The 264,326-nt window shown below is 41.1% G+C and overlaps 3 protein-coding genes across 6 annotated transcripts; 1 reads left to right on the top strand and 2 right to left on the bottom strand.

Moving 5' to 3' along the window:
- Positions 1 to 6,735: 6,735 nt before the first annotated feature.
- On the bottom strand, positions 6,736 to 165,508 carry kdm5a (lysine demethylase 5A). Its single transcript, XM_073058897.1, has 28 exons — positions 164,927 to 165,508; positions 147,965 to 148,042; positions 144,232 to 144,354; positions 132,367 to 132,537; positions 131,787 to 131,843; positions 121,564 to 121,675; positions 112,412 to 112,515; positions 108,240 to 108,398; positions 100,063 to 100,182; positions 94,934 to 95,092; positions 83,010 to 83,191; positions 81,029 to 81,191; positions 79,654 to 79,773; positions 77,474 to 77,668; positions 71,091 to 71,272; positions 69,504 to 69,628; positions 64,296 to 64,446; positions 54,375 to 54,489; positions 49,936 to 50,291; positions 46,418 to 46,556; positions 43,259 to 43,438; positions 37,456 to 37,608; positions 35,225 to 35,776; positions 33,108 to 33,251; positions 25,341 to 25,503; positions 18,925 to 19,145; positions 17,255 to 17,650; positions 6,736 to 8,066 (listed from the first exon to the last, which is right to left on the bottom strand). Exons 1-28 carry the CDS (start codon positions 165,071 to 165,073, stop codon positions 7,866 to 7,868), a joined length of 4,968 nt encoding a protein of 1,655 aa, XP_072914998.1. The 5' UTR covers positions 165,074 to 165,508; the 3' UTR covers positions 6,736 to 7,865.
- LOC140734649 (uncharacterized) lies at positions 113,800 to 119,788 on the bottom strand. The gene is made up of 2 exons (XM_073058898.1): positions 117,675 to 119,788; positions 113,800 to 117,603 (listed from the first exon to the last, which is right to left on the bottom strand). Exon 2 carries the CDS (start codon positions 116,298 to 116,300, stop codon positions 115,245 to 115,247), a length of 1,056 nt encoding a protein of 351 aa, XP_072914999.1. The 5' UTR covers positions 116,301 to 117,603; positions 117,675 to 119,788; the 3' UTR covers positions 113,800 to 115,244.
- A 14,106-nt stretch (positions 165,509 to 179,614) lies between the features above and the next one.
- On the top strand, positions 179,615 to 251,493 carry ccdc77 (coiled-coil domain containing 77). 4 transcript variants are annotated; one of them, XM_073058901.1, is made up of 11 exons: positions 179,615 to 179,705; positions 180,518 to 180,734; positions 194,335 to 194,477; positions 194,753 to 194,849; positions 218,660 to 218,720; positions 220,650 to 220,741; positions 223,460 to 223,608; positions 228,157 to 228,385; positions 240,771 to 240,896; positions 249,419 to 249,571; positions 250,943 to 251,493. In XM_073058901.1, exons 2-11 carry the CDS (start codon positions 180,525 to 180,527, stop codon positions 251,087 to 251,089), a joined length of 1,407 nt encoding a protein of 468 aa, XP_072915002.1. In that variant the 5' UTR covers positions 179,615 to 179,705; positions 180,518 to 180,524; the 3' UTR covers positions 251,090 to 251,493. The 4 variants fall into 4 exon arrangements, with proteins under 4 accessions (XP_072915002.1, XP_072915003.1, XP_072915001.1 ...); XM_073058902.1 differs by lacking the exon at positions 179,615 to 179,705 and adding an exon at positions 180,151 to 180,172; XM_073058900.1 differs by lacking the exon at positions 179,615 to 179,705 and adding an exon at positions 180,162 to 180,256.
- Positions 251,494 to 264,326: the final 12,833 nt, after the last annotated feature.

Raw genomic sequence — 264,326 nt, forward strand, 5'->3', positions numbered from 1 at the left:
AGTCTGCTCCATCAGGACTAATTTATTACCTCCAAAGCAACTGTAACCTTCCCATAACAATTACATGTTTAATGTCCTTGATTAGCCAGCTCTAAGTTCGTGCTGTCCCATGGATTACAGTTCTCAATTTCCCCAAATACAGAATTCGCACACACAAAATTAATGGGAATAATGTTCTTGTTGCGCTTTAAATGAATGAGTATGAAATATGGTTAAGATATTAATCTGCAATGGGGATGGCACAGTGGCGCAGCACTATGACAGTGTCAGTGTCCCAGGTTCAATTCCTGCCACCGTCTGTAAGTTTGTACATTCTCCCTGTGACAGTATGGCTTTCCTCCCACATTTCAGAAGACTTGCTCGTTAGTAGGTTTATTAGTCACAAGGGTGTAATTGAGCAGCATGGGCTTATTGGGCCAGAAGTCTTGCTGGAAATTAGAAGAGCAAGAGGTGATCTGACTCAGATACAAGATTGAGGAGTTTGACAGGGTGGATATGGATAGGATGTTTCCTCACGTAGGAGAATCTAAAACAAGGGATTTCTGTTGAAAAATGAAGAGGCAACAGTCTTCTCAGAGGGTTAGGAATGTTTGGAACTCAAAAGTTAGTGTAAGCACAGACATTAAACAGATGCCTGATAATCAAGGGGTGGGGAGGGGGGTTGTCAAGATTACAGTGAGGTATACAGCATACAGCATTATACCTGTATATTATAATGCAATACAGCATTCAGGTTATAATCAGATGAGTTCTCCCAGCTGCTGACCAGGGGTTAAGAGGTTTATCCTTTTGAAAAAAGATAAAGCAAAGGAGTTGAATGAAAAGTATTTTACAACTTTCTGTAGCTTCTTTGGATCCTGTGCAGTAGCATTCCCCCCTCCCCCCCATACTAGATGGTGATACAGCCTGTCAGAATGCTCTTCATGGCACATCTGTAGAAGTTTGACTGTTTTAGGAGAGAAAGCAAATCTTCTCAAACACCTAATAAAAAATAAATTCTAATGGCAAAGGGGAAGACACTGTTCCAAAACAGTGTCTCTCTTCAGGCTCCTATTGTATCAAGAATAGAGGATGACCTGTGTGATGGGGGTCATTAATGATGGATACCACCTTTATGAGGCATCACCTTTTGAGAGTTTGCTCGATGCTGAGGAGATTAATGCGCATGATGCAACCGGCTGAGTTATCAACTTCCTGCAGCTTTTCCCGATCCTGTGCCAAGGCACTGCCATACTAGACGGTGATGCAACCAGATATAATGCTCTCAAATGTACATCTGCAGAAATTTGCAAGCGTCTTTGGTGACTGCATCATTATGTTGTGCCCAGGATAGATACTTAGAGATATTTACAACCAGGAATTTGTAACTGCTCACTCTTTCCACTTCTGATTCCTTGATGAGGACTGGTGTGTGTTGCCTTGACTTACCCTTCCTGAAGTCCACAATCAATTCCTTGGTCTTACTGGCATTGAGTGCAAGGTTATTGCTGCGACACTACTCAACCAGATGACCTACCTCACTCACACCTCCTCATAACCATCTTAAGTTCTGCCAATAGTTGTGTTGTCAGCAAATTTACAGATGGCATTTGAGCTGTGCCTAGCCTCACAGTCATGGATGTAGAAAGAGTAGAGCAGTGGGCGAAGCACACATCCTTGAGGTGTGCCGGTGTTCAGGGAGAGTGGACTAGATCAACCTCACTCCTGCACTCAGCCAATCACTATTCTGTTGAAGTGTAGACACACATTAAGAACGGCTGACACCACCTATGTACATTTTCTGGCTATTGTCTTTCAATCTCACATTTTTTCTTGCCATTTTAATGTGGAAAAAGACCACTCTCTGAATACACCAGCTGCTGCTCAAGTTCCAACACCCCAGAGACTGAGCTCCTCCAGCTGATGTCTTGTCCCAGCCTAGGGCATGGGATTCCTTCTCAACCACCCATATTCCAAACGCCTGAGCTGTGGCATAGTTTATACTGAACTGCTGAAATGTTCAAAGTGCAGACACTATACACTCCACTCTAGAGTTGTACTTAGCAAAAGCACAGAGGTTTATCTTTCCTGGTACAATTCTCAGTGGGCAGGTTTCAGTTAATCAGTTGTACCAGTTACTGAACTAACTGTGCAACGACCAACTTCTCAAAAACCAGCGCGTGAAAACTAAAAGCTAAGAAAATCTAACACCAGGAACAAACAAGCCCCCCCTCCCCAGCAAGTCTCTGAGCTCAATGCTAGATCCCAGACCCAGAGCACCCGGCGTGGACTGCCAGGCTTGGAGAGTGCTACCCAAGGGTACTAAATTCAAAGCACAAGTTGCAAGAATATCAGAACATACATTTGCCAAGTTCACAGAATGAGCAATTTGCTTGCTATCAAGTTAAAAGACGACAAAATATTAAAGTGATCATGCTATCAAGTTCAACAAACATAACAACACAGGCAAGGATGGGAACAGACAGCTTGGTACCACACTTTCTGGTACCCAATGCACAATTTTATCAGAGAGCATGTAACACAGCTAACAACATCCAATTAGAAGCACACAAAACCAAAACTGTTAAATTTGTGGAGTGAGCTTCACAGACAGCCCAGTTCAGACTGGCAAATCCATATAATAGACAATTCTGAGAACATGAGAAGTAATCAGATTATCACATTTGGAGAATTACAGCACAGTCACGGAAGGCACGACATGGGGCACCAAGATCAAAGGGCAGAATTGTGCACTGTATCAAGTGAAGGGAATGCGGAAAAGATCACGCTCACAAACTCATTGTATGGCAGTTGATAACCTAAAGCAATGAACAATACAGTCACTCATGTTCAGAGCATGCACGGAACAGCAGCCATCAACCGTCAAGTGCACAAACACCTATAATCTCTGGGAGCGAAGCCACATACCTCTTCATAAGCTATCATGATGGCAATGCTTGGTTGTTGCCAGGTAGGGTTAATACCTGACTTTCAAGAGCACTTGTGAGATGTGTTCCGGCTGGACTTGGTCCTTAAACTGGAGAGCAGTACGGAAAGATCAGGTCCTGTTTTCTCCTGGTAGGGATTAGGTTTTAGTTCCAAGTGTTTCTGTCACGTTCTGCCACCCTGCAACCTTATCCTTCAATCTCTCTGAATTATGGAGGACAGCATGTGTATAAATGTCTCTCTCTAGCAGACGTCATCATGATCATCATGACTCCAGTACTTCTACTATTTTTTAATGTTTCTTAATTGTACATATGATTTTTTTTTAAATGTTCTGTCGCTAAGCAGCAGTGAACCATCTGATTGGCCCATTGGAGTTCTCTTTGGGAACTAATTGACTTGATCAGCATTTCTGATCTGGCTATTGGTCACGATTGCACTTAATAAAAAAAATCTACACAGAACACATGGTCTGGGTCATCAGGCTCACATTGCAGAATTTTGCGGCTGTCAAGTCAAGAGAAGAAAAACTGAGAACTGTCCAGTTCAGAGAATGCACAATGCAGGTCATGAAGTTCACAGACTGCAAAATTCTGTGGCAACCGAGCTAAGGTAACATACAAATGTGGCCATCACATAGCTGAAGTGCATAATGGCTGTTCAATTAAAGTGCTCAAAGACCTCAGATGTTGAGGGAGTTTCTGCCTCTATCACCACCTCAGGCAGTGTATTCCAGACTGCAACACACCTTGGGTGGTTCTTGTCCGTCAGATAGCCTTTAACCTCTCACTTCATGGGGAGAGATGGAGGAGAATCTGGTTGGAACGGTGAACAAAATAACCACGATGGAATGACAGAGCCTAGCCGATGGCCCAAATAGCCTAATTCTGTTATTGTCTTATAGTATTATGGTCATAACCATCCGGTCTTACACGTCTGTGTTATGGGAAAAGGTTTCTCAGTGATCATCCGACAGTTATAAAATTTGACAGAAAATTGGCCCAGGCTGTTTGAATAACATTAAAGCAATACTGAAGCTCAGAAATTACTTGGCACTGAGGGTGCTCAGGTAGAGCACAGCACTGAGATCTGGTGTCAAAAGAACCCACTGCACCAAGACCATCTGCCAGAGCACAGCAATAACAATTTCAAGACAGTCCATTCAGATTATAAACTGCAATGTGGCTTCCCTGTTCAAAAATTGCAGTGACCACTGATGACATCAAGCTCAGGAAATACACAGTGCTGAAGCTATCCAGTTCACAGAAAGCAATGATTGTCAAGTTCAATGAATGTTCTGATGAATTCGACTTCAGAGGCTATTCTGCGTTCAGCTTAACAATTCAGTCTGCTCACAGTACCACGACAGTCAAAAATGCGTTGAGTACATGGCACTGACACCATACACTTTAAAAGGTGCATAATTCTTACATTATCTAATTCAGATAAATGGCACACAGGATGCCAGGTTCTGAGAGTACCTTGGACTGAAACAATCCAGTTCAGAGAACACACATGCACAAAGGCAGCAAAAGCTAAATCATAGATCACACATTGCTATCTGTCAAGAAAGAACATCAAGGCTCCATGAATTAGATATCATGCAGTTGGCCTTGCAAACACGACTACACAGACTTTCCGATTTAGAGTTCACATGGTGCTAACTTTACCTTAGTTTGTTCGGGATTTAAGGTTCATAAAGTCAGTAGTCACAGCACAGACCACAGACTCTGGTCAAAAAGAGGCCCCAAACTCCATTGGAGGTTATATTCTCCAAAACACCAATGGTTGGGGGGGGGGGGGGGGGGGCAGGTGGAGAGTAACAAAAATCTCCATCAAACCCCAGCTAAAAATCTTGTGAAATCTTTGTTTAGGTCAACTACTAAAGAGTGAATTTAGGTTTCCCTCAGAGGGCAACAAATATTTAGAATTCTATACCCAAGACAGCTATATATTCCAATTCATTAAATATCTCCAGGCTGGGAATGGTATTTGAACCATAAGGTTATGGGAATCAGGATGGAACATGCTGAGGCTGAGATATCATTAAAATCTTATTGAAAGGTGGAGCACATCCAAAGGCCAGATGGCCCACTCTTACTTCTGTATTTTGTTAACAGTGTTTCATGAAAAGCTCATGGAAGATCAAGTTAGAAACATTGAAAATCTACAGCGCAATACAGGCCCTTCGACCCACAATGCTGTGCCAAACATGTATTTACTTTAGAAATTACCTAAGGTTACCCATAGCCCTCTAATATTCCAAGCTCCATGTACCTATCCAAGAGTCTCTTAAAAGACCCTACCATATCCGCCTCCACCACCGTCGCTGGCAGCCCATTCCACACATTCACCACTCGCTGCGTAAAAAATTTACTCCTGGCATCTCCTCTGTACCTACTTCCAAGCACCTTAAAACTGTGCCCTCTCATGCTAGCCACTTCAGCCCTGGGAAAAAGCCTCTGACTATCCACACAATCAATCCCTCTCATTGTCTTGTACACCTCTATCAGGTCACCTCTCATCCTCTGCTGCTCCTAGGCGAAAAGGCCCAGTTCACTCAGCCTATTCTCATTAAGGCATGCTCCTCAAACCAGGCAACATCTTTGTAAATCTCCTCTGCACCCTTTCTATGGTTTCCACATCCTTCCTGTAGTGAGGCGACCAGAACTGAGCACAGTACTCCAAGTGGGGTCTGACCAGGGTCCTATTATGCTGTAATATTACCTCTCGGCTCTTGAATTCAATCCCACGGTTGATGACGGTCATTACACTGTATGCCTTCTCAATCACACAGTCAACCTGCGCAGCAGCTTTGAGTGTCCTGTGGACTCGGCCTCCAAGATCCCTCTGATCCTCCACACTGTCAAGAGTCTTCCCATTAATACTATATTCCGCCATCATATTTGACCTACTAAAATGAACCACCTCACATTTATCTGGGTTGAACTTCACCTGCCACTTCTCAGCCTAGTTTTGCATCCTATCAGTGTCCCGCTGTAACCTCTGACAGCCCTCCACACTATCCACAACACCCCCAACCTTTGTGTCATCAGCAAATTCACTAACCCATCCCTCTACTTCCTCATCCAGTCATTTATAAAAATGACTGTGACGTTAATTTGTTTAAACACAAAAAAAATTGCCTGTTAATTTGTTTAAACATTGTTTCATCACATATCAGGTACAAAGGTGTACTTCAGTAGACAGAAATTAAGCCCGATCTGTCAATCTAACACTCCCTCAATGATACCACCCAAATGAGGTTGAAACCTGAATGTATGCTTTACTCAGCTGTGATATCTCTGCTACAAACATTCGAAACAAATACTTCATCACAGATCCAACAATTAAATTTGGAGATTCAACCCACCTAAGGAGGAAAATCAGTCGAATCCAAACAGACACTGGTTTATGACATTAAATGTGATCTCATGTGTGCATTCTGTTTTGAGTTACTGTTGGGCAGAATACATGCAACTCATTCATCTGAAACAGACTTTAAATAGTTCAGAAATGAAAGATTAAAGAACATCCCTTGTGTGTTTGGACAAATTTAAACAGATTGCATGCAAAAGTTCAGAATACTATTTTGACAGAGACTGAATTGAATTGAACGAGCAGCAAGTTAACCATATAAGAGTTTCAGGTTATCTTTCTGATTTGTAGTTCAACAGAAGACAACGTTGTTCTGCTTCCCATGCTTCATGATAAGCAAATAAATGGAGTTGGATATGTTTAATGGGAATGAAGGAGATAAGATGTGAACCAGTATTGTCACAAGCACTCGGTCTAGCATTAAACTGGAACTTGTTAGGTGTACAAAAGCATAAGTCTCCCTTTAATTTGAATAAATGGAGACAAAAACACATGGAAGAAAATTCTACATTCAAAAGGTTAAACCTCTTAGCAACAGTATGGAGGCATCCGGTCAACGCGTTCAAGTATGATGTACATTCTGTTCTTCCCATTTTCAGAAAACAACTTCATAATTAAACATGGAACCGCACCAGTTTTATAGTTGCTGTATTAGTTTTAAATTGCAACAAGTGATTAATCCTCAGACTTAGATAAAAGTTATATCCTGCTACACATTACATCAGCAGAAAAACTGATATTCTCCACCCTGCCAAATAAATTCATATGGAAAAATTGATAAATAAAAACAGGGAAACATTGACACAAAGTTTTACAGCTTAGTATTTTACAGCAAAACAAGCATAAATACTTAAAATCACTGAAATTAGGAAGAATGTGTTTGTCCTCTTTAGTTTAGCTGGGTCAGAAGGCATAATTGGTGCATGTATGCCATTAACTGTGATCTCACCTGTGAACTATTTCGAGGTATTGTTGGTCCCTTGTTCAACAAGGGCACTCTGTACGTATAATATCTACTTGGTTATCCAATACAAAGCCCAAGATGTACAGGAGTCATTTACAGTCATTAAGAGCTGCCAACACTAAACTGCGAGATGTCCTACACTTTTAAATAAAGGGCCTGCTTTAAAGCTCAAAGTATGAAAAATTCAAAGTCCAACTTCAAACCCAAATATAATTAAAAATAGTTAACAAAAAAGGACTTGAAACTAATTAAATTCTTGCCTTCTTGCTTGAGCTGGAGATGAACTTGTGCATGCCTGATGGGGATATATTATAGAAGTCACTGTGGCTCCCCTCACTATTTCAACTTCCCTTTTCCTGCAACTAGTCCTCCCCTTATTTCACTCCCTCAGATCCCCCAAATCCAAACAGGCATTTTTCCAAGCACTATGTAGTGTACAAGATGTTTCTGACTGCAGTTTTACAACCCCAATCTTAACCATATGTTCTGTTTCCCTCGTTAAAAAGGCAGGCTGCGAGGGATTTCTGTTCATGTCAGTTCTGACTGGAGTCCTGTTTCAATCTGAAAGCTTGAAAGTACTTCCCGTAAAAGGCATGGACTAGCTGCTGTCCTTTGAATCTTCCAAGAACGACGTGCCTGTATATGTTCCAGCCAGCTCAGCTGTTCTGATGCCAGGAGGCACTTGCCTGGCACATGTGGTACAGATGTAATCCTCATTCTCTGCCATCTCGGATGAGACACCCACACAGACCTGATGGAACCATTCGTCACAGCCTCCATCGCACTGCACCCAGTCAACCTGAAGCACACAAAGACCCAAGAAACGTTACTGTGAAAGCTCGAAGTTTCTGTCACATAATCCGCAACTGGTGCTGCCAATTAACTTCAACAGGAAGCAGAGCGATTAAGGGGTAAATAATTCAGGCAGATGGTTCAAATATTCTGGACAGGATTGAGACTGATAAAAGCTACTCGCCCACAACAGATCTACAACATTTAATTCACTTGTCACTTTATTAACTGAATGCATTTTAAAAATTGATAAAATCTGATTTACAGTGTACTTTTAGTACAGAGCAGAATAGCAGCAGTCCACTACTTAAATTGGTCTCAAATAAATTAAGTGAATTGGTTGAACAAACATGACATTCATTTTATTAAACAATGAGATAAAAATTCATTTATTTGTTTTGGGTTTTAGATATTATTACAAGTCTCAATTATGTCTTTATAAGTTCAGGAAAGGTTGTGAAATGTGCTAATGTCCTCAGGCTACCTTGTGTAGTATACAGAATAGCAGGCATTCCTGAAAAATCCAACACTCTTGCATTGCCTTAAAGGCAGAAGCACAGGAAAGCACCAGGACTCAGTGAGTGGAGTGAAGTGGCACTTACTTCACAGCAGCACCCATAATTTCAGAGGACATGAAGCACCCAAAGATGGGATATTTCTGATCAAGGTGGCCACAGAAACGAGAGTTACCAATCTTGTATTTCAAAACTAAGAGACAGCTTTCTGAGCAAACCATTTCCCACTTAGTTGTTGAGAAAAATTATTAGCTGTACTTTTCTGTATGTGACAGAGAGAAAGTCTTGGTGCTGCTCATTTTGGTACAAAGCAGTGAAGAAGTTTTACAAGGTAAGGGACAGACTATTTTCTGTTTGAATATGGGACATTCCTTGTACACTGAATCACAGGATTCTCCAGGACTAAACTGGGTGTTCTTGGCAATAAGATTTCAGGCACGTCTCTACAAGGATACAAATTGTCGTCTTTGGATGCCGGCTCTTTGCAGAAGCTACAATGCAATCAGGTGTCATTTTGGGTCTGTGGCCAGTTGAGTTTTTGCAGCATTTTGTGTTCATATTCACAATTTTCTTTGATTTTATTTATTGGTATTTACTGCCATTCTCATGCAGAAATGGTGAACTGCCTTCTGCTTGGGAAGAGAGTGTCAGGATTTTGACTCTGTGACAAAGAAGGACCACTGCTACATTTCCAAGTCTGAATGGTGTATGAGTAGAAGGGACTCCTGGTGGAGAAGTAATGAAGTAGACGACAGAATAAATATACCTAAGATTAAAAAAGGCCATGAAGAACAAGTCAAACAAAATTAGCAGAAGTAGATCGGTCTAGGTTCTTAGAATGCATAAGGATATTTGGTATTCATAATGAAATAAGGTTAATTAGCAACCTTGCAGCAAGAAATTCTGCGGGAAAAATTTGATCATGTGCTTGTGCGAAGCTAGAACATTAAGCAGACTGAAAAGTGTTAAAGTGTGCAGACTGGCTGAGGTATACTAGGAAACTAAATAAAAGACACAATACCAGAGAATCCTTTAAAGGGATAAAAATTCTCAATAAATAAATTACCCAGTGACAAATAAAAACTCACTGAAAAGGAGTTAAAGAACTGATGAATCAACAGAAGCAGGCTTCAAAGTTTGCCTAAAATAGTAAAGTTGAGGACTAGAGGAAGCAAACAGAATGCAAGTAAACCAACAAGTACAAGATCAGATGTGAGTGATTCCATGCAGATAGGAGAGATTAATGAGGATATCTTTCGAGTCAGAGATAAGATAAATCATAGCGGGGAATACGGAAATGGCAGAGACACTGAACAAATATTCAGTGCTTTTCTTCACAACAGGAGACAAATAACAAATTATGGAGGACTAAAGATTGGCAAGGTATACATACTGGGAAAAATTAGATGGAATTAAAATCTGACATTCCCAGTACTCTATGGTCTAAATCCTACAGCTTTAGAATAAAAGATGAAAGGGATAAGTATTCCAGCTTTTAGAACTGGTGGGCAGCAAATTCATCCTACTATTCAAACACAGTGAAAGCATGCTACTAAAGGCCCGCATTATTAAATGGAAAAATGTTAGAAACTACAATAAGGATAGGTGGGGGGGGGAGAGAGAGACACAATATGGCCTTATTACAGGGAAAAGAAACATTGCTGCAATGAAGTATCAAAACTATCAAGGACTATTACATCTTGTCAGACACTTCCTTACAGGTCATCTGTTGACTCTCAGCATAAGGAGCTAGAGTTCCCATCTAAGGACTGTCCTGAAGTCCAAATTAATTGGCACCTGAGAAGATTTGGCTTTATCAACCAAGAACTGGGGCTGGATTGAAGAAAATAATCAGTAAATCTAGGAGCTCGTTAACCTCAAATACAGAACATTCCTGAATTGGAAGCTCCATCACATCTCTAAGAAAAACTCTATTAGGCACCAAAAGCAGAGATCCAGGAAAAAAGTCACAATTTAAAGAATAACGCTGGCAGTAAGTGACATCAGCCCTTCTTGCTGACGTGATAATGATATCTATCTAGTTTATTTCTCTTAAGACATTTTACAATGAGGTTCCTTAGCATTGTTACCAAACCACAAATATCTCAAATTTTTTACTAGTCCTCATTGGCCAAGTATGATGGATTTTGGAAGACTTCAGACATACTGCAGCCACAGTGAGATGGTGGTAGAAGGCCTGAATTTTAGTGAGACAGAACAGGTACCAATCAAGTTGGCTGCTTTGTCTTGAATGGTGTAAAGCATCTTTAGAATTGTTGGAGCTTCACGGATGCATCGCATTCCCGATTTGTGTTTCTAAATAAGGAAAAATCTTTGGGTGTCAAGAGGGGAGTCACCACAGGATAAACCGGCAGTTGATGGACTCTGAGCTGAAGGGCCTGCTTCTAAATCACATCTCCCTAAGTGCATGACTGAAACTTATTTCACATAATTTCAGAATGGGTACCAACCAATTTCCCTCAGGATCAATAAAGTATGTCTGTCTGTCTGCATGGAAGGAGGCCATTTGAACTGTTGATTCTGACCCTGTTCTATGTTAGAACAATCCAGTTGATCTACAACCCCACCCTCTCCCCATAGCCTTAAGTAGTTCCTCAGCTATCTAGCCAGTTTCCTTTGGAAAAAATAAACTCTCCCAGATCTGTATTTGTGCCTCCTTCAGTTGTGACTTCACTAAAATGTAACACTTTACATTCTCAGCATTAAATTTCATCAGCTACCTGCAGTCAGTGGCTACCTTATTAGGTACCCCAGCTTGATAATACAAATATCTAATCAGCCAATCATGTGGCAGCAACTCAATGCATAAAAGCATGCAGACACGGTCAAGAGGTTCAGTTGTTATTCAGACCAAACATCAGAATGGGCAAGAGATGTGATCTAAATGACTGACTGTGGAATGATTGTTGGTGTCAGACAGGGTGGATTGAGTATCTCAAAAAACAAGAAAAAACATCCAGTAAGTGACAGTTCTGTAGGCAAAAATGACTTGTTAACAAGGTCAAAGGAGAATGGCCAGACTGGTTCAAGCTGACTGAAAGGCAACAGTAACTCAAACACAACTTACAACAGTTGTGTGCAGAACATCTGAGTGCACAACACATTGAACCTTGAAGTGGATGGGCTACAACAGCAGAAGATCACACCGGATCCCACTCCTGTACCTATTACACTGAGTGTACGTGCAGATTCCATCAGCTCATCTACTTGTTGTCAATTATACTAGTTGATTTACCTGTTGTTTTGGAAAATTTGCCCTGGACCCCCAAGTTCTGGGGCCTGACAAAATTGCATTTAGGAAGGGAAGTAGGAATTACACCCATAATTCTGCAATTCAGAGCAGTGCAGCAGTTAATTCTGCTGTCTCACAGCTGCAGAGATTCAGGTTGGACCTGACTTCAGCAGACTTGTCTGCACGTTTTTCCTGTCGCTGGTTTGGGCTCTCCAGGTTGACCTGACTTCCACTCATGTCCTAAAGACTTGTGGGTTGATAAATTAAATGACTGCTGTTAATTGTGTAGTTGGTGGAAATCAAAGCAAAAACACTGCTGGAGGTGTGACAGGAAAAAAACAGTATGAATTTTTCATTTCAGCACAAAGGTGTGGACGACACAGCCTATTTCCTTGGGTATGATCAAGTTAAATATAATTTGCCTTTAAATTAAAAAGAATCAAACAATCCCCAATTGCCCACATGACTGCTAGTTCAGTAGATTTTAGGACTTTCCCTATCAGCAAGTTAAACTACCCAGTCAGTAATTATGTGTTTACCTATGCATTCTTCTTTGAATAAAGTGGTAACATTGCAGTTTTCCCATCTTCAACATCATCCCTGAATCTACGAATATTGTGCAATTCAATGAATCTATGAACGTTGTGACTGTAACATTGAAAGAGTGACTGTCTCCCATCTCTCTGTGGAAGGAGCAATATCTGTCTCTGCCAGGGGGAGGGGGGGAGAGGTGAGAGAGAGACACACACACACGGAGGGATGTTGAAATGTTGGAGTGAACAGTTAAGTTTTTGATGTACTGTAGACCATCATCTATCTTTGGGGGCTTTGCTGTTGCTTGCATGGTGGGTGGTGGGAATGTCAATGCATGAGTGGGGGCAGTGGGAGAGGGAGGGTTGATGCTGCTTGTGTGTGGGAGGTGACAATAGACGATAGACAATAGGTGCAGAAGTAGACCATTCGGCCCTTCAAGCCTGCACCACCATTCTGAGATCATGGCTGATCATCTGATATCAATACCCGGTTCCTGTCTTGTCCCCATATCCTTTGATTCCCCTATCCATAAGATACCTATCTAGCTCCTTCTTGAAAGCATCCAGAGAATTGGCCTCCACTGCCTTCTGAGGCAGTGTATTCCAGACCCCCACAACTCTCTGGGAGAAGTAGTTTTTCTTTAACTCTGTCCTAAATGACCTACCCCTTATTCTCAAACCATGCCCTCTGGTACTGGACTCTCCCAGCATCTGGAACATATTTCCTGCCTCTATCTTGTCCAATCCCTTAATAATCTTATATGTTCCAATCAGATCCCCTCTCAATCTCCTTAATTCCAGAGTGTACAAGCCCAGTCTCTCTAACCTCTCTGCGTAAGACAGTCCGGACATCCCAGGAATTAACCTTGTGAATCTACGCTGCACTTACTCTACAGCCAGGATATCCTTCCTTAACCCTGGAGACCAAAACTGTACACAATACTCCAGGTGTGGTCTCACCAGGGCCCTGTACAAATGCAAAAGGATTTCCTTGCTCTTGTACTCAATTCCCTTTGTAATAAAGGCCAACATTCCATTAGCCTTCTTCACTGCTTGCTACGCTTGCTCATTCACCTTCAGTGACTGATGAACAAGGACTCCTAGATCTCTTTGTATTTCTCCCTTACCTAACTCTACACCATTCAGATAATAATCTGCCTTCCTCTTACTCCCAAAGTGGATAACCTCACACTTATTCACATTAAGCGTCATCTGCCAAGTATCTGCCCATTCACCCAGCCTATCCAAGTCACCCTGAATTCTCCTAACATCCTCATCACATGTCACACTGCCACCCAGCTTAGTATCATCAGCAAACTTGTGATAGGGGACTTTGAGGTTCTTTCTTCTTTTTGTCATTCATTCTTTGGGTTTTTTTCCTTCTGTTTTGAGGATGTCTGTGGAGAGTGAGAATTTCATGTTGTACATTGTATACATTTCTCTGATATTAAATGGAACCACTGAACACAGCCACGGCCTCTGCTGTTACCACCCTTACTTCCCTTACAACCTGGCATGCATGTCACCCAGACCAGATGATTTATTCAGTTTAAGTGCAACTATCTTTCAGTATAATTTCTAGTGATATTTAGTAAATACAAATTGTAAACTACATCTTCCTCTGCTGAGACCCCAGCTGCATTCTCTCCCTGGGTAAATATCCAATACCTCAACCACACTCTGTCCTCACTGGATTTTCTCCTTGGTCTCTCATGGGCCACACTTCTCTTATAAATCTTTCCTGCTTTCATGCATACAAAATAGTCCTGGATTCCTTCTTATATTTGCCACCTTTATTTCCTTTATCTTTCCTCCCCGTCATCAGCTGGTTTTCACATGCATTTGCAACCTTCCACAAACATACACTTCATATATTACTATTAAGTGGCTTATTTATATATAATCTGAGCTTACTTTTATGAATTCCCCAGCTCTTTGGTTCAACTAAGTGTTCAGTAGATTTATTTTGTGTACTCTTACACTCTCAGGATGGTTCCCAGTACCCTTTTGTTTTACCACTGATCAACTGTATGCTATCTTCGTTTAGATGCATGCAGGTAAGTACTCCTTCACTTACATCGGAGCTGCAAAAAGACCTGAATATTGTGCAAACATTGCCACTTCTAACCTTAAAATGGAAGAAAGTAGCTGAAGATAATTCAGCCTGGCAGACTGTCCTTAAGTCCTAAGGGTGGGACAGTTGACAAAAAAACAACCATAACCACCTTAACCCATCACTATGCCAGGGTGCCTTGGATTCGTTTGCCACAAAATAGGTACTATAAAGTGAAAAGGGTTCTAAGGAGTGAAGTTTGCAGGTTTATGAGTAAATAACGAACAAATCCTTACTATATCCGTCCTTAGTACAGTAATTGTCTGCGAGCCTGCTGCAGAAGTCCAAACCCAATCCCTGCGAATTCAAGCCAGCTGCAGGCTGGAGGCCAAGACAGCCTGTCCCGGGATTGGAGGACTGTATATACGTGTGGGTGGGAGATAGTGGGGAAAGCAGGGCTTGTTTTGCTGTGTTCTGTGTTGTTCTGCTGAGCGCTGTGGGCATGTTATGTTGTCACTGGAATGTGCAACGACACTTGCTGGTTGTAACCCAACACCCCCCAAACATCCTAGGGGGCATTGGTTGTTTACACAAACGATGTACTTCACTGCACGTTTCAATGTACATGTGATAAATCAATCTGAATCTTGAAGGTAGGCCTGCCTGCAACCATTGGAATGTTTACCCCTTGATGCCACTAACCAGCTTTCCAAAGAATTCATCGATGTTCTTAATACCACAATTGTTGAACTGCCATGATGATATCACTCTCCTCTGGGGTTCAGCTCTCCAGTCTACATTTGGAGCTGAGAGACCCTGCTTAAAGCTAAACTGGACATGGGTGAGCAGATTACTAGTGACCAAGTATTACCTAAGTTAACACTGTCTATTCATTTGCTGAAAATTAGTTATATTTTGTTATTTTCCTGATTTGTTTCCCCCATGTTGCCAATATTTCAGATTTGCAAGAACAATTTGGCCAAGACAGAGGTCTAAGCTCTGGATCACAAAATGTTAGGACTATGGCCGGGATGAGTCAACAGCCATATCCTTTGCTGTACTGAGTTTTTGTTTCTTGACATCACACAGAATGAATTAAATTAGGTGTGGTCCTACACACAAGAGATTCTGGAAATCTTGAACATGCACAAAATGCTAGAGGAATTTAGCAAGTCAGGCAGCATCTATGGTGGGGAATAAAGAGTTGTCATTTCAGGCAAAGACCCTTCATCAGGACCCATGAAGGGTCTAACTCAAACATTGACTGCTTATGCCTCTCCAGATACTGCCCGACTTGCTGCATTCTTCCAGCATTTTGTGTAAATCAGCTGAAGGTTGGCTTTTGTAATGGGGGAGTCCAAATCATCCCCTCAGCTCTGATTGTGTAAGATTCAGCCTTGTCTTCAGCACTGACATTCCAGGCCATGACACTAGGGAGTGTGAGGATATTTTTACAGCTACCACCACCTCCTCTCATCTGCTGTTGAACTGTCTACCACAATTATGTCAGGACTGTAGAGTTCAGGTTGTAAAATCAACTTAGGTTTTATTTTCTGCAGAACTGAAAAGTGAGGATTTCGTTAAGGTATGTCTCTGAACCAAGTAGAGTTCCTCAGCGGACTGAGGCAAGCTAGTTATATTTAAGAATGTGATGATAATTTATTAATTTAGAGATAGAGCATGGAAGAGGCCCTTCTGACCCACTGAACAACCCACCTAATTAACTCTAGCCTAATCACAGTACAATTTACAATGACCAATTAACCTAACTGGTACATCATTGGATTGAGGGAGGAAACTGGAGCACCTGGAGGAACCCCACATGCACACAGGAAGAATGTACAAACTTTCTTACAGAGGATGCTGGAATTGAACTCTGAGCTGTAATACCATTGCCCCAGCTGGGAGTACAGTTAGACGAGAAGCTAGACTGGACTGCCAACACAGATGCCTTGTGCAGGAAGGCACAGAGTCGACTGTACTTCCTTAGAAGGTTGGCGTCATTTAATGTTTGTAGTGAGATGCTGAAGATGTTCTATAGGTCAGTTGTGGAGAGCGCCCTCTTCTTTGTGGTGGCGTGTTGGGGAGGCAGCATTAAGAAGAGGGACGCCTCACGTCTTAATAAGCTGGTAAGGAAGACGGGCTCTGTCGTGGGCAAAGTACTGGAGAGTATAACATCGGTAGCAGAGCGAAGGGCGCCGAGTAGGCTACGGTAAATTATGGAAAGCCCTGAACATCCTCTACATTGCACCATCCAGAGACAGAGAAGCAGTTTCAGCGACAGGTTGCTATCGATGCAATGCTCCTCAGACAGGATGAAGAGATCAATACTCCCCAATGCCATTCGGCTTTACAATTCAACCGCCAGGAGTAAGATATGTTAAAGTGCCGGGGTTAGGACTCAATGTATTTAAGTAAACTACTTAAGAACTTTTTAAAAGCTATTATTAATGCTTTTTGAGAGGGTGATTTTAGATGCATATCATATTTTTACTGAGTTAAGTATTGTATGTAATTAGTTTTGCTACAATAAGTGTATGGGACATTGGAAAAAATGTTGAATTTCCCCATGGGGATGAATAAAGTATCTATCTATCTATCTCTATCAGCTGCAGTGCTACCATTATGGTAACTCTTATGCAAATTAAAAATCATTTAAACTCCAAATGACTCAATTTTTCCACTTTGGATTAAAAACTAAGGAAATTTAACAAATCTTACAATTAACCTTACTGGTTCTCTCTTTAAACTATTAATCCATTCAGATACCAGGTTTACTCCATTGTGAACAATAAAGCTGTCAGTCCTAATCATCACCATTAATGCAATATGACTGCTAACCTCTTCTCCACAGGGACGCTGACAATTCAAAGCAGCACAAACTGCATTTTCATCCTCCGACTCCTCTGCTGCAGACCAATCCTCTCGAGCCGGTAAAATCAGTTTCTTTTCTTTCTTTTCTAAGATTTTCTCTGTATTCTCTTTGGACTTCTCTTTTCTCTTCTTCTCTCTGTCTTTTTCTTCTTTGCCCAATTTCTTCACTAGTTTGTTCTGTTCCTTTGTTTTCTCAGGGTTCAGCTTTAGCTTTTTCTTTTTGGGCTTGTCAAACTTTCTAAGCTCCTTTAACTTCTTGCTCTCGCCCAAGATCAGTTCAGTTTTTTCCAGTTTCCGCTTTCGCTTTTTCTCAGAAGAATCCTTGACTTTAATTCGGATGGCTTTTTCCTCTGGGCCATCATCCTGAAATAAAGCAGTAATCATCAGAAGGATCATTGAAAACATTAGCCACAAGAACCAGAAGACACAACATTTTCCCTTGCTCAAACTGGAATATTATTTAAATTCTTGAAATAGGCTTATTTTCCTCATTATTCTCAAACATTTTCTATCGTGTTATCTTCAAGTACGCTCTTTGGTGTTGAGACATTAAAGTTGATGATAGTGGACACCTTCTCACTATTTGTATTTTATCCTCTTAGAGGCTTGAATATCTTTCTCTGATTTAGTAAAACAAGGTTAACTATCGATTGTTCCTGATCATAAAAAAAAACGTTGCAGGATTTAGTTCAAAAACTGTATCATCAAGTTTGCAGATAATACAACAGTGGTTGGCCTCATCAACAATGATGACAAGACCGAGTACAGAGAGGAACAAGAGGGGCTAGTGGATTGGTATGAGAAGAACAACCTAAGCCTGAATGTTGAAAAGACCAAAGAAACCATTGTGGACTTCAGGAAGGTGCAGATGAACAACCCTCTGAAAATACATGGCTCCTCTTTAGAGAGAATTAAGTGCACCAGTTTAGAAAGGGTTCAGTCCATGTTCTTGGAAGTTCACATCACAGATGACCTCAGCTGGTCCCTTAATATCACCTCCCTGAACAAGGCAACACAGCAGCACCTCCACTTCCTAAGAAGATTGAGGCAACTTAGGCTCCCCACTCCCATCTTAACCGCATTTTACAAAAGCACCATTGAGAGCATCCTGACAAGTTGCATCTCCATCTGGTATGGGAGAGCTGAGCATCGGAACAGAAGTGTCTACAATGGACTGTGAGAATAGCCTAGAGGATCAGAGGGGTCTCCCCACCATCCACAGGAACATTTATTGGGAGCACTGCAAACACAGGATTTTCAAGGATCCCACCCACCATCCAGCATCCTCTGACTTTCTACCATCAGGCAGGAGAATCTGGTGCATAAAAACAAGAATAGTAAGGATGGGTAACAGGTTCTTCCCTCGGGTCACTAGGCTTTTGAACTTCCTGCTGCATCGGATTTGAAGTGCCACTGATTAATTTGTTCCATTCCTTACAGTATTTAATTTATGCACTTTAGTTTGTTATTTATATGTGACTCATCTGTAGATTTTATCCTTACCTTCTTAAGTTATTGTGTGTTATGTGTACTGTGCTTTACTCTGGTTTGGAGAAATGTCGTGTTTCTATATACATTACATTATATACATGTATATAGTTAAATGACAATAAACTTAACAAAGAAATTTGTGATACCTCCACTATCTGCAGAAATCTGTCCTCAGCAGGAAGGTGTGTAGCCTGCAGTATTCTCCAAATATGCTGCGTCTCATCCAGGGACACTTCCAGAAGATCTCCCACCATCATTAACTCCTCAAGCTGAACTTTTGCACTGTGTGATAACTCCAGCACAGGTGGTTCCAAGCTGCGTGGCACCAGTGGTGTCTTACGGGGCTGCTTCCGAGGAGTTCCAGAACCTGGGAGAATGAGCAGGTTAGAAAGTGGTATCTATCAGCCCTGTAGTCGATTAGCTGCATGTAAACTACATTGACTTGATTTTAAACATATCAACAGTAGAGAGCTGTTGCCTGAATCAGAAATATTTGATAAATCGGAAACTGCGGCAACCAACTTCCCTCAAGCTCATGCACCACTGCCTGTCATTCCCAAGATCCTGCCCTTTACCACACCCATAATCACCTCAATATCCAAAATTTAATCCATTAATCCCTCCTAAGGTACAACTGACCATGCTTTTATCTTTTAAGTTTATTGTCAGAGTTTAACTATCTGCTATCTAGTTTTCTGTAATTAATCCATAAGACATAGGAGCAAAATCAGACCATTTAACCCACCTAGTCTGCTCCACCATTCTATCATGGGAGATTTATTATCACTCTCAATCCCATTCTCCCCATAATCACTTTCTCCCCATAACCTCTGACACCCTTACTAATCAAGAACCTATCAACCTCTGCATTAAATACACTCAATGACTTGACTTGACTTGGCCTCCACTGCCATCTATGGCAAAAAAAATTCCACAGATTTGCCACCCTATAGCTAAACAAATTCATCTAATCTCTGTTCTAAAGGGATATCCTTCCATAATGAGGCTAGAACCCCTGGTCCTAGACTCTGAACTATCAGTAATAAATGCCAAGGCTTTATAAGACATTGGTCAGACCATATTTGGAGCATTGTGAGAAGCTTTAGGCTTTACCAACGAAAGAATATACTGGCATTGGAGAGTGAGAGCTATTCTGCTGCTGAAATTGAAATTAATACTTTAGTACTTCAGGAATTATAAGAAAAATGCTAAAGAACCGTGGCACCTGAATGTTTTCTGTAAGCTATAATTAATCCTTTATCAATGCTAACCTTCTCTCACATTCTACAGAGATCAAATAACTTTCTTCTACTCCATTTTGTTGATTTTTGTTTATCAAACAAGACAATATAGGAACTGTAAATCTACCACAAGTGAGAAAGAAGGTGACTGACAGAATGGGCGTGGTGGCTGACTGCTGAAGTGGTGTAATCCAGAATCATTTACACTGGGTTTCTGCATGTTCCCAACATCTTTACCACCTTCAAAGCTCCTCCTTCGCTCTGAGTGGTCATGAGCTAGGGTTTTCCACTGGTTTTTCACACCCAAGGATATTTTGGGGACATCCTTGATTCTTTTCCTCCAATCCTTGATGGTTTTAACAAGGCAGCTTGGTAACGACTGTGTCAGGAGCCTGGTGCTGGGCATGTGAATGACATGGTTTGCCCAATGGAGCTGACTGCATGTAATCAGTACTGGTAAAGATGACTTATGAGACTGACATTTGTCCATTTGTGTGAGGATGATTTTGTGGAGATACAATGAGTGGCACCTCTGCTGTGCCTTGAGGTCTAAAGTAAGTAGTCCAAGACACAAGGCATAGTAAAGGACAAAAAAAATTGCTGATGGATAACTAGCATTTCCCCAGATCTGAGGTCTTGATTATCAAATATCTTTTCCTTAAACAGTCAAGAATGGTGAGGCACACCAAGGACACTGGTAAGTCTTGTTATCTGTAAGGCAAATCCCTAAACATGGGAAGTGGTCCATCTTTTCCAAGGTCTCGCTGTCAGCCTTCGCTGCAGGAATGTGAAGTAAAGCAAGAGCAGACTGGCAAAAAAAAACTTTGTTTTGCAAACACAGACTGCAAGAAACTTCCTTCCATATGCTCCTGTCAACAAGTTGATGATGGCGTGAAACATCCTTTCCAGTTGTAGGAAATCACAAGCACTGCAGACTGAAACCTTTTGGTGAGATCAGAACAACATTATTTCTGAATCTATGGAAATACATTAACCTCAAAATTATGTGCCCTCATCTTTTATCTGACATCCATCATCAAGAATGGCCTACCAACCGCAACATTAACTAATCTGGCCACTTTCCAAAGAACACTGTTGACAAACTGGCTTTGATGGGTAGTGAAGAAATCAAGATGAAGGACAACCATCCTGACTTTGTCCCTACTCATCGACACTAACTTTGTCCTTAATCATCACAAATGTGCCTGTGCACAAAGTGTTGAAGGAGAGACACTTCATTGCCTTTGCAGAGATCAAGTTCCATCTTCATATCATCGACACCATTCATATTATTTTGGAAAATGAGTTAAAACAGAACAGATCTTATCATCTTAGGATCCATAATCCACTGACCATCAGCTGCAGAACTGTACTCTAGCACAATCTGTGACCTTATGGCCCAGCATTTCTCCCACTGTCAATCCAGATTCCAATCATACTCGTGAGTGCAGAAGGAATGCTAGGCACAGCACCATCAGTAACTAAAAAAAAATTCTGATGAGTAAAACTGGAAAAAGGGGAAATGTGCCTGTAAAAGAGCAGAAGGACAATAATGCACAGAGCTACACAGTCCTATGAACAGCATATCAGATCACAGTTCTTTGGTTCTGTTACAACTGGTCATGATTAGGGCAGACATTTAAGGACAAGGGTACTCCAAAATGATCTTCCTCAACAACGCCAGAGCTCAACACACAAGTGCAAAAGGTTCAAGTATTTACACCCACCTTCCATGAGAAAGCCATGTGAAGGATTCACCCTGCATCCTCCTAAGGACTCATCACAGAAGCTGGTCTTCAGTTAGTTAATTCAATTGCTGTGCCCTGAAAAAGCTGAAAGCACTAGAATTCCAAAGGCTATGGGGTCAAGCAATATGACCAACGAAGTGCAGAGATTTTGTATTGCAGAACTATCTCTATTTCCAACCATGCTGTTCCATTACTGGAACTTGGGGGGGGGGGGGGCAACAGGCCTATTTTGCAAGTTTAGAGGTATTCTCATTGGAACACACAAAATTCTTAGTGATAAGACATATGCAGGGATAAGGTATCCCTTTGATGCAGCCAACACTCCACCTTTAGTCTCACCAGCCCTGTATTACTGTCACAAGACACAAGATTCTCCAGTTTCAATTTTGAATACAATGTGGAAAATTAGCCAAATATGTTCTGCTTTTTTTTTGACAAGGCAAATCAAATCTGGATCATTACTGCTCCATTTCCTCTTAGAATCCTGGAGGAAAATCTGGTCAGGACATATCTTTACAAATAAGTACTGTGTATTGACCCAAAAACTAAATTTCAATCTGCTGCAGAACATATGGACAAACCCCATGCAGGATGGCAACTATCAGTCAAGCTACCCTGGTGCACAGATGGTACCTTGAAGCTTTGCTTGGCTGCAATTTGTGAAAACCCTGATCCAGCTATGGACACATAATAACATTCAGCCCCATTAACTGTTCCTGGGCAACTTAAGACTATAACACACAGGAATAGAAATAGGCCATTTGGCCCATTGAGTCTCTTCCACCATTCAATCATGGCCCTTGGAGTTACATTTACTCTCCAGCAACACATTGGATTAGCTTGGAATCTTGCCTTAAAAAATGTAATGACAGCTTCTGTTTCTAAAGTTACTTGAAAGCAGTAGTCATTCACTCTAGCATCAGAGAAGTGGCAGGAACAGCTATGAAATGATTCTTGCTCACCAATATCCAGCTTAAAGTTAAGTTAAAGTTTGTCCCGAGCCTTATAGACTCATCAGGCTGGAGCTTATGCAACAGACAGGATCTCCCAGTTGCCACTCACTTCAACTCTCCTTCACATTCCCATTCGGATATGTCCATACATGGCCTCCTCTACTGCCATGATGAGGCCAAACCTCGGTTGGAGGAACAACATCTCATATGCTGTCCTGGTAGTCTCCAGCCACTTGGTATGAACATCAAATTCTCCAACTTCCGGTAATTCCCTTCCTCTCCCTTCCCCATCCCATCTTTACTCTGTCTCCTCTTCTAGCTGCCTATCACCTCTCATGACTCTGCCTTCTTCTACTACCCATAGTACTTTCCCCTTAGATTCCTTCTTCACTTCTCCTGCCTATCCCCTCCATGCTTCCCCTCCCCCACCCCTTGATCTTTCCTCTGATTGGTTTTCCACCTTCCCCCCACCTTCTTTATAGGGCCCCTGCCCCCTCCTTTAGTCCTGACAAAGGGTCTCCACCCAAAATGTTGACTGCTCCTTTCAACGGATGCTGCCCGACCTGTTGAGTTCATCCAGCTTTTTTGTACATCTTGATTTGACCACAGCATCTGCAATGTACTTTGTGTCCAGCTTACTGATAAACTCAGCTTAACGCCCAGCTCAAAATATTGACTCAAGAGCCAAATTCTAAACGATGACTGCCCTCCCCTCGATTTTAACTGACTGCATCAGTTCACTGAGTGCCATGCCTTGGTAAACTGAGGCCAATGGACTTCAGACAAAAATCTGTCCACTGGTTTGTCATACCACCCAGTGGTTCTGTCTGTTGGAGGTCAATCATGCCAGCTCTACAATATTGGTGCAGACGTTCCTCAGGACAATGTCCTCAGGAAACATCACCAACGAGATTGATCTAATCAAATATCACTGACATGGCTTAAAAACAACCGAGTCCTCGACTATCACCGTGATTGGGGTTACCATTGACCAGAAGATTTAAGAGATGAAAAAAAATGTTCAATGGGTGCATATCAAATGCTCATCAGTAGGAAATAGTTATTTTACAGCTTTCTGTCCATTCATTATGTTGGGAGAAAGTCAAAATAGGCAGAGATAACTCTTTGTCAATTTTATTTTGGGGAAGGGGAAATTTGGGAAAAGAAAGATTAAGAGTCAAAGACGAGTGGAGAAAGAAATGGAGATTTGTAAAACGAGAAGTGAGAGCAGATAATTAACAATGGACAACAAAGATTTTGCTTCCTAAATACTTGTTGGTGAATCTTATGGATTGTGGGAATTGCCATGAAATTTCCCTATCGCACACCATTTCTTTTTAAATCACCTGTATTTCTTATTTCAATTCACAATTCAAGTCATAATAACTGACGCCAAGATTAGGGAAGGCTTTTTGTTGGTCCACAAATCAAACAAGTCATCGATAACAGGCAACCTGAAGAATTTCTAGTGGGGCTGGAGAAAATCTCATGGAAGGCATTCAAGGACATCGTTGAAAATATTCTTGGCAACTACAGAGCATCCAACTACATCCAGCTGGTTGAAAATATGTGTCAAGCAGACAAAACCATGAAGTTCAACATGTCATGAAAGGTTCATTATCTGCATTCCCATTCAAACTTCTTCCCTGCAAACCTTGGCACTGTCAGTGACAAGCATGGTGAAAGGTTTCACCAGGACACTGCCGTCATAGAAAAACAGTATCAGAGCAACTGGAATCCACCAATGCTGGCAGATTATTGTTGGACACTTGAGTGAGAAGCCTCAGCCTCAAACTCAAATGAAAATCATCAACAAAACATTTTAGCTTAGCTCTTGCAAAGTGCCAGCACCATTATGCAATTAAATGCATTATATTCAATAAAAGTAAATTTCTTGTTTCTCCAAATTCCTACATGATACAAGTAGTCTGAAACTATATTTGTGTTCAGCTTCAAGTGGTCTATCATAAAGAAAGAAAAAATTCTGAGGAAACTGTTACCAGCAAGGTGGGGTAAGTAGATACAATCAGGGTTATGAAAGGAGAGTGACTGGCATTTGAGGGGAAATAATTTGCAGGATAGGATAAAAATAATGGTTTAATTGGGAGTGCTCAACATTAGAAACCAAAACACAGACTGGGTGACTGCTTTGCAGAAGTTCTCTATTTTTAACAGTAAGCTCAGGTACCCTTGTCATCATGCTACCTAAGGTCTTCTTTCCACTTCTACCCTGCTGCCTCTTTGGCCTCTCACAGTGAGGCCCAATGTAAGATTCCAGATCAATGTCCCACCTTCCCTTTAGGCATGATATAGCTCTCATGGAACATCTTGAAAACCAGTCTCTCGATGCATAAAAATCAGGGAATAGGTCGCTTTCCGCTTTTATTCTTTTGTTAAGAGTGCCCATTGAGTGGCTTCCTTCTATGGCATAACAGCTCAATAACAATTCAGAAATATCTCTGAAAATCAAAAAATATTACTCTAAAAAGGGAAACAAAACAGGCAGGTTAGAGGGAAAGATTAGGGCAGTGGGATATCCTAGACAGATCCACCAACAGATGAAGAGACTACATGAGAGAAATGTGCGAAAGAAGACACTGTAGAGAAGTACCAAACTGACCTTGTGAACAGGACTTTGATGCTGAAGAATAAGCATGTTCTGCACAGAAAGAAGGTGCAGCTGGCCACACATGTGACACCACTTCCTCTGCTTTTATTGGAATTTCTTCATCACAGAACAGGTTTGGCTCCATGCTACCAGAGGACACGCTGCTTGCACCATCCTGGCAAACAAAGACAACTTTCACAGTTTGAGACCAATGCAACCTGAGTAAGGTGCTGCTCACACAAGACTAATTCACAACATAATGGGTGCAACCCAAATCACATGTTATTCATAGCTTGTTACAAAATGGATCAAAGAATACAAAATCAGCATGAGTAACACAGAATGAGGAATTAACATCATGATACAAAGGAGGGTGTTAAATAACTTTAAATTGGAAGTGTAGAGTTGTTTTTGTACAGAACTACTAAAATATCTTAGATAGCAACATCAAATTTCATGAAATGCCAACAGCAGATGCCATCTCATTGGCTCTTCACTTAACCACAGAACACCAGGACAGCGAAGATGCATACACCAGGATGCTCTTCATTGATCTCAGTTCATCATTCAATACCATCAACCCCTCAAAACGATTCAATAAGCTCCAAGACCCAGACCTCAATACCTTCTTGTGCAACTGGATCCTATATTTCCTCACTTGCAGATCCCAGTCAGTTCAGATTGGCAACATCTCCTCCACAATCACCATCAGCACAGGTGCCCCTCAAGGCTGTATTTAGCCATGACATGTTGGCCTTCATAACAAGGGGAGTTGAGTATAGGAGCAAAGAGGTCCTTCTGCAGTTGTACAGGGCCCTGGTGAGACCACACTTGGAGTATTGTGTTCAGTTCTGGTCTCCAAATTTGAGGAAGGACATTCTTGCTACTGAGGGAGTGCAGAGTAGGTTCACGAGGTTGATTCCCGGGATGGCAGGACTGTCATATGTTTAAAGATTGGAGTGAATGGGCTTGTATACACTGGAATTTAGAAGGATGAGAGGGGATCTGATTGAAACTTATAAGATTATTAAGGGATTGGACACACTAGAGGCAGAAAACATGTTCCCGATGTTGGGGGAGTCCAGAACCAGAGGCCACAGTTTAAGAATAAGGAGCAGGCCATTTAGAACAGAGTTCAGGAAAAACTTTTTCACCCAGAGGGTTGTGGATCTATGGAATGCTTTGCCTCAGAAGGCAGTGGAGGCCAATTCTCTGGATGCTTTCAAGAAAGAGTCAGATAGAGCTCTTAAAGATAGCGAAGTCAAGGGATATGGGGAGAAGGCAGGAATGGGGTACTGATTGTGGATGATCAGCCAGGATCACTGTAAATGGTGGTGCTGGCTCGAAGGGCTGAATGGCTTACTCCTGCACCTATTGTCTATCCTGCTCTACTTGCTTTATACTTATGACTGTGAGGGTAAGCACAACTCTAATGCCATTTTTAAGTTTGCTGACATCACCATTGTCATTGGCCAAAACAAAAGTGGTGACAAATTAGCATATAAGAGGGAGATTGAAAATCTGGCTGAGTAGTGCACATCAACAACCTCTCACTCAATGTCAGCAAGACCAAGGAGTTGATGATTAACTTCAGGAGGAAACTAGAGGTCCATGAGACAATTCTCATCGGGGGATTGGAGGTGGAGGGAATCAGCAACTTTAAATTCCTCAGTGTTATTATTTCAGAGGAAATGTACTGGGCCTAGCACGTATATGCCATTACAAAGAGATCAAGGCAGCACCTCTACTTTCTACTTGGTGGAGAGTATAATGACTGGTTGCATTGTGGCCTGGTATGGATACACCAATGCTCATGAATGGAAAAAGTCTATAAAAACTAGTAGATACAGCCCAGCACATCATGGGAAAAGCGCTCCCCACCATTGAGCACATCTACATGGAGCACTGTCGCAGGACAGAAGCATCCAACATCAAGGATCCTCACCACCAGGTTCAGGAACACATTATTCCTCAACCATCAGACTCTTGAACCACAGGTGATAACTTCACTCACCCAATCACTGAACTGTTACCATAACCTATGGACTCACTTTCAGGGACTCTTCATCTCACGATCTCTATTATTCTTTTTTCTCTCTCTTTCTGTATTTGCAGTTTGTCTTTTGCATATTGGTGTTTGTCCATCCTGTTGGGTGCAGTCCTTCATTGATTCTATGTTTCTTGTATTTATTGTGAATGCCAGCAGGTGACATATGATAATAAATTTACTTTGAATTTTTAAATATAATACAAAGAAGTGAACCCAGCTACAGAACTTTCAGATTAGGACAGAGCAACAATACAAAATAGTCTTTTGAGGATGGCTAGAACAGAATCAGAGTAATTCCAGTGGGTTTGGACAACATATAATGAGAGCTAGAACAAATATGAAATTGAAGCTGGGGCAAAAACTGCAAAAGGCATCTCCATTTACACCAATCCAAAATTTCAAATCCACTTATCTGTCCAACCTTAGTTTTCTCTACAGAAATCTGTCAACCTGAAGTTGAATACAATCAATAATTAGGTACCTACTGCAGCCCTCTAAAGACTTACAATCCTATTAAGAAACTTCTTCTCTGAATATTCCAAAATGGCCAATTACTTCACATCATGCTAGTAGAAGGCTGGCATTGAAACTAGACAACAGATTGCTCAAAAGGATGTTGATGTTTCACTACTGCTGCAGAGAACCATAGTAAGACTACATCTGAAGTAATGCAAAGAATCCTGCGCACTGAATCGTTCAAGGAACCTGGAACTTTTATTCTTTTATATACAATTGTGTTAAACTCTTAACATTTTTCAAATTTCTTTATACCATCAACAAATACCTTCAACTTTCCCCATTCCTTCATCACAACATTTACCTCTATCATTGGCCTTCTTAATTTTACGAATCTATATTTCCAAAATGATATTTTTCTGATTAACACTAAACAAATATCTGCATTATTGTTGAATTGTGTGACTATCAAAAGAATCAGTGAAATTTAAAGCACAGGACACTTCCATATGTATGAAAGCTGTTCAAAATAAAAATTTGACTCATTCTACTTTTCACCTTTTGTTAGTTGTGAACTTCAAATACTTTGTAAATGGGACTGGATTTTCTGCCTTCACCACCCTTTCAAACAGTGAGTTCCAGACCCACAACTATTATGAAGTGAAATAACTTCCCTCAAACTTTTCACTAATCCTTTCACATACTACCTTAGATCTATGTTCCCTATTTATTAATTATCAAAAAGGTATTAAAAAAAGGACCATCAGTCCACTGTCCCCAGCACCATCACTAACCTCATCAAATCTGGAGATCTCCCATCCGCTGCCACCAAACTCAGTTCCCTTACCCCGCACCCTTACTACTTATTTCTACTTCCTCTCCAAGGTCACAAACCTGACTGTCCGGGTAGGTCCACTGTCTCTGCCTGATCCTGCCCCACTGAACTGGTGTCCACATACTCTATTCTATCCCATGATTCAGTCCCTTCCCACCTACATCCATGACATTTCACATGCTCTCAATCTCAATAACTTTCAATTCCCTGGCCCTGACCACCTCATTTTCACCAGTCCCTATACACTTCTATCCCTCATACGAAGGCATTAAAGCTCTCCGCTACTTTCTCAACAAGAGACCCAACCAGTTCCTCTCCAGCACCACTCTCTTTTGTCTGGCAGAAATTGTCCTCACCCTCAACAATTTCTCCTTTGGCTCTTCCCACTTTATCCAAACTAAACAAGTAGCCATGGCCTGCCTTTTTGTTGGGTACGTGAAGTAGTCCATATTCCAAGTCTTCCATAGTAATGTCTCCCAACTCTTTCTGCACTACATTGACTACATTGGTGCTGCTTTAAGCACCCATGCTGACCTCATCAATTTTATCAACTTTGCATCCAACCTCCACATTCCCTTTCCTCCCCCATCAGATTCCTCCTTCTCCAGCCCTTTACCTTTCCCACCCATCACCTTTCAGCTATCCTCCTTCCCCTCCCCCCCCATGTTTTTATCCTGGTGTCTTCAACTTTCCTTTCCAGCTATGATGAAGGGTCTTGGTGCAAAACTTCAACTATTTGTTCATTTTCATAGACGCTGACCTGCTGAGTTCCTCCAGCACTTTGTTTGTGTTGTTAGGGATAAACGGTGTTTTCTGTTAAACTTGCCCAGACCTCTGAACTTACACTTCAATTATATTTCTGTTAACATTTTTGTTTTCTGTTCATGGAATGTGAAATCATAAAACAAGGCTATCATTATCTATTCTTAAATGCCTTCTCAATTCATTTGCTCATTCACCACAGAGAGCAGAGGTCGCATATAGACAAGGCAAGGTTTAAAAAAAGCAAGTTTCCATTACTGAATCAGGTTATTTTTTTTAAACAACATCCTGTTCACTTCACAACCAACATTACCAAGCTTTTTATTTCAACTTTTTCCTCAAATAGTAAATTTTAACATAATCCAAGTCCATAAGATTATAAGACCAATGAGCAGAAATAGCCGTTCAGCCCATTGAGTTTGCTCCAATATTCCATTATGGCTGATTTAATATCTCTCTCATCCCCATTCTCCTGCCTTCTCCTCATAAGCTATTAATCAAGAACCTATCAACCTCCAGCTTAAATATACCCTTTGACTTGGCCTCCACAGCTGTCTGTGGCAAAGAATTCCAGATTCACCACCCTCTGAGTTAAACCATTCCTTCTCATCTCTGCAATAAATGAATGTCCTTCATTTCTGAGGCTGATCCCTCTGACCCTAGATTCCCACACTATAGGGATCAGTCTCTCTATTTCCACTCTACCTAGGCCTTTCAGTATTCAATAGGTTTCAGTGAGATTCCCCTGCACTCCCCCCCTCCCCCCCATTCTGCTAAACTGAAGTACAGGCCCAGAGTCACTAGTTCCTGGGATCATTCCAGTGAACTTCCTTTGTACCTTCTCCATGCCAGCTCATATTTTCTTAGATTCAGGGGTCCCAAACTGCGCAAAATAACTTATAAAACCTCAGCAATATATCTTTGCTTTTGTATTCTAGTCCTCTCGAAATTAATGTTAACATTGTATTTGCCTTCCTTACCACTGACTCAACCTGCAAGTTTACCTTCAAGGAATCCTGCACAAAGACTCCCAAGCCCCTTTGCACCTCAAATTTTTGAATTTTCTCCCCATTAGAAAATAGTCCATGCCTTTATTCCTTCTTCCAAAGAGCATGACCATGCACTTCCCTGCACTATATTCCATCAGCCATTTCTTTGCCCATTCCCCCAATGTGTTTCATTCCTCCTGCAGACACCCAACTTCCTCAACATTTCCTGCCCCACCACCTACTGTCGCATTGTCTGTAAACATGGGCACATAGCCATCAATTCCTTCTTCCAAATCATTGACATATAACATGAAAAGAAGTGGTCCCAATACCAACCCCTGTGGCACACCACTAGTAACCGGTAACCAATCAGAAATGGTTCCCTTTATTCCCATTCTCCGCCTTCCAGTCAGCCAATCATCTATGCATGCTAGTATCTTTCCTGTAAAACCATGGGCTCTTATCTTGTTAAGCAGCTTTTTGAAAATCTAAGTAAGCAACATTCACTGACTCTCCTTTGACAATGCTGTCTGTTATTTCCCCAAAGAATTCCAACAGATTTCTCAGGCAAGATTTTCCCTGCTGACTATGACCCACTATATCATGTGAGACTTAAGTACCCCGAAACCTCATCCTTAAAAATACACTCCAACATCTTTCCAGCCACTGAAGTCAGGCTAACTGGCTTACAATTTCCTTTCTTCTGCCTCCCTCTTTTTTAAAAGTGGGATGACATTTGCAAATTTCCATACCACAGGGACCATTCCAGAAACCAGTGATTCTTGAAAGATCAATTCTAATGTCTCCACAATCTCTTCAGCTATCTCTTTCAGAACCCTGGATTGTTGTCTATCTGGTCCAGGTGACTTACCTACCCTTCAAACTTTTCTGCTCCCCAGCATCAGCTTCTTAGCAATAGCAACTGCATGCACTTCTGCCCCCGATACTCTTGAACATCCAGCATGGTGAAGACTAACACAAAATATTCAAGTTTGTCTGCTAGTTCTTTGACCCCCCCCCCACCCCACTTTACTACCTCTCCAGTGTCATTTTCCAATGGTCCGATATACACATCGGAAAAAAATTGCATCCTCCTTTAAACTACTGGCTATCTTACCTTCATATTTCATCTTTTCTCTGCTTATGGCTTTTTTTTTTTCAAAACTTGCCTTCTGTTGGTTTTTATAAAGCTTACCAATCCTCTACCTTCCCACTATTTTTTTGCTATATTATATGCTCCCTCATGCTCTTATGCTGTAAAGTCTCCAGATATCTGTTTACAAACTTATCCCCTACCCTGCTGCCCCAAACATTAATACATCTTCCCACCCTCCCCATGCCATCTGACATTCTTCAGCCAAGTAACATTCTCTAATCTACCTCTGTACTATCACATGCTTCTTGTAGTGTGGCTGTAAGCCTATTGTCTTATACAGTTCCAACACAAATCCTTACTTTTGTATACTATGCCTCAGTCAATAAATACTTTTTAAAGCCACCTTATCTAACTCATGGTAATGAGAACATGTGCTCCTTTCAATAACTTCTGACTCCAGTATGACATATCTAGAACATCACTTTCTCCCTTATTAAACAAGGGTATTGGTTGTTTAGTTATCAAATGTGGCCAAACAGGATATAAATACAAAGATTACTTTTTTCCATTCTTGCTTCTCATAGCAGCCACATCTTGCCCTACCAGAATATCTACTTCTACAGGTGATGGGATATCTTAAAATTCATTTGTTATCCATCATTTTCAATTATTCACACTTTCTCCTCAGCTTTGATTACTGTCCTCCCATTTTGTGAAAACAGAAGACAAAGTATCCACTTGGAAGTATTCCAATATTCTCCATGTCCATGATCCCTTTTACCTTTCTTAGTTATTAACAAATCTGAGTCTTTTGTTTTATTAATGAAGCCTTTGATGTTGACTTTATCATATTGAACCAATAACTGCATCATTCTGTGCATCTCCAATTTTCTTTCAAATTTAACCCCCTTTTGTTTTTTCTGTTGGGAATGTTTTTTTTTTATAGAAAGAGAACACATTTGTTCTACATATATATTGCCCTCTCCTCTCTCATTGCAAACAATTACTTGTTTGTAATTTAGTTTTGCTCCAACTGATTAAAATGGCCTGACTCCTGGGTAACTGCACTCTCAACCATGTCCATGCTAAATCATCTATGCTTACAACCTCCAAAATTTCTCCTGTTGCTACTTCTCCCACCAAACAGCTCCATTCCAAAGCTTCAGTCCTGAATTGTACACTCCTAGGGATTGCTATGTAATGATTGATAGTGTTCTCCTGAAGACATTAAAGAGTTGTTCACCCAGTGTATTATCTTGAGTCGTCCATGGAGCCCCAGCATCAGTTACCCTTCTTATGGCCTTCACAAGTCTAGATTGTCTTCAAATTATCTTTGCAGATCTCCTACTTTATCATTCAATACTTTGTAACCATTCCACCCTCATCCCTTTAGAAATTACAATAAAACTAAATGGAAGTAATACAGATTACCTGTTATTCTCAGGAAGAACAGCGTGAATGAAAGCAGTCAGTAATGTAGTAGAGATTGAAACTGTATAATAAGTGAGCAATGTACAAATTCACCCAGAAGAAATATTTTAGGCTTACGACAAATCTCTGTGAAGAGAAGATCTACATAAAAATTACTCACTTTTTTCTCATAGCAATATGCTTCCCTGACATCATCATCAGAGTCTGTTTCCTCCTCATCTAAATCAAGAGATTTTCTGGGTGAGGATGCCAGATTCCCCATGGCCCTGCTGAAGGCAGACTGCTGAACACTCTGTAAATGTTCCTGTGAAGAGATCAAATCCAACAGCTTAATCAAATATCACTTTACAGAGAAAATTTGGACTGCCTCTACCATCAGATAATTCCCTGCAAAGTAACCAACTTGATTTGTATATGCCTTTTAACAGAGTAAAATATCCCAAAGTACTTCAAAATATCACTAACCAGATGAGATTTAACAGTGATTGAAATGGCAACTTTGGACTGATGTGAAGGAATTTTCTCAGAGACAGACTCTGGGGATGTCTCAAAGGAACAGTGAATTGAAATACTTCCATGCACACAGCTGCCAACAGAGAGATGGTATAACTGAACATGAGAGTGATGTCGTGTTGTAGGTTTGGCTGGAGGACCAATGGAAGGATTTGAATACTAGGAAAGTAATTTTAAGTTGGAAGTATGCCTGATGGGAGCCAATGTGGTTCAGGCAGCAAAGTTGAACCAGTTGAAGTTTATGAAGGATGGAGGTTGGAGGACAACTGGAAATGGCACTGGAACCATTTAATCAAGAGATTCTATAGGTATGAAGAAGCAGGGTTTGTAGCAGGCAACATATGAAAGAACATGATGCATGAAGACAAGCAATGATACATGAAGCTCAGCATGGGGCAAAGTATTTCCAACTCTACCAAAGCCAAAAAGCAGAGGGTTAACGTGTAGTTAACAAAGCAAAAAGCAAATTAGCTTTCACAGGGAGGTGTTTTGAGTAAAAGTACAAAAATGCCTTATAACCATAATAGAGCCTTGATGAAACAGCTCCTGGAGACCTGTGTGCAGGTCTGTTCTCCTTACCCGAAAGATACACTTGTCACAGAGGTAATATAACAAATATTCATCAGGCTGATTCTGGGAAGGCAGGAACATCATACAAGCAGAAATTGATTAAGCCTGCACTTAGGCTTTAGGTCTCATCAAAACATACAAAATTCTGACAGGCTGGCTGAAGCAGAAATTTTCCCCTTAACTGAGATGTTAGTCTTTGAAATGAGCAAATCTTTTTTCATTCATAGGGAGACAAATCTTGTAAAGAGTATCTTGAGGAAAAATATAGATTGCAATGGAACACCCTTTGTTTTCATGAATGAGCATGATTCCAACAACTTTCAGGAAACATGGCAGCAACAAAAGCAAAGTAGCTTACTGGACTGGCATCCATCACACAACATATTCACTCTCTCCTCTAGCAGAACTGCAAGGTGCACCAGCTACAGTGCAGTGCAGTTCATTGAGCAGGCTCCTCAAAGATTATAAAATATCATTGAAGACATTAAGGGAGAACAGTTCATTGATAGAAACTTACCTTTCAGCCACCACCCATGCTGCTCATCAAACATCCAATTACATTGATCTTGCTTTATTCCCATCAACCCTCCCCAGATTTTACCACTCACCCGTACATTATGGGTAACTATGTGGCTATCAACATGCAAATCTTTCAGCTGCACATCTCAAGATCAGCTGTTCTTTACCACATTCTGAAGTTGTTTGGTGCCTTATCCTTTGAAGACACTGTGTTGCTTAATGGCCATTTTTCTCCTCAATTGAAAAGCAAAGAAACTGCAGATGCTGGATATCCAAAATAACAGCACGAGGTGCTAGAAATACTGGGGAGGTCATGCCGCAATCATGCAGAGGCAATCAGCTAATGCTTCAGGGCAACAACCCTTTGTCAGAACACTGATTATCAATTCAGATCTCAACAGCTACAGTTAATACCTCTACAAAAGTCATTAATATTTTCTAGTGACATGATGTAACCAGTGTGAATTGCTGACTTAAATATGTACAATTCTACTTCTCGGTATACAAGCTAACCTTTCAATATGAAATAATAATGGATTTGGACCACATTATGTGCAGGAAAGCTGGGGATTGGGACCTTGAATATGTCATTCTTTCCGCATTTAAGATTAGTTTTCTGCTATTGTAGCTATTCTCAACGCACAACTCTTCAGATGCTTTTGATGATGATCTTACCTGTAAATCTGGATTAGCTGCTGCCTTTTGCAATTCAGCACTAATAATCTTCTCTGTCTTTTCCCTAGCTGCCTGCTCCACCATGCGCTGGCTTAATACAGACAACTTGGCAAGTGCAGAAGACAGTTCCTCTGTAGCTAGGGCTTGTCTAGCTCGGTCTTGCCAACTCATTGCTCTCTCTGTCAGGCATTGCAAGGCATCTCCTTCTGGCAAACGAACTGAAAGCTTCTGAAGGGAAACGAGGAGTGACAAGATGGTCTCAAGTCTTGGTCGTCGGGATCGCATGCATAATGGACACAAGAACTTCACTTCTTTAGTTTGCCAACCTAGTCCTTTCTTCTGTGTGCCAGTTTTTGGAAGTGTAACACAAGTGCTGTGAAACCAGTCTTTACAAAGTTCACACTGAAGCATAAACCCACTGGCTATCTTCCGACATACACAGAACTTCACCTCTTCGATACGGTCCACCAATGTCATTTTAGCTAAATTTGCTGCCCTCAGAGAATGCATGGCTTCACATTCTTTCTGTTCCATTACTCGGAAGCTTGCAATCTGAAGACAAATTAACACAATTCAATTATACATCACTTAAATTGCAAATCAAATCAGCAATGCTTGGGACAAAAATAATGAATGACACTTAAATCTTAATGAGGTATCAATGTGGAGTGATCAGTGTGCTCGTGAAGATCACGCCAACCTCCAAAAAAAAACATCAATTACAGTAAATTGCAGTTGCACAATACCTTCAAAAACAGCAAATAACATTGAGCTGTTACATTCACTAGTCCAATGATTTACGATGTGTATAAATGGGAGTTATGTTTTATCCAGTATTAAGCAATTTTAAATAATTTAGTCAGCTGTAATTTTCTTTTGGCAGTTTACAATGAGCCCTGAACATTTTATCATAATGTTTTCATTGAGTATGTTAACGGCCTGCTGAGCATGAACTTGAACTTGGTAGTAGGAACAATTTTAAAAACTCAGATGTCACATCTTCTTGCATGAGTACAGGCAATTTCAATTCTACTTCATACATAATGATCTCAGTCTCTTTCAAAGATACAGGGCTAAAATGACTGCATTGATGAAACTCACCATTTGCATCAAGATGATACACTGAAAAATACAGCAGCTGGACAGTGTGAGGGCTGAATGGATCTACCTCTATTTAATTTCATTATAATGTGAAGCTACTGCTTCACTTAAAGGTATCCAGGATAAATACTGAATTAAAAAAATTATTTTCACTTCAAACTATTCTACATTTTGAGTTTTTGGAGACAGTGGAGAATCAGAATAAACTGCAGTTGAAGTGTGACAATAAAGGAGGCAGCTGCTTCACTGTACATTAATCATTCCATTGAATGATACTCATCTTAAAACTACTTCAATTTTTCTTTTTACTTTTTGGTTTCTTTTTACTGAATAACTCATTCCAAAATTCTTCCAGTCTGTTGAACACAATGGAAAATTGGTAATCAGAATGAATTGTAGAAACCAAAACTGACGGTTGTGAAAATAGATACTGTCTACAAGAAGCGCGATTGTTATTAGGTCAGGCAAAAAAAAGACTAATTTCAGCCATGCTTCCATATTATTTTTTAGGACACCAGCATCACTAACGTAGCCAGAATATGTTGCTCACTTCAAATTGCTCTTGAGAAGGCAATGAGCCACTTACGTGAACCAATGCAGTCATTCAGGTGGAAGTATTCTCTTAACGTTGTTGGGCAAAGGTTTCCAGGATTTAGACTCACCAACAATGTAGGATGAAAGATATATTTCCAAGTCAGGATGATGAGTGACTTGGAAAGAAAAAGGACGCAGTGTTCCACATGACCAATGCTCAAACTTCCTTGATTAGAGATTGCGAGTTTGAGAGGCATTGTCAGCCTAAGTAATTATGGAGCATTTTGTTAACATTTGCAGCAGTAGATTGGTGGAGGCAATAACTTCTTAAAGTGGTCGATGGTGAAGTCACAAATGTGCCTGCCTTATATTGATGGTGGTGAGCTTCTTCAGTGCTACTGGATTGGACTCAGGTGAAGCATGTGCATGCATGCATGAACAGTCGGGGCTTGTCAAGTTGAATGCCATTTCTCATTTCAGTAAAAAGCCTGGTTACTTACAAGATATTGATTATTTGAAACAATTTTATTATTTTAAATATATAATTATTCCAATGAAGGCTGAAAGTTCAGAAAACCAAGATACTCAATACTTACAACTGCATTTGGATCACTGGATTGTTCAGTCACCTCTTCCAAGTCACTTATGCTTTCCAAATCTAGCTCTCTGTCTTTCACTAATGCTTTCATTTTTTTCCGTTTATTCTTCCCACTACTGTATATTCCGATATTTGTCCTGGGACTCAGCACCTAAAGTGGATTAGCAATCATATTCTGAGATGAAAAAAAATTTAATTCCAATTTGTTGTTCCATCATAGGATTGACTTTTTAAAATATTTACATATATTTCCATCATTAATTCTACTATAACGATAGTCTACCTATCTGCCAAATGCTTCCTGAATCCTTTTGACTTTTCAAATCAGGTTTATGTTCTGCTGTCTCTAAAGTGCAGTTAAATTAAGCCAAGAAGAGCACAGAGTTGATTATTTGCACAGGGCAAGGAAAGTGGAAACTATTAAAGTGTTTTTTTTAAAGACTGTCCCATCCTTTTCTGTCAGTATTGACATCCAGTGCATTTCAACAACATGCTCCTCCTATGCATTAACCCCTCCTTCTTCCAAGAACGGAGGTGCCCTCAATTAGTTCCTACCATTTCAAGTGAACAGTAACTCCACTCCCTCCAAGGTGTTGCCATGATAAACTAACTATATGCTATTTTTGTGAAATATACAGAATATTTTTTATTCCACATCCCTCTTTGATACCTTCCCCCACATCTTTTCCAGTACATTGTTGAGTCTATGGGTACCGACCTCTGTTCTTGCTTCAAAGTGTAAATTACAACATCCCACATCTGAGCACAATGCCAACACTAAACTACCTATCTTCCTTTATATAGGAGGGCATAGTAGAATGACTCTACAGTTCGTCCAACTACATATACCACATCCCATAGGAACTGGATTCCATTCACCCAGTTTCTATGTCACCATCACATGGGACGCAGTGATGGTAACATCCCTATTAGAACTTACAGCATGCCTAAACACATTGGCTTCTGCAGATACTGGATATTCAGCAGGTCAGACAGAATCAATGGAAAGGAATAAACAGTCAATGTTTCAGGCTGAGGCCCTTTATCAGGACTGGGCCAGTATTTTATATGTGTTACTCTGCATCCATCCACAATACCACAACAGAGTAGATAATCTGACCTTCACATATCTGCACTCACCATTTCTCCATCTACCTGTTGTTACAGAGTTCCCCTTCCTCCCCAGAACTCTCCACAGAAAATGGATTCACACCACACCAAGAATATTTTGTTTGGACTGAAAGCACAAGTTTCCAGATACCCATTATTTTAAATCTATTTCACTTCCACTCAGATATCTGGAACATTGTACAGGGTGATAAAAGTGAAGTTCACCCTATAGGAAACAAATGCCTCATCTTTTAAATTGTGTACCTCATAGCCTTTGAGACAAAGTACAAGTTCAATCATTTTAGACCTAATTCTTAGTTTTCTCTTTTCAAACAACTGTAGTTAATTATTCTGTTTTCCCTTTTACATCTGTTTTGCCTGCACCATCCTTTCTTTTTCTAATCACAGAGCTTTAGAAAGCACACAAAGGCCCTCGTACCTCATTTGGTCATCAATTTTGTGATGGGAGTTTTTACATTCCCAACTGCATTAAGAGGTCTGGCTTCCAATTACTTCAGTGACCTCCAGATGGGTCTCTTTTAAAGACTTTACAACAGGGTGGCAGCAACTCAAAGTAAGCATTACAATGGGGTGTTCCATCTCTGTCATCCTGTTTGTGACAGCCTTCAAGATCATCCTTTTCGGAGCATGTGGTTCGTGGGATAAAGCTAGAGTCAGGATAGAAGCTTCCTCTACTGAGAAGCTACATGGATGGCACAAGCATTCTTCAGATGGCTGCATACACAAGGCGGCTACTGAAGAGGCTGGATGAAAATCAAGCCCACCATGTCACAAAGCAGATGCTTTTGAAAAGTCAAAAGCAACAACATCACCTTTGTTGTAAGAGATAAGGAAATCCCATTGTAGGGCTGACACCCCATCCAAAGCCTTGGGAGGCAGTACACCACAGAGTTCTCTGATAGGCAGATGGGAAAAGTAACACAGAAACAACTCACAAAGGCACTGGCCAGGATTGACTAGAGCCAACTTCTCAAAAAGTATAAAATGTGATGTTACTAGTTCACACTGTACCAAAGGGTGATATGGCCCCTGAAAGTGTAAAATTTCCTCATCAACAGCGAATAGGATAGCCCCCATACATCCTGAAATGCCTGGGGCTACCTTGGTGTTTCTTGGTTACCAGCCTCTTTGGAAAGAACATGCTGAAATTGCCATTGAGATTCATTAGACTGGGGTACAAGCAGCAGAAAACCATGACAGTTGAGCTGAAGGAGTCCACAGCCTGCTGGTGAGGAGTGCCAATGCCCCAATCCATGCCAGCCGTAAATGAAGAGCACAAGCTGAAGTAGACCAGCCATCAGCAGGCTGCAACACCAAGAGATTGTCAGCGGAGTCCAAGCTGAATGTGCACGACTTGGCTGGGGGAAGGCAAAACGATTCTGGTCTGAGGCCTCACAGAAAGAGAGGAAAGCCATGGTAGTGGAGGTGATAAGGACTGAGCAGGAGCACTACAGGGTGAAAGCCGTGGCACAGGGCAGCCAGGGAAGATGGACAACATGGGAAGGCACCATCAACAAGTTAATCAACTGGTCTGACCTATGGAAGGTCCTACAAGCTAGACTCAGCTTCCTTATCAGGGCAACCTACGAAACCTTGCCTTGCTCCTGAAACCTCCAACACATCCTGGCAAAATGCAAGACCTGCGCTGTCACAAGGGCACCAAAGATAGTGGCACAACCAGGCCCTAAAGAAGCTGACAGAGATCCTAGAGACCTGTAGGCAGGATGTGAGAAGCAGCCTTTCCCCAGTGGGACGACAACCTGCCATTTGTTAAGGCTGGGAAAAGCACTAAATTCACCTGCTCCTTCAGGACTCCTCTCCATAGGCAAGGGGTGGAACATGAAGGCAGAACTCAGCAGACAGCTACAGTTTCCCATAGAATTCACTATCACATACATCTCTCTGCCCAGACATAGAACTGTGGTCCATGGCCACCAAAATGGTCCTCCTCATTGAGTTAACCATTCCATGGGAAGAAGGACTGGAGGCTGCCCATGAATGGAAGAGGCTTAAGTACTCAGATCTGGCAGCTAAGTGTAAGGAAAGCAAGCTGGAGGACCATCATCTATCCTGTGGAAGTAGGCTGCCGAGCTTCATTGGCACATCGACGACAAGGTTACTCCACGATATGGCAGTGACTGCAGCAATGTTCAGGAGGGCCACCATAAAGCTGGCTGAAGAGGTAGAAAATGCTAACTTTTGGCTGTGGCTAAGGAGAAAGGACACAAATTGGGGGGCCAACTAACTCCACTGAAAGCTGCAGCGGGTGGCAGGGAGACCAGAAGATGTACCAGGACCAAGGGAGTGAAACATCAATGAATGGTGGTCCCTGGCTGATGACCCTGCAGCTGCCCCAAGGGCATTGTTAGAGGTGTGGCAGGCAGCAATGGCAAACAGGAAACATCTTCCTGTAAATCTCATAGCTGAAGTGGACTATCCAAAACACTTCATAGCAGGCAAGTTCTGCTTTGATTTCTCTGATTTCTGTTCAAAGGTAGAACAGCAAGTAACTTACAGAAGCAGAAAATTAATTGCCTTTAAGAAAACTGTTAAAGGATCAGTTGAGCAGTTGAAAATGCATCAAAACTTCACACAAATTTCCCTTACAAAATATCTTACACCTACAACTTTTTTCATGGCAACATTATCACTACATTCCCTTTAAGCTCTCCAAGTTTTGCAGCCTGTGAATATTCAAGTCTTGTACCTTGTCACTCCGTTCCCTCACTGGAGGAATTTATAACATTAACAATTAACCAAAACCATGTAATCCAACCACAATTACCAGAAACTCTATCTCAATAAGCAAGTATTTAGAATGGATTAATAAAGTTGCAACAAATTCCTATCATGGCCCCCAAGAAAAATCTACCATGGATGAAGTGTTGACTTGTTATTTCTTACAACTTAACTTACACCTACAGTTTTTTCATGTCAACATTATCACTACATTCTCCTTCTAACTTTCTAAGCTTTGCAGGCTGTGAATATTCAAGCCTTGTACTTTGTTATTCCGTTCCCTCACTTTCAGTTTCACTATCTTGCCACATACATCAACTCCTACATCTGTCTGAACAACTTTCATCACTGCTTGCCTATCTGCTTTGCATCAAGTCACCAATGACTCAGAACTTTCTCTCACATCTGCTTGAGCAAGGCCATTCTACTATACTGAATAAAACTTGTATTTCCACCTGTGCCAAACCAAAAGAAATGTCATTACAAATCTCAAACCAGAAAGCCCACAAATTGGGACTATAACTGCCCACTTTTGCGTCCCTCATCATTAGCTTCCACCTCTCATGTTCTGAAGTTTCAACCATGAAGATCTTAGTTGAATGATGGTCACACATGCAGCCTTGGACTTTAACTTTACCAATGATTTTCTCAGACTCTCAATTAAGCTAGGATTCAATCTACAGTCTCCTGCATGTTATTGTTCAACTAAAATTTTCATGATGCACCAATTTCAAAGTCATCAGCCTTGGATTTGGTACATCCAATTCCCCTGATGTTCTCTACCCCATGATTGGGCAAGCACACATGACCTAACTAGCCTCCTAAGTGCAACTCTACCCATTTCCAGTTTTCTTTCTAAATGCATGGATCACTGATAAACTAAAAGCACACCCTAACTCGGTCTTCCTTTCCTATCAGTGATAATGGGATATTTAAGGTTTTGTATATGGAAGGCCATTAATAGGCCACTGCAAAGGTCTGATGGGCTGGACTTTATGTACTTGTCAGGCTCTGATCTATTAGTGCATAGAGGTTACCATCAAATGGAACTTTTATACAAAAGGCTCTGTAAACCAAATCACATCTTAACTGATGAGTTTGGGCCTGCTTCACTAGCTGAGAAAGCCCATGCACTCTTAATATTCTGTCATTGCTGATCCTACACCAGTATGCTGACAATATCTTCACCCTCCAACTCATCCCATTAATCACCAACCCAACAAGTTCTTCCCTTTCCTCCGCCAATCATCTGCCCAAAGGTACTCTCTCCAATCTCCACACCAATTATCCCAATACTCTTCCCAGCTTCCTGATGTTCCTACTCTGATTTCTCCACTCTTCTGGTGACTCCTCCTGACTTCCACTCCCATCCGCAAACTTGCCTATAAATGCTGAGCCCTTCCATCTGCAATTTAAACTGAGAATGCCAAGCAGGACAACTTTGATCTTTGGTTCACTGATTATGTACACCTCATCTACAGGCTTCTACAAGTGCTTAAAGTCATAATTCCTGGGTGCAGGGAAGAATACAGAACACTACCGCATAGTACAGGCTCTTTGGCCAACAGTGTCATGCCGACCCTTTAGCCTACTCTACGATCAATCTAACCCTTTCCTCCTACATAATCCTCCATTTTTCTATCATCTATGTGACCATATTAAGAGTCTCTTCAATGTTCGTAATGTAACTGTGTCCATTACCAGCTCTGGCAGCATGCTCCATTCATTCACCACTGTCTGACTTCCCTCCAATCACATTAAAATTATGCTCTTATATCAGCCATTTCCACCCTGGGAGAAAGTTTCTGGGTGTCCACTCAATATATGCTTCTTACCATTTTATAAGCCTCTTATCCTCCTTCACTCGTCACAAGACATGCTCTCTAATCCAGGCAGATCCAAGATGTTGAAGATTGTTTTTCAAGTTTTACCTGTAATAACGTGTAGGTAGAGTTCTTCTTCAGGAAGGTTCTAGCAGTTCGTTCTCTCCAGGCACGAGCAGCAGTTACTTGGGACTCCACTTGAGGAAGGGGATCAAGCCGTACTGGGATGGGGCGACCTTTTGCTAACAGACTTTCCAGCTGATCCAAATAGGCATTGCAAGATCCCTTCTGCATCAAAAATATAACAGTAAGGCAGCTTTACAAAAGACTACTTCTATGCCTGCAGGACAAGGCTACAGCTATTATAGGAGATTAAAGAGAAGCTGGATAAAGGTTCTGTTGTAAAACAATTCAAAGAGACAAGAGTAATTTTCTTATTAAAGTATTAGGCAACACATTTTGTACCTTTTAATGTGGCATTCAAGAGGCTTTTATATAGGCACTTGAATATGCAGAGAACAGAGGAACAAGAACAGGTTAAAGTGATGAATCTAATTTGGCATCATGCTCAGCAGAGACATTGTGGGCCACAGGATCTGTTCCTGTGTTGTCCAGTTTCACGTGCGAATGTATTTTACGGTATCCACAAGGCCTATGTTCTAATATGTTTTATAATATCCAATAGGCATTCCCTTCCATTAACCAGAATAATCAAGTCATTTATCTATCTAAAGGCCATTAATAAAATGGTTATTGAACACTAAGATTCTCAGCACTGACTGGCATGCGCAGAGGATTGGATTAGACCAAAAGAATAAATTAGAAGAGGTTGTAGGGCTGTGAGCAGTGGGACCGACGCAAGGTCATAATATTAATAATTTCTAATGATCATTTATGCAGATGGTATCAATGCAATTAAGGTGTATGGTTTACTGAAATAAAAGATCTGTCACAATCTGATTGAATAGTGCAACAAGTATTAGGGCCAAGTTGCCTACTCACACTTCTATTTCTTACGTTCACATCCTGCTTATTCCTCCAGTCCCACCTTTAGTTACCTGAAAGTCTTTATACACTACTCCAGGTTAAATCTTCCTCTGGAGATCCATTACCCGCTGCATTAAACAAATACTTGCTGATTTCAAACTACAATGCAGTTCACTTTTCTCCAAATTAATTATTACACTTTGCTCTAAACTTCCTGTTCACATCAATTTACCCATGTTCAAGATAATCTCCACAACCCTGCAGCCATTCTAATCCTCAGAATTGAAACTTTCGATTTCCCCAATAAAAAAACTATTCCCTTTTGCCTTATCATTCCCTCAAGCACGAGGGGTACAAACCTGAGCACATCCTCCACACAGATGCTTTATTTATTGAGATACAGACGCAGAGTACGCCCTCCTGGCCCTCCGAGCCGCGTCGCCCAGCAACTTCCAATTTAATTTTAGCCTAATCACTGGACAATTTACAACGACCAATTAACCTACCATATGACGGAAAGGTACAAATACTGAAAATCAAATGACACAACAGATTAAAATTTTTTAAACTGCTCTGTTTGTTTGGTTTCCAATAGCAATTTAAGGGCATGGAAAAGGATTTGTTCAAAACAAAAAAAAACACAAATGTAACAACCTTCAGGTTCTACTAATGCCTCCTCCCAAGTTTCCTTACCTAAGCGTTTTAGTGTAATCCTCTATTTCCATCTTTCTCATATTTGTTTAGCACCCCCCCCCCCTTAAAATGCATCTATGCTATTCACTTCAGCCATTACCTAGCTGGTACAAAGTTTATATTCGCACTGCACACAGATTTTTCTAAATTCCCCAAGTGATTTCTTGATGACTCTCCTATAATAATGGTTTCTAGTTACGTTTTCCTCCATGTTGAAACATTTTCTCTGTAAGCAATTGATCAACTTTTTAAAATCATTTTAATAATCTCCATCAGGTCATCCTAATTATTTACCATCAGAGCTGGCTGAACAAGCACTACCCAGCAACTTCCTTTTCTGCCAAAGCTATTCAGTGCTGCTGGCTGCCCCAAGAATGCCAAATGTCTCGACTTCTTTACTTACTTGCTGACTGTTTCCTTAAACACTCTTCCTGCTTTATCTCCAAAATCAAATGCGAGGACCCTCTTCATCACTCAGATTAAAAGCACACATTCAGCTGCTTCCCAAACTTCCCATTACCTATGATGCCAATTCCCCCCAAGCATCTTTCTCTACAGGTTCTATTCTGCTTCCATCTTGTCCATTCTCTTGCGACCCTATATTGCACTGTTTTCCATTGAACTACTGACCCTTCCAAATTCACATCAAGTGCCATAATATTTCATATCTGAAGTACGAACCCTTAACAAAACTTCTGCCTTTCCTATCCACTACAGCATTGCAGTCAGACAATTTGTATTAACATCTACATTGGATGCAATCCACTGAAACATTTGAAGTGCTACTGTCTCAGTTTCACTACCTGGCAAATGTATGCAACATGGTCTTGAAACTAGTTGTCCCCTTTTCAAAGACACTCTCTGAATTAGTCTATTAATGATATTGATGCCTTATTCCTCCTTGAGCTCTGTAGGCTCCATCACAAAAGCCAAACAGAAAAGTTTATAAAGTCAGCTTGTGTTTTGAGGTACCAATCTGAATGCTCTTATAATGGAAAAGGTGAGAAAGTAGCTTATAAATATTATAACACAGATCCAATTTTCACATTAAAGATACTTCAGCTTTAAAAGAATTTGCAAAATAGCTGAAGCTATAATTACATTTCACTAATCCTGCTTACCCATTCTATTCAATGCATCAATAGAAACATTGATGCCAAAGCAAATGATCAAATCCTTCAGGCATTAATCAGATTGTAATCCTTTCATAAAGAATCAATTTCAACACTGACTGCAAATTCATTTTACCACGGAAAATTGTGTGCCTTGCAGCTTGGTGGATGAAAATATACCACTTGTTTCCTAACAAGTTAAGAAGTCTGTATATCCCAGAACATTACATGAAAAGCAGCATGGGGAGAACAAATACATATTCACAGACAGGCAAAAGGAACAAATTCAAATCAGATAGTCATTCTGGGCTTGATAGGCAATTCATTTGCACAAAACAGATAATTATGGATAAGGTGAACTGTCTGCACTCTGGTTAGACCAGGGAACAAGAGAAAAGGAATCTTTTATTAAGGTGGCAAAAGCCCGTACACTTAAAATGGTCAGTTTCTACTAATTCAAATTCTTCAAACCTGCCTGTATAACTTCCACTTTTGCCATCCAGTCTTTGGCTTTCTGCAGAGCTTCCTTAAGAACCAGGACATTCGGCAGATATGCAGGAATATTCTTTGCCTCATTTATAATACCATCCAGTGTTGCCATACCATGTCTTGGCCTACAAGCAAAATGAAGTGTTACCACAGCCAGCTTAAAAATGAATTCAATTTATTTACCAGAGCAAAATATCTCAAAAGTAAAACTGACTTCAATAATCTCAGGAACACAAATGTCACTGTGATTAACAAAATCAAAGTTTTATAACTTTTGCCATTATAGCCTGAGGCTTGAGAAAATTAGGAAAGAGATAGGAAAAATTTCTTCACCCAGATAGTAGAAGAGCTTTGAAGGAAACCTTCACAAAGTCAATATAAAAGAGACACTGGCATATTTTAGCTTATCAATAGAATGATGATGGAACAAGCACAAGCAGCAAAACAGCTCATCACTGTTCTTTTTTTAAAAAAATATTCTTCAAAGGTTCAATTTAATGTCAGGGAAATGTATACAATATACACCCTGAAAATGCTTTTACTTCGCAAACATCCACAAAAACAGAGAAGTCCCTCAAAGAATGAACAGATAAACGTAAGAACCCCAAAGAGCCCCCCCCAGCTCCCCTCCATCCCACGCACAAGCCAAAGATGATCGAATCCAAGAAAAAAATCAAAACTTAAAACAAGCCGCTGACTTGTGTAACAGTTACAAACATTAAATGTTACGATGCAAATCACTGCCATGTGACTCATTGTTCCTGTCATGTATCTTTTGAGAGACAAGCATTCCCGATCCCTGGCATTTTCTCATAATCCTGCAAAAGCTCATTACTGTAATTTTTTAATTCAATTTCTCCTTTGAATGTAATTACTGAATCACCTTCCATCACCACTAAAGGTACTGATTTTTAAACTATCAACTATGTAAAAGAAAAAATATTTCCTTCTCATGTGTCTGTTTTATTAATTGGCTCAAATCAGAGTCCTTCAGTACAGACTCTTCTGCTATTGCAGTTTCTCTCTGACAAAACCTGGCTCTGCTTAACTGCCCTTCTTTTAGAAGAGCAATCCCACCTTCCTGACTCTGCCTGCAAATGAGGTCTTGTTCTAATACTCAACAAGGAGCAAGAGAGTAAGGAAATAGTAGGAATTAAAAAAGTAACTCATGTGCACAGGTAAAGGATTCAAACAGGGTTTTACATAACTACCTAGCAGGTGGAGGACGATGCTGATATTGAAAACAATCAAAATAATGAATGTGTAAAATGCATGAAATATGATCAACATAGCAGAAAGTTTCAAAGGTTTTAGCATGTTTGAAAATGGATAAATCACCAAGCCGGGTAAAATATCTATTTGGTTATGAAGAGCAGCATAGAAGAGGCATTGATCATTTTTCAGTCATTCCAACCTGCTGAAGTCGAGCTTAAGAGGACTGAAGCACTTCTATTATTTACCATTATTTAAAATAGAGGAAGAGATGAAGACAGAAGTAAATCAAATATGTGTTTCTTAAGTTATGCCTAACATATTTAATTTTAAATTTTAAGGGTATAACAAAGAGGATAAGTAAAAGCAGTTAGTTTGACTGTCTATGCGGATGTCTGCGAGGCTTTTCACGAAGTCTAGTATGATAGGGCTACCCAAAAAATAAAGGTATATAGAACTGTAGAAGGTGGCAAACTGGATCTAAAATTAGCTCAACAGCAAGACACAGGATAATGAGTGATGAGTGTTTTTTGGAACACACACAGAATGCTGGTGGAACACAGCAGGCCAGGCAGCATCTATAGGAAGTAGTACAGTCAACGTTTCGGGCCAAGACCCTTCATCAGGACTAACGGAAAAAAGAAATAGTAAGAGATTTGCAAGTAGGAGGGAGAAGGAGGAAATCCGAAATGACAGGAGAAGACCGGAGGCGGGTAGGGTGAAGCTAAGAGCTCGAAAGGTGATTGGCAAAAGGGATACAGAGCTGGAAGGGATGGAGACTATACAGACGGTATACAAGGTGTTGTTCCTCCAACCTGATGGCATGAACATTGATTTCTCTAACTTCTGTTAATGCCCCTCCTCCCCTTCTTACCCCATCCCTTATTTATTTATTTATTTATTTATTTATTTATTTATTTATTTATTTATTTATTCCCCTCCTTTTTTTCTCTCTCTCTGCCCTCTAACAATCACTGTTTGCCTGTCCTCCATCTCCCTCTGGTGCTCCTCTCCCCCTTTCTTTCTCCCTAGGCCTCCCGTCCGATGATCCCTTCCCTTCTCCAGCTCTGTATCCCTTTTGCCAATCACCTTTCCAGCTCTTAGCTTCACCTCTCTCCCTTCCTATCATTTCGGATTTCCCCCTCCCCCTCCTACTTGCAAATCTCTTACAATCTTTTCTTTCAGTTAGTTCTGACGAATGGTCTTGGCCCGAAATGTCGACTGTACTTCTTCCTATAGAAGCTGCCTGGCCTGCTGTGTTCCACCAGCATTTTGTGTGTGTTGTTTGAATTTCCAGTGTCTGCAGATTTCCTCATGGATGAGTGTTTTAAGACCGTTTTCAATGGGGCGTAGTAAAGCTCAGAACTCAAGACTTTGGGTTTTGATAAAAGGTCATTGACCCTAAATTTTAATTTTGTTTCCCCTCCAGTTTCTGCCTGACCGGCTGAGTATTTTCATATTTCCTGTTGCAGCTTGATTAAGCAGTTTACAGCTAATACAGATATAGCAGCTTGTGGAAGTTTGTGAAATATCTGCAAGAGCTTTGGAATATTGGAAATTTCACCATGGCAGGTAAGGAACAAATTCAAGGAACTGAATGAATACAGAATAAATAAAAGATATTAGTTTGACACTACAGTCTGGGCACCATGGCCCCAAGTGTATCTTGGGTGTTGTAAATTCTAAATGATTCTGTAAGATTTCCTCAGCACAGTTTCTTAGCCTATCTCATTCTGCTGGAAGGACAATGCCCACAACCGGACACAGCATTACAGTTGGGCTTCAATATTTAATAATAGTTAAGGACTATATAGAATCTTAATCTAAAGATTCAGTATGTATTTGTAGTGAACATTTTACTGATCCAGGCACAAACAAAGATAAGTTTTTGAACCCCAATTTATGAGGAAGAAATACAGCTCAAGAGTTTAATGAACTCAATGAGGTGGAACTATTTTAATATCATTAGAAACACATGTAGACTTCTTACTGAATTTCAATGTATGTATGGAAGAACCAATGATGTTTAATTGTTTTAAAATGGAGGCCTTTCCCAAGCAAAATCAATTGTAAAGGCTTAGATGGTTACGGACAATTGGCACTAGCATCTAAATCAGTATGGACTAGTTGGGTTGAAGGTCCTGTGTCCCTGCTGTATGACTCTAAATAAATAATGCAACCTGTAATCAAATATAACAAAAATTTCAAATATCCACAGGGAATTGTCACTCAGCTCAGCAGTATTGAAGTATTTCAAAACCAGATCAATAGCCTGAACACTTCATTTCATACCTGGCTTGTAGACAGACCTTGGCCTTCTCTTCCCACCGTTCAGATACCGTCAAGAGCTCCTGTAAATTAGCCATCGCCTTTTCTACTGCAGGATGAGGTGCCAGAGCAATGCCAGAGTCTATAAGCTTCTTCATTGTGTCCAGTGTGACTCTATCAGGGTCTGACAGGGTGAGGTTAACTTCATCAAGCCAACGAGCCTGCTGGAGATGTTGTTTCAGCTTGGGGAGTTCTTGCAACTCCACGTCCAATTCAGAACCCAGTTCTATTAACAGTTGCAACTTAGAGGAATCAGGAATTTTATCTGATAAAGCCTCCTTGCCTCGTTCATTGAATTCTTCGACACTGTCCAGCAGTTCCTAACATGAAATAAAAGGATTCATTAATATTTAACATTTTTCATAATCCATAATCTTGTTTTCACTGCAAGATTACTAAACCAGAAGGGTGAACAGGCATCCTGTATGTAAACTGCAGCCTGGGCAAGTAGGCATGCTATTTCAACAAGACTCATTGCAGAAACAACCATCTCTGCACTGACTGGCAAGTGACAACACTCACTTCAAATTAAGTGCAAGACGGGAAGGTGTTTTATAATTTTTAAAAACCTAGAAACAGAAAATGCTGTAAGCATTTAAGCAAGTCAGACAGAATATGTGGAGACAGGTCACAACCAATGTTATACATTGTTAACACTTCATTAAAGCTGGATAAACTTTGAAATCAAGCTTATTTTACGTTGCAAAGAAGAGGACAGGGTGGAGGAAACAATGGGAATGACTGATCGGTGGAAGACCAAGAGAATGTTTCAGATATGAAGTCACACTTAATGCACTGCAGCCTGTGAATTTGTTTATTGTGCAGCTCTATTTCCTATCTAACATGCTTTGGAGTGTATAAAGACAGGGTAGGGAAAGACTTGAACAAGAGTCTATATACAAAATAAGATTTCTATAATTTATTGTTTTTTTATTGTATATTGCAATATACTGCTGTTGCAGAACAACATTTCACAACATATGCCAGTAATATTAAACCTGATTCTGAATTCAAACACATTACCTAGTTGGTCATTTGACACTTTCATTTTGAACTTTCAATATGAACTCGATGAAAATCCCAAGTTAAACAAATAAAAATTAAAATGTTAGCACCTTCAGTTCCTACATTCTTCCAAATTAAACTCAAAGTTAAGCTACAGTATGTCAAAGTACGAACTAGCATTGTACTCAACTCCAGTTTAACTGCCCGACACATATTCTACACCTTATTAAAGATGAAATCACTTAACATTTAAGGATTTGCAGTCATACAGTCAACAGTCCCTTTGTTCCACCATATGACTTGTTACCCTACTATTTCTCCGTTCTCTTCTCCAGTTGTAATAAAGACCCTACGTTATACTTCACTGCAATAAAATCTTACTTCCTGAGTGATTGCCCCACCTACATTCCCCTGCAGACTACCTATATTGGTGCCAGTATGCATGGCAACAAATCCCTAAGCATTGGTTGTTAACACAAACATTTCATTGTATGTTTCAATGCACATGTAATGAATAAATCAAAATCAGAATCTGAGTCTTTCCACCTCACTGTCAGAGACTATAAGACATAGCAGCAGAATTAGACTATTCAGCCCATCGAGACTGCTCTACCATTTGATTATGGCTGATTTATTTTCTGCCGCAACCCCATACTACCTCCTTCTCCCTGTAACGTTTCACAACATTACTTATCAAGAACCTATCAACTTACGCTTTAAATATACCCATTGACTTAGCCTCCACAATAAGTTTGTAGCAATGAATTCCACAGAATCCCCATCTTCAAGCTGAAGATTTTTTTTGCCCCACTCTCTGTTCTTAAATAGATGTCCTTCTATTCTAAAGCTGTGATCTCCGATCCTAGTCCTAAGCATCATCTGCATACACCCTCTATCTAGGCCTTCCAATATTTGATAGGTTACTGTAAGATTCCATTATTCTTCTAGCCCCCGGCGAGGATAAGCATAGAGGCATCAAACACTCCTCATACTGTATGTCAACCCTTTTATTCCCAGGATCATTCTCATAACCTTCTCTGGACCCTCACCAGTGTCAGCACAACATTTCTTAGATATGGGACCCAAAACTGGAATACTGCAAAAGCAGACTCACCAATGTTTTATGAAGCTTCAGTTGAGAAGTGCAGGGGCGAAACACGGGTAGATGAGACTAGCTGTGTAGCGTGTGGCTCTACAACATCACTAAGTGGTGGGGTCAGAGGAAGTTCTCTCAACACCCCTTGCCTCTTTGGGAGGCCCCATTTTGCTCAGGCTGCAGGCCCCTCAGGAACCCGCCACCCCGCCCCATCCCACAAGAAGAATGTGAAGCTCACAACCACAGATAATTAAAGATGAATCCGAGGGAAGGCCAGACAGCATGAGGAGAAATGGAATATAAAATTTGCAAATGAATTTATATAAAGGGTAGTAGGCTTGGCACACTAACTGAATGGCATGTTTCTGTACTGTAAACATGTGGTACACTTGTTTTGTGGTACCTGAAAGTCACAAGTAGCAAGCTTTTCCTTCTGAATTTGGAGACATTTATGGACTTCACAGCCATGTATTAGTTGTACAAGTAATCAAAACATATTAAAGTGTCCTTAGAAAAATGCTGAGAGTATGTTATAAACCATATCGTCAGTGGATGCAGGAAGTCAAGATGTCACAACAGCACAAAAGTAATGGAGATACTCCTTGCTAATTTTCCTGCTTTGAGATAGTAGCTTGAAAACTTTGCCAGTAGATACGCAAAGACAGATATTGAAACGTTTCACATAATTATCCTAAAGACTGAAGACAAATTTGCAGTATTAAAAAAATCATATTTACTCACTGATATTAAAAATGAAAAGGGATTGCGACATACAATAAACTAAAAATTTACAGAAAGAATTAACAATTCAGAAGGAGAGTTAGATCATACTCATTGTGCCAAGCCCAAATTGGAATAGCAACGGTAACTATTGGAATTTTTTATTTAGATGGTGAATTACAATATTCCCATCAAATCTACAAGTCAAGAAAGTTAAACCATAGCTTATAAGGAAATTAAAGATTGTATTAAATAGAATAAGGAGACAAATAAAATTGCTAGAAAAAGTACCAAGATTGAAGATCAGGAGCAGTTCAGAAATCAGCAAAGAGGGACAAAGATTAATTAATGGAGTGAAGTTGGAATCCGAGAGCAAGGTTGCAGTAAACAAAATCTGACAGTCAAAACATCTATAAATATGAAAAGACAAAGGTTAGTATAAGTAAGTATGACCTCTATCATCAGAAATTGGTGCAGTTATGATGAGAACAAAGAAATGGCAGACAAACTGGTTCAAGCTTAAGAGAACACAACCTCACAGCCATGTTAGAAAATAGAAATTTCAGAGTGATGAAGGGACTGAAGGAAATCAGCATTAGTAAAGAAACAGTGCTACAGAAAACAATGGGGCTAAAGACTGACAAATCTCTACCAACCTCTCCTTAGTGAATTCTCTAATCCAAAACCTCCACATCCTTCCTGTAATGCAGCCAGAACTGCAAACACTCCAAATATGGTCCAAGCAAAGTTTTATACAACTGCAACATAACTTCCTGACTTACTGATCTTAGCTAATTGTGATTTATTTGGCTCTGCAATTGTTATTTGTCATTCATCACCCAACAGGAACTTGTCTGTGTTGAAACTACTGTATCATGTGCTGTTGAGGAATAGACAAGCTTAGTTACACAACAAGTAGGCTTAGAGACACAAAGGGGAGCCAAGAGCTGGGGAAGAGCAAAAAGTGAATAATTAATGTTTCAGTGGGATCACAGTCTACTAAGAAAAAGCTTAGAATGAATTTGTGGTTGTAGGGAAATCAGTAAGAAATTAACCAAGAAAGGAAATGAGAGAAATTTCAATTAACAGTCATGCAAAGTAGAGGAGCAGGACGAGTTTGTTTGTTTACACAAGGGGGAAGAGAATATTGAAGAGTAGATCTGTCAAAAATAGATTTTTAACCACAAGACAGAAATAAGATCCGGTTGGTACAAATTTCCTTCTGAATGCCCTCAAGGTTGACCCTCTCTAATGTGTTTACTGTTCAATTTAATGATAAAGCCCAAAATACGAAGTGCAAACCACAAGATCCACACTGCTGTTTGAAGCACTGATTTCAGATGCATACTGCTGACTGTTCATTTGCCCATCACACAATTGGTACAAAGTTTACAACTCAAGTTGGGTAATAGCACTGCAGAGAATTATCTGAAAAGATATTAAAATACACTATCTAAAGTGAAGCTTGGCAGATTGGGGTTGGATTAGTATGTTGTTCCAACCTATTCATAAATAAATTGCTAGATTATTACACCTGGAGTCAGATATGATATATGGACACTTGCTTTCATTAAATGCTTACCTTAACCAGTCGAGTTTGGCTGATGACACAAGGCAGGCTGTACAACTGGTGCACAAATGCTTTCAACTCATGAACAGTTAGCTTTGTTCGAGTTTTTCCACCTTCTGGTTTAGGTCTAAACCACAACAACAAAAGAAAAAAAAGCATATTACCAAAAGTTTATATTATATTATGACATACTTGAAAGGTTTGTAGCTTGTAAACATTTCACACAAAACACGTATTTTGACCTTTAGGCTGTTGAACCCCAAATTATTGTTACATGTCAAAGCTCTTATCTACAGGTTGCACTGGTAAGAACAGGAATGACATTAGGCAGCAAGACAAGTTGGGGCTGACAGGACTCTGAACAAGCTGAGAAATGTAACATGTGCGAACATCATGTATTAAATGAATCAGAATATCTCCCAAAGGTTCAGAAAACTTGAACAAACTGTTTGTATGACTTGAACAGGTTTAAAGAATGGGTAAAGTGTCAGATGGAATTCAGTGCAAGGAATAGTGGAGTTCTGCCCTTTGGGAGGAAGAATAAAGGTGTATACTATTTACTAAATAGGGAGAGAATGCAGAAATTAGAAGTGCAACAGGACTTTGAAGACCTGGTTCAGTATTCCCCTAAGATTAACTTGCAGGTTGTCAGTAGCATAGATCTACCTGGACTGAGTTCTGCAGACCACATATGGAATATTGCCTCAATGCCTGTTCTCAATAGAGTTCAGAGGGATGGGGAAAGACCTCACTGAAATACTGAAAACCCTAAATAGAGTGAACTTAAGAAGGAACGTTTCCACGAGGAGGGTCTTGGATCCAAGAACACATCCTCAGAATAAAGTGATCATCATCATTATGTGCCGTGTCATATGACGTGGGCAACCATGATCTTTGACCACAATTGTTCTTGACAATTTATGATTTTTTTGATTTTTTTTTAAAAACATAAGTGGTTTACCATTGCCTTCTTCTAGGCAGTGTCTTTACAGCAGACTTTTTGCCTGGTGTCAGTACTTGCATAACCAGGACTTGTGATATGTGCCAGCTGTTCATACAGTCATTCACCACCTATTCTCATGGCTTCATGTGACCTTGATCTGGGGGGGGGGGGGGGGGTAGGGGGTGGGTGGCAGTGGCTAAGCAGGCATTACATCTTGCCCAAGGGTAGCCTGCAGGCTAGCGGAGGGAAGGAATGCCTTATACCTCCTTTGTTAGAGATGCATTCTCACCACACCCCCAAAATAAAGGAAAATAAGGTGAGAAGAAATTCTTTTCAGCTAGAGAGTGAAGAATCTGTGGAATTCTTTGCAATTGAGGGCTACGGAGGACAAGTCATTGGGTAAACAAGCCAAAGATTGATAGGTTCTTTACTGGTAAGAGGGCTAAGGGGAAAAGGTTAATGGGGAATAGGGTTAGAAAAATCAGTCATGAATAAGAACCTGTGGAGCATGCGTATGGAAGTGATGATGACAGATATGATGGCAACATTGAAGAGGCAGTTAAGACAAGCACATGAGCATGTAGGGAGTGGAGGGATATACACAATATACAGGCATGTGGTTTTACTTTAATTTGGTACTATGGTTGGCACTGACACTGGGGGCAGAAGACCCTGTTCCTGTGCTGTACTCGTCTGCATTTTATAGGCCATTGCTCTGAAATGTTGATTTTTTTTTCTTTTCCACATGCTGACTGATTGGCTGAGTTCTCCCAGCAATTGTTTTATTTTCATATTGCAGCATCTTCAATTTTATTTGTTATCCATTCTTCCATGCCTCACTTGGTCAAACATGCCTGATGTCAAGAATAGTCAATCTTAATTTATCTCCGAACCTCAGATCTTTGATTCCTGTTTGATAATGACATACAAGAGCCAAATGGTCCAGGAGAAAACAAAGTGGGCATGAGCTAGCAGGATGTTGCTAGTAATTCTGATGAATCTTTAGTTATTTTACAGGTGGCACAGAGTAGACTAACTGGCAATAATTTGTGTATTTGCTTTTTGTGGATAAGATATATTGGCAGTTTTTCACATTATGATGTTGATGTCACTGTTGGAACTGTAATGGAATAGCTTGGACTGAGACGCAGCTAACTGAGCATTTTACTATAGAGGGATGTTGTCAGTTTTCATAGGCTTTGCTGTGTTCAGTGCTTCTGGCTGTTTATTTATGTCACATGGAGAGTACTTGTCTGACTGAAAACATTGTGGCTAGCTCAGGTGGAAATCAAGGTAAACTGCCCACTTAGAACTTCAGGCTGAAAGTTCAATTTCTTCCTTATGGAAAGTCAGTGCTGCCTCTGACAATTTTACATTCTCATTCAAGCAAGTTCGTTCCCTTTGCTTGACATTGCTGGCAAAGTGAGAAATAACACACATGATCATACAATAATACATTCTGCTGAAGCTAATGGCCTACAGCACAAAATGGATGCTTAGGTAGGAGATGTGCAATCAACTCATCATTTAATGGGAAAGAAAAAATACTGCAAATGATGGAAACTTGAAATGAAAACATAAAATGCTTAACACAGGCCTGGCCACAACGGTTGCAAGCACTAAGTTCAAGTTTCAGATTTTTGACCATACTGACGATTTCAGCTTCACAGTGGTGTTGCCTGACATGCATTTGTGTTTATAGAAACGCACAAAATATTGGAGGAAATGTTGCAGGTCAAGCAGCATACATAGAGGGAAATAAATAGCCGACATTTCAGGCCAAGATAGATTATTTATTCCCCTCCATAGATGATGCCAAACTTGCTGAATTCACCCAGCATTTTGTGTGTGTTGCTTAAGTTTTCCAGCATCTGCAGAAACTTGTGCACTTATGATTATGTTTTTATTCTATCCTATTTCGTACAGCAGTTGTGCCACTAAATATGGAGGAATGTGCCCTCGGAATGAAGAGGTGACTTCTCCTCAAGGAGTGTCAGTGTTCACGCCAACTAATGCTATCATAAAGTAAAGAATGTCCATCAGTAGATTAGGGAGTTCTATGCTAGTACCAATCCCCACCGGTACCCTGCAGTTATCAGTTGAAAGTCACACCCTCTTTTGGAATGTTTATTCTAGCTTATGCACGGAAGTCATCAAGGAACAATGCCAGAATGACTTAAAACTACAACTCATGTAGTAACTATTATATCCTAAGCAACATAGAATGGGATTTGAATTAGATAGTCACAAAGTGATGATTTTCAGATGAACATTTTCCTAACCTAGCCAATCCCTAACACTTGTGACTATTTTTGAACAATCCCAAATATCATCTCAGACTTGACCCGGGATTCAGGATCTAATCATAAGAAAACATTCATTAGATCTAATCAACAACCTTAATCACGGTCCTCCAAAAGTCATTTGTACTTTAACAGGCTTGCTTTTAGAAGTCACATTTCTTCTTGTGACCAGATCTTCTTAAAGCTGTCACATAGAAAATAGAAAAGTACAACACAAGAACAGGCCCTTCAGCCCATAATGTCTGCACTGACCACGAAGTCTCTTAAAAATAACTATAGTTGCTACTATCACATTCTAACAAACCAATTAGCTCTCTGTAATCTCCACAAAACTCACCCTCTTACCCAAAACCTATGCTTCTTGCATTTGATATTTCTACCCTAGTGAAAAAACTCTTCACCATCTAACTTCCCTATGCCTCAAATCAACCTTCAACTTCCAATGCTCCAGAGAAAACAATCCGAATTGTCTAACCTTTTCTTGTAGCTAATACACTCCAATCTGGCCAAGTTCCTGGTGATCTTCTTTTGCATCTACTCCAAAGCCTCCAAATCTGTCCTGTGTGGCAATCAGAACTGCACACAATAATCCAGCTGTGGCCTAACCAAAGTTTTACACATCTGCAACATTGCTTTTATTCTCAATACCCCAACGAATGAAGGAAGACAAGCCATATGCCTTCTTTACAAATCTATCCACGTGTTGATTCTTTCAGAGAAGCTAAGGATTTGCATCTCAAAATCCCTCTGTACATTAGTACTCTTAAGGACTATGACACCTGCAGCACACTCTTGCATTTGACCTTCCAAAATGTACCGCCTTACACTTGCACAGAATAAACGCCAGGTGTGTTTTTTTCATATACACACACATATTATACATAAATAAATGACAAGTCCAGGCACCAATTCTTGCAGAACATCACTGGTCAGAATCAGAATCAGGTTTGTTATCACCAGCATGTGTCGTGACATTTGCTAACTTAGCAGCAACTGTTCAATGCAATCCATAATATAGAAGGAAAATAATAATAATAATAAGTAAATAAATTACAATAGACATATTAAATAGATTAAAAATCATACAAAAAAAGAAATAATATATATTTAAAAAGTGAGGAAGTGTTCACGGGTTCAATGCCCATTTAAGAATTAGATGGCAGAGGGGAAGAAGCTGTTCCTGAATCGTTGAGTGTGTGCCTTCAGGCTTCTGTACCTCCTACCTGATAGTAACAGCGAGAAAAGGGCATGCCTTGGATGCTGGAAGTCCTTAATAATGGTCACTGCCTTTCTGAGACACAGCTCCTTGAAGATGTCTTAGGTACTTTGTAGGCTAGTACCCAAGATGACGCTGACTAAATTTACAACCCTCTGCAGCTTCACTCGGTCCTGTGCAGTAGCCACCTCTCCCCCATACCAGACAGTGATGCAGCCTGTCAGAATGCTCTCCACGATACGTCTATAGAAGTTTTTGAATGCATTTGTTGACATGCCAAATCTCTTCAAACTCCTGATGAAGTACAGTTGCTGTATTGTCTTCTTTGTAGTTGCATTGATATATTGGGACCAATCCTCAGATACCTTGACATCCAGGAACTTGAAACTGCTCACTCTCTCCACTTCTGATTCCTCTATGAAGATTGGTATGTGTACCTTTGTCTTACCCTTCCTGAAGTTCACAATCAGCTCTTTCGTCTTACTGACGTTGAGTGCAAAATTGTTGCTGCAACACCACTCCACTAGTTGGCATAGCTCGCTCCTGTACACACCCTGATCTGCGTCTGAGATTCTACCAACAATGGTTGTATCATCAGCTAATTTATAGATGGTATTTGAGCTATGCCTAGCCATACATTCAAGAGTATAGAGAGAGGAGAGCAGTGAGCTGCACCAGTTTTGATCGCCAGCGAGGAGATATTAATACCAATCTGCACAGATAGTAGTCTTCTGGTTAGGAAGTCAAGGATCCAATTGCAGAGTAAGGTATAGAGGCCCAGGTTCTGTAACTTCCCAATCAGGATTGTGGGAATGATGATGTTGAATCCTGAGCTACAGTTGATGAACAGCATCCTGACATAGGTGTTTGTATTGTCCAAAGGCCGTGTGAAGAGCCATTGAGATTACATTTGCTGTTGACTTATTGTGGTGATAGGCAAATTGTAATGGGTTGACTAACCTTAGTCAGAAAAACACCCTTCCATGAAACCTCTGTGACCAAACTAACTTTATATCAGACTTTCTAACTCACTGTTGATCCCCTGTGCCTTTACCTTCCGGAAGAGCCCACAATGGAGGGATCTTGTAAAATGCTTTACCAAAATCTATGAAGACAATATTCAAATGACTTGGATTTCTCCCTAATCCTATTTGCCAAGGATTTTTAGCACCCTATTTCTTTTTATTTCCTGCTTCTTTTATATTCAAAGGTCCTTGTCCAATTTCAGTTTCCCAAACCTTACACGTGTTTGCTTCTTTTTGACAGTATTTACAATATGGCATCACCTAAGATTCCCAAAGACCATCATCTTTATTTTTCATCCTCACTGGAACATGTTCGTCCTGAACCATAACCAACTGGCCTTTAAGATACTCCCACAGGTTAGATGCGATTTACCCTTAAACTTTTGCCTTCAATCTACTTTTCCCAATTCTTGTCTAACACTCTTGTTATTTGCCTTTCCACAATTTTGTATTTTCTCTCGAAGAGTAGTCTTATCCCTATCCAGTAACATAAGCTTATGGAATTGCAGTTGAGGTTCCCAAGAGGCACCCCCACTGAAATTTTGACCACCTGACCAGGCTCGTTTCTGAACACAGCAAAATCCACATACTATTTTAAGAAATCCTCCCAGATACAACACATTCTGTCCCATCATAGCCTCCAGTACTAAGTACCAGTCACTTCTCTCCATTTTCCCATTGTTTTGTGAAAAAGTCTGTGGTCTCTTTACATCATGTAAATCAATCCAGAGGGGCTGTCCATTTGTCAACAATGGGTTAATTAAGTTTTCTGTTATAAATTTCCACCCGTTTGCTCTCATCTATAGTTCAGTTCAATTAGAGAAACCAGCTGTGACCTGTTTCATAGGTCAGGTTCATTTGCTCTATTCAACATTCGTCACCAGTTGCATCAACATCCCATGTGCCCAAAACATATGCGCTTAGACTGAGGACAAGGCAAAAGGGAGTTTATACCCATCATTTACAGAAGACTCAGCCCGTGATTTATTAATTTTGGACTCACTAACTTTGTCTGCAGTGACAATGAACTGAAGTCTTTTGCCCTTGTCAATATCACAACCTCGTCTGAGGGTTGTTCAAGGAATCACATGGCCCTTTGGCCTACTGAATCCTTGCCAATCATCAAGTATCCATTTCCATCAATCCTATTTTATTTTCCCCACATATCCACCAACTCCTCAGATTCAATCTACCAACTACACACTCAAGATCATTTACAGTGACCATTTAACCTGGCAAACTGGGATGTAGGAGGAAACTGAAGCTCTCCAAAGAAACCCATCCCATCATTGACAGAACATGCAAACTCCAAGCAACAGCACTACAGGTTTTATTTATTTAGCGATACAGCATGGAGTAGGTTCTTGCAACCCTTCAAGCCACACTGCTTCAGCGACCCCCAATGAACCCAAACCTCATCATGGGACAAATTACAATGACCAACTAACCTATCCAGTACATCTTTGTACTGTGGGAGGAAACCGGAACTCCTGGGGAAAACCTCACATTCCACAGGGAGGACACACAGGTTCTTTAAAGATGATGGTGGAATTGAACTCCAAACTCCAGAATGTACCGAGCCCCTAATAGCATCACACTAACTGCTATGCTACTGTGGCAGTTAGAGCGGCATGGTAACATTTTACAGCACCAGTGATCATAACATGGGGGTTCAATTCAAATTACTGTCTGTAAGGAGCTTATACATTCTTCCTATGATTGTATGGGTTTCTTCCCACATTCTGAAGACGTACGAGTTAGTTAGTACGTTGACATTTGGGGCTGTCCTCAGTACATCCTTGGACGGTGTTAGTCATTGACACATACAACAAAACTCACTGCACGTTTCAATGTACATAGACAAATAAGCTATTCTTCATCTTTAGGATGAAACTGTATCTGTGGAGCTGAGGCAGAAGGTCTGCAACTTGTTTATTTATTCTACCATTTCCTTATAATTTCTCCTGCCTTTGTCTATCAAGGGTCCCAACATTTGCTTTCACTAGACATTTCCATTTTATGCACCTATAATAACTATTAGTCTGTTTTTCAGTTTCTGACCAATCTACACTCATGCTCTGACTTCATCTTTTTGCAGCAAATTTGATTTGCCCAGTCTAAATGGGTACTAGAGAGTCACATAATTACTATATTACTACCTTTCATTCACATTCCGATATGCCAGTCCATGGCCTCACTGCCATGATGAGGCAACTCTCAGGTTGGAGGACCAACATCTCATATTCCACCTGGGTAGACTCCAACCTGACAACACGAACATCTATTTCTCTAACTTCCAGTAAATTCTCCCCTTCCCGCTTCTCTCTTTTTCAATTCCTCACTTTTGATCCTCTTTTACTCCATCTTTCCCTTACCTGCCCATCACCTTCCTCTGGAATCCCTCCTCCTCCCCTTTTTCCCATGGCTTACTCATCTCCTATCAGATTCCTCCTTTAGCCCTTTACTTCTTCCACCCATCACCTCCCAGTTTCTCACTTCGCCCCCCTCCTCCACCCACCTACCTTCCTCCTCACGTGGATTCACCCATCATCTTTCACCTTCCCCTCCCTCCACCTTCTTATTGTGGCTTCTTCTCTCTTCCTTTCCAGTCCTGATTGAGAGTCAGCCTAAAACACTGACTGCTCATTCCCTTCCATAGATTTATTTGTGCTGCCTGGTGCGCTGAGCTCTGTCAGCATTTTGTGCATATCACTATATTACCAGTGTTACACACATCGATTTCCTCATTTATGCAGCACTCAATATCTTAATTACTATCTAGTGGCCCATATGCAACAACCACCAGTGTTTTCTTTGCTATTTCTTAATTCAATCTAAACTGGTTCCAATTCTACATAATTTATTGCTGCCAAGATTATTTTTTTCACGACTGCACGGTTCTTCCCATGACTGTGCGGATTTCCTCCAAATCCAAAGGTGTACTGTTTGGTAGGTTAATTACTCATTATCCCATGATTAGGCAATGGTTAAATCGGGGGATTGCCGAGTGGTGAGACTCGAGGGGCTGGAAGGGCCTATGTATCTCAATAAATAATCATTATTTCCTTTTTGTCTACTCTTCCCAAATATTAAATACCGTGCTGTTATACCCATCTTCCAGCTTTGGTTATCCTACAGCGATATTTCCAGGAAGGCAATGATATCATATCAGCATGCACACCCTGGTGACTTTAACTTATCTGCCGCTTGCAAAAGCTGCAGTGATACAAATAAAGCATCGTTAATTTGCCATTTTCTGTAGTGACCCTCTACCTACCATTGGTCCACTTCACTTTTGCTGTTCCTTTAATTCATTTACACTGTTTTTATCCCTTCGCATTTTGTTTACCTTGTTCCAGGATTCCCTTTGAGGTTCCATCCCCTGACCAAGCTGGTTTAAATCCTCCCCCAGCAGTAATGGTAAAGCCTTCTATCAGGATATTGGCCCTGTCCCTGCCAGAGATGCAATATGCCAATTTATACAGGTCCCACATGACTCAAATACACTCATCAGTGCTGTCTTTCATTGATTCTATTATGGTAATTGGATTTACTGAGTATGCCCACAAGAAAATGAATCTCAGGGTTGTATGTGGTGACACACATGTACTTTGATAATAAATTTACTTTGAACTTTGAGAATTGGTTCAAATATCTCAGTAATCTAAAGTCCTTTCTCCTAAATCACCAGTCTAGCCGTACACCCATCTGTTTTAACTTACTGTTTCCCTTGATGGCAGTGAAGCAATATCCTATAAGCACATTTGAGGTCCAGTTCTTTAATCTTTCCTAGCTCCGTGATCTCTGCCTGCAGAAATGCATCACTTTCTAGGTTTATGTCATTGGTACTGATTGAACTACAAATCTCTAACTGTTCACTATGCTCTTTAAGGACAATCTAAAACTGTTTAGTGATATACTTGTCCATGGCACCAATGGAGCAACACACCCACCTGTCTGTCCCTCTACCGAATCCCTGATCAGCATTGCTCATTTATTCTTTTCCCTCCCTTCCCATGCAGCAAAATCACTTGTCTAGCCATTCTCCTACCACTATCTGCACTTCACCACAACAGTATCCAAAAGGACACTGGGGAGTGGAATTCGATCAGAGAACTCACATTTGAACCAAGTATGATGAAAGGTCACCAAATCAGAATAGAAATTCTCTCTCTCCTAGCATTCTTGCTATTCACAGTATGTTGTGTTTTATCTCCAATGGAATTGGCTGGTAAATATTCAGAAGATCCTTGTTTAATATTTCCAATACTTGTGTCCCTTTGCCATATCCAAAATCTAATTCAAGTAATTACTTGCTCTGTGCAACATTGTACTACCAAGCATCATGTTCTCAATGGAGCAAGTGTGTTCATTAAATATTGCCATTTGTTAAAACTTCCATTACATGGCCCAATTAATAGCTCCTCTTAATTTCAAGCTACTTACCTGCTGCGCTGCTTTCTGCTGACAAGTAATTGGGCGATAGAAGCACAAGTTTCTGCTTCTTTGACAGCAGCCCGTAGCTGTCGCAGCAGGTCATTCTCAGGGAATTTCTTCTCTTCTGCTTCTTCTAGCCGAGCTTTCAGTTCAGAAAGATCTGGTCAGGAGCAAGATTACAGGTTAGGACTTCAACTCCACAGAAAATGCCAGTCACCAACTGTTGGTAAAACCACAAGTGCCTTGGTTATGCTTGAGGCAGTCAGACATCTTCCATAATGATATTCAGAACTGTGATGGAATTCCCAAGTCTCACAAGCATACTTAACCAATTTCTAAATTGTAACAATATAAACCTCATTTATACACAAGCAACCCATGAATTATTGGCTCGGGGAGGGGGAAGGTTGATTGTACTCCAGGTAGAAGGGTTATATTATAATATTCTGTAATGAGAGTGCATCACCTGCGCACATCTCAAGAGAGTTGAAAAAAAATTGTGCTGAATTGTTTACTTTTTTCTCCTTCAAAATAAATTCTGAAAATGAATTTTCATTTCTATCTCAAGTAGTGATTTGTAACCTGAATGACTAACACAGATATCACCTATAGTTACATTCAACTCTACCATGTTGCCTTAAACATTTCTATCTCATGGAATTAGGAAACAAGATTGTATTGCAATAAATGAGGCACAATCAGCTGCACTTCATGGATCTCAACATTAATAGCATTCAGATAGGATAAGCACAAGCAGGCTTTTTCCACTGAGGTTGGGGGAGGCAAGTAGAGGTCATGGGTTAAGGCAGGGGTGGGCAAACTTTTTGACTTGTGGGCCACAAAGGGTTCTAAAATTTGACAGGGGGGCCAGACCAGGAGCAGATGGACGGAGTGTTTTGGTAATACACCTCATAAGAGAAAATAAAATATCATGGGATATGTAGAAAACATGTGCTTTAATTTCAATTGAAAATGAACAAATGCATTACAACAAAATATCTGTCTTTGAAGTCCCATGGTATTTAGCTATTTATTGAAATGACTTTTAAAACACTGAAAATTAAATGAATAAAATACAGCTTTTTTTTAAAATAGTAACAGTTATTATTTTAAAGCACTGAAAATTCTGTTATCCTTCAAGATATTATCATCATCACTCTCCTCCTGACTGTCTTTATTTCAAAAACGGTAGGAGATGCAGGTCTACTTGTCCTGCTCCTTCTTATTCAATTGTCCCCTGTGCCAAAACTCAACAACGACCAGCACAAGGACAGAACAGTGACAGCGCGCCAGTATGCGGAGCGCGTTATTTGATCTGGAGCGCATTTTTTATTTTGAGAACGTACGTGCACCTGCGCACTACTCATGTCCATCACTTAACAGAAATGACATGTAACATGTAAGGCTTATTGAAAAAAATATTTTCAAATGCATTTTTTACATAACACAACGAAGAAACTTATTTTTAATTTCAGTGGGAACAGTGTTGTTGGTCTCCCTTTTTAGCCAGCGCATCAAAGTCTGGATTTAGTTTCGTTGTGGCGATTCTCAAGATGGATCTGAGGTGTTGGTCAGTTAACTTGGATCTGTGGCTGGCTTTGTTGATGTTCATGACGCTGAATGCCTGTTCACACAAATAGGTCGAGCCGAACAACGCCAGCATCTTCAGTGCCATCCTCCGGAGGTTTGGAAACACCTCTTTACCAAGTGAAGCATAAAAGTCATTCAGTTTAAGAGAGTTGAACTTCTCTTTTAAGACGGGGTCAGACTGAAGGTCGATCAGTTCCAGCTGTAGCTCCTCTGGTGCTGTTTCAGGATCTTGTGACGGGGACAGGCCACCAACTGAAGTGACTTGTCAATTTTTTCAAAATCAGAAAAGCGACGGCAGAATTCTCTGTGCAGCGCATCCAGTGACTCGCTGTATTTTTTCATATTTGCGCCGGCCTCTTCCAGCGTGGCTAGTGTGGGAAAATGAGTGAATAACTTATTCAAAATTTGCCTGGAGAAAAAAGCCAGCTTGGATTTAAAGGCTTTCACGTTTGTGTACATGTCATGCACAAACTGATCCTTCCCCTGTAGCTTCACGTTCAGTTCATTCATGTGTGAAAATATATCTACAGCAAACACAAAGTCACAAAGCCAGCTCTTGTTGCTCAGCTCAGGAAATTCGCCGGCCTTCCTCAGTAACTCCAAAAATGCACCGATCTCCTCTTTGAGCTCCCATACTCGTTGAAACACTTTGCCCAAACTTAACCAGCAGACACGGGAGTGATAAAGTAGGTCCTGGTGATCCGCATCAGTTTCCTCCAGGAACGTGATGAACTGACGGTGCTGAAGTCCCCTTGCACGTATAAAGTTGACAAGTTTTACGACAGGATTCACAATATGATTCAGCTGTAATACCGATTTACATAGAGATTCCTGGTGGATGATGCAGTGAAGGAAAATAACATCCTGGTCAGGATTTTCATCTTGCACTTTATTCTGTATTCTCCTCAGCAGGCCGACATTTTTCCCTGTCAAATTAGGAGATCCATCTGTGGTGACGTTGATAAGTTTACTCCAAGGGAGCTTCATATTTTCGATGACAGCAGACACCCGGTCATACAAGTCCTCTCCCCGTGTTTTTCCTTTCAGAGACTCCATTGTCAAAAACTCCTCCGTTATTTCAAAAGTATTGTTAATTCCTCGGATAAAAATGAGGAGCTGAGCAGTGTCTTTTACATCGTTGCTTTCATCCAGTGCTAATGAATATAACGTGAACGACTCTGCCTTTTTATTTAAGTCGCTGGTTATATCTTCATCTATCAGTTCCACACGGCGAGTCACTGTCCTGCGTGATAAACTGATTTTTTCAAATTTGTCTTTGCTCTCCGGACACAATACACCTGCTGTCTCCACCATACATTCTTTTAAAAACTCACCTTCAGACAGAGGCTTGCTGGCCTTTGCTAATTTGAATGACAGCATAAAACTCGCCTTGGTACTTGACTCATAAATGGCAGTTTGACGGTGAAAAAAATTTTGTTGAGCCTGTAAATTAGCTGCCAACCTCTGAGCATTAGCTTCCCGTTCTTTCGTTGACTGGTTGCTAGCATAGTTGGCATGTTTTGTGGCAAAGTGACGGCTGATATTATATTCTTTAAAAACCGCCACAGTCTCTTGGCATATCAGGCATACAGCAGTTGATCAGTGTTCGGTAAAAAGATATTTAGTTGTCCACTCCTTATTAAACACCCGACATTCTCTATCCACTTTTCTTTTCTTAGCTCCACTCATCTTTACAGAAGGGGTGAAAGGTCAAGGAGTAAAGCGCAAATGTGGAATAATACGCTGCACCTCAACAAAGGTCAATGTATATAGAGTGCGTCATCTATTGGGAAAACGCCAGAATTGCGGGGAAAAAACTTTAACAAGGTTTATTAATATAATTTCATCAAGTTCTGCGGGCCGGATTAAAAAGCTTAACAGGCCGCATATGGCCCCCGGGCCGTAGTTTGCCCATGCCTGGGTTAAGGTGAAAGGTGAACGTTTAAGGAGAAAATGAGGTTAAAGCTGCCAACGCAAGTGGTGATGTGGGGTCGATTTCAACAAGAGAAATTTGTATAGGTACATGGATGTGAGGTATATGGAGGGCTATGGTCTGGGTGGAACTAGGTAGATTAATGGTTCAGCACAGACTAGATAGGCTGAAGAGCCTGCTTTTGTCCAATTGTATTCTATGACCACATCAGTGGCATTTACAGTCTGTTTGCCCTTGGGTCAGTGGTATTTGCCAAATCTGATGCAAAAATCTGAGGAGAACGTTCGCAACTTTTTCAAGATACTGGCATTAGCAGTTCACAGTCCTCATTAAAATTGCTTACACAATTTTTAAAGGTCTTAATGCTTTTCATAACAAAGAAATCCAGAATAATAATACAAAATAATACAATCAATAGTTAATAATGAGACAACAGAAGAGATTTACCACAATGATGGTGTTTGGGGGGGGGGGGGGGAAGAACCTGTTAAGGGGAGAAATGACTGCTCCCTTCAGATAATTCTACAGTTTCCTAACAAACACTGCTGAGATAATGGCAAACAGACTGTAAATACCAATAACTTCCAAATATTGTAAATGCTCCCCTACCCATGAAGATACACTCATTGGATTGTCACTGACTGCATCATTCTACTTTCTCCCTCTATATATTACTATAAAGACTGAGCAATATTCCATGAGCTATTTATAACCAAGCCCCAGCCCCAGCAATAACACACTATAAAAACAAGGTTCCCAAGTTCATTAGTTGTATTCCATTCTTACAATAGCACAGAGTAAAGCAGCACAGAATTCCATTCTGTTAACTACACTGCAAGTCCAATTTCTCATGGATCCTTGCTCATCATAGAGATGTACGGGATTTGTAGGAGTCAAGTCATTATTAATGTGACTCAAGTTGCATAAAGATATGACATCAACTGATATCAGTGGGAGTAATTAGTTTTCTGGACTTTAATGATTTCCCTTCTCAGGAAAATGTGACGATGCTTTTTAAGTACATGGATTTCATTGATAATTGTTTTTAAAGCTGATTATGCACACGGGAGGAAAACTTCATAGAAGCATCTTATCCTTTACAATGCCTCAGTAAAATGTCCATTAGGTACATGCTGGTCCCCTTCGTGGATCTTGTAAGATGAGCCCAGGCATTTAACAGCAAAACTCTTTGATGTTAACAAATTCTGTGTAATCAAACAGACTATTTCATCTCATTGTACCATCTTCCATGGGGTTGCTGTTCAGAGGTATGGTCAGTATAAATTTCCCTAGCAGTTTATGTGCTGGCTTTCTCAATCCTTGTTGATTTTAACATATTTGAAGCATTCCTAACCCAATGGCACATTCCAACTGGTCCAGTTACTACCATGTAACTGCCATCAAGCATTCCATAATCATCAGAAGATGCTTCAATAAATATCCTTCCTCATCAAGGATAACAGCATTTACCTTGAAAATTTATTAATTTTGATCACTTTTAGACTGTCATAGATTTTTAATTGCCAGTTTTTTTTGCTAAAGGCTATCCATATTTGAGAAAGCCTTGTTGGTCAAATTTCATAAGTTTGAATTTCACCAGAAAAATGCAGCATAACAACTCGTCAAGGGACAGTATCTGTGTGGAGGTGGGAAAGGTGGCAAAATGAAGGAAAAAACTAGTTAAAAATACACACCTTTCTTGTGATTAAGTTCCGCTTCCAAGGCTTCTCTCACTTTACTCACCCAGGTGTCATACGACTGGGCTCGCTCTTTCACACCATAAAGCATAGAAGGTAGCTCATCCAGTGTATAACGATACCTAGTTTTGATGAGAGGTAAAACCTTCAGCATCAGTAACTGTCTATAAATTCTCACTCAGCTTTATTCCTGAAATTTATTATCTCACATATTTTGACCTTAAACTTCTTCTATCAGTTATCATGCCAGTACATGTGAAATATCTTTGTCTTTAAGACTTGTACCCCACCCTATTTTCACCAAACCTCCTTTAATATGCAGGCTGGTAGCATAGTGGCATCAGCACCGGACTTCGGAGCGAAGGCTCCCGAGTTCAAATCCAGCCGGCTCTTTTGCACGCTTTCCATCCGTGCTGGGTTGAGCGTCAAGCTAGCAACTTGGCCTCATAAAAACAAGAAAGCCTGCTAAAAAAACGCTGTCATGATGGTGTCCCGATGACTCTACTCGGAGTTAAGGGCTTTCTTCTTCTTCTTTTAATGTAATCAAAAAATATTCCTACAACCTAAACTCAACTTACGTATTTAAATCCAAAAACAACGTGAACAAAATATGCAGATTCCACCAACTCCAACACTCAATTCCTAGAAACCAATTCACTGATCTTGCTGACATTGAGTGCAAGGCTGTTGTTGCAACACCACTCAACCAGCCAATCTATTGCACTCTGATAAGCCTCTTATTATTTGAGATTCTACCAACGATTGGCAAATTTGTTGTTGACCTTTAAACTGTGCTCACTCACACAGATGTGAGTGTAGACAGAGTAGAGCAGTGGGCTAAATCATTCAAGGTGTGCATGTGTAATTAACTAGCAAGGAGGGGATACCACTATTTATACACACTGATTGACAAGTATGATTTTAGAACTGGGAACAGCTGGCTACATATCCAAATTATCTGTATCAAGGGATGAATGCTTACAGTAAAACCTACCTCCCTCCAATGAACTGTCTGCATTTAGCTCTAGAGATTTATTTGTTGTGCACAAAGCCAACAAGATGCCATCCATACAACAGGACAGAAAAATTACACCTTCAGTGAGGACTCCTGAACTGCATCTATGATTAGCCTTTCATCTTTAGGGCAAAAGCTAGTTTAAGATTGTGAATAAACTAAAATGTTTACACAGCAATAAAACTTCTTTCTTTTGAGATTATTTTGTAACCATCACAGCCAAGACAATTGGGAACTTCAAGCTTTAAGTAAAGTTTCCTGAAGCTACTAATTATTGTGTTCTATGACCCTTGGGAGTCTTTTTAATTCAGGTAAAAACATTTTTTCTAAAATTGATCTATCTGCAAACTACAAATTTTTTCCTAATCAATAAATATATTACTGTACCATAATCCAATATTGGTTTTGTGCCACTTACTTATACAAACTTACGCCCACTAAAGATTCTTCATAATTAAAGTGCATATAACTTGCAAGAGGAAATTTTCTGAAAAAAGTCAGTAGTTGATATAATGTGCCAAAAGCTTTCTTGGTATATATATTAGTTATGTTAAAATTATCCATCTTACCTGAGACAGCGCTTTTTCATTGGGCAGTTGCAAAGATCTTTAACATGATAAAGGCACACGAGCCTACTGGGGTCACAGACGCACGTAACAGCAGACAGGAAACAGGTTGTCTTACACGTCTCGCACTGCCGTTCATCATCAGGCAACAACTCAAATGCCTCTTGTTCAGAATCAACCACACCCTGCAAATATACAAAAACATTTATTAAATGTTGCAGCTCTAATCACAAAAAAGTGAGAATAAGATCACAAATTTTTTGGGAGCATGATAATCAAATCTTTGTGAATGGCACACATAAAAACATTAAATACTAACTATGACAGCAATGGAATTCAATTATCCACAGGTGAAAGTCATTTGGCACATTACACCCTTTGAATAAGGTTCCCAGTCAGTCTCATTATCCCACTCTTGTCCACATAGCCCTGCAGTTTTCTACCTTCACAGGTTTTTAATCAAATTTCCTTGCAAAACCATCAACAAGTTTCCACAACTCTTTCAAGCAATATATTTCAGAGATTACTATACAAGACACAAATTCCCTTCAACACTTCAATTTTTTTGTCAGTTGCCAAAAGCTCCTTAATATAACTTATTTCTAATATCCTATTAAACTCCTAATTTTCATTTTAAGGGACAAGATTGCCAGCTTCTAATCTCTCGGTAACTTTAGCCCTGGGGTCATTCTTGACATGCCTTGTCATCTGAATTAGACAAAATACTCCAATGAAACAAATGAATTTTGAAATTTCAGCAAAACTTTCTTGTTTTCCACACACTACACATTTATTACATCAAGCCAAGAATCAGTTCGAGTTTCTTTAGTGTCAAGGTTGTCTAGTGCCTTCATGAACTTGTGCACATTCCTCAGATCTCCGACGTTACACTTCCTTAAAATACACCATTTATAATACCATCATTTATTTCAAAAAGTTCATTCCACACTGTATTAATGTACCACCTTGATGTACATGTGTATGGAATGCTCACTGGATAGCATGCAAACAAAAGCTTTTCATCGTATATCGATGAAAGTGCCAATAATAAACTAATTTAGTCCGAATATTCTTGCTCTCTTACCAGTTTTGATTTATATACTACTTATTTTTAAAGTATAATTGCCACCTTTAGAAGCACATTCACGTGGTTTGATTACTTACAGCTGAGTTCAAATAAAAGATCATTGATCTCAAACTATTAAATATTTCCCTGTCCACAAACACCTGACACACAGTGTCTCCAGCATTCCCATTTTCATTTAATATATTATTAATGGCAAGACTCCTGGCAGTGTGGAGGATCCAAGAGATCTTGGGATCCGTGTCCATAGGACACTCAAAGCTGCTGTGCAGGTTGACAGTGTTGTTAAGAAGGCCTATGGTGCATTGGCATACATCAACCTTGGGATTCAGTTAAAGAGCGGTGAGGTAATGTTACAGCTATAAGAGACCTTAGTTAGGCCCCACTTGGAGTACTGTGCAGCTCTGGTCACCTCAGTACAGGAAGGATGTGGATATTATACAGAGAGTTCACAGGAGATTTACAAGGATGTTGCCTGGATTGGAGGGCATATCTTACGAGAATAGGTTGAGTGAACTTGGCCTTTTCTTCTTGGAGCGACGGAGGATAAGAGGTGACATTATAGAGGTGTATAAGATTGATGAGGAGCATTCATCTTGTGGATAGTCAGAGGCTTTTTCCCAGGGCTGAAATGGCTAATACGAGGGGGCATAGTTTTAAGGTGCTTGGAAATAGGTACCAAGGGGATGTCAGGAATAAAATTTTTCACACAGAGAGTGGTGGGTGAGAGGAATGCACTGCCAGCAGTGGTGGAGGAAGCAGATACATCTTTTAAGAGCCTCTTAAGATGGTACATGTAACTTAAAAAGATAGAGGGCTAAGTGCTAGGGAAATTCTAGGCAGTTTCTAGAGTCGGTTACATGGTCGGCACAACACTGTGGGCCGATGGGCCTGTGATGTGCTGTAGATTTCTAAGTTCTATTTCCCATTTCCAGTGTCTACAATCTTTATTTCACTTAATACTTCACTATACTTAAATTCACCTCCCACAGGTTTAACTATTTTGTCCGTATATCAATATCCTCTTGCAGCCCAATCCTACACTTGGTACAGTTCACCAGATTTTTGAATCACCTGGAATTTTGGAACTTTTTTTCCCTGTACAGCTGGGTACAAGTCACATTATAAAAGCAGTTATCTCAATTCCAATCCCTGAGAAGAACCATCAATTACCATCCTCCAGTCTGAAAAACAGAAAATTAGAACTGACTGCAAACCAAGTTCTAACCCATACCACTAATGGCCTATTTATCCTAGGAGCTTCAATTTTCCTCACCAATAAAATGCATTGTGAAATGCATTCCCTTTGTTAACCTCACAAGTTACATTACCCAAAATGTTCTATCAGCTTTGATAAATGCTATTTGAGTTTAATAAATCTATTACATTCTTTTTCATCAATCCAAATTTTCCCTAACATTACTTCAAATCTTACCCAAGAGTTGATGAGAAAGTAATTGGTCTATCCTGATCTATCTTTGTAATCTATTGAAACAGGATGTGTAGTCTCTGTTTTCACTCTTCTGGCAAAAACTACCCCTCACCCTGTGCCACCCCCACCTCAAATTTGGTATAAAAAGTTACGCAAATCATAAAAGCTGAAATTGCTGGAAACTCAGCAGATCAAGCACAGCTGTGGAGGGAGAAATGGAATTCAACAGAACCAAGGAATGTGAGAAACAAGGTTACTTTAAATTTCAAAGGTAGTAGTAATAGGATGGATACAAAGAAAGGACGAATGATTGCCACGGTGCCAGCTAGAAAGGGTGGTTAAGGCTTGTTAATTGCACATCATCTGTCTGGAGGGGATTTAAATTTAAGAGATAAAGGGGAACAGAATAAAGTAAGAAAAGGCAGGATCGAATTTATCACTCTCCCTTGGACTCTACATTTTGCTTTCCATATGGACCTTGACAAAGGCTTTACTGAAATCCATGCAGTTAACATCAAATGCATTGCACTCAGTGACCCCATGAAGAAAATTCAACTGATTTAATTAGAGATGACACTAAAATAAATCCAACATGCTAGCCTTATCAATAAATTTTCTAAATAAAGATATACACTATCCACAGAATTGATTCTCATAATTTTTACATCCCTGACACTAAATTAACTGGCCTGCGATTAAGTAGTTTAACACTTCTTCCACTTAAAAACAGCAGGATAATGTCATCAGTCTTCCAGTTCCACTCCTACAGAAGGACTGATAAAAATGATTAAATGAGGCTCTCCATTTCCTGCCTCTTTTTTTTTTAAAAAAACAGCCCTGCATATACATTATCAGGTCCTGTTGATTTATACATTTTCAAAGCATTTAACCCTTTTAATAATCTCTTACTATTTATATCTCATCAAGTCAAACACAACCATTAACAGATACAGTACGAAATGTTAAGAACTCTACCCAAATTTTCTGTCTCAGCTAACTTCTAGGTCTTGCTAGGTACCTCAGTTACCTCTTGCTCATTATAGACTTCTGATTTTGATTTTACTTGCCTGCATTTTACATAACCTTTTCTGCTTTCCAACTGCTTTTAATTTTGCTTTTAAATTTTTGATATTCTCCTTACCTTTCAGGAGCATTAAGTTTTCAGTATTTGAAATCCTGTCTCACTAATTTAATTATATTTTTTGAGATGGTAATATGGAAGATTGATGAAGGCAGGGCAGGAAAGGTTTTTCTCCATTGGCACAGCACAGTAGAACAACGGCCGTAGAATTGACTTCAACAGCGCAAACCACTGTACTACTCCAATGGCTTTTGAGATCACCTGGTGAAGGAAGCCATTAAAATTAAACTGGAGAAAAAAAACAAAGGCCTCGCTCTCAGTAAGAACTAGAATTTGATTGCAAACAAGGTGGGACATGGATACCTGATTGGGTGAGGACTAACCAGTCAGGAGGGATGGGCAACGGGGATATATATACCACTGGACTAGATATGCCTAGGCATTAGCCCTGATGAAGATAGCAAAGTTTGTTATTGAAATATTGGTTAAAATTGATATTAGCACTTGGCAGGAAGCCCAAGAAGAGTTTATTCATCATATATGCCTGGAAAGCACTGGATCCATTTGGGAATTATTTAGATAGGAAAGATTTAGAGGCCAAAGATCTGTTGCATGCAAATAGTATAGATAGCATCATAATCAGCATAGACAAGCTAGACCAAAAGACCATTTCAGTGCTCTGCTAGTCCAGAATTCTTAATTACCCTTGAGAAACTGGTAATGAGCTATAGTTGCAAGAAAAAGTTAGAAAACCCTTTGCAATTACCTAGTTTTCTGCATTAATTACTCATAAAATGTGGTCTGATCTTCATCCAAGTCACAATAAGACAAACACAATCTGCCTAAACTAATCACACACAAACAATTTTTAATTCTTGTCATTAATGAGTACACCATTACTGGGCTTTGAACAGTCTGGGTTCAAAGTAGTACTGGAACCTCTGGGGTAATGCCTTCTACAAGAGTTATTTGGAGTCAGGTGTTCCAATCAATAAGATGAGATTGGAGGGGTGGGTTGTGGAGGTGCCCTGCCCTATAAAAAGACACATGAAGTCAGGTTACTGACAGAGCCTGCTTTTCTCAAGATCGATCTGTTTATGTGCTCCATGCCTTGATCAAAACAACTTTCAGAGGACCTGAAAAGAAGAAACGTAGAGATTCATCAAACTGGAGAAAGCTACAAGAGCATTTCTAAAGACCCGAGTGTTCATCAGTCCACAGCAAGAGAAACTGTCTACAAATGAAGGAAATTCAATACTGTTGCTACTCTCCCTAGGAGTGGGTGTCAGCAAAGATCACACCAAGAGCACAACATGCAATGCTGAAGGAGCTGGGGGAAAAAACAAGGGCAACAGCAGATCTGCAGAAATCTCTCAAACTTGCTAAAGTTTCTGATCATGTGTCCACTATAAGAAAAACACTGAACAAGAATGGTATTCATGGAACTACACCAGAGGAAACCACTGCCGGCCAAAAAGAAAATACTGCTGCATGTCTCCTGTTTTCAAAAGATCACCTGGATGTTCTACAATGTTTCTGGGACAATGTTATGTGGATAGATAAGACAAAAGTTGAACTTTCTGGCAGAAATCCACATCACTTTATTTGGAGGGAAAGGGACACTACACACCAACACCAAAAACTAACTGAAGCATGGTGGAAGGAGCATCATGATCAGGGCTACTTTGCTGCCTCGGGGCTTACAAAGCTTGTAAATGTTGAGGGAACAATGAATTCAAAATTGTATCAAGACATTTTACAGCAGAATGTCACGTTAGTGGTCTGTCACCTGAGCTTAATAGAAGCTGGATGATGCAACACAACAATGATTCGAAACACATGAGTAAATCAACACATTGGTTTAAAAAGCAAAAAAGTATCCCAGAAATATTGTTTCAGTTCATCAGTTCTGTATGGAGAAATGGTCTAAAATTCCTCCTCGCTGTTGTGCAGCTCTGATCAGCAGCTACAGAAAACATTTGGTGCAAGTTTTTGCTGCTTAAGGAGATTCTACCAGTTATTTAGTACAAGGGTTCACACACTTTTTCCAGCCTGGGTTGTGAATGATTAAACAATTTGTTCAATAAAGACATGAAAAATACAACTGTTTGTGTATTATTAGTTTAGGCAGTTTGTGTTTGTCTATTATTTTGACTTTGAAGATCAGACCACACTTTATGAGTAATTTAATGTAGACAACTAGGTAATTGCAAAGGGGTCACAAACCTTTTCTTGCAACAATATATTTGTGAACCAATGTAACAATTATCCAAAGGAAATGAGGAGATATGAACAGAATTCAAAGCCAGACAAGGGAAGTCAATGTTTTATAAACCAACGATTATGGCTCGAAAGTGTGTATTATGTACAATTTAAACAGGATGTCAAGGCTTTTGACAAAAATGTTAATGATATCAAGGAAATGGTCCTGTGTGTGGGGACAGGGGGATATTTAGAAAGGCCTTCCTCTGAGCAGAAGCAGCTAAGTAGAGATTTATTAAGGCATTTGATGGCTTTGATTTGGATAAGTTGTTTCCATCTACATCACGACCAGAAGACAAAGATTTGACGTGAGCAAAAAGTGGAATGCTTGGATTACCATGATTGAAATGAATCCAAAGGAATACAAGTAAATAATTCAGGGGAAAAACCTCTAACGTTATGGGGAAAGATGGAGGCAGCAATTGGAGAAAAGTAAAACTAATTAGACACCATTTTCAAAGAGCCAGAACAAACACAATTGCCAAACAGGCCACCACTCAAGCTTTATTCTACAAATGCATGCATACCATTTGGAAGACAGTCTTCCTCAGTTGCCTCTCTTCCTCAATCATGGTCAGCATCTCTTTGTAGACAGCAGCAGCCAGCTCAACATCCAAACCCTCCGGATCAGCTGCCATCTTGCAGATCAACTCTTCATGTGAAAACACGCAGTAACGGTGCAGGCGCCGATAATGGCTGACACATTGCCGACCCATGGGGAGCTAAAAATCAATTAAACTGAGGAATAAATTCCAGGAAGTGATAGTCCACCAATCAATAATGTGCTCCGGGTTCTACTATTTATGACTTCAAAGACAGCACCATTTACAGGCATAAGATTGCATCCCTTACAATACAGCAAAGCAACCTTCTCAGAAGATGCCCAGTTCCGAAACACAATTCAGAAATGTCATTAGACCACAGACCATTTATGGAGGAGTGATAATTAGGGATAATGGAACAAATTCACTGATTCTAGAAATGTGTACTACATCCTTCAGGTAAAGCGCGCAGCACCTCTTCCATTCCTTTACTGATGCACCTCACTTTCAGCATGATTCAGCTGGAGATTTCCATTACCCAAGGCAGTGACAGGAATGGTCAAGAGTTAAAGGGCAGGTGCTCTTTGGACAATGAGGTGTTAGAGTATATTGTTATACTCATGTTTGTTTAGGGTCAGATGAACTGGGATTGGGGTTGGTATTGTGCAGTTATAGGGCAAACTACATTATGCTCTGAGTTATTATGGTAAGAGTGGATGGTGTGTGTTTTGATGATATTGTAAAGTGAACCAAAAGATTAAAGCATGTAATTAAGCTGGATGCTGCAGATGAAGTGACCCCTCAGTGAATTCCTTCCACAATCTAATCCAAACACATAGACGTTCTGCTGCCCAACCCGATCCTTCTCCAGCCTGGTGTCCTGAGCAGTATTCACTGGAAGCCCTGTTCTCAGCACTCCACCACAAGACTGGCTAAAGCACTTTGACAACTGGAGACTTTCCACTCCCTTGGACTCAAGGGCTGCCAAATCTTTCAGTATCTTTGACATTTAAAAGCACTGAGTAATACTTAGGTAAGTTCAAAGATAAAAACAACAAACATTTTTCACTTTTAATACTGTAAAACATACATTAACAGAAAATCAATCTAATACACAAACTAATTTAAATGTATAAAAGTAACCACTTAACTTTCCCTCAAGAACTCATTGTTTCCCATTCACCTGAAAGGCACTGTTGCACTAGCACCTAACTGCACCATTCACAGGCTCAGAGAGCAGCCTTTGCAGGTTAATGACTGGGAATGTTGCAGAAGAATGCGCGTGGAAGTTCTATTGCAGCAATAAAAACAATTACAGCAACATGGAATTTGCTGTTGCAACACTGGACATCAGACCGAACTTAGGTACACCTAACTACATATCATAATGTGCTGGCTGCTAGTGGGAGCTCAACCTGATTTCTGGTCCATTTGGGAACTCATCTGTGGAGAAAGAATGCCTGTAATCCAACATCCTCAGTTACGCCATCAGGCATCAATGGGCCTGGCAATTCACTCATTACTGCTGCCTGGTGACCCGGTTCAATGAGGAATGTAAAACAGCACATGAGAATAGTGGATTCACCAAATGAAAAGGCCCTGCAATACAGAGCTACGTACACAGACATCAAGACTACTTGCAATGGAGCTGAGCAATTTCACAATGTATCATGTCAGTCCCCTGCTAACCACCTAATAATAGCAGGTCCAAAACTAGAAATCCTGTAATGAACCATTCATTATTTCATTCTCCAACACATTTTCTGTCATCTGGATGAAAATGGCTCCAACAATGTTCAAGATAATAATCAGGAGCAAGAAGTCTGCTTTACTGCCATCCAAATAAAACCGTCCACTCCTTTCACTATGCTGGTGTGCGCAGCATCTACAAAGTACTCCACCTAAACCACTTGGACACTATCTTCGCAATCATAACCACAAATAGAAACAATGACAGCAGATGCCTTCGAAAAATCTGCAGGTTATCCTCCAAAATCACACATCATTGGGTTCTACATCCTGCAACTGTGAATTTCACAGAACTATGGCATCTTGGAAAATTCTACTCAACACACATCATTATTTCCACTACTACAAAATGTGGAAAATATCACACAAATATCTCAAATTCTAATTCACTGGAAGTTTTTAGTGGCAAAACATACCCAGTCTGCAGTACAGAAATTTACTGCTTCTGCAAAGTTGTATCCCTGGTTGAATCCACTGTGATAAGCTCTTGGGAAAGTAACCACAAATTCACCAGCACATTGATTTGTTCGGAACACCTGAGAATGAGGAAACAACAAAAAAGATTGAAGATGTAATCAAAACTTTGGTCTATTTTTGTCAACTAGAGATCAACAAAGTGAAGATCAATAAGTCACTGAGCACCGGCATGCAACAAATGATTAGAAAATGAAATGGTTTGCTGACCTTTATAATGAGAGGATTTGCGAATAGGAACAAAGATGTCTTAATGCAATTATGCAGAACCTTGATAAGTTTGCACTTTTGTGTTAACCGCTTTGGTTCCTTTCCAAATATAGATATACTTACCTGGGGAGGGGGGGGGGGGGGGGGAAGAGAGAGAGGCAGGGGCGAGAAGAGAGAAAGAGAGAGACAACAAAGAATCACCAGACCAGTTTAGGAAATACTGATCTGCTTTTAAAGAGGATAGCTTGTATTCTCAAAGAGAGAAAACGATCTCACTGTGACCTATGATATTCTGATTGGGCTCAACAGGGTCTGCAGAGAAGATGCTTTCCCTAGCTGAGCAAACCAGGTTACAGTCTCAGACAGAGGAGTAGGGCATTTAGAACTGATGCAAGGAGAATTTTCTTATTATAGAAAGGGATGAACCTTTGAAATTCTCTACCACAAAGGGTTCTGGAGTTTTGGCCTTTGAGTTTTCACAGAAAATTCTTGAAAATTAAGGGAACAGAGGGAAACCAGGAGGGTCAAAAGACCAGAAGTCTTTCTCCTGCTCTTATTTCTTATGTATTTATGTAACTGAGACCATCAATTCTACATAACTTGGTTACAAAAAATGATGCTACCAACTCTGCCATTAAGGAAGAATTTCTAAGAACTCTCCAATGGCTCTATCTAAGCAGTCTGCACTTACATTTGGATAGTCAAGGCAGGAACAGACAAGACAGAAATGGATAAGATTACTATGCACCCAAGTTGCACAGTCTATGTTCATACTGGTTAAATGCTCAACAAGGTTCTGTAAACTCACAAAATACCGTGGGGGGGAAAATTACAATGATAAAAAATTATACAGCATCATTCATTTATAAATTAAGCTACATGTAACGGGTCATTTTCTGTTTTCATTTACAAATATTTGAAGAATTATTACTATAATAAGCTATATAGTTTTAAAGAATAAAATTAACAAGTTGGTTACTTGCTATTGACAGCAGCTTTTCCATGCTGCAGAGCTTAACAAGAAATGCAGAACAACTTTTAATTTCTTGCAGCAATAACTCAATTTCAGCAGCTGAGTGAATTGGAAAGAGATGAGGAAGAACATACTGGAACACCGTGCTCCATCAAAATATTAGGATTCATAATGGTCACTAGCTGATGCAGTAGATCTGGCTGAGAATGGAAGAGCTCTGGAGCCAGCTTCCTCATGACAAGCTCAAGTTGTTCAGCAGCATATCCAGGTACCCCATACCATGTCTTTGGTTCACCCCTGCGAAAGTCACAAAACGTACATTCTTTCAGCATCAAATCATAAAAAGATCTTAACTATCTCAACTTGCAGTTTTAGCAATAGCCACAAACACCTCTACAAAAACACAATGCTTCAAAAAAAAAACAACAACAGCACATGGTTCAATGAAAAAGCAGGGTAATTGCATCAAACAGATAATGTAACATGCCACATAACAAGTTTCAAAACTTCACTGTTTCCACCATAGGACTGGGAGATAATGGGATCAGAAATGAGAGGACACAGATTTAAGTTCAGAGCTGAAAGATCAGAGGTACGATAAGAATATTCTTTGTGCCATGATCAGAGATCTGGAATGCAACTCAGAATACCTTGAAGAGGAAATTAGATAAATACTTGGGAGGGAGGAACTTGCATGGCAATAATCAGACAGTAAGAGTGAAAGAAACTGCACCACTCTTTCAAACAGCTGATTGAGGCACCTTTCTCATGCCATACAATCCTACCACAATCATTCTGTGTTAATATTACAATGCAACACACAAGAAAATAGAAACAGGAATTTCTTTGATAGGTATCAAAATGCATGAACATCTGATGTTAATTCTTGAGACATCATAATTAAACTGTTATGATTCTAGCTCTTTGTGAATTCATCCCATCTTTTAGGTAATAATTTATCTATCCTTGATCCAATCCAAGCTCCCACGTATCATGGCTCTCATAGGCTAATGACTGTCAGTTACTCAATCCATGAACTCAACTGTTCCTTAGACCTATTCTTGGATAGAATGCCTGGTGGAAATGCACCTCTTCATGTTGGAAAAAGTTACATCTACATAGTTGAAGCAGGCACATATTTTTCCAAAATATATTGCTCCATGTAATTATTAGGCAAGAGATTTACACTACTAACTTGGTTCAAGTACAAGGATGCTGGAATTCTCGCCACTTGGATTGATATGGTCACAACAATACAAGCCACTGGAGTTTCCCTTATCAGCACCACTGCTACTCTGTAAAGTATCATATCCTACATTAGTACTGCACACTGGTTTGCCACGCAAGCAAGCCTGTATAGTAGTGATTAACCGGCTTGCTAAAAGCCTGATTTTAAAAAGATATCAGGAAACAAAAACGCCAAAAACAAAATATACAGTATATGTTGCATCATATTCTAGTTCAATGCATTGTGTAATGATTTAATCTGCATGAACAGTATGCAAGACAAGCTTTTCACTGTATCTCAGTACATGTGACAGTAATAAACCAATACCAACATATGGCCTCTCTCTCGCAGGATAATAAGATGATGGCCTTATCTCCACTTCCCAAGCCACACACTTAACATTTGACTCCACTCCAGTTCTAAAATATGTGTTGAATATTTTTAGTGAAGAGCTCCACAACTTTGTGAAATAGAGAATTCCAGACAGGCATTACCTTCATAATGAAATTCCACATTATCTGCGACTTAAATTGGCAATCCTTTAGTCTGAAACTATGGGCCAATGCACACAGACTTTTCTCCAAGTTTGGGAATCAAAAATTAACAGATAGGCACGAACAACTACAGCTGAAGGACCTTACTTAGTATGATGATTTAGAATGATTACAGCAAAACTGCACACAAGTTAATTTGTGTACAATGAATGCATCACTCAAATGGCTATCAGAACATGACAATAACAAATACCTTTGGGATGCTAACTCTGGCTGGTATAATATCCAATGTTACGTTTTTAAATGCCTGCACTTAAACTTATAAAATTATGGACTGATTTGAAGAAAAATGATCATACAATCCAATAGGCCAAGTCCAAAATATTTACAAACCAGTGCAGAAAGTTAATAGAGTAGCTCCAGTGGTCTTCGATATGCCAGCAGAATGAAGAGAAGCACATCCCCACGTAGAGCCAAGGGACCTTCATTCCAGAGATGTCAGCGTTGATGTGCGTCAATACGGACTGCTCCAAGACCGGCATGTTGTTCAAGTTCCAACCAGAATTAGCATATTCCTTCGATAGCAAGCATTATAAAACCAAAGAGTTAGATGGTGAAGAGGTAGGTGCAGAGAGAATGTGGAGAGGTCAGAGGGAAGGAATAGGAAGAGAAGGTGGAGGGTGGAAGGTATGTTGGTTATAGTGGCGGGCAGAAAAAGAGTGAATAAGTGGGGGACAAAAAGTAAAAATTGTTAATCCTTTTCCAGCTGCCATGTGGTTGTGTTTAAATACAATCTGCAAAGATATTTTATCAATATCAAGTGATAACATGAACATAGCAGAAAAAAAAGCAGAAAGCATTGACGTAGGAACGCAAGCTAAAATCATTTATCCCGGTTACTCTCCATTACCCAAGCAAGCCTCTTTTCAGGATTTTAATATACATGGAATGCTGCAGTAGACATCCCAGTGACATCTTAAACCAGCTAAGCAAATAAAACTGTAATCCTTGTCTGTGAAGCAGCAAAGAACTGAAAATAAAAAGTTTGAATCCAAACCACCCATCAGCACTTACAGCTGTGAAGTGCCAGCAGACCTTCACATAGGTCATGAGGGGTGCAGGGACAAAGCCAATATCATCAACAATACAGCTAGGTACCTGCCATTTGCACCAGTTTCTCACTGTGCTCTCATTGGGAGTTAGTAGCCTGCATCTTTATTCTTCCTACCAGAGCTCATGACTATACACTTCCCTATGCTGTATTCTATCTGTCATTTCTTTGCCCATTTTCCCAACCTGTTTATGTCTTTCTACAGACCTTTTCCTTAATATCACCTGCACCTCCACTTCTCCTTGTATCATTCACCAAATTGGCCATCAATTCCACCCTGCAGATTCCACATGCAACATGGAAAAAAGTGGTCCCAATACAGATGCCAATACCACTTATCAGCAGCTAACCAGAAAAGGCCCCACTTATTCCCACTCTTTGCCATCTACCAATCAATCAACCTTCTGCCCAAGTTAGTACCTTTCCTGAACTAACATGGGCTCGTATCTTGTTAAGCAGCCTCGTTTGCAGCATCTTGTCAAAGGTCTTCTGAAAATCCAAGTAAACAACATCCACTGACTCTCCTTGCCTATCCTGTCTGTTATTTCCTCAGAATTCTAACAGCTTCATCAAGCAAGATCTTTTCTTAAAGAAACCATGTTGACTTGGGCCTATTTTATCATATGCTTCTAAATACAAAGGATATCGGTTAATTCGGACACATCGCGACCAGTACATTTTGGCCCAATAAAGCAGCTGTCCCAATTAGCCAAAGTTTTATGGAAATAGTTAAAAAGGTAAAAAGTGACAAACTGAGCAACAAACTATGTACTTAAATGTAATACAGAACAAATTAGAACACTACCAATAACACTATAATCCTATAAAATGTATTATTTCCTAATAGTTAGAGGAATTCATCCAGTGTATGAAGTGAACAAAATCAGCGCAAATGCCTAGTACAAATAACCTTCATACGCTATCGACAACCACATCCTCCAAATCTTCATTTTCATGATTCAGGAGGACGGTTGATACCTTTAAATTCTTCATAGCTCCTAACTTGAAGTTGTGAAATCATTTCATTTTCATTCCCGGCCATTTGTGGCATCTCCAAGCCTGAATGCTTGAAACCACAGTTCAATCAGTTCTGAATTGTCCTGGTGCTTACTTCCCACCAGTGACAAAAATCACTTCACTACTTTAAAAAAAAACCCCACAGCTGATGCTACTTAAAAACTGTTCACTCTCACCATGGTGTAGTGGGTAACAGCCACACAACTGCACATGACTGCCACCAGTTAGAAACTGTTCGGCAACAGTCTCCTGCCTAAATTAAGCAGCACGGTGTCCCAAATAAACAAAGGGAATTCCAGCTATTTTATCAATTTGTTGTTCTGTAAGAGTTGCCCCGATTAACTGGAATATACTGCATCCCAAAACTTCAGGATGGACTCAGGATCTGAAACAGGATCTCTAGTGCAGTCTGTGATTCATGGTGGAAGGGAAGTAGAAGCGGTAAGTCTATCTTTAAAGTTAATGCTTCAATTCATAGTTGATTTTGTATATACAGTTGCAAGTAGTAGTTGTGAACCCTTTGTAATTACCTGGTTTTCAGTATTAATTATTCATAAAATGTGGTCTGATCTTCATCCAAGTCACAATAATAGACAAACACAATCTGGCTAACTACTAATACACAAACAATTGTACTTCTTGTCAAAACCGAGTACACCACTTAAACAATCATAGTCTAGGTTCAAAAAAGTATGTGAACCTCTGGGGTAATGGCTGCGACAAAAGCTATTTGGAGGCGGGTGTTCCAATCAATGAGATGAGATTGCAGGGATGGGTTGGAGAGGAGCCCTGCCCTATAAAGACAGAAAATCAAGTTACTGACAGAGCCTGTTCTTCTTAAGAAAATTGTTTATGTGCAAAACAATGATCAAAACAGCTTTCAGAGGACCTTACAGGAATTGTAGATGCATAAAGCTAGAAAAGGCTACAAGTGCATTTCTAAAGACCTGAGTGTTCGTGGGTCCACAATAAGAGACATTGTCTACAAACGGAGGAAATTCAGAACTGTTGCTACTCTCGCTAGGAGCGGGTGTTCCACAAAGATCACACAAAGTGCACAACATACAATGCTGAAGGAGGTGAAAAAGAACCCAAGGGTGACAGCAGACCCGTAGAAAACACTAGAACTTGCTAAAGTCTTTGTTCATGTGCCCACTATGAGAAAAACACTGAACAAGAACTGTGTTCATGGAAAGACACCACAGAGGAAACCAGTGCTCTCCAAAACAAACACTGCCGAATGTCTCAAGTTTGCAAGACCGCCTGGATGTTCCTCAATGCTTCTGGGACAATGTTTTGTGGGCAGACAAGACAAAAGTTGAATTTTTTGACAGAAACGTTTGGAGCAAAGAGGGAACTGCACACCAACACCAAAACCTCATCCCAACCGTGAAGCGTAGTGGAAGAAACATCATGGTTTGCTACCTCAGGGCCTGGACAGCTTGCAATTGTTGAGGGAACATTGAATTCAAAATTCTATCAAGACAGTTTACAAGAGTAAAGACAAGAGTAAATCAACAGAATGGTTTTAAAAGAAGAAAATTTGTGTTTTGGAATGGCCAAGTCAGAATCCAGCCCTTAGTCCAACTGAGAACCTGTGGCATTCCCTGAAGAGGCTGTTCATGCAAGACATCCCAAAAATACTGATGAACTGAAACAGTTTTGTATGGAGGATTGGTCTAAAATTCCTCCTAACCATTGTGCAAGTCTGATCAGCAGCTACAGGAAAAGTTTGGTGGAGGTTATTGCTGCTAAAGGAGGTTCTACCAGTTATTAAATACATGGGATTATATACTTTTTCCAGCCTGGAATGTGAATGATTGAACAATATGTTCAGGAAAGAATTTAAAAGTACAGGTTTCCCCCGCTATCCGAAGGTAGAGCGTTCCTATGAAACCGTTTGTAAGCCAAAATGTCATAAAGCAAAGAAGCAATTACCATTAATTTATATGGGAAAAATTTTTGAGCGTTGCCAGACCCAAAAACTAACCTACCAAATCATACCAAATAACACATAAAACCTAAAATAACACTAACCTATAGTAAAAGCAGGAATGATATGATAAATATACAGCCTATATAAAGTAGAAATATTGTATGTACGGTGTAATTTCACTTATGAAAATCCGAAAGACAGCGAGCCAAAATCAATTTGGGAAAAAAAAAAATCGGCACATACATGCCTACGCGCATTCACACATACGTACGTACATGTGTACACATATTCATGCATGCGCACACAACTGCCCGCACAAGGCTTCACGGTCACGGTAGTCTTTTTCGGGGTAAACACACATATAAAGCAGGCATCTTTTTGTCGTAAAAGCGAAAATCCTCTTTGGTTAGAGAAACAGGGACTAATGTAGGTCTTTCGCAACAGCGAGCTGTCGTAAAACGAATGTTCGTAAAATAGGGGCCACCTGCACAATTGTCTGTGTGTTATTCAGCTCGGCAGATTGTGTTTCTCTATTATTGTGACTCAGATGAAGATCAGACCACATTTTATGAGTAACTAATGCAGAAAACCAGGTAATTGCAAAGGGTTCACAAACTTTTTCTTGCAACTATATTTACTTAAATTGAAATGCAAAGTAAAAATGACTAGCATAGAGCTGTGGCTAACTACTTTTTTCCTTATTGAATTTTAATATGCAGAGTTACTGGGCAATTTTTTTAAAAAGTTGATGAAGATACAAATACAGTTACAAATTTCAATTCCTTTATATTTAGAAGAAAATCAGAACAATTCCTGCCAACAATAGAAAACAAGTTGTTCCAAAGTTATGGCTAAACTGACTGTCTGACACAACAGCAAGAAGTCTAATTTCAGATTTGTTCAAAGAAATTTCTTGGTAATGTATATATAGAGATTTTCTCTAACATCTTGAAAACTATGGGACAGGAGTAAAATACTTGCCTATAAATTTGCAATGTTTAATAGTTTGAGAAAGTTAAGATAGCCTTGATTAAACCATGCTCGCCACTGAGAGTGTGGACTCACTATTAAACTAATATCACGTGTAAGACCTGAAAGTATAATGTCATATATTCACTTTTCTTGTACCTTGTGAATTGATTTTTGTTAAAAGGAGTAAAGCTATAACTAATTGGAAAATTTATTTTTGAACAAATGGGGGACACCTTTCAAACCATCATCAGAGTATGCAAACACTGGGCACATGATCTCCTGCATGCACCAGTGAGAGTCAATAACGAGGCAGCCTGTCAGATGTGACACTCTGTGGCTGCACCTTGGAGACAAGACGAAGTAAATGACTATGAATGTTAACTATTAACTTGCTCAGCTATCCTTTACATCCTGCTTAAATATTCTAGAACAAATTCTCTTGATGCTGATCGCCTACTTGGAAAGAGATCACAATAAAGATCCATGCAGATACTTTGGTATCAAGTACTTTAAATTTAATAATCATACCCTTATAGGTCATTTAAAAATGAGTCAAAAGCCCTTCCATTTACTCTAATTGGTTTTCAATTATATTTAAATAACAATGTCTGCTTCTTCAGTATGGGGCCATAGATTCTTGATTTAGACTTGTATCTAAATTTTTAAAAATTGAAGTTTAACACTAATTCAGTAATAGCACTGAGCAATATAGGAGAATATAAACCACCAGCATATAATGTTGTAATTGTACCAGCCAAAAATAGACTATTTAGGTCAATTCCATAGTTTTGTCAGTTGGTTTTAGAAGGCTGTGATTGCACAAAGGAGGAATTTCAGCAGGATGGTGCACTGCCTCAGTGGTTCAATGATGAATAGAGAATGGTTTGTGGAAGAGGCTGAAGATGTCTGAGATATTCAAAGTTGTGAGGAGCATTATTAGGATGGATAGCAAGAAACTTTTCCCTATAGCATGTATCTAAAACAAGAGTCAACAAGGGTTAAGTGGCCTAGAGCAGATCTGAGGATGGTGGTTAGGATCTTGAACATAAGCTGATGGAGGTACACACTCACATTTAAGAAATATCTAGAAGAACACTTTGAATTGCCACAACACAGAAAGCTACAGGCCAAGTGCTTAAAAATGGGATGAATACGGAAGAGTATTTGATGGTTAGCATGAATCGAGTAGGATCTAGGTCCTTTTCCAGCACTCTCTTGATCTAACGTCTAACCTGTTCAGAGTTTTGCAAGTCCCACTTTTCCCAGAATCAGTCCCAGGTGTCTGAAACCTTCCCTCTGGAAGGATCTGGGATCCATTTGACTGTGTTAATTTGCACTAGCTTTCTACTTTCATACTTAGTGGTACATGGAAGGAGTAATCTGGAAATTATCATCATAGAGGCTCTGCTTTCAATCTCTTTAGCTCTGCCTATAGGACCTCATCCTTCTTTCCACCTGCATCATTGATACTGATAATGACAAACAAACTTCATGGAGTGATGGTTATATGGTTATTTATGTGGCCAGCTAGAACTAGTTATCTGGGACTCAAATTTTTAAATACAGCAGAGTTTAATTCATGCATGGCTTCCTCCACAAGATTTTAGCAAGCTAAAGAAAGAAATGCTAACTTATTACTAAGGAAAACAGACCAATACAAGCCAAATGGTTTGCAACTCAGAAAGGTTAAAGGTTAAAAATCAGCTCGACTGGGGATGAAAAGCTGAATAAAGAACTCCAACAGGAGGAAAATAGAAATGGATATAGAATACTGTTTGCTCTTTGAAACTCACTAGTTTTCAAAAGCTGGTAAACGACAAAATGGTCTAGCTATACTTAATGGTATGCAAGCAGTTTACCAAGTACAACTGTTGAGCTGAGACAATTGTAGATATACTATTTCAGCTGTTTCTAAAACATGGCTTAAAGAGGGGCAAGCTCAATATACTGTTTATAATGTTTTCAGACAAGACGGATAAAGGAATTAAAATGGAGGGGGATGACAAGAAACAAACACTGGTGTGAAAAGGAATGTTATTTCATCAGGCCACACGGTTGACTAAACAACAAAATCTGCAATCATGCTGCTGGGTGACAGAAAAAGCACATTTTGCATTATTTTAATTGCTGTTAATGGGCAACAGTTAGTGAAAAGCATTGAGGGCACAGAAACATTCAATTGTATTCAGGAAGAACTTTATGGTATGTGGTAAAAGGGAAAGGGACTCTGGATTTGGCTGAATTGAAGTGGAAACAGTCACCTGAAAGTAAGTCAATCTCAGAGAACTGGGAGACATTCAAGTTACCTGTTCTCAAGAAGGAAAAGGATGGGACTGGCTAAGTTACAGCCCACTGGAAAACAAACATATTAGCAAGTTTAATATTCCATAGTACTTTGAAAGCTAATGAATATCCAAACCCAGACCATTAAAAGCAGCAAGGGAGGAAACCGAAGAGGCTCTGCCTGACATTTTTTAATCCTCTATGAATACAAGAATGTAGTGAAAGGAGTGGAGGGCTGCAAACATTACACCGTCCTTCAAAGCAGGTTGCAAGAATACAGCAAAACTTATGGGAGAGCTAATTTAATTTCCATCACAGGAAAATTTTTGCAAGGAACAGTATAATTCATATAGGCACTTGCTAATCAGGGATAGTCAAGGATTGACTTTTGTAAATCAAAGATCATGCCTAATGATTGAATTGTTTGATTAGGAAGACTGACAAAATCAATTAAAAATGGACGAAAGACTTTTGACACACAATGTGGCTGTCTGGTCAAAAAAGTGATCCAATGGGATCCAAGGAAGTGGCAAATTGGCTTCAAAACTAAACTAATGGCAGGAAGCTAATAGTAATGGCTATGCATGTTTTTGTGACTGAATAGTTGTGATCATGGAGCTCAAAGGGGTCAGGACTTGACCCTTTGATTGTTCCACGTCTTCTATCTCATGGGCAAAACTAACTTATGGCAGTCTGTAAAAATGAAACGTATCCATTACCTGGGGGAAGAGCCGTATATACATCAGCAGATTTTTAAATGCAGCCAGAAAGGTGAATAAGGTGGTTAAAAAGGCAAGCAGATATTTTCCTTCTGATCAATGGCAATGGTCATTAATATCACCTTAAATTGTTGTCTGACTAGCATTACATATGGCTTCAGAACAAACCTCTCTACTCTAACAAGAGCAGAGGCACTGTTCTGGAATAGTACACAATGCTAGTTAGACAACTATTAAAACCCAGCATTTATTTCTGGTTGCTGAACTGAAGGGTGAATGTAATAGAATTGGAGAGGATGAAGTAGCAAGGAACTGCAAACAATGGAAACCCGAAATAAAAATAGAAATGTTGGAGATAGTAGGCCAGGCAGCGTCTAATACATAGAAAAATATTTAATCTTTTAGTTCTGACAATAGATAATCAATCTGTTTCTCTCACCATAAAAGCTGCCAGACCTGCTGAGATTTATAGAGGGCAGGCAGGATTGGAAAACAGTAGCTGTCAGAGAAAGTCAGTGCCTGATGCAAGGTCATCGACATTTATGTTAAATCAAAAAGTTTATTTTCCATAGATGCTGCCCAGCCTGCGAGTATTTCAGATTTACAGCAGATCCTGTTGTTTTTGCAAATTCCAGCATCATTTCTTTCCACTCCTCTTATCATCCATTTTCCTCAATTTACATTTCCTCCAAGACAGGTCAGTTATCATTAGTCACACAGCACCAAACTGGGCCCTTTGGCCCAACTGGTTCATGACAACCAATATTCCCATTTAAACTAGTCTAATTTTCCTGTGTTTGGTCCATATCCCTTTCAACCTTTCCTATCCACATACCTGTCCAAAGACCTTTTAAATATTGTTAATATGCCTACCTTGATCACTTCCTCTGGCAGCTCTGTACACTGTCCACTTCCTTTGGTGAAAAAGTTGTCCAAAGTTCCTATTAAATCTCTCCCCTTTCACATTAAACCTATGCCCTCTAGCTCCAGATTCACCAACCCTGGGAAAAAGTCTGCACGTTTTTCCTTTCTACACCTCTCATAAATTGATGCACCTTTTCAGATCACCCCTCACTCTCCAACATGCCAATCAATAAAGTCCCAACCTGCTCAACCTCTCTCCACAACTCAGTCCCTAGAATCCCAGCAACTTCCTCTTAAATCTCCTCGACACTCCTTCCAGTTTAAGAGCATCTTTATGAAAGCAGGGTGACCAAAAACTCAACACAATATTCCAAATGTGGCCTTACCAATGTTTTGTACAACTGCAACATAATCTCCCAACTTCAATACTCATAACCTGACTGAAGGCCAGCATGCCAAAGATGCTCTTCACCACACTACACCACCATTTTCAAGGAAAAGTACTTCAAGCACCCCATCCTGCAATACTCTTTTAGGACCCACCATTCACTGTGAAAATTATACACTTAGCTGTCATCCAAAAATGAAATACCTCCCACTTATCTAAATTAAAGCCCATTTGTCATTCCTCAGCCCACTTACCCAGATGATCAAGATCCCACTGTAAATCCTGATAACTATCTTCACTGTCAGTAACCCCCACATATTTTTGTGTCACCTGCAAACTTACTAACACAACACAACACTTTTGGCCAGCATCTGCAGATTTTCTCTTGTTTGTCAATATAATCTCCTTCCCCCGGACTCCCCATCCACAGACAATTCCTTTATTCTCGCCATTCCTCCTGTTCTGCAAATTAAGTTACACTAGCTTTCAAACTTTTCCTCATTCTGATAAGTCATTGATCTCTTTTCTTTCTCCCCTCTCTTCACAGATGGTGCCTGACCTGTTGAGAATCATAAAATCTTAAGAGTCACCCAGCCCTACAGGCTCTTCAGCATATATTTCCTTACTGACCATCGAGTATCCATCAATATTCATCCTACTAATCAGCAATTGGCTTATAGCTTTCAATATCTTGCTGTTCAAGAGATTCCAATATTTTCTGCTTCAGATATCTAAAGTCTGCAGCTTTAGCTATGACAGCAAGTTAGAAATGATGGGAATGCTTTCTTTGGAACAGAGAAAGGAGACAATGGAGGTGCATAAAATTATGAAGCACACAAATGGACTAAATAGGAGACTTTTATTTCCCTTAGAATAGGTCAAAATTCAGGGGAACATTTCATAGATGCATTAGAAAAAAGATGGAAAGGTCAGGGGGCTCTTGAACTCACAGCCTTAAAGACAGTAGTGGCATATTTTAAAAATACTGGAGTATACACAGTACTATGCAAAAGTCTGAGATGTATATACATAGCTAAGACTTTTGCACAGTACTGTAATTTTAATGCATTGCACTGTATTGCTGCCACAAAAAAAATTCATGACATATGTGAGTGATTATAAACTTGACTCTGAAATGGCTCCATTGTGGACTGAGAGTGGGAAGGGGGCAGGGAAAGGGAAATCATGGTTGTGAAAAGGGAAGGCAGAGTGGAGACAGCGGGAAGCACCAGAGAAACAATCTGTAAAAATCAATAAACCAATTGCTTGGAATCAAATAACATTGCCTGGCATCTCAGGGCTGGGTGTGTCTACACCCATGCCACCCCCCACCCTACACTCCTCTGCCACAGTGCTGTACCTGAAGGGTCATAACATACAGGTCTATAGATCAACTGCTGGAAGATGGGCTTGGTAGTTGTCCAACCATTAGGGTTCACTGAACAACACCCTGTGTTATAAATGTCTGATTTTGTGATACAAAAAGATAAACACTGGCTAGTAATCTTCAGAATTCTCTACAAGCATGACAATATACCATTCTGGAGTTGTAATATGGTTTACGAGAAATATTAAACCTTATATTGTAAAGGGAAATTCAAAAGGAAAAATAGTCCAGCTATGACTTACAGGAATTAGGATAGTATTCAAACGAAGGAAGAAACTCATACATTGCCAAAACAGTACGCCAATGAGTATGGAAAAAATTCTGAATTCAGCAAAGAACCTCCAAGAATTGAAAAGGATATAGACACTAGAATACAATATCAAGGCAGCAAATTATAAGAGCTTACATAGACCTGTAAAAAGAACAGAACTAGCAAAAGTTGATACGGATCCCTTACAGGTATACAGGAGAAATATTGGGAATAGAGAAATGACAGAAAAATTTAACAACCATTTTATTCCTGCCTGTATGGGAAACCCTTCCAAAAAACATCAGCACTAAGGTGTGGGGTAAAGGTAGTGCTTAAAGAAATTAGAAATAGTGAAAACTGGTATTGTAGAGAAATTAATGGTACTGAACTTGCAATGAATCCCCTGGACCTGATAATCTGCACTTTACAGCTTTGAAGTATGTGACAACAGAGTGAATGGAAACTTGTCAACTTCCAAATTTCTGATGTAAGGAATGGGAACAAAAGACTTGATAGTATAAAAATGAAATGGAAATTAAATTTCCCTAAAGTCTGACAAATCTATTTACATGTTTTCTGAGATTTTAACTAGGAGAGTAAGATAGCATTCCTATTTTGATATTCAGAAGATCTCTGATACGATGTTGCACAGATTATTAAACACAAAGGCACATAACTGTTGGCAATATACAGAGATGGATTGGTTAATGGATATAGAGAAAAATAGAAAAATTATTTTCTTGGGTTGGAAGGCAATGAGCAACAAAGTGCTGCATAGATCAATCCTGGGACACCAATTGTTAACATTCTGTATCAGTGGTTCAGATGACCTGAACAAATATAATATCTCCAAGTCTGCTGAAGATACAGTACGAAGCTAGATAGCAATGTGAGTTTGAGAAAGACAGAAAGGCTTCAGGGAGATTTAAACAGCCTCAGTTACTGGGGAAGGACAGGATAAATGGAATATTACTGTAATCAAACATACCAAAACAAAAAAAAGGCAAAGTATTTTTTAAATGGTGACAAATCCCCGCAAGATGCTAATGTTCAAAGGAATTTGGGTATCCTTGTGTATAATGCACTAAAAGTTAGAAGTTACGTAATGGAGACAGGAGCTTTGATTTATGTTGACAATGTATGCAAACAGAATTATACCACATGTGCTTCTGCGACAAATGGCAAATGCTCAGAACATTTCATGATTGGTGAGGTGCAACTTGGAGACAGTAACTACTGGAAGGTACTCCAGGTTGAATTGTTTCTCCAACACAGCACTGAAGAAATCAGCATAATTCAATCTCGTTCTGGAGGTGCTTTTCTTCTTTCGGGAAGTTGACATTTATTAATGTGACACAATGGAGAAAGTGGAAGAACAATAAAGTCTCACCTCCTCTTCAGGAAGCAGCCTCCTTTTGGTCTCCTTGACTGGGAATCCACTGCCAAATTCCTTTGATGTGATGTCGGCACCATACTCCACAATAACATCCTCCTCAATGCTACTGACAAGTCGCCAGAATTCCTTCTCCACTAGCTCTGTTGGGACCATCTGCATAAGAAGGGAGAAAGGCAAGCTTAAGGCCAGAGTGAAGGAGCACAACAGGGTCAGAGCAAGCCGGTGCATGGATCAGAGTGAGCTGGCAGTAGGTCAGAAGCAAGAGCAAACGAAGTGCAACACACATTCCAGGTGACAAAGAGAGGTGAAAAGATGAGAGTGAGAGAAATAACAGAGCTGACAACACAAAAAATTGTGGGTAGGGAAAGGACAGAATAATGACATTAGTAAGAGTAACATGTTTCAAGGTTTGCAAGTACAAAATGCAGAGGAGAACTGGGTAGGAAAGGAAAGGCCTACCTGGTGGCTGCAGGAAGACATCTATGCTCAAAGGTGATGAGGTGCATGGTCTCAGTGTAGATGGGAGGGGAATCTAGGAGTGACTGACCGACTCAGACTACACAGGGAGGGTATGAACCTATTAGGGAGTTAAGAGGACTAGGTACAACACACACGAGAGAGGCTGCTGTGAAGATCAAGCAAAGGAGGTGTATGCTGAGATGGATTGCTGGGAGGGACAGTCAGCAGAGATGGACAGGATGCACATGTGCCTCTGAGGGTGTTTGACAACAAGTAGGTAAAGGTGCACGTGATAGATATTAGTGAAGCACAGCTTCTTGGTGGTGAGGTGAAGAACGGTCAGACTGATAAATCACACTCTTCATTACCAGGTATTCATACATCTAGCCATGTAAATCAAGTAGGGATGTTCAAAAATAACAGCCTGGGTTCCACTCACATGGATACCAAACAGTAAGCCAATTTAAATTACAGAGAATCTACTCATGGATTTGTGTTTGACAGCAGAATTTGTTTGAAAATGCTCTTAAGACTTCATTAGTCCAAGTGATTTGACAGCAATGATGATTTAATAGACTCAAATCCCTACACAAAACCTTTAAAATATCCTGTACTTTGCACACAGTAATACAGCACAGAAACAGGTCTTTTGGTCCAATCAGTCCATGCTGACCAAAGTATCCTCCTAGTTAGACCATAGACCATAAGACATAGGAGCAGAATTAGGCCATTAGGCCAATTGAGTCTGCTCTGCCATTCAATCACAGCTGATCCTTTTCTTCCCCCCCTCCTCAGCCCCATTCCCCAGATTTCTCCCCATAACCTTTGATGCCATGTTCAATCAAGAACCATCAATTTCAGACTTAAATACAACCAAAGACCAGGCCTCCACAGCTGTCTGTAGTAACAAATTCCACAAATTCACCACCCTCTGGCTAAAGAAATTCTCCACATCCCTGTTTTAAATAGACGCCCTCTATCCTGTGCCCTCTTGTCCTAGATTCTCCCATCCTTTCCGTTTCTACTGTCTACACTTTTAAACATTCTAAAGGTTTCAATGAAATACCCCCTCATCCTTCTAAATTCAGTTGTCTGCATTTGGCCCATAACCCTTCAAGCCTCCACCCTCCAAATACCTATACGAATGTCTCTTACATGTTGCAACTATATCAACTACATCCTCTGGCAGTTCATTCCAGATATTCACTGCATCCGTGTAAAGAAGTTACCTCCCAGGTCCCTTTTACATCTCTTCCCCCCTTATCTTGGCCTATTTTGAACTCTGCCAGACTAAATGTGAACTTAACTGTAACTGTGAAATCGAATTTGAATTATTACAATCATACCAAAGCACTTCTCCACTGGCCAAGACTCAACCCTTTTCTGACCAAGGAAAAAGATTTGTATTAACTCTCTCCAAACAATGTTAGTGAAAAGTCTGAACATGTACAGTTTCTTTTTGCCTTGCCATACACGTTATCTTTACCAACCCTGCACCCTCACCACCACCAACTTAGAGACCAAGTTTTCTAAACTTAACCTAGGAAGTTTACAAATAGATGAACAAGGTTAAAAATCTCCTCTGAAATACAGTTGCAAAGTGCCAAAAACAAATATTCCACCCACCAGTGCGATTAGAAATTTATAGATCCAAATGACAAAGCAATTACTTTGAACTGAGAGTTCCATTTCAAAGATACAGACCAGAATTTTTCCATGATTTCTCCTCAGAAACACCATACAATGATATTTCTGCGGTTACTACAGATACTGAATGGCAGAACTCTCCCATCCTTCACAATTTCTCTTTCCAACCCCAACACCATAGCTGAAGAATTAGAACAGCACAACACATGGCTCCAAACCTACATGAGCACAAACATTTTTGTATTTGTTCTTGACATTGAACCAACTGGCAACTTGCTTTGAATCTCTATTGGTTTCCAGAGTAATCACATCAGTCCCAGTTCTCCACTTGTTTCGTTATAATCTAGTCTCTCACACACACCCTTCAACTTCACCTTGACTCTCCATCTCTGCCTGAATGTTAGGGACAATTTAGAATAGCCAATTAAAATACCAACCAGCATGTCCTTGGGATGCACTCAGAGAAAAAACCCAGGTGCTCACACAGAGAATGCGAAATCTCCATAAAGCAGAAAGCTTGAAGTTATAAAGTGCAGCATCCTTGGGGGGAATAAATGTAATCATCTACTCAGCCTCTGTTGCCACGACAAAGGCTTCAGGGTATCAAAGTCATATTATTCTGCCTAGTCCCATCAGCCTGCACCTGGACCATAGTCCTCCATACCCCTCCAATCCCATGGTGGATTGAAATAGAAAGATCTCAATTACTACATGTGGCCATAGGCAAACAATGATTGATATAATGGGGGGGGGGGGAACAATGGGAGGTACAGCATGCTTGAAAATATCAAAGGTAAAGGGTCATGTTTGTACTTATGATGGGTTGAAGTTTTGGAGGCACACAGGTAAGGCAGAGTGACCAAACAGTGTTCACAAGGGGGAAAAAGACAGATGGGCACAAGATGTACTGAGGGCACAGAGGAATGAGGAGGAGAGAATTTACAAAAAGAGAGTGATAAACACAGCTGCAAAGAAGCCTGGAAGTGACACTGCATGATGGACACAGTATAACAAAATCTCAGCAAGGACTGCAACAAATTTTACCACCTGGAGGAATATTTCAAGCAAAATTTTGAAATATTAATCTACAAACTTGTTCAGATAATTAAAAGTCCCATGGAATATTTTATTTGATAAGCTGACATTCTTCTCCAATGAAAAATAATCAGAAAGCATTTATAAAATATCCTATCATGGATCACACGATCATATATTATTGTTGGCTTTTTGTACTGAAGGGTCATTAAACCAAACCATTGATTGTTTATTTCCCTATTTTCTATTTCTATGATAAAATCCATCTTTACTACACATTTGAATTATACAGCTCAAAACTAGGTTTAACTAGGTTTGTATTGTATATAATTAATTCATAATTAAACTAGGTTTAACTAGCAAATACAAGAATCAGAAAGTCTCCACAAAAACACAGTTATTGCCATCCACAACACACATAGCTTGAGCATATGACTGGAAAAAAAAAATAAGGCCACTTTAGACACGTTCAGTTAACACTTACTGGTTTAATTAAAACATTACTGCAACTTCTAAACCAACCTCATGCCTACCTCCTTCCATTCCCCCTGTAGGAAATGTCATCATTTCTGCAATGCAGATCAGAATTCAGGAAAATCTGAGACAGTAACACTACAATTACTGGAAACAGGGTTAGAACAGAAACTGCTTGAAATATTCAGCAGATTCACAGATTCTGTAGAGAGCAAAACAGTTCATATTTCAGAGGCATAACCTTAGATCAGAAATGATTAAACACCAACTGTACACAGATACTGCTCAATGTGCTCAGTATTATATTGGAGAACTTGCACTTTGAGCCATTTTCTACCTGGTGTTGTCAATCCTTCCATTTCTCGATAGTTGCAGCACATACAAACGTGCATTTACTTTCTGCACCATCAATCCTGACACAATTTGTTTCTATGAAGGTACTCCTGCTGGCAGCACAGAGACATACAAAGTGGTGCAAAGAGTGAAGCTTTGCAAAAGACAAAGAAATCGGAAGAGCTTTTGCTCTGATTTAAAAATCCCTTTTACTAATAATTTCAATTATTTTTCAGCATCTTTAACTGTGTCCGTGTTAGTAGTGCTTTTAAACCCAAGGCTTCAAGATCATACGGTTTCCACACGTAATTTTGTAGATTTGGGAATCGAGGGGAAGAATTAATTATATACAATACAAATAACTAAAATTGAAAGTGTGGAGAAAATTCACAAGGATGTTGGCAAGACTTGAGAACCTGAGTTATAGCTAAAGGTTGAATAGCTTAGGCGAGTGTTGGAGAATGAGAGGAAATCTCCGGAGGTACACAAAATTATGAGGCGCACAGATAGGGTATATATTTGCAGGCTTCCCCCCCTTAGGTTGGGCGAGACTAGACCAAGATGTCGTAAGTTTAAAGTGAAAGGTGAAATATTTAAGGGGAACCCAAGGGGGAGCTTTTTTACCCAGAGGATGGGGCAAGTGCAGAATGAGCTGCTAGCAGAGGTGCTGGATGTGGTTTTAATAAAATTTAAGATAAGATTAGAATGGATGAGAGGCATCTGGAGGGCTATAGTCTGGGTACAAGTAGATGGGACTAGGCAGAAAAATAGGTCAGCACAGACCAGATCGGCTGAAGATCCTAATTCTGTGGTGTAGTGCTCTATGACTTTAATTAATTCAGAGGTTCCTTTCCTAAAATTGTCGCTCAAGCACAGTGGTATTGGCCTGGAAGTACTAACACGGCCTATGCTCAACAGGAGAATAAGGAGGAAATAGTTCATTTGTCCATAATAGGGACTTGGTCTATATATCAGCGTTAAAATTTGTATTTCTAATCTATACGCCAGTTTGCACTTAGTTAACTATTAATAAATCATAATTATCTTATTCTACTAAGCTTAACAGCAACGTGCTGTGGGAAGATTTTGAATTTGTTTATAACACACAAAACAATCCTGATCTGATTGAACTGATTCCACACCAGAAGCAGCTAAGCATTAGCAAACATACTTACATGTACTGGCATGTTGAAGTAATCTGACTTGAAGTTATCTGCCATCTCACCAAAGCTCTGGAGAGTGTACTCCCTGACTGCCTGCTCAAAGCCAAATGCCTCTGGTGGCTTACTGCATGCCTGTGATTGCAGAGAAGAGAGGTGAGGTTGGGGGGGGGGGGGGGGGGGTGGAGAGGCGGTAGAGAACAGAAATCCAGTAAAGCATCAAAAGACAGCTTATATTCACTTCAGATACATTTGCCCCCTACATCCAAATATACATCTGAAGACAATTATTTATAAAGCTCCATCACATCTGACCATACGATGACGAGCAGCAGAGATCCAAACTCAAGACAATATCTTGGGATCATAGAGTACATCTAATGTCCTGGGACCTTAGATGATATAATCTAATGACATTAACCTTACTTCTAAAGATAAGCACATTTTTGACATTTTTATTGTGATCTATATGTTGAAACTTATGTTTGAACAAGACACATTAGCATTAAGAACAAGAGAAGGGCCTCAGAAACAACCTATTCTCAGAAGAGTTAGCAATGAGGAATGATTGCTTAAAAAGATCCAGGATAATCAGAAGTAGTAAACGCAGCCTGTCAACTAACTAAACAAGGTTTAGTCAACAATGTGCAGCAAAAACACAAAGTATTGTGCTCTGCATCCTTGTGTGGCAAGGGTAATTTTTACATAACAATATAATTCCAAGGTTAACATCAAGCAAAAGATAGTCAACTGTACACAACCAACATGGAAACCAAATGATTTGCTGGGTACCTTTACCCACTGATGGGACACTCACTGCTTGTGTTTAATTGAGTGTTATTATTTGTCTGCCTGATCGATATAAAGATAATTACCTTGAAATAGTTTGTATGCAATTCATTTCAAAAATTATGCAAAGAATCAATGTAGGTGAGCAAAAAATAGCACATCAAGATAAATCATGATCACTTAATATTTAATATCTATTTCAAAATATTAGGGTTATCTATAACTTTAATCAACACCAGCAACTCAATCAACGAGCTAACAATACTGAAAGATTTATACAAAGGATTGCTTGTCCTTTTGTGTCATATTTCAATCTGGACAACTTCCCTTCATATTTATCATTAAACAAGAGACCAAACTGTTCATAAATGATTAATCAAAGCTGCCAAGCATCAAAATCTCAATCAATCCACAAAAGGTTTCGGTGTAATTCTCAGGAACCCCAATCAAACAGTGAAAAGGCTGAGAGCCTAATGACCTATTTGGTAGCATGCACTGACCAACAACAATTCCAAATTGTCAGGTTTCACCTGGATGACACCTGATGCCCAGCTCTGCTAACTCAGTATTAAAGCTTGAAGTGCAAGCCCAAATCACCATACTAAGTAACAGAAAGTTGGGAGGAAATAGGATCATGAAGTGGTGGGGGGAGGTTTCTTTTGTTCTGTTCATGTTTTTCAGATTAAGGATGTGGAGAAGGAAATAAGAACTTATTAACTGCATGAAAAATGATCTCCAAAATGCAAACCAGCACAGCTCTTTGCCACATGGCATGCTTCCAATAGAGATCAAAATTGAAGTAGTATTTGTTAAAATGACTCTGTGACTCTAGGACTACTGCCAGAATTGAAAGAAACTGTACCACTACCAAATAAATTAGATAAACTTTCTGAAGGATGAAAGGAAAAGCTCAAGTGATAGAATCCATTAAGACTATGGCTCAATTCAGTATGAGAGAATGAAAGGTAGTACGTGGAGCACAAGCATTTTGATTTTTATGTAATGCCTGTCATTTAAGACAATCCACACTCTCTCCCACAAGCTTATTTTGGGACAATGTAAACCAAAATCTATAAAGGTCACTAAGCCTTGAGATAACAATTACAAACTTGTGCCTAGACTGTATCAATATCAAGTACATTTGAACCCCAAAAGTTAACGGGGTCAAAGACTGCCAAAAATACTTCATGTTAGTAACATTGCCCATAAAGGCTTCTGTGGTAAAGCTAGCATGCATTTGTTGCAAGTAGTTAGTTGCCCTTGCTGAGTCTGTTATACATTTGGCAGACTTGGACTTCCTGATTTTCAAAATTTCAGGATTCCCCAGCCCAGCCAAGACAGGGAGCCTGAAATTATAATAAAAAAATGTGCATAAACTCTCACATAAATTGCAACAAAGAAAAGGCAGCAGGATCTATTGTTGAAGAAGCAATTAATATCCACAAAATAAATTTTTTACTCCCCCAGGGTTAGCAATTGTAACCCTCTCACCGGGGCTCGTACACCAACTTAGCTCATAAGTGAACTCTTAACAGCCATATGACTCAGCGGTGAGATGGCCATCTTTCACAAGCAACATAAATTTAAGGCTGGTATGGATTGGGATTCAACCAAACAGGAATGATGGGATGGTCCGATTAAAGCAACTTCGATTTGAGAGACTGCTGTGTAAATACTGGCCAAACACCGTTATCAGTAGCCCAAAAATTACAGATCGTACACCAGCATAAAGTTATAAAGGTAGATTTACCAATTTTCAACTTTATCAAACAGTTAACCGAGAAAGAAAAAATTTTTTAAAGGGCCAATTAGAGTTAAACCAGTCTAAACATGCACAAAGGTTGGAGCTCATTTCTGCAGTAGCTGGGTATATCACTTTACTCATGGTGTGAACTCTAATCACCAACCACATGTAGAACTTCCCTTCTAGGAATCCTCCATCTTGCGAAACACTCCTTGTAATAGTCTCCCCTTCGGATGGGATCCTCTGGGCATCTTCTCTGGTGCTCTTCTCCCCGCACCTCCTGCCAAAGAGCTCCAAACTAAACCACTGTCCTTCAGAAATCCCTTCCCGCCCAGCTCTCTAGAACCTTCTCACCCATCCCACAATCCTGATTAGCTGACACAACATTCCTAAGTTGGGCAACATAGCTCCTTAACTTTGGCAGAACCAAAACACTCTCGCCAGCAGGACACACTGTTTTTACAGAAACTGCTTAAATAAAATACCTCACAACATAGTGGTAGAAATCTTAACCGGGTACTACACAATATGGCAAAGCATTGTCCTGGTGTGTATTTGTATTAATCCTTCAAGTGTGTATCTAGATAAGCATCTCAAAGTAACACACACAACTAAGATACAGATTACTACCTACAGAACAGCAAGACCTATTCACACACAGTGTGTTGCCTTTAAGGCATTTGTTTAGTTTATTATATTTTCGCTTTAGTAATTCGTTGTTATCGTTTTCTAGTTAAAGGTTGTTTAAAGTAAATTCGTTGTCTGTGATATATCGCGGCATGCGATGATGTCACACCCGGTTTCGCCACGTCTTGTGGGAAAATACTGGTTTGGAGAAACGGGAAGGAGGGGGCTTATGTGCGCAGGATCAGCGCGAGAAAAGTTTTCTTTCTATGCACTAGAAACATTAGTGAAGCAACGCCGTAAGTTCATGAGATAATTGATATGTTGAATTTAAAATGTTAACACTGATTCTGTTAAAAGTAATGACAGTTGATAAAGTTTATGTTTTTTGTTATTTAAAGAGTTGCGGATAGTTTGTGTTGAAGTGTTTTTAAAGCCAGTCGATGGCGTATGTAGATTCTGACTGTAATTTGCACTTTAATGTAATATAGTTGTTGTAGTTTTACTTTTGCAAGTATTTATGATGTAAATGTGATGTCAAGAAGGAAACAAATACCATATATATTTTGTATTGTTTTATCAACAGTTTTCACCATACGTTAATGTGGAAGAGTGAACAGTAAACGGTTAATCTTACTGGGACCGCCTCATTGATTGGTTTATGCTTGGTGTTTAGTTCAGAGTTCTTTTACACCTGTGCGAGAACACTACACACAGTTATCTTTTTATATGGAAGCCTTCTGCAACCTTATATCTCAACCTACCTCCACCCCCAAAAGAAATGTGCCCACTATTTTAATCTTTTTTAATTTGGGAAGGGGGAGTGGGAGAGTGAGGAAGGATATTTGCATGAACTCAAAGGGATACTATCAAAAACGTCTAAGCCCAAAAAAAGAGATTTGCCACGTCTGTCTTAGGCAGCCCCTTATTTTAAACAATTACATTTGGTTCTAGATTTCAAGAAGAAAGAATATCTCCATAACTCCTCAATCTTATGTTTCAATCAATTACTCTCCATCTTATAAACTCCAGCAATACAGGGTCATTTCCTCAAAAGACAACTCAGCCATTCTAGGCATCATCCTTCCCAAAACAGCTCCTAATGCATCAATATTGTTCATAAATCTTGCTTCAAAGCACTGCAGATGAGGCAACAAGGAAAACTGATGGATCAAAGAAAGTGGGGGGGGGGGGGAAGCTGCAGGTAGCAGTACAGCAACTGTGAGAGTTGGAACAACATAAACAAGAAAAACAGAAGAAATGGGGAAACCAGCATATAACATTGGATAGGGAAAGACTGAGGGGAAGGCAGCATGAAGGTAAAGTGAGAGAAAGGATAGAAAAAGTGAATGGGAAATGACTGAGAAAACAGTGAGAGTGAGCAAAAAAAGAAGGACAAACCCTTGGAGATCCTGTGGAGGTTGACAGTTATATGGAAATGATTTCCTGGAGCTGTGTATTTTAGACAGTAAATGGGGCATAGTTGATGGGAACAGCATTGAAGAAACCAATAGGGAATGAGTTGCCTGGAACCAAATGTGGGAAAGACGATGAGGGAGAGCAAGTGTAACAGTGAAGGAAGCCAACTGGCAGGAACAGTGCTGTCAGATAGCTCAGTGGAGCCAGAAGACTATAGCAGTGTTGCATTCAACAGTTCGTTCACACCAATAATTATTTTTCCAGAGTGGAGAGGTGCAGGAGTGTCCTCCAGAGGTTGATGCATGTATCAGCAGTCTTTCTGATAAAATAATAACCTGGACTTGAATATACAAATAATATTAAACTACAAATGAAATAACAATTAACACCGAGGAAGCCAGTACCAAACCTCAGAGAAATAAAGTTGAATAGATAGATTTTTAAACTGTCATTGTGTACAATGATACATTTTAGCAGGAAAGATGAAAAACAACAGACAAAATGGGGTAAAGTTCATACTAGTTCAGAATTAAAGAAACTCAAGTATTAACTGTTAAGATAGTTGAGCCACATAATAAACAAAATGAACGTGATTAAATTGAGAGACTGTAGCAGACACGCAAAACTTCTGCCACTATGAAGGATGGTTTAAGGAGAAAGAAACAGGGTGCTGAGAAAAGTTTTAATTAATTGACAAGGATAAGGCACAGGTACGTAGTTAGCACTGATCTGAGGAAAAGAACGCAAAACTGATTTGGATGGATAAATAAAACCAATATTTCAAGGATCGTGATCATAATTCCTCAAGTTTCCAGATTGCTATGGATTGTTCAGAAATTAAGGTCCTAAATATGAGAAAGGCTGATTACAATAGTTATGTCAGAACCTGGCAAAAGTGGGGTCTGACCAGGGTCCTAAATAGCTGTAACATTACCTCTCAGCTCCTAAACTCAATCCCACGATCATGAAGGCCAACACACCGTATGCCTTTTTAACCACAGAGTCAACCTGCATAGTAGCTTTGCGTGTCCTATGGACTTGGACCCCAAGATCCCTCTGATCCTCCACACTGCCAAGAGTCTTACCATTAATACTATATTCTGCCTTCATATTTGACCTACCAAATTACAGTACAGAAGTATCCTATTCTTTAACAGATGCTGGCCACCATCCAACCCGATGTCAATGTTCATCAGTCACTGAAAGTAAGCATGCAGGTACAGTAAGCAGTGAAGAAAGCTAATGGCATGCTGGCCTTCATAACAAGGGGAGTTGAGTATAGGAGCAAAGAGTTCCTTCTGCAGTTGTACAGGGCCCTGGTGAGACCACACCTGGAGTATTGTGTGCAGTTCTGGTCTCCAAATTTGGGGAAGGACATTCTTGCTATTGAGGGAGTGCAGCGTAGGTTCACAAGGTTAATTCCCAGGATGGCAGGACTGTCATATGTTGAAAGATTGGAGCAACTGGGCTTGTATACACTGGAGTTTAGAAGGATGAGAGGGGATCTGATTGAAACATATAAGATTATTAAGGGATTGGACACGGTAGAGGCAGGAAACATGTACTCGATTTTGGGGGAGTCCAGAACCAGAAGCCACAGCTTAAGAATAAGGGGTAGGCCATTTAGATTGGAGAAGGATGGAATGCTCTGCCTCAGAAGGCAGTGGAGGCCAATTCTCTGGATGCTTTCAAGAAAGAGTCAGATAGAGCTCTTAAAGATAGCGGAGTCAAGGGATATGGGGAGAAGGCAGGAACGGGGTACTGATTGTGGATGATCAGCCATGATCACTGTAAATGGCGGTGCTGGCTAGAAGGGCCAAGTGGCCTACTCCTGCACCTATTGTCTATTTATTTAGAGATACAGCATGAAAGAGGCCTTTCTGGCCCATTGAGCTGCACCAACCAGTAACCCTTTTTTAACCCGAGCTTAATCACAGGATAATTTACAATGACCAATTAATCTACTAACCCTCAGACTTTGGGAGGAAACTCACATGCACACAGAAAGGATATACTGACTTTCTTAGAGGACCTGGAACTAAACTTTGAACACTGATGCCTGAGCTGTAATAGCATCATGTTAACCATTTGGCTCCCCAAATCATTGGGTCTCCATGTTAGTTGTGTATAGTTTACTACCTTTTATTTGATGTTAGTCTTGAAATTAGAGTCCATTTTATGCATAAACTACTCCAACCACACAAGGGCCCAGAACACAATACTTCCAGTTTTTGCTGAATATTATTGACTTTCATCAGCTAAACTTAGTTTGACAAGCAGTGTTTACATCTTATGATTACCCTGGATCTTTCTCAGCAATCATTCCACATAGGTAAGTCTTTCCAGAACTGGATGTTGCCAAGGCCCAGTTCTTGTTCTCAATGCTGACACATCTTATTAAAACACCAGAACAGACTACATGAATGTTGCAACCACTCTGAGACACTGCAAAATTAGGCTTCATTTTGCATTCTATATCAATTACAATTCAGTTAGGAGCATTATTCTTGCACTCTGTTGTGATCTGTGATAGAAGAGAATTGAAGAGGTAAAAAAGAGAAGTAGATCAAGGCGATTTGCATTGCTATATTGAAAGATCACAACATTGGGACTAATTACGAAGCATCCTTGGAGATGGCATGGTGCAGTGAGGCAATGCATTCTGTACTTTACAAACATATGAATTTTCTTTGGAAAGTTTTGACATCTCCATACCCAATTACATTTTCTACATTAGATGCACTATAGCTAAAACAAAGGAAGCTGTCAGACTATCAATGCACAGGGCTGCATTGGCATGAAGTATGATTTCTCCATTACTGATGTGAATATTACCCATGTCACTCTAAATGCTATCAACCCATGTGATAGCTCTCCATGCTGCTCCATCAAGTACAACTATTCCTGAATAAAATCCCTATGTTGTTCCATTAATTGCATATCCAACCCATACACAAAACTCTCTTTGTGTTGTGCACCAAAGTTCAGGTTTGTCATGTGTGAAGTTCCATGTTGTTTGATCAAGAGCTCATCTACCAATATCGAGTTCTTCCCTCTGCTGCTCAGTCACTTCTTGGGTAAAGTTCAGAGAAAACATCCATTCATACTTAACCCAAATTTAACTCAGGTTAACAGAATTAAATTAAATTGAAACTAGAATGTTAAGTTCCAACTCCAATTTCACTGGCATTCTAGAGGTTGGTTAAAAGGTAGGCACAACACTGTGCTGAAGGTACTGTACTGTATATTCTAAAATCTTAGGTTTAGATTAAGAAGTTACCAAGCTTATTCCAAGCAAACAGGAGCTGACTTCACCGTGCATGTTCTGCATTAACCTTAAACCCAGTGGCATCTTTGAAACTAGACACCATTAAGAGCTGGCAACTTCAGAGTAGGTAAACAGAAGTGGGGGGGGGGGGGGTAATAATGGAAAAATATCCTCCAGTAACTACTAGATCTAATCCATGTACGAAAGAAATTTCAATATTGATCTTAGAGCCAAAATCTAATCTTTGACCCAATATTAAATTCCAACTCCCATTCAACAAAAGCTGCATCTCTTCAAACCAGTAGCAAAAAGAATATTAAAAAATATAAAACTACATTAGTTCCTTACCTCAGCCACACACTTGGGACATCTCCAATCTCCCTTCGGCACATCCATGAGGGGCGGAATGAGACAAAAAGTGTGGTAACTGTCATCACATCCATCACATAAAAGCAAGCGGTCTTCATCATCACCACGTGCACATACAAGGCAAACATATAAGTCAATCTGCAAGAGAAGCATAGGTACGAGTGAATGTGAATACTTATAAGCTAACCACATTCTGAAGAGATATTCAAATAACTTTTGTATTTTTGCATCTTTAGAAAATGAATAATTGACCTAACCTGGCGACATGAAAAAGTGGAAGAACCAGCACTAAAATTAGGAAAATAGCTTCAATCCCTTGTAAACAACAAGTGAATAGAATTATTGAAACGTACACAAGCCAGCTATTTTAAGCAACATATTGATCAGTTTGTAAGTAAGACAAGTAGCTGGCTTTGCTATGATCAATAAAACACATCAGATAAGTGTGGTAAAAATGCAATGATCCTCCTCAAGACTCAAAATCCAAGTAGAAACGCCAATGCCTTAACATTAAAAGGCCTTAGAAAATTGAGAACTATAATCGAGCAGAAAGGGTGCATCAAACATTTACTATTTCAGCCAATGCCCTGCACTTTTTTCCATCAAGAAACAGTGTAGATTAAATTAGCACACTCAAATGGCACGCATGGTCAAAACACCAGCTTAAGTTTTATTCTTAATATAAAGTTCTTGAGGGTCTGCTTATTGCAATCTTGTTGATACTTGCTTGGATGTGACTTCCATGTTTCTACTTATCGGCTTTTTAAACTGGGAAAAGGTTTGAATGCCACCACTTTCATGCTCTGGCTTAGAATGTACTGAACATGACAATGATAACTTTCAGCAACAAACAGATTTATTATAAGCTTTCTCAAGGCCACCTGCAATTGTATTTTCATTTAAGTGGCACGGTAGAGTAGCGATTAGCACAATGCTATCATAATCCAGGTTCAATTCCACCACAGTCAGTAAGGTGGAATTCTCCCCATAACTGCATGGGTTTCCTCCAGGTGCTGCAGTTCCCTCTCACATTCTGAAGGTGTATGGGTCAGTAAGCTAACTAGTCACATTCGAGCAACTGGGCAGCGTGGGCTCACTGGACCACAGGAGCCTGTTACCACATCTCAATAAATAAGTGTTTCATCCAGTCATCAACCTGAGGAATTAATTATTTCTTTTCACAGATGATGCTTGATCCACTGAGTATTTCTAGCATGTTGTGATTTTATTTCAGCTTTCCAACATTTGCAGTCTTTTCTATATCACTAATTTCATTTCTCTCAAAATAAATTTGTTTTGAATGACTTACGATTTAAGTACTTTGCAAAACAGAACAAAAACCTACGACAAATATCAGAAGTATAATTGGATGTTATTGAGTAACTACTACAGAATTCAATGATGCTAAACAAAGTCCAAATTAAGAGCAAAAAATTGCACAAATGATGGAAATCTGAGGTAAAAATAAAAACTGCTTGAAACATCAAACAAGTAAGGCAACAGAGTTTAGAAAAAAATTAACAGTACAAGTCAATTGTCCTGAGAGACAGGGCTAGAAAGACAAGGTGGGGAAGGGGGCAGGGGCAGGCAGATGGGTCAGACATTCATCCGAAGTAAGAAGCTGGATACAAGAATTATAAATGGTCATAACAGCAAAGCATTTTACCGAACCATTCAAAATTAAAGACAAGCATATAGCTGTGGACTAAAAATACTGGTGCCCTATAATCATTTATAGTGCAATTAAAACCAAGATTTAACTGCTTTTAATCATGCAATTTATCTCCTTCAGGCCTGGCAGCCTTTTTAAAAATTATTCTGCAGCACATATTTCAGGAACTGCAAATGGAATAGACAAAAAGGCAAATGTCAAAGGACAAATTTTGAAAATAAAAAACTGCACATCCTGCAGAGCTGAAATAAAAACACAAAACTCTGGAAAACTCAGCAGGTCAGGCAGCATGAACAATACTTCCTTCCACTCTGCCTTGGATAAGGACTCCCTTTCACTTTATCAAATACATGATGGAGATCTATCTCCGCCACATCCACCAAATTGTTAAGACTTTCTACACACATGCCTTTGAGCTATCTTCTATCTTCATGAACCATAACTCCCCTTCTAGCAGAGACAGAAGGGCCCTTGATCATAAATCATCTACTTCCCCCATTTCTGGTCTCATCTACTTCCCTCTGAACAGAGGGAGAAAAGAATTCAAGGTTCTCACCGTCCACTACACCAGCCTCTTCACTCAACAGATCCCTTCCAACTTCTACTACATTCAATGAGATTCCATTACCGGACAAAGTTCCCCTAGTATCTCCTTCCAAAATTTCAAAGGGACCAATCAGTGACCCTTCTATCTCCACCAAACACCCTGTTTATTCTAGCATTTTCCCATGCAACCACTGTCCTTTTCCTTCTTATTTTTCCACTATCCAGGGAGCCAAACAGTCCTTACAGATGATACAGCTTTTCACTTCTTCTAATTTAGTATTCAGTGTTAACAATGTACTCTCCCCTACACTTGAGAAATCAAATGCAATTCTACAACTACAAGGCATTCAGTACACAATCTTGACTATCCTGTTGCTTATCACTTCAAGTCTGTACTCCACTCATGCTCTGATTGGCCTTCTGCAGTTAGAACAAGGCTTACAGGCTGAAGATACAACTCCATCTTGTCTCAGACATACATTCAGATAACTCGTTTTGTGTCTTTGGCCAGTTATTCTGTAGCAGAAGTTCCCAGCCTTTTTTATGCCATGGACCCCTACCATTAACCAAGGGGTCAGAGACATGGGAACCCCTATTGTCTGTCTGTAATGTTGGCTTAGTTCATCTTTCTCCATTAGTGGTATCCCAACCTCCTGTTCTGCTGGGCATTTCTTACAGATCATTTTATAGCTTATGTTCTTTTATTATATTCTCTTGCTCTCTTTAACTGGACTCAATAACCTGCAAACCAAATTGCTTCATTAACAGCTCATCTCTACAACATTGATCTCATGCTGTAAGACAATTTATCCGATCCATTCCTACCCTATCCCCTGCAACTGTTTTCTCTCTTTCCCAATGCAATTGAAACCCTCCAGATGGCATTCAGTGAACCGACAACTCCAGTGGTCCAGCTAGTTTTGAATCTGTAGTACAGACATATATTAATTAATACTAAGATTCAAGTAATATCTAAGATTAAAATAATCTAAAGCTAATTAACCTATCAGTGCAACTTCCACAGTCTCAGCTGACAACTAATAGGAACTGAGTTATGGAAAACTTTTGGAAACCATGACCTGTGGAGTGTCTATTCTTAAAAAGAACAGCTCTCCTGCTCAGAGAAAGCTGATTGGGGGCAATTTCTGTGGTCTGGCACCAAGATGCTAGATTGGAGAATTTTAACTTCTACTAATGAAGGGTCTTCAACCTGAAATATTAACTTTCTCCGAACAGATGTTGTCTGACCTGCAGGAAAATCTCAGCAACTCTATTTTTCTGAAGGATGGAATTTAGTGGGCAAGAAAAGAGATAAAATTCAAATTGTAGGCATAAGGTGAAGTCAATATGAACAAACATCATGACAATACATGTACCAGTAAGAGGACATTTGGAAGTCCAGAGAATCTGATCAGAAAACTGACAGTATTTTGAAACATACAAATACTTAAAGCAGTCTCTTCTTTTACTCAAATATCATTTTCTCCCAGAGAAGTGTAGATGAAACAAAGAATGTGGTAGTTATCGTATCACAAAACTACACGTACAGACAGCAAAACCAAAAATGCAATAAAACTTTATAATTCTTCACCTTCAGAACTTGGGTGGTTCCAAATGAGCACACTTTCTGGAGAATTGGATGAATACAATTTTACTTTTTTTTCCCCCCACATTACACGAGAGCATAACACATTTTGCAGTAAACCTAGTGAGCTTAAACATACCCAGAAACATACAATCACTCCAGACCCCAGCCCTAGCCACACACCTGGCTTACAGTCTGTACTCCCAACTGATAAACCAGATGAATGAACAAGCCAGTTGCCAAACCACCATGTTTTCTAAACAACAGAATGCAGGATTATCAGTTTTACTGTAGTAATAACAGTTTTAAAACAAACACTGCAAAAGGACAGCATCTGTAAAAACTTACAAAGTTTACAGCCAATGCTCCTTTCCGCTGTCTCATCTGCATGCGAGGCAATTGTGACTCTGCACTCTTCTTATGTCCCATTGATTTCACTGAGAACTCTTCATCTGAAATGGAAATCCACCCAACAAGAAAATTAAAATAAAATCTTCATTCTGTAGCCAATTGTTTAAATGCAGACAAAATACTTATTTCTGATCTTTATTTCTGTATCTGCTTAACTTCATCTTGGGAAAAGGCTGTGGATAATTAGACTTAATATTGATGAATCTGAGTGTTGGGATGAAGATGATTCTCTATCAAAGGAGGTATAAGCTGCTCCTTCCCTCTGTGAGTCTACAACTCATCCTTGTACCTGCTTAACCCCACCTCACCAACCAGGGTCATGAAAAGCCACGGGAGGTGGTGGTGGATGGTCAACCACTGACTGATGCCAGGCAGACAGTCTCTTGTAAAGGCATTACCCAGAAGACGGCAATGGCAAACCACTTCTGTAGAAAAATATGCCAAGAACAATCATGGTCAAAGACCATGATCACCCACATCACACGACATAGCATTTAATAATGGTTAGCATGGAAACAGTGGGCCAAAGAGACTAGTTTAGTAATACATGTCTGTCTGTGAAAGAAACTCCACTGACAGATCACTCTGTAGAAACTTGTATCTGCACTTGAATGTATGTACATCAGGCAAGAAAGAACTTGGTCTGGGATTGGGTTCTAAGGTACTCAAGTTTGACTGTTAGTAAAATACAAAGAACTGGAACTATTTAGCAGGCCAGTCCATAATCTGTTATGAGAAACAAAACTAATGTTTTAGCTCTTGACATACTGACCACTTGATTGCTGTTAAAAGGAGCAATTTCAAAAATTAATTATGAGTGGAAGTAGTTCCAAGGCAAATACAGCAAATTTAACAGTATAATATCCTGCAATTGATATAGGAACAGGATTACTCATCAATTACATAGCTTACATAAAATTAGGCTGCCATACTACATCACTGATTAACACAAATGTAGAACAAGCTCAGAGGTGAAACATTCTGTGGAAATTGTTAACATAATTAGTAAATAGAAAGAAAATTAACAATGCTTCCAAAACTGAAGTTAACCATCTTTCCACTACCCAAGCCCACAAATACCTGTGAATAGCCTAAAAATTCAGTCAACCTGTTTCTAAGAGTCTGGGCTCACACAGACACCTGACAGGCTGAAAATAAATTACCATACAGTATCAAAGGTGGATGATAGGCAAGTAAGTAACTGCTGAGATCCAGAGGCAAGAGGGAGGCAAGCCACTAGTGTTACGAACCCCATAACTGGGTGTCTTACCAGCAAAGATAGGAGTGTCCGTTGGAGCCTGGTGATACTATTTTCAACAGTATTTATTAGTAAAAATACACAAAAATAATATCAATGCAAATATACAGATAATATACATCATCAATACTAAACCTAAAAGTGCAGGTATAATAATAATCAATAAGAAATAAGCTCTATCGTTGTCTAGGGGATAATGAATTGCCAGATGGAAATATAAAGTTCAGTTCATGCAGGCTGCGGTAGTTGTTGGTCATGGTGTTTCAATTGTTGGGGAGAAAGAGAGAGAGAGAAGTAACAGCTATTGACTTGCCGACTTTCCTTTACGATCTTGATCCGTCGATGCGTTGTTGTTGTGGCCATTCACGTATGACCCCTCTGTCCTTCAGCTAGACCTTTCCGTGGTGGACTCGTCATCCAGGCAAGGGTGGACACATACACAAGCCCCCACCGGTCTCGTAGCGTCTCTCCTGGTGTGTCTGAGGGGTGTTCCCCAGACCTCACTTTTATCCCCACTCACTGGGTCTCAGGTGTCAATCAGGTTGAGATGATGCAACCCATCAAACCAGCCCACTCTGGTTGCCCCCTGAGGGGTTTCAATGAATAGAACAGTACTCAATAAACAATCCTTCTCCAAGAGACAATAGCAGTAATCAGTGATTCCGTCCACTTTTGTTAGGAGGAGACATTCCACTTTGTGTATCTCTGATTTGTCTCTCTCTCTCATTAACTGACATGAGCTGTTTATCAATAACAACTGTCTTGGCAGCTTTCCTGTGTCTCTGTCATCTCCCTTGATAACAGCATTGGAATAGTAGCGATTTGTGATTCTCCAAGGGGGGGGGCATTGGCGATTCTGTACCCTTCTGCCCATCAGAGTTGTTCATCATTCGTAACACCCCCATCCTAAGAATTTTCACCAAAGGGGAAAATTAACTAATTCAGAGTCTTACAGAATTTCAGAATCTAACACAATACAAAAGAGTTTTTCACTACAGAGTAATACAGATATACATTCAACTTAGCATCTAAACAGTTGGCGATTACATTGTCACTTCCTTTAATATCTTAATATCTTGTACCTTAATAAATTCCTGTAGCATCAGACTCCAATTTAATAACCACCTATTTTTATTCCTTTTCTTCAGCAAAAACAAAACTAATGAGTTGTGATCTTAGCTTAAGTGTATATTACAAAATGTGAACCAATACATGTGTGATTATTCTGTAGTACATTACAAAGGTTTATGCAAATACTAATCTTTATTTTACTTTTAAACTCAACAGTCAATCTTCCATGGTGTTGTCTTTATTATTTACATGCTTTGTCGAAATCCCTCAAAACCAGATCCTGTTATTTAAAGTGGCATTTTGTCAACCTTCGCCTCTTTTCCACTTAATTCTCACGTGGTTAGCTTGCTCACCAGTGTGGAATAGGCTTTCGCATACTCCTTTCATAGGAGTTAACTTATCAACAATGTTTTCCAAACTTAGCCCATCTTCTGAACTTCCTCACAATTCTTTATTTTTAAGCAAGTCATTAATTTTATCTTCAGGACCCTTCATTCTTTTAATTTTCAGTTTCACATCTGCAAGTGATCCCTCTTTGTCCAAACAACATTTCAAATTCTGCCTCTTCACAGCACACCCTTGAATAACATTAGCGAGTGGGGTACCTTTACATTCCAAATCAAACTGTAATTGATTCACAGGCACCTTGTTAACAAGCCATTGTTCCTTCAGCCTGGTTACTGCTTCTGACACCAATCCAGACTTTAAATTTTCTTCATTCAATTTAGGAACTACACTTTTCCCTTCTCCTTCAATAATAATATTCACATCACCAGCCTTCTCCTCACTAACTTTTAACACACCTTTTAACACAAACAACTGGGAATTCTCACTTCCCACTGGTACCAAGGTTAACTCTTTCTTCACTGAACCAAGTCCATCTAACCCAAAAGGACTGCGTTCCTTTTCAACCAAATCAGATACCTCAGACTTTTCCTGAGTTTCATTACTAGGTTCAGTACCACGTGCATCCACATCTTGAACACACTCAGACGGGACATCTGCCTCTTCCAGGCTTTCAATACCCGTCCCCTTTTCAAATTCTAAGTTCCCCTGATCCTCCCAGCTACTCTCTGGGCAACTCCCATCCGGAGTAAACTCAACCCTGCGGGTTAAAACAACCTCATCTGCTAACCCAGCAGACTCCTTTAAGGTAATGGCATCCTTTTCATCTAGGACTGCCCTTATTTCATTATCGGGAACACATTTAAAATTTTCAACTTCTTCAAACAGTTCTGTCAAGCGAGACAGATCATCCATGTCCAACCCTGGACCTTCTAACTGCCTTATCTGTTTCTTATCTTTATTCCGTGCCTCTATACATTTCCTCCTGGCTAAGGGTAGGTCTACCTCCTCTCCTTTACTCTCTTTCACCTCCCTATTCTCCGTTTTACCATCCCCTAACCCCTCTTGGTACAGGGTCGGTAAAAACGTCTCAGCCAAATTGACACTGGACTGATTTAAACTGGTCTCTTTCTCAGCTGCCTTTCTCGACATGCTGCGACTGATCGCGCATGCTCGTCAGCTTCATGGCTGAACACACCTCACCCCCTGCTAAATCATTACCAAGAAGGACGTCCACGCCGTCTCTCGGTAATTCTGACCATACCGCTATTTCAACTGGTCCAGATACCAGATCACAATTTATAATGATCCCATGCAAAGGTACAGCTTCTGTCCCTTTTCCTATGCCTCTCAAAACTACCTCTCCAGTCTCAGGACCAAAATTTAGTACCTTACTGAGAATCAATGACTGCTCAGCTCCAGTATCTCTCCAGATCCGCACTGAAACTGGTGTTTCTCCCTCTTTCACAGACACGGTCCCTTCTGAAATAAATTTCTCACACCCCTCCATATTTTTATCTATCTGGGGCTTTCTCGTCGATTTGCTGATCAACACAATACACCCTGTAGGGACTGCTGCTTTCCCTTTTCCTGTCTCCTTCCTCGGAGCAAAGCACTTAGATGCAATACGACCCACCTTTCCACAATTAAAACAGGTCAAGCCAGGAACCCTCCTGCCAGCCTGCCTTTCTTCCTCCTTACTTTTATCACTAGCTCCCGGCTTAGTTTTTCCCTTAGCTGGCGGGCTCTCTCTACCACCCCTACGGTCTTTCTGGTAACTCGTAGTCGAGGAAAACTTTGTCTTGTGGGTTAGGGCATATTCATCTGCGAACCTGGCAAATTCTGATATAGACTTATTCGGCTTCTCGTTCAAATACATCCGGATATCATCCGAGACACAACCTTTAAATTCCTCAATCAGAACTAACTCTCTGAAATGCCGAAAATCCTCTTCCACCCTTTCTGCCGCACACCAGCGATCCAAGAGCACACCCTTCTCATAGGCAAACTCTGTTTATGTCTGATTCCACACTTTCTTTGAATCTCTGAACTTTTGTCTATATGCCTCAGGTACCAACTCGTAGGCCCGAAGAACGGCCTGTTTTACTTCTTTGTAATTCTCATACTCCTCCACAGACAATGCCGCATATGCACATTGTGCCTTCCCTTTTAACACACTTTGTAACAATGCCACCCACTGATCTCTGGGCCACTTCTGATTCACTGCCACCTTTTCAAAATGCAAGAAATAACTATCAACATCCGTCTCCTTGAACAGAGGTACTAACCTAAACTCCCTACTAACATTAAACCTCTCCTCTCGGTCTGCCCCTTGGACCCTTCTCTCTTGCTTTAACTTCTCCATGTCCAGCTCATGCTGCCTGTTTCTCCTTCTCCTCATACTCCGTTTTTCAGCTCTTTCCTTCCCTTTTCAGCTGCTTCCAGCTGTTTTAACCTAATTTCATGCTCCCTCTGCTTTTCAGCTCTTTCCTTCTCCTTTTCAGCTCTTTCCTTCTCCCTTTTCACCTCTAACTCCTTTAGCTGGAGCTCATACTCCCTTTTCCTCTGTTCCGCGTCCAGCCTCAGTTTTTCCAACTCTAACTGAGCTGTCCCAATAGCTGGTACCTTTTCAGGGATATTTTCCAATACCTCAGCCGAAAACACATTCTTCTCAATATAATACTGAGTTATGGCCCTCCGCATCTCCCACTTTTTCATTGACGACCTCACCACTGCGAGATTTAGTCCTTTCGCAATATTTACCAAGTCCGTCTTTGTGGCCTCCTCTAGCGCATTCAAAGTCGGGTTTTGTGTAAATTTGTCTACGTCCATCTTTGCTGGTTTCCCATCTGGTTACCCGCGCAACCAGATCCAAGTCTGGACTTAAGCCCGATTCGCTGGCCCTCCAATTTGGTATCAAATCTCGAGACGAGGCCCCAAGTTGTTACGAACCCCATAAATGGGTGTCTTACCAGCAAAGATAGGAGTGTCTGTTGGAGCCTGGTGATACTATTTTCAACAGTATTTATTAGTAAAAATACACAAAAATAATATCAATGCAAATATACAGATAATATACATCATCAATACTAAACCTAAAAGTGCGGGTATAATAATAATCAATAAGAAATAAGCTCTATCGTTGTCTAGGGGATAATGAATTGTCAGATGGAAATATAAAGTTCAGTTCAGTTCATGCAGGCTGCGGTAGTTGTTGGTCATGGTGTTTCAATTGTTGGGGAGAAAGAGAGAGAGAGAAGTAACAGCTATTGACTTGCCGACTTTCCTTTACGATCTTGATCCGTCGATGCGTTGTTGTTGTGGCCATTCACGTATGACCCCTCCGTCCTTTAGCTAGACCGTTCCGTGGTGGACTCGTCACCCAGGCAAGGGTGGACACACACACAAGCCCCCACTGGTCTCGTAGCGTCTCTCCTGGTGCGTCTGAGGGGTGTTCCCCAGACCTCACTTTTATCCCCACTCACTGGGTCTCAGGTGTCAATCAGGTTGGGATGATGCAACCCATCAACCAGCCCACTCTGGTTGCCCCGAGGGGTTTCAATGAATAGAATAGTACTCAATAAACAATCCTTCTCCAAGAGACAATAGCAGTAATCAGTGGTTCCGTTCCACTTTTGTTAGGAAGAGACATTCCACTTCGTGTATCTCTGAGTTGTCTCTCTATCATTAACTGACAGGAGCTGTTTATCAATAACAACTGTCTTGGCAGCTTTCCTGTGTCTCTCTCATCTCCCTTGATAACGGCATCGGAATAGTAGCGATTTGCGATTCTCCAAAAAGGGGAGGGGGGGCATTGGCGATTCTGTACCCTTCTGCCCATCAGAGTTGTTCATCATTCGTAACACTAGTAAATGACATTCATTCATCAATTAAAATAGCAGACTGAGTTTTTAATGCTCAAAAATATCAAGGAGAGTTGAAGATGCAGTCAGAGGTCATGTCAATCCAAAAGGCAGTAAAACCAACATGAATTGATCACTATACTAACAGATTCAATTACTAAAAATAATAAGATATGAGCTTAAATAGAAATGTCTTGCTTTAATGAGTCACAACAAAGTAAAAAGATCACTAGGGGGATTTCTTTTGCACAAAAGGACACAGTGGCAAGGAGACTAGGGTAAAACAGATAGATCTAATAAGCCTTCTCAAATTTCTACTTGTTGACAAATTAAGTGCTTCATCAAACAATCAAAACTGAACTTCAGGAGTACAGCAATAAACCCTGATGCTTAGACGATTTGAGTTTCTCTGCAACAGGCTTCCAGTTATTCATTCCACCAAACACAAGGACACATCCATCACACTTGTCAGCCATGCTGTCAATAATGTCGTATCCTCGTACCAGAATGGCACATAGAGCCAACCATACACAATGTACTGAACATCACTTAATATAAAACAAACTACTGAACATTAAAACCATAGTCTTTAAATATGTAAGCATTATCTATCAAGCTCCCTAATCACTAGCCAAACCAAACATAATGCATTATGATATACACTCAATGTATTTCAACAATGCAAATATCTAATTATCCAATCATGTGGCAGCAACTCAATGCATAAAAGCATGCAGACATGGCCAAGAAGTTCAGATGGTGTTTAGATCAAACATCAGGTTGAGAAAAAATGATCTAACTGACTTAGACTAGTGGTCACCAACCCGTCGATCGCGATCGACTGGTCGATCTTTGAGACTTTCTCAGTAGATCCTGAAAAAAAAAATACATAAATACTGTTGAGAGATTGTTTCCGGGTTGCGGGGTTTTAGTTCCGTTCTTTCTGCCCAGTGCGCATGCGTGTAGCTCTCCCGCACTACACAGTGATTTTCAGCGGTCCCCAACCACCGGGCCGCGAGGAAACGATATGACACAGCTGCACCTTTCCTCATTCCCTGTCACACCCACTGTTGAACTTGAACCCACGCGAGGTCATCAGTCACCTAAACACAGTGACACCCTCGCATCAGGGATCACTGGTTGGCCTCGTGCGGCTGGCAGGAAGTGCCGTTGGTACTGGCCTGGAGCGCAGACAGATGGGCGCGACCTCTGAACCTGCTTAGCACACCGAATATTCGTGGGGAACTCGGTGCTAAAATATTCACAGACGACCTAATTCGGGCTCAGGGTTGCGTAAGTAACAGAGCAGCTACTGCGCTGCGATCTACTGAAGCAAACTTTTGTCGGCCGATAGATCCTACGGTGGGTGGGCGTGCATCCTGTTGCAATCCTCGGTCGGTCAGTCGCTCTTTCCAGACTGTGACCTCCGCGGCCCTGGCACGGGGTCCTCCGGCCCTGACCTTGTCCTCTCACCCCACCCACAACCAGCCACACCTGGCCAAGGCATCTGGCGGCGGGCGGGCGGGAGGCTGGAGTTCAGGACCGGAGGCTGTCTAATGAGGCAATGAAGCCCTCAAAACTGCTTCAGTACCCTGAGTCCAAGCACCCTGCACTGAAAGACAAATCCATTGAGTTTTTTCAGTGGAAAAAACGTGAGCAGCGTGGGACAGAAGCTAAGTGCTGAGAGCCATGAAAACTAAATTGCAGAATAGACTGGACATAAGGAACCTGCTTCGAGTATCGCTGTATTCCGGTCATGATTAACACCACCCCCACCTCCGTCGGCCAGTCCGCAAGAATATTGTCAATATTAAACTGGACCGCGGTGCAAAAAGGGGTGGGGACCCCTGGTGTTTATACTTTATTTCTACATCCAGGTTGCGGGGGTTTTACTTCCGGTCTTTTCTGCCCCGGTGAGCATGTGTTTATCTAATTGTCCTGTGGCCGATCTTGCCTTTCACTAAGGCTGAGGTAGGGGATCTTGGGCTTAAAAAGGTTGGTGACCACTAACTTAGACTATGTAACGATTACAGATTGGTATGAGCATCTCAGAAACTGCTGATCTCCTGGGATTTCCTTGCACAATAGACTCAAGTTTTTGAAGAATAGTGCAAAAGACAAAAATAAAATCCAGTGAGTGGCAGTTCTGTGGGCGAAAATGCCTTGTTAATGAGAGCGGACAGAGGAGAACGGCCAGACTGATTTAAGCTGACAGGAATGAGACAGTAACTCAAATAACACAACAGTGGTGTGCAGAAGAGCATTTCTGAAAGCACAAAACATTTTACCTTAAAGTGGATTGCCTACAGCAGAAGGCCACAAATACACACTTAGTGGCCACTTTATTAAAAGCAGGCAGTACCTAAAAAAGGGGCCAGAGTGTATAACACTCTACGGCAACACACGTAACGTTGCTGCTCAACTTCCAAAAGCTGCTCAAATGAAAGTGTCCAAAACATAATCCATGAAGCCATACTTTTGAAATGATACAGCTCTAGCAAAAGAACACTATTTTAAGGGCCAGCATATCATTTCCACCTTATTTCTCTTACCCTCTCTATCCTTCATCCTAAGTCCAAGGCCCAACATTTTGGGACCAGCACCGAAGATCTGAAGCTTCCTCAGCTCTGGGTTTTTGGCAAAATCATCTTCAGAAGAATCACCCTGCAAAAAAAGATATTGCTGATTTTTTTTTTGAACCAAGGAAAGAAAAATATCAATAGTGAGCTGCAGCTACCAATGCAGATGTGTTTATCAGGTAGATATCCTTACAGTATTTGATAATTAAAAGCCATGGAATTATTATATTACTTGCAGTTGATGAGGAATCCAATAAGGTAGAAAGGAAATAAAAATTACACTGGACAACAAATTTTTTCTAGAAGTGTTGCTTACTCAGAATTTTTTTTGTTTATGATAGACTGCTTGAAGCTGAACACAAATATAACTTCAGACTATTTGTATTACTTAAGAATTTGGAGAAAGAAGAAATTTACTTTTATTGAATATAATGCATTTTTATTGCACAATGGTCCTGATGCTTTGCAATAGTTCAACTAAGCTAAAAATGTATGATGATTTTCATTTGTACCCAGTGTCTGAGACTTCTTGCTTAAGTGTCCAACAATAATCATAAAAACGCAAGAAATCTACAGCACATTACAGGCCCTTCGGCCACAATGACCGTGTAACCTACTCTAGAAACTGCCGAGAATTTCCCTGCTGCATAGAGCTCTATTTTCAATGGATTCTAGTTCCCTTATACTGTATTTCCATGTCTTCAATTCCTGATGAAACCTTCCACCATGCTCGTCACTGACAGTGCCAAGATTTGCAGGGAAGAAGTTTAAACGGGAATGCAGGTAATGAACCTTTAGTGACGTGTTGCACTTCATGGTTTTGCATGCTTGAAGCACATTGTCAATCAGCTGCATGTAGTTTAGTGCTCTGTAGTTGCCAAGAAAAATTTCAACAACATCTTTCAATGCCTTCCATGCAATTTTTTTCTGGTCCTACTAGAACAGGGGTGTCAAACTACCGACCCGGGATGATTTGGGGGAAAAAAAGTATATTCACGACTATTTATTATGTATCAGTACGGCAGCCATATAATAGGCAGCAGTTAACCACCTGCTGTGCATAAGCACCTACCACCCTGCACTGAAAACCACTAGGGCCCCACTTATGTCGTCAGACACAGTATAAACACAGAGTACTCAGGTAAGTAACACCTGTAGCAAGGCTGAGACTGTTTGCTGCTGTGATTCAAAATGTTTTCCAAGAAAAGTTGACATCAAAGGTCGGATATTCAACGATAATTGGAAAGATTGTTCTTTCTTCTGTGAGGTCAACGGCAAACCTGTGTCTGATATGCTTGCAACAAGTGGCTGTGGCAAAAGAGTACAATATCAAACGACACTATGAGATGTCACACAGAGAAAAATATGACAAGTACGCAGGACGACGCAGCACACAAAAGGTAAATGAGCTTGAAAAACACAGCTATCAGTGTTCACCAAAAGTTGAGAAACTCATGATGGAACTGTCAAGGCCAGCTATATTATTGCCAACAAAATAGTTGCTGCGTCGAAGCCATACTCAGAGGGGGAATTCGTCAAAGTATGCATGCTGACGGCGGCTGAGCTGGTGTGCCCTGAGAAGAGACAAGCTTTTGGTAAAATCAGTTTGTCAAGAAATACTGTGGCACAGAGAATCAGGGAACTTGCAGGAGATTTGAACAGTCAACTAAAAGACAAAGTCAAGTCATTTATTGCCTTCTCTATTGCAATTGATGAGAACACCGACATGACTGATGTAGCTCAATTGGGAATATTTATTTGTGGTGTTGATGCATCTTTGACCATCACCGAGGAGTTTGTGGAGATGGTGCCCATGACAAATACCACAACAGCGAACAACGTTTTCTCCAGCCTCGTCGAGGCCTTGGACAGACTGGGGTTGACCGGAGTCACGCTATCAGTGTGGCAAAAGATGGCGCACTGTCCATGGACAGGAAAAAGGCAGGTGTTGTTGTAAAACTCAGAGAGAAAGTTCAGAGAGAATCCAGAGCAGGAATTCTGGAATTTTTATTGTATTATACACCAAGAAGCGTTATGTAGCAGGAGCCTGAAAATGGACGTCATGGATGTAGTAATCAAAACGATTAATTTTATTAGAGCCAAGGGACTCAACCATCGGCAATTTGACTCTTTTGTCCGAAAGTAATATTGGACACGGCCTACCCTACCACACTGAAGTCCGCTGGTTGAGCAGAGGGGTTGTGCTCAAACACTTTTTTTTTTAATTACATGCAGAAATTGGACTATTTATGAACGAGAAAGGGAAGCCAGGGGCAGAGTTGGATGACCCAGACTGGCTTCATGATCTTGCATTTTTGGTGGATATAACAGAGCACTTAAATGTGCTTAATGTTAACATGCAAGGCTGCAACAAACTTGTTACGGAATACTACGACAGCATTCGTGCCTTTCAAATTAAATTAGGCCTGTGGGAGATGCAACTATCCCGGAGCAACCCAGCTCATTTCCCCTCTTTGCAGTCTGTGCGTGTCACTCATGGGAATAATGACAACATGGACAGGTACAAGGACAAAATATCACAGCTGAAAAGTGAGTTTCAGAATCGTTTCCAAGTCTTCACTCAGCTCGAGAAGGAATTCTCACTATTTTGCTCGCCGTTTGCCATCAACGCAGCATCAGATGTGCCGGAGGAACTCCAAATGGAACTAATTGAAATTCAGTGTAACTCGGCTTTCAAATATAAATTTGAGACTGTGGGTCTGGACTCATTCTATCAATACCTGAGACCGATGTACCTCAAGATGACAGACTTTGTCTCAAAGATCCTTTGCATGTTCGGGACAACATATCTCTGTGAGCAGGCGTTCTCCATAATGAACATTAACAAATCCAAACTGCGCTCACAGCTGACACACAGACATCTAAATGACATTATGAAAATCACAACTGCCCAGAAACTGGTCCCTGATGTTGACAGGCTGGTTAAAGCCAAGAGATGTCAGGTGTCTGGAAGCAGCAAGTGAAAAATGAGTGACACTGTTCGATGCACTGCGACGTGTAAGCAAAATGCATTACGAAATATTGAGTGTCATAATATTGTGATTCATTCATTTTCTGACTATGCTATTATTGTAAATGTGATCACTTCAATAAAAACTGTGTTCATTGAGTTTGATTGCTGGAAGCAGGCTAATAAAAAGTAGGTGCAGTTGTGTAGCCTACATTTACAATTTGTTTCATTAGGTCTACATTTGTGTCTGCTAATGTTCGATTTCAAATGGTTTATAATGGAAAGGGTGTGGCTCCCAAAACAATCTTAGCCAAAGTAGCATTGTTTTTTATCTCTCTCATCACAACTTTGTTGTAGCCTACGACTGTAAGTTAATACCAATCATAAAAATAATGCTTGCTAGGCAATCTTCTTCATAAGAAACAAAATTCGTAAAGTGAAACACTTTGTAGTTATAGCAGAGACTGAGAAGCATGAGAGCAGGTTGAAAAAACGAAGGCAACGAAAGCTGTGGGAGCACGCACACGTGCACAACTGATCTGGCCCACATGAAGTCGCAATTTGTCCATTCCAGCCCATGACCTAAAATGAGTTTGACACCCCTGTATAACTAGAAGTTCTTCGAATTGCCTGACATTGACAATCATTTGATTTGTAGACCAACAAAAAAATGCCATACTTAATCTTAGCATCAGTTATTCCTGACTTGAATTATGAACTGAAATAACAAATATAGGCACTTCCAAATAAATGGTAAGTGATAAGGAAATTTCATGGTGATTTTCATGATCAACAGCCCAAAATCCATAAGATACACCCAAAGGTATTCAGGAAACAAAATCTGTTATCTAGTGTTACCAGTTGCTATAACTGAACAGTCAAATAAATAATTAGTATACTGACTACAAAAAGATCTATGAGGACAAAAGGCAATCCAGTCAAAAGAGGTCACTGAATGAGAAAAAGTAATTTATATTAAAAAGAAAATTGAGCAGGAGGCTCTAGGTAAATAATTGGATCACAATACAAAAGAAAACAAGGAAAATGCAGATACAGAGAAAAAACTGGGTAATAAGACTGAGTTGTGAGAATGATGCAAAAACAAGCCAACTGAATGGGTGACAGAATGGAACATATTGCTAAAAATGAGAAGTGATCCAAGAAAAGAAATTACAGGCCTGTTAGCCTGACTATTGTGGTTGGGAAGATGTTGGAGTCCATTTTTTAAAGATGAGGTTTCGGGGTACTTAGAGGCACATGATAAAATAGGTCAAAATCAGTATGGTTTCCTTAAAGGAAAATCTTGCCTGGTAGATCTGTTGGCATTATCTGGAGAAATAACAAATAGGATAGACAAAGAAGAGTCAGTGAATGTTGTTTATTTGGATTTTCAGTAGGCCTCTGATAAGGTTCTGTACATGGGGCTGCTCAACAAGCCCATGGTATTACAGGAAAGATAATAGCATGGATAGAAGATTGGCCAACTGGCAGGAGGCAAATGGTGGGAATAAAGGGGGCCTTTCCTGATTGGCTGTTGATGACTAGTGGTGTTCCGTAGGGGTCAATGTTGGGACTGCTGCTTTTCATGTTATACCTCAATGATTTAGGCATCGGAATGGATGTCTTTGTGGCCTGGTTTGTGGACAAAACTAAGACAGGTGAAGGGGTCGGTAATGTTGAGGAAGCTGCAGGTTGACAGCAAGAGTTAGACAGATTGGACGAATGGACAAAGAAGTGCTAACACGAGGAAATCTGCAGATGTTGGAAATTCAAGCAACACACACAAAATGCTGGTGGAACGCAGCAGGCCAGGCAGCATCTATAGGGAGAGCACAGTCGACGTTTCGGGCCAAGACCCTTCGTCAGGACAAGAAGTGCTAAATTGGATATAATGTAGGGAGGTGTATGGCAATGCAATTTGGTAGAAGGAATAAAAGCTGAGACTATTTCTAAACATGGAGAAAATTCAAAAATCACAATCGCAAAGGGAATCGGAAGTCTTTGTGCAGAATCCTTTGGGTGTTAATGTGCAGGTTGAGTCAGTGTTAAGGAAGACAAATGCAATGTCAGCATTCATTTTGAGAGGACTAGAATATGAAAGGATGTAATGCTAAAGCTTTATAAAGCATTGATGAGACCTCAGACTGTTGACAACATTTTTGGGCCTCTTATCTAAGAAAAGCTGTGCTGGCATTGGAGAGGTCTAGAGAAGGTTCATGAGAATTATTCCAGAAATGAATAGGTTAACCTATGCAGACTTGCTGGAGTTTAGAAGCATGAGGGGTGTGGGAATCTCACTGACACCTATTAACTATTAAAAAGCCTAGATAGAGTGGGTGTAGAGAGGATGTTTCCTATAGTGGGGGAGTCCAGGACCAGAGGGCACAACCTCAGAATAAAAGGATGGCCATTTAGAATACAAATGAGGAGGAAATTCTTTAGCCAGAGGGTAATGAATTTGTGAAATTCATTGCACAGACTGCCATGGAATCTTTAAAGCAGAGGTTGATAGGTTCTGGATTAGCCAGAGTATCAAAGGTTATGGGGAGAAGGCAGGAGAATTGGATTGACAGGAATAATAAATTAGCCATGATGGAATGGTGCAGCAGACTTAATGGCCAAATAGCCTAAATCTGCTCCTGGTCTAATTGTATTGGTGTTTACAGTACCTTTTACAAGGATAATACGCTTGTGCAGCAAGCGGTTAAAATGACAAATAGCAAAAGAGCGCATGTGTAAGAGTAAAGTCATCTCTGGGTTTCTCACTGGAGTGTAGGAGTCTGAGGGGAGAGGTTTACAAAATCATGAGGGGCATGGATAGGGTAGAGTATCCAGACTTTTTCCCCCAAAGGGCAAGGGAGCAAAGATCTGGGGGGGAGGGGGGGGGAGAGGGAGAGAGATAGATCTAATGTAGGCAATGAGATTGGTGTAGACAGGCATGATGACCAGGATGAGAATGGAGATAAGGGACAAGTGAGGAGAAGGAAGAGGACACGGAGAGTGACAATACTGTAAATTTGTCCCAAATGTCATCAAGTGAAAGCAGATTTCTCAAAAATATATTAGCATTTCTTGGGAATACATGTAAACAAAAAAAATTGGAAAAAACTGAAATTTTTCAGCTGCAGACAGCATGGGAGCATATAGCACACTAGTTATTATTGAACAAAGTTTATTTTGAGATTTGGAGCTGTAAGCAAAAACAAAACCTAGCAAGCTGAGCAGCAGCAACAAGCTGTGAGGACCAGCAGAAAAAGTCACAGGGAGTTTAAACAAGCACTGGATTTAAACAAAGAGATGGATTTTCTTTAAAGAACCTTGGAAATAGCAAAATGTTATTTGTCTTCTGATAAGATTGGTATGATCTTGATGAAAACCAGAGTAGAATTGGAAAACAACCTGAACAATTTGATGTAATTTTTTTCAAACTCTTAGCAAAATACAATGGTGATAATAGTGTGATTGATGTTGTTTACACAGACTGCCATGAGGCTTTTGACCAGGACTCCAAATGGTTAGAGCCTATTTGATCCAAGGTTTGTTGGCAAAGTTGGTTCAAAATTGGCTTGGTAATAGGAGGCAAAAGTTTTCTTATTGTGTAACAATGCTACTTCATATTCTGCACAGGTAACCCACAACCGAGATTTGACATTAAATTTTCCCATTTCAGATTAACCTTGTGTTCTTTCACCCTTTTGTTGACCCTGTCCCCAATACCCAAGTTTGTTACTCTTCCCCACCTGGTTCCATCTGTCCATTGCCCTCACACTTATGCACCTGAATTTCTTCTCCATTGGCCTACCCCTTCCCCCACCTAGTTCTCTCATCTCAACATCCATTTGTAATAACCTTCCAGCTTTTGTCTCTGCCTTCTCCCTCTCCCACCTCACTTGAATCCGCCCATCATCTAACAGCCTGACTCAAGACTCTCTCTCATCTTTTTATACCATCAATCTTCCATCTACACCCTCAGTCCCAAAGCAGGTTTCTCATCGTGAAACACTGACTGTCCCTCTGCCTCCATAGATACTGCTCAGCTTGCTGCATAGCTCCAGCAGTGCTTTCTGAATATAATTACTCTCCTGTAGGTCATAACTAGTAGAAATGATAGAGGAGAAAATCTATAGGAAACTACTAAGAAATGCTAAAAATAGAATACTGGTTAGAGGGAACTAAATACAGACTGGGATAATAATGGTATAAAAGGAAAAGAGGCGGAGGCCTCTTTCTGAAGAGTGCTCATAAGTTCCTTGGTTAATGTAATTCTGGTCCAAAAACCGTGACCGCCTTCCTGGATTAAGTTTTGGGAAATGAGTCGGCCATCTAAGACAAATCTCTATATAACTGAACAAATTAAACCATTTAGGTGGAGATGTTTTAACCACAGTACCTCAATTCAGAGATGATCAAAGGAAAAGGGGGAGGGGGGAGTTCTCTCATAATGGTTCAACTAGATGAAATTTAGAGATAGAGAGGGAGGGACAAGGCAGAACCAGACTTCTAATGAATCCAAAAGTAGAGGTCCAAATCTTGAAATGATGTAAATTTATCCAAGGTAATTCAAGTTCATCAACAAAGATAAACAATTAGCATTTAGTCACTGGCATTTTGGCTACTTAGAATAAAGGGGAGCAACACTGAAACAGTCATGTCTAGAAGTAATTAAGGATGGGCAAGTGCACCAGCAGCAGATAAATTGAAGCATCGACAAAATCGGACAACGTAAAAAGCAGGAAGCCTTTGTTAATACTGATTTGCGGTGGTTATTCATAACCCAAATGTCAGAGTAGTGCACTAATAGAGTCAATGCTTCACAGTTCCAATGACCCTGCTTCAATCACGATCTTCAGTACAGTCTGTGTGGAGTAACCATGTGGGCTTCCTTTGGATTCTCTACTCACATCAGTAGATTGTTGGCCACTATCTATTACTCCAGTGCAGCTGGGTTATAAAATAATTGTTGGGAGCAGAGGTGAAAAGAAAATTGAGGTAGCTGATAGGAATGCAAGAGAAAATATGTTGCAGAGATTCAAGGGGGGGGGGGGGGGGGACCAGACTGATGGGAATGCACCAAGAGCTGGTATCAACTCAAAAGGACCAAATAGTCCATTTTGAAAGAAAATACAAGTAATAATGCCAAAATAGAGGAGTCAGATTCAGTTCAGCTAATTTGTGACATGAGAAAAGTGGGTTGGTAAGTAGGCTAGTTAAGTCAATGGGTTCAGCATTTTTAATATTCAGCTGGAAAAAGATTTTGCTCATCTAATACTGAATGCCATGTTAAAGATTGTACACCACTGGTTTCCCAACTCTCACAATTTACCTTTCCAGTGGGACTAGACATAAGCAGCAACGATGTTTGAAAGAGTTTAAAACACCAGCTGTAAACACACGGTTCTGAGTATGTTTGGCTGTTTCATAGGTTTCTGGGATGTATCCCCAAGGTTTCCAAGCTCAAGATACGTGCATGGTAAACTTGTAAAATCAGCCAAGTAATGAGCCTGAGTTACTGACAGATTAGATAAATTATTGTAGTTGAAGTGGATACAATCTTTTCTGAAGACAGTTCAGAAGATTGTTATGAAATAAACATTGTTTTCTATAGTTCTTGTATCCAAAATTAGGTCAAAGTTCCTTCCCTAAACCCAATTTCATTTTCTACATTTATAAAATAGCACTATTATTTTAAAACCAGCTCTTCCTGACAGGGGAATAGATAAAACTTTGAAAAAGAGTTTTGCAGCATGGTAATTGAGATTGCTTTGACATTCATGTACTCTTTATAGTAATCCCATTTCATTTTACTTCATTTCCATCAACTCTCCCAGATGCTAGCATTTGCCTACACACAAAGGACAATTCACAGTGACTGATCAGGCCTAGTGACCTGCGCATCTTTGAGATGTGGGAGGAAATCAGAGCACCTGAAGGAAACCCACTTGGTCAGAGAGAACGTGCAAACTTCAGAGAGACCGGAGGTCAAGACTGAACACGGGTCATTGAAACTATAAGGCAAGAGAACTTCCCAGTTATGTCACTGTGCCATCAAAAATAATTCAACCTATCTGTAGACATCTCCTTCACCACAACAAAAATTAGTTTAATATTTTCCATAATGAGAGGCATTACAGAAAAACTAAAACACAGCCTGTATCAACAGCCTCCAGAGAATTCAAGCCAGAAATCTAGACAATAATAAGTAAATGGTTCAGATATTAAAAATGTACAATTAAACAGGGGTGCAAAGAGGGGATAATAAGGCTGAAGAAAAGATACATTGGTTTGTCACCTAGTGCACAGAATGCATTATCAGAAATGAGTGCGCCACTGGAATCAGCTTTGAAAGGGGTAACTATTAATATTATTTATTTTAACTGAGAAATGCACAACTAATAGCAATGGTGAAAACTGCATGCAAATTCCTGCCTTCCCTGATGCTCTGCTAGGAAACTGGGATGAATTCCTACCTACTCCAGAAACCTGGGGAGAATCATCCCACAGCCTGGTGTAGAAAGGCTGTGTGAAGACAGGGGAAAGTGATGCAGTCATACAGCACCAGGACATAGGGCCTGAGACTGGGGACCACCTTCAAGGACCTGCTACATGTTGGTTGACTACCCAAACCATATGGTCTCCTTCATTGCTGACCATTGGACAAGAAAGCTGTTGTCATCCCACTGCTTCATTTGGCAGCACAGCTCTTCGTAGCTCAAAGATTTCTCTTCGGTTCATATTCAAAGGGCAACAACCACTCCATTGGGAAATCTGAAGTCTGGTTGACAGGAGGTATTGAGACTGTAGAATCCCTGCAACACATCAACATAGGGATCAAATGCTGCCAGTTTCCAGCAACGGCTTGCACTCAACTGTGTGAAACCCTGAACCCCATATCTCAGCACAACGCAGTTAACACCAACTTTCAAAGCAGCATTGCCCCAGTGTTGTGGGCAACTCTGCTGTAAGGGCACTAGTAGTTTATTTACTACCACTGGGATAGTGATTTGAGTGGCTCCTCGCAAGTGTAACATGAAAATGCGTGAAGGGTTTAAATAAAAGCCAAGGACAGGGGCTCATGCTACTTAGCCCTAGCAGCCACTTTAGAACTAAAGTACAGCTGTGAGTGCTTGGATTGCAGGACCAAGAGTGCTTTATCAATTCAGCACTCGAGAGGGAAAACTGAACGGGATAGCAGGGCACAGACGATGCACTGAAGCAGCTTACCAACCTGATTCAAGGTTTTCACAGAGTCAGGGAAGATTCGCACAGACGCATTTCCAGGAGTCTAAAGGCGACAAATAATAGCAAAGCTAATTGGTAAAATATAAACAGCACGAGATACTCAATATCATGGTACCAACATATTTGGGAATGATTGCAGAATTGTTCAGGATCTTAAACAATTAGGTAGCTGCACTTTTTTTAAGTGAACATATCTGAATACACAAAGCTGCTGGGGATGTACTGCCAAGTAGCAGAAGTAGCTGACATGCCCACCACTTCCAGGATAATAACCAGAAACTATATTGTCAGAACAATAACCTCACCACCTATTTACTCAACCACAAGAATGATAGAATGATGAGAATACTGAATTCTAAAATTGGAGACTAAGAAAATACTTACTATTGAACTTTCAATGCCTAAGTACTATCCGTTCAAGAACAGAGTTGAAAATCTCACTATTAACTGCAATTTAATAAAGATTTGATAGCTTCTAATGAAAACATCCGCATCACAAGCTCTGGAGAAACATCTTACTAGTATTATGTAATTAAGTCAGGAAATTTTATATTGATTAATCTTACCAGTAGACTGGCACCTGACTGAAACAATTCGTATGGATATAAAATCCTCTCATAGTGGGATCGTAAAAGTGAGCCGATGCCCTTTCCTTGGGGGTAGCTCATCCGACTGGCCACTTTAGCCCATTTTTTTTCTTTACATACCAGGTCAAATCCACCCTCACTTGCAACGACCTAGAGGAGGAAATTACAACCTTTGTTAATATATTAATGCAAAAACAAAATCAATCAAGATGATTCCAGGAATGAAAGGGTTACAACTTGAGTAACTCTGGCAGCTCTTAGGCTGTATTCCCTGAAGTTCAGGAGAATGAGGGGGAAATCTCATAGGAGCATTCCGAATGTTAAAAGACCTGAACAGATTAGATATGGCACAGTTATTTCCCATGGTAGGGTATTCTAGGACAAGAGGGCACAACGTCAGGATTGAAGGACATCCATTTAGAACAGAGATGCAGAGAAATTACTTTAGCCAGAGGGTGGTAAATCTGTGGAATTTGGTGCCATGAGCGGCTCTGGAGGCCAAGTCATTGGGTGTATTTAAGGCAAAGGTTCTTGATTAGCCAGGGCATCAAAGGGTATGGGGTGAAGGCAGGAGAATGGGGATGACTGGAAGAATTGGATCAGCCCATGATTGAATGGCGGAGCAGACTCGATGGGCCAAATGGCCTACTTCTGCTCCTAAATCTTATGGTCTGAATTAAACAATGACCATCTCCATAATGCATCAGTAATGAGGTTCCTACGCCACAAGAGACAAAAAAAAACTGCAAATTACACCCAAGTTCTGTGCTCAGAAAACCTGGGTTTCAGCACCTGCTCACAATGCAGTGCCAGTTAATATGGCAATTTATTGCAGATCTCATATTAATTGCATAAAACATTCAACACTATCTGAATATTTTAACTGTAGCTCCAATTTACAAGGCCTAGTTTTTCCACCTATAGAGTTAAGTGGCCTTGCAGATCATTACCCAAGAGGTGCAGTCAGAAGGGCTCTTAACCCAAGTTTGTCTATCCTGATTCTACCTTTGGTTACCATACTTGCAACCTATGATTTTATATTATTCATGGAAACATTGAAATTTACCGCACAGCAGGCAGCCATTTGGCCAAATTATCTTACGTATATTTATCTTACCTACTCTTACCAGAGTTAGGCAAATTTGGCCAAGTGTGAAATACATGCCGATAATTCAATATACTTTAACTTTCTTAATCTTTTGTATTGTAAGAGCAGAGCAGACAGAATACACAACAATACAGAACAAAACCAGGCTCTTCGGCCCACAATGTTGTGCCAACCTAATTAAATTTGTAATCAAATGGCCAACTAAATTAAACACTTCTGCCTACACAACGTCCAAATCCTTCCATTCTCCTCACATTCACGTGCCTATCTAAACATCTCTTAAAAATCCCTAATATATCTGCTTCTACCACCACTGCAGCGCATTCCAGGCACCCACCACTGTGTAAAAAAAACTTGCCCCTCACATATCTTCTGAATTTTGAAGTTTCAATCTATTCAATCTAGTACTCCCATAGATTCTATAAGCTTTGTCTCCAATTACTTGAACTTCCTCAATATATGAAGCAATACATGTTGATAATTCGACAAGACCATCTTACACATCTTTTTCCTCCTTAATTAGATGGATTTCTTATCAAGTACTGTACAACTCCCTTTCACAATTATGCATTGAATCAGTTCTCATTTATCAATTCATTTCAGGATGGAAGACTATCACTAACTGAGTACAATAGGGATCAATACTTAAGGTCCTAGCTATTCATAATCTATATCAACAATTTGGCAGAGGGGATTTATTTTAAGATACAGTGTGGTAATAGGCTCTTCTGGCCCAAAGAGCCTGCGTTCCCAATTACACCCATGTGACAAATTATCTACTAGCCATCCTATGTCCAAGTTTTATGACTACACTAAGTGGGATTTACAGTGTGGAGAAGAATATAAAGAGAATTCAGGCAGCTATGAACAAGTAAGGTGTGTGAGGGAGTACACTGTCAGATGAAATAAATTATAATGCAAGATCATTCATTTTGGTGTACAAAACAAAAAGAGCAGTATTCACTGCATGCTGAGATATTGGCTAGTGTTGATGCTCTTGGTGTGCTTATGCACAAGATAATGAAGGCCAACGTTCAGATGATAAAGTTAAATGTTTTGATAGCTCATACTACAAGAGGATTAGACAGCAGGAGTAAGAAAGGCACTGCGATTTAAAGGGCCTTGGCAAAACAGCACTTGGATGTAGGTTTAGCTTTGGCCCCATATTAAATTTCCCATTGAGCGAGTGCAGCAATGAATTACGCATCAAATCCCACAGATAAGTCAGTTTGCCACATGAGGAAAAAAGGTAAAATAGGCCTGCATTCTCAAGTGCCGAAGAATGACACCTCATTGAATTTAGAAGTCTCAGAGCCTAATGAGGCAGCTGCAGGATGTTTTTCCTGGCAGATCAGCCAAAGATCAGACAGAATTGTTTGATCACAAGTAGCAGACAGTTAGTTTTATCATTCAGTGAATGGTGACCGTTTTGAATTCACCAACAGGACATTAAGGGCAATATGGGATAACCCTGGAAAATGGCACAAGCATATAAATCAACCCTTATGGTAATTAAATAGAAAGAGCAGGCTTAAAAAGCTGGATGGCCTATTTTTCTCCAGAAATCCGATTAAAGAGATCTGTTCTCAACTTCCCTCCTAAACTATTTTTAAAATCGGTCAGATTTATAATGTTGATAACACAGACTCATTTTCCAGAGGGTGGCAGCACAGTGGCTAACTGATCACACTGGTAACCCACAGATGCAGGCAATAGTTAAAGGTTGGCAGGTATGACGCTGTGGCTAAATGATGATCATGGTTGGGAGCTTAGCATCCAAGGATACACGTTGTATCAAAAGAACAGGCAGGTAGGCGTGGGGGGGGGGGGGGGGGGGTGGCTCTGTTGGTAAAAATCTTTAGAAAGATGTGACTTAGGATCTGGAGTCGTAGAATCCTTGAGGGTAGAATTAAGAAACTGCAAGGGTAAAAGGATCCTGATGGGTGTTATATACAAGCCCCTGAACAACAGCCAGGATGTGGAATATAAATTACAATGGGAGATAGAAAAGACATGTAATAAAAGCAATATTATGATAATCATGGGCGATTTCAATATGCAGGTAGAGTGGGAAAATAGGTTGGCGCTGGATCCCAAGAAGGGGAATTTGTAGAATGCCTATGAGATGGCTTTTTACAGCAGCTTGTGGTTGAGCCTACTCAGGGAAAGGCAATTCTGGATTGTGTAATGAACCAGATTTGATTAAGAAGCTTAAGGTAAAAGAACCCCTGGGAAGCAGTGATCATAATCTGATAGAATTCACCCTGAAGTTTGAGGGGGAGAAGATAAAGACAGATTAATCAATATTACGGAGTAAAGGGAATTACAGAGGCATGAGAGAGAGTTGGCCAAAGTTGTTTAGAAGGGGACACTAGCAGGGATGACAGCAGAACAGCAATGGCCAGAGTTTCTGGGAGCGATTCAAAAGGTGCAGGATAGATGCAACCCAAAGACAAGCATTCAAAAGGGAGATGAAGCAACTGTGAGTAAAGACAGCATAAAAGCAAAAGAGGTGGAATATAATACAGCAAAATTTAGTGGGAACGTTAGAGGATAGGGAAGCTTTTTAAAACCAGAAGGCAAATAATAAAAAAAACTATTAAGGAGAGAAAAGATACAATATGAAGGTAAGCTAGCCAATAATATCAGAGAGGATACCAAAAGATTTTTTTCAGATATATAAAAAGAAAGGCGAGAATGGATATTAAACCGCTAGAAAATAATGCTCAAGAGGTAGAAATGGGGGGAAAACTGGCAGACAAACAGAATAAATGTTATGTCAGTCTTTACTGTGGAAGACACTAGCAGCATGCCAGATGTTCGAGACTGTCAGGGTGCAGAAGTTAGTGTAGTTGCTATTACTAAGGAGAAGGTGCTTAGGAAGCTGAAAGGTTTGAAAGCAGGTGAGTTACCTGACAAGATTCTGAAAGAGGTAGCTGAAGAGATTGTGGAGGCATTAATAATGATCTTTCAAGAATCACTAGGTTTCAGAATGGTTCCAGAGGAGTGGAAAATTGCAAATGTCACTCCACTCTAGGAATGGAGGGACACAGAAGAAAGGAAATTATAGGCCAATTACAGACTTCATTTGTTGGGAAGATATCAGAGTCCATTATTTAGGATGAGGTTTCGGTGTACTTGGAAATGCACGGTAAAAAAAAAGACCAAAGTCAGAATGGTTTCCCCTGTCTGACAAAACTATTAGAATTATTTGAGAAAATAAAAGGCATGATAGACAAAGGAGAGTCAGTGAATGTTGTTTTCCTTGGATTTCTAGAAGGCCTTTGACCAGGTGAGGCTGCTAAACAAGAGCCCATGGTATTACAGGAAAGATAACAGCATGGATACAAGATTGGCTGATTGGCAGGAGGCAAAGTGCAGGAATAAAGGAGGCCTTTTCTGATTGGCTGCTGGTGACTAGTAATGCTCCGAAGGGAATAGGAATTGAGCCTACTTATTTTCACATTACCCAGTGCTTTCAGAAATTATTCAGCCCCCACAACTACTTTTACACTCTCTAAATTTAAAATATTGAAGTAGGATTTTTGAGCTAATCTACAAAATATTGTGCATTATATATCAAAAGAAACATTCCAAAAACCTGTGAACAATTTACTAAAATTTAAAAAACAAAATTGTGATGCTGAAAAAGTATTCACCCCCTTTGTAAATATTACACTAACTTTCCTCAGGTGCAATACTGTATATTATCCTACCAACTCACCCAATTTGTTGATGTAGAAAACTGGAGGATCATCTATTGTCAATGAATTCATTAAGAATAAGTACCCACTCTCTAAAAGGTCCAACAATATGGTAGATTTTCAGCAAACCAAACCAAAACAAAAATACATTCAAGACAAGTCAGTGAAATGTTAATAGAGATGCACAAATCTGGGAAGAGTACAAAACCATCTCAAAGGCACTGAACATACCACGGAGCTCAGTGCAGTCCATCATAAAAAGTGGAAAAAATATGAAACCACAGCCACTCTGCCAAGGTCAGACCACCCCTCTAAATCTAATTTCCAAAGAAGAATGGTACCTACTAAGAGAAGCTACTGTGAAGCCAACAGTCATTCTCGGTGAGCTGCAGAAGTCAGTGGCTGCAACTGGAGATGAAGTTCATGGCTCCACAATCTCCAAGGCCTTGCACAAGAAGGGTATTTATGAAAAAGTAGCAAGGAAGAAGCCCTGGTTAAAAGCATATACTTGCCCATAAAGACTTTGCAAAGCATCACTTAGGAGATTCTGTAAAGATGTGGAAGAAGGTCTTGTGGTTAGATAAAACTAAAGTGGAACCTCTTGGCCTCAACACTAAGCGGTATATGTGGCATAAATCTGATATAGTACATCAACCAGGTAATACCATCCCTCCTGTAAAATATGGTGGTGTAAAATACCATCCCTCCTGTAAAACCATGTTATGGGGGATGCTTTTCCACAACAAATCTGGACAAGATTGATGGAAGGAAAATGCTGCAAAATACAGAGAGACCTGGATAAAGACTACTGGGTGTAATAGCTGTGTGTGGTGGTTCAACTACCAGTAAGTACTGAGTGAGATGAATATTTTTGAACTGTTGATGTTACAGATTTTGAATTTTTAGTTTTTCATGCTTTATAATTTCCTGTTTTTGGATTTACTGTGGGGGAGGGGGAAAGAAGCATGTGATTCACAAATAAAAATTCAGTTAAATTGATCAAAATCTTTGGTTGTAATACTAATTTGTGTGAACAAAGGATTGGGGCTAAATACTTTTATGTCATTGTATGTCAATGATTCCGACAACTGAATTGATGGTTTTGCAGCCAATTTTGCAGAGGATAAAAAGATAGGTAGTGTTAGGAAGCAGGGAGTTTGCAGAAGTACTTGGACAGATTGGGAGAATGGGTAAAGAAGTGGCAGATGGAATACAGTGGAAGGCAATGTATGGTCATGCATTTTGTTAGATGAAGTAAAAGTGCAGACTATTCTCTAAACTGAGAGAATTTCAAAAATCAGAGGTACAAAGGAGTCCCCATGCAGGATTCCCTCAAGGTTCACTTGCAGGATGAGCTGTCGGTAGGGAGGGCAAATATAATGTTAGCATTCATTTCAAGAGGGCTGGAATATAAAAGCAATGATGAGTTGCTGAGACTTTATTAGGCAATGGTCAGACCGCATGAAGTATTGTGAGCAGCTTTGGGCCCCGTACCTGACAGATGTGCTGGCATTGGAGAGGGTCCAGAGGTGGTTCACAAAAATTACTCCAAGAATTAAAGGCTTAAACATGAGAAGCGTTTGATGGCTCTGGGTCTGTACTCACTGGAGTTTAGATGAATGAGGGAGGAATCTCAATGAAGCCTACAGGATACTAAAAGGCCAAGACAAAGTGGATGTGGAGAAGATGCTTCCAATAGTGGGCGAGTTTAGGACCAGATGGCACAGTGTCAAAATAGAGAGATAATCATTTGGAACAGAGATGAGAATGAATTTCTTTAGCCAGAGGGTGGTGAATCTGTTGAATTCATTGCCGTGTATGGCTGTGGAAGCCAAGTTAGTAAGTACATTTAAAGTAAAGATTGATGGTTCTTGGTTAGTTAGGGGAGAAGGCGGGAGAATGCTGTTAAGAGCGATAATAGATCGGCCAAGATAGAATGGCAGAGGAGACTCAATGGGCTGAGTGGCCAAATTTTGCTCCCATGTCTTATGATCTAAATTCAGCTGATTCACTGATGCCCATCAGGGAGGAAATCTGCTGTGTCCCAAAGGTGGCTTGAGGCAAACAAAGTCAGTCCCAGCCCTTTGCTGTGTCCCAAAGGTGGCTTGAGGCAAACAAAGTCAGTCCCAGCCCAAGCTGCATTGTATAATTCATACAGACCCAGAAGCCACTTTATTAGGTACAGGAGTGGTACCCAGTGTAGTCGTCTGCTGATGTAGCCCATTCACTTCAAGGTTCAACATGTTGTGCATTCACAAATGCTCTTCTGTAATGCAAGGTTATTTGAGCTAGTCACCTTCCAGTCAGCTTAAACCAGTCTGGCCATTCTCCTGACTCCTCTCATGAACAAGGCATTTTCACCCACAGAACTGCTGCTCACTAGATATTTTTCTTTTTTTTTGCACCGTTCTCTGCAAACTCTAGATATGTGCGTGAAAATCCCAGGAGATCAGCAGTTTCAGACAGGCTCAAACTAACCCGCCTGGCACCATCAATCATTCTATGCTCAACATCACTTAGATCACATTTCTTCTCCATTCTGATGCTTGGTCTGAACACCAACTGAACTGGTGAGTCCTGATGAAGGGGCTCAGCCTGAAACATTGACTGTACTCTTTTGTTTAGATGCAGCCTGGCCTGCTGAGTCCCTCCAGCATTTTGTGTGTGTTGGTGGGCAGCATTATTTGGCTAATTTTTGGCTTAAGAAAGTTGTCTCTCACAAACGCATGTCAGTACAGCACAAGAACAGGCCCTTCAAACCCATGCTGTTGTGCAGAACTAATTAAACTGGTAGTTAATCTTGTCCCCTCTGTTTGAACAATGTCTACATCCCTCTATTCCATACACATGTGCCTAATTAAGAGCCTTTTCATGCTTCTATCGCATTTTCCTCCTCCACCATCCCTAGAAGAACATTCCTTGCACCCACTGCTCTGTGTCAAAAAACTTGCCCCAAAAGTCTCCTTTAAACTTAACCTCTCTTACCTTAAATGCATGCCCTCGAGTATTAGATATCTTGGCTGAGAAAAATATGACACCTGTCAACACTTCTTATGTTATAAATTTCTATCAGGTCTCCATCAGCCTTTCCCATTCCAGAGAAAACAACCCAACTGCTTCTTACAGCACATGCTCTCTAATCCAGGCACATTCTGGTAAATCGCTTCTACACCCTCTGCAAAGCCTCCACATCCTTCATGAGGAAACCAGAACTGAATGCAATACTCCAGATACAGCCTAGAGTTTCATAAAGCTGCAAATTCCTAACTCTTAAACAGCAAAAGACAAAAATTACATCTATGTTCTTTGGAGTTCAGAAGAATCTTCATGAAACAGAAAACCTTCAGGGAGGAAATGTTGAGAAGTCTCCACTTGTAGGAGAATCTCAAGCAAGGGGACATTTAAAACTGAAGTATGTAGGAACGTCTTCTGGAGAACAGGGCATTATAGCAATTTAAGGAAGAGATACATTAATTCCTGATGTATTAAGGGTACAGAAGCCAGTGGTAACAGATCAGCCATAATATTGAATAGTAGGGCAGGCTTGAGGGATAGGACAACCTTATCCTGTCTTCTGATCTTTTGCTCCAAACCTCATTACCTTAGGCATCTTGATCAAAACATGCTACCAGTGAAAGTAATTGCCTTAAATTTACAATATAATTTGCCGGAGTATGGCATATTCAGGGAATGGGCAAAAGGAAACATTTCAAGCAACACACAAAATGCTGGAGGAACTCAGCAGGTCAGGGAGCATCTTTGGAGAGAAATAAACAGTTGACATTTCTGTACTCTAAATATGAATCCACAACGAATCCCCTTGTTTCTCCTTATCACACAATATTTTATATTACTTTCCTCTGGGCCACTCATAATGCATAATCCCAGACTTTTCCGATCAAATTCCATTTGTCATTTTTCTGCCCAAGCGACAATCTCACATTTGTCCTCAATGCCAGAAACAACTTAATTTTACAATATCAGCAACTTTTTTTTTTTAAATCATAGCCTCTCCAATTCAGATTCTTTTTGTCATTAACAAGGATTAGAACCTTCAAGGAATAGTGCACTGAGTTCTGTGGAACTCCATTGGAAGCATCTTCCAATCACTAAAGCAATTGTGAATTACTACCTCCTGTCACACAACAATAAATGAGTTTTGGATCCTATCTACCACTCTCCTTTAGATACCATGTTATTTCTATATTTAAAAAAAAAGACAAGCATGTCAGAAGCCTTGCTCAAATCCAAATACTTGTTACCAGAAAGTTAATAAGATGTGACCTTCTTTAATGGAATTATGCTGACATTCCTGATTTAATTCTTGCTTTTATGCATGGTTCATACTGCTCCTTGGAACGGAACCCAGTAACTTTCAACCACTAGTTAAACCCACAAGCTTGCAAGTTCCAAGTTTATCAATCCTTTCTTTCTTCTTAAACAGTGTTCAGCCTTCCTATCCTGGCACCATTCCTATCATTTGGGTAGATCAAAAAATTGTAGTCAGACTCAGTGGAATTTTTCACCTGTCCTTTTTTGTAAAACAACCTAAGCCAGTTTTTTTTTCTTTTTAAAAACCAATAAAGCTAAGCTTTCTTAATACTCCCTTCTTTGACTACATTTATCCCATCCAGCTATTCACATGAATTCCTTAACCAGAACATGAGCACCATATCCCATTTTTGGGAATATGCAGCAAGAGCCTTACCTTCAAGCTCTATGCACTGGTTTCCTTTTTGGTCTCCGCCCGGCCCTACTCTTTTAGTTATCCTCTTGCTCTTTATGTACTCATGAACCAACACCGGTTTTCCCTTCAATTTTATTGGGCCGATCACTCATTCATCTTCTTAGCTATCCTAACCACCATTTTAATTTCATTCTTCTTGAGGCCACAGCTCTTTGTAGTGCTCTCAAGTTTTCATGTTCCCTTTTTTGCTTCTGTGCATTGCGTCCCACAAGGAGTTCTAGACTAAGCTGTCACACAATTTTTTTTCCCTCTTTTGGGAAAATGTTTGTACTGAACTGTGGTAGTCAGAGGATTAAAACAACCATCACAGAATAAAAGAATGGAAGGTGACCACATAGAAGTGATTAATGGTCTTTGAAGTTCTGAGGATAATGAAAAATAAGCAAGATGAAGGAGTAACTAAAGAAATCAATATACAGGATTGACCGATAACATAAAATAAACATATCAACTTCTAGAACTACATACTACAAAATGCTGGAGGAACTCAACAGGTCAGGCAGCATTTATGTAAACAAATCAGTCAACCTCTTGGGTCAAAACCCTTCATCAGGACCGGAAAATAAGGGGGAAGACACCTGAATAAAAAGGCAGAAGGGGAAGGAGGACAAGTAAAGGTGACAGGTAAGACCAGGTGGATGTGAAAGGTAAAGTGCTGGAGAAGAAGGCATCTGACAGGAGAGGAGAGTGGACCATGGGAAAAAGGGAAGGAAAAGTGGCAACTGAAGAGACTTCCAGCACTCCCATTATTGCTGAGAGGGGAAAAGCAGAACAGAATTTGAGGCATGTTTTTATTCTTAAAAAATGTAGGAGGTAAGTGTAGAAAGCACTGTCAGGAGAGGTGGTACAAGTGGATACAATAGCAATGTTTAAGAGGAAGGGAATGGAAAAAATGGACTATGTGGAAGCAGATGGGATAATTTAAATTTGCATCATGGTCAGCACAGGCATCATGAGCCGAATGGCTTATTCCTGTGCTATTCCATGTATCTAGACCAGAATGGGGTACAGGAGATCATTCACTAGAAACAAGTACAGAAAATGCTGGAAGAATGACTAGTCAAGCAACATCTGTGAAAAAGGGAATGGATCAAGCATCCTTCCTTGGGAAGGGAATCTATGTTTGCTTTACTAAGAGCCAAGGTCTCAGCAGAAATAAAATTACAATTGACAGACAAGCTGAGATAAGGAGGAATGGGTCCACCCCACCAAGACATCTCCAACAGCAACTTGGCTCAGCATTCACAAAAACTGATTGTTACCATAAAATTAAGAGAGAAAAACCTCATTGATTAGGCCACAGAACTCATATAGGGATTGAGGTTCTTCTATGAATGAATGGGACCAATCAATTCCACTCTCCTCTATACCCAAGTGGCTAAGTACTGAGTACTAACATGCCACACACGTAGTGAAGTAGAAAACAGATGATACGGTGGCAACCAATAGTCTAGCAGCAACAGGTGGACTACCTGAAAAGAACTGGGCCTGGACTGGATGATCAATGTGGTACCGTTTCATTAAAGAACAGTTGAAATAGAAGGGAGACATCCTAGAAACAGGAGTTAACTCCTTACCTAACTCTGGACCAACATATTTCTAACAGACCATCCCTTCTGACAGCTATGATTTTTTTTTTACTGTCACTCACCATATGATTTATTTTTTTTTACTGCTACTCACCACTGTTTTTATCCTCAAGCTCATCTGAAAATTCTGTAACTAGGCACATTAAGCAACAAGGGCTGCCTCTCTAAGACATGTTTCAATACTGGCCAAAAATCCACTTCCACATTTAATTCCACCTTCAATTCATCTGCCTTGCACATCATCTTGCATTTATGTGAGGTCCTCTCAATTTGACTGTCACTTGAGATCGCAGCTGAACTTGCAGGAATTTCAATGCTGCTTACTCTTCCAGTCATGGTAAACTTTTACCTCCTTGCTCATCAATGATGATGGATTTGTAAGGGGGTAGGGAGTGAGCCAAGTAGCCAAGGGGGACCAGCTTATTGTAAAAAAAAACAGCATGAGAGTGCCAAGGAAAACTTAGCTTGTCAGCAGTCACACTGGAATAGAACAGAAACTGGAAGGTGGAAATAGAATGAGTTGCAAAGGTGGTCAGATGAGAATTAAGGGAAATAGCTTATTTTTTGTGGATAAATAAGGCCATGGGTGGGTTGGAACAAGGTACTAAACTTCAGTGTTTTAATTTTGCTGTAATCATATAGACAGTTCAGAGAAAAAATACAAACTATTTCTTTGAATTGGGATGAATGCCTGACCTTACTGAGTGTGTACAAATCCAACATTTTCCTCTCAACATGTGGGATTTTCAGAGTGGATCCCTGCAGTTCCCAGAATTTTGAAATATGATCTAGAAAGTTCAACTTCACCCGGGTCTGTGCCTGAAAGCATACAACATAATATTGTTCAGTAAAGAAAATAACTGAAAATCTAAATACCATGTAATTCCTTAAAATGTTACATTTATTTCCAGAAAACATTTTTGTTATGAACTCATGAGCATACAGCATAATCTAAAATTGATAAAAACACTAAAGAAATCATTAAGTTGAAAAACTGAAACAAGATTTTTGTTTTATTATTTTGGACATTAAAGTCAGTAGGTTCATAACATAAGCAAGATGCAACACTCAGCTATTTTATGACATATCAATTCCTACTAACGTTACTTTTAATATTGTATTTTCTACATACAACTTTTACATGGAGGACATTAAAAACATAAGTTAGTCAATTTTACTTCAATCAGCATTTAATTATTGCAATATTCACTCATTTTCTGGTGGAAATTTTTTTTTTCTTTTTATAACAGCATTCCATGTGCTTTTCAACCCCAATCTTCAACTTCAACCAGACATACAACTGATTTCTAGTGTTCCCATTCCAACCTCTTGCATACACAATTTCCTTTACCCCACCACTGGCAACTGTGTGCACAAAATATTTTTTTTCAGATACAATACAAAAGCAGTGAGGGGATCTAGGCTTTGCCGTTTCTTACTCTCCAGCTGTTCCTGGTGCTGTTGCTAACTTATTATGAGTCAGTTTTAGAGCACTGCAAATGAAATAGTTCAAATGATTCAGGCAGAGCTGCAGATCTAGAGTGGAATCATTTACCACCAATCCTTCTGCCAGTGGAACTACCCAAAGCTTGTATTACCAGAAGCCAGAGGAACACATTGGAACAGAGGATCAAGTCACCCTCTGAATTTCAGTGAAGGGAGCAAAGTCCTGGTGCTTGATTCAATCTCCATAAGACCTCACTACATATCACCATCCCCTTGATTCCCACTCTACCTCCATATGGACTTTGGCACCCTACAGAAACCCCAGCTGAACATGTTGGATGTGAGGCCAAATATTCAAGTTTACTGATGTTTCAGTTGTGAAAATGAATATACTGTAACTTCTATCCTAAATTCCTTCATTGAGCTGATCTTAATCGTAGGAGCAGGCCGCGAAGACATACTCAAACTGACAGGGTTAGAAGTAGTTAACAAGAGTAAACATGAACAGAACCATTTTCTTCATAAGCTTTTCCCAATGACCCAACATACAGGAACCTGTCACCTTGACTGTAAAAGTACTGACCATCCACAAAGCAATGTATTCATTAATGTCCTTATAAGCAATGAGCATAATTAAGTCAGACCCCACTTGGAGTACTGCGCTTAGTTCTGGTCACCTCACTACAGGAAGGATGTGGAAGACATAGAAAGGGTGCAGAGGAGATTTACAAGGACGTTGCCTGAATTGGGGAGCATGTCTTATGAAAACAGGTTGAGTTAACTCAGCCTTTTTTCCTTGGAGTGACGGAGGATGAGAGGTGACCTGATAGAGGTGTATAAGGTGATGAGAGGCATTGATCGTGTGGATAGTCAGAGGCTTTTTCCCAGGGCTGAAATGGTTGCCACAAGAGGGCACAGGTTTAAGGTGTTGGGGAGTAGATACAGAGGAGATGTCAGGGGTAAGTAGTTGTTTTTTTTAAACACAGAATGGTGAGTGTGTGGAATGGGCTGCTGGCAACTGTGGTGGAGGCGGAGACAATAGGGTCTTTTAAGACTTTTGGATAGGGACATGGAGCTTAGAAAAATAGAGAGCTATGGGTAAGCCTAGTAATTTCTAAAGTAGGGACATGTTCGGCTTTATTATACTGAAGGTTTTCTATGTTTCTAAATCATTAATTTATTAATTTGCAATACCCCCATATTCATCAATTATGTTTTAATGACTGCTGAGTTTTACATAACAAATCAGATTAATTTTAAACACATACAATAGAGTAAACTTCAAGATCACAAGATTAAATCAAGTTTGAACCAGTGGATTTTAAAACCAAGAAGAGTCAGGACACTGCCTGCAAAATACAATGCATGTTGGACTTTCTTTCATTAAAGAAAATGTGCTTAGATACGAACAAGCACGATTACTATATTATAAAAAGAATGCTTCATACATTTTAGCCAAAGTTATTCAACATCTGTACACCACAACTCCACAACTAGACAGTGCAACATCTTTACCCAGACCTTCATGCCACAACTTTTTCTTATCATCTTTGACATTAAGATACATACTTCACAGTAATGTTATAAAAAACAAAAAAAATGCTTCCAAGCCACACATTGAGAAAAATACAGAAAACTGGAAAGGTCTGTGGCAGAAACATTTTAGAGAATACTTTAATGAGGGAAATGGCAGAGATGAAGTTAAGAAAAGGAATTCCAAAGCTTGTGGCACTGGCAGTTCAAGGGTAGCTGCCAATGGTGAAACAGTAAATCTGGCAATGTACAGGAGAACAAAACTGGAAGAGTGAAGATATTCTGTCAAGTTACATGTGGAACATGCTACACCTTGGATCAAAGAAGTCGAAAAATTATTTGATCGAGATGCAGAGCAAAATAGAAGCTGACTAAGAGAAGCTTTCTCTATTAGAGGTTGGTTCATTGGTCACCTCCTTAATGACAGAAAAGGATAGGAACAAAAAGCCTGAGAAATCAGTAAAAAGCACTGGATGATACCAAGAATTAGGGGCATTTAAGAAAGCTGGACAAGAGTTACAAAGTGATGCAAAAAACTTATTTTACATAGTGATGATCCAAAACTTGCTGCCTGCAAGCAGTGAAAGGAAATATTTATGTACTCAAGGGAATTAATTATGCAGGGCAATGGGAAAAGATTAGGCAAATGGAACTGAGTGGTCTGCTACTTATCTAAACCATAGCCAGCACGAGTTGAATGGGTAAATATTCTGCAACCATGCTATATAATTCAATGACATCAGTGGTAAGGATGTGAGCCACAGCTATGGAGAATATTGATCTGACTAGTATAATTATATTTCAGGTTAGATTAGCATGGGAAAGGAAGATGAGCACAAGAGAACATACTGGGATGTTTCAGTGCAAGGAGGAGATAGGAGTCTGTGTGAGCATAGATACCAGCATAAAACAGCTGGGCTAAAAATCCCATTTTTATATTTTCACCCCCTGGCCACTGTGGCAAACTTCCAAGTTTCTCACAGTTGTAGACCCAAATTTTAGTTCTCTTCTGTCTTGTTCCCAAACTCTCTACAAATGCATCTTCTCCAAGAGACCTCCTACTCCCACTGAACTACTTACTGACCATTCAACTTTGTTACAAGAGTTAATGCTGTTAACTATTCTCTCTCCTCTTTGGACTATTCTACCTTACCTGCATCCATCTCCACCCCTCTCTGAAAGGGGCTCCTAATAATGGAGCTGACTCTCTCTCCCTTTACCTTGTCTCTTTGCAACAAATTTATCTAAATACTTGATAGAAGGTCAATGAACTGCAACATCAACTGTTTTCTCTTTTCCACACCTGCTACCTAACCTGCTGAGAATTTCTGGCAGTTTCTGCTCTTATTGCAGATGAAGAAAAGGAACAGACAACATACATGTTTAAGGGAAAAAAATTATACATTAACAATCTGTTCAGGCTTCCCCAGAAATGCAAATTCCCTCTCACCTCCAGCTCATTGAGTCGTTGAATTCTTGGTGTGAAGTGAAAATTTTTCACCTCACAAGCAAAAGGCGGTTGCCAGTCCTGAAAAACAAAAATTGAAACTTCAATCTTGAGCAAAACTTACCACATATCTTCAAATGCCAAAGAGAAAATTTAATAATATTCAATTCTCAGCAAGCCTTAAAGACAATTTATCAATTGTCAAGTTCACTGCATATTATTTCAGAATCAGACTTATCACTGACAACTAGTTTAATTGTCATTCAGCCACGTATGAATATAGCCAAATGAAACAGTGTTACCCCAAGGCCATGGTACACAAAACAGTACCAACAGTCATACACAGCACAAGGCACATATTAGTTGCAAAATATGTCACTCACACAAAAAAATAGCCCAAGTCCCGGAGTCCATGAATATTGCAGCTGTCTGCAATTGAACATAATAAAGCTCAGCTAAGCCGAGCAAACACTGGAGAGCAGCACCGACATCACCAAAATTGATGCAATGCCACAACACCTCTAGCACTGATTCTAATGCCTTTCTCCAGGGCAGCTGCAAACAGATGATACTGCAGCTTGAGGCCTAGACCTCACTACAACCGAGGCCATGCAACTCCCCCACCATTGACCCCGCCAATAAACAAGTGAAACAAGCTTGTAGCAATCCACAATACCAATGTCCAAGACAATCACTCATTGTTAGACTGCACACCACTCCACGCACTGCAGCAACATAGTCCACACCAAGTCCAACTCCTTCCATTTCTCCAAAGAGCAACTCATTGACTGGTAAACCTACAACACTGTAAGTTCTAATGTACAGCAGGGACTTGCAATCATAACTAATTACATTTATAACAAACAATAACATCTTTGGTTGGCCCTGTTGAAGTCACTGTGTCTAAGCGCGCCACCATATGTCAGGAAAGTTGTTGTTTTATGGCAGCTCTACAGTGCAATACATAAAACATGCAATAAATTACGGTAAATATATTAATAAGCATTAAAATTTTTGAATCAGTAGTGCAAAAAGAACAAAAATAGTGGATGGATTCATTGTGCATTCAGAAATCTGATGTCGGAGGGGAAGAAGCTGTTACTGGAACACTGAGTGTGGATCTTCAGGCTCCTTTAGCTTCCTTCTAATAGTAGTAAAGAGAAGAGAGCATGATCTGGGTGGTGGGAATCCTTAATGATGGACACCACCTTCTTTAGGCAAGCCTTTTGAAAGTGTCCTTGATGGAACAGAGACATGCACGTGCTGGAGCACCAAGTTCCTTAAACTTAACTCCACAATTCAATCAATAACACAGCATTCCATATTAAGTTGTCAGTTGTGACTTAGTGGCACACTCCTTTCTAAATCAGACAGCTTAAGTTTGAATCCCATTGCAGAGTAGATAATCTTGACTGACAGATCAGTGCTTGTTGAATGAATGGTGTGACGTGAGATGCTTCTTTCTGAGATGGCATCACCCTTGGACACAAATGCTGAAAAGTTATCTCAGCAGTTCTGATTAATATTTATTCATCAAAACTAATACCTTAAATTGTTATTTTCTCATTACTTTGTATAGAGCTTATTATGTATATATTGTCATGCTCTACATATCACAAGTAATATAGATAAAAACTTCATGATTTCTAGAGCTTTGTGGTGCTACAAGTTCTTTAAATTGCTGCAAAAATGCACACCCACTTCCAACACCTCCCATAAGACTTCCCTGACTTCAGTGGTATGTTACCTGAATATTTTAAAAATACGTGTGATCCAAAATCAGATAAATGGTTTAACATAAACTGTACTGAGGCCATATGATCTTATTTGACTTGTCCTATAGCATCTTTAATATAGTCCAAGATCCCAAAGCACTTGGCTGTAGCATTATTAATGCTACTGCAAACCAAAAATAAGGTCACAGGACCAAAATATTTAGTTAAATCCTTCTTCAATGACAGTCTCAAAAAAGATAGAGAAACATTTTTTTTTAAATCCATCGGAGAGAATCATTTAACTCTTCCAAACTGCTTTTCTCAATATGGTCACATGAAGGGAGAGTGCTTTAGTGAGAACATCGCAGAGAAAATGCCAAGTCCCCTATGGCACACTCAAACAGAAGGGAAAATGTTCTAGAGCCTTAGAATTGCAAGAATGTCAAGTTCTGGAAACAATAAAGGACGGAAATTTAGGTAAGAAGTTGGGGGGGGGTGCGCACACAGATAACTGTATGCTAATAATTATTGTAATCTGGCATTATATATAAACAAAACTCAGTCTCTGTTAGACACTGGTGGACAACAGACATTATAATTGGTGTCCAGGACAACACGATTTGTCACTTCATCATAATGCCAAAGGTGGTAAAATCCTCAGTGCCCCAGACCAATAGCTCTATCACACAGTTGAACATGCTTGAAATCACTCTCCATTTATCTTGCACTCCTTGTATGAATTTGTGTTGTGTAAATTGGATGCAACATTTGCAGGCAAAACAGTCACAATGAGTAACTCATTTAATGTGACAGCACACTATAAATAAAGCAAACTCCACTCAATCAAATCATACCATCATCATTTGAAATTATTTTTAACCATATTAAACATCAACTTTAAGATATCCATGCATTTTAACTTAGTTACAAAGCTATTAGATAATAAACTAAACATTTCTGGAAGGAAACCCATATTTGTTCTTTATAATTTATAGGTGATTTCAAGTCTGCAGTAACACAGCTCTTCTTACAGTAGCTATCAAAATAGCCCATCAAGCCATTAAACAACAAAGGCTATCTACACCTTCCCCCCCATAAATGGGTTTTCTGAAACCCAATATCAACCATTGATGCTGCCTGACCTGCTGAGTTCTTCCAGCATTTTGAGAGTGTTGCTCTAGATTTCCAGAATCTGCAGAATACCTTGTGTTTAAGAATTTCAATGTACAGGCAAAAAGTCTTAGTGCTCATAAAAATACAAACAGAAGCAGGTAAGTTTATTCTCAAACTAACAACAAATCCCAGACATATTAAATCTCCAGATCAGAAGAAAGCAGCCAGCCTCCAAGTTGTATGAACATGCAATCCTAATGGAAGATTTTGCCTGTGCTAATTGATCCAATGAACACATGGGAGACAACAGAAATACTAAATATAGGTAGTCCTCGAGTTACGAACATCCGACTTACAAACAACTCTTACTTACAAACCAAGGAAGGAGAACCATTTTAAGTTGGATCGCGACACCATCCGCCATTTAAAGTCGTTGACGTTGACATTGTGTTGGATGTGTAACTTTGTATTTGGCTTAAATTTTTCTTGGCAAGATTCACCCTGACCCTCTCCCCACCCCCCCCCCCCCACCTTCCGGTCGGCTGGCGGCGCAGTGAGATCAGCGCCAGGCTTGAGAACGGAGGTTCCCGAGTTGATCCAGTGACAGACCGCTCCTGAGCGCGCCGGGTTGATATTGAGCTTGCAACTCGACCTTGTAAAAAAAAACACTGCCACCTCCAGTTTAAATTCCCACGCTGAATATTGTGGAGGATCAAATACTTGAACCCAAACCCAGCACAGCCCCCACTTGTCCCATTTAACCTGTCTCAGTGCAGTGGACTTTAGGACCCGGGGAATTCAGTGCGGTGGTCCTTAGGACCCAGCAGAGCTTGAGACCTGCCACCCGCAGTGTTTCTGTTCCGTTGACGGGAAGTGATCATGATTGAAAATAAAGTGGAAATAATAAAGCGATCGGAAAGAGGTTTGTTACGAAGGTGAAGCAACTCTGAGGGGCCGAAGGGTACAGAGTCGCCCCCCTCCTTTTTGAGAATCGTAAGATCGCTATTATTTCGGGTCTGAGACCCAGGAAATGAGAGAGACACACAGAATACACAACCAGGTGGAATGTGTCCGGACGTCAGCGGAACGGAACCACTGACTACTGCTATTGTCTCTTGGAGATGGAATTGTGTATTGAGTACTGTACTATTCATTGAAACTCCTCAGGGGACAACCAGAGTGGTCTGGTTGAGGGATTGCATCATCCCAACCTGATTGACATCTGAGATCCCGTGAGTAAGGATAAAAGAGGGGTCTGGGGGAACACCCCTTGAGACGCACCAGGAGAAACGCTAGAGATCCAGGGACAGCGTTTTATAGCAAAAGCCGGTGAGAGCTCATGTGCGTCCTCCCTTGCCTGGGTGGCGGGCTCATCACGGAAGAGCGGTTTAGCTAAAGGAAAGGCCACAAGTGAACAGCCACGACAACGAGACACCTGATGGATCGAAATCATAAAGGAAGGTTGGAAAAACCCGTAGCGGTAAATGTTGCCATTATCTCTCTCTCTCTCTCTCCAACAAAGTGCAACACAGTGACAACCAAAAGACAGCAGCTTGTGGAACTGCAGTGAAATTTATATTTCCATCGGACAATACATTATCCCCTAGACAACGATAGAGCTTATTTCTTATTGATTATTATTATACCCGCACTTTTAGGTTTAGTATTGACGACGTATAGGTTACGGGGTTCGTAACAGGTGAAACACCATCGGTCACTGGAAAAGCGTTAGGCTACAGTCGGTCAACAATCGGAACAATTTTAAAGGATAAAGTGAGAATAATGGAGCATCTGAAAGGCCCTGCCCGATGAAAGCTACAATTATTACTAAGCAATGCAGTCGTTTAATTACTGGAATACTTATATTTCTTAAGTGCTTTATATGCATAGAAAGTTAAAATATACATTCGGCCCTCCTTATCCACAAATTCCACATCCGCGAATCACGAAAACCCAGAAGTGCTCTTCCAGTACTTGTTGTTCGAGCATGTGCAGACATTTTTTCTTGTCATTATTTCCTAAGCAATGCAGTATAACAACCATTTTACAGAGCATTTACATTGTATTAGGTATTATAAGTAATCTAGAGATGATTTAAAGTATACGGGAGGATGTGCGTGGGTTATCGGGATCTGGACTTAAAAAATCAGAAGTTCTCTTACTAAGTAAGTTGGAACAGGTACATCTGGTATTATTTAGCATCAGTCAAACGTTTGTCTTAGTATATAGTATATATTTTACCTTTCTATGCATATAACACTGCAGAAAGTACGTTTCAGTGCTGGGCTCGAGAACGGAAGTTCTCAGGACTTATTTAGCACGGCTGTCCACCGTGCTGGGTTGATGCGGAGGATCAAAAACCCAAAACCCCAAAGCCCAATAATTAAACCACTGTGTTGCTTAGTAATAATTGTAGCTTTCATCGGGGCAGAGCCTTTCTCCCTTTATCCTTTAAAATTGTCCCGATCGTTGACCCACGTAGCCTAACGCTTTTCCAATGACCGATGGCGTTTCACCTCTTTCCAATCGCTTTATTATTTCTACTTTATTCTCAATCGTGATTGTGATTATTTTCGTGAACAGAAACACTGCGGATTCAGATCTCTGATGCCGGGTCCTAATGTCCACCGCAGTGAGACAGGTTAAATAAGGTCTGGAGTTCCGCTGGGTCCTAAGGTCCACCATATTCAGACAGGCTGAATAACGGATTTGCGCATCCACAAATTTTGGTATCAGCGAGGAGTCCCAGAACCAATCCCCCGTGGATAAGGAGGGCAGACTGTAAACTATATACTAAGAAAAATGTTTGACTAACTGACTCTAAATAATACTGGATGCAATTGTTCCGACTTACGTACAAATCCGACTTAAAGACGGGCTCAGGTATTGAACTTGTTCATAACCTGGGGACTGCCTGTATTAAACTGAGATCACATACCAATATCTCCCTAATACCCAGTTTTATTTTTAAAACAAAAAAAGGATAACACAAGGCTAGTAGCCAACATGCTTGGCAACAAAACTCAACCATACACTCAAGCTTATCAGTGGTCTGCTGGTCCAATGATATACATGTCTTATTACTGAAGGAGAGGAGTCATGCTGACTTAAGCAGAATACCTGGGCTGTAAAAAAAAGATTGAATTCATCAATAACAAAAAGTGAGATTACAAACAGTAACTTCTCATCAGTATTAACATGATTCAACTGAAGAACGTTGTGTTCTTTGGTTAAAGCATACTGCCTTGCACCTCAATCTAATTACCTCAAAAGAATCTAGAAATGTCACTTTTGAAAATGCTGATTCAGGTGTCCTGAATTTTCATCTTTTCATAATGACAGGCTTCCTGATTTCACTTCCAAGTTTTATTCTCCTTTGTTCATTAGTATTTTACTTCATCTTTAACATCTCTCCTTACTTGTTAACCGTCAGCAGAGTTTGTCCACTTGCCTGTTGCAATAAACAAACTATAGTATACAAGACTAGAACCTCCAAGCTGTAGCTTTGCACATGAAACATCAACCACATGCAGACTACGTACTTCCCATTTCAAGGGAATGTGTTTTTCTACTGTTCTTCAAAAATACATTCTCACCCAATTTTGCCTTAGGACATACTGTAGCTCTTGCAACAAAAAAGCATATTTTAGGTGACATACTGATTTATGACTGATCACCTAGCCCAATGAAACAAAGGTCACAATAAACATCAAATTGTTCATTTACTAACACTTGTCACTGCCCCATTTCATCAGCTGAAAAATTGTTTTGCACTGCTCCCTTGCAAAGGAGTACAAAATATAGCAAACCACAAACACCGCCCATTGTATAACCTGCACCTGAAAAACCAGGTAATGTTCACTGAGCTCCCTGAAATTGGCCACAACGCTGAAAGCATGGTTAAAAAAGTGTATGACATGCTTGGCTTTATTAATCAAGAGAGAGTTTAAAAAGTCAAGAAATTACATTGCAACTTTACAGACCATTAGAGTATTGCAATCAATCCTGGCTCCAGTTCCCATTCTCTTTCAGGATAAATGGTTCAGTAGGAAATTTATTATAATAGTGTGATAGGTAAGAAAAGTGAATTAAAATAGTATAAGGTATATCAATGCAAACATCAAACAGTCCACAAAATTAGCAAATCCAGCACCCAAATACCAAGATTTATCAGATTTCTTCTGTAATTTGTCTTACTTGAACTCAAAGTGAAATCATTCACATCAGAAATTCTCATATTATTCAGTTTCAAAAACAGTATCACATAGAAAAGCGATGCCTTAAATAATATACCAGAGCCTTTTCGCTCTACATTAAATTCAAACACAAGACCACAAGACGTAGGAGCAAAATTAAGCCATTCGATCCATCAAGTCTGCTCCACCATTTTATCATGGCTGATCCATTTCCCTCTTAACCCCATTCTCCTGACTTCTCCCCATAACCTTACGCAATGCCTTAAATACACCCAATGACCAGGCTTCCACAGCTGCCTGTCGCAACAAATTCCACAGATTTACCACCCTCTGGCTAAATAAATATAAAAAGGGGATTGGAGGTGATCTGGCCCGAACCAAGAAAGGAATTAAAACTAACTGCCATGTGGAACATAAGTTTGGCAAGAACAGATTCCCATCCCAACAGAAGATTGTTCAATTATGATTCTTGGCTCCAAGAAACAAACAGTCAACCTCTGTATTATGACCATTTGAGTTGCAGAATTTCACCCTTATATATTTCACATATCACTACCTAAAATTTGAAATATGGAAAAATTTTTGTGGGGAGAATAAAAAATGTCAACAAAATTCCCCCAACACACTACTTGACATGCAGATGACACTAGGTATCTTATTATTCAAATAAGGACAGGGAAGGAACATGAGCAGCGGGGAATAGGGATGGGGTATGAAAGTTGATAGCATTCATTCACAAGAATTGGATCTGATTTTAATTTAGTTTATAAAATTCTGATGTCTGCTGGGTATACAAAGCAAAAGGAAGCATAGTAAGCAACTCAGAGCTATGGAATGCAAGGTCCTATGCTACATGTGAAAGCCAACTCATTTCCTATAACTTGGGCAACCACAGGTGCAATGTCTTCAATGGAGAGACCCAAGCAACAGCTGATGACGGTGTATTTCATCCACAAGGCCAAGTATTGCATTATAACATTTCAGCTGTTCAAGAGTGCAGCAAGAACAATAGGCAACTGGTAGAGTGATAATAAAAAGCAGAGTAGGTATTTCAGATGTCCCAAGAGCATCTCACCGAAATCAGCTTTTTTGGTTCTGAATAGAGTGTTTCCTTGGAGTGTACAGCCAGAGTACAGTTTACTGGGAGGGAGTAGAAAAGCCAGAGACCAGAAGTTACTGAGAATTTTATTGTTGGACAGAAGCAAACATTTCTATGATAGAAATCTAGAACGGTTTGCTGCCTCCCTGGTAGCAAGGATAACGGTATCATCAATGGGCAACAAATGAACAGTCAAATGAAGTGGTCCATATCGATACTAATATCGTTTCTTAAATAAAAAAACAGGATTAACCCAGTTGGGAAATAACTACAAAAAAGCACAACCTCAGACCATTAATATCCAGATTACTCCTAGTGCCATACACCAATGAGAATAAAAATGTAAGTGAATGCATAGCTGGATATGGAGGAGGGAGTGTTTTAGTTTCCCGGTGTACTGGATCAACTCTAAATAGTGGGATTTGCATAGGGAAAAAAGGCTCCGTTGAGCCAGGACCAACTTACTCAGAGGTAATTTCCTGTAGGGGAGGGTTTAAACTGGCCAACAGCGAGAACATTGAGCATAGATTCATTAAGGAAAGTAAAACTGACAAGTCAAAATAAGTAATCAGGTCAGGAAAAAACATGACTAGAAAATATAGAAAAAGGTCTGACTATTTTTTTGTAATGCCATATACCATAATGTCAGTACAGAATAAAATGAAAGATAGCCACAAAGTATTATTGGGAAAATAAGGTCAGAAATGAAAAAGGATCTCTTGTTTTCCCAGCGAATATGATGCATAAACTTTTCTTGGGCTTCCACTGGGTCGAGGTAAAATACTTGGACCCAGCTGAATGCCCAAGGAGAGTTTATTAGGTTAGAAATAATCCCAAAGCAGTTTATAAAATAACCAGGCAAAGAGTGAGGCTTGTTAGGGACAAAGGGGATAATCTATTTACAGAGCTGGTAAACATGGGTTAAATCTTTAATGAATACTTTCAATTTGTAATCACTCACAGGTGCTGATGCTCAAGAGTATGGCATCATTAAAAAGGATGGTGTTTATGTTTTGATGGGAATAAAGGAGAAATTAACAAGGACTAAAGAGATGTCTCTCACACTAATGGGGAGGGGGTGAGGGGAGGGAGGAGATCTCCAGGGCCCTGACAGATTTTTAAATTTTCATTGGTCATAGGTGAGATGCCTGATGACCGGAGGACAGCAAATGTGATATCTTTATTCAAGAAAGGAAGCAGGGACAATCCAGAGTTGAGTCAAACCTCAGTGCTAGCAAAGTCATTAGAAAATATTGTTGCTCCTTTCTGAGCCTTGTGGCATTTCAGGGGGCAACTTAGCCATTTCTTTTAGCATTGTTTTTTTTTTAAATGAGACAGAGTTGATGCTTGCCTCCCCTCCGTTGACTGTCTACACTTTCAGCCACCCTGGGAAAGCATAACCAAATAACCCCTTCCACTCCAGTAAGTTTCTCTTCTCTAACTTCTCATAGCTTCAAGGAGAAGCTATGAAATCTTGAAAAAAAAAAGAGACTAGGCTTCTAACCCACTGTTACAAAACTTTTGAATGGACCTCATAATAAAGATGAGCAATTGATCTCTCAATTGACCACATCATAGTCTTGCAACTTTGTCTACCACTTGCCTCGAAGTCCAGTGCAGATGTCACTACATCGATAAGACTCCAATGCTAAGAATTAATGTACACTTGAAAATGCAGTAATTCATCACATATAATTGGCAGAGCTTTGTTGATGGGATATCTGGTTGTATTTGATCACATTGTTTGTTGAAAGAGTAACAAAATATATTGTAGAAGGTGGTGTAGTTCATATACAAATTTCACTCAGGCCTTTGACAAATTCCAGCCTGGGAAATTGGTACAGAATGTTGCAGTCCAGAGAATAATTGGTTTGGTGACAGGAGTGGAGACTTGTTTTTGTAATTGGAAGCCTGTGACCAATGGTGTACCAGACTCTTGCAGCCATATAACATGGAAACATGCCCTTGGCCAATCCTAGCCATGCCAACCAAGGTGCCTGACTGAACTAGTCCCACTTGCACCTGCATTTGTTTCCAAACCTTTCCTATAAACTTCTGTTGTCTTTTAAGCATTATAATTACAGCTACCTCTAACAATTCCTCTGTCAGCTTGTGCCTCCACCTTCTGTGCAAAGAAAATTTCCATTTCTCTTAATTTAGCCACATTCCTCTACAGTATGGCAACCAGAAGGACAAAATGTTCCAGGTGAAGTCTCGCCAACATTTTGTACAGCTGTAACATATTGTCCCAATTCCTGTACTTCGTGCCTGACTGATGAAAGCAAGCATGTCCTCAGCCTTCTTCGCCATTTTGTCTGTGTCACCACTTTCTGGTAATTATGTACTTCTACCCCCAAATCCCTGTTTTACAACACCTCCCAGGCCCCTGAAATTTAATGTGCATGCCCTGGCATGGTTTACTTTGTACTTCTCAGGATAAAATTTACATTAATGATATGGGTATATATAATTAATAAGTTTGTAGATCAGACAAAAATTGGTGTTGCCGTTTTATAGCAGGGCTTCGGGAAGTACCAAAGAAAAGCCTTAGAAAAAGCCACAGTACAAGCCCAGAGATCTCCAAAGATGGCAGCACAGGAAGACAAGCCAGTCATATGGAGCCAGTGATCATTAATGGAGAATGTGTGGAGCTGGTTAAGACCTACAAGTATCTGGGAGTACAGTTAGACGAGAAGCTAGACTGGACTGCCAACACAGATGCCTTGTGCAGGAAGGCACAGAGTCGACTGTACTTCCTAAGAAGGTTGGCGTCATTCAATGTCTGTAGTGAGATGCTGAAGATGTTCTATAGGTCAGTTGTGGAGAGCGCCCTCTTCTTTGTGGTGGCGTGTTGGGGAGGAAGCATTAAGAAGAGGGACGCCTCACGTCTTAATAAGCTGGTAAGGAAGGCGGGCTCTGTCGTGGGCAAAGTACTGGAGAGTTTAACATCGGTAGCTGAGCGAAGGGCGCTGAGTAGGCTACGGTCAATTATGGATAACTCTGAACATCCTCTACATAGCACCATCCAGAGACAGAGAAGCAGTTTCAGCGACAGGTTACTATCGATGCAATGCTCCTCAGACAGGATGAAGAGGTCAATACTCCCCAATGCCATTAGGCTTTACAATTCTACCGCCAGGACTTAAGAACTTTTTAAAAGCTATTATTAATGCTTTTTGAGATAGTGATTTAGATGTATATCATATTTTTTACTGAGTTAAGTATTGTATGTAATTAGTTTTGCTACAACAAGTGTATGGGACATTGGAAAAAAAAGTTGAATTTCCCCATGGGGATGAATAAAGTATCTATCTATCTAAAAGCAATTGGGATACAAACCTTCATCTGTCAGAGCATGAAATATAAAGTTGAACTATAAAATCCAAGCACTAAAGCTCAGTCTAGTCATAGCTAGAGTATTGTAATTTTGATCACCATATTACACAGAGACAAAATTTACCAGGTTCCAGTAATAAACTGGATGAAAAACATGTCAAGTTTATTGTCATTTCGACCATAAATTGCTGGTACAGTACATAGTAAAAATGAAACAACATTCCTCCAGGACCCTGGCACTACATGAAACACAAAACTAGACTATGTGAGAAAGCACAAGGCTACACTAGATTACGTAAAACAACATTAAAACTGCACTAGACTACAGACCTGCACAGGACTACATACAGTGCACAAAACAATGCAGGCCAATACAACAATTATATAAACAAGAAAATAGGCACAGTAGAGGACAAATTACAATATAATAACAAATGATGTAGATGTCAGTCTAGACTGAGTATTGAGGGCTCTTGATGGCTTGGGAGAAGAAACTGTTGCACAGTCTGGTCGTGAGAGCACGAATGCTTCCGTACCTTTTTCCAGATGGCAGGAGGGAGAAGAGTTTGTGTGAGTGGTGTGTGGGGTCCTTCACAATACTGTTAGCTTTGCGGGTGCAGCGTATACTGTAAATGTCTGTAATAGCGGGAAGACAGACCCCGATGATCTTCCCAGCTGACCTCACTATCCACTGCAGGGTCTTGCGATCCGAGACGGTGCAATTTCCAAACGAGGCAGTGATGCAGCTGCTCAGGATGCTCTTGATACATCCCCTGTAGAATGTGGTGAGGATGGGGGGTGGGAGATGGACTTTCCTCAGCCTTCACAGAAAGTAGAGACATTGCTTTGAGCAAGGAGCTATGAGAGGACCCAATTGAATACAAAACTGAATTATATGAATTTATAAGCTTTGGTAAAAAGAGCAAAGAGAAACTGAAGATTACTGAGCAAAGTCAATACCAGCACATCAACCTCCTCAGAAGGCCAAGGAAAATTGGCATGTCTGCAATGGTCTTCACCTATTCAGTATCTACAGCAACTACTTTACCCAACTCAGCAAGAAATTGTGAAGTTATGTACACATCCCATTCTATTAAGGAAAAAAGACTCCCCTCCATTGACTGTCTACACTTTCAGCCACCTTGGGAAAGCATAACCAAATAACCCCTTCCACTCCAGTAAATTTCTCTTCTCTAACTTCTCATAGCTTCAAGGAGAAGCTATGAAATCTTGAAAAAAAAGAGACTAGGCTTCTAACCCACTGTTTCAAGACTCTTGAATGGACCTCATGATAAAGATGAACAATTGATCTCTCAACTGACCACATAGTCTTGCAACTTCGTCCTTCCTGCATTTTCTGTAACACTATAATCCACATTGTCATTCTTATCCCTCAATGTACTTACATATTGAGCAATCTGTATGGATGGTATGCCAACATAGTTTTTCCAATATGAATGACATTAATAAACCAATTACTAATTACAAAATTATACCAGATGAACCAACAGCAACATGCAATTACAAGCATAAATCTTTGAAGCAAGCCTTCTGTACTGAGCAAAAAAAAAGTTATATTGAAATTTTAAAATATTGTTTTAGTCACTTGGCCCAATTAGGAAATATGTGAAGATCCTTAGGACATTGAAAATGATTGCAGTGATAATGGATATCAGTTTTGACAACTGCAGCCGAGTTTGTTGTCCTCAGAAAATAAGAATTTCAAAGTTGTATACTTTGATAATACATGAATCTTTGAACTTTCTCATCCAAGCTTTTAAAACTCTGACAAGCCAGAGGGTACAGATGAGATTTACCAGGGTCCAGTTATGAAAGTTGAGTAGACATTTACAAGATGTACAATCTATGACCAACTTAGGACAGGAAAAACAGAAAAGTCTTTTCACAGATCAAATGGCTCAAAAGCCAAAGATTCACATGAGAAGAAAATGGTCAATGTGAGCTTGAGGGGAAACATAATCTGCAGGCATATGGAGGAAAGTACAATAAAGTAATATGTGTCTAACCAATCCCCTCATCTACATGAGCCCAATACCCACTTCAGCCTTAATAATCCTTTGATACTAAAATATACCAGAATGATATTTAAACACATAAGAACTTTACATGAAAAGACAAGGAGCTTTATGGAATTACGACAGGAGTTTGGAAATGCAAAAATCAGCTTGTTACTTGGCTTTGCGTGGTCTAATGGTTTGTGGTTCTATGGAAATTAGATGCATTTAAAAAGGGATGTCTGTTTTAGAAATAAAGTTTAAAAAGATGAAATATTTTAGCCTAACGCTCCCTGCCATCTGAATGGTGGAACAGAGTCCAAATGTAAGTTTCAACACTGTCAGCAAAATGTCAAAAAAGGCACAAATGCACACCTACCTAATACAGTATCTCATGTCATAGGCCATACAATGGTTTCAACACATTTATTATGTTATTGTCATAACTGAATAAACTCAAAGATAATTTCAAATTAGTTTGAGTTGCTAATTTAAAGTCTAACCTATTCACACTCATCAGAACAATGTCATAGAACAGTTCAAAGGCATGAACTCTGACAGAATACCCAGTGCAGAGAAAACTTGAGATCACAATAATTGCTAAGAATTAAAAGGCAAATCCATTTTACAAACTTAACTGAAGCAGTGACAGTAAAAGACATTTAATAATACACAAAACTTGGCAGAAAATTGGGAGAGGGGGATTGATAATGGCTATGTGAATAAAAACTGTCTTGAGGCACAATGGAGAAAATTCCAGGATGGGCAGAAGCATCCCCAAACTGTCCTTTGGTATAAAAAACCAAATATTAAATTCTGCAGATGACAAAGATTTAAAAATATAATAAATGAAAAACACAATAACAGATCAGGAGTGTAATAAGTTCACAAAATTGTTAAAGATTGATGATCTTTTATGCAGTAAGAATATCTTCTAGCAGGAAAAAGAGGGATAATCAACTAAATGGCACTTAATGGGTTGCAAGGAAAATGGGCAAAGGTATGACAAAATATTTCCAGGTGCCAGATGTTGCAGAGTTAGAAAAATAAACCTGTCCATGTTTGGGTTTATTAATAGGGACAGTTGAAAAGCACAGAAAATTGAGCTAAACCTTGGTAAATTATTGGTATGGCTTCATCTGGGATACTACATCCTATTCAAAACAGAGCGAATGCTGGAAATACTTTGTAAGCTGGACAAAATCTGAGTTATCATTTTGACCTTTCCATAGATGCCATCTGACCTTCTGAGCAATTGCAACATTTTCTTCTGTTCATGCTGATTTCTATCATGGAGAGCTTTTTTTAAATTTCCTTTACCATTGTTTCCACTTCTTGACTTAGATAGAATATCAATGCCTTTGAATGTTTTCAAACAAGATTTAGCAAAGTGATACCAGGAATTGTGGAGTGCCCCAAGTAGTTTGGTTAATTAAGGGCATATAATAGAAAGCAAACTCCATGACATAAACTCAAGAGCAGGGGAAAAGGGATCGTCAACAATTTTCAAAGGGGGAATTTGATCTGAGCAAAAATAATTGTGAGAGCTTTGTGAAAAAAGCAATAGAATAAAACTAACAGTATTATTTGATTGTGACTCAGACCAAATAATCACAACAATTTTATGATTCAAAATCCCAACCAGAAATTACTTTCACTACAAAAGTAACTAAAGGATTTATTCAAATTAAAACAGAACACTGGAAATGTCAGGTACAATTTTCCCCAGGAATGAAATCATAGATTATTCTGAGCTGGAGGCATGAGAGAATTCCATTCAAAGCAATGAATAAAGTCCATCAGAATATTTGCAAGACCCTGAGGAAAGGCAGAGCGTGGTACAGATTGAACAGTTCATTGGAAAGAGCTGGCATCAGCTTAATAATTCTAATAAACTATTTCTAAGCCACTGTGTGATGCTACTGCCCAGTAAATCAAGCTCTCACCCAAGTCAGAACCTTAAACATTTAAGCCCAACTCCATAAAATAAAGCAGACACACAAAAAAAAAATCAGAAAACCACACAAAGATGATATGTTTTAATTACTCTGAAGGACTGTGTTAAAACATTTTTTGAATACTGTTAAAATCTCTCCTTGGTCTCCTCACACAAACCAAGACATAAGGAAACTTAGGAGACAAGGAAGATAATTTTATTTGTTGAGAGCACAAACCAAAAATACACAGTTCAATCTTGGCAATAGAACCCATTTCTGGATATGACAACAGAGACACTACAGAGAACATCTTTGAGAACGCTGCCAGTCAGGGGGACCTTGAGCTGAAAAGAAATTGCCAAACTAATTTTCCTTTAGCAACCTAAGGGAAGAATACCAACTCCTCCTTTAATGCTAAAAGAATATTAGTAAAGACTGATCAACAACACACTCATAAAACAGAAGAGCAATATCGCCAGTACCCATGACAATCATCGCCAAAACAATACCAAGTTATCACATCACACTTTTATTCAAACTTAGCCATAGAAAAGTGTAACCCTCAAAACCATAAAGCTGCACTGGGAGCTCAAGTTTTTTTTTACACAATAGAAAATGATAGGAATCATAAGCAGCATCTCATTACGATGAGAGGTCATCAATGTGAAACATCAGCTGTTTTTCTCTCAACAGAAGATGCACAATTTGCTGAGTATTTCCAGCATGGAATGTGGTTCTTTGCTTTTCTGATTTGCTCCACTTTTCAGAGCCCATAGTATGGATTGTATCTAAACTGCATTTATCACATTGCAGATTTGATGCCCACACTAGTTACAATCAACTTATGATTAAACCAGACTTTTTTTAAGCATGATTTTGACGACGGAGTCCAGGACACTGACACTGGAGGCAACTTCCACAGTTCTTTGTCAAGACTTAGATAGGTAACACAACGACCCCTTAAAAACTCTCCTCCATTTGCCTTCCCACAATGCATTCCCCAGAATGACCTACAGGCTATTGATAGAGCGAGCAGTGAAAATACACCCGTTTCTCGGGATAGTACATCAAACACACGAAGGAAGATTGAAATAGGCCGGGCCTGTATTCCCCAAAAGTTTAGAAGAATAAGGGATGATTTCATTGAGCAGACAATTTTTTTCAAGGAGTGAACACGATGGAGATATGGAGGCTAATTCTCCAGTCTAAAGTTGGGGGTCAGTCGCAGAATACGGGGTAAAGGACTGAACCGGGGGTTGTGAACCCTTTGAATTCTCTAACCACGGCAGTGGAGAATTAAGACACCGACTGCATTCAAAACAGCGACTGACGGTTCTCTGGGCGTTGAAGGGATGGTACACAAAAACGGTGCCGCAGTAGGCGATAAACCATGATCTAGCAGAATGGAGAAGCAGGCTCCGGGCCGAATAGCCTAGTCCTGTTCCTGCTGCCTACCGAAGGGCACCGTGACCAGGAGGCCAGGCCCGACCACATCAACCCAGCACTTGTACCCAACTTCGGGGAGGGGGGGGAGGGGGAGGGAGCGAGGCTCACCTTAGGCGGGCGTATTTTGCAGATACCGCTCCTCTGGGCGATGGGCCTGATCTTGTTGATGTAGGCGAGCGGCTCATTGAATTCCTCCCAGCTGGGTTCGAACACCGGACACTCGGGCGGCGGGATGAACTCAGAGAAGACCCACATGACTGCGGCCTGACAGGGGGCCAGCGAGCGAGCAATCCGGACACAAAGAATGGGCCAGGAGGGGGTTAGGGGTCTTGGGAGGTGGGGGCCCGGGGCAATCCCAGCGTCTGCCGGCGCTATCGCCACCGCCCCTCAGCACGGCCAGGCCTCCGACAGCCGCGCGCACACTGGAGCAAGGATGAGTAGGAGGCGGGCCGAACGCTCCTCCGTCCCTCCCTCCGGACTGCCCTCCAGCCCAGTCTGAACACGGCGGCGGACAAGGGACGGCTGGACCCGAGCTCCACCGAGCCTCGCGCCGCCTCACCAACACAAAGCCAGCCGCGTGAAAACTAGTCCCGCCGACGCCTCGCCGCCCTCCCACTGCGCCAGCACCCCCGGCCCCACCGCCGCAGCACACACTCCTGTCAGGCGTGTGGATGAGCCCACGGGGGTGGGTTACGATCCAGGCGCTGAAGCACCGGAGCTCATGTTTTCAAAACGGCGGAAGGATCGGGCGTAGTGCTCCCGTGTGCGGTTTAAAGATCTCGTTCTTGCGCCGATTGGCCGACTCCGCAGAGGTGCAACGCTATTGGCTGTACCTGCTCGATGCCTATTGGCCTCGCTGGCAAAAACAAAGCCCTTCATTGATTGAGAGTGGGTCTTCCTATTGGTACCTTCAGAGCCCATCCACGAAATGCACGACCTGATTGGTCACAGCCGCTCTCTGTAGGGGTGGTCCAGGTAGTTACACTCACAGAACACACCAAAATCTTGGAGGAACTCGGTGGCTCAGGTAGCATCAATGGAGAGGAATAAACAATCGATGTTTCAGGGTGAGATCGTTCACCAAAACTCCGCCTAATTCATAGCAGTTGTTCAATGTTTTTCCAAACTCCCTTTGGAACCTCAACCTTTTCAACAGCATATTCCAAATCATAACAAATTGCGGTAAAACATTCCCATTAGTCCCCTCTCTGAGTCTTTTGTCAATAACTGGTGAATGCAGTTTTTTTCCTAATTTATTTCTTTGAAATCATATGTAAGATCTGATAATCTGATGTAAGCGGCTGATAATACAGAATCTGAGGCCACAAACCAGGCACGCCCAGGATCCTCTTCAGTTTGCGTATAAGGAGAAGGTGGGAGTGGAGGATGCTATCACGTATCTGCTGCACAAATCACTCTCTCACCTAGATGGGGTCAGTTGTGCTGTGAGGATTACATTCCTTGACTTCTCTAGTGCCTTTAACACCATCCAGCCCAAGATCTTAAGGCACAAACTAACGGAGATGGGAGTAGACTCTCACATGGTGGATTGGATAGTGGACTACTTGACAGATAGACCTCAGTATGTGCGGTTGGGAGACTGTAGGTCTGACACGGTGGTAAGCAGCACAGGGGCGCCACAGGGAACCGTACTCTCTCCGGTCCTGTTCACCCTGTACACATCAGACTTCCAATATAACTCGGAGTCCTGCCATGTGCAGAAGTTCGCTGATGACACGGCCATAGTGGGGTGTGTCAGGAATGGACAGGAGGAGGAGTATAGGAAACTGATACAGGACTTTGTGATATGGTGCAACTCAAACTACCTGCGTCTCAATATCACCAAGACCAAGGAGATGGTGGTGGACTTTAGGAGATCTAGGCCTCATATGGAGCCAGTGATCATTAATGGAGAATGTGTGGAGCAGGTTAAGACCTACAAGTATCTGGGAGTACAGTTAGACGAGAAGCTAGACTGGACTGCCAACACAGATGCCTTGTGCAGGAAGGCACAGAGTCGACTGTACTTCCTAAGAAGGTTGGTGTCATTCAATGTCTGTAGTGAGATGCTGAAGATGTTCTATAGGTCAGTTGTGGAGAGCGCCCTCTTCTTTGTGGTGGTGTGTTGGGGAGGAAGCATTAAGAAGAGGGACGCCTCACGTCTTAATAAGCTGGTAAGGAAGGCGGGCTCTGTCGTGGGCAAAGTACTGGAGAGTTTAACATCGGTAGCTGAGCGAAGGGCGCTGAGTAGGCTACGGTCAATTATGGATAACTCTGAACATCCTCTACATAGCACCATCCAGAGACAGAGAAGCAGTTTCAGCGACAGGTTACTATCGATGCAATGCTCCTCAGACAGGATGAAGAGGTCAATACTCCCCAATGCCATTAGGCTTTACAATTCTACCGCCAGGACTTAAGAACTTTTTAAAAGCTATTATTAATGCTTTTTGAGATAGTGATTTAGATGCATATCATATTTTTTTTACTGAGTTAAGTATTGTATGTAATCAGTTTTGCTACAACAAGTGTATGGGACATTGGAAAAAAGTTGAATTTCCCCATGGGGATGAATAAAGTATCTATCTATCTAATGCTGAACATGGGGAGACTTGGTTGCAGGAAGGGATTTTGTGACAGGCACTTGAATAACAAGGACCCAGGTTGTTTTGATCTCAATTTGCTTGTACTACAAATAGACGATGTTGGATTTTCAGGAATCCACAGAAACATGTCACACATCCCTCAAACTTCTTCAGTGCCTTTTGGCCTCAGAAGAAATAACTATATTATGAAATACAAACAAAAACGTTGGAGATACTCAGCAGAAAAAGAGAAGGGGTAAACACTTCAGATAATATTTTCAGCTGATTTCAACATCTGCAATTTTTTTTGCTTTTTTGTTACTGTTAGATAACTTAAGTTCCTCATTCTGAACTCCAGACAACCTCAAATGCATCCCAAGGCCTCTGGATATTTTCAAAACGTGTTGCACAGAACCAGGCAGGTTAAATCTGACTTCCTAAGTATTTAACATAACCATTTGGAACTTGCTCTCAACTCTTTTTTCAGTTACTCTTCCAGAACCTATCACCCTTCCAAGGCCAGAATGACAATATTTCAACAAGAGAGCTCACCAGCTACTTCTCAAGGGCCATTAAGGCTGGGTTGCTAAATGATGGCTCAGCCTGTGAAGCCCACATCCCTTGTATGTACGTCCAAACAGAAGCTCACCAGCTTAAGTACGTTAACTGAAGTACTCTAACAATAGCCCCAAACATGAGTGTCCAAACAATGAAGCCAAATCTGAAGTGGTCAAAGAGATACCTTCCCTATCATTGTGGAAAAATGCAACCAGGCCAGCTGGAAGAAGCCTCTGACCAATTATGACCAACATATCACTTGTGCAACCAGAGGAGCCAACACTCTTGACCACTATCAAGAATGCTTCCCATGCCATCCCACACCCATACTTTGGAAAGTCCAAATCACTTGGCTGTACTTCTACATCTAATTTATAGGCAGAGACTAAAGACCACAGCTCCAGTGGTGAGGACTAAGAAGGGATGGTCAAGGCAGTTAGAGTAGTGCTTACAGGACTGCTTTGAATCAGTGAACTATGAATACAAACATAGAAAAACCAGCAGCACAATACAGGCCCTTCAGCTGTGCTGAACATGTCCTTACCTTAGAAATTACCTAGGGTTACCCATAGCCCTCTATTTTTCTGAGCTCCATGTACCTGTCCAGGAGACTCTTAAAATACCCTATCATATCCGCCACCACAGTCACCGGCAGCCCATTCCATGCACTCACCACTCTCTGCATAAAAAACTTACCCCTGACATCTCCTCTGTACCTGCTTCCAAGCACCTTAAAACTGTGCCCTATCATGCTAGCCATTTCACCCTGGGAGAAAGCCTCTGACTATCCACACGATCAATGCCTCTCATCATCTTATATACCTCTATCACGTCGCCCCTCATCCTCCGTCGCTCCAAGGAGAAAGGCCGAGTTCACTCAGCCTATTCTATTAAGGCATGCTCCCCAATCCAGGCAACATCCTTGTAATATTCGGGGATTCATTTTTGAGTCTGAATGAAAATGCCGCGTTTGTCACTGACTTTATCAAAACCTGTGTGGATGAGTGTGTGGCTTTGAGAACACACCAGACATATCCAAATCAAGTCATAGATGAACCAGGAGATTTGCACTCTGCTGAGGGCTAGATCTATAGCATTCAAGAGCAGTGATCAACAACTTTACTAGAAGTCCCGGTTACCTTCAGAACACTGTCTTCAGAGCAAACAAACTATTCTTCTTGAGGTTAGAGATGAAATCAGATGCATATCAGCTGTGCCAGCATTTGCAGGACATTACTTCCTGCAAAGCGAAGCCTAACATGAATATGCTTCACTCCCAGATCATCTCAACACCATCAAGGAGGAGTACAGGACCTTGAAGACACACACTCAAAGTTTCAGGAACAGTTTTTTCCCCTACTCCATTAGATTTCTGAATGGACAATGAACACATGAACACTTCCTCAATATTTTTTTCATCCTTTTTGTAATACTTAAGTGATTTATTTTTATGTATACTTCTAACTGTAATTTATGGTTTCTGTTACTATGTATTGCATTGTACTGCTGCTGGAAAACAACATATTTCTTGACCTATGCCTGTGATATTTAACCTGATTCTGATGTTTGAAAGCAGAGGAGACCAAACAGGAGAGCCCAGACTGGTGTTCCCTAATCTGTGAGCCAAAGCAGTAGTGCCAATACTTCAGCATTCACAACAATTTCCAAAAAGTGAGAGCCCAAACACATGCTCTCAGATAGGAGAAACAACATGGAAATGCTGCATTGCTGAAGAAGCATGATCTATACTCAGCTTTGATGAAGAAATTCAAAGTCTGCTGTGAAGGTTCTTTTTACTTTGGAGTCATTGAATCACTGAATACAACAGCACGGAATCAGGACCCTTGACCCATCTAGTCGAGGCCAGCCTGATCTTCTGCCTAGTCCTAACTACGTGTACATGAACAACAGCCTTCCATAACCCTCCCATCATGTAGCTATCCAAACATGACTAAGTGTAACAACTGAACCACTTCTACTGGTAGCTCGTATAATACTCGCACCACCCTTTAGGTGAAGATGTTCCCCCTCATAGAAAAACATAGAAACATTGAAAACCTACAGCACAATACAGGCCCTTCGGCCCACAAAGTTGTGCCGAACATGTCCCAACCTTAGAAATTACTAGGCTTACCCACAGCCCTCTATTTTTCTAAGCTCCATGTACCTATCCACAAGTCTCTTAAAAGACCCTATCGTATCCGCCTCCACCACCGTTGCCGGCAGCCCATTCCACGCACTCACCACTCTGAGTAAAAAACTCACCCCTGACATCTCCTCTGTACCTACTCCCCAGCACTTTAAACCTGTGTCCTCTTGTGGCAACCATATTCCCATTAAACACTTTACCTTTCATCCTTAATGCATGTCATCTGGTTCTAGTCTCACAAACCTCAATGGAAAAAGCCGACATACATTTACAATACCTTTATAATACAGTACACTATATACAGTACCTGTATACCTCTGCAAGACCTCCCCTCATTCTCTTGCTCTCCAGGAAGTACAATCCTCCCCTATTCAACATTTCCATGGAAATCAGGTCCTTAAATCCATCAACATCACTGTAAAATTTCTCTTGTGGACTTTGGATAAAATATTGCTTATGATCACCACAAAGCTTCTTCACAGTGTACAAACAGACTTTCTCAAGAAAACCACAACCTGCTCTTTTTCTTGAGGAAGCAATAGTTCTAACATTTTGTCATAAATCAGGGTATTGCTTTGGTCCAGAAAGTCAAAATGGTGACTTAAATAAGGAGCATTATATTTTTAAACTGTAAGTTTAATTTAACATTACCTGATGTGTCCTAGTGTTCTAATTTGTAACCTCAATGGAACAATGTTGTGAAGGTTATTACAACACAGTGCAAGGTTGAGAAACAAAGCTTGTTGCTGTAGTCACAAACGCGTCTCCTGAGACAGTAAATGATGGTAACTGCAAATCATACGCTGAAAAGGAACTGAGTTTAAAATGTGCAGGGTGCAAAAGTCAGAGCAATAACTTGGACTGCAGCAACACACACAAAACGTTGGAGGAACTCAGCAGGTCAGGCAGTGTCTATGGAAATGAATAAACAGTTGATGTTTCAAGCCAACACCCTTCTTCAGAACTGAAAGGGTAGGGGGAAGGTGCCAGAATAAAAAGATGGGGAGAGGGTAGTTAGAAGAGCTGATAGGTGAAGTCAGGTGGGTAGGAAAGGTAAAGAGCTGGAGAGGAAGGAATCTGAATCAGAGAGTGAACCAAGGAAGAAAGAGAAGGGGGGGGGCAGGAGGAGGTAAGAAGCCAGACTGGGGAATAGAAGAAGAGGGGGAAAGGAGAAATCCATATTTGGCCACTGGGAAGTTCCACTTTCAGCAGATGGAGTGCAGGTGCTCAATGAGGCAGTACCCCCAATTTTCGGCGGGTCTCACCAACGTAGAGGAGGCCCCACCAGGAGCACTGGACACAATAGACAACCCCAGCAGATTTGCAGTTGAAATATTACCTCACCTGGAGGGACTGTTTAGGGCCCTAAATGGAGGTGTGGGAGCAGGTGAATGGTCAGGTGCTAGGAGGGTGATTAGTAAGCAGGGACAATGGATAAGAGAATCAGAGAGAGAGAGAGAGAGAGAGCGAGATCCCTGTGAAAAGCAGACAGGTTGGGGGGCGGAGATAGAGATATGTTTTGTGGTAGGATCCTTTTGGAGATGGCAGAGAATCTGGAGAATGATGTGATGGAGCGACAGGCCCTGGAAAGGAAAGCTCCATCCCGGGAGCAGCTTCCACTCCGCCCTGAAATTCGCGATGCATTTCTGACACCTCCCTCCCCTTTCTCGATCTCTCTGTCTCCATCTCTGGAGACACACTGTCACCCAACACAAACCTACTGACTCACATGGCTATCTTGACGATACTTCCCACTCTGTCTCCTGTAAGAATAGTATTCCCTTTTCTCAGTTCCTTTGTCTCCGCTGCATCTGTTCCCAGGGCGAGGCTTTCCTTTCCAGGGCTTCGGAGATGTCCTCCTCTTTCAAAGAATGGAGTTCCCCTTCCTCCACCACTGATGCTGCCCTCACCTGCATCTCCCCCATTTCCTGAACATCCATGTTCAACCCATTTTCCCACCACCTTATCAGTGATCGAGTTCCTCTTTTCCTTATCTCCCACCCCACCAGCCTCTGCATTAAACACATCATTCCCCGCAACTTCCACCATCTCCAAATGGACCCTACCACCAAACGTATTACCTGCACCTCTCTCCCTGCTTTCCACAAGGATCACTCCCTGCATGATTCCCTTGTCCATTCATCCCTCCCCACTCATCTCTCTCCCGGCTCGTTTCCATGCAAGTGGCCAAAGTACTACATACGTACATTCATTTTTTCCCAGTGGCCAAATATTTTAATTTTGATTCCCATTCCAACATGTCAGTCCACAGCCTCCTCTTGTTCCACGATGATGTCACCCTCAGGGTGGAGGAGCAACACCGTATATTCTGTCTGGGTAGCCTCCAACTTGATGGCATGAATATCGATTTCATCTTCCAGTAAAAAAATCCCTCCCACTCCTCCTTTCTTATATTCTCCACTCAGCATCTTGCCTCTTCTCACCTGCCTATCACCTACCCCTGGGTTCCCCCCTCCTCCTCCTTTCCTTTGTCCTCTGGACTACTCTCCTCTCCTATTAGATACTTTCCTCTCTAGCCCTTCCCAGCCTGAAACTTTAACTGTTTATTTGTTTCCATAGGTGCTGCCTGACCTGCTGAGTTCCTCCAGCATTTTGTGTGTGTTGTTTTGAATGTCCAGCATCTGCAGAATTTCTTGTGTTTATGTAGGACTATATAGTATTGTTCCCACAATGTTGACAATGCACTCTTCTAGCTGCTGCCATCAAGAAGAAGAAACATGAACCTTGGCTCCCACATCGCCAGGTTCAGGAACCGTTATTACCCTTCAACTATCAGGCTCCTGAGCTAGTGTGGATAACTTCACTCACCAGAACACTGAACTGATTCCATAACCTACAGACTTGTGGTCAATGCCTCTACAGCTCATGTTCTCAGTATTATTTAGCTATTTATAGTATTTGCACAGTTTGTCTTCTTTTGCACATAGGATGTTGGAGAATCTTGTCTGTATATAGATTTTTTAATTGATTCTATTGTATTTCTTTTTTCTACTGTGAATGCCTGCAAGAAAGTGAATCTCGACAAATACATATTTTGACAATAAATTTACTTTGAACTTGTGTTTGAAACAAACACCCTGAGACAGAAAGGCTACCTTTAATCTACCAGCAACATGCTAACAGAGAAACAGGAAACGGAGACAGAAACACATCTGAGAGATAATGAAAACAAAGGAGGGGCTGAAATTCAAAGGGCCTGTTTACTGATACAAGCAACCTGCACCACAGAATTCTCAACCATAGTACCTTCCATTCAAGGAGCAACTCAGTCAGCAGGAAAGAAAACAGGGGTGATGAGAAACACAATAATAACAGAAGAATAAGATATATTTTTGAAAAGAACAGTAATACCGCTGGATATAAATGTAGCTAATGGTTAAGATCAATTAGAAGTGATGTGGAGGGAGAGGGGGAGATGGGGAGATGGGAGATGGGAGATGGGAGATGGGAGATGGGAGATGGGAGATGGGAGATGGGAGATGGGAGATGGGAGATGGGAGATGGGAGATGGGGAGATGGGGAGATGGGGAGATGGAGAGATGGAGAGATGGAGAGATGGAGAGGGGAGAGATGGAGAGGGGGAGGGGAGGGGGAGAGATAGATATGAACATTATCAGGAGGAAGAGAACCTGCTGTCAACAGATCAGGTTTATCATCACTGTCATATGACGTTGAAATGTGTTGTTTTCCAGCAGCAAGACACTTTTAAAAAAATCAATCACAAAAATAAATTGCATGAAAGAAATGAATAACAAAACTGTGTTCATGAACTGCTCCGAGGGGAAGAAACTGTTCCTGAATCATGGAGTGTGGGTCTTCAGGCTCCTGTACCCCCTCCCTGATGGCAGTAATAAGAAGAGAGCATGCCCTTGATGCCCCAACACTTGTACTCACTGAAGACCAGCATGTCAAAAGACTTCTTCACCTCCTTCAAAAAATTGTGGATCTGTGTTCATAGGTACTACAAAGCTCCCCAGTGCTACCATTAACTATGCAAGTACTTCCCTGGTTTGCCTTACCAAATGCAAAATCTCATGTTTATCTGAGCTAAACTCCTTCTGCCACTGGCGAGAGCAGAGGGAAGCCTGGATGGTAGAGAGCTGAGGCTTCCCGTCCAATGCTCCTCTCAAGAGAAACATGTCACAGTCACACACAGGGGGAGCCTCTCAGTTTTGGGGATTATCATCTTTGTTCAGTATAGCTTCTAGGTACCGGATACAACTGGATAATAATTGGCTATAGCCAATATCTATAGCAATTTGTTCTTGTCCGAACAGGTCTTTCGAATTAAGTTAAATTAATGACAAATTGACAATGACAAATCTTACAGACTCAAACATTTTGGAGCAAAAGTTTCTCAAGATATCAGCCACTTTTCATCCAATGGAGGGAACTGTGATATGTACTTTTACAAGCTACTTGGATTGAACAAGATACTGCTGTGATTGAAGCACTTTATGCTGTTTTGATACTAATGCCAAGCCTGATATGTAGGACACAAACATAAATAAAAGCCTCGAGATGCAATAAAAGCAGAGAATGCTGGAACACAGCATCAACGGGGAGAGAATCAGACCTAACATTTCATGTGGAGGACTCTTCATTGGAAATGGAGAAACAGAAAAACAACCAGGCTGCACTGGTTGGGTTGGGGACGAGGGTGAGAGAAGCAATGTATGTGGTGGGGTGTAAATCAACGTAGACAAGGCAATTGAAAACAGTTCAACCATAAAACAATGAAAATGGAAGGTATAGCCACAAGTGTAAAGATAGGGGAGCCCACCTTTTCTTCTAATTAGCTAAAACATTTCACATTCTAGGCAGCATTTAACCTACCAGTCCTTTGCAGCATTTTCTATTCTGCCGCAACCCAGCAGCAGTCTGGATAAGGAACCTCATCTGCAAAATAGATGTACAGGAGTCCCTCATTGTCCAACGAGATGCTGCCTTTTGTGCTTACCTTAATCCCATCATCTCCTCACTTTCCCATCAACTCTGCACAGATCCTACCACTGACACTTGGGGGAGTTTACTGGCCAACAGCCCACACAGTGGGGATGGCAGAGGAAATGGGCCACCCACGAGTTCAGAGGAGGAATCTGCCGACCCCCACACGGACCGTACTGAGGTCAGGCTTCAACCCGCCTTCCTGGCGCCGTGAGACAACAACTCCAAGAGCTGCAGCAGTGAGCTGCCTCAAAACCTTTCCCCGAGATCCAGTAAGTTAACTGCGCTCTACTCTTCCAAACCGGATAAAGCACTTAGTCATTGAGGATCCAGCACCTCATCTCCAAATTAAGAATGGGATTTCACTCTCACACCACATGCAGCATCTCCTCTTCCGATCAGAAACTAACTTGTTCACTGCCTGGAGATTGTACTTCAACGTCCGTCCAGCTGCCAGATGCCATCTTTGGAATAGGTGCAGTCCCTCATCTTCCACACAGATTCAGCAACTCCCTCTCCGGTGATGCTGCATCTTGCCTCCTGAGTTAAAATGTCGTGGAATATTCCAACCACATGCAGCACTCGCCCTCCAACAGGATGCAAAGCCTTATCCATTCATGATAAGATACGGCACCTCAGCCTTCAACAAGGTGCAGTCCCTCAGCTCCTGAAAAAGTTCAAAGTAAATTTATTATCAATGTACACATTACCGGATACCACCTTCAGATACGTTCTCTTGCAGGCATTTATAGGTAAACAAAAAGACAATAGAATTCCATGAAGAACTTTACGTAAGTCCGAGAATTGGTTCCGAATTGTGCTGGTTCAGGAGCCCAATACTTGAAGGGAATAAAACTTCCTGAGTCTGCTGGTGTGGGACCAAAGGTATAGCAATAAGCTACAGTACATGACCTTCCGACCGGAGGTGGGATTCATCAAATATAACTCCTCATCTCCCGAGGAGGCAGACCTAGGAGTGTAGACCCTACTTCCAGCAGCTCTTCCTCTGACTAGACCATATACGTCATCCTCCATAGAGACTCAGTAATCTCTTCTGACCATATACAGAACCTTATGTTCACAGCAAACACAAAATCTCAGCCCCTGGATGAATAGAACATGGATTTATGTATTATCCCAGTAGCCACCCGTTTTACTTCCCATTCCCACTCCAAAATGTCGGCCCACGGCCTCCCCTACTGCCACTGTGAAGCCACTCTCAGGTTGGAGGATTAATACCTCATATTCCTTCTGTGTTGCCTCCAACCTGATGGCATGACCATCAATTTCTCTGATTTCTGGTAATTATTCCCTCTTCTCTCTTTTTCAATTTCTCATTCTGGCTCTCCTCTTATCCCTTCTCTTTTTCTCATCTGTCCATCACTTCCCTCTGGTGCCCCCCACCTTCCCTTTTCTCATGGTCTACTCTTCTGTCCTATCAGATTCCTTTTTCAGCCATTTACTTCTTCCACCAATCACCTTCCAGCTTATTACATCATATCCCTCACTCCACCCACCCACCTTCCACCCTCATCTGGTCTCACCTATCACCTGCCACCTGTAGTTCTTCCTCTCCCCCACATTCTTATTCTGGCTTTGTCCTCTTTTCTTTCCAGTCCTGATGAAAGGTCCCAGCTGGAAATATCGAGTGTTTATTCCCCTCCATAGATGCTGGCTGATCTATTGAGTTCCTCCATCATTTTGTGTGTGTTGCTACATATTTTATGATCAGACTCATTACCTAGTTCTCTGACCAGATGCGGTGCCTCATCATCTGACAAGAATCTGAGCCCCAGTTTCCAATTGGAGAAAGAATACTTTCTTCCAACTTAATTCAGCATTTCTGCAGGATAAAAGGCATCTTCTGATGAGATGCAGTAGCTCTCAATTCAATAAAGTGGAATATTAAGTCTTTAATAAAACATTGCACTTCATCGGACAATTGAATGCTGCTCCTAAATTGGATGCTTCATCTTCCCACTGGATATGGAACCTCCTCTTCAAAGTGGCTGCAGTTTTGCTTCATCTGACAAAGTAAATGCAATCTGTCTTCCAACAGCTACCAAACCTCTTTATCCAACTAGATATCCAACTACAGCACCTCGTCATCTGAATCGATGAATCTGCCCCGAAGGTTCTGTATTTCCTTACCTTCTGATGAAATTCAATGTCTCATTGCCAATTGAGTTGGAGTCATAAAGCACCACAGCAGAGAATCAAATTGTAATAAATCCTACAGTAGTTGAGCAACTTGGTTATTTTGTTTCCGATTTCCTCTTTTTCCTGGTTTTGTTTTACTTTGGTTGTATATTTCTTTTTAGAAATATTTGAATTCATTGTCTGGGACCTGGAATGGTTGGAGTTACTAAGTTTGGGAGAGAGTCAGAGCAGGGACTAACATGAGTAAGGACTGAGTTTGTAACTCAGAATGTGGCAGTGCTTTTGACATGTTTTGAAATCAGGAGGATTGGTTTAACTGCCACCAAGTATAATGGTTCTCCTCAGCTCCATTGGAGGACGGGGTAAGCGTAAAGCAGTGGAAAGTGCAAGCAGTTTCAAACTCCTGGGAGTGCACATCACACACAACCTCTCATGGTCCGGAACATATTCCCCAAAGCTCAGCAATGCCTCTGTTTTCTGAGGCTGAAGAGAGCTATGCACATTGATACTCACAACCTTCTCCATATGCACGGTTATTAGCATCCTATCATGCTGCAGCACTGTGTGGTACACAATGCGGCGGACGGGTGGGCACTACAATTCCCAATGCAGCGCTGGCACCAGCCTGCCCTCCATCATATACAGAAAGGTGCCGGAAAAAGGTGTGCTGTATCAATAAAATTCCAGCCCAATCTGCTCATGGGCTATTTGTCTCACTCCCAACAGGGAAGAGCATCCACGCCAGAACCACTAGACTCAAAAACAGTTATTTCCCCCAAGCCGTAAGGCTGATCAACACCTCCACCCACTAACCTATTCCACCACCCCTCCTCTCCACAGCCCCTCAGTACTATTCTCCCCCCACCCCAGCCCTGCCACCTTATGCTTTCAGACCACACCTCATAACTACACTGACAAGTGCCAGTATGGAGTCATATTTGTTTGCAGCATAGATGGAGGCCATTTGGCCCACTGAATCTGTGCCAGCTCAGAGGATAATAAAGCCATTAGTCTCATCCTGCTTCTCCTTCCTGTTAGCATTGCAAGTTAGTCTCTCCAGCATCATATTAATTTCCTTCCGAAGCCAGATTGTTTCCACCACCCTTAAAGGTGGTGAATTCCAGGTAACAGCCTCTACTATTTTATTTCCTCACATTTCCCTTCTAACCTTTGCCCCCCAAATTTATCAATGAACTATTGTCTAACCCATCTATAGTAACTCACTTGTAATCTTCTATATCTCCATCAAATCTACAGAGTTTAATTTACTTCAGTAAGAATGAGCAGCCTAACCTCGTACTGAAATCCCTCATCCTGATACTGTACATATTCTGGGTCAAGCTTTCTGTATCCATCAAAAGCATGGCCAAAACCTGTCCTTCCACCTCTTCCTGAACGATTTCCAGTATTCTTCTCCACGATGAAAGCTCCGGCTTGCCTAATGTATGCAAATCCCATCCGTTAGGATTTCCTTACCACTGACAACAAGTTCACCTACTTATGGTTACCTGGTTTATCCCTGCCCTTTCTCAATTAACTCCTGAACCAGTGCGAGTAACTTCACACGTCACAACTCTGAACTGATTCTACGACCGACACTTCAAGGACTTTTTATAACTCATATTCTCAGTATTTTTTCATATTTGGTCAGTTTGTCTTCTTTTGCACAATGGTTGTTCGTCAGTCTTTGTGTATAGTTTTTCATAAATTCTATTGTATTTCTTCATTTTCCAGTAAAAGCCTACAAGAAAATGAATCTCTAGTATATGGTAAAATATATGTACTTTGATAGCTATGTTTACCCTGAGCTTTGAACATTAGCCATCACCCAGTCTTCTGCTATTTCACCTGTGTCTAATGAAAATTTAAAAATCTATGTCAAGCCTCAGCTATCTCCTCCTTTGCTTCCCATAACAACCTGCACAGATCTCACTCAGCTCTGGGAATTTATGAACCCTTATGCATACCACGTCATCTAACATCTTCTCCTCCTTGATATTGATCTGCTCCAGATTAAATATGTACCCCTCCTTGAACTATCCCCAGTGTCCTCCTCCTTGGTGAATACAGTTGAAAATCATTTCATTTGGGACCCCACCTATTTAACAGAGAAATGGGAAAGTTCAGCTCAGCGAACAGTTAACAAGTAGAAATTAAATTATAATGCAGGACAATTGAGCTATCACGAATCTGTGTTCAATCATTAAAAAAAACTGTTTTCAAAGATGATTGAACAACACCAGGTGGATTGTTAGGAACACATCCGCTTTTAATCAGCTGCTGCCAGCTCAACCACATTTTCACATCCTGCAACAACCACCAAAACACCTCAGAAACACAGGACATTCTGCAGCCAACAACACACACAAAATGCGAGAGGACCTCAGCAGGCCAGGCAGTATCCATGAAAAATAATACAATCGACGTTTCGGACCGAGAATAAAAGATGAGGCGTCACAGTTAAAAGGTGGGGAAGGGCGGTGAGAAACACAAACACAAGGTGACAAGAGAAATCGGAAGGAGGGGGTTGCTGGTGAAGGGCTGGAAAGTTGATTGGTGAAAGAGATAAGAGGGCCATGGAAGAAAGAAAAGGGGATGGAGCACCGGAGGGAGGCGATGGGCAGGCATGCCTGTAACGCAATGCAACACACACAAAATGCTGCAAGAACTCAGCAGGTCGGGCAGCATTTATGGAAATAAACAGTCAATGTTTCGATAACGTCAATTGTTTATTCATCACCACAGATGCCCCTTGGTCTGCTGACTTCCGCCAGTATTTTGCGTGTTGCATCAAAACATCTCGCTTCCTGTGTGCTCACCCAGACTCCCCTCCTTCTCCCCACCGCGCATGCCCAGCTAACTCTCAGTCCAATCACCGGCGTTCCGGTTGCTGATTGGCTGCGCCTGGAGCTGGGTGGTCAATGATTGGTGGAGGTGTGCGGGGCGCGAGTGCGGGTTCTGGTGGCGGGTTGTTGCTGCGGGTCGGGCCCGGATGGAGAGTAGGGGGTGCGGTGCGCGGTGAGTTCTGCGGGAGGGAAGTGCGCCGTCCGGTCCGGTCCGATGCGGGTCTGGGTTCCCTGGGCTTGCCCACGCCAAAGCCTCCCAGCTGCGCCGAACCAGTCTGTCGGTATCAGTGATAACGTTAACTGTTTCTCTCTCCACTTATTCTGCCTGACCTGTTGAGCGTTTCCAGTGAGCCTCCATATTCGCCACAGAACATAGGCTCTTCCCCCCCCCCCCCGTATAATCCGTTTAGAAAGTTTTGATTTTGCTTTGTAGATCTACAATGGGCCGTAATTCAGCCCACTCGAATAAACAGCTAACACCCCAGCATGATCGTTCTCCGCCCATTCCGTCAGTAAACGAGCGCTTGGCTTTTCTCCGTCCTTCCCGGGAACTGTTGGAGTACTACCGTAAAAAAATTGCACAGTTCGATGAGGAGCATGAAAATCTTATGGGAAAACTGGAGAAGTACAAAGCCACGTATGAAGAACAGGTGGGTCTCAGCAAGCTCAGACTGAATGTAAAATAACTGTCAATCCTGTGTGATTGTCGTTAGAAAGAATTGAGTAATTATTTTCCATTTAACTGCCAAATATATATAGAACAGGTATGATACAGATGAAGGTTGGGCCATACGGTCTTTGTGGATTCCTAGCTGATTAGTTCCCATTTTCTGCCTCTCGCTGGAACCGCTACGTTATTAGTTATTGTTTCGAAGGCCCACGATTCTATTTCTGTAACTCTTACATTCTGCTTTCAAACTGTAGTTAGTTTTTAGCTCAAAGATATGGACTCTTCAGTTGTGATAGGGGTGGGGGAATGTAGGGGAGGAGGTGGCATTGATTATCAAGTCCATTACTGTGATGAGGGAGTGCTTTTCAAATGTGACCAGAGTGGGCTTGGGAACAAAATGTGTGGATTGTGTTGCCATGGTATGTTACAGGCCTCTGAACAAATGTCAAGAGATAAAGAAGCAGATCTGTAGACAAATCACAGAGTATAGGGTATTTCAACCTTCAGGTTCAGAGAGCAAAGGTTCCCAAACTGGGATCCACAGATCCTTTGCTTAATGGTTTTGGACCATGGCATAGAAAAGGCTGAGGACCTCGTAGCTTCGAGGGTGGTTACGGGTGAGGGGGCTGTTTTTGTTATAGGCACCTGGTAAGCGGTGTGCTGGGACCCTTTGCCATCTATGGACATGAACAAATTGACTATGTATGTAGGAGGAATAATTAGTAAGTTTGCAGATAAAATCAGTTGGCATTGTAGTTAGGGTAATACTCATAGGCTACAGGGTGATATTGATATTGTTAAACTAGGCAGGGAAATGACAGGTGAAATTTTATTCTGGTAGATGTCAACTGGTTTGTTTTTGGAGAATACAATAGTAACAGGGACCCAATGGTAACAGGGATATTGAGGAGCAGATAGGGAGACAGATTCTGGAAAGGTGTAATAACAGGGTTGTTGTGGTGGGAGATTTTAATTTCCCAAATGTTGATTGGCATGTCCCTAGAGTGAGAGGTTTAGATGGGGTGGAGTTTGTTAGGTGTATTCAGGAAGGTTTCTTGACACAATATGTAGATAAGCCTACATGAGGAGAGGCTGTACTTGATCTGGTATCGGGAAATGAACCTGGTCAGGTGTCAGATCTCTCAGTGGGAGAGCATTTTGGAGATAGTGATCTATCGCCCTTACCATAGCATTGGAGATGGACAGGAACAGACAAGTTAGGAAAGCGTTTAATTGGAGTAAGGGGATCAGGCAGGAGCTTAGAAGCATAAATTGGGAACAGGTGTTCTCAGGGAAATGTATGGGAAAAATGTGGCAAATGTTCAGGGGATATTTGCGTGGAGTTCTGCATAGGTTCGTTCCAATGAGACATGGAAAGGATGGTAGGGTACAGGAACCGTGGTGTACAAAGACTGTTGTAAATCTAGTCAAGAAGAAAGGAAGAGCTTACAAAAGGTTAAAAAAAAACACTAGGTAATGATAGAGATCTAGAAGATTATAAGGCTAGCTAGAAGGAGCTTAAGAAAGAAATTAGGAGAGCCAGAAGGGACCATGAGAAGGCCTTGGCGGGCAGGATTAAGGAAAACCCCAAAGCATTCTACAAGTATGTGAAGAGCAAGTGGATTAGACGTGAGACAATAGGACCAATCAAGTGTGGCAGTGGGAAAGTGTGTATGGAACTGGAGGAGATAACAGAGGTACTTAATGAGCAGTTAGCTTCAGTATTCAGTAGGGAAAAGGATCTTGTTGATTGTAGGGATGACACAGTGGACTGAAAAGCTTGAACATGTAGATATTAAGGAAGAGGATGTACTGCAGTTTTTGGAAAGCATCAAGTTGGATAAGTCACCAAGACCAGATGAGATAGACCCCAAGCTATTGTGGGAGGCGAGGGACGAGGTTGCTGAGCCTCTGGTGATGATCCTTGCATCATCAATAGGGATGGGAGAGGTTCCGAAGGATTGGAGGGTTGCAGATATTGTTCTATTATTCAAGAAAGGGAGTAGAGATAGCCCAGGAAATTATAGACCAGTGAGTCTTACTTCAGCGGTTGTTAAGTTGATGGAGAAGATCCTGAGAGGCAAGATTTATGAACATTTGGAGAGGCATATGATTAAGAATAGTCAGCATGGCTTTGTGAAAGGCAGGTTGTGCCTTACAAGCTTGATTGAATTTTTTGAGGATGTGACTAAACACATTGAAGGTAGAGCAGTAGATATAGTGTACAGTTGGTCCTCCGTATCCGCGGATTCAACCAACTATGGATTGAAAATATTCGGAAAAAAAATTCCAGATACTTGAATTTACCACATGCCGAGCACTACGCTGAATCCACGCGAATGAAGTGATGTGTAGCCATACCCTGCTGTAGCTTCCCGCCGTTTCACAGATCCTCAGTATCTCTCCAGCACTCGTTGTTTGAGCATTGTTTGCCTCGTGTCTCATTTGTTAGCTACTTGTGTTGTGAGCAAGAGGAAGGAGTTTAATGCGAGTAAGGGATGGCTGGCTAGCTATGTAAAGTGCAACAGCCTCGAGAACTTAAAGATCACAGGAGCATCGACTGATGGTTACTGAACATGTACAGCTAAACAATACAGTATAACAACTATTTACATTGTATTTGGTATTACAAGTAATCTAGAGATGATTTAAAGTGTACAGGAGGATGTGCGGAGGTTAAATGCAAATGCTGCACCCTTTTATATAAGGGACTTGAGCATCCACAGATTTTGGTATCTGTGGGGGGTCCTGGATCCAATCCCCCCCCGTGGATACCGAGGGACGACAGTATATGGATTTCAGCAAGGTATTGATAAGGTACCCCATGCAAGGCTTATTGAGAAAGTAAGGAGGCATAGGATCCAATGGGACATTGCTTTGTGGATCCAGAACTGGCTTGCCCACAGAAGGCAAGGAGTGGTTGTAGATAGGTCATATTCTGCATGGAGGTCAGTGACCAGTGGAGTGCCTCAGGGATCTGTTCTAGGACCCTTACTCTTCGTGATTTTTATAAATGACCTGGGATGAGGAAGTGGAGGGATGGGTTAGTAAATTTGCTGATGACACAAAGGTTGGAGGTGTTGTGGATAGTGTGGAGGGCTGTCAGAGGTTACAGTCGGACATTGATAGGATGCAAAACTGGGCTGAGAAGTGGCAGATGGAGTTCAACCCAGATAAGTGTGAGGTGGTTCATTTTGGTAGGTCAAATATGATGACAGAATATAGTATTAATGGTAAGACTCAGTAGTGTGGAGGATCAGAGGGATCTTGGGATACGAGTCCATAGGACACTCAAAGATGCTGCGTAGGTGACTCTGTGGTTAAGACGACATACAGTGCATTGGCCTTCATCAATTGTGGATTGAGTTTAGGAGCAGAGAGGTAATGTTGCAGCTATATAGGACTCTGGTCAGAGCCCACTTGGAGTTCTGTGCTCAGTTCTGGTTGCCTCACTACAGGAAGGATGTGGAAACCATAGAAAGGGTGCAGAGGAGATTTACTAGGATGTTGCCTGGATTGGGGAGCATGCCTTATGAGAATAGGTTGAGTAAACTCGGCCTTTTCTCCTTGGAGCGACAGAGGATGAGAGGTGATCTGATAGAGGTGTATAAGATGACAAGAGGCATTGATCATGTGAATAGTCAGAGACTGTTTCCCAGGACTGAAATGGCTAGCACAAAAGGGCACCGTTTTAAGGTGCTTGGAAGTTGGTACAGAGGAGATGTCAGGGGTAAGTTTTTTTACGCAGAGAGTGGTGAGTGCATGGAGTGGGCTGCCGGCGACGGTGGTGGAGGCGGATATGATAGGGTATTTTAAGAGACTCCTGGATAGGTACATGGAGCTCAGAAAAATAGAGGGCTATGGGTAACCCTAGGTAATTTCTAAGGTAAGGACATGTTCAGCACAGCTTTTTGGGCCGAAGGGCCTGTATCATGCTGATATAAAAATAAAGGGACAGAAAGGCGTCACGCTTTCTCATCAAGAGGGGAGACCAACAAAGATGAAACAACTCACTGATTTGCAGTGTTTAAGTCTGTTGTGTTGCTTTTTTCTAAGTTTTCTGACTCAAGAATCATCAGCAGACTCTCCCCCACCAATAAGAGAAAGAGCGTGCGATTTGCTGAGTACAGAGCCCCCCCCGACAGCTGATCCTCTGTTCCCAATGTTCCGTTTTCTCCCGCAATGCTTCTGTCAGGGACAGCAGCATAGAATCGGCTCATCCACAGGGCCACAAAGCCTCTAAACCCCGAAGGCGTGCTTGTCTTCTAGGCCATGTCCTTGGGATATTGAAAAACAGCCGATCAATGAGTCACGGGAGCAGATCCCACCTTTGCAAAGAACCGACGTTTGACAGTAGCTCTGGGTCAGGGGCTTCGATAGAAGCCCATTCACCTTTAAAAAGAGAAAAAGACAGACATTAATTGTTGAAGTTTAGCCATTTCTGCAGATAAGCTCAAAGGAGTCACCGCCGAGTCCCATCAAAGCTCCACTTTCAATAGGAAGGTGCAGAGTAGTTTTACTATGATGCTCCCTGAACTAGGGAGCATGTCTTATGTGCATAGTTTGAGTGGGCCAGGGATTTTCTCTTTGAAGTAAAGGAGGATGAGAGGAGACTTGATAGGGGTGTACAAGTTGATGAGAGACATAGATTGAGTGAATAGACAGGGACTTTTTCCCCAAGGTGGAAATGGCTAATGCAATGGGGGGGCATACTTTTCAGGTGATTGAAGGAAAGTAATGGTGGGATGTCAGTGGTAAGTGCTTTACACAGAGATTGGTGGGTGTGTGAAACAGTGATAGAGGCAGATACATTTAGAAGTATGATGTGGTTCTCATTGAAACCTGTTGAAGATTGAAAGGCTTAGAGGCAGTAGACATGGATAGGATGATTCCTATAGTGGGGAAGTCTAGGACCAGAAGCCACAGCTACAGAATAGAATGTCCCTTAGAAACTAAGATGAGGAGGAATTTCTTTAGCTGGAGTGTGGTGAATCTGTGGAATTCATTGCCACAGATGGCTGTGGAGGCCAAGTCATTGGGTATTTTTAAAGTGGAGGTTGATATTGTCTTTGTTTATTAAAGGTGTCAAAGGTTATGGGGAAAATGAAGCTCGAAAGGAATTGTGAGGGATAATAAATCAGTCATAATGGATTGGCAGAACAGACCCTATGGACCAAATGCCTAAAACTGCTTCTACATCTGTGGCCTTCTGGTCTTGCATTAGGTGAGTTTAAGCAACTCTTAGAGAGGCATATGGACGATAGAAAAAAGGAGTGTTGTACAAGAAGGAAGGGTTAGATCGATCTTAGAGTAGGTTAAAATGTCAGCACAGCATCGTAGACTGAAGGTTCTGTACTGTCCTGTAATGTTCGAGATTCTATGCTTTATGTTCTATGTTCTTAATCACTTCCTTCTTTAAGGTGATGGTCACAACTGCATAGATACTGTCCAGGTGTAACCTAGCCAATGTTTAGTAGATTTGTAACATGACATTCCAGCTCTTCTAGTAGATGTAGGTTTGATTGCAATATTTAAGAGAAGTTTGCATAAGTATATAGATGAGAGATGTATGGACGTGTGAGGTCCAGGTGTGGGCCAATGGGATCACACACGAAATGCTGGAGGAACTCAACAGGCCAGACAGCGTCTTTGGAAAAGAGTAAACAGTTGATGTTTCAGGCCAAGACCCTTCATTCTGAAGGAGTTGTTTCTGTATGCTCTATGCTCTTTGACTCTACCCAGTGCCTCAGCTGATGAAAGCTAGGGCACCGTAAGACTTCCTCACCAAATGCCTAGATAAGTACAGCCCTAACATGTCTTCAGTACCCATGAATGGTAAAGGTGGTGGAAGCAGCCCAGTTCATCACAGCAAAACCTTTCCCCACCACTGACCATATCTACAAGAAATCAGTATCCATTACAGCAGCAAGATGCCCTCACCATCCAGGCCATGCTCCCTTGTTGTTGCTGTCATTGGGTAGGAGGTACAAGAGCCTTTGGTCTCACATCAGCAGGTTCAGGAAGAGTTATTACCCTTCAACCATTCTGCTCCTGAACCGGCACAGATAACTTTACTCACCTCAGCACTGAACTGATTCCACAGCTTATGGACTCGTCCAATGACTTTAGAGCACATGCTTTCTGTGTTATTTATTTATTGGCTTGTTTGCTTGTTTGTTCATATTTGCATGGTTTGTCTTGTTTGCACATTGTGTTCGTCAGTATTTGTGTGTATTTTTATTTATTACTCATTTAAAGAAGCAGTGCAGGACAGACTCTTCCTGTCCACAGAGCCACATCGCTCTGCAACACACTGATTTAGCCCTAGCCTAACCACAGGACAATTTATGATAACCAGCTAACCTATTAATTGGTACATCTTTGAACCATGCAGTGGAACTGGAGTACCCGGAGGAAACCCGTGTGCCCACAGGAAGAACGTACAAACATTCTTACAGCGGATGTCGGAATTGAACTCTGAGTTCTGATGCCCAGAGCTGTAATAGTGTTGTACTGTATTGTATTTCTCCTTTTTACTGTGAATGCCTGCAAAATTAAATCTGAAAGTAGTATATGGTGACATATATCTTTTTGAACTCTGACCTATAATATGCTCTGCAGTTGCCCATCTAGTTAACTCCAACAACATCTCCCAAATCTATGGCCTACACGAACTAAGACTACTTAAGGCACAAAAGGTCAGCATTGTCACACAACAGTTAGCAAAATGCTATTACATTGCCAGCGACCTGGGGTCAATTCCATTGCCATCCGTGAGGTGATTGTACATTCTCCCTGCGACTCAGTGGGTTTTCTCCGGGTGCTCTGGTTTCCTCCTACATTCTAAAGACATTAGAAGGTTAATTGGCCACGTGGATGTAACCGGGCAACGTGGACCCATTGGGCTGCAAGGGCCCATTACCATGCTGCATCAAGAAAGAAAGAAAAAAGGAATGAAAGGAAGAGAAATGGAAAGAAAGAATGAAGAAAGGAAAAAAGATAGATAGAAAGAAAGAAGGAAGCAAAAAAAGGAAAGTGAAGAAAAAAGGAAGAAAGATAAAAGAACAAAAGAAAGAAAGAAGGAAGGATAGAAGGAAGGAAAGACAAAAGAAAGATGGAAAGAAATGAAAGAAGAACAGAAGGAAAGAAAGAAAAAGAAAGAAAGCAAGCAAGCAAGAAAGAAAGAGTTCTGATGTGGAAAAACATTGCCGATTCTCCAATGTCACTGAGTCAAAATCCTTGATTGAACTGCCCAATGGCACTGTGGGTGAACATTCAACAGACTGACTCTGCAATGTTTCAAGAAGGCAGCTTATCTCTATCTTCTCAAGGGTACTTAGGGAAAGCAATAAATGCTGACATTCACATATTGAATCAAAAATCTCTGAACGATCTGCAGCCTGGGAGAAATGGTTCCAGGGATCCACTGGCTTGTTGCTATTCTCCCAGGTATGCAGTCAGTGCGATTTTGTGTTCAATGCCATTGCCCACGCGTTTCTGCACTTCTGGGCACTGTGCCCATTCCTATGTGTATCAACAAGACTGACTGATGAGAGCACGTAGAATTTCAGTCAAGGGAATTCTTGCCTAGTGATCCTCGAGCAAATGTTAGGAAGGCGTTTCAGTCACAGGTTCTATGACACCATTACAAATATCACTGCCAATGAATTCATTCCTTCTCAGCAATGCTTATAAATATCCCTAAATTTCTGTTCCATTCAGTCCTCATCCTTTCTCCCTCATGTTCTCATCTTTTTTTCTTCCTTGGAACGGTATTATAGCAGTTAGCATGATGCTATTAGAACAACTTGGGGTATTAGAGTTCATAGTTCAGTCCCAGTGTCCCTCTGTAAGGACTCTGTATGCCATCTCTGTGGAACGCATGGGTTTTCCCCCGGGTGCTGTGGTTTCCTGCCACAGTCCAAAGATGTACTGATAGGTAGATTCATAGAGTCTCAGAATCATAGAAAAGTTCAGCAAAGAAACAGGCCCTTCAGCCCATCCAGTCAGCCCATGCCAAAAAATTTAAACTACTTAAGTCCCATTAACCTGCACCAGGACCATAGCCCTGCATACCCTCCCATCCATATACCTATCCAAATTTCTCCTAAGTGTTGAAATTGAGCTCAGATGCACCATTTGCACTGACAGCTTATTGCACACCCTCTGACTGAAGAAGCTTCCCCTCATATTCCCATTAAACTTTTCAGCTTTCACCCTTAACCTATGACCTCTAATTGTAGTCCCTCTGAACCTCAGTAGAAAAAGTCTGCTTTCATTTACCCTATCTATACCCCTCATAATTTTGTATACCTCTATCAAACCTCTTCCTCAATCTTCTATGTTCTAAGGAATGAAGTCCTAACCTATTCAATCTTTTCTTATAACTCAGGACCTCCAGACCTGGCAAAATCCTTGTAAATTAATTGGCTATTTGTTAATTGGTCATTGTAAATTGTGCCATGATTAGGTTAGGAATAAGTCGGGGGTTATAGGGGGTTACCAGTCAGCACAGTTCAAAGGGCTGCAAGAGACTTTTCCACACAGTACCTTGAAATAAAAATGATTTTTTCCCCTCCTTTCTCCGTTTCTTATTTTTGAATTAATTTTTCTTTTTTCCTTTCTGCGGCTGATTGGACTCAGTAAGGGATCTCACTACTGCTGAAGGGATTGTAGTGCGATCACTTGTCTGGAGCATGATGTTCTCCTAAGGGGTTGTCTACCTGAGGAGGTCCTAAAGAGGCTGATTTGGGATCCATATATTTAGATGCAGTGTGAGCAAGAGTAAGTGGTGGGTGAGGTGATGGATCTTTTGGTTGTTCAGCCTCACCTGCTCACTCTCTGCGGCGCAGTGGAGGTTGATCTTATGTAGCGCAGCTCCCTCCTGAACAAATTTCCTCCAGGTTGATGGCAGAGGTGAGCAAATGCAATGTTAACATTCATTTCGAGAGGTCTAGAATATAAAATCAAGGATGTAATGCTATGGCTTTATAAGGCATTGATTAGACTGTGTTTACAGTATTGTGAGCATGTTCGGGTCCCTTATTCTAAGAAAGGTGTGCTGGCTTTGGAAAGGGTCCAGAAGATGAAAGGGTTAACATATGAGGAAACTTTGAAGACTCTGTGCCTGTATTAGCTGTTGTTTAGAAGAATGAGAGTGGATCTCTATGTAACTGACTGAGTATTGAAAGGCCTACACCGAGAGGACTTGGAGGTGATGTTTCCAGTAGTGGAACTGTCTAGGACAGAGGGCACAGCCTCACAATAGAAGGGCACTCCTTGATAAAAGAGGTGAGGAGGAATTTATTTTGGGTGGCGTATCTGTGGAATTCAATGCCCCAAACCACTGCGTAGGCCAAGTCATTAGGTACATTTAAAGTAGAGGTTGATAGGTTCTTGATTAGTAAGGGTGTCAAAGGTTATGGGGAGAATGCAGGAAAATGGGATCGAGAGGGATTATAAATCATCCATGATAGAATGGTGGAGAAGACTCTAAGGACCCAATGGCCTAATTCTGTTTGATGGTATTTGAGCTTTTGTCTATGTAATATAATCCATAAAGGAAGGCTCAGTGCATGATGACTGAACATCATGGGGAATAAGCTGAAATGAGAAAAATGCAATCCTACCTCTATTCACTATTTTAATAAGTTTTAAGTTGTGTATAACTCAATTTCAGAGACTGTGGTGCACACAGCTTCACAGAAACACTCTTCATTTCATGAGTTGTGGCAGCTAGCTGCAATTTGCTCCTTATGAGGTTAAGTATATAATATGATCATAATTTAACATATTTTACATTGCTCTACATAACCTTGTCATGTTCACCCTTGGGTACGTAATAGCAAATCTCAGGAGCATTTTGGCAAAAGAATTCTTTTAGGGGTAAAATTGCTATTTTTCCTGAATGTGCACAAGCTGAAACAGTTTCATAACCCTTGTCAACTTTCAAACTTTTTTGTATGCAGCACTGAGGCAAGAAAACAGAAATGGGACATTTAATCCCTGGAGCTTGTTCCATTATTCAATTAGATCAGAGCAGATCTGCCTCTTAATTCATTTATATGCTTTTGCTCAATAACCTGTAATATTTTTGCCCTTCCAAAGGCTGTCAATCATAGATTTTGAGACTTTCAGATGACAACCCCTCCCAGGAGTTTTAGAAGAGGTGCACGGTAGTGTAGCAGTTAGAGCAATGTTGTTACAGCTCAGTGCGTTCCGGAGTTTGGAGTTCAGTTCTGCCGTCGTCTGCAAGGAATGTGTATGTCCTCCCCATGAGCACATGGGTTTCCTCCGGATGCTCTGGATTTCTCCCACCGTCCAAAGGCTTACTGGTCAGTACGTTCATTGGTGTCTTCTGATTTGGCTAGTGTTAAATAGGTGGGTTAATGGGTGGCACAGCCCATTGGGCCAGAAGGACCCGTACATGCTGTATCTCTAAAAAAATAATAATTAAACAAACAAATAAATAAGTAATAGGGGAAAGGATCATAAATGTGCCACATAAACCTTCCTCCTGCCTGCTTCACCTAAACCCATCACCAGGCAATTATCAAACACTAAGCCACACATAGATCTAGTGGATAGCTGTTGACTTTAAGATCAATAAGAGGGTTCAGAGGAGACTTACCAGGATGCCACCTGGACTAGAGGGCACGTCTTATGAGAATAGGTTGAGTAGGGCTTTTCTCCTTGGAGCGAAGGAGGATAAGAGGTGTAGAAGATAATAACAGGCATAGATCAAGTGGATGGCTAGAGACTTCTGTTTCGCAGGGGAAATGGCTACTATGAGAGTGCGTAGTCTTAAGGTGATTGGAGGAAAATTAGAGTTTTTTTACACAGAAAATGGTGAGTGTGTGGAATGCACTGCCAGGGACATTGGTCGAGGTGAAATAATTCTGGACATTTAAGAGGCTCTTTGATAGGCATGTGGATGATAGAAAAATAGAGGGCTGCTGTATGTGGGAGGGAAGGTTTACATTAATTTTAGAGTAGATTAAAAGGCTGACACAACTTCATGGGGTGAAGGAGCTATACTGTGATCTAGGTTCACACAAGGAGATGCTCAAACAGCTAACAAGTGGCATGGTAGCACAACAGCTAGCATAATGCTTTGTAGCATTTGTGATCACAAATTGGGTTCAATTCATGCCACTATCTGTAAGGAGTTTGCAGAAATCCCTGTGACCGCATGGGTTTCCACCAGGTACTTCAGTTTCCTCCCACATTCCCAAGCTGTACAGGTTAGGATTAGTAAATTGTGTCAATTCCATACTGGCCTGGAACCATGGCAACTCATGTGGGATGCTCCCCAGCACATCATCGGACTGTGTTGGTCGTTGACATGAACAGCTCTTTTCACTGTAACTTTCAATGTTTCAATATCATCATCATTATGTGTCACGTTGTATGACATGAGCAATTATGGCCTTCCATCTGTCTTTAATCTGAGAAGTTCTAATAAGCTCTTCAAGACTTTTGTGCGTCCATCCCTTGACATAACTCATGAATGTCACGTGTTGCTGAGGGCAACTTTTCCTTCCGTCAATTTTTCCTGTCACTGCAAGATGTTCGAGCTTCTCCTTCTTCAGCACATGTCCCAGAAATTCAAGTTGTTATTTCCTAATTAATGATATTATCTCTCTTCAATGTACATGTATATAAACAATATACAATTTCAATATACATGTAACAAATAAAGCTAATCTTTATAGAGTTGTGTTATTATGCAAAAATGGTCAACCAGTTATTGTAACTTAGGTCCAGCAACTCTGAAAGAACTTCTGTATCAGTCTCTACAGTAGCCCAACTTTCTTTTGAGATTTTCTTCAGGAAGTGCAGAATAAGTTGTGAATCAGGTCCTCAGTGAAGGGATAAAACTGGAAGAGAGGAAGGAGGGGACCCAGGGGGAAATGCTGGACAGGTGGAGAGAGGATGTAAGAGGCGAGAGTGGGGAACAGTAGAAGAGGGATGGAGGAGGGAAAAATATTTTACTGGAAAGAGAAACTGATGTTCATGCCATCAGGTTGGAATCCACCCAGTTGGATTATAAGGTGTTGCTCCTCCACCCTGAGAGATAGATAGATAGATACTTTATTCATCCCCATGGGGAAATTCAACTTTTTTTCCAATGTCCCATACACTTGTTGTAGCATAACTAATTACATACAATACTTAACTCAGTAAAAAAATATTATATGCATCTAAATCACTATCTCAAAAAGCATTAATAATAGCTTTTAAAAAGTTCTTAAGTCCTGGCGGTAGAATTGTAAAGCCTAATGGCATTGGGGAGTATTGACCTCTTCATCCTGTCTGAGGAGCATTGCATCGATAGTAACCTGTCGCTGAAACTGCTTCTCTGTCTCTGGATGGTGCTATGTAGAGGATGTTCAGAGTTATCCATAATTGACCGTAGCCTACTCAGCGCCCTTCGCTCAGCTACCGATGTTAAACTCTCCAGTACTTTGCCCACGATAGAGCCCGCCTTCCTTACCAGCTTATTAAGACGTGAGGCGTCCCTCTTCTTAATGCTTCCTCCCCAACATGCCACCACAAAGAAGAGGGCGCTCTCCACAACTGACCTACAGAACATCTTCAGCATCTCACTACAGACATTGAATGATGCCAACCTTCTAAGGAAGTACAGTCGACTCTGTGCCTTCCTGCACAAGGCATCTGTGTTGGCAGTCCAGTCTAGCTTCTCGTCTAACTGTACTCCCAGATACTTGTAGGTCTTAACCTGCTCCACACATTCTCCATTAATGATCACTGGCTCCATATGAGGCCTAGATCTCCTAAAGTCCACCACCATCTCCTTGGTCTTGGTGATATTGAGACGCAGGTAGTTTGAGTTGCACCATATCACAAAGTCCTGTATCAGTTTCCTATACTCCTCCTCCTGTCCATTCCTGACACACCCCACTATGGCCGTGTCATCAGCGAACTTCTGCACATGGCAGGACTCCGAGTTATATTGGAAGTCTGATGTGTACAGGGTGAACAGGACCGGAGAGAGTACGGTTCCCTGCGGCGCTCCTGTGCTGCTGACCACCGTGTCAGACCTACAGTCTCCCAACCGCACATACTGAGGTCTATCTGTCAAGTAGTCCACTATCCAATCCACCATGTGAGAGTCTACTCCCATCTCCGTTAGTTTGTGCCTTAAGATCTTGGGCTGGATGGTGTTAAAGGCACTAGAGAAGTCAAGGAATGTAATCCTCACAGCACAACTGACCCCATCTAGGTGAGAGAGTGATTTGTACCATCATCCCCTCAAAACTAATCAATAAGCTCCAAGACTTTGGCCTCAATACCTTCTTGTGTAATTGGATCCTGGAATTCCTTGCTTGTAGACCTCATTCAGATTAGATTGGCAGTAAATAAACCTCAGGATGCTAAATGGTGCCATATACAGTATGTACTTCGATAATAAATTTACTTTGAATGCACATGACACATTACACTATGTTTTGAATTGCACATGATAAATACATCTGAATCAGATTAAAGCTACTATCAAAGCTGTGCCTACAATATTATTTACATTGTCAATATTGGACTCGTCTTTTCCTCCTCAGCACAAACTCCAGTGGGAGATTCGACAAAGAGAAGAAGAGATCGAGGAGCTACAAAAAGCACTCAGTGATATGCAGGTTTACCTCTTTCAGGAGCGTGAGCATGCACTGCGACTTTATGCTGAAAATGATCGGCTAAAAATTAGGTAGGGAACAAAATTCCTGGGTATTGTTCTAACTCCTGAAAAGTGATGTTGTTGATTGTAGTTTGCTGTCTCTCCTGTGGAGACAAGTCTTAAGCAAGGAGCTGTGAAGCAAATAGAACACTCATTGTGTCCTATACTGTAAGTAAATTGATGCATGCCTATACCTCTTTGGTCTTAGTTTAAGGCTTTGAAATAGGTCTTTGAGGGAATAAGAACGCAACTAGTATTTCCACATGTGGATATGCTGATAGTTTATAGAAAACAATTTTTTGCAGGGAGCTAGAAGATCGGAAGAAGATACAACATCTCTTAACTCTGGTGGGTTCTGAAGAAGAAGCACTCACTTATTTTCACAAAGAGCCTCCACACAAGGTAACACTGGTACTCAGAACATGTGAAAGGATATTCAGTTTGTTAATTTTTATTCTTGGAGAAATTTGTAAAACTTAGATTGTTGCTTTATTTTTCCATGCAATTTCCTCCGTTCCATAAGAATATCAATAATTCAAAGTTAGAGAACAGGGAGATGAGGACACAGTTTCAGGGATTGGGTTTGTTTTGTAAGTTTCCTGCTGCATTTCTGTTGGCCCTCTTTCAACCACCCAGTTGTTCAATAGCTGCACTCAGTCGCCACTTTATTAGGCACCTCTCGTACCTAATAGCGAGGCCACTGACTGTATGTTCGTGGTCTTCTGCTATAGCCCATCCACTTCAAGGTTTGACGTGTTGCGATTTCAGACATGCTATACTGCACACCACTGTTGCAACCCATGGTTATTTGAGTTACTGTCACCTTCCTGTCTTAATTTCAAGGGGTTCTCTTGAATCCAGCTTCCCATGCTGACATGTGTCCCCTTTTCCCCTTTTGCTTCAGCTGCTGAGTGTTCTCAGCGTTCTGTTATGATTTGACTTTTCAGTGATGTTTAATTTACTCAGAGGTGAGGGACTTTAATTTTCTGGATAGATCGAAGAGGCTGGGGTTATTCTTGAAATAGCTGTCAAATCCTGTTCTGACAAAAGTGCATGAAGTCATGAACGGTCTAGACAGTAGATAAAGAGAAGTACAGTCGGCTCTCCTTGTCCGCGGGGGATTGGTTCCGGGACCCCCGCGAATACCAAAATTTGCGGATGCTCAAGTCCCTTATTTAACATGTATCAGTGTGGTGGTGTTTCGGACCCAGCAGAACCCCGGACTTAACATGTCTCCGTGCGGTGGACATTAGGACCTGGCGGTGCAGCTCTGAATCCGCAGTGTTTCTGTTCACGAAAATAATCACAGTCGCGATTGAAAATAAGGTGGAAGTAATAAAATGATCAGAAAGAAGTGAAATGCCATCGGTCATTGGAAAAGCGTTAGGCTACAGTCGGTCAACGATCGGAACAATTTTAATGGAGCATGTGAAAGGCCCTGCCCCGATGAAAGCTACAATTGTTACTAAACAATGCAGTGGTTAAATTATTGAAATACGTTTGTTTCTTAAGTGTTTTATATGCATAGAAAGGTAAAATATGTACTATATACTAAGAAAAACGTTTGACTAACTGATGCTAAATAATACTGGATGTACCTGTTCCGACTTCAAATCTGATTTAAAGACGGACTCAGGAATGGAACTCATTCATAACTTGGGGACTGCCTGTACTTTTAAGTCATTTCTAGATTACTTATAATACCTACTACAATGTAAATGCTATGTACACATTTGTAAATAGTTGTTGTACTGTATTATTTAGGGAATAATGACAAGAAAAAATAGTCTGTACGTGCTCAAACAACGAGTGCTGGAGAGAGAATTTCCGGGTTTTCTCGATCCACGGTTGGTTGAAACCGCGCATACGGAATTCACAGATAAGGAGGGCCGACTGTAGCTCTCATTGAGGAAGGGGCAAGAGAAGCAGAATGGACTAGATAGGCAACGAAACTGATATGAGGAAAAATGAGCAAGGTTATTGTAGGGAAGACTCAATTGTACAATTCAAAAGTATCAGGGTACTACATGTCTTGCTGACTGGTGGTGTAGTAACATCAGCACCGGAGTGAAGGTTCCTGAGTTCGAATCCAGCCGGCTCCCTTGCACGCTTTCCATCCGTGCTGGGTTGAGCTTCGAGCCAGCAACTCGGCCTCGTAAAAACAAGAAAGCCTGCTTAAAAAACGCCGTCACGACAGTGTCCCACTCGGATGACTCCACTCTTCTTCCACGTGTCTAAACAAAATAGATTTGCAGGGCATGAGGAGAGTGGAGGAGTGGGATCAACTAGCGCTCTTAGAGCTGATATGGACTAAATTGATTAAAAAAAACGTGCCTACTATGGGAAAAAAAGAAAATCTGTGATTTTGGTTGTTAAAAAACATAAAAAAGCTTGGATATTGTGAGCCACACTCAACTGTTTTGCACTGGCAATCTGTTCTGAAGTGTAGCTCAAAATCTAGGTCTAGATTTGGGAGGAATTGGCATTGGTATTCTACATCTGCGGTTGGGGTGGGGACCTGCATGGTGAACGGGAGTGCTGTCAGATGAGCTTTATCTCAATTAGGCTGGAAGCTGATTCTAAGCAATCAAATAACCAGTGGTACTTATGAGATTTTCAATGAAATTAGTGGTAGGAGAAAGAGTGAGGATGATGGAGAAATGCAAATTTATGCTAACGGCAATTACTGAAAATTTCAGAGAAGGGATGAGATAATTACTCACCGTAGTAAGCAGAGTATGATAGGCATGGAAATAATGCAGCAGAAAATATGGAGAAAATGGGCATCAAAATTAAACCCTTTGTTTAAATCAATGAGGTATTCACATTGAAGTGGGCCAGTGTGGCAAAATGAGGGGAGAAGGGGGTTGATATAAATAGCTATTTCCAGGGATGAGGCTACACAGTGTTCCAAGGCTAGGAATTGAATTAGAAACTTGGTCTTTTGGAAAGATGGGTAAAATGGACAAAGAGTATATCGTAGCTATGATCATGAAGGATGATGACATTAGGAGAGAAGACAAGTTAGTAAGTGAAGTATTTAATAGTTAACTGTTGGTAAACATCAAGAGTTTGTACTGAGGTCTCAGTTATTTGCATCTAATATCAATGACTGGTATCCAAGAACAATGCTATTGCTTCCTTGGGTGAAGACAGACATCAAGCATAATAGTCATCAGTAACTCAAGTGTGGCAGCATGCCAGGTACCTCAGGCCCAATACAAGCCCTGTGAGTTCTGTCAATTCCCTGAAGGACTGGAGAAGCCTCAAGGTTATCTCAGTCTCTTTGGAATAAATGTAACTTCATTATGAACCTGTGGGAACCCTGGTTCCATGATTTCTCATAATAGACAAGTAGTACTCAGGTTGGTGCTGACAATTTCTGGTGTCTGGCAGAGGTACAAACATTTGGACTTCCCAAACCCCTCGCCCACTTGCTCCATCTAACATCATCTGCTTCACATACAGCTGAGGCTGCAGATCTTTCATTGCAGCGGTCCCCAACCACCGTGCTGCGGACCAGTACCGGGCCGCAAAGCATGTCCTTCCAGGCTGCAAGGAAACGATATGATTTGGCGATATGAAATGATATGAGTCAGATGCACCTTTCTTCATTCCCTGTTGAACTTGAGCGCACATGAGGTCATCAGTCGCCTAAACGCAGTGATACCCTGGTGCCAGGGATCACCGATTGGCCTCGGGTAACCGCGCGGCTGGCGAGAAGTGTCGATGCTACTGGCCTGGAGCACGGACTGATGGGCGCTGCCTCTAAACCTGTTTAGCACACTGAATGTTCGTTGGGAATCCGGTGCTAAAATATTCACAGACGACCTAATTCAGGCTCAGGATTTCGTAAGTAGCAGAGCAGCTACCTCGCTGCGATCTACTGAAAGACATCCCTCGAGCCAAACTTTTGTTGGCCGATAGATCCTACCTACCTACCTACAAGAGGGGTGGGCGCGTGCCCTATCGCACTCCTTGCTCGGTTGGTTGCTTTCACCCCACCCACAACCAGCCGCACCTGGCCAAGGCGTCTGGCGGCGGGCAGGAGGCTGGAGTTCGGGCCCAGAGGCTGTCTAATGAGGCAATGAAACTGCTTTGGTACCTTCAGTCCAAGCACCCTGCACTAAAGACAAACGCATTGAGTTTTTTGAGCGGAAAAAAACGTGAGCAAGCGGGACAGAAGCAAGTGCTGATAGCCACGTAAACTAAATTGTGGAATAGACTGGACAAAAGGAACCCCCTTTGAGTATCGCTGTATTCCAGTTGTGATTAACACCCCCCCGTTGTGATGGAAATAACTGGTTCTTTGAGTCTCAACAGTAGAGGCCTGGACACACACAGTTTTAATAATAAGGAATTTATTATTAAAGGGGAAGTCAGGTCAACACAAGCAACTACAATACACAGGAAGCGGTGTGGGGACAGGGTACGGTTATACAAACAAAGAACAAGGGAAAAGCACTACAACAGACATCCCCCTTGACCTTGGATTGCCGCAGCTCCCTTACCAGGACAAACGATAGACCTTCCCAAGCATAAATCAATGCACTTACCTCCAATGAGGTGGTCTGTAAGAGAGGCCAATCCAGGGACAAGTCTCACCTTTTATAGCATGGGGCTGGGCGAGATAATCCAATTAAGGTGACCAATAATTTAGGTGTGCATTGATTAGTTGGGAGGGACCAAACGTTGATTGGCGTGTGGTGTGTCCTCCGACCAGCCAGGTGGCAGTGCATCTGTCACGTGGCCGGTATCTCTGGATACACCCCCCAGTCGGCTGGTCCGCAAGAATATTGTCAATAGTAAACCAGTCTGCGGTGCAAAAAAGGTTGGTGACCCCTGTTTCAATGGATTGTTCAGTTATTTCAGTTCAGTCTGTTCTGAAATTAAAGGTAATTGTCTTGAACCCTGAAGAACTGTGTGAAGAGATTATATTGATCAAATGGAATATATCCAGAAGTCTGAAAATAAGGTAAAGACATGCCCGCAAGGTATATCGTCAGGCTAATTGACTGACCAAAAACATGGCATGTGAGGTGAGAATGCAAAGTTAGAATGAAAAAAAACCACATTATTTACAATGTAGATTACTAAATGTACACAGAGACCCATATGTAATCTTTTTTTTATTGTTTTCAAATAGTTACAGAATAAATGTGTATGAAAAAAAAATGTGTTACCCAGCCCCTCTCCCCTTAACCCCTCCCCCCTAACATCCCTATTAAAAAAAATAAGAAAGAAAGAAAGAAAAAGAGGAATGCCTGGATATTGGAGGGTCCCCACATGCCCCATGGAGTTCGTAATAACTTTAATATATATATTTATTTCTTTCCCCAAGTAACCAATTATTTCATTTTCGGAGCACCTATATATTTAATCCTGTCTTTTGTAAGTAAGGGCGCCAAATTTTCAAAAATGTTTCATATTTATCTCTTAAATTATAAGTAATTTTTTCAAGTGGAATACAGCCATAAATTTCGTTCTTCCAATGATCTATACTTAGATATGTATCCGATTTCCAAGTCACTGCAATAGCTTTTTTGGCTACTGCCAATGCAATTTTTATAAATTCTTTCTGATATTTATTCAATTTGGGTATCGGTTTTATCCCTTCAATATTACCTAGTAAAAGTAATATTGGGTTGTGTGGAAGTTGTATTCCAATGATTTGTTCCAGTAAAACTCTTAAATTTGTCCAAAAAGGTTGAATTTTAGAGCAAGACCAAGTAGAATGTAAAAAAGTACCAATTTCTTGGTTACATCGGAAACACTGATCAGATAAATTTGGGTTTAATTTATTTATTTTCTGTGGTGTAATATATAGTTGATGTAAAAAATTGTATTGCACTAATCTTAATCGAACATTTATTGTATTTGTCATACTCTCAAGACATAGTCTTGACCAGTTTTTTTCTTCAATTTTGATATTCAAATCACTTTCCCATTTTTGTCTTGACTTATGGACTCCTTGTTTAATTGCCTGTTTTTGAATCAAATTATACATACAAGAGATAAATTTTTTAATCTTTCCTTTTTGAATTAAAGTTTCCATTTCATTGGGTTTCGGTAGTAACATTGTTTGACCTAACTTTTCTCTTAAATAAACCCTTAGTTGAAAGTAACAAAAAAGAGTGTTGTTTGATACTTTATATTTATTCTTTAATTGATCAAATGACATTAATATACCTCCTTCAAAACAATCTCCTATATATCTAATCCCTTTTTGAAACCAATTATATAAAAGTTGATTATCCATTGTAAAAGGAATAAGTCTATTTTGAATTAAAGATCTCTTTGCTAATAAGGATTTCTTTGTCTCATCGTCAACATTTATCTTATTCCATAAATCAATCAAATGTTTTAATATAGGAGATTCTTTCTTTTCCCGTATCCATTTAGATTCCCATTTATATATAAAGTCTTCCGGTATGTTTTCTCCTATTTTATCTAGTTCTATTCTGATCCATGCCGGTTTGTCTTTCTCAAAAAAAGATGCAATAAATCTAAGTTGATTTGCTTTATAATAATTCTTAAAATTTGGAAGTTGTAACCCTCCTAGCTCAAATTTCCATGTCAATTTTTCCAACGATATTCTTGACATCTTACCTTTGCAAAGAAACTTCCTCACATATTTATTCAGCTCTTGAAAAAACTTCTGGGGTAATTGTATTGGTAGTGATTGAAATAAGTATTTTAACTAGGGAATATATTCATTTTTATGGTATTTACTGTACCTACTAATGTTATTGGTAATACCATCCATTTATCAAGATCTTCTTGAATTTTTTTCAATAGTGGTAAATAATTTAATTTGTATATGTTCTTTATATCATTATCGACTCTTATACCTAAATATTTTATACCATTTGCCGGCCATCTAAATTGGGTTATTGATCGACATTGATTTTAGTCTCCTTTAGTAAGAGGTAAAATTTCACTTTTATCCCAATTTATTTTGTAACCTGATACTTTCCCATATTCTTCTAATCTATAGGATAATTTACGCAACGATTGCAATGGGTTTGTTAGATAAAGCAGAACATCATCAGCAAATAAGTTAATCTTGTATTCTTCCTGGTTAACTCTAAAACCCTTAATATCTGGGTCCATTCTAATCAATTCAGCTAATGGCTCTATTGCCAACACAAATAAAGCAGGTGATAATGGACAACCTTGCCTAGTTGACCTTGTTAACTGAAATGGTGTTGAAATTTGACCATTTGTCACTACTTTAGCTTTGGGATTAGTATTTAAGGTTTTAATCCATTTTATAAAAGATACTCCTAATCCGTATTTTTCCAATACCTTAAATAAAAAATCCCACTCCAATCTATCAAATGCTTTTTCTGCATCTAAAGCAACTGCCACGCTCATTTCCTCCCTCTTCTGTGCTAAATGAATTATACTAAATAAGCAAGTTACATTATCTGCTGATTGTCTATTTTTAATAAATCCTGTTTGATCCATATGTACTAATTTTGGTAAGCATTTAGATAATCTATTAGATAAGATTTTTGCTATTATTTTATAATCAGTATTTAATAAAGAAATCGGTCTATATGATGATGGCTTTAAAGGATCTCTATCTTTTTTTGGCAATACTATTAAAATGGCTGTCGAAAAAGATTCTGGAAGTTTATGCGTTCTTTCCGCTTGGTGTATTAACTCCATAAGAGGAGGAATTAATAAATCTTTAAACTTTTTATAGAATTCAGGCGGAAAACCATCTTCTCCTGGAGATTTATTACTTTGAAGTGATCCTAGGGCTTCTTCGACCTCTTTCAATGTAAAAGGCATATCTAATCCCTTCTGTTCTTCCGTATTTAATTTTGGAAGAGTTATTTGTGATAGAAACCTTTCTATCTTGACATTGTCATTTTGTGATTGATTTGTACAACTCAGAGTAAAAATTCTTAAAAGCTTCATTAATTTCTAAAGGTTTATAAGTAATTTTATTTACTCTTGTTTGAATTGCATTTATTGTTTTAGAAGTCTGATCTGTTTTTAGCTGCCATGCAAGAACTTTATGTGATCTTTCACCATAATATCTTTGTTTAGTTCTCATAATTGCTTTTTCTGTTCGATATGTTTGGAGCGTATTATATTGTAACTTCTTGTTAATAAGTTGTCTTCGTTTTTCTTCTGTCATATTTCTTTGGGATTCTTTTTCTAATTTTGTAATCTCTTTTTCCAATTGATCTATCTCTATCATATATTCCTTCTTAATTTTAGAAGTATAACTTATTATCTGACCTCTCAAGTATGCCTTCATTGCTTCCCACACTATAAATTTATCCTCAACTGAATGTGAATTTATATCTAAAAAGAACTGAATCTGTTTTTTCATAAAATCACAAAAGTCTTGACGTTTTAATAATATTGAATTAAATCTCCACCTATAAACTGATTCCTCTTTATCTATCATTATCATTGTCATTATTAAAGGAGAATGATCTGACAATATTCTTGCTTTATATTCCACATTTTTCACTCTATCTTGAATATTCGTTGATAATAGGAAAAAATCTATCCTTGAATATGTTTTATGTCTATTTGAATAAAATGAATAATCTCTTTCTTTTGGATTAATTCTTCTCCATATATCAATCAGATTTAAGTCTTTCATCAATGATAGAGTTAATTTTACTGCTTTTGATTTTGTGACAACCTTTGTTGATCTATCTAAAACTGGATCTAGACAAAAATTAAAATCTCCACCTATTAATATTTTATCATGTGCGTTAGCCAAATTCAAAAAGACCTCCTGTATGAATTTTACATCATTTTCATTTGGTGCATAAATGTTCATAAGGGTCCATAGTTCTGAAAAAATTTGACAGTGTATAATTAGATATCTCCCCGCCAAATCAATTAATATGTTTTGTATTTTAATTGGTAGATTTTTGTTAACCAAAATTGCAACTCCTCTCGCCTTTGAATTAAATGAAGCTGCAATAACATTTCCAACCCAGTCTCTTTTTAATTTCTGATGTTCTATGTCTGTTAAATGAGTTTCTTGTAAAAAAGCTATATCTGTTTTCACTTGTTTAATATATGTTAAAATTCTTTTTCTTTTTACTGGCCCATTAAGCCCATTAACATTAAAACTTAAAAAATTTGGTAGATTAGTCATTTTTTTAAAATATTACTCCAATCTATAATAATACCTAATCTTTCAACTTTCGTGGTATCCTGGGAAATCTTTATAAAAATCTCCATGTTGCTATGTGTGTCCCCACCAATCATCCAGGCAAAAAGGTAGAAGAAAATTAAAATATAAAGAAAAAAGCAAAATACCCCCCTACTAATGTTGTGAAAAAAAAAACACAACATTACCCCCCTCTGCTGTACGGGTCATGGCAACTGCCATGATTACACACGTGAATCCTGCAGTAACCGATCCAAAGCTCCCCAGCCCCCCCGCTACACAAAAAAGTATATGTATAAGAAGAGAAAGAAAAAATACTATTCTCATTTAGTATTTCTAAAATTTTGCTTTTCTCTTCTATAATATCCATAAATGTCCATCACTTCTGTTCGTTGGGTCTATCTTCATCTTTAATCCGTTACGTTTGGAAGCCTCTATGTGTAATTAGCGAATAGATGGAAGTTCTTGTACAAACTCCTCCGCTTTTCGATAATCGGGAAAAAAAAATTTTCCTTCCTCCAAAAAAATTATCAGTGTTGCTGGATGACGCATTGTAAATTTATAACCCTTTACCCATAAGGCTTTTTTCACTGGGTTAAATTCCTTCTTTCTCTTCAACAGGTTGCAACTTATATCAGGATAAAAAAGAACTGGTTTCCCTGCTATCATCAATGGCCCGTTTCTATTTTTGGCACTTTGGGCAGCGGCCTTCAGGATCTTTTCTTTGTCTTGGTATCATAAGCATTTTATCAAAATTGATCGTGGGTTTTGATCAGCTCGAGGTCTTGGCCTTAAGGATCTATGAGCCCTTTCGATCTCAATTGGATTTTCTCCTTCCATTTCCAATTTTTCAGGGATCCATTTTTGAAAAAAATTTATTGGATCTTCTCCTTCTATATCTTCTTTAAGTCCAACAATTTTAATATTATTTCGTCTACTGAAATTTTCAAGCTTATCAATTTTTTCCATAAATTGTTTTCTTTCTGATGCCCAAGCAGTATTTTCATTTTCTATTTTGTCCATTCTTTCAACCATGTCTTCCGTTGTAGTTTCCAAGTCCGTAATTCTTTTTTCCATTTTTTCCTGTCTCTTTGTCATTTTATCAAGCATAATCTCCATTTTGGTCTCTTTTTTTTTTCGAGTATTTTTTGATTATTTTTAATTACTTTTAATGTGTCTAATTTACGCATTATTTGCCTCAAAGTCTTTTCTATATTTCTAGAAGGACTTTTAACTTCTTCATCTGATCCTTCTGAGACATTTGACTCTCCCTCCGATTCGCTATCACTTTCAGTTGCAGTGGTAGCTGGGCTTTGTAGTTTTTGTTGCTCCCGTTTGCGCATGCTCCGTCCTTCGCGTTTGCGCAATTCACGATGGCCTTTCCCTTTAGGGATGGCCAATGTTGCCGCCGTCTCCTGTTCCATATCGCCAGTGGTATAATGTACCTGAGACCGAGTTTTCTTCATCTTCCTTCTTTGAGGCATAGCTTGACACAATCCGGAGTAGTTTATAAGTAACTTTTAGAAGGTACTGACTAACTTTTCTTCATTTAGACATTAATTTATTAACTTTTTACGGGAGAGCTGGGTTCCAGCGTCTCGATCCTACGTCATCACGTGACGTCCCCACCCATATGTAATCCTGTGATCTTGTATGTACCTGTATGTTCTTGAATGTATTCATACAACATACTGATAGCATGCAGGTACAATAAGTAATATAGAAGTCTGGAACACCAGTGTAAGAAAGTCTGTCTGTAACTGTACAGGTCTTCAGCTCCCTGTGGCCACGGGGTAGTGAGGACCACAGTGCCTGGGGGTGGAGATGAAGCTATACCCCTTGGTGGGGCAGGACAGCAGGGCCTGAATTGAAGTGGGGTTTCAAAGAATGAGATGCATTCATCTTGTCAAGGTGGCGCCGAGCTGCGGTCTCCATTAAGGTCGTGGCTCAGGGTCGTAGGGATGGTTTTGGGGCCAGGTTCAGGCTTCGGGACAGGGATGTGGGGCGAGCTGGTGGATGGGCCAGAGTGCGGACAAGCGCTCTGGATGAAGACCAGCAGGAGACAAGGACTGGTGACCCTGCCATCCACAGGTTGGCATGTCTCTGTGTTGGAGGTCCATGCAGAGAGGAGGCACAAAGGTCGATGACCCTTAAGGTTGATGAGTCCAGAGTTTTGGGTCCCATCGTTGGCGAGTCTTGGGGTTGATGCTGAAAGTTGAAGTTAAAAGTCCAAGGATTGAAGTTGGTGACTCCAGCAGCGGAAGTCCAATAGTCCCTTGGTCTGCGAATCTGCTGTAGGCCTGGAGGCACACTGTCTTGGGATGGAGGCCTGTTTGTGTGAGTGGGTGAGAGGCAGCAAAGGGGCTAGTTTTGCTGTTGGGGCATGCTATTTTGGCACCGGATGTATGGATGTCCCCTTCACATCCTTAGGTTGTGTTGGTTTTTAGTGCAAACAATGCATTTTACTTTGTATGCATTAAATGAATCTGAATCTGACCACACCTGAGAACGAATTATAATTTAATTAGAATCCTTAAAATATCTTGCATCATAACTTTATGCCTGTCGATGCTTTGGAATCAAAGTTCCTTTGTGTCTCAGCCTCATCCTTGGGGAGCTATCCAATTCCTATTTTAGAATTATTTTTGGAATTGACTTTCAACACCTTTTCAGACTGAGAAAATCGGTAAATCATGTTTCTGATTTCCCATTAAAACTATTGAATCTCTAATCTATGGCTGTTAATGCACTCACCAGAGATTTATTGTTTATTTCTTCAGTTTCTGTTCCAGAATAAACCACTGTCCCCTTTTCAGGCTTGCGTTAGTAAAGCCTCAAGTTATCCAAAGTGTTCTAGCTAAGCCCAAGTGCATAATTCCCACCACCCCTTGTCAATGGCAAACTAAACCCACTGCCCAAAAATCGCTTCCTACAGTCGTCGAACTAATCCCACTGTCCCACTCTCTACCTACAGTTCTGTTTCAGTCCCCAAACCAATACCACAGACCTTCCCTTTCCAGGCAGCACTATTTCAGAACCCAATGACAGGCCACTGCCCAGCTCTCTCCCTACAGCGCTGTGTTGGTGTCTAAATTATGACAGTGCCCCACTCTATTTCTAAAACACTCTGCCAGTCCCCAAACTAATCCCACCACACTCTGATTGTATTCAGACTAATACCATTCCCCCATTCTCTCTCCACCATCCTGTGTTGGACCCAAAATTAATCCCCCTTGCCTCACCCTCTCCTTATAGACCTGACTCTCCACAAAGTAATCCGACTGCCCCATTCTCTCTCTAGAGCTTTGTCTGTTACCAAGCTAATCATGCTGCCCAGCTCTGTCAACACAGCCCTTTCTTGGTTCCTAAACAGTGTCAGTGGCCACTCTATTTTCAAATCCATCCAGCTGCTCCAAGTGTTTCAATGTCACCCACAGCATTGTCAGCCCTAAAATAATTCAACACCTGTATTTTCCCCACAGCCCTGTGTCAATCCCCCAAGTACTATCCGCTCTCTTCATGCTGTGTCGATCCACAAACTAATCCCACTGCAGGGAGAGTGCAGGACAGTAGGACTGGTTTGTTGTCTGAAACAGCATTTGGTGAGAGAGTGGGAATATAGGACAACACTGGTGCATTTGGATTGGTTCGGGGACTAACACAGGTCTGTGGGGAGACTTCTAATATTTGACATTTGTATCCTTTAAAGAGACTCTCTACACATTATCTATGCCTCATATAATTTTATAAACCTTTATCAGGTCTCCCCTTCACCTTTGACAGCCAGATAATAAGTGTGACCCACCTTTCCTTTATTACTCTACAATGCAGACAGTATGCAGGTGAATCTCTTCTGTACCCTCCCCAAAGCCTCCATAACCTTCCTATAATTGGGCAACCAGAAAATGACAAAGTATTGTCAGCAGTTTTTGGTTTTTTTCTGCATTTGCTGCTTCATTGATCAGACCCCATTTTAAACTTTGAACACGGGAGGATGATGAATTGTCCTCAAAGTAAATTGCTTGCCATATCGCAGAATCAAACACTACAGAAACAAACATTTTATGAGCCTTGCCCATGTGAAGCATCAAGTAGCCCATGACAGTAATCCCATTTAATAGCACTTGGTCTATGACTTGCTGTGACTTGGCCATTCAGGTGCTGTAGGTACTGCATAAACATGACAGTACTCATCTCCCTCACCTACTTGGGCAACAAGTTCCAGAATGCTGCCACCCTCCAGATGAAAACCTTTCTCCTCCGATACCCTCTAACTTGCCTGTTGGATTTAGATGTTTTTTTCATTATGAAGTTTTGCACAATGGACCCTATCCACATCCCCCCATGGTTTTATTAAAGAAAATTAAGCTAGTTGAGAGCTTCAAGTTCCTAGGTGTAAAGATGACCAACACTTTCTGCTGGTCCACATTGATGTTGCAGCCAAAAAAGTGCCCTAGTATCTCTACTTTTTCCCAAGGCTAAGAAAATTCAGTGCATCCTTAGTGACTCACCAATTGTCACAGATGCACCATAGAAAACATTCTATATGGATGTATCATGCTTGGTATGGAATATAGCTCTGCTCTAGACCTCGGCACTGTAGAGTTATGAACACAGCCCAGTCCTTCACACAAACTAACCTCCCTTTCACTGTCTTTGTGTACACTTCCCAGTGCCTCAAGAAAGCAGCCAACATAAGCAGCCCAATCATTTTCTATTCTCCCATCCCATATAAAAGCTTAAGGGCACATATCACCAGGCTCTAGGACTGCTTTTAATTTGCTGTTATCAGACTATTGATTTTGATCTCCTAGTTTACCTCGTCAAGGCTCTTGCACGTTGTTTATCGACCTGCAGTGCCTGGCACACACTCTGCATTTTGTTTAACTTTCACTGCCTCAGTGTTATTGTGCATGGAATAATCTATATGGATGGCAAACAAAACAGAAGCTTTTGTACCTCAGTAAGTATGACGATGACAAAACAACACTAACAAACATTTATCAGTTCATCCCTTTGCCAAAAGGGCAAATACTTTAACTATATGGATTATTTATTTGAAGAAGAAGAAGAAAGTCCTTAACTCTGAGTGGAGTCATCGGGACGTTGTCGTGACGGCGTTTTTTTTAAGCAGGCTTTCTTATTGTTACAGGGCACAGTTGCTAGCTCGACGCTAACCCAGCATGGATGGAAAGCATGCAAGGGATTATTTAGTAGAGTGATTCATTAATGAGCAAAAGCTTTAGGACCTTCGTTAGCTGACGTTGCAGTGGGTTTTGGATGCCTGTCTTTCAGGATTTAAAATGCACTGAAGTACTTTGAAAGAAAGCCATGGTGGCCAGGGATCTCTCTTGCTGCCCCCTTCCTCGATTGATGGGAAATCTTGATTACCGATTGCAGAGGGTGTCGGAGGAGGGAGTTATTTGAATACAGTCTCCTGCAAAAGGTGGTAGCTACTCTTTGACATGTTTTCTTGGCCTGGCAGGGAGTGGTGGCAGAAACATCCTTGCCCTCTGCATCTGAGTGAGATTTGAGATCTGTGTCAAACCGCTGCTCTTCTGGGGCTGTCTGGATTTTCATTAGGTAACGTAGCACTCAGTGGAAGTGATGGAACACATCAGGAGGGGGCGAGCTACCTGGACACATACCAATTAGATTAGCTGCCTCAAATTCGGTCTGTGGTTAGGGACAAGAGGTTGTGACTGCACGTGAGGCAGGTAGTGAGATCCAAGAGACAGTGCTGGAGGAGATTCAGCCCTTGAGCTTGTCCATCAGGTTTGAGATTCTTGCTCCCTGTGTGGATGAGAGTGGGGGCTGTAGGAAGGATGAGCAACTTAACTGTGGCACTGTGGTTCAGGGAGCCATTTAAGAAGGGTGAGAGAAAAGCACTGTAGTGGTAATTGGGGATAGTATAGTCAGGGGAATAGATAAGTTTCTCTGTCGTGAGGATAGAGCATCCCGAAGGCTGTGTTTGCTGCCAGGTTCGTGACATCTGACCTGCAGAAGAATTTGCAGTGGGAGGGGAGAGATCTCATTGCCGTGATCCATGTGGGTATCAATGACATGGGTAGAATGAGGAAAGGGGTTCTGCTAAGGGAATTTGAATAGCTAGGGAGTAAATTAAAAAGCAGAACCAAAAAGATGGTAATCTCTGGATTACTACTTGAGCCACATGCAAATTGGCATAGGGTTAAGAAGATTAGAGAGTTAAGTGTGTGGCACAAGAATTGGTGAAGAAGTGAGTTTGAATTCATGGGAAACTGCCACAAGTATTGTGGAAGGAGGGAGATGTTCCATTGGGATAGGCTCCACCTGAACCACGGTGGGACCTGGATCCTGGCGAATCGCATAACTAGGGTTGTGGATAGGGCTTTAAACTAAATTCAGTCAGCCTTCCTATCTGCAGGGGATTGGTTCTGGGACTCCCCGCAGATACCAAAAAGCGCAGATGTTCAAGTCCCTTATTTAACCTGTCTCAGTGCGGGTGGACTTTAGGACCCAGGGAAACTCCAGACCTTATTTAACCTGCCTCAATGCGGGTGGACTTTAGAACCTGGGGGAGTTGCGAACCTTATTTAACCTGTCTCAGTGCGGATGGACTTTAGGACCCAGGGAAACTCCAGACCTTATTTAACCTGTCTCAATGCGGGTGGACTTTAGGACCCGGGGGAGCTCAGATCCGCAGCCCATGGCTGCTGCTGAATCTGTAGTGTTTCTGTTCCTTTGACGGAAAATGATCACGATTGAAAATAAAGTGGAAATAATAAAGCAATTGGAAAGAGGTGAAACGCCATTGGTCATTGGAAAAGCGTTAGGCTACAGTTGGTCAAGGATCAGAACAATTTTAAAGGATAAAGTGAGAATAATGGAGCATGAGATAGGCCCTGCCGTGATGAAAGCGTTGCTTAGTAATAATTACTGAAATACATACGTTTCTTAAGTGTTTTATATGCATAGAAAGGTAAAATATATACTAAGACAAACGTTTGACTGACTGACGGTAAATAATACTGGATGTACCTGTTTTGACTTGCGTACAAATCCGACTTAAAGACTGCCTGTACTTTAAATCATCTCTAGATTACTTATAGTACTTAATACAATGTAAATACTATGTAAATAGTTGTTATACTATGTTGTTTCGGGAATAACGACAAGAAAAAAAGGTCAGTACATGTTTAAACAACAAGTGCTGGAGAGAGAACTTATGGGTTTTCCCGATCTGCGCAATTGGAACCTGTGGATAAGGAGGGCCGACTGTAGCAGGCGGGGTAGCTTCAACAGATTGGAGAAGTATGGATAAAGTAAAAGAGAAAAGTGTGGATAAAGATAAAGTAAAAGCAAAAGTTAAAAAGGAAAAAAGTAAGATGCAGAAAAGTTACAAATATTACTAGATTTTCAAGGCACAATGAGTGTAAGGGCACTTTATCTGAATGCCTGTAGTATTCGTAACAAGGGTAGAGAACTTGTGGCATAAATCTGTGGTATGATTTAGTAGCCATTACAGAGACATGGTTGGAGAGTGGAGAGGATTAGGAATTAAATATCCCAAGAATATCAGGTAATATGGAAGGATAGGTAGGAAGGGAAGGGGGGTGGGGTAGTGCTCTTAATTAAGGATGAGATCAGGGTGATAGTGAAAAATGATATAAAATCTAAAGAGCAGAATGTTGAATCCTTCTGGGTAGAGATTAGAAATAGTAAAAAGGGGGAGGGGGGAATCACTGGTGGGAGTGGTCTGTAGGCCACTGAATAATAACATTGCAGTGGCACAGGTAATAGAGAAATATCTGAGGCATGTAAATAATGGAACAGCAGTTATCATGGGGGACTTTAACTTGCACATATATTGGGTGGATCAAGGTGATCAAGGCAGTCTTGAGGAGGACTTTGTAGAGTGCAAAACTGATGGCTTTCTTGAACGGCATGTTACTGAACCTGCAAGGGAACGTGCTATCTTAGATCTGGTCATGTGCAATGAGACAAGTAAAATTAGCAATTTTATCATTCGGAATCCTCTTGGAAAGAGTGGTCACACTATGATGGAGTTTCATACAAATGGAGGATGCAATCGTTCAATCTAAAACCAATGTATTATGCCTAAACGAGAGACTACAATGGGATGAGGGAGGAATTGGATATGGTATACAGGGAACACAGGCTATATGGTGGGATGGTTAAGGAAGAGGGAAAGACTTTCAAAGACATTTTTCATGGTGCTTAACAAAAGTATATTCCAATTATAAGCAAGGACAGTAAGGGTGGGGAGAGTGAGCCATGGTTAACTGAGGAAATAAAGGAAGGTATCAAACTGAAAGCTTTAGTGTGCAAAGTCACCAAGAATAGTGGGAAACTAGAAGATTGGGAACACTTTAAAAAGAAACAAAGAACCACTAAGTGAGCAATGAAGAAAGGGAAGCTAGATTATGAAAATAAACTAGCCAAAAATATAAAAATGGGTAGTAAAGGTTTTTATAATTATATAAATCAGAAAAGGGAGGACAAAGTGAACGTAGGTCCTTTGGAGGACAAGAAGGGGGAATTGATATTGGGTAATGAGGAAATGGCCGAGGTTTTGAATGACTATTTTGTGTCGGTTTTCACGGTGGAGGCACGTCTAACATGCCGAAGAGAGATGATATGGATGTGATGGGAGGTGAAGAGCTCGATACAATAGCTGTCACTAAAGAGGTAGTGTTGAGCAAACTAGTGGGCCTAAAGATAGACGAGTCTCCTGGGTCCTGATGGAATGCATCCCAGGGTACTGAAAGAAATGGCAGAGGTTATAGCAGAGGCTTTGGGTGATAATTTACTAAAATTCTCTGGACTCTGGGTAGGTCCCGACGGATTAGAAGAAGGCGAATGTCATGTTGAAAAGAGAATGTAGTCAAAAGGCAGGTAACTGTAGGCCAGTTAGTTTAACATCTGTAGTTGGGAAAATGCTTGAAGTTATTAAAGAAATAATAGCGAGGCATCTGGAAAGAAATGGATCCATCAGGCAGATGCAGCATGGATTCAGCAAAGGCAGGTTATGTTTGACAAACGTACTGGTGTTCTTTGAGGATATAATGAGCACAGTGGATAGAGGAGAACAGATGGACGTTACTTACTTGGATTTCCAGAAGGCGTTCGCTAGGGTGCCACATAAAAGACTTAGCCATAAGATAAGGATGCATTGAGTTGGGGGTCATGCATTAACGTGGATAGAGAATTGGTTAACCAATAGAGAGCAGAGAGTTGGGATATATGGGTGTTACTCTGGTTGGCAATCAGTGGTGAGCGGTGTGCCACAGGGGTCGGTGCTGGGCTCACAACTGTTCACGATACACATTAGTGATTTGGAAGAAGGGACTGAGTGTAGTGTATCTTAAATTTGCTGATGACACTAAATTGAGTGGAAAAGTGCAGGGGATATGGATAGTCTGCGGAGAGATATAGATAGGCTAAGTGAGTGGGCAAGGGTCTGGCAGATGGAGTACAATGTTGGTAAATGCAGTCATTCACTTTGGAAGGACAAATGGAAGATCAGATTATTATTTAAATGGTAAAAAATTGCAGCATGCTCCTCTGCAGAAGGACTTGGGTGCTTGTACATGATTTGCAAAAGGTAGGTTTGCAGGTGCAGCAGGCTGTCAATAAGGCAAATGGGATGTTGGCCTTCAGTGCTGGAGGGATTGAATTTATGAGCAGGGGGGGTTATGCTGCAACTGCATAGAATACTGGTGAGGGTGCATCTGGAATACTGCATGCAGTTCTGACCTCCTTACTTAAGGAGAGATGTATTGGCTTTGGAGGTGGGGCAGTGGAGATTCACCAGATTGATTCCAGAGATGAAGGGGTTTGACTATGAGGAGAAATTGTGTCACCTAGGACTGTACTCATTGGAATTCAGAAGGATGCGAGGAGATCTTATAGAAACATAAAATTATGAAAGGGATAGATAAGATAGAGTCAGGAAAGTTGTTCCCACTGGTAAGTGAGACTAGAACTGGGGGTCACAGCCTCAAGATTTGGGTTGTAAATTTAGGATGGAGATGAAGAGGAACTGTTTTTCCCAAAGAGTGGTGAATTTTCTGCCCAATGAAGTAGCAGAGGCTGTCTCAGTAAATATATTTAAGACAAGGTTGGATAGATCTTTGCATAGTAGGGGAATTAAGGGTTATGGAGAAAATGCAGGTAGGTGGAGATGAATCAATGGTCAGATCAGCCATGATCTTATTGAATGGCGGAGTAGGCTCGATGGGCCAAATGGCCTTCTGCTCCTATTTATGTTCTTAAGCGGCCATGACTTGGCCAATGGTGGACGACCATCCTTCTTATCAACCAACTGCAGTGTAAGCAGTGTGACTTTACATCTGGTTGCTGAGAAACTCCATCTTCCTGACTCCTGGAGTGCCACATCCTTGAGATACCACAGCCTCTGCCTGAATCTCATGCTGGTCCTGACTTTCATGTTTCTCATATTCATGAGATCTGAGCTTTTGAAGGATGTAGGCCAACTGCTTAAATGGAATGTCATATATTGGTTGAATAAATTCCTCACATTACAGTAAATGTATAAACAATGCTGATGCAATCATGGGATAGATTCAGGGCAGACTGAGGAATTAACAAAATGCTCACACAGATTTGCTGGCTGGCCTCCCAGTAGAGTCTAATGGGGTAACAAGGACCAGAATGTGTCTGGTAGATCCAGGTAACCACAAAGAGAGTATAAACAAAATGGTAACAATCGATACCTTGTCAACACCAAGCCATGTCACAATGGCTTTGTAACTGGCTATGTAACCTCATCGAGACCCAAGGAGGAGGGGGACAGCTATCCCCAAAACAAAATCACAAGCTCATGGCCAACAACCAAAGAGGAGAGCCACCTCAAGGAAGGAGATGTAAGGAGAGAGAGAGAGAGTGTGAGGCAAAGTTGGGCAATTCTAAGGCATCATTCCCAATCTTGGGATGTTTCGAGGATGTTTGCAAAAAAAAAACTAAGCATTTTCTTGAATGGTCATTAATGTAACAGGAACACATTTGTAAAACGGTGAAGTTGCAAAGAATAAGATGTGATCAAACAATCTGATACCACAGGTTATCAGCAAAATGATGGACCTAGCACCCACTCTTTCTGACCCAAATCTCAAGTCATAATAAGCAAACCCCTGACACTAAACCCTATCCCTCACCCGTCTCAACTTGTAACCATCAGGCTAATCCCTAACCATTATACTAACCCTGTCTCTGATCAGAGCTGTAATCCAAATCCCTCACACTAAATCTTGACTGGTACCTCAATTTCTAACACTAATGTTCATTGCTAACCCAAGCACTGTTCCTGACCCAGGCTCAACTGATCCTGACCCAGTCCTTATCCTTATTTGTCCTGCTTGGATGTTCAAAAAGGCCCTTGACAAGGTGACACACATGAGGCTGCTAAACAAGATAAGATCCCATAGTATTACAGCAAAGATGCTAGAAAGGGTAAAAGATTGGCTGACTAGCAGGAGGTGAAGATTGGGAATAAAGGGGACCTTTTCTGGTTGGCTGCCAGTGGCTAGTTGTTACGCAGGGGTTGGTATTAGGACTGCTTCTTTTCATGTTATATATCGATTTTAGATGATGGATGAAGATAGGTAGTGGGGCAGGTAGTGTTGAGGAAGCAGAGAGTCTGCAGAGGACTTGGGCAGTTTAGGAGAATGAGCAAAGAAGTGGCAGATGGAATATAGTGTAAGGAAGTATATGGTCATGCACTTTGATAGAAAGAATAAAGGTGTAGACTATTTTCTCAACAGGTGAAAAATTTCAGAAATCAGGTGCAAAGGGATTTGGGAGTCCTCGTGCAGGATTCCCGAAAGGTTAAATTACAGGTTAAGTCGATGGTAAGGAAGGCAAATATAATGTTAGCATTCATTTCAAGAGGACTAGAATGTGAAAAGAAGGATGTAATGCTGAGGCTTTTAAGGCATTGGTCAGACTGCACTTGGAGTAAATAGTTTTGGGTCCCTTATGTAAGAAATGATATGCTGGCATTGGAGAAGATCCAGAGGAGGTTTTTGAGAATGATTGCAGGATTGAAAGGGTTAACATGAGCATTTGATGTCTCTGTACTCACTGAAGTTTAGAAATATGGGGGGGGGGGGGTGTCTAATTGAAACCTATCAAATATTGAAAGGTCAAGACAGAATTGATGTGGAGAGGACGTTTCCTATGGTTGGGAGATCTAGGACCAGAGAGCACAGCCTCAGAATAGGACACGCCTTTATACAGAGGCAAGGGGGAATTTCTTTAGCCAGAGGGTGGTGATATGGTACAAATATTTGCCACAGACAGCTGTGGGGGCCAAGTCATTGGATATATTTAAAGCGGAGGTTGATAAGTTCTTGATTAGAAAGGGTATCAAAGATAATGGGAAGAAGGCAGGAGAATGGGGTTGAGAGGGATATTAAATCAGCTGTGATGGAATGACAGAGCAGGCTCGATGGGCCAAATAGCCTAATTCTGGTACTATATCTTATGGTTTTATTTATAAAGATCGAGCTTCAGAAGACTCAATGGCAACTCCTTTCTAGCTCCTCCCAGCAGATCTATTTATTATCCTTGCTGTGATCATTCTGCTTTTTAAATCTAAATTCTGAGGCTTTAAGAATTACTAATATGGCGCTTTCTCTAACTGTAACACTGTATTTTGTTATTGTTTTCTTTTAGTACTACTTCCACGTACTCTCGTTTGTCAAATGGCATGCAAATAAGTTTTTCATTGCACCACAATACATGTTTCAAAGGTACATTTAATGTCAGAGAAATGTATACAATATACATCCTCAAATGCTTTTTCTTCACAACCATCCACAAAAACAAAAGTGCCCCCAAAGAATGAGTGACAGTTAGAACCCCAAAGTCCCCCCTAGCTCCCCTCCCACCTGCGCATAAGCAGCAGAAAACAATTCCCCCTCACTCCACCATCAAAAAACAAGCATTGCCACCCGCCACCTAGCACTCAAAGACATAGACTTGCAGTTACCTCAAAGACTACATTGTTCACCCCGGCATTCGACATACCACCGGGGCGCGCGCGCGCGCGCTCTCGCTCTCTCTCTCTCTCTCTTTCTCTCTCTCTCTCTCTCTCTCCTCCTCTCCCCTCTCCCTCTCCCTCTCCCTCTCCCTCTCCCTCTCCCTCTCCCTCTCCCTCTCCCTCTCCCTCTCCCTCTCCCTCTCCCTCTCCCTCTCCCTCTCCCTCTCCCTCCCCCTCCCCCTCCCCCTCCCCCCTCCCCCTCCCCCTAATAAGAGAGAAAGAGGTGTCTCCGTTTCACAGCGAGAGGGGAGACATAACTAACAACTCACAGGTTTACGATGTTAAAAGTCCATTGTGTCGCTTTTTCCGAGCTCTGTGCCAGGCACACAGCCTTAGATCTTCCATCTTCCACGACACACCGGTCTTCTGCTAGGACACTGACCTCCGATCCCCTCCTCTCCAGAGCCACGAACACTCGGTCCTCAGAAGGCGAGCAGAGCTCCTTGCGCACTGAGCAACGGCCAGTTGTGAGACCCTGAAAGCAGGTCCCATTCCCGCAGAGAACCATAGTCAGTGGTCTTCAAAAGAACCTTGAAAGGGAAAAATAGAGATAATAAAGATGGAAATAGAGCTGTTTCTGAAGATGTAAGCGAAGGAGTTGCTGTTAGGCGCCATTAACCCTCCCAAGCTCTGCCTTCTTCATGTGACAATAATACAGCAATTACCAAAATCTCCCGTTAAACAGGGTTCTGAAATTACTGACTTCATACTGACTGTACTCTTTTCCATAGATGCTGCCTGGCCTGCTGAGTTCCTCCAGCATTTTGCATATGTGTTGCTTGGATTTCCACTATCTGCAGATTTTCTCTTGTTTGTGATTGGGCTTTGTTCATTTCTTTGACTACCCCCCAAGGCTGAAATGTTCTGTTCATAACTTAGTGTCCTATTTAACCAGAAGCCAAGCCTTTCACTCCATAATGTGCTCATCAGCTAGCCTGTCTATTTCCACCTCTCCAGCATTATCCTTCACAATGAATGTTATCTTATTAAGTATATTGAGATCTTTCATTGTGTTAATCTTGCAGATTCCCAACACTTGTCATATCAGCAGGGACCATTTCTTTGATTTTTTTCCCTGTTGCCCATGTCCATTGAAGTCTGACGATCAGTTGCTGTTTCCTCATATCTTTAGCTGGGAAACTCATCTGGGATGAGCTTAAATCTTCTGGACACTTGGTTGCTGTTGCCAGAGTCATTTACTATCTCCTTTGGTTTCCATCCTAGGAATAAACAGGAGTTCAGAGCACATCTACGATAGACAAAACAACCAACTATTGTCAAAAAAGGATTGAATTTAGAAAGCACAATTGGAGGTCTTGCTTTGAGCGTGAATCATAAGATCACTCCATACACCATGAATGTGTTTTTATAATACATTAATTGTACTCTGTTCTGTTTACACTTCATTGCTGTAAACTTGTCACCGTCCAAATTTGTCCTGCCATCTGCTCATTATCCATTTCAAGTGATAGCATCATCTTCTTTGGTACTTTTTTCTGCACATACATCTTTACATCCTTTGAAAAGTTATATTAACCTGTTATAGTTGAAATTTTCTGTTTCATGTCAAGTTCAACCTGTTAGAGCTTCAGTACATTTTGAAATCAATCCATTTTGGGATGAGAAGTGAAAATGCCAGATTATTTGTCTGGTATGCTTGTAAATGGTATTCATTTAACTATTGAGTTACAGTTAGTTGTGTGGGGGGGGGGGGGCAACGTGAAGAATGTTTAAGTTCGGATTTTGTCTGAAATGATAGTAGGGATGATAATCTTCAGAACATTTAAAATAAACTTGGATTTTCCCTTAAAGGTCTGCAGTGTTACAGATTTTGTGCTGGAAAATAGGTTTTAGACCAGTTTGCAAATTTTAACCCTTTATGGTGGGCTGCTGTTTCATGAATTTTCTATAGTTCAATATATGACATTGGCAGTACTACATTTTCTGGGTTCTAATCCCATTTCCAAAAAGTAATTGTATAAAATTATTTTTCAGGTTATTATCCCCCAGTGTACAAAGAAACATGGGCGCACAGACGTTAAATCTTCAAAAGATGGTAACTGTTAATTATTCATGCCACATCATTCAAGACAATCAATTAAGACAAACATACCAAAGATCTTGGTTAAAAATATACATAATATTAAAAGGCCTAGATAGAGAGGTCATTGAGAGGATGTTTCTAATAGTGGAAGTCCAGGACCAGAGGGAACGGCCTCAGAATACAAGTGGTTCCTTCAGAGGAAAGATGAGGAATTTCTTTAGGCAGAGGGTGGTGAATCTATGGAGGTCAAGTCATTAGGTATATTTAAAGTGAAGTTTGATGGGTTCTTGATTAGTAAGGACATTGAAGCTATGGGAAAAAGGCAGAAGAATTGGGTTAAGAGGAAAAATAAATCAGTCATGATCAAATGGCAGAGTAGAATAAATGAGCTAAACAGCCCGATTCTGCCATGTTTTATGGTCTTAGATTTCAACTGGAAGTGAATGCCAAAGGAAAATGTTTACATTATGTCATGACAATACATCAAACTTGCATTTATTCTTAGGATTCTGTTACATGCAAGAAACATTCTAGAAACTGTCCGCACAATGCATACAGGTTCACCTACAGCTCCTCTTATATGTTTGCATTATGCAAAAACTTTGTGAAGTTCCTGCTATTGGGGCTTTGGTCAGTTTTGTTAGGACGGGAATGGGAAGAGGTGAATATATATGGAGAGAGGGCAGTGGTATATTTTTGTTCACTGAAAGTAGGTGAAGGTGGCATTTGGTTCTGAAACAGTAGCCATTGTTTTCAGGTAGTGAAGAGTTGGGCCAAAACCCACAACAACATGATTATAGGCCAGACCAGGGAAGGATGGGTATTTCAAGTATCAGGATGTCAGTGTACTAAACACTGTTATGTTGCACGCAATGTTCTGGATGAAAGCAGGTCAGGCAGCATCTACAGAGGGAAATAAGCAGTTGATGTGTTCCCTCAGCTTGAAATGTGAACTATTCTTTCCCCTGCCTCACCTGCTGAGTTCCTCCAGTATTTGTGTGTGTTGCTTCAGATTTTTAGCATCTGCAGAATCTTGTGTTTTTATGCCATTCTAAATGTGTGTCTGTTGTTGATGCCAGCACCTTTAATTCCAGACTTATTTAATGGAATTTAAATTTCCCAGCTGTGATCTTGTAAATTGAATTGAAGTTGGGTGATCAATAGTTAGTATTGTGATAATCTAACATTATACTACTGTGTCCTCAGTCTGAGGGATTGGATAAGGCTACAATAGGTGGAGGGGGAAGGAGTGAATATCGGATTGGGATTTTGAAGAAGCGTGAATTTTATCAGCGCTGGAGAATGGATTGAAGCACAAGAGATCTCAATGAAGGGTCTCAGCCTGAGACTCGACTCTATTCCTTTCCATAGATGCTGCCTGACCTGCTGAGTTCTTCCAGCATTTTGTGTGTGTGCGTGTGTGTGACAATCAACTGCGGCCTTATCCGCAATTCAATGAGGAAATATTTTTATTTTCTGCAGAGGTAATTAAAGACTGTTTATTGTCATGTGGGCACAGCTAGTTGAGTTGCTCCCTCACTGGTCCAGCAACTTAGCTTCAATCTTGATCTCCAGTGTTGACCATGTTCTCTCTTCAACCGTGTGGATTTTCCCTGGGTGCTCTGCTTACTCCCACATCCCAATGATGTGATTGGTAGACTAATTGACTAAAGATGAGTGATAGAACTGGGGTGGAGGAGGTGAGTTGTTGACAGGACTATGAAGAGAATAAAGTAGGATTGTTGCCAATTAATTTGATGTTTACTACTGGTTTGGTAGGCCAAAGGACACATTTCAAAGTCAATTTATTACCAAAGTATGTATATGTCACTATGTACTACAGCAAGATTCATTTTCATAGTTGTAGAACTGATAGTGTAACATATACTGCCAACAGCTTTATTTCTTGTAAAGATGTTTTATTTATTTGTCTCCAACCAGGTCATAAACGAACAAGATCTAAAGTCACCACTACAATTAGTCCTACTATCCCAGAAAATTACCAACGAGATAATCAAACTTTACTACTACAGGTACGTCTTCCACAGTGACCCAGCTTGGCTCACGTTGCACACAGCTCCCTTCTATTTTGACCCAGACTTAGTTGTAGTGGCTGTGTACAACAAGTTTATTTGGTCAATAACTACCGTAGATTTCGCACTACAGAGCGCACCTGATTAAAAGCCGCTGGCTCTAATTTTAGAAATAAAATCAATTTTGTACTTGTACAGGCCGCACCGGATTTTCGGCCGCAGGTGTCCCACGTTGTAATATGAGATATTTACACAGAAAGATATTACACGTGAGGATTTTTTAACTTTTAATTAAATCCATATGGTAACATAAACAAATACATATTGCAAATGCTTTTTTTCGAACCGTGCCTGTAACGCGGCTACTTTTAAATATACGTTGCGTATACTTTTTTACTGAACAACATTCCAATATCTCCTAACGACTGGTAAAAAAATATATATACTGCAGCCTACCAGGAAAAGTTATTGATCGCCTTTAGTTTAAAAGTAGCGTTTTGGCTCCGCCGCTCGCCCCCCGCCTTCCCGTTTATCGCAAACCGGCATTTTTCCCACAAGGCGCGGCGAAACCGGGTGTGACGTCATAGCATCCCGGGATGTAGTACAGAAAACAAATATAGTTAAAACACTTCTAACTTTAACTAACAAATGAATTACTAAGCGAAAATATTATAAACTAAATAACTGCCATAAAGGCAGCACAATGCTTTTCTTCGAGTGTTTTCCATGTTGATGAGAGTGAGTGCAAATGACTGATTTACAATAATTTAATTGTGAAAGTGCGCTTGATTTATCGTACAATTTCATTGGACCTCTGTGAACTACTCATCAATTTTATTGGTCTACTGTTACGAGGCAAAATGTTTTTGGCGGCATGAAAACAAATCATGCATTAGCCGCACCGTAGTAAAGGCCGCAGTGTTCAAAGCTGTTCAAAATGTGGGGAAAAAGTAGCGGCTTATAATCCGACATCTACGGTACATTGTTGTTTTGTGGTGGCTGAAATGGAGTGGAGCCAATCATCCTCGATGCTGAGTGTGATGAACGAAAGCAGCATGCAATCCTCGGGCAGCATAGCCAAAACTCGCCAATAAAAATGTTTGACAGTTGATTACAGTCAACACAGTGAGATTACAAAGTTTAACCTGCAACTGTTAAGATTTTGCTGAACCCCCAACTACTACTATGTATTAGGTGATATTTGTATAAAATACATAACTAAAACCAAAGGAGGTGTTTTTAGTTTTAGAAAACTGCAAAATTTGTGTACTCTTAGAGGTTAAAAATTGAGGTTAAGGGCAGTCAGTTGATTATCTTCAATCAATAGCTTTAATTTTAAAAATGATAATTTTGGAAATCTGAAATAAATACAAAAATGCCAGAAATATTCAATGAGTCAGGTAGTGTATGTAGAGGGGAAGATAGATTTAATCTGTTAAATCAGTGATCGTCAATGAAGTGAAGTTGGAAAACAAGCTTGTTTGCAGGGAAGAGAGAGAGCTTGAATGAACAAAACAGTGATAGGATGGGGACCAAAGAAAGATGATGAAATGGGAAGTGCAACACAGGCAAAATCATCTCTGGAGCAACTCTGCAGGTCAGGCAGCATTTATGGAAATGACATTTCAGGTGAGTCCTGATGAAGGTTCTCGGTCCAAAACATTGACCAAAACATTCATTTCCGTAGACGCTACCTGTCCTGCTGAGTTCCTCTAGCATTTGCGTGTTTCTCTGGATTTCCAGCATCTGCAGAATCTCGTGGTTACGACATGGGAGGTGGCGGTGTTACCTGACTTGTTAATGGCATCTGTTGGGTCTACAGGAGGGCTAAGTAGAGGGAGATAACTGAGAATGGGGGAGAAAGACCATGCTCAATGCTGCCAGTGGGCCAGCTGCGCTCCTGACATCCAGTGCTGTCAGTGTGGATTTTGTATGTGACTGGGTTATCCTTCTGTTTCCTGTGACTGCTGTTCACTCAATTCACAAAAATATTGAGGTGGTGGGTCAATTGGGAACTGATAATCCACTAGGGACACTGCACGCAATGTGTGTGGTTGAGTGAAGGACCCGGGGGTGGAGTTGATGGGAATTACAAAATGGATGTGAGTGGGAGTTGTGTTTCTATTAAAAATGGTTTGACAGTCAATGCAGAGTTAATCATAGAATCATGCAGCGCAGAAAGTGGCCCACCTCATCCATACTAACCATGATGCCATGCTACACTAATCCCATTTGTCTGCATGAAGCCCCTGCACCTCTATTCCTATCTGTCTGTATTCCTTTCAGCTGTTCTCATTATTATTGGCTCTTTCACCTCTTGACAGATCATTCCTGATGACCACAACTCTGTGTGGAAGACCTTGCCCCCGAGAACCCCTTTAAATCTTTTCCCTCTAACCTTAAACCTTTGTCCTCTAGTTTTGACTGCCCTCCCTTTGGGAAGAAGACTTTTAAACCTAATCCAATTTATTCCCCCTCATAACTTTATAAACCTGTAAGTTCATACTGCATATCAGTGATAACAATTCCAGCATATCCAATTTCTCTTCGTTACTGCACCCTCAATTGCAGGCAACTTCCTAGTGAATCTCTTCTGGTGGGGTATGTTCAGTCTGCAGTAGCAATCCGCAATGTTGATATTGATGTGGGTTTCTTTTTGCTTATCTCTTCCCTCACCCCTGTTCCCCCCCCCCCCCCACCCCACCTCACTCTGTAAAGGTTGAAGCCTTGCAGTCCCAGTTGCAAGAACAGACACAGCTAGCAAAAGAGCAAATTGATGCATTGCTGGAAGATCGGCGAATTCGTGTGGAAGAGGCACAAGTGCAGCATGAACGGGATAAGGAAAAAATAAGAACTCTGGCAGAAAAGTCAGTTAATGCAGTGTACAACATTCAAAACATTTTAAATTTTACTTTTCTTTAGAGATCAGCTCAGTACCAGGCCCCTCCAGCCCAACAAGCTCGAGCCACCTAACTAGACCCATGTGACCGATTAATCTAACCTGTACATCTTTGGAGTGTGGAAGAAAACCAGAGAACCCAGAGGAAACCCACGCAGTCATGAAGAGAACATACAAACTCCTTACAGATAGTGGCAGGAATTGAACTCAGTTCCCTTGCACTGTAATGGGGTTTTCTGCTAACCACTATGCTGTTGTGCCACCACAATTACTGAGGATGTGTTTCATTTCTGATCCTGGGTTGGTCAGTTCTTTCATCAGGATAGGGATATGATGTGAGAGGATGTTGGAGGGATGTGTACTATGGAGAGTTCTTGCTGGTCTCACCTTGGCTGGCTTACGCAGGCTGTGCCAGTGAACACATTTACTTGCTATTATCAATATAGTAAAACATCCCTGGTAGCTTTATAATGGTAGTCCAAAACAAGATTTAACTGAGCCAGGTGGCCAGATGTTGTTAAGAACTTGAGTAAGATTTAATGAGTACCGTATATTCCGGAGTATAAGCCGACCCCCCATTTCCAAGGTTAACAAAGTGACTTTTTCATGTTACCTTTGTATAAGCGGACCCCTTTTGTAGAGGGTTTTTGATTTAACCAGAAAAGATCACAAGATCTCACATGCCGGTACTCAGCTTTGTTGGATCCGGACCCAGGAAATTTTGTGAACCAGTACCTGCTAAGAAAACAGGCCTACACATTGTAGAGCGTTATAGGCGAATTCTTAATAAATAAATCAGGGAGAGAAATTTTGGATTAGGTTTCCAATGGAAAAGAATCCTCTGAAATGTAACCCCCGTGAAGCCATTTAGCGCCCATCGTAATCTTGTTAAAACTTAACACGGGGTGGCGGGATCAGTACGTGTACTCAGTATTGAGTTTGCGACCACCATGTACAAAAGATTAAAACAAATGCGATATGATGCTGGCTTCAAGCTGAAGGTTGTTGATTTTGCTGAATGAACGAATAATTCTGCAGCTGCTAAGAAGTTTAGTGTAAACGAGAGAGAGTGACAGAGTGGAGAAAGGCAGAGGACACGCTGAGGGAAATACCAAAGGCAAAATGTGCAAACTGCAGGAAAACATGCCAGTGGCCATAACTGGAAGAAAAAGTTTTAGAGTGGGTGAATCACCATCGATCGTCAGGATACACTGTTACCAAAGAAATGATTCGAGTTCAAGTGTTGAAATGGGACGAAAAACACCGTAAGGTCCGCGAAAATTTCAAAGCTACACGAAGTTCGTGAACCCAATTTATGAATAGACGTGATCTTGTGTTGAGACAAAAAACAAAGATTGCTCAGAAAATTCCCGCGGGGTGTTGTTTATGTTCAAGAACGCTGCGGGATGGACGAAATGGGTTGCTTGAAGTGGGTTAAAGAGGTGTGGTGTTGACATCCCAAAGGTGTCAGGAAGTAAAAGTTGCTACTTGTCTGGGACATGTTCAAAGTGCACTTGTCAGGTGAGACAAAAGTAGCATTGAAAGCTGAGAATACGGACACTGCAGTCATCCCCGGTGGTTTGATGTCCGTGCTCCAGCCACGAGATGGGAGTTTAAACAAAGAATTCATGCATCGACAGTGGAACCAATTTGACTCAAAAACAGCCAGTAAATACGACCTGTCTTCCGTATATTTGTTTTTCCAAAGTTGGCACCCTCTGTATAAGCAGACCCCCTAATTTTAGGACCGAAATTTAGGGCCAAATTCTCGGCTTATACACCGGAATTTACGGTATCTTGAAGGTGACCTGGCAGCTTATCAGATTTAAAAAGGAAATGTCAGAAGTTAAGATCTTGGTATTCTTGTCTGTCATTCATAATGATCATGGCTGATGTTCAACCTCTGTGCTATTTTCCTGCCCTATTGTGAAATTCATATATTCCTGAACTGTCCAGAAGTCTTACCATCAATGGATGTGATCACTGACCCTTCATCGCTCTCCAGGAGAGAAAATTCTAAAGATTCTCTTCATCTCAGACCGAACAGGCATACCTCTTACTTTCATACTGTGATCCACACCTTTAGACTTTTTTTTAAATAAAAGGAAACCTCATCCTGCATAGAGGCTATCAAGCCCCTTTAAGAATTTTGAATGTTTTGGCAAGATTTTCTCTCATTTTCACCATAGACCAAATCTGACACTCCTGGAACCAGTCCACTGAATCTTCACTATGCTCTGTGTGGCAGGTACCTCCTCGCCTAGACGTACCAAAACTGCACAGCACACAATATTCCAAGTGAGGTTTCATCAGGGCCCCCCATACATTTGCAAAAACATTTATTTGCTCTCATACTAAATTCTATCATAATAAAGGTGACTAGCCCATTTGTTCTCTTAATCTTAGGCTGTATCTTCATGATGGTTTTCAGCAACTTGTATACAAGCTCAGCCCTGGCCTTTGAACATCTCCCACCATGTAACAAATACTGTACCAAAAGTAAATTATCTTACGTATTTTTCCACACAATATTCCGTCTGCCATATTTATGTCCAGTCAGTCTAACACTTTCAACATCCAGAGGTAATTCATCAGGCCCTTTGGCTTTATCAGCTCTTAACCGTATCAACTTCTCTAGTGTTATCTTTTGACCAACAGTCATTTCCTTGACTGTCTCTTTCTCATTAAACCTTGAGGCTCCAATGATTCCAGCATATTATAAACATGAGATTCTGCAGATTCTGGAAATCCAGAGTAAGCGATAAAATGGAGGAACTTGGCAGGTCAAGTAGTATCCATGGAAAGGAATAAACAGTTGATGTTTCCAACTGAGACCTTTCATTAGGACTGAAAAGGAAGAAGCCAGAATAAGAAAGTGGGAGAAGGGGAAGGAGTACGTGTTAAGTGATGGATGAAGCCAGGTGGTTGGGGAGGGGGGGATAAAGAGAGAAGCTGGGAGTTGTTTGATGGTAGGATCCTGTTGAAGATGGTAGAAGTTGTGGAAAATTATGTGCTGGATGCAGACGCTCATGGGATGACAGGTAAGGACAAGAGGAACTCTATCCCTTTTAGGACACAGGAAGATGGGGTGAAGACGTATGTCTGGGAATTGGAGGAGATAACTGAGGGCAGCATTAATGGTGGAGGAAAGAAATGCTTTGTAGAAGGAGGAAATCTCTAATTTCAGCATATTTTGTGCTTCCTCTATGAAGGCATGATTTGTACAAGGTAGTCATGTCTAATCAATCTTGTAGAATGGGACTAGGCAGAATAACAATTTGGCATAGACATGGTGAGCTGTGTCTGTTCTGTAGTACTCTCTGACTCTTATGACTCTACAAAGGAACTCGTTAATTTCTCTGCAATTTCCTTATTCCATATTATAAATTCTTGTGTATCTGTCTGCAAGGTAGCCATGCTTGCTCTAGCTAGTCTTTTCCCTTTTTATATTTTATGCAAACTCCCCTTTTTCTCTCTCACCTGTCTCCAATTGCCTCCTATTGCGCCTGTCTTGCCCAGCATAGCTGTGCAAGCTCGAAGGAAACTAGAGCATCTGACTGAAAGCAGTGTGGTCAGAACAGCAATGTGAAAACTTCACACAGACATCATCTGAGCTAAGAATTGAATTTAGGTCCATGGAACTGCAAGACAGCAGTGCCCTCTGCTGTGCCACACTTTATTCTCAAATGAGGAAGGGGAAGGTCATGCGACAAACCCTACTATAATTCATCAGGTTGGCAATGAGATGATTCTGGAATATAATTTGAGAAGCCAAAATAGTCAAACAGTGAGGAAACAGATTGCAGCAAGTTCATTTTCCACAAAGGAAAAAAGCCCAAATGATCCTTTGAGAATCTATCAGCTAAAGAAGATGTGAGGGAATGACTGAGGACATGAAAGGGATGCATACTTGAAGAACATAGACAGCAGAGCTTTGTATAAGAGCGAATACTAAAGGATTAGTAAAAGTAAAACATTTGAGAAGACAGGAGCCATGAGGCTAAATATATCAAAGATCATGAAAGTAAATGGGAAAATATTTCATGGACATGTCAAAATTAAAATAAAAGGTTGGTACAGTATAAGAATAGATTAAGGTATAGGCAATTTTTATATTGAGAATGCTTAGTGACTGAGCACCCATGAAGATTTACTAACATTGTTAAAACCCCAGTCAGGACAAATATTCCTGCAATACCTAGTCAGTCTCTGTAAATTTTGTATGTTTCAATGAGCATCAATGATTATAGACCCAATCTACTTAAACTTGTGTACTTCCTGAGGTAATTTTTCCTATTCATTCCAAGTATCAATCTGACAATACTTCCTCATCTCCTGTGCATTATATTCTTGATATGGGCTCATTTGTATCAAGTTCATAGTAAGGTGTCTTTACTTATATATTTGGGTCTGCCTATTTTAAGAGTGGCCAAGTAAACTGGAATTTCCTTGGCTTATTTGAGGAGGTAGAATGACATTTTCTTCACTTAATTGCAACTATTTTGCTTTACTCTAGATTGCAAAAGACTCAAAATCTCCTTTACGAGAGTACCAGAGATTACCTACAACTAAAGTTTGAGGGGCGAGACATTGAAAAGGTCTGGATGGCTGAGAAGGATCATCTGCTACAGGAGCTGGACAGATACAGCAGGCAAAGAAACCGATGCTGTGAAAATGAGACACAGTTGCTTCAGGAGTCACCAATGGAACGTGAGATACAACGGGTACAAAGTGAAGAGATAAAGGTAGCGTACCTTACTTCAAAAATTTGGAGTGAGGGAAGTTACAAATTAAAAGAAAGCCACTTGCCCACTAAGCTTGCACCAACTATCTATCATCCAGTCCTCTATCATAATTGACAAATCTTTTCATTTTAGTTACTTGTCCAACTCTCTCCCTTTTGATTTATACTATTTGATATGGTCCTCTTCTATCATAGACTGACTGAAAGGTCTGGCAGTGCATTGTGGAGCATAACTAGAGTTTTTGAAAATGCTTTTGTCCATATAATTTGTGGTTCTTTTGCTAATGGCCTTGATTGCGTGGTCATTGGGTTAATAGAAAAGAGCCTGCGTCAAGCAGGAAACTAAGGTGTAGAGAAGAAGGATGTACATAGAAACCTTGAAAGGAGGCAATGCAGCTGATATGGTAATCGAATAAAGGTGAAATACTGCAGTTCATAGCAGGATTGAAATGGAAGGAAGATGTTTACATCATGGCTGATTTACGACCTACATCTGACCTCTTGCCCTTATTCCTCAATATCTTTTTTTAAATGGACTTAATAACAGTTATTGATTTAAAAGTCTGGGCCCTCAGTTTTAGACTTTGCTCCCTGTACAAGATTCACAAATTAATTATCTTTTTATTTTCCTTAATACATTGAAAATTTCAATTCCTTATTGCCAAAGGAACAACTTTTAATGTTTCCTCTTGTAATTTATTCTTTGGATGTCCGGATTTCATTCTGGTAAGCATGTTGTTCTCCATTCAAGACTGATGAATCTCTTGCATCACACACAAAATACAGGAGGAATTCAGCAAGTCAGGCAGCACTTGCAGAGTTCCTCCAGAACTTCGTGTGTGTGTTGCTTTGGATTTCCAGCATCTGCAGATTTTCTTGTGTTTATGATGAATTCCTTTTAAGGTGTGATATTCAGAACTGCTCAATGCAGTAAATGTCTAATGGGATAATCTAAATAATTAATTGGTTTGGCATAACATAATGGGCTAAAGAGCCTGTTCCTGTTCTGTATAAAGGTGTAGTTGACAAGACCAGTATTTATTCCCAATTTGTCCATAACATGGTGATCGTGAGATCCTTATGTACAGCTGCTGTCAGTCTTGTGTCACAATTTAATCCTGGGTTCGTGCTGTTGGTGTTTTACCTCTACTCCCATGCACTCTGGTTCTCTGGACACGGAGATTCACATTCACACTAACAGAAATTAGTACCCTGAGTAGGCTACTTGGTCCCTCAAGCCTTTGCCATAATCTCATACACTTGTGCCTGATCTGATTGTAACAATCTGCATTCCTGTTGAGCCTTTCAATCCATTATTAAAAATCTGCCTCTGGCCTAAAATATTCAAAGACTCTGCCCTTTGACAAAGAGAGTTCTAAAAATTCATAATGCCCTGTGAGGAGAAAAATATGTCACAACAGTGCCTAATTTTTATTGCAACCTCCCCAGTTCTAAACTCGCTCATGAGGAAATTCAACATCTCCACATCCATCTGTCAAGATCTGTTGGGCTTCAATCAAATCCCTTCTCACTCAGACTTTAACAAACACAAGCCTATTCTGATTAATGTTTTGTCATGTAACAACCTGTCCGTCCCAGGTATTTGTCCAGCAAACCTCTGAACTGTTTCCAACATGTTGATGTCCTTTCTTAAGTAAAGAATACAATTGACTTGCTACACAGTTTCACCGATGATTTTCAACTCCTTACTTTTGTATTTGCTGTTCTTGCATTCTGACCCAATGCTCTGGGACTTTCAGATTGGGTTGTATCTTAGAGCTTTAGAGCTTTGCAATCTCTCTCCATATAGATAATATACTTGTTTTAAATCTTGCTTTAATGGGCAATTTCACATTTACCCACAGAATTTTTTTTTGCCTATTCACTTAACCTGCCTATAATTGTCTTGTAACCTCATGTTTTCTTTACAAATTAATTTTCTTCCTTTCTTTGTGGCACTAGCAGATTTAAGTATAAAACTTGTATAGATGTGCAGTGGAAAATATATTGACCAGCTGTATTACAACATGGTATGGGAACACCAATGCCCTGGAACAGAAAATTCTACCAAAGTAGTGGAGTCCATCACGGGTAAAGTGCTCCTAACCACTGAGCACGTCTACATGAAACACTGTCACAGGAAAGCAGTATCCATCATCAGGGACCCCCACTACCCAAGGCATGTTCTCTTCTCGCTGCTGCCATCAGGAAAAAGGTACAAGAGCCTCGGGACTTGTATCACTAGGTTTAGTAATAGTTACTACCCCCAACCATCAGACTCTTGAACAAACGGATAACTTCACTCAACTTCATTTGCCCCATCATTGAAATGTTCACACAACCAATGGACTCACTTTCAACGACCCGTCATCTCACGTTCTCAATGTTCACATCCTATGTTGTATCTTGTCTTCTGAAATAATTCTTGTTTATTCTTCTTGTTTGCTTCCATTCTGCTTGTTGGTCATCTGTTCCCGGTATATTCACTTCTGAAGCTATAGGGGGTATTACTCCTTAAAAGTTCTGTTCATAAAGTCCTTGTTCTCAGATGCACACAGTGACTCTGGCCATAACGCCAATTCTTTTATGTTTATATTCATTCAAGTCAGAATCAAGTGATATGGGCTTTGCAGTATTTAATTGCCCATCCCTAGATGAGTTTGAGAAGGTGGTGGTGTGCTGCCTTCTTGAATCACTTTATTCCCTGAGGTATGAGTATACCTTTAATGCTGTTGGATACCTCCGCAGCTGTTTACCATTTACATTGATGATTTGGAAGAGGGGACTGAGTGTAGTGTAGCAAAATTTACTGATGACACTAGACTGAGTGGAAAAGCAAATTGTACAGAGGATGTGGAGAGTCTGCAGAGGGATATAGTTAGGTTAAGTGAGTGGGCCAAAGTCTGGCAGATGGAATACAAAGTTGGTAAATGCGAGATCATCCACTTTGGAAGGAATAATAGAAGAGCAGATTATTATTTAAATTGTGAAAGATAGTGAACAGTATGGAGAATATCACTGCAAGTTTACAGCTAAAAATGGACTCCCTCTTGGAAAGATGGAACTCGGTTGTAGTATACCTGGCAAAATGTGGGATTTGACTGAGGACTGTGATTTTATTTAAAATTGATGTAAATCTATATTGGGCTGATGTAGATCATATGTATGTAATTATAGGTATGTGCCTTTTATTTCTTCTTTCTCTTGCTCCTACTCTCTTCCACCCCTGCTATTGTTAATTCAGGTACAGTGAATTGTGCACCGATAGCCGATGCCTGTTTGTAGCTGTGTGTTTGTCTAATAAACTTTTAAAAAATAAAGTTTAAAAAAAATATTGGTGAAAGATTGCAGCATGCTGTTGTGCAGAGGGACTTGGGAGTGCTTGTGCATGAATCGCAAAAAGTTGGCTTACAGGTGCAACAGTTTATTAAGAAGGCAAACGGAATGTTGGCCTTCATTGCTAGAGGGATTGAATTCAAGAGCAGGGAGGTCATGCTGCAACTATACGAGGTACTGGTGAGGCCGCACCTGGAGTACTGTGTGCAGTTCTGGTCTCCATACTTGAGGAAGGATATGCTGGCTTTGGAGGTAGTACAGAGGAGGTTCACTAGGTTGATTCCAGAGATGAAGGGGTTAACCTATGAAGAGAGGTTGAGTTGCCTGGGATTATACTCTCTGGAGTTCAGAAGAATGAGAGGGGATCTTATAGAAACATACAAAATTTTGAAAGGGATAGATAAGATAGAAGTAGGAAAGCTGTTTCCATTGGTAGCTAAGACTAGAACTAGGGGACATTGCCTCAAAATTCAGGGGGGAAGATTTAGGACACAGATTAGGAGAAACTCCTTTTCCCAGAGAGTGGTGAATCTATGGAACTCTCTGCCCAGGGAAGCAGTTGAGGCTTCTTCACTAAATATATTTAAGATACAGTTGGATGGATTTTTACATAGTAGGGGAATTAAGGGTTATGGGGAAAAGGCAGGGAGATGGAGCTGAGTTTACGGACTGATCAGCCATGATCTTATTGAATGGCGGGGCAGGCTCGATGGGCAGGATGGCCTACTCCTGATCCTATGTTCATATCCATCCAGCTTTGAGTATCTGACTGTCCACTCTCCTTGCCTACTGGCAATTCTTTAGTTTATTAGCCTACTGGCTAATAACTTGTCTTTAGTGTCTTGATATTAAGCACAGTATTTTAAGAAGCACAATTAAGCATAGTTTGCAACCTCAATTAGGTTTGTCAATAATATCAGTGGATTGATCACTTGGGCTCAAAGTGATAAGTGGTATTTGAACCAGTAGAATATAAGGCAAGACATTTGGGGAGGTCAAACAAATTAAGGGGATACATAACAAGTTGTAGAATGTAATAGAACAGTACAGCACAGGAACAGGCCCTTCGGCCCCCAATGTTTTGCCAAACCAATTCAATTACTACTCCCTTCTGCCTACACAATATCCATATCCTTCCGTTTTCCTCACATTCTTGTGCCTTTCTAAATGTCTCTTAAGACCCTAATGTTTCTACCTCTACCACCTCCCCTTGGCTGTGCACTCCAGGTTCCCACCACGCTGTGTAATTTTTTTTAAACTTGCCTCTCACATCTCCTTTGAAATTACTCCCTCTCACCTAAAATCCATGCCCTCTGGTTTTTAGACATTTCAACCCTGAGAAAAAGATGTTGTATATCTTTTCTATGTCTTTCATAATCTTCTAAATCTTTCAGATCTCCCCTCAGCCTCCACTGCTCCAGAGAAGAAACCCACGTTTGTCCAACCTCGTTATCCCACATGCCCTCTAATCCAGACAACATCCTGGTAAACCTCCTCTAAAGCCTCAACATCTTTCCTACAATGGGGCAACCTGAACTGTATGCAATACTTCAGATGCAGCCTAGGTGGAGTTTTATGAAGCTACAAGATAACTTCCTATTTTGAATTCAGTACCTCAACTAGTAAAGGCAAGCATGCCATTTCCTTTCTTAACCACACGAGTAGCCGCTTTCAGGGAGCTATGAACTTGGACCTCAAGATCCCTCTGCTCATCAACACTGTTAAGTGTCTCTTTATATTTGACCTACCAAGGTACAACACTTCACATTTGGCTGGGTTAAACTCCATCTGTCATTTCTCCGACCATATTTGCAACCGATCTATATCCCATTGTATTTTGTTGTCAGTCTTCTATGCTATCCACCACACCAACAATCTTCGTATCATCTGCAAACTTACGAACCCACCCATCTACGTTTTCATCCAGGTCATTTATATACATCAGAAACAGGTCCCACTAACTCCACTAATTGCAGACCTCTAGCTAGAATAAATCTTTCAACCGCTCCCTCTGTCTTCACTGGGCAAGTCAGTTCTGAATTCAAATGCCCAATTCACCATGTATCCCATGGATCTTAATCTTCTGAATGAGCCTCCCATGAGGACCTTGTCAAATGCCATACTAAAATCCATGTAGGCAACGTCCACAGCTCTACTTCTATCAATTACTCTCGTCTCCTCATCAAACAATGCAATCAAGTTAGTAAGACATGACTTGCCCCTCACAAAGGCTCTCCCTGATTGGGCCATGATTTTCCAAATGTTCACAAATCCTATCCTTTGTTGTTCTCTCCAGTAACTTCCCTACCACCTACTGTGAGATTGCCTTGGGATTCTCTTTAATGGCCTCGTTTGGTTTTCCTCTTGTGTTCTTTTCTGGTTTCTTTATAATCCTCAAGGGCTCCGTTGATTCTAGCTTCCTAAGCTTTACATAATTTATCTTTTTATTTCTTGAGTAAATTCATCACCTCTCTCGATATCCAAGGTTCTCTTGCCTTGCCATCTCTGTACTTCTGACCAGAGCACACCTCTGCTGTACTCTGTACAGCTGTTTAAACACATCATATGTGGACTTGCCGAGAAACAGCTGTTCTCAATTAAATCTCCCTAGTGCCTGCCTCATGCTCTCATAATTCCCCAGCTCCAATTTAATACTCTTTTTCAAGATTCATACTTATCTATAGCTATCTTAAGGCTTAAGGAGTTGTGGTCACAGTTCTCTAACTGCTCACCCCCTGAAAGGTCAGTCATCTGGACAGGTGCATTAACCAACACCAGGTCCTCCTCTTGTTGGACTATCTACATATTGATTTGAGAAATCCTGCTGGATGCACTTAACAAATTCTGTCTCATCTAAACCTCTTACACACAGAAGGTCCCAATTTATATTGGAGAAGTTGAAATCCCCAGTGACAACAACCCTTCCTTTATCTGCCTGCACATCTTATTCTTCAATCTCCTGGTGGCCATTGAATAGAATGATCTTGGAATGTATATTCACAGATCCCTGAAGGTGACAAGTCAGTGAAATGAGGTGGTTAAAAGGCTTTCAGGATTCTTGACATTATTGACCAAGATACAGAATACAAGAACAGGAAATTGGTGCTAGAACGATACAAGATGTTGATTACGATACAGTTAGAACTGTGCTTGCAGTACTGGTCGTTGTGTTGAAAAGATGACAGGACTAGAGCAGTTATCTGAAGGGAAATGAAGATGCGGCGTGAAGGCAGCAATTACTATTTCCTTAGCAAAGAGAACTGGAACCCGTAAAGCAGGGAGTTTTTAAATACATATTTCATTATGTTTAGAAGTGGTGATGGAAGCAGAAACCTTCATCACATTCTTTTTTTGAAGTGTGTAGATGACCAATTAAAGAGCAATAACCTTTAAAGCTAGGAATGAAAACCAGGAAGTGGAAATAACTTCAGATCTGTTTTTGGCTGACATGGACATGATGGGTGAATTGAAATTGCTTTGTATGATAAGTTACTGCAAATCTTTGATTAGTTGGGTTTCTAAGCCACAACTACCCTAGAAATCTAGCTACTTGTAATCAAGGTGTTTTTTTTCTTACAGTGCCCTGTCCCTTGGGCTTAATTTTAGGCTTCAGTAACTTGCTGACGGTAGTTGTTAACCACCTGAGGAATTATAAGCCAATTAACCTACTTTATTTTGCTTAATGCATGAACGTGCAGTTTTCTAAGATAAAGGTGTAAGCTCTGAGCGAAGAACTTTGGCCAAAGCGTCCTTGAATAGAAACCATTCATTTCTGGAGATCTTTATTTTTCTTCAATATTACTTCATCCCTTCAACACAGGGACATTGTTTCAAGATAAAAGACCAGTCATTTAAAAGAGAGTAGAATTGTCTTCTCTCAGATACTAGTGAACTTCTGCAAATCTTTACTCCAAAAGATGATGGGGCCAGATTACTAGAAATATTTAAGATGGAACTAAAAAGATATTTTTAATTTTGAGGAATTGAGGGCCGTGTGGAACTGTCACAGAAAAGGAAACGTTCAGAGAGCACAGGTCAGTCATGAGTATAGATAATGGCTGGAGTCACCTGTCTTATAAAGACACTGCCCAGAAGAAGGTAATATCAAACTGATTCTGTAGAAATATTTGCCAAGAACAATCGTGGTCGTGGAAGGACCAGGATCGCCCACAACATTTGACATGGTACACAACGAGAGTCTTGTCCCTGAGCTGCTTTTTTGGTGAATAGCGCTTTTGCCTCAGTGGGCTGCAGAGTCATAGAGTAAATCAGTATGGATACAGGCATTTCGGCACAACTGGTGCATGCCAACTCTCGTACCCATCCAGCTAGTTCTGCTTTCCTGCATTGGCCCATATCTCTCTTAGCTCCACCCCTCCATGTATGGATCCAAGTACTTAATTGATACTATCCTACCTGCCTCAGCCACTTCCTCTGGCAGCTGGTTCCATGTGCTCACCACCCTCTGTGTGGAAAAAGTTGCCCCTCAGGTCCTTTATAAATCTCCCTCACCCTAAATCTATACCCCTAGTTTTGGACTCCCCTACCCTGGGGAAAAGATTGCTACTGCCTACATTATCAATGACTCTTGTGCTCTTTTCTGTGCTCTTTCCAATTTAAACACATTTTTTCTATATGATGAATCTAATAAGCAAGTTCTTCATCAAATGTATTCAAGTCAACTTTTATTGTCATTTCGACCATAACTGCTGGCACAGTGCATAGTAAAAATGAGACAACGTTTTTCAAGACCATGGTGTTACATGACACAGTACAAAAACTAGACTGAACTATGTAGTAATAATAATTAAAAAAATACAACACAGAGAAAGCTACACCAGACTACAGACCTACCCTGGACTGCATAAAGTGCACAAAAACAGTGCAGGCATTTACAATAAATAATAAACAGGACAGTGGGGCAAGGTGTCAGTCCAGGCTTCAGGTATTGAGCAGTCTGATAGCTTGGGGGAAGAAACTGTTACATAGTCTGGTTGTGAGAGCCTGAATGCTTCTGAGCCTTTTCCCAGACGGCAAGAGGGAGAAGAGATTGTATGAGGGGTGCATGGGGTCCTTCATAATGCTGTTTCCTTTGCAGATGCAGCGTGTAGTGTAAATATCCGTGATAGCTGGGAGAGAGACCCCGATGATCAGAGCTGACCTCACTATCCGCTGCAGGGTCTTGCAGTCCAAGATGGTGCAATTTCCGAACCAGGCAGTGATGCAGCTGCTCAGGATGCTCTCAATACAACCCTTGTAGAATGTGATGAGGATGGGGGGGTGAGAGACAGACTTCCCTCAGCCTACGCAAAATGTAGAGACGCTGCTGGGCTTTCTTTGCTATGGAGCTGGTGTTGAGGGACCAGGTGAGATTCTCCGTCAGGTGAACACCAAGAAATTTGGTGCTCTTTACGATCTCTACCGAGGAGCTGTCAATGTTCAGTGGGGAGTGGTCGCTCCGTGCCCTCCTGAAGTCAACAACCATCTCTTTTGTTTTGTTCATATTAAGAGACAGGTTGTTGTCTCTGCACCAGTCCATTAGCCACTGCACCTCCTCGCTGTAAGCTGACTCATCGTTCTTGCTGATGAGACCCACCACGGTCGTGTCATCAGCAAACTTGATGATATGGTTCGAGCTGTGTGTTGCAGCACAGTCGTGGGTCAGCAGAGTGAACAGCAGTGGACTGAGCACGCAGTCCTGGGGAGCCCCTGTGCTCATTGTGATGGTGTTGGAGATGCTGCTCCCGATCCGGACTGACTGAGGTCTCCCAGTCAGGAAGTTGCAGAGGGAGGTGTTCAGGCCCAGTAGGCTCAGCTTTCCAATCAGTTTCTGATGGATGATTGTGTTGAATGCTGAACTGAAGTCTATGAACAGCATCCGAACGTATGTGTCTTTTTTGTCCAGGTGGGTTAGGGCCAGGTGGAGGGTGGTGGCAATGGCGTCATCTGTTGAGCGGTTGGGACGGTACACAAACTGCAGGGGGTCCAGTGAGGGGGCAGTAGGGTCTTGATATGCCTCATGATGAGCCTCTCGAAACACTTCATGATGATGGATGTAAGTGCAACGGGACGGTAGTCATTTAGGCAGGACACTGAAGACTTCTTCGGCACGGGGACAATGGTGGCGGCCTTGAAGCACGTTGGAATGGTGGCGCTGCTCAGGGAGATGTTGAAGATGTCAGTGAGAACATCTGCTAGCTGGTCTGCAAATCCTCTGAGCACTCTACCGGGGATGCTATCTGGTCCAGCAGCCTTCCACAGGTTGACCCTACACGGGGTTCTTCTCACGTCGACCACGGAGAGACACAGTATTTATTGCCACTTTGTTGCTCATTAGATTTGTCAGTGTTGTCAAAGTGAGGCTTTGCCAATATATTGTGTTGTGTCAGTGATTTCCGCTGTGGTTAAGTGGCTTGGATGAAAGAATAGGAAGGTGTTTGTAATGAAAGTAAAGATCTTACTTCCTTGTAGACTCACTTGAATTCAGTTAAAATGCTGATTTGAGCCAGGTGTGAGGGAGAAAGTTAAAAGGATATGAAATATAGGTTGGAGGATATAATTGATGTGCAGAAGATCTTCGATGGATTTTAAATACAGGTTTCCTCCGCTATTCGAAGGTAGAGCATTCCTATGAAATGGCTCATAAGCCGGAATGTCGTAAAGTACAGAAGCAATTACCATTTATTTATATGGGAAAAATTTGTGAGTGTTCACAGACCCAAAAAATAACCTACCAAATCAAGCCAAATAACACACAAAACCTAAAATAACTGTAACATATAGTAAAAGCAGGAATGATCTGATAAATACACAGCCTATATAATGTAGGAATACTTCCCTGCAATTATAGCAGCACTGTCCACCGCAGCAAAAATCTCACACAAGCGCTCTCGGCAGCCCTCGCGGCAAAAACACACGGCGCAAGCGCTCCCAGCAGAAGCGCTCTTTCCAGTAACCTTTAAGCTACGAAGCTGCCAAATCGTACCAAATAACACAAAAATACACAGCCTATATAAAGTAGAGATAATGGATGTACAGTGTAGTTTCACTTACCGGAATTGAGAAGAGCGAGCACACTGATGATGGTGTGTTAGGCTGAGTCGTCGGAGGTTGGGGTGGTGGGAGGTAGAGGAGACTGGGGTATCATCTCATCGTCGTCTGTTTCCATCAGGGTGGGCAGGTCACCTTCTTCTATGTCTGCCTGCCTCGATGTCAAAGATCAAGTTTCGTGGCTGATGTGGAAGGCTTGAAAAACGACAGTATGCTTGACTGCTTAACCTCGCGCATTTTTCTATCATACAGTTCTTTGTAAGCACTCAAACCATCCTGCAAATATGCCCTAAGTCTGCGTACCCTTTCAAAATTAAAGTCATGCTTTTCTGCAATCATTGCAACATTGTCAATTGCAGTGAAAATCTCACGCAATTGCTTCACGTTCAGTTCCTGGACGACTTCACTTTCAGGCCGTTTGCTACTGTGTTCAGTTTCGATTGTTATCCTTTCCTCTTCATCAGCTCTTCATCTCTCAGATCTTGGTCATGGGATGCCAAAACCTCTTCAACATCATCCTTGTCAGCTTCCACAAACCCTTAGCCAAACTCACTCCATCCTTACTTTGTTCACCACAATCGAAAAGCTTAATTATGTCTAGTTTTATGCTAAGTGTAACACCCTTACGCGCTCTTCTAGGCTTTTCTGATACCTTCGAACTCATCTTGCTAATGGATGCACAAAATAAATCGACATAAAGCACAGATGCTCACAGGCACGTGTTTAAGCAATGCCGGCTACAATGCATTTCTAGGGGAGGAGCTTGACTGCTCGGGGCGCGCTGCCTTTTTCGTAACAGTGAAAACACCTTCTGTTAATGAAAACAGGTAACTAATGTAGATCTTTCGTAACAGCGAGGTGACATAGAGCGAACATTCAAAAAACAGGGGACACCTGTACCAGCACAGATCAAGTGGAGTGAATAGTCATTTTATGTGTTGTAGTTTCAATCCTGATGCCTTCACAACTCTCATTTGTTGGACACGGGCCTTTTTGCCCCTGAGTTTCTCCTTTCAGGTGAAGCAATGAACTCCCAGCTTAGCTGGCTGCTGTGGAATTTGCAGAAAGTCAAGGGATAAAGTGATGTCTGGGCAAGGATAGGTCATAGACAGTGTGCAGTCAGCCCAGGCAAGAACAGGAAGAGTATAGCTTCCGTTTGCACAACAGGGGACTGGAGCCATTTGGCATACAAAAACAAGATAAGGATGTTACAGAAGGGTGCAGGCCATGTACAACAACAAGGGGACAATTACTTTACTAACTTTAAAGTATCATTGGTTGTTAGTTGTAGTTTCCATTGCCTTTTAACATCTGTATGGTGAATGGTGATTGATCTAAATAAGGAATGTGAACATCCACAGTTTACCAAATTATCAATATCCATGGCTGCGAGTCAATTGGCATTTCTTTCTCTGTTCAGACTTCAGAACAGTGTGGTGACAGGGATCAGGCTGTTCTCCTTGGGCACATGGAAATAAAGTGAGATTGTGGAATCGGTGTGAATTTTCAGTTAATCGGTGACGACACTACTGTATATTTGACACTCACAGTTTGTACATCAGAGAAATCAAAAGCAAAATGAATGACTGCATTGCAGGGTAACTTCATTCATTCTGTAAGGTGGAGCCCATCAATGCTCCAATGCATTTTGACTTGTGCTTAGGTGTATTGGGATGACGTGCAAGGCTGATGTAAACTCGAGGATCTTCTGACAATGTTCAATTTTAATAACTTCTGTTTTTAGATCACTTTATCAGGGTACAGTGAAGGGGTGCAAGAGGTGAAAAGCTTGTTGGCTGTTAGTCGGAATGCTGTGAAGGGTTTCAGCACTGTTACTTTGGTTCTGAATGAGTGGCACAAAAGCAGTCACCACTACAGCTGACAAATACAGGTGTTCAGTGAGCTTAATCTGGCTCTTGTCATAGAACGTACAACAGTAACATTATTGTAAGTACTTGGGAATTTGTGGTTTGTCATCAAATACTACTGTCTTTTCCCAGTCACTGGAGGAGCAGTTAAACCAGGCACATCGATTGGCTGATATGTACAGGGAGCAGTGTGTGACACTTGAAGACAATCTGGCACGCATTCAAGAAGAAGGAGACATAGGCCAGCAGCTGTTTAAGGTAAGAATGCAGTTTCTTTCACTTGTATGTAATGAGGCCATAAATGGAGGAATATTGTGGGCTATCAAGAGGTCCATGCCATAATTGATTCACTGGCAGATTCAAGTCAACTGAATTAAAGGGGAAACTAGTTGCTTCCACACCCCCTCCAATATGGAGTATGTGAGCAGTTTGGGCCCCTTATCTAAGAAAGGATATACTGGGAGGGTCCAGAAGAGGTTCACGAGAATGAAATATTTAATGTATGATGAGTGTTTGATGGCTCTGGACATGTACTCACTGGAGTTTGGAAGTATGGTGGGGGGGTGGTGGAATCTCATTGAAACCTATTGAATATTGAAAGGCCTAGATAGAGTGGATGTAGAGAGCATGTTTCCTATAGTGGGGGAGTCTAGGACCCAAGGACAGTCTCGGACAAGAAGAACATCCCTTTAGAACAGAGATGAGGAGGAATTTCTTTAGCCAGAGGATGGTGAATCTGTGGAATTAATTGCTACAGACAGCTGAGGAGGCCAAGTCATTAGGTATATTTAAAGCAGAGGCTGATAGTTCTTGATTAGTTAGGGCATCAAAGATTATGGGGAGAAGGCAGGAGAATGGGGTTGAGAGGGATAATGAATTGGACAAGATGGAATGGCAGAGCAGATTCAGTGGGTCAATTGGCCTAATTCTGCAGCATTGTGTTATGGTCTGTGGTTGTGTGTTGGAGATGACTGGAAGGATTGTAAGCAATGAGTTGCCTCTACTGCAGGTGGGGAGCAGGGTGGAGGGTATGTGCAGGCTGAAGGGGCTGATGAAGGTTGAAGCTACTGTGAATGAGATTCATATGGGATTAAATAGATGGGAACAGAAAACAAAGTAAGTGCTGGTTGCAGTCAGCAGACAGGCAGCTCTTGTGAAAGGAGAAACCTTCCACAACCTGGCATTCAGGTTGGGCCCACTGGAGCATCTGCACTGTAGTTAGGCCATTTAGTGAGCTATTGTGCCACAGACACAAGCAGAAAGGAGATGGGTGACACCCCAAGTAAAGCAGTAGTGTAGGGTCCTGGGCCCATCCCCTTCTCTAACGGGTGCAGCTTTTTGTTGGGGCAATGACCTGTAGGAAAAGCAGCAGCGAGCAGTCTGTCATGCCGTGGTGGGCTTAGCTGGACTTGGGGGAATAAAAGCTAGCTGAGCTCTGGTAGTAGGGCGCAGGTAGATATTTCTGTGGCTGTTAACGAGACAAGATGGCGCCAGTGACCAACAGCGATGTCTTGCAGTCAGCTTATGAACCTATTGGATGCTCTTATTCCAGATATACTTCATCTTCTGAAATAGGACGATTTCAGCCTGTGATTGTCTTTTTAAGAATGGATTTTTGGGCGGACTGAAAGATCTGGTGCTTCTCTGATCTCCTGGGGGATTTGGTGTGGAGTGCAGCTATGGTTGTCAATGGGGGTGTACGCTCTGTTGGTTCCTATTGGCAGAATAGAAACCTCTGAATGGCTCTATCGTTCCGTGCCTACTAAAGTGAGGAGGACGAGAACTGAAAGTGAATGGCTATTCAGTGCTGTCTGCATGTGTTTGACTGGTCTCCCACTTGTTCTGCCGGTGGATGGTGCAGGAATCTTGGGTCCAATGCTGCAAGGTTCGATTGCTTCGGTGGCTTGTGGCTATGGACTTGCTTTCAGCTGTGGTCTGATATTTAATGTCCTCCATACTGAACATGATTTACCGTTTGAGCAATTCTGCTGTCATCAACACAGTGCTGAACTGACTAACTTGGTGAATATGGCTGTACTTGCCATGGCAGCTTGTGGCTGTGTTCTCACTTTTGGGGACTCTACAGTTTGATGTTTAATGCTTTGTGTGTTATTTGTTGCTGTTAGCGTGACTTGTTCTTTTTTCCGCACGTCTGGTCTCATTATGTGGAGGGGGTCTTTAAACTGGTTCTATAGTGTTTCTTTATTTTGTGCCTGTCTGCAAGACTTCGAATCTCAAGGTTATATACGGCATACATACTTTGATAATTAATATACTTTGAACTGTGGGACTCCGAGTCGTGGCATCTATAGAGGGAAATGAGGAGTTCCCTTCATATAACCTAAAAGAGTAAGAGGAGAAAGAGCCAGTGTAAAACAAAGTGAGCAGAAGGGGTGGAGCAAGAGCTGGCAAGTATTCGATGAGGGGCGGTGGTAAGTTGATGGAGGAAAGACTGAAGATGGAGGCAGGGAGATGATTGGTGGAGGGCTGCAGATGATAGAATCTGATGAGAAAGAGCATGAAAGAAGGTGTGTGGATGACAGTAAATGGTGGGGACACACTGGAAAGAGTGTGAGAGTGCTGGGTTGATGTGGTGGGTGGAGGAGGGGAAAGAAACAGGGAGATGAGGGGCAGGGATTGGACTACTCCCAGATTTTGCTTCCCTGGTGCCAGGGTCAGATGCATCTGCAGGGCACTCTGAAAGGATTGGGGTTGTCGGCCAGGGGCTGTGGTACACATTGATAGTAACCACCTGAATAGAGGAATGATGTCCTGCAAAGTTCATTTGGGGAGTTGGGTTGAAAATTAAAGAGCAGGGCACTCCAATATGTAATCTCTGGATTGGCAGCTGTGCCACGTACATAAAAAATAAGGTCAAGTAAATGCAACACGAGTGGGTCTTCACCATCCCCTCCGACCTTCCTCTCTCTGAGGCTGAGCGCTCTGTCCTTAGTAAGGGCCTCACATTTGTCCCCCTTCGCCCTCACCTCAGTGAGTTCCGCATGCGCCAGGACGTGGAGCTCTTCTTCCGCCGGCTCCGTCTTCGAGTCCACTTCTTTGGTAGGGACTCTCACACTCCCACCGATGACCTGTTCTCCCATCTCCAACCCTCCTCCTCCTCATGGACTCCCCGCCCAGGACTTCTACCCGCCCTGGATCTGTTTATCTCTAATTGTCGTCGGGACATTAACCGTCTCGACTTCACCACCCCTTGCTCCAATTCCAACCTTACCCCCTCTGAACGCTCTGCTCACCATTCCCTCCACAACAATCCCAACCTTACCATTAAACCTGCTGATAAGGGGGGTGCTGTTGTCGTCTGGCGCACCGACCTGTACATAGCGGAGGCACGACGACAACTCGCTGACACCTCCTCTTATCTACCCCTGGACCATGACCCCACTAGGGAGCACCAGTCCATTGTCTCCCAAACCATTTCCGATCTCATCAGCTTGGGAGATCTCCCATCCACGGCCACCAAACTTACAGTTCCCACACCCCGCACTTCCCGTTTCTACCTCCTACCTAAGATTCACAAACCTGCCTGTCCAGGCAGACCCATTGTCTCTGCTTGCTCCTGCCCCACTGAACTCATTTCTGCCTATCTCGACTCTGTTTTATCTCTCCTTGTTCAATCCCTTCCCACCTATGTCCGTGATACTTCCCATGCTTTACATCTCTTCAAAGATTTCAAGTTCCCTGGCCCCCACCGCCTCATTTTCATCACGGACGTCCAGTCCCTATATACCTCTATCTCCCACCAGGAAGGTCTCCAAGCTCTCCGTTTCTTCCTGGATTCCAGACCCAGCCAGTCACCCTCTACCACCACTCTTCTCCGCCTCGCGGAATTAGTCCTCACCCTTAACAATTTCTCCTTTGGCTCCTCCCACTTCCTCCAAACTAAAGGTGTGGCCATGGGCACCCGCATGGGTCCTAGCTATGCCTGCCTTTTAGTCGGCCATGTGGAGTAATCTTATGTTCCAAGCCTACACCGGTATCTGTCCTCCTCTTTTCTTACGTTATATTGACGACTGCATTGGCGCTGCTTCCTGCACGCATGCTGAGCTCATCGACTTCATTAACTTCGCCTCCAACTTTCACCCCGCCCTCAAATTCACCTGGTCTATCTCCGACACCTCCCTCCCCTTTCTAGATCTTTCTGTTTCTATCTCTGGAGACACCCTATCCACCGATGTCTACTACAAACCTACTAACTCCCACAGCTACCTAGACTATTCCTCCTCCCACCCAGTCTCCTGCAAAAATGCTATCCCTTTCTCTCAATTCCTCCGCCTCCGCCGCATCTGCTCTCAGGATGAGGCCTTTCATTCTAGGACAAAGGAGATGTCTTCCTTTTTTAAAGAAAGGGACTTCCCTTTGTCCACTATCAACTCTGCCCTCCATCACGTCTCCTGTATTTCACGCACCTCTGCCCACACCCCATCCCCCCGCCAGCCCACCAGGAATAGAGTCCCCCTGGTCCTCACCTATCACCCTACCAGCCTACAGATCCAACGTATAATCCTCTGTAACTTCCACCACCTCCTACATGATCCCACCACCAGCCACATCTTCCCCTCCCCCCACTCTCGGCTTTCCACAGGGATCCCCTACGCGACTCCCTTGTCCATTCATCCCCCCCATCCCTCCCCACTGACCTCCCTTCGGGCACTCATCCCTGCAAACAGAAGAAGTGCTACACCTGCCCCCACACTTCTTCCCTCACCATCATCCCAGGCCCCAGACAGTCCTTTCAGGTGAGGCACCACTTCACCTGTGAGTCAACTGGGGTGATATACTGTATCCGGTGCTCCCGATGTGGCCATTTATACATTGGGGAGACCCGCCGCAGACTGGGAGACCGTTTTGTCGAACACCGGCGCTCAGTCCTCCAGCAGTGGCGGGATCTCCCTGTGGCCACACACTTCAATTCCACAGACCATTCCCACTCCAACATGTCTGTCCATGGCGTCCTCTACCGTCAAGATGAGGCCACACGCAGGTCGATGGAGCAATACCTTATCTCCCGCCTAGGTAGCCTCCTTCCTGCCAGCATGAACATCCAACTCACTGACCTCCGTTGATACCCCTGCCCCCCACCCTTACCCCCATCCCTATCTATAATTTTAGTCTGGTTCTCTTTCTCTCTCTTTTCCCCCCTCACTATAATCTCCTCCCCAGCCCTACCTTTCTTTCTCTTTTATTTCCCATAATTCTCCACCTTCCCCCAGCCCATTTCCTTCCAGCCTATCACTTCCCAGCTCTCTACTTCATCCCTTCCCCCACTTCTTATCCCCCCTCGACCGTCCCATGTTACTTCAGTCCTGATGAAGGGTTTCGGCCCAAAATGTCGTTATTACCTCCTCCCATAGATGCTGTCTGGCCTGCTGAGTTCTGCCAGCATTTCGTGTTTTTTTTATTTGTCAAGTAAATACACAGCTGAGGGTGTGGTGCAGGAAGGAGGGCTTTAAGTAATGATCTGCTTTAGGGAAGGTAAGACCGATACAAGTAGAACAGGTTGCACCTGAACTGCAAGGGGCCCAATATCCTTGAAAGGGAGGTTTGCTTTCACTCAAGGGAGGATTTACATGAATCAGTCACTGGAATGGAACGCTGAACAGTCGATGGGGAGCTGGAGTCAGATATATAGTATTAACCCAGCAGGTCCACCCGGAAGGGTAGATGGGGCATGCTAAGGCAGGTAGGTTAGACTACTTTTAATGCAAGTGGCCTGGCCGATAAAACCGAACTTGAAGTATGATCAAGTAGAGCTTGTTTATCTCTCTTGTTGAAAATGAATATTACTTGGATTTGGGTCGTACATCTGTTACTGCATTTTATTAGCCTATGTCCGAGCATTTTCTTGCTCTTTTGGTGAGTTATGATTGAAATTGAGCATTGTACAGTACTTTGCCACAGGTACCGTGCTGGGAGGAAGGCCATTGAGGAAAGTTTGTAGCAATGCAGCATTCTCAGGGTGGTGTTGAGTTACCCTCCAATAACTCAACTACCCTGTGTGAGGGAAATTCCAATCCCCACTAGAGCATTAGCGTCAGAGATTAGATGTCTATAGACTGGTGAAGTGAGTGTAAGAAGTTAACAGTCAGAGTAAATGTATGAAAATGGGTTACCACTTTGAAAGAAAGAACGAAAAAGAACCTTGGTACTTGAGTAGGACAACAAAATGCTAAAACTGAAACGGAAGATGTTGGAAATACTGACCACGTCAGGTGCATCTGTGACAAGAGAAATAGTCAACATTTACACAAGAAGTTCTACAGATGCTGGAAATCCAAAACACCACACACAAAATGCAAGATGAACTCAGCAGGTTGGGCAGCATCTGTAGAAATGAAGACTGGAAAGGAAGGGGGGAAGACGCCAGACTTAAAAGGTGGGTAAGGGGATGGAGAATATCTGGAAGGTGATAGATGAAGCCAGATAGGTAGGAAAGGTAAGGGGCTACAGAGGAAAGAATTGATAGGAGAGGAAAGTGGACCATAGGAGAAAGGGAAGTAGAAGGGGACCCAGGAGGAGGTGATAGGCGGGTGAGAAGGGACAAAAGGCCAGAATGGGGGAATAGAAGAGGAAGGGAGGGGAAGATTTTGGTACCCAAAGGAGAAATCTATATTCATGCCATCAGGTGGGAGACTACCCAGACAGAATATAAGGTGTTGCCCTGAGGGTGGCCTCATCATGGCACAAGAGGAGGCCATGGACTGACATTTTGGAATGGAAATGGGAATCGGAATTAAAATATTTGGCCACTGGAAAGATTCGCTTTTGGTGGATGGAGCAGAGGTTCTCGACAAAGTGGTCCTCCAATTTACAGTGGCTCTCATCAATTTAGAGGCTGCATCTCGAGCACCAGACACGATAGGCAACTACAGAGTCAATGTTTTGAACCCACCATCTATGAATAGGCAAATTTTTGAGGACTGGTAAGTTTAAGTATACTAATTTATTTGTCTGGGATTCATTAGTAAACCTGGCTTGATGGCTGTGGTGGATAGAGGGATATACAAGGCAAGGTTATATAGATTATTACAGTCAAGGGAAAATCTGCAGATGCTGGAAATCCAAGCAACACACACAAAATGCTGAGGAACTCAGCAGGCCAGGCAGCTTCTATGGAAAAGAGTACAGTCAGCATTTTGGCCCAAGACCCTTCATCAGGACTGGAGAAAAAAAAAGGTGAGAAGGTGGGGAGAGAGGAGGAAGAAACTCAAGGTGATAGGTGAAATCAGGAGGGGGAGGGATGAAGTAAAGAGTTGGCAAGTTGATTAGAAAAAGAGATACAGGCCTGAAGAAGGGGGACTGATTGGAGAGGACAGAGGCAATGGAAGAAAGAAAAGCGGGAGGAGCACCAGAGGGAGGTGATGGACAATTAAGGAGATGCGGTGAGAGGGGGAAATTGTACTGGGGAATGGTGGGTGGGAGGCATTACTGGAAGTTTGAGAAATCGATGTTCATGCCATCGGGTTAGAGTCTACCCAGATGAAATATAAGGTGGTGTTCCTCCAACCTGAGTATGGCCTCATCGCGACAGTGTAGGAGGCCATGGACTGACGTGTCGGACTGGGAAGTGGAATTAAAATGGGTATGAACTAACATGTCAGAATAGGAATATTATTATGGTGTATATTTTTACATTGCCTTGGGCAGCGTGCTGGAGGGGCTGGAGTTGTAAATAACCCCTACAGGATGAGCATGTCTCCTGAATGACATCAGTTAACCAGATAGGTTACTTCCATTGATGTGGTAGTTTTGTGAGTATCACTACACTGTCCATTGGAGGCTGAAGAAGGTGTCCTGTCAGGGGGTTAGAGGACTGTGAATGTGTGTGGGTGGGAAGGAGGATTGGGGCTTGTTTTGCTATTGTTTCTTGCTCATGCTGTTGTTCGTTGTGTTCTGTTTGCTCATGTTCTGTGTTCTGCTGAGAATTGTGGGCATGCTTTATTGGCGCTGGAATGGCAACGTTTGTGGGCTGCCCCCAGCACACCTTCAGCTGAATTGGTCGTTAATCCAAGTGATGCATTTTGTCGTATGTTTCAATGTACATGTGACAAATTAATCATTGTAATGGCTTTTGATTTTTAGAACTCAAGTTATTAAGTGACTTTAAATTCCACAGTTAGGAACTATGTTGGGAACTTCGCTTTCTCAGTTGTTAGTCCAGGTTTCTAGATTATTAGCAAGTGGAAAAAATAAACTATAAATGCCGAAAATCCGAAGAAGATGCTGACAGCATCCCTGGAAAGGGAAACAGAACTAGCATTTCAGGCCAAGGACTCTTAGAATTCACTTGTTCTGGCAAAGTGCCTCTGATCTACAATGTCAACTGTTTCTCTTTCCACCGATGCTTTCTGTCTTTATTTTATTTATTTAGAGACACAACAGGGGTACCAGGCCTTTCTGCCCCAATGAGCCCGTGCTGTTCAATTACACTTGTGTGACAAATTAACCCTACTAACCTGTACATCTTTGGCATGTGGGACAAAACCGATGAGGTCACGGAGGACGTACAAACTCCTTGCAGAGAGCAGCAGAACCGAACCAGAGTCGCTGCTGCTGTAATAGTGTTACACTAACCGCTGCACTACTGAACGTTGCGAGCATTTTCTGTTTTCATTTCGGATTAATGGGACTAGCTTGGATGGGGCACGTTGGCCAACATGGAGCAGTTGGGCTTGTTTCCATGCTGTATGATCATTGCGCTGTGTAACCACTGTACCACTGTTCTACCACATACTGATACAGGATGCACTACTTTGATACAGGAGCGCTCTGATAAAACAGTGAAGCGGCTTCAGTTAATGACACAGAGGTATGAGGCACTGGAAAAGCGACGAGCTATGGAAGTCGAAGGCTTTAAAAATGATATAAAGCTGCTGCGACAGAGGCTAAAAGATGTGGAGAAGCAGCTGTTCAAGGTAGGACTGGGCATTTAATATTCACCAATATCCCACTGCAATTTAAGCATTTTCCTCAGTCATACTCTGGAGCTTTGATATTTTGATCTCATTGACTTTCCAGTTCTCCAGTCACTTGCCAATTCCAAGAATCTCATTTATAACTTAGCATATTTGTCTGAAAATCTCTGAAACCTGGATTTGCTTGACCATTTGCTAAAGAGTTGAAATTTACAATGAGATACAGGCAGTAAGCAGTTCAGAGGCTTGTATAGAGGGTGCTGAACTATGAATAGTTGGGCCACAGGATCACAGAGCAGTGTTTAAGTGCAAGTGTCTCAGCAGTGTGTGTAAGGAGAAAAAGGGGCTTGAGTGTGTATTGTGTAAAAATGTAAGAATCCAGAGACGTGACGTGCCTCATCATTAAGTCATGACTGCATCATCTAATCTCCATTTCTCCATTTTCTGCCAGAATCCCTGCAAAACTGTCATTCTGGTTACACTGTATGAATTGCAATTATTTTGTCTAGGCTATTCTAGCAATAATTCACAAGCTCATGGTTAGGGGTGTTCTCAGAATATGAACAACAAGGGCTTGAGGTACCATACAAATGTTCGCTCAAAATTCAAAGTAAATTTTATTATCTAAGTCCTTGTATGTCACCATATACAACCCTGAGATTCATTTTCCTGTGGGCATACTCGGCAAATCTGTAGAAAAGTAACTATAACAATGAAAGATCAACCAGAGTGTAGAATTTAACAAACTGCAAATACAAATATAAATAATCAGCAATAAATAAAGAGAACATGAGATAGAATCCTTAAAAATGAGATCATTGGTTGTATGACAATTTGTATTGGATGTATGACAGTTCCTCCAAACCTAATGGTCTCTGTCTCCAAAGTCAGCAGGCATATGCGAACACCATCGCCTGAAGGATTCCCTCCAATCACATGCTGTCCTGATTGGGAAACGATCTGTGAATCCTTCATTGTCAATGGGTCTAAATCCTGGAATTCCCAAGCCAATAGCACAGTGGAAGTACCTTCAGAAGAGATGTACTGGTTCAAGAACACAGCTCACCACAACCTTCTCAAGGGCAATTAGGGGTGAACAGTAAATGTCGCCTTGCCAGCAATGTCCTTTTCCAAGTAAAATAAATAGATGGAAGGTGCAGAATTTTATGTGTTGCTCAAAGTGATTCAATGACATTAATGGATATTAAGTAATTAGGGTCTCAGTACATTATTGGGCAGGGTAACACAAAGGACTTGGACAATCAGAATTAGACAATTTCTTCTCAATTCTGGGCGTGTATTTCTTATTCAGTAGTTTGATTGATATCCTCTTCAGTTAAAAGTTTAAATACCACTCTTTTCTCTCGGCAGGTAACGCTTGGAATTGGCCCCGACCAGGATCTTGCTATACTGCATGAGGTGCGCCAATCGAATAACCAGTCAAAGATGATCCAAGGAGAGCTCAGGAAGCTAAAGGCAAAGATTTATGGCTTAGAAAATCAGCTGCGATTTGGCTAACACATTTCATTGACATGATTTACCTTTAGTAAAGCTGTATCAAGGTACCAAGATACCAAACACATGGGAATACCTGGATGTTGCATAATAATTATTGAGTAGGAGCTACTCCAAACCAAGCAAAATAACGAATTTGTTCTAACTGTAAGAAGGCAGACTGACCAAATCAGTGTTTTTTCATTTAATTTTTCAAATCCTCATTCATGTTCACTTTAGTGGGATTTAATTTTTGATATAACAGTAAAGAACTTCTAAGGGAAAGGAGTAGCTTTCTGTGGTATTCTGTTCAGACTGACTCTATGAGGATATTTTGGCTTTCTCCTGCATGAATTCTGCAGATACTGTACAGCTGAAGTTGTTCTGTCTGTCACTGTGCCACTGACTGAATAAATATATCACAATAGAAGCTGCTCACTCTTCAGCCAACAGTTTAATTTCTTTGAATGATTTGATGTTTTCTTGAATCCTTAAATGATATACAAGAAACTTCTTGCATGAGGCATTAATTTAATACTGGCTGCATCTTTATTGACCAGACAAGTAATCATCAATACCTAGTCAACTGTTATAGTTCTGCTGTTAAATAAATGATTTACCAGGATAACATAGATTGAATAGCTGGCGCGCATTTCCTTTTCTTCCACTTCTCCTAGTTCCTACCTGTACAATATCCAAAGCAGATCACTGGAGCATTAGGTGTTGGATTCTCCTCTGTTCTGTAGAGCTCTTCTTCGTTCTTGTATCCATTTTTTAAATTTTTACTATTGTTGGGCTTGAAATTCTGCCCTGTGTTCGTTTAGGAAGAGAGACAACTAACACCGGAATATTACAAAACGTGGCTTTATTGCAGAATTCGTAACTGGCACAGCGAATCCACGGAGTCGCTGGAGAAGGCGTTCTGTTTTCCCCTTACAATCTGCTCTTATTTATACCCCTTTTCCCCCCAGCACAACCCCGCTACATATTAGGTAATATCGGGCACTTGTGTCCATCTTATTGGCCCGCAGCCATATGCTCACGAGTTACCTGTTTCTTTTGTTTACTGAATCGCGTGACACTAATAGTATCGGTGTAGCGGGGTCCCCAGTTTCGCTCCCCCCTCCCTCGCATTCCGGCCTCCTAACATTATGTGTGTTACGTGAGCCACTCCTGACCTGTAATGGCAGTCTCGAATTAACCCCAACACTCCCTCCCTTGGCCTCCCAGAGGCCACATCCCCACATCCCTTACAATCTTTTCCGCGGCTGCCGGGATCAGGCAGAGAGGTGAGCGTCCCCCGGCACTCTTTGGCGTGTCCTCCCTATTTGCTTATCCTGATTTGTCCGACCTAGGGTCACAAAATATGGGTAGGGGTTCCCTAAACATCCGCAATTTTTACAAGTAGCATGCAACATTTCAGAAAACTTATTCAATAACAAATTCACAATCCCCCCCTTGCCATGGTCCATTTCAGTCCGTGTCCTCCCATAGCGCGTCCGCTTTCCGGGAGGGCCGTGTCCTCCCCTTCCACCGGGAACAAGGGTGCCTGGTACGCCGGTGGAGGTCCATTCTTTCCAGTCAAGGCTCGATCTATAGTCCGGATGACTAGGGTCCTAATACAGGGTATGCAACAACAACCACACGTGATAAAGATAGCAATTGAAATAGACAGTCCTAGAGCCGACTGTCCCAGAAACGCTCCCCACTTGCCAGAGGTCTTATTTAGCCAGTAGAAAATGATGCCAGTTATTGTCCCCCTCCCTTCTTACCTTTTAATGCCCTGTTGGAGACCTCGGCGACAGGGTATGGACCATGCCACCGTTTTCCGTTCCAGGTGAGCTTCCCCGGGCCTCGGAGGAACACTTCCACTCCTACCTTGATGGTGTCCGACCCCTGCGGCTGCTCACTGTTAGATTATTGAACTCGCACAGTTATCAATTTTACCATATTTCTAAAAACTCTCATATACTCTGTTACTCAACACACAAATGTCTGAGTTTTGGTAACTCGAAATTGGAAGTGCTCCATGGCTCCCTAGTACACAGAGAGGATCAAATGTGGGACGGTCGCCTTTCAAAACCTGACCTTCGCGTGGGAGATTTCTCCTCTTAACAACCAGTCTAAGGTAGGCGCCGTCATTATCCCTGTGTACTACGGTGTCCGCAACACTTTTCTCCTCACTCCTGAGACTTTTATGCCCATCGTGGGCGGCGGGTACCCTCACTCAGAAGACTTTTCCACGGGCGGAGAATCTTCCTAAAAACAGATAAGAGTTAGTACTTACCAGTCACGATTCTGCACCGGGAATGATCTCTCCCAGGGTAATTTGGGGTTGGTGAGGATCCGTCAGCAGACAAGATCTAACTCAGTGATTTAACTATCTAGTGGAAGTCTTAGATATAACAGGCACTTCCTGACCTTAGTCGAGCTTGCGGCCGCAAGTTGTCTGCCGTCGGACCCGCCAGCCTGTGTTGTCTCTCCCTCCCCACGTCGGGGTCACCAAATGTTGGGCTTGAAATTCTGCCCTGTGTTCGTTTAGGAAGAGAGACAACTAACACCGGAATATTACAAAACGTGGCTTTATTGCAGAATTCGTAACTGGCACAGCGAATCCACGGAGTCGCTGGAGAAGGCGTTCTGTTTTCCCCTTACAATCTGCTCTTATTTATACCCCTTTTCCCCCCAGCACAACCCCGCTACATATTAGGTAATATCGGGCACTTGTGTCCATCTTATTGGCCCGCAGCCATATGCTCACGAGTTACCTGTTTCTTTTGTTTACTGAATCGCGTGACACTAATAGTATCGGTGTAGCGGGGTCCCCAGTTTCGCTCCCCCCTCCCTCGCATTCCGGCCTCCTAACATTATGTGTGTTACGTGAGCCACTCCTGACCTGTAATGGCAGTCTCGAATTAACCCCAACACTATTTTGTCTTCTTCTCAGCTTGAACCTCAGCTTCAGCCTGTGGCAGTTTTGGTATCTTTTCTCCAAATGATCCTGATTTTAATTGACCCTTGGTCTTGACCTCTTTACTCTGATTTAGAGGGCATTTCTATGACCCAATTGCTTATATTCTTGCAGTAGCAAAAGCAACACTAGCCATCAGTTGATTGGAATTCAATAAATGTAGCCCTTTGTCCCGAATCTCCACTTGGACCATCATATTCCCTTGTTCATTCGACCAATGGTCATGTTACACTTGCTCTGTCCCAATATTGAACAAATGTGTATATGTTGATCACTGTACACCCTGTCCTCGTTATATGCAGGGGATACGTTCCTCGGAGTCAGTGCATAATGTGAATAATTATTTAAATGGAGAAAATAGGGGTGCGTTCCAGAGGGCTTCCTAATTATGTTTTAACTGTAATTTATTCACATTTTCTTACCAATATGACACAAAAGCAGTACCACGAGGCAACATTCGTATTATTTTTCATCAATTTAAGGTAATATTCAATGTAATAAATCATAGAAAATTAACATACTAGGGTGTACAGTACAGTACTCACCAACAGTGGCAGGTGTGTTCGCTGTGGGAGATGAGTGGTTGTTGTGGTGTCGGGTAAGGTGGACGTCGAGCACAGCAAGGGGTGAAGGAAGACTCTCAGAACAGCAACAGGAGATAATACCGGTTTGAAGAAAGTGGTGAGGGTTGTTTGCTTGGCAGCATTTTGTTTTTCAGCATATATTTGCTTGTAGGGAAGAAGGGTTGACGGCAGGGAACGTCTGAAATGCTGACTCCGTTCTAAACTTGGGTCCATGTCCATCGCCATTTGTGCCAAGTGTTCCGACTTCCATCATTCCCTCACCGTTGGTAAACTCCCGGGTTTTTCAAAATCATCTGTTGCTTGCAGCATCTGTGAGATAGTTCGCCGTAAAAAAAAACGCCTTAGATGTGGATCACACCTTGGTCGAGTGGTTGAATCAGCGATGTTGTGTTAGGTGGCAGGAAACGCACTTATGTTAGAATGAATGCTGTCCAAATGTTTAGGATGGGCTGGCGCATTGTCAAGCAACAAAAGAACTTTAAAGGCACGATTCTGTTCCTGGCGGTGGCGTCCCAGAGCTGTATTACCTTCACCTGATGCCGCGCTGTTTATAATTTCCAACCTTTCTTAAAGCAGTTCTCTGCCGTTTGGCTGACAGCCCAGGACGTAACGTCAGACGCTTAGGAGGCATGGTTAAATATTTCAAGCGCAAAATCACTTGAGTAAAACCAACAAAGGTTTAAGAGCGCAAGATCGCGTATCCACACCTTGCCAAAACCAATGCGAGACTGGCGGGAGTGAAATTGTGAGGCACACGCACGTGACTTGTATTGGCGGGAAAACAGTGCTCCTCGCATAACTGTGAGTTTTGTACGCATATAAGGAGACGTTGGGAGAAATAGGTTCCTTGCATAACTGTGAATCCATTGTCTGAAGACACATATAACGAGGATAGGGTGTATATAGAATTGGTTCCTCAGTTTCCAGACCACTTGCATCAAATGGCTGCCAGCTGTGTAATACCACAACAGCCATTTATTTCATCTTTGCTTACACAAGAGCACCTAGGTTTCTTATGCCAGCGAATGAAAGTACCTCTATCCAGCTTCTTGTTAGCAAATGTACAGTTGCTGGAGAACAAGACTTGAGGACCTGAGGACAAATTTGCTGTATTGGAGGGAAATGAAAAATTGCTGTGATCTGTGTTTCATGGCTCACTCCAGATACGATATGTCGGTAAGAACCAAAGGCTTCTTGGTACAAGGTGGGACTGGACTGCTGATTTGGAGTTGGGGTCCGAGTTTCATGGTCATGGTGATCAGACGTAGCAATCTTATTACACTTCTGTTCCCCCGACCTGTGGAACATCTAACAATTAAGTGCCAGCTGCTTTACTTGCTAAGAGAGTTCTCTGTGATCATACAGTACATACAGTTTATGTACTGTACCTCCAGAAGCCAATGTTAATCAAGCACTCAAGATACTGAATGCTGCCATCACCAAACAAGAAACAGCACACCTCAACTTATTTCATATCACAGTCAGGGTCTTCAGTCAGGTTTGTTTGAAGAAATCTGCCCAATTATCATCAGCATATAGTCTGCAGCACCAAGAGGTTACAATGCACTTGACCACTGCTATAATGTGATTAGGAATACCTATAGTTCCATACCTAAATCAGGCAATGTGATCATTTGGCTGCCCTTCTACCTGCATACAGCAGAGGGTTAAGAGCAAGGCTTCAGAGATAAAGAACAAAAGAGGTGGTCACTGGAGGCAAAGTAGCAGCTATGGGATTGCTTCAAGTTGGTGGACTGGGCTGTTTTCAAGGACTCATCAGAGGAACTGAATGAATGCACCATCTTTATCACAGACTTTTATAAAAAGTTATAGATGAGTATGTCCCCACAAAATCATTCAGTCTCTCCCAACCAGAAGTCCTTGATGAAACATGAGAGGGCCAAATCAGTGGCATTCAGGTCAGATGACCAAGTAAAGTACAAGAGGTCCAGATACGATCTCTGGAAACCCATCGCGAGTACAAAATTGCAATTCCGGACCAAACTTGAATCACTGACAGATGCTCACCAACTGTGGCTTGGCCTGAATGCTCTTACCTCTTACAAAGTGAAACCAAGCGGCGTGAGTCACAACAAGGTTTCATTCCCAGATGTGCTCAATGTCTTTTATGCTCGCTTTGACCATCAAAACATGGAGGAACCATCATGAACACCCCACAGCTCTTGATGATCCTGTGATTTCAGTTTCGGAGGTCGACGTGAGCATCCTTCATGAGGGTGAAACTATGAAAAGCATCCAGTCCAGATGGGGTACCTGGTCAAGTATTAAAGATATGTGCAGATAAACTGGCTAAAGTGTTCATTGATATGTTTAACCTCTTGCTTTGGCAGTGTGAGGTACCCATCTGCTTCAAGTAGGCTTCAGTTATCTCAGTGCCTAAGAAGAACATGGTGACCCACCTCAATGACTTCCGTTCAGTAACACTTACATCCACTATGATGAAATGCTTTGAGAGGTTTGTGATGAAACATAACAACTCCTGCCTGAGAAGTAACTTGGATCAGCTCCAATTTGTCTCCCATTACAACAGGTCCACAGCAGATGCCATTTCATTGGCTCTTCACTCAACCCTGGAACATCTGGACAGCAAACAGGTATACATCAAGACACTGTTTATCAATGATAGTTTGGGATTCAGTACTATCATCCCCTCAGAGCTAATCAATGAGCTTCAAGACTTCGGCCTCAATACTTCCTTGTGCAAATAGATCCTTGATTTCCTCACTTGCAGATCCCAGTCAGTTCGGATTGGCAACAACATCCCCATCAGCACAGGTTTGTGTACTTAGTCCCCTTCTCTACTCGCTTTATAGTTATTACTGTGAAGCTAATCACAGCTCCAATGCCATATTTAAGTATGCTGACGACACTAGTCATTGGTCGAATCAATGTATAGGAGGGAGGTGAAAAATCTGGCTGAGAGGTGCCGCAACAACCACCTCTCACTCAATGCCACCCAAGATCAAGGAGCTGATTGACTACAGGAGGAGGAAACTGTAAGTCCATGAGCCAGCCCTCATTGGGGGGATCAGATGTGGAGAGTGCCAGAAACTTTAAATTCTTCGGTGTTATCATATCAGAGGATCTGTCCTCGTCTAGCATCCAGTCAAGGACCCTGTTCTCGATTGTCTCGAATTCATGTCTGGACTCTAGTCTTGGATACTCCATCACTTGGGTCCTTACCATCCTCGCCTTGGCCTCTAGTCACAGAAAGAAAAAGTAGATACGGCCCAGTCCGTGGATAAAGCCCTCCCCGCCACTGAGCACATCTATATGGAGCACTATAGCAGGAAAGCAGCATCCATAATCAAGAACCCCCACCATCCTGACCGTGCTCTTATCGCTGCTGCCATCAGGAAGAAGGTACAGGAGCCTCAGGACTCACACCACCAGGTTCAGGAGCAGTTATCCCTCAACCATCAGGCTCTCGAATCAGAGAGGATAACTTTATTCTACTTCACTTCTCCCATCACTGAACTGTTCCCACAACTTATGGACTCACTTTTAAGGACTCTTCATTTTATGTTCTCGATATTTACTGCTGATTTATTCATTCTTTTGTGTTTGCAGAGTTTGTTGTCTTTTGCACATTGGTTGTTTGTCCTGTTGGGTGCAGTCTTACACTGACTCTTTGATTTACTGTGTATGTCTGCAAGGAAATTAATCTCAGGATTGTATATGGTGGCATATACAGTATGTATTTTGATAATAAATTTACTTTGAGCTTTGAAAACCAATAGCGAAATGTGTTGTCTGCGTCAAATCAAATCAGCAAGGAATGTGCTGAACAGCCTGCAAGTGTCTCCATGCTTCTAGTGCCAACGTAGTATACCCACAGCTCATTTACCCTGACCTGTATATCTTCAGAATGTGGGAGGAAACTGAGCACCCATAGAAAGCTTACATGGTCACGGGGAGAATGTGCAAACTCCTTGCAGTGGCGGGAATCAAACACCAATCTTACAGCCAGCTGTTGTTAAGCATTGTACTAACTGCCTCACTGCCATGCCAATCCTCCTGTCCTCACGTGCTACTGTACTGTACACCTAGATCTTATTCGTTACTCATTCATTATTTTACTATTTGTTCTCCATCTGCAAACATTCAAGATGCTTGGATAATCTATTCATATCCCTTTACAGACTTTGTTTTCTCTTAATAGCATTCATTTTGAGAGGACTGGAATACAAAAGAAAGGAGGTAATGCTGAAGCTTTATAAGGCACTGGTGAGGCCTCACTTAGAGTGTTGTGAGTAGTTCAGGCCCCCACATTTAAGAAAGGAAGTGCTGACATTGGAGAGGGTTCACAAGAATGATTCTGAAAATAAAAGGCTTATCGTACGAGGATCAATTGATGGCTCTGAGCCTTCACTCGCTGGAATTTAGAAGTGGGGGCGAAGAGCTCATTGAAACCTATCGAATGCTGAAAGACCTAAATAGTGGATGTGGAGAGGATGTTTCCAATGATAAGGGAGTGTAGGACGAGGGGCCATGGCCTCAATAGAGGGATATCCATTTAACAACAGAGATGAGAAGGAATTTCTTTAGCCAGAGGGTGGTGAATCTGTGGAATTCATTGCCACTGGCAACTGTGGAGGCCAAGTCATTGGGTGCATTTTAGGTGGAGGTAGATGGGCTCTTGATTAGAGTATGAAAGGTTACGGAAGGAAGGCAGGAGAATGGGGTTGAGAGGGAAATGGCACAGCACACTTGATGGACCAAATGGCCTTAATTTTTCTCTTAATAGCACCAATTGTTTTGTCATCAGTAAGTATAAATTCTGTATGCATAGTCCTTCATCCTGCAGTAACACTTGATGATATGAAAATGACCCTGTTCTGCATGCTGTCAGTTACACATTCCTTTCTGCTTTACTAATCTAATGTCCTCAATAATCCAAACTTGCCTGGTACCTCCTTGAATATTTATTTTGGAAATCTAAATACACCACATCCACTGTACTCCTTTTTCCACCAATTTAATCACAACCCCGAAAAAACTTGAAGTAAATTGCTGGTTGCTGTTTCCTTTCAGGCATCCATCTTGCCCCTGCCTAACTACGTTAGAATTTTGTAGTGTCCTTTCGGTGCTTATTTGTAATGGCAGCCAGCAATTTCCTGATGGTAAATGTGAAGCTTACTGGTTTTGATTACCTGGTTTCTCTTTCTACCTCCCTGTCAAAAATAGTTTTACATTTCCAGTTTTCCATTATAGCACAGAAACAGGCCTTTTGGCCCATCAAGTCAATCCTGATCAGGAGCCTCTCTACACTAATCCTATTTCCCAGCACTTCGTCTGATGCCTACTATACCTTTGGGATTCTATTGCCATTGGTTACTGTACCACCTCATACCCACACTTTGACAAGTCCGATCCCCTGTCTGCGCTGCATACAGGCAGAAATTGAGGACTCCAGTACCAGTACCGAGGACCACAAAGGTACAGTCAAGGGAGATGGAGGAACACTCACAGAACTGCTTTGAATTGATAGACTGGACAATATTCAAGGATTTATCTTTGAATCCGAATGAAAATGCCACAGTTGTCACTGATTTAATCAAAACTTGTGTAGATGAGTGTGTGCTTTTGAGAACCATACCAGACATATCTAAATCAAAAGCTGTGGATGAACCAGGAGATTTGCAGTCTGCTGAGGGCTAGGTCTGTAGCATTCAAGACTGGTGATCTAGAACTATGTAAGAAGTCCAATTACAACCTTCAGAAGGCTATCTTGAGCAAAATAACTATATTCTAATTGGAGACAGAATGGAATACATCCTACATTGTGAAACTTAACATGAATAGCAGTGATGCTTCATTCCCAGATGAGCTCAAAGCCTTTTATAAAAGTTTTGAAGGGGAGAATAAAACTACATCCGTGCAAATCCTCACAGTATCTGGTGACCCTGTAATCTCTATCTTGGAGGCTGATCAGAACATTGGAAGGGTGAACCGTGCAAGACATCAGGCCCTGATGGCGTATGTGGTAGGGCACTGGAAACCTGTGCCAACCGAGTAGCAGGAGTGTTCAAGGACGTCTTCAATCTCTTACTGCTGCAGTAGGAGGTCCCCACCTGCTTCAAAAGGGCAACAATCATCCCAGTGCCCAGGATGAGCTGCCTCAATGATTATCACCCAATGGCATTCACATCTGTGATGAAATGCTCTGAGGTTGGTCAACACCAGAATCAACTGGCTAATCAAGGACCTGGACCCACTGCAATTTGCCTATCAACATCAGTAAGACCAACAATTTGATTGTGGCCTTCAAGAAGGTGAAGTCGAGGGACCTCACACCAGTCCTGAAAGAGAGTTTAGCAATGGAAGGGATGAGCAGTTTCAAGTTCCTTGGTGTCAGCATCTCTGAAGATCTATCCAGGGCTCAGCGCAATGACGTAATTACACAGTAGGCACGACAGCAGCAAATTTCATTAAGACTTTGAGGAAAATTGGTATGTCATCAAATGCACTCACAAATTTTTACAAAATTACTGTGGCGAGCATTCTAACTGGTTGCATCACTGTCTGGTACGGATGGGCCATTGCATAGGATTGGAAAAAGCTACAGGAAGTTGCAAGTGCAGCCAGCTCCATCATGGGTACTAGTTTCTCAAGCACTGAGGACATTTTCAAAAGGCGATGCCTCAAAAAAAGCGGCATTCATCACTAAGGACCCCCATCACCCAAGCCATGCCCTCTTCTCATTGCTACTGTCAAGGAGGAGGTGCAGGAGCCTGAAAACTTGCCCTCAATGTACTTCGTCCTCTCCACCATCAGATATCTGAATTGAAAATGAAGCCAAGTGCACTACTTCACTTTTTTTATATTTGCACTACTCCAATATTTTTCCTCTTAATTTTATAGACATTGTACATATTGTATTTTATAGTTTACTATTATGTATTGCACTGTACTGTGGCCACAAATCAACTTATCTCTGCCTCTCATTTTATATACCTCCATTGGATTCCCCCTTATGCCGCTTCTGCACAAAGACAAACAAACCCCATCTTTCGGCAACATTTTAATGAATCTCCTCTGCACTCTCTCCAGCACAGTTGTGTCTTTCCTACACTGTTGATCAGATTTACATATGGCATTCCTGCTATGGTCATGCATTCATCTAACCTATCCTTATTAGTTCTATAAACACACACAATCAGCAGGTCGGGCAGCATTCATGGAGAGGTATAAGCAGTCAATGTTTTGGGTCAAGACCCTTCAAAAGGATAATTTCCATACCTGGGATCACACAACATCAGAAATAATCCAGGGAAGTTCTAGATTACAAAAAAGTTCTACTCCTTAAAGAGCAAGATGAATGAACACACACGAGACCTCATCAAGGGATCAGAAGTGGAAAGGTTGAGTAATTTCAAGTTCCTGGGTGTCAGCATCTCTGAGATCTATCCTAGGTGCAAAAAATCAATGCAATTACAAAGAAGGCATAAAGGCGGGTATATTTCATCAGGAGTCTGAGGAGATTTGGTATGTCACCAAAGACACTCAAGTTTCTACAGATGTATTCTAACTGGCTGCATCACTGCCTGGTATGGGGAGGGGGGTGCACTACACAGGATTGAAACTCAGTCAGCTCCATCATGGGCACTAGCCTTCCCAGCATCCAGGACACCTTCAAAGAGCGATGCCTCAAAGGGGCATCATTCATCATTAAGGAGCCCCATCACCCAGGACATACCCACTTCTCATTGCTGCCATCAGGGAGAAGGTCAAGGAGCCTGAAGGAACACACTCAATGATTCAGGAACAGCTTCTTCTCTGCCATCAGATTTCTGAATGGACATTGAACCCTTAAACACTACCTCACTACTTTTTCTTCCTCTTTTGCACTAATTATTTAATTTAACAACTCCAAAATCTTGTTCCTCTTTTTACCGACACTGCTTGTACCAACGTGTACTACTCACACTGGTGGTTTACTGTCCGCATGGGCAACGCCCTGTTCTGTCCCAACAAGGATGTTACTGCTTAAGTAAGCAGCTTTCTCAGCATAGGCAAGTTGGGATTAAAGGCTTGATTCTATGACATCCAGATCCTGCCACCAGGAAATAATATACTATCCAAAAGTCTTTCTCACAGCCTAAGAAATTCTTGACTGCCCCTTATGATCAAATCCCTGTTAATATAGTTGTCCTTGTCCTTTTCCTTCCTTGCTAACCATGGTGCCACAAACTTGGCGGTTTCTGCTTTCTCTGGACTGGTAACAGGTGTTGATGAGAGTATGAGGAGTTTACGTCATCTGCACTTATTTCAATAAGGCCTTTCACAGAGTCCCAGACAGGAGACAGGCATAGGAGCAATGGGATCCATGGCTAGTTGGCAAATTGACCCAAAAATGATTGGCAATGGGAGGCAGAGGAAGGCCATAAACACAAGCGATTCTACAGAAATCCAGAGCAACACACAAATTACTGGTGGAACTCAGCTGGTCAGGCGGCATGTATGAGAAGCAGATGGTGTTCTTCCAGTGACTTGTGGTGTACCAGACTAACCACGGCCACCACTTACTCTTACACGCACTGCACCAGAATATGTGGATTTCAGTGCGGCCTTTAGGAGAACAGCATACGCGACTTGAGTGAACCACAGGAATAGGTGCTGGGACCTTTACTGATGGTTATGTACACCTGGATAGGAATTGAGTCACTGAGAGATGCCTTTGACCCACAGGTCTGTGTCACACATCAAACACCCATTTGTGCTAATCCTACAGTTCTTATTAAGACCATAAAACATAGAAGCAGATTTTGGCCCGAGTCTGCTCTGCCATTTCATAGTGGCTGATCCATTTCTTTCTTCACCCCAGTCTCCTGCCTCTCTCCATAACCTTTCATAACCTGACTAATCAACAACCTATCAACCTCCATCTTAAATACACCCAATGACTTGGCCTCCACAGACATCTGTGGCCACGAATTCTGTCAGTTAACCACCCTCTAGCAAAAGAACTTCCTCTTCATCTCTATTGTTAATGGATGTCCTTCTATTTTGAGGCTGTACCCTCTGGTCCTAGATTTCCCCACTACAGGAAACATCCTCTCCACACCCACTCTATCTAGGCCTTTCAACACTTCATAGGTTTCAATAAGATCCCTCTCATTATTCTACTCACGTTCTCATCAGCTACCCTGGATTCTACACACTGGGCACAATTTACACTGAATGATTGGTTTGCTAAAGACACGAATGTTGGAAATGGTGGGGAGGATAATCGTGGTGTACAGGATGATATCGACCAGTCAGATGAGCAGGGCAACGGCAGATGGAACTTTATTCTGAAAAGTCCAGAACTGACGCACTTTGGCAGAGCAAATAAGGGAAGGAATAGAGAATGACAGGAACTTGGTGTACAGCCCAAAGATCCCTCCCTGAAGGAGGCAGTACAAGCAGATATAAGCAAAAACTTCACACCATCTTCAAAGTTTCTTCAACCTGGCAGTTAATGTGATCAATAGTGCTAGTTAGCCACCCCACCCCCTCTATCTATTACCCCAAATACTGCACTGTAAACACTTTACATGATACTGTTTTACAATAAGCACTTTATAAAGTTATTTACATTGTAAGTATATGCCAGTATTTATGCACATTTTATTTTTATAAAATTCTTTATAATTATTGAATGTTGTTTCTGGCGCACTTACCAACACACCAAAGCAAATTC

Source organism: Hemitrygon akajei, chromosome 10 (assembly GCF_048418815.1).
Source record: "Hemitrygon akajei chromosome 10, sHemAka1.3, whole genome shotgun sequence".
NCBI classification, from domain to species: Eukaryota; Metazoa; Chordata; class Chondrichthyes; order Myliobatiformes; family Dasyatidae; genus Hemitrygon; species Hemitrygon akajei.

Coding starts and splice junctions, on each gene's coding strand:
- kdm5a (XM_073058897.1), bottom strand. CDS start 165,073: ATGTGGGTCTTCTCTGAGTTCATCCCGCCGCCCGAGTGTCCGGTGTTC. Junction 37,609..43,258: donor CTACCTACACGTTATTACAG/GTAAAACTTGAA, acceptor AATCCACTTTAG/GTGCTGAGTCCCAGGACAAA. Junction 35,777..37,455: donor CCAGTGATCCAAATGCAGTT/GTAAGTATTGAG, acceptor ATTTGTCTTCAG/ATTGCAAGCTTCCGAGTAAT.
- LOC140734649 (XM_073058898.1), bottom strand. CDS start 116,300: ATGTCGAGAAAGGCAGCTGAGAAAGAGACCAGTTTAAATCAGTCCAGT.
- ccdc77 (XM_073058900.1), top strand. CDS start 180,231: ATGGAGAGTAGGGGGTGCGGTGCGCG. Junction 223,609..228,156: donor ATAAGAACTCTGGCAGAAAA/GTCAGTTAATGC, acceptor GCTTTACTCTAG/ATTGCAAAAGACTCAAAATC. Junction 240,897..249,418: donor TAGGCCAGCAGCTGTTTAAG/GTAAGAATGCAG, acceptor ACTTTGATACAG/GAGCGCTCTGATAAAACAGT.